This window comes from Falco biarmicus, chromosome 8 (genome assembly GCF_023638135.1).
Source record: "Falco biarmicus isolate bFalBia1 chromosome 8, bFalBia1.pri, whole genome shotgun sequence".
Classification (NCBI taxonomy): domain Eukaryota; kingdom Metazoa; phylum Chordata; class Aves; order Falconiformes; family Falconidae; genus Falco; species Falco biarmicus.
Window position 1 is genome coordinate 60,796,916 of NC_079295.1, and position 268,577 is coordinate 61,065,492.

At 45.1% G+C, this 268,577-nt stretch overlaps 5 protein-coding genes and 1 long non-coding RNA gene across 18 annotated transcripts; 4 read left to right on the top strand and 2 right to left on the bottom strand.

Moving 5' to 3' along the window:
- Positions 1-3,572: 3,572 nt before the first annotated feature.
- On the top strand, positions 3,573-15,203 carry CLK4 (CDC like kinase 4). 4 transcript variants are annotated; one of them, XM_056348729.1, is made up of 14 exons: positions 3,573-3,710; positions 5,763-5,822; positions 6,453-6,610; positions 7,655-7,880; positions 9,088-9,178; positions 9,579-9,645; positions 10,554-10,670; positions 10,773-10,939; positions 11,041-11,135; positions 12,277-12,406; positions 12,737-12,819; positions 13,290-13,369; positions 14,685-14,772; positions 14,851-15,203. In XM_056348729.1, exons 2-14 carry the CDS (start codon positions 5,769-5,771, stop codon positions 14,986-14,988), a joined length of 1,494 nt encoding a protein of 497 aa, XP_056204704.1. In that variant the 5' UTR covers positions 3,573-3,710; positions 5,763-5,768; the 3' UTR covers positions 14,989-15,203. The 4 variants fall into 4 exon arrangements, with proteins under 4 accessions (XP_056204704.1, XP_056204705.1, XP_056204706.1 ...); XM_056348730.1 differs by having other exon boundaries at positions 6,459-6,610; XM_056348731.1 differs by lacking the exons at positions 7,655-7,880; positions 9,088-9,178 and having other exon boundaries at positions 3,610-3,710.
- A 3,086-nt stretch (positions 15,204-18,289) lies between these two features.
- On the top strand, positions 18,290-207,345 carry COL23A1 (collagen type XXIII alpha 1 chain). 2 transcript variants are annotated; one of them, XM_056348738.1, is made up of 27 exons: positions 18,290-18,903; positions 22,957-23,026; positions 153,235-153,299; positions 164,420-164,446; positions 180,630-180,656; positions 182,571-182,597; positions 183,283-183,309; positions 189,294-189,410; positions 189,861-189,896; positions 190,425-190,451; positions 190,908-190,934; positions 192,061-192,105; positions 192,698-192,760; positions 194,179-194,223; positions 194,750-194,827; positions 196,396-196,449; positions 197,225-197,269; positions 197,782-197,871; positions 198,234-198,305; positions 199,084-199,125; positions 199,988-200,014; positions 200,450-200,521; positions 200,613-200,666; positions 200,934-200,960; positions 201,457-201,510; positions 202,163-202,249; positions 206,214-206,346. In XM_056348738.1, exons 1-27 carry the CDS (start codon positions 18,688-18,690, stop codon positions 206,259-206,261), a joined length of 1,569 nt encoding a protein of 522 aa, XP_056204713.1. In that variant the 5' UTR covers positions 18,290-18,687; the 3' UTR covers positions 206,262-206,346. The 2 variants fall into 2 exon arrangements, with proteins under 2 accessions (XP_056204713.1, XP_056204712.1); XM_056348737.1 differs by lacking the exons at positions 18,290-18,903; positions 22,957-23,026; positions 153,235-153,299; ... (2 more) ...; positions 182,571-182,597; positions 183,283-183,309 and adding an exon at positions 207,205-207,345 and having other exon boundaries at positions 187,024-189,410; positions 206,214-206,252.
- HNRNPAB (heterogeneous nuclear ribonucleoprotein A/B) lies at positions 205,192-235,258 on the bottom strand. Of its 8 annotated transcripts, none has more exons than XM_056348741.1 (9): positions 235,058-235,258; positions 234,649-234,937; positions 231,455-231,623; positions 231,211-231,369; positions 230,653-230,784; positions 228,776-228,884; positions 228,530-228,682; positions 228,367-228,451; positions 205,192-205,737 (listed from the first exon to the last, which is right to left on the bottom strand). In XM_056348741.1, exons 2-8 carry the CDS (start codon positions 234,897-234,899, stop codon positions 228,381-228,383), a joined length of 1,044 nt encoding a protein of 347 aa, XP_056204716.1. In that variant the 5' UTR covers positions 234,900-234,937; positions 235,058-235,258; the 3' UTR covers positions 205,192-205,737; positions 228,367-228,380. The 8 variants fall into 8 exon arrangements, with proteins under 8 accessions (XP_056204716.1, XP_056204720.1, XP_056204714.1 ...); XM_056348739.1 differs by lacking the exon at positions 205,192-205,737 and adding an exon at positions 209,279-209,983 and having other exon boundaries at positions 235,058-235,256; XM_056348742.1 differs by lacking the exon at positions 205,192-205,737 and adding an exon at positions 225,232-226,137.
- On the top strand, positions 212,558-225,732 carry PHYKPL (5-phosphohydroxy-L-lysine phospho-lyase). Its single transcript, XM_056348735.1, has 13 exons — positions 212,558-217,113; positions 218,695-218,813; positions 219,664-219,823; positions 220,446-220,520; positions 221,243-221,330; positions 221,425-221,541; positions 221,768-221,850; positions 222,136-222,361; positions 222,619-222,773; positions 223,271-223,360; positions 223,580-223,710; positions 224,140-224,196; positions 225,553-225,732. The coding sequence occupies exons 1-12, from the start codon at positions 217,055-217,057 to the stop codon at positions 224,166-224,168; spliced, it is 1,332 nt and encodes a 443-aa protein (XP_056204710.1). The 5' UTR covers positions 212,558-217,054; the 3' UTR covers positions 224,169-224,196; positions 225,553-225,732.
- Positions 235,259-236,411: 1,153 nt separating the features above from the next.
- LOC130153641 (uncharacterized) lies at positions 236,412-243,120 on the bottom strand. Its single transcript, XR_008823466.1, has 3 exons — positions 243,025-243,120; positions 239,726-240,223; positions 236,412-239,068 (listed from the first exon to the last, which is right to left on the bottom strand). It is a non-coding gene; the product is annotated as an uncharacterized LOC130153641 (long non-coding RNA).
- A 683-nt stretch (positions 243,121-243,803) lies between these two features.
- Positions 243,804-255,800, top strand: NME5 (NME/NM23 family member 5). Of its 2 annotated transcripts, XM_056348734.1 has the most exons (8): positions 244,166-244,460; positions 245,198-245,364; positions 247,639-247,844; positions 248,214-248,314; positions 249,343-249,461; positions 252,476-252,558; positions 253,224-253,345; positions 254,499-255,800. In XM_056348734.1, exons 2-8 carry the CDS (start codon positions 245,236-245,238, stop codon positions 254,546-254,548), a joined length of 810 nt encoding a protein of 269 aa, XP_056204709.1. In that variant the 5' UTR covers positions 244,166-244,460; positions 245,198-245,235; the 3' UTR covers positions 254,549-255,800. The 2 variants fall into 2 exon arrangements, with proteins under 2 accessions (XP_056204708.1, XP_056204709.1); XM_056348733.1 differs by lacking the exon at positions 245,198-245,364 and having other exon boundaries at positions 243,804-244,460.
- The last annotated feature ends 12,777 nt before the right edge of the window (positions 255,801-268,577 follow it).

Here is a 268,577-nt window from a genome sequence, read left to right on the forward strand (position 1 = left end):
ATGGAGTGGAAACGCTACTATCAGTAGGTTCTCGCTTTGCCTTTCTGCTGATCCACCCATCCAAGCTTCTGTTATCTCTTTGAATTTACATATGCCACAACAATCTAGGACACTGGCTCCCTTGATCAGTAGTTATAGTGATTTGTGAAATGAATAATATATTTTCTCTGATACATCTTAGAAATGCTCCTGGTGGGTTTTCCATCCTCATTCAGTTCAGTCCCTTATAAACAGACGCTGCTGTCAGTACTGTCCCTGAGCTCCCAAGCAAAGCTACAGCTGGTACCACCCAATCGAGGGGGTCTACAAAACACTCTCCATCAGTATAAAAACTAAACCGTGGAACTGCAGAAATCCGTAATAACTAAAGGCAAAGCACAACTGCTAATCAACCACCCTCTGACACAAAACAGAGGGAGGACAAACAAAACCAATACATCTTTTAATTAAGAGAAAGCAAGCACAGCACAACACTGGAAGTACTGAAAGCCAGAAATTTTTGGCTCTGCTGTTGAGTCTTTCTGAGACTTTGGGCAAGGCAGGCAACCCCTGCTTTAAATTTTGTATTCCCAACAATGAGAAAAATAAATGAGATTTACGTCTCCTGATTAGCTGCTGTGAGGATGGATCACCTACTGTTGCAAAGCAGTTGAAAGAGGGACCGTCCAAAACTGCATTTTGAAGCAAATGTTTTGAATGCAGCTTTTCGTACATGCACAAATGTGTCCCACCAGGATAATTACACTGAATTGTAACATATTCTGCTGTACAAAGCAATCTTAAAACAGTCACATTGCGTTGCTCTCCACAAGTTGTGCATACATTTGGTGTTGTAAAGTCTAATTAAACAAGGAAATACCTCATATAAACAAAAAAATACCACAGTGCTTGACAGCAGAAGCAGCTGTAACTACACTCAAATGAGTTTCCTTCCCAGTTTTGTAAAACTAGATTTCTGTCATTTGATTCTTCACTGTTAGATCATTTCAATCTTAAGAATGGCCATTTCTAGAAGGGCTGTTGCTTTGTTTGCACTACATAACCTGGTCATGGCCAGTGAATTTCTCCTGACTTTAGCCTTCTCTGAGATAACCACTTAAATTTCATCTGATATTCCTCTACCGCTGGGCCTCCACTGCCACCTCCTGAACAGGAAAGAAAATTAACCGCTTTCAATATGGCTCTCCTTCTGAATGGCTGCAGAGGTATTTTTGAAAGCACTTTGTTCAGCACGAAGACCAACAGCTGAAACTGCTTTGTGATCTGTCTATGGAGGCAACTTCCTATAAAATCTGCTATAAGGCTTTCGCTTCAGAAGGAAATTTCTTTCGTTTACGTATGTTTGACGTGAAGGTGGCACAACCTTTATACACCACTTTTCTTCTTCAAAAAGGTTCAAAATGAAAAGCTAATTATTCTTAACTTCTGATAGATTTGTTCCTCTTTCAATTGTTCAGCTAGAAATCTTTAACTGAAAATGATAAATTTTTACTAGCTCTCATTCGCTGCATTTTCATAATGAACAATAGTTATTTCCACCCTTTCTATTCCAGGCTGAAGATCCTTCTTCCTAACAGGAAAACCAAAACCACAATTTTCCTGCTTCAAGGTTGCCAGTTCTGATAGCCTCTTCAGCATTAGCTTATTTTTTCCCATTAAACGGGACTTCCCCAAATTGTCCCAGAGCTGTTATACCCTGCTGGAGGGGCTGTCATTTGTTTATATTGGAAGACAAAAATAGCAAAGGTAAGACATAGTAAAACCCTAAAAGAGGCAGTGAGGCAAGGAAGGCAGACAATGTGATCCTGTCATACCCCATCTTCCCTGCTCTGCTAGGGATACTAGCCACCGGTTTGTCCTCTGCCTTTCAGCAAGAAACTTTCTATAAAATCCCATTTACCCTTCCTAGACATTCCTCTTGGAATAAGAAATCAGTGAGGAACTGGAATTATCTGGTACAGCTGGCTAGTGTCAGGCCAATGGATATTTTCGGCATGTTCACAATGCTTCTGCAGGCATGTTCACGTGTGCATGCTCACTCTCTGTATATATAATTTTATCCCTCTTTTTTCTGCTGCATGTGATCTGAGAGAATTCCTCAGGCAGGGGATGTTTCAGTGGATATTGGGAAAACTCAACACTTTGCAGATGTTCTCACTAGTTTTATAAATAATAACCAATCATTTACATGCTAAATGAGAAACAGTAAACCACGGTCATCAAAGCCATATTTGGCATTGACAGATTGGGTAAATGACAAGGACTATGAGGAAAAGAGTTTATTTAAAAACCACATGGTAGCAAACAGCCAGCAGTGCTCCCTATTTTAGCTTCCTTTCCTCAATAATAATAATGAAAAAAAGAAAACAGGAAGAGAAACAAGATTTTCACTCTAGTGCAAACCACCTTTAAATGCTTAGCTTAAGCTCACTGCCAAACAAATTTTAGTGAAAGTTTTAAACTTATGTCTTCATTTGAGTACTATTTGCTAATAATTTTGGGGATTGGCATTAAAAAGACACCAGCACCTGTTCAGTAAAAAGTGTACCGCTCCTTAGATACTCTCTTTTTTGCTTCAGTTGCAAAATGTTTCTGCATTAGAGGTAAAACTTGAGAAAATTATTCTGGGAAAGAGTCGCTGAGCTTGTGAATTTTTCAATTTATCCACTAACCTTCAGGGATTTGTAATTTTCCCCTGGATAAACCACTGTGAGTTAATAAATTTGAAGCTTGCATTTCAGTTCCACTTCCCCCTCATTTTGACTTTGCTTTGCTTTAGAACAGTCTCTTTGGGCTTATTAAATTCTCCATCCAAACGGCTGCTAGCGGAGTTGGGAGTGTTTTCCCGCTGTGCAGCACAGCATTAATTCAGGCCTGTGATTCCAGGGTTTTGCTTTTCTGGGAGCGAGGAAGCGGTCGCCTCCGCCGGGAGCTGCGACAGGGCTCGAGTGGCCGCCACACATCCCTACGGGCGTCAGCCAGGAGCTGCCCGTGCTGGGGCTGCCCCACCACTGGAAAACATGGATTTGCTTCCAGCCCACGAGGCACACGCTCCCTTTCCAGCGGCCAGGGGCTTGTGGATGAGGGGCTGTCCCGCGCCGGGGCTGCACAGCGTTACTGGGTTTCTCTGTACAGGCCCTCACGCCACTCGGGAGCGAATCCCTCCGGACACCTACGAGCAGCTCTCAAACACGACGCCTAAGCACGAAGCCAGGCCCAGCAGCGGGATCCACCTGGCCACCCAACTGCTCAGAGCCAGGCTTGATGCACTCATTAGGAGGAATTAATTGGTAGTGTGACTCCTAGAGAGCTCCCGGGGGTGGGGGGGGAGGGCCGCCCTGCAGCAGCTGGCGGCCTCCAAACCCGGGCTGCCTACTGAAGCACTGCGTGAACTGGGGTCCCCAACCCACACGGCCTCAGCCCCCGTGAGACTCCCCCGAGAGCAGCCCTGGCCCAGGCCCAGGCAGCCATAGCCCCGCTCCCTCACCGCGCCGGCGGCCTGGGGGCGGTGGCTCGCCTCTTCCCCTCCCCCCACCCCCGCTAGGGGGCGGCCATTACGCCCGCCGTGCGTGCGTCTGACGTCACCCCGCACCGAACCCGCGAGAGAGAGGGAGGAGTGAAGGAAGCAGTTTCTCCGCGCTTGGTCGTGGCCGCCATTTTGTTTCTGTGCGCAGGGCGGAGACGGGGCTCGCTCGCCTTTTTTTTCAGCTGTAAGTGGTGGAAGCGGCTTTTTTCCGCGGGGTCTTTTCATCTTTCCTTTTTTCTCTCTCTCCCTTTTGTTTCCAGGGGGTGCGAAGCAGCGGGGAAGTGGAGGGTTGGGGGGGGGGGGGGGGCGAGCTGCTTGCGTTGCCTCCGCGGCCCAGGGAGCAGCCCCTCCACCGCCTGCGTGAGGGGTTTATTGAGGCGGTATTAAGGTAGGAGGAGGGAGCCTGAGTACACGACACCCCCACCCCCCCCGGTCAGGGACTCCTGTGGCGGAGGGGGGCTCTGCGGGCGGTGGGGGGGCTGTGGTGGGCAGAGGTGGGTCTTCGTGTGCGGCGGGTGCTTGTGTGGGGGCCGCGCAGCTCGGTTGCTCAGCCCGGCCTGCACGAACATGGCTGCGCCTCCCCAGAGGGCAGCGCAGACGAGCCCTTACTACATACACACACACTCTCGGTTCTAGAATGCTCCCGAGGGAAGACCGGCGTGTAAGTGGACTTTGTGACTGTGGGCTGGGGTAGTGGGTGTCTGCTGTGGGACCTACTCCTGCGTGGCTGTACCCCACACGCTCGGATCGGCCTGGTGCGGCGGACTTTAGTCATTTCAAAGGAATAAGCCTTTGACCTCTTCCAGTCCCTGCAGCCAGCCAAGTTTTGGAGGAGAGACATTTAGAAATTGCAGTGTAGGCAGCTTACGACAGGACTTTTGTGGCCTTCCTGGGGCCCTTCATGAATGGAACTTTTACAAAAGGTCGGTGGCTCCTGTTTGGGAAACCTTATGGCGAAACGTGGGAGTGAAAACGGCCTGTGATATGGATTTGGACCACATACTATAGGAATGCATATGTTCGTGTCAGCTGTCAGTATTACATAAGTGAAGTGCTTCGGTGCATAAATTTAGAGGGAGTGCATAATAGTCAAAAAAATCTTAAGGTGGCTCCTACCGTAAAATGGATCGTGGCCGCTTTGGGTCTTAACACAGACCGACTCTTAACGATTTCCTCCTCATTTGCATTTCATCGGTTACTTTAGGGACAGAATTTGCAGCTTCTTAATTCCAGTAAATCTGTACGAGCTTGAGTGTGGTCATGCAGCAGCTAGTCTTCCGCTAAGCCTTTTCTCCGGTTTTCTGTGTCAAATGGCCGTCCGTACACCCCTAAGCCCCCCTCTGCAGGACACTTTAAAGGTGGTTTTATTTAGATATTTGTCCGCTAGAGAGTCTTTAGTGTAGCCTGCCTTCTGCCAAATGGGGAAGGGAAAAAAAAAAGGCAGTCATAAGTAAAATCCTCAATTCACCTATAACTGAGTATGTGTGGACCTTTTCACCTCAGAAGTAGAATAACCAGAAACCTGAGGGTGCTTTGTGATTTATATAGATTGAAAATAAAGGAAAATCGTTTGGGAGCTGCATAAGAGAAGAAATTGAGGCATTTAAATGGAACGCTAATCAGTTTTAATTTTGTCTTGATCCTTGTGGTGTCTGTCATTCAGCACGTTAGTATTTTTATTTCTTGTTGATGTATCATAAGTGAGTAAGGTTTTTGGGAGACCTAGAATCATGACTGACTCAAAAGGATGTACCCGTCATTTTTGCAGTTTGTCATTCTGTTTACATGGTATTTGTATTTTAAAAAGATACCTGTAAAAAACTGATGCAGATGTCTAGCGTGTGGTGTTTTTCAACTACCAGTCTGTCACAAATATTATAAGTATCAGAAGACCTTTTTCAGAACAGGCCTGTCATTTACATGTTCTCAAAGTTTCCTTCTTAACACCTCCAGTCGGTATAGAGACAGTCATCATTGTTCTGTGTAAATTTATACAATCGTGGGTTATTTTTAGTGCGATCTTTGTTTCTAAACTTTTCTTGCTGACACTGCTTGCAATGGAAACAACTTCTTGTCCTGTGTTAGTTCATTCTTCAGAATATACTGCAATAGATACATAAACTTATTCTTATTTTCAAGCACTTCTGGCAAAGAAGAATAAACAAATAATGGCAGGTTTTGTTCTGCTCTACAACTCTGCAGCTGTGTTTTACTTTACTTTTTTTTTTTCTTTCAGTTGTGCATGTACCTGTTTGAACACAGAATTCCTGCATATAACACCCAGCAACGGAAGCTGGTGGGTTTTGTCTTTGGTGAATCAGCTGAATTGTAAAACACCCTCATACGTTTGCATGCTAATAGGGTTCAAAAATTGTGGGTTGGCGCATAGTACTGCAAAGTTATGTGAGTTCACTGTGATTATTGCTAAAACTTTAAAAGTATCTGTTTAACAGGGATCTGTAAATACATCTGAGAGACGTTTTTGGACTGATGGTCCATGTTTGACTTTCGTGTAGTAACTGATGTAGACTATAGTATGAAGGACTAAATCCAGGTTATATTGGAGAGGATGTTTGAAGATTAAGGTCTCTCTCCAACAAAGACTTTAAGGAAATTATTCTGTTTAGTCACTTGAGAGTTTATTTAAAACAGGCTTTAATGACATGTTTGAAGCTATTAAGTGAAGATGAGTTGGCCTATTTAATCTTGATTTGTGTTTCGTAACAGTGTTAGGAGGAGAAAGCCATGTCTGCTCCCAGACCAAAATAACATGTGGAGGAAGCTGAGGAAAAATAATTATTTGAGGACATGGTTCTTCCTAGTTTTGTTACATTTGATCAGACTACAGTAGTTGACTTGCATCTATAAATACTAGTGTAATGCTTTTGTCTTTTATGTGTTTTTGTTGATTTGGTTTTTTTTTCAGTGGCAGATGCGGCATTCAAAACAATCGCATTGTCCTGAATGGGATGACAGAAAGAGCTGGGATCAAAGAAAGCACAGTAGCAGCCGTAAACGCAGGAAAAGGTCCCACAGCAGTGGACAAGAAAGCAAGCGCTATAAACCAAATCACATTTCAGAAAGGTATAAGATTCTGAATTGAGTAGCAGTAATGTTTTTATCACGTCTAAAATGAAACATTTTGAGGATAAGAGTTTTAAAGGGCCCAGACTTGGCAATTCCTTAAGGTTTGGCTCACTTTAAGATGAGCTTAAGAAGTAGTTGGTTTTGTTAACACAGTACTTGAATTGTTAAATAGAAATTCTTTAATAAAACCAAGTAAATGTTACTAGTATGTTTCACTGTTGTTGGTTAAGTATTGGTATTGAATGCATTGGATATTAAACTTCAAGTAAAAAGTACGCCTTTTCATTTACTTAATGTGAACTAACGGAAGAGAATGTTTGTTTAATCGTTTTATGCAATGGTAAGTATGAGTTTCTTACTGGTTTGGAGATGGTTTGCTTTTTCTCCCACACTGCTTTCACTGGAAGGATGTGTTTTTCTATTCTTTTTCGTTGAGAAGATGATCCCATGGAATTCTTCTAAGAGCTTATACTCATGCTTAAAAAATTTTGGAAGGGGTAGGTGTACAGCAATATGGGGGCTCTTGGCCTCAGCAGCTTGTTAAAAGTTGGGTTTTTTCTGTGCAGAAGATCCGTGATCCAGGTACTCTGAGGTTCTTAATGTTTAATGCAGTGCACTAAGAATGCTGCTTCTCTTAGTCTCCAGGTTTTGTTTTTTAACACCGAGCTTTGAAAGCGTAGAAGGGGATTATTGCTGTATCTGGTGTTTTAATCTGTGATTTAGGAGGCTGTAATGGAGTTGCTCAGTATATTTTAGGAAGTGTTTCTCCTATTGAGTTTGAGTTTCGTGTTTACTGTGCAAACTGGACAGATTATATATTGTTTGTGTGGATGGCCGCTGTGTATTTGAGACTGGCAATGTTGTTAGATTCCTAATAAAGGAACTTTAAAAGCTCCACTATTCTTGGGGAGGGAGTCAATTAGAAACGTTCTTGGTGTAAAGACAAATACTATGTAACTCTGTAACTCAGCTCAAGTCACTTATCTTGTTGGAACCTCAAGTTTTTGAAGTGGAGAACATTCACTTAAAATATATTTTCAGTCATTATTTGGACGATAGAGCCATAAATGAAAGAGACCATCATGACCGGAGATATGTTGAGGAATACAGAAATGACTTCTGTGAAGTATATGACCACAGGCATTATCACAGAGACTATGAAAAGAGTCACCATCATCACTATAGCAAATCCTCTGGTCGGAGCAGGAAAAGTAGTCATAAAAGGAAGCATAAGAGACATCATTGCTCCAGTCACCAATCACATTCGGTATGAGTAATTTTTAACTTTATTATTAATGAATTAGTGGTAATAGACTTCTTAAGTGAGTGCTAGAACTTCAGTTCCTGATCACAGTACTTTTAAGAAATACTGTATTATTAAAAAAGGATTTGTAGTTGAGTCCATTTGTGAGCATATGAATGTGTTCTTAGTTGAAACTTTTGGATCAGAGCGTTGGGTGGGGGGTGGGATTATCGTCAGTACTAGCTATACACGGGACACAGGTGGCTGGTAGTTAAGATCACTGGGATTAATATGAAAAATGTTATCTTGAAATTGAAAACAGGTAACTATCCTATTTCAAAGTACAGTTGTCACTTTTTAGTTTTACGGCATAGCGAACTGTGTTTTTTCAGGTAGAATGTGAGGTGCCATCCATCCTATTGCTAAAAGTAATTGAAGTGACATGCCTTCTTAATGTAAGCTTAATTGGAAGTATGAAACGTGCATGTCTGGTAAATTGATAAGAACAATTCTACACCTGATTCCAGAAAACTTTGATAAGCCATGTGCTTGGCTAATGGCAGCTAATGTCTTACTGAAGCTGGGATAAGCTTGCTGCTTGCCTTCTTTGAAGGCATGCTCTCTGAATTTTTCAGTATTGGCATGATGCCCACTGATATATCTTCAGCTCCAGGTGTTTTATATCATATTTCTGCAGTAGAAACAGCAAGTTGTGTTAGATTATACAATGTGAATTAAGGACTTCGGAGTAATTTTTCTTCTCTCTCTGAACGTGAGGGAAGTAAAATTACTTTTTAGTTTTTTATATTTAGATTACATGAACTGTAAGTTTTAAAAATAGAAACATTTCACCTGACTGTAAGCTTAGATATGTAAATAAATACTGTTTTTTTGCTGTTTGCTAGCAAAGTATTAGAAATAGCTATGTTGCAGTCTTAATCTGTCTTCAATTAAGCCACTGTTTGAGAGACAAAATTGTGTTGTTTTTTCTGTTGCTTTTATCACTTTAAGTATTTATCTGAAAATCTGTTCCTTGCCATGTTTTTCTTCTGTAACATAAACTGTGCCCTGTGAATTTCTGGGGACTGAATTTGAAATTGCTCCTGCCAACTGTTCGTGGCCTGGTGTGTAACTGAATGCCTGAATATCTCCCCGCTGAATGAATTGCGTATTCTGCCCTGAATTCACTCTGATATATTGATTGGCTGGACGATCTTGGTGCCGTTTCCAGAAGAGTCACCGAAGGAAAAGATCCAGGAGTGTAGAGGATGATGAGGAGGGTCACCTGATCTGTGAAAGTGGAGACGTTCTAAGAGCAAGATGTATAGAACATTTTTCAACACTTTTAAAAAACTTTTCAGCAAAAAAAAATCTGTTTAGAATAGTATGTCAGAGGAGGGGGGATAAAGAAATCTTCATTGCTCTTTTTGTTCTGTTTTTTTTGTGCTTTTTTGTTTTTTTGCATATCTTCTTTTCTGTAGAATTTAAATACTGTGTTCAAAAAGTTCCAATTAGTAAATGAACTTGAATCTTGAGATTAGAGCAAGAGATAGTTTTTTTGGCTAACTGTTTTTATGACACCTGTCCAATAAAATAATGCATTCAGATGCTGAGATTTTAAGTAATTATGCTTTTGTAATGGCACATTTTTAAGTCTACATTAATAATATTCATTCTTGTTTAAGTAGTTTTATAATTCTAACTTGTGTTTGTTCTTTTTAGATGAAATTGTTGCGACTTTAGGAGAAGGAGCTTTTGGAAAAGTAGTGGAGTGCATAGATCATGATATGTAAGTGTTGGTTATAAGTGGATCTCATGACAAAAGACACCGCTTCACTCAGAAATCAAATATCAGAGACGTTTTTTAAAAGAAGGTTGCAGTTCAAATAGTGTTGCAGTATATTTAAGTAATTACACTGTTTCTGAGAGCTACCTTGTAAGCTTATGTGTAGTTCAGAATTTTCAAGGATTTTCAGGTGATACCACACCTGTCCCTGATAGTTTTTAAGGTTCTTCAGTTATCTCTTCCGGTACTATTAATGCCTTTTGTTTTTTTCTGTTGCCCTGTCAAAGGGCCTTGAATGGTATTGACTTTATACAAGATGGTAAATAGAGAATTACTTTGTTTCTCCTCTAAGCTTTTGAGAATCTGTCTTTAGCAATAAATTGCCTGAACCATGTTTGTCTTATAACTAAGTTGGTTTTTTTCCTGTACGAGCTGTATAACCACATGGTGCAAACTACTAAGTAGATGTCACCTGCCTTTGTTAAAGAGGGATAGCTAGGATTTGCTTAGTTATATTTCTCTGTTGGTTCTACAAGTGCTTTTGCCATAACTGGAGAATATGAGGGTATATAAAGAGTGCAGAATTGATTTGGGAGACTTGGCTTTTAGAAGATGATGTGCTGAGATGCTGAGAAAACAGTTTAGGTTCTTGTATGTCAGAATGCATGGTGAAAGCATTGCTTGAAAGCAGTTGCTTACAGCTGGTTGAGCTGTAAATTTCTTTTGTCAGACTCCATAATCAAATTACTCTTCAAATTTTTTCTAAATGCACAGTACTCCAGTATCCAGTATTCATAAATCTCCATGACTTTAATCTTCCTGTGTTTCTCTGATTAAAATAGAGCTGCTTTGGGGTTTTAAGTATTTAACAATAATTGATTCAGTTTGCAATGCTTTACTTTCTTTTAAAGGAGGGGAATGCATGTAGCAGTTAAAATTGTGAAAAATGTTGGCAGATACCGGGAAGCAGCCCGTTCAGAAATACAGGTGTTGGAACACTTAAACACCATGGATCCAAGCAGCACTTTGTAAGTATAAAATTAGTCAGCGTACTAAGGATTTGCAGAAGATAATTATTCAGTAAACTGGGTCTTCATTTGCTTAATATTTTTTTTCTTCCTTTTTTTAAGTCGCTGTGTCCAGATGCTGGAATGGTTTGATCATCATGGCCATGTTTGCATTGTTTTTGAGCTGCTGGGTCTTAGTACTTATGACTTTATTAAGGAAAACAGTTTTCTGCCATTTCATATTAACGACATTAGAAATATGGCTTACCAAATTTGCCAGTCTATAAACTGTAAGTAAATCTCAGTGCTCTTACCAAGTATGTTCTTTTATTTCCCCTTTTAAGGATTTTCTGTATTAATTATGGAATACTGGTGGTTTTCTTCCTTGTAGTTTTACACCATAATAAACTAACTCATACTGATTTGAAGCCTGAAAATATCTTGTTTGTGGAGTCTGATTACATAGTGAAGTACAATGCCAAAATGGTAAGTTTGTTCTTTGTTTCTCCCAACTTGAATTGGGCTACTTTTGAATGTTTAGTTGTGTTTAGTGTGTTTTTTCAGGGGTGGGGATGGGGCTGGGGGTGGCAAGCAGGTGGGGAATTGTGTAGAAAGATCAAGTGGTAAGAGTTATATTTCCTAGAAATGTTTTTTGTGCTCTTTGAGATGTACTAACTTTCTGCTAAGCAAGTAACTTTGCTCTTATTCAAACTAAACTGTTTCATCTGATCACTACTTAAGTTCTTTGCTGTTTAATGAAGTTCTGGCATTCCTAGGGAGCATTATGTTAATGGCTTTGAATTTACCCAGGTTTTTGCCTTCACATTTCTTAACCCATTTGAATCCCTTTCTTTAACACATCCCTGTGTTTGAGAGGAATGTTAGATCTGCTTTCTATCCGATTACCTTGGAATCTGAAGTGCTTGTCAGTTTTGCAGTCATTGGCATAATAGCTAAGATGGATTCCGTGTTTGTCATCAGCACGTGATATTGGCCGTTGGGCAGTGTTATAATTGGCATGAGCCCTGAGTAAGACTTTTCTTGACCAGTGTCTTCCTTATAAATCTAAGAAAATGCTAAGACACAACATTAGGATGAACCTGTCTGCACAAATCTCTTCTGACACTGGCAAGAATACAAATTTCTTTTTATGTTGCCGCTCTTTTTTTCAAACTATAAAACCTTGTTGGAGGCAGAGAAGCAGTTTGGACTTCACTGCCCCTAGTTTATGCATAAGGCTTGATCTTTTTTTCGGTTTAGAGCTAAAATTATATAAATGACTGTGCACCAGTGGGCAGAAAAAAACAGGACGGAGTTAACAGCTAACTGAAGTTAACTTGAAGGTTAACAAAAGAGGAAAGGAGCTCTGTTACTGTGGGGAAAGGTCTTTCTTTACTCAGCTGTTTGGAGTATTCAGACTAAGTCACTTTGTTAGCAGCTCCTCTTTCTTGGAGCTTGAGCTGAATAGTAGTTGATGTATTTGGAAGGAGTATTTTGTTGCATAGGTTTAATTTTTAGTGTTTTATGTTAACTGGTATTTTGAAGATGAATCAAGATAATGTGAATATCGTTTGCTTAAGCATGCTTCTGAAAAATACTAACAAATAGCATTTTCATTTTCTTGCAGAAGCGAGATGAACGCACTTTAAAAAACACAGACATCAAAGTTGTTGATTTTGGAAGTGCAACTTTTGATGATGAGCATCACAGCACATTAGTGTCTACAAGGCATTACAGAGCTCCTGAGGTTATTTTAGGTCAGTAAAGACTTGTAAACTTTCTGACAGTTAATTACAGTTCATTCAGATGTCTTTACTTCATAAACTGGGGTAGTTGTTCATGGTTCTAACAACTCTGTCATTTCTCACAGATGGCGATGGTAGAGTTCTTGAGGGTAAACAGCAGAAGAAATACTCTAAAAACAAAACTAACATGTTCCTTTCCTACTTTTTCCCACAAAGGTCTGGGGTGAGGTCTGGAAGGGGAAAATGGGTATCAGTAAATGCATGGAAAGTGGGCATGCGCTCTGTGGATTACAAGTTTTGAGAATATATTAAAAAGTAAAACAAACTTTGTTTATTTGGCAGCCCTGGGATGGTCCCAGCCTTGTGATGTTTGGAGTATTGGTTGTATTCTAATTGAGTATTATCTGGGATTTACAGTGTTTCAGGTATGTACATAAAATTAAATAGAACATTTTTGCTACAGGCTACTGGTTTTGATCTTTTAATGACGTGTACTTAACTGTTACTGTAAAAGGCATAAGCTCACAGGCTTTTTAAGGGTTACACAGATGACACTGTAAAGACAGCATACGTGTATGAAAATGTGGTGCCTTGGATATCTCCTTCACACTGTTTAAGCCTGTCTAGAGTCTGAAGATACTGCTGGAATGAAGAGTAAACAAAACACACTCTTACAAAACTTGGTTTACGAACTCTGTTGTTCAGGGGACTCTTAACTGAAAAGTGCTATATAACAAGCTGCATTGCATAATCTATTTTTAATAATTTAATGTGATAATGTATAAAGATACTGTGACAGTACTCTGGCAAACATCTTGTTAATAGATGAGTGTTGTTACCAAGCGGCTGAGAGTAGAAAAATGTGTTAAGTACATTCATTGCTTTTCCCACGCAGACGCATGATAGTAAAGAACACTTGGCAATGATGGAAAGAATACTAGGGCCTCTGCCAGCTCACATGATAAAGAAATCCAGGTAAGTTCATGACAGAAGAAGTAACGTGCCTAATATTTTCCTGTTACAAGAGAAATTTTAAAGTTTCCATTGTTAGCTGTGAGTTTCTGAAGATCAACAAAGAGAGTTCCAGGCTTCTTGTTACTTGTTAGTTTACTGCAAGAAATTGTGTCAGATTTAGGTGCATTAAATAGTTGACAGTAGTCCTCTTTTCTGGTTTTAGTCTGAGTTGCCAGACACCAAGATGTGCCAACCTCTTGAACAGTAACTGAGTGTGAATGTTCTTTAGTCTTTAAAACGAAGTTTGCTATGATCAGCAGAACAGTAGACACCCATTTTTCTATTAACTATGAGAATAAAGAACTTGCTGCCATCAGAAGATTTATACTGAGAAGAAAGAGGGTCCTGTCTTGCTAACACAGTTGCCAGCCTCTTCCCCCGTCCCTTCGTACCCCTCAGACATTTGTTTCAGTGATCTTTCTCTCTTCCTCAAAGATAACTACATGCAGCAGAAGTTTCCCCCTTCCATTGCAAGGAGAAGCAGCCAGCCCAGGGTTCTCCCCTAGCCCCCATACATGCAGAATCCAGAGTATGTGAGATTTGATGGCCCGTTCTTTCTGCAGTAAGCTGTCCCCCTGCCAGCTAATCCTAGATAATCCTGTAACTCATGTTATAGTAGAACTGCAGTAGTTTTGGGTTGGGTGTTGTATTTAGTTTATTACAGTTGTTCAACTGATTCATAATGCATTTTGAAAAATGAGAAGAAACTTAAAAGCTGCAATTGGAATAGATTCGGGTATTTAAAAAATAAAGTGCTACTGACGTAGCAGTATTAATCTGATGTTGAGGTGTGAATTTCTCAGAACTTAATTTGCACTGGTAGTCTCATGCATCTTACACTTTTTCAAGACATTTGGGATTATGTCATTTTGTTAGATAGTTGCTAACCACTTAAACTCTGCAGATTTTATAAGAAACGTTTTTTAAAGAGCTGATAGATTGACAAGTTGTCTTCTTGCTACTGGCAGATGAGCCCAAGTTGTTCTGTTGGAATACCTGAAAGCATCAATCTCTTTAAATGCCAGTAATGGAAAGGATGCTTTCAGTGGCTTCTTTGTTGACTGGAATATTGAAGGACCTGTTTTCCAAATATTGTGACAATGGTAGTATAAAGGCAACGGGTCTCTGTGAATAAGTATTTGCTTAAACAGATGTTAGCTCCCAAACGCGGAGGGGTGTGCAGGAACACTTTTATGGTGTTTCAAAACTTCTTAGAAAGGCATCTGCCCACTTTCTGTGCTGACACTATCTTAAAATTATTTTCCTCGCCATGCAGAAAGCATTACTTCCACCATGACCAATTGGACTGGGATGAGCACAGTTCTGCAGGACGCTATGTTAGGAGACGCTGTAAGCCTTTAAAGGTAGGAGACAGCCTTTTCATTATTTTGTTAGTCGCAGTTGCAAAAGATCTCTCTAAATTACTTGCTTTTTTCTTTCAGGAATTCATGCATTGCCAAGACACAGATCATCAAAGGCTGTTTGACCTTGTTCGCAGGATGCTGGAATATGATCCAGCCAAAAGAATTACTCTTGATGAAGCCTTGCAGCATCCTTTTTTTGAACCATTAAATAAATAAATACAAAGATCTTTTATGCTTCTTCAAGGAGATTTCCTAGACTGTGTCAGTCAACAGAGGTTGCATGAAACTTTTGTAAACTCTAAATTATTTTGTACAGTTAAGTCTGTAAATATTTACAAATGTTTTGTATAACTGTTAAGTTTACCTTGTTGAACAGTTGTAGTCTTATGGGTATCAAAGTGAGAAATAAAAGTAATTTTCATTTTTGAAAATTGTTTTCTGTTTCAAACTGCACCCCTCAATGGGGTTAATTAGGTGTTTGACTTCAGATGAAGAGATGGTATAACTGAACCTGTTTTGAAAACACTTAATGTTTTCAGCTAGCTTTCTTTTATTAGTCATAAAAGATTTGAAGGGCTGAGGCTACCAAATCATGCAGTGCAATAATTTTTTTATACCATCCTGAAAGAGGGTTGAGAACAGGTTTTTGTGCATCAGCTTTTTCACAGATTTTCAGTTGCATCATGTTCTGGCTGGCTAGTTAGTCTCTGGAAGCTTACCTGATGCTTTCAATGTTGAGTATTTGTAGGTAGGGTTTTGGTTAAGGTCTGAAAAGTGACATTTCATATTTTCAGGGTTGATTTGTTGAGGATCAGCATTATCATGATAAAGGTTTTGGAAGGATTGCGCTGCCCCTAGAGAAAAATGCAGAGGAATGCTGCCTGCCACAGAACCGTGGCATATTTAAGCCTTTCTCTTGCAATAGTAGTAAGATCATTCAGAAGTCTTCAGATAGATATTTCTGTAGAGCTTGATCTCTGATCGCTGATAAATTTAGTAACCTTGGCAACCGAGGAAACACTGTCATCAGACTATAGTATCGGGAGGAGGAGGATGGGTTTCCACTTGTGACTCCTGAACTCACGTGCTGAGTTGAGATGAAAATGGTACTGCTTTCCCAACCCCATTAATGCACTCTGATAGGTTTTGCTTTTCTGTGTTTTTAAGTTGATGGTTTTTTGGTCTTGTTCAGTGCTCTCTTCATCAGTTTAACGCAGGCTTGCAGAGTTGGAGGGAGGGAAGCTTCCATGGTGGGGTTCGTTCGGGCTGTCTGGAGATGCATTAAGTAAATTTTGGCCACTTTGTTTCTGACTTCACCACGCAAGCCTTTCTTAAGGGAGGAAACAGTAAATTGTTTCAGCTCCACGGGAGCCTGACTTGAGGTTTTGTGCTTGCTGGGTGAGTCCTAATGCACAGTAAGATTTCAAACTGATGTCCTTGTTCCACTGATGAGGGGACTTAATTTGCAAGAGGCTCCAGACGCGCCTATCTCTGACTTGGCGGTAGAATATAGCTGGGACAGGCTTTGAAAGCTTATCTTCTGTAACCAGTGCCACCTCCTGTGCCTGATTATATCTCATAATGGACACCCTCCCCTTCCTAGGATGTTCGCGTTTGCATCATTGTTTTGTCTCTGTGTGACAGAGAACGTAACAGTTTGTACTGTCCAGGTCAGCTTGGTAGGACTGAGGACAGGAGCGAACTCCTTCCCTTGCTGCTTCCCACAGCGCTTTCCATCCCGTACCTTCAGAGGCAAAGCAAGGACTTGGCTGAGCAATGCAAATCAAAGGCAGATGGGGGGTAAAAAAAAGTTTATATGCTGCTATAACTATAAAGCTGTAACTATAAACCAGCGCTATCAAAATCAGAAAGGGAAAGACTCTACTTACTGTGGCTTAAGGAGTACTTCTAGCCTTGATGTAGTTACTGAAGTGCATTGCACTTGTTAAAGGAGATACGTGCTAGACAGATACATTATAAAAACCTGTTTAAATTCACTTTTTTTCCGCAGTAAATTTAAAAAACCCACACTATCAAGACTAATATGGCATCTGCAGCCAGGTGCCAAGCAGTTTTGCAGGCGTCCAAGGTCCCTGGGCGCAGGGAGCTGTTGGCAGTCGAGCACCAGCCAGGCGCGGGGGGGTCTGTCAGTAACGGGGCTGACGCTGTTCTCCGGCTGCCCTCGGTGGTTCTGTCATGCGGGGGAAGAGATTTTTATCCTCACACACCCTGTTGCCTTGTTAATATATGAATACAATCAGGGCAGTTTATAATCCTTACGTGTTTGAGTCAAGCTAATATGAACTGCTTATAGCTGTTGGTGTGACGTCGGTTCACATCTTCCTCTGCACTTGAGATTGTTCGCTATTGAACCTTAAAAATACGATGTGTGAAACGGAATGGTTCAGCCAGGCAGCCCAGCAGTATGCATTTCCATAAGGGTCAGGTACAGGTTTTGCTGACCGTAGGTGGTGGGGCAGAATAAAGCTGCCTTCTCCGTGAACAGGCCAGGCTTTGCCTCTGAAGCGCAACCATATGAGGTCCTGAACCTCGGGAGCCGGGCAGGGTAAGGGCTGAGCTGAGGGTTAGACTTCCTTGGAAAGGCGGTAGGAGTTGGGGGGCAGAGGGCTTAGCCGCCGCAGTAGCCATCACTCCTGCCTCTTGCTACCGTCTCCAGCGCTCTCGGTTGTCAGGAGGGCTCAGGTCACAGGGACACGTTCTAGGACCAGATGCTTTGCACCTTGGAAGCGCCCCCGAAGTGATGGTGCCGTGTGTGTGTGTGCGCGCAATCTCATAGAGCTTGTAAGCAAAGTCTTTGCAGGCTCCGGAAGGAGAGGGGGAGCAGGAGGTAACGAAAGAGGTTGCTTACGACAACCTGGAGTTTTCTTTGTGTCTTCGGGCACGTGGAGGAGGGCAGGGAATAGCTGTTAGTGAATGATACAGACTTACCTGGCTAACGGGTTTGGGAACAGTGGCTATGGAAAAGCAGCGTGTCTATTGAACACTGCGGTGCAGCCACGCACATGGTGCGTTGTGTTAATACACTAGACACTGACACTACTCGCAGTAGCGTTTTCTAACTCTGTCCTAGGCTTCACTCATTATTCTAAAAGTAGGAATTACGCCTAGAAGGGCAGGGTCTGTGGCCGGGAGGCCAGGAGTATGTTTGGATGTGTATGCCGGCTCCGGGCGGACGCTCAGCTGTCCGAGGACGCATCACAGGCACGCGAAGAGTCGCCGCGGCGCGGTCGGTAACGGCGAGGCTAGGGCAAGGGCGGCTGGCGCGGCCTGGGGGGCGCGGTGCTTACGCATGAGCGTGGCTGGTTTCTCTCATCCACGGGCTCCCTGGGGCTGGTGGGGCACGCGTGGTGGCACCGGGGACCCCGGCAGCGCCCGGCCGGCCGCTGTCCGGGGGGGCCGCGCTCCGGCCGCCGCGCTCCCGCTGGAGGGCGCCCGCTGCGCTGCGGGCTGCCCTGCGCGGCCGCTGCCCGCCCCGGCGGCTGGAGCGGGGCCGCCCGCCGCTGCCGAGCACCCTGCGCCCCGGAGCGGCTCTGGCCGTGCCCCGCACCGGGGCCGCCCGCAGCGCAGCGCCGCGGGGGGAGCGGTCCCCGCGGGAGGCCGGGCAGCGGGGGTGGGGTCTGCTCCGCGTAATCCCCCATGGGGGGCGGCGGGCCGCGCTCGGAGCATCCCCCCTTCCCCAGCGCGGGGGAGGCGGCGGGGGAGCCGCCACCCCCCGCTTCCTCCGTTTAAGACCCGGGCTGGCGGGGCGAGCGGAGGAGAGCGGCCGCTCCGCAGCTGCCGGCCCCACTTCCGCGGCGGGGCGCGCAGCGCACGGGGCGGGCGCTGGATGCGCCGCCGGGGGCAGGCGCGCGGCAGCCGAGCGGGACCCCGCGCAGCGGCGCGGAGCGCGGCGCGATGAGCGTGGGCAGCGGCGCTGCCACGGCGGCGGGCACCGCCACCTCCGCGCTCTGCCTGCTCCTCTCGCTGACCGCCGTGGCCGTCTGCCTGCTGCTGGGCGCCAAGACGGCGGAGCTGCAGGGCCGGCTGGCCGCGCTGGAGGAGCGGGGGGCCGGCGGCCACGGGCCGCTGCTGGACGCGCTGCAGCCACGCGTGGAGCAGCTTTTCCGCGAGGTGAGTGGCGGCGCGGGCGGGCGGCGCCCACGGGCCGGCGGCACCCGCGGCCCCTCAGCCCCGCAGCCCCCACGGCCCCGCAGCCCCCACCGGCGGGACCGGCAGCTCGGGGAGGGGGGGGCGCTCCGGCACGGCCAGCCCGGGGCTCGCTCCCCGCCGCACCGGCCCCTCTTCTCCCCGGGATACCGTCTCCCTTTCCCCAGCGCGGTCCCCGTGCCGCTGCCGGCGCTAACAGTCGGGCCGCGGGGCAGAGCCCGCGGGGGCTGGAGCGGGGGGTGCCCGGGGGCAAAGGCCAGCAGCTTGATGTCGGGGGACGTGCGGCTTTTCCCCTCATTGCATTCACTGGCAAAGGTAACCCGAGTCCTTAGGTACTGGTTACATTTGATGTAATGGACTATAATTTCTTTGTTAGAAGTTTATGAACGTGATCCCGGTTATCGGGACCGTCTGTTGGGGCGCATCATGTGCCCCAGAAGTTCTGAACTGATTCATGGCAGGTAGAGAAGACCAGCAACTAGTGCCTTCACCTTCAGTCCCAGGGTTCTCTAGAATTACTCAGTAAAGATTTCCGTGCCGAAAGATTTCTCCTACTTGGAGAACAATTATCCACGCGGATGCCCTTCTCCAGAACTAAACCAAATCTCCCATGGGAGTACTCCGCTTGATCCCGGGGTTCTGTTTTCCCTGGACACCGGTGTTGAAGTTCTTTTTTGCAGCCCTTGAGGGGCTTTTTCCAGGTGGGGAGGCGGGGAGGGCTCCCATCCCTTGAAGGTTCCCGCAGTTGAGTTGCTGGGGTTGTGTAAACAGTGGCTCACAAAGTGCAGCAAGATTCCAAGCGGCTTGCAGGGCTGCCGCAGGACAGTGCCGAGTGATTGATCCCAACATCTGGGAAGGTTTTATACTGGGATTTTATTAATGGCCAGACTGGGGTCACAACACGGCGCTGCATTACAATTGTCACAGCCGTGAAGCCTCAATCGTGCAAAAATGTGTTTGCACGCAGCGCCTTCCAGCTGTGAGCAGCTCTGGGGTCACCAGGGGGGATGGAGGCAGCTCCGGGGGGACGGCGAGACGGTCCCTCGGTCCCTCGTGCTGCCTGCTACTGCTGGAATTCTGGTGAGGAACCGCCGCGCACGTCCATTCTCCTGGAAACTCAGCTGCATTGATGTGCCTTGATAAAAGGGAAATGCCAAAAAATATTTTTCTGAAAACCCTGAATACCAGACCAGAGGGGTGCCTGCGAGGCATAATCACAGAATCTAGTTAACGTGTTTTCTCCAGGCAGGAATTAGCCTGCCAGTCGTGGCAGCGGTTCTGTTCCAATTACTCCAATAAATGTGCGTAGCAATGGGAATGGTTTCTGTGGCACTGCCTAAGATCATGTGCAACCTCTTGCTGAGATTTAGTTAAGTGTGGAAAGCTTGTTTTGTACTGGGAACGCTCAGATGGAGATTGTACAGAGGAAAATAAAGCAAAACCACATAATTGGGTTTCTAATGCAAGAGTGAGCTTGTTGAAACGTTTAGTACGACCAAACTTTTGTCGATACTGAAAACAAATTTTGAAACGAGTAACAGATTCAAGGAATGCGTGGTAGCGATTGTGCTATCCATTAATAGTAATTTTAAATGAACTTCTTTGTTGATGTTGAAGTTTCAGAAACTGTTTCTTGACCAGCCTCCTCTCCGTCACATAAGACCGCTCGCTCATCGGGCAGTTCTGTCCTCTCTGTGCTTGAGAGTTTCTGGAGAGCCAGAGAATATTCCCATTGTCATGAACTTCAACAGATGGCTGGGGTCAGTTTTTTTGTTAAATTCTGCGTTGGTCCTCCTTTGAAGTTTACCACAATATTTCAGAAGTGAAACCAAAGCTGCATACGCTCTCTGTGCATGACCCAGCATACTTTGTTCTCTGTTACTACCCAAAAAACATTACTCCATCCACCAGTCTAGGGGTTTGCTGTTGTAATTTATCGCAAAGCTGTGTATAAAGAGCAGCAAATACAACATCAACATGCTGGCTCTGTTCCTTTTAGGGATGTTTAAATGTTTGGCAAGTAAAAGAGGATAGGAAACAATAAAGAAAGGGTGAGCGTGTAGTTAAGGCAAAGAAAGCCAGTTTGGACAACTCGGATTTAGTTTCTGGCCCTGTGACAGGCATCCGTCTAACTTTGGAGAAATCGCTGATTTTAATACGGCAGGACCTTGCCCTTCCCTTGGCTCTTCCTTCAGCGGGACGTGCTGCAGGGTTCTGCTTTGATGCCCTCCGAAACATTTCCAACGGCGCGGTCTGAACGTGACAGCATCTCCACTTGCTCTCCATCAGAAGCCCCAACGAGAAGCGTGTCGTTTTCATACCGGAGGGAAAATGGGAATGGGAGGATTATAGAAGCATCCAGTTGTTGTAAACAAAGTTGGACCGTTTCGTTCACAAAGGATTTATTGTCCGTGGTAGGCAGAGAGTGTCCAGATTAATCAGTTTCATGACAAGAACAATTCAATGGGAGAACAGAGGCCTCGCTCCAGGATTCAGATCTCCTCTGCTGTTCCCAGTGATGCCTGCTGAACTAAAAGGATGGAAGAGCTTATTTTCATTTCCTCGAGCATCTTTATCATCCAAATTACTTTAAAAATAAACAGATAAAAATGGAGCCACTCTCTAACATTCAGACTGCAGGTGGCTGTCAGAAAAGTCTCTTTAGATACTTTTTTTGCTGCTCTTTCTCAAGGAAAGCCTCTGTTTTGCAGAAGGCAGCTGGGATTGTTCTGGTATTTATACTTCCCGTAGAACAACTTCTCTGTCAGGTGCTATGAAACAGTGTTGATACTTTCAGGACCTCTTAGCATCACACCCAAGCAGCTAGGAGAGGAATGCATAAGATTTCAGCAAGAGATAAAAGTACTTAATCCCCGGAATAAAAGGAAGATAACCTAATTCACAGGTAGCCTAATTCCTGAATAGTCCACAGGGTTCAAATATTTGAACATAGACTGGGTCATCAGCTGTATAAAATTCAAGCCTGGACACCCTTAATTCAATAAGTACTTTGAATTTTCTCTCTTTTGAAATTATCAGATTATTGGTTCCTCTCGGTAAATGCTTTAGGTGAGACAGGGCATTCCTGGAGTCCTGAAGGCGATGACTGTGGGTGCGGATGAGGTGTTCCCACCCTTGCTGGGCTGCCCCAGCCACGGAGCTGTGCCTGAGCTAATAAACTTACCTGTCATCAGGGCTTATTAACTTGGGCTTGGCAGTGTCCTAAATGCAGGCAAAACATTTTGGTTGGCTTAGAGAGCAGGCAGAGTGCACTCACATCTGTCTGCAATATGCCACGTTGCTTTAGTGTTGTGAATTTTGACGTGTTCTAGTTGCCCCACTGACGAGTTTTTCACTGTGGAGATGGAAACACGGGGCTTTGGGTGGACCTGGGGGTGGGTGAGCACCTCCATCTCGCTGGCCGTGCCCACCCCACTGGCCGTCATTTCCTCAACCCTCTCCTAAGGAAACCTGTAGGAGCCTGCATAGCATGAATTTTAAGTACAAAATCAGCCAAATCAGGTCATCTCTGTTGTGCAGATACCACCCTGCTATGTCAGCTGCAGGGTGTTTGGGAGCAGCTTTGCTGGCGGTTGCAGTGGGGCTTTGCCAGGGCATTTGCCCTGTGTGGGGTGGGCTGTGGCAGAGCAGTGGGGCTCCCCCCAGCGCTTCTCCTGCCACCAAACCCGCCAAGATGATGCTGACATCTGAACACGGGATGGTAATAGCTGCTCAGGATGAATCCAGCCCACGGGGCTTTTGGGCCGTGTAGGAATCTGCCTGCCCTGTGCGAGGGTTGTAGACTTGCTAAGTAGCACTAAGAAACGTTTAATATTTTGTGTGCTGCTGTGGCACGGGGTATTACCCAAAGAGGCTGAAGGCCACAGGATGAGACCCTTACCTCTCACTGGAAGGAGGCGTGCTGGATGGTTTGGCTGTTGGCATGCACGTGGCACCCACGTTTAGATATATATAACGTGTTTTCTAAGTGGCTGTTTTTATTCCTCCTCCAAACAGAAACTGGGTGAAGGACTAGCAAAGCTGCGGACGGCGAGAGAGGCTCCATCAGACTGCATGTGCCCCCCAGGTAGGTGCAAACGTACCGGCACAGCCCACGCCAGACTGCCCGGGAGCCGCCTGCTCGCTGCACCGACACCACTGAGCTTCTCCTCTCCTATTTTATATATTCCTCCATAACAAGGAAAATGCCTTAAGAAGTGGTTTTTTTTCACGCTGAAGCACTCTGCTGTGCTTGAGAGTGTTAACTTCATCCGTTGCCTTGCTTTGGCCTGTTTACAGATAAAGGAGTTTGAGGTTTGGACAAAAGCGATGTTTGGCTATAAGAATAAAAGAGTGAATGGCTTCACTCTGTTGTGAGCCCTGGGTGTTGGGCCAAAACAATTTAGAAGTAGTAACAAAATCGCTGGGGCTTAATGCAAGTGTGATAATTAAAAGCTGCAGCCTCTCTGCCTTTTAGGAGGGTAGCGAGTTCTCCGGCGCTGCCTTGCTGTACGAAAGCTGTCACTGATTGTTTAAATTTCCTCCCAGAGTTTAATGAACTTCTTAAACTGTCAGAACTTCCTGTTCTGCTGTGGAAGTGCATGCTCCTTGGAAACAATAAACAGCTTAGATTAGTTTGTAAAGGAATCTCATTTATAGAAATGCTCCGTTAAGTGCGCTGCTGTCATACTGAATGGCATGAATGACTTTGGGCTGAGGCACTTCAAGCCTTTTCCTTTCTGTTTTTTTTTTATGATTATTTCTTTCCACAGAAGTAGCAGAAGATGGGTGAAAGATGTGCAGTGCTTTGATGGGGGAGAACGGATAGGCCTGTTACAAAGCTTTGCAAGCAGCAGATAGTTCAGTTCTGGGTTTAAAGAAAAAAAACCCCAACATTAAGTGCTACGTGTAGATGCATAATAGGCAAATGGGCAGTCTGAGTTTTTCCTGCCCCCCTGGATACGAATCCTACCAGAACACACAGCATTAGTCCATACTCACAGCACAAAAAAGATGGACTTTTTGCCCATAAGTTTATGCATAATAACCTCGGAAACATTTCAGTAATGATGCTTTTAAATGTGCGGCTGCAGTTGTACTTGCTGGTTTTCTAGCAGAACGCTGCTATGGATGTCCCGTATGCCTTGCCGCCTTGTCACCAAACCGCGTCAGCTGAGACTCAAAACATGCTTGTTTTCAGCTTATTTTCGGGTGGCCAAATCAGTTTTCTCCCTTCTGATGCACAGACCCAACCAAGCCACCAGCCTCACGGAGCTCTGCAGGCTGCGTCTTGCTCCATTCTGGGCAGCCGGGGCACTACTGATGTGCTTAAGTGGTCAAGAGGCTTTTCCTTTGCTCTGCAGAAAGCAATTGGGATTGAAGAGGCTCCTTTATGGCCAGGAAAGTCCCAATTCTGTTCCGGGTCACTGGGTTTGCCAGTTGCTATGTTTGAGAGATGGGGGAAAGAGAGGAGGGGGAAGGTTTTCCCACGTGCTGCTGAAATACTCATTACCGTCATCAGTAACGAATTTGTGAGCCGAAGGAAGGAGAAGTGATTTCCTGGTGAGGAGGCAATTTTGCATCCGTGGCTGCTCCTGGCTACCACCGCTGGGGGAGCGGAGCACTGTGCTAAGGCGAGGGTGTGCTGCTGACCTGTTGTGAAGCATTTTGGCTATTTTTTGAGCACATCAAAGGAACCTTTACATGTGTGTGGGTTTTTTTCCTCCTTCTCCTAAAGAAGGCTTGAATTGCCTTCTGGTTGGTAGTTAAAGAGCTTGATCTAGAAACATCCTGAGAGCTTGTGACCCCCACTGGCATTTGCTGCAGAGCTACACCAGGTTGCAAATTCACAGCTAAGCTTCAGTTTGCCCATGTGTGTCAAAAAAGCAGCCCCTGGGGAAAAGAAAATTTCTCCCTGCGGAGGGGATGGGGAGATGGAGAGATCCAGCCCTGCTGATGGGCAGGGAGCCGGGAGCATGGCCAGCATCGGCAGGCCTGGCTGCAGCCCCGCTCCTGCTTCCCGAGGGCAGCTGGAAGCTGGTGGGGATGCTGAACGCCTGGGCTGGGGGGCTGGCCTCCTCCAGAAACCCTGCTAAGCAGCAGAAGACATCCTTCTTATTGCTGGATTTAAAGCAAGCCCACCAGAGCACTGCCGATGGCGGTGCTGCCTGCATCGTATGCTGGTGCGGTGCCTCCTTGGGAGGGGGGGGCTTGCTGCCCCAGGACCCACAGGCAGGGCCAGGGGCAAACTGCCTGCCCAGAGCTCGCCCGGCCAGCTGGGCTGGCTTTAAACAAGACCCATTTTTCCTTGAAGCGAGTTCATTTGGGGGTTTTCTGGGGTTTGAGAGGGTGGGGTCAGTTGTTTTTAGGGGATTGCTTTGATGAAATTGACTTGCTATACAGTTTGGGACTGGATGACTATGATCTACTGAAAAGTTAAGAGGCTCGAGTTATTTCAACTATAGCAAAGCCCTGAATCAGTGCTTGTGAAACACTCAAACAAAACAAAATACACACACACCCCCCAAAGGAAAAACAACAAAACTGACCCATTTTGTGCTCTGCAGTAAGTCACCTATCTGGCTCTGGGGCTCGGGGTTATCAAGCAGCTGTTCTGAGGTGGGACGCTGCGCTGGTGGGGCTGGGGGCTGGTGGCCAGCAGAGGGGGCCCGGCCGTTTCGCCAGGGCCTTGGAGCCATCCCATCGTCAAGGAAGATCATCATAATTCTTTAAAAAAGCTTAAAATAATGACTGTTCCGACTGTGACGCTGGGCAGGCTGCGAAAAGGTGTCTCCGCCGTCGCTCTCGGCGGCTGCGCGCGGCTGTGGGTTGGCTGGTTTGGCGTTAGTTCTGCAGCCAAAGCGATGGGGAGACGATGACGACAGCTTCGCGTGGCTTTGGCTCCTTCGTGGGTTGGGTGTTGCTGTGGCCGAGGGTGAGGAGAGCATCGCTGGGGGCTGGGGGCAGCTGGAGCGGGGCTGTGCCGTGCCGGGACCCCGCTGCGGTGAGGAGCGCAGCCCTTCGGCCCCCTGGCTATTTGGGACGGGGGCCACAGCGGTTGCATGCCGCTGGCACCAGGCAAGCCCAGGACAGGCTGTCCCCATATGTTGGCTCGCTGTGAAGCAGCAGCTTAATATTTTTATTATTGTCGTTCCCTGAGCCAGGCCTGCGATGCGTTGCAGAGGGGCCCCGTAGGGCCAGCCTCCCTCTCGGGGGGCTCCCGGCCCCGCACAGCCCTCGCTACCGCACCAAACCCGGCAGGTGCAGCAACACTTGCTTGCGTGGCACGTAGGACAGCCTGGGCCGATGAAGGCTTGAAAGCAAGACTAGAACTCCATGCTTGCAAACACTTTTTCAGGTTTGTTTTTTTTTCAGTTTTCCAGTTGCGTGGCCTCTGGCTGCCTTTTTATTTTTTTATTACTATTTTTTATTCTTTTTCTCCCTTGTATTTTTAAGCACAATCTTTTGAAGCTTGAGGTGCAAAAGGCTCTTGTTAAATACAGTATTTGCCACGCCAAAAGTCTTCAGTGTCTGTGAGAAGGTCCCTCCAGAGCTCGAGGTGCTGGACGTACCATGCTAGAGCCTGGGAGCAAATGTTTCCTTTTAAATCCAGTGAAAAAAGGCTTGAACCAAGCCGCAGTCCGCAGAAAATGCCCTGCCCAGCAGCTGGTCCTTGCTGTATTGTAGACTGAGGGTGTGAAGTCTCCAGCTCTTTCGGCTGCTCTTGCACTGCCTATTGCAATGTACACATTGTGTTCCCATGTGCCTTTTTATTTAACAGCCCCTCCCCAGGCTTTGCACTCTGGAGCCTTAATTCTAAATTTCCTGGCTGCTGGATGATGCATATCCCCGTCTTCATCTCGAGCTTGCGCTAAGACAGTATCATATGCTTTTGTATGTATGTATATATTACAAAACAGTGTTAAATGTTCAGTGTAGTAATGTGTTGTTCCAGTTAATATGTGACAAATATTTCCCAATAATGGCTTGGCAGCGGGACGAGCGGAGTGGTACTCCAGCCTGCAGGACGGCGGATTGCTCCATTTCTCAGCAATTCAAACCATGTGTACTTGGGGAAGCCGATCATTTAAAATCCTCCCTACCTCTGCAGAGTCGGCAGCTCCTGAGGCACTCTTGCTGCGCTTGTTATTATTTATACAAATTTTATTTTTTTACATATTTTTTAATTTTCATTTTTACCCTAACTGAGACGCAGGGATCAACTTTCTCCAGCTTGCTGTGGAAGTTTGGCACGGTACTTTTTGTGGTTTCCAGCAACTTGAAATATCTGCCTAATTTTTACTGGTGTAAATGTTGTCTTCAAGTGTCACTCGCTATCTGCCTTCTCCCTGGCGTTGTCTCCCCAGGTAATTAGCACAACAGAATTTCCCTAATTGCTAGAGATCAAGGAGGAGAGGCTCTGCTTGCTTTGTAGTCCTGACAAACGGCAGATGTTTTCCAGCAGGCCAAATGGGATGCGCTGAGCTCCGTTGAGGCTGGCTCTTTGTTTCGCACTCTTGCGTGATAGCAGCTCTCCATTACTGCTCTCTTTTTACACGTTTCTGAGTCATGAGTCCTTCAGGATAGTTAAATAGATATGGGAAAATATCAAATGAAAGCAAGTATTTCTTCTTTAAGTAAGTGGCGATCTCTGCTTTTGTGAGTTGCTTTGCATCTACTGAGCATACATGTCTGAAGTATTCCCCACTGTCACCTCAAAAGACACTTTTCTGTCTACTAAAACCATTAAAACTCAGTATTTTTCTGTACTTTCTATGATTTAGAATGAGACAAAGAGCTTTAAAACATCTCCAAGTTTTAAAATATTTCCCTCAGTCCTCTTTGCCTCAGTTTCCCATGCCCTGCCAGTCACTTTGCTTCGGCAGGGTTTACTTTCTTGATGTGACTTTGCCCCCAGGAGGCAAGGATGTGGAAATTACAGTGTTAGTATAAACAGGCTTGCACTGAAGTTACACATACAATCAGAATTCTCTTTTGCACGGAAAAGCTGGTGCCAGGAGTTTAAAAAATGAGCCAGGAGCCAAGCGTTAAAACATCAAAATAACGAAGAACAACTGGCTGGGAAGGACTTTTGACAAATGGTGCCATTTAGATGCAGGCACTTACTTTCTCTTCAACGTGTTTTCGAATGTTACCCCTTCAAAAATACAATCTGATCACAAATGTTAGCAGCTTTTGGAAAAATGGTCTTTGAGCATAGAAATTACTGCTGGCTACCTTCCATCAGCTCCTTCCTGGCGACCATTCCTCAGTCCCTTTCGGATATTTGTGGAAGGCCCCGAGGACATCTGGAGCTATGTCTGCACGCCACATGTGCGGGAGCTGCCAGCCGCCTTCTCCCGGGAGCTACCTGGGATGGGCACGGATACCGTCCATCTTCTTTACTAGCAGGTCCCGAAAAGCAGCAGAGTGGTGGGTCCCCGTCCCATCCTTGGGAGCCCTGCAGCTCTGCTTCGTGAGATGTTTTGTGGCTTCAGGACTCTCCGCTGATGGAAGCCTACGGGTTGGGGGTTGTTTTCTTGAGTGGTTGAAGTCGATGGAAATAAATGGAGGAGAAGGGAGTCTTACTTGGTTTGGCATCTCCTCCCAGCCATATGACTCGTGCATGTGTTGTGCGCTGCAGGGTGCCAGCCGCCAAGGGGCAAGGAGCCCAAAGCCCCTCTTGGAAGTAGAGGGATGGTCTTCTCGTGGCCCTGCGGGTTGCTGTGAGTCTGGAGAGGGCTGCTGGCAGGCACGGCGGCAGCAGCCAGCTCTGTCATGGCAGCGTCAGGGGGGCTTCTGGTTGCACTGGTTTGCTTTTCCTGATTGCAGAGGTGCTTCTGGCACTGCTGGGCGCCCCTGCTCGTGGCGGCGGGGGGAGCAGCGGGCACAGGCAGGAAGGCAGCGAGGGGGAGGTTCAAGTCTGGGGGGTTGGGGGCTGCTCTCAAACCAAGCTCCCCGGCACGCTGGCGTCCGAGGGAAGGCACCTCCTCAGCTCAGCACCCTTCCAAACACCCTACTGGATCAGCTGCTGTGTCAGCCAGCAGTGACATTTAATGTCCTGCCGAGGTGACATTAAATGCTGGATGTGGCCGGGACTTTGTGAGGCAGGAAATCGCGTGGCACCAGTGTTATTCCCAGAGCTGGCAGCGCCTCTGACACAGAGGCAGGGGCATGAGCTAAAAGGCAGTCTGGCCTTAAAACCACTGGCGCAGGAAAATGGGCCGGAGCCATCTCCCAGCGAGACTCTGGCAGTATTTATCCTGGTGGCGTTTGGTGCAGCTCCGGCGCTCGAACACGGAGGCTCAGAGCAGTACACCAGGAACCAGCCCTTTCCCAGCAGCATTCGTCTTTAGACCACTTCAGCAAAAATTAATTAAAACTGGTGACATCAGTGGGGGAAGGCTTTGAAAATTTATTTTTTCTAAGTCTGCCAAAGTTATTTTGAGTGTAATGAAAACTACAAAAATAAACCTGATGACCATATCCTCTGTGAGAGGCTCTGTGTAACTTTATCTTTGTCTCGACATATGAAGTCATTTATCTAGGCACAGATATTTTGTGCTGCCAGCCCCTTCAGCGCTGCCTTTCCAGAGAGGAGGCTCCGGAGCAGGTTGGTTCAATGCTCATGGACTGACTCACCTGGGAGTTTCCCATCAGCTTCCAGTTGGTTTCCCCCTCTTTCTTGTTCAAATGATGGATTAATGTCACCCACGTGAGCAGTGACTTGGCTTTGCAGAGCTGATTACTGAAAATAGACCGCGGTTGGCGTGGTACCTGCTGCATCTCCGTGTCGTCTCATTGAGCTGGTGGTGCCGTCATCTCCTGTCCGTCCTGGGTGCAGCACGATGGGAGTGTGTTGCAAACCCAGCATGCTTTAGGTTGATCTTATCGTTAATGCAGTGTTGATAGAAGCAGGTTTTAGCACAGAAGTTGGTTTTGGGCAGTCAGCTACTGCCGATGTGTTCCTGAAGCAAAAGCTGCCTTATTTCTCTGCCACCAAGAAGCTCCAGGCTGATGTCTCATGACTTGCGTTGCAGAAATACATGCTGCGTAGGAAGCACCACCACCTGCGCCTGTGGTGGGGAGGTGCAGATAACAGGCAGCCAAAATCCAGCTGGAGCAGAGGGGCTGTATGGCTGTTAACTTGTCTGTTAACCTCTGTTCTTGCTGCGCTGGGTGGGTGTCGCTTAATTCTTCAACAGATATAGAGGAACCACCCCTCTGGGCTCTTCCAGGGAGTGCCAGCCCAAAGGCTGGACAAACAGCCCCATCTGCCCCACTAGCCTCTGCCCTTGGCTTCCTGCTCGAGAGGTCCCGGACTGTCCATAAACCTGGATATCCGTAAACCTGTTTTGCCATTCATAAGACCAGAAATGTTGCTCTCACACTGGTGCTGCTTGTTTGCTCCTGTTTTGTTGCTCTAAGGCATGGTCATTTGTTTTACTTTGTAGGGTTGCAGGTAGGTGTAGGGCACTTTAAAGAATCCAGATATATCTCCGTCACTCATATCACTCCAATAAAGGCTGGAATTAATCCCCAATGGCAAATCTATCAGTAGTGTTTGGGTTATTTTACAGATTTCTGGGCCGGAGAGTCCCTTTCAGCTCTTGTTAAATAGAATTTCCTTAAAGGAATGTATTCCTCTGAACTCCAGCACCTGAATAGCATGCTTTCGCATTCCCAAATTTGCTCATCCTTTAACCACCGTATTTTCACAGGAGGGAGGGAGGTGACTTGGAGAGTGAGAGCCATAGGTGGCTGTAGCTGAGAGTTCTAACAGGATTTTAACCAAATGATTATGTTGCAACAGATGCTCACTGAGAAGCGTGGCTTGCCTGGCTTGTGCGGACAGGGCTGTGAATCCAAATGCCAGCCACAAGCGCGGATCGGTGCACTTCTCTCTTGCCCCTCCGCTACCAACCCAAAACACAAGCCAAGCACCACCAAGTGTGCCAGCTGGGATCATTCCTAAGGCTCCAGATGTTATTTCAGCCATAAAAGCAGAGAGAGATCAGGAAACTTTTGTCTGTTTCCTTAGAATACATGTCAGTTCACTGGGAAGATGCGAAGAGGTTAAAGAGGGGAACCTGTAAATGTGGTGAATAACTTCTAGGAACAGCTTGGAGGCAGTGAAGGCAGAGAACAAGAGTGGGTCACACCTCCGAGTTGGGGAAAAGTGTCTTTAGATCATTAAACATTGTATAACACAGCTTTTGGGGAAGTTGGCTTGAGTGAGCTGTTCAGTTGAGCCAGCGGTGGGGAGGAAGGAGGTGGGATGCTCTTTTGCTGAAGGGTTTCGTAGCTGAAGCTGCAATAACCTTGGGGAATTTTACATCATGAAAATCCTACTTATGTCAGAGTCCTCAGCAGCTGCTGAGCTTGGTATGGGACCAGGGTTTACCTTTATTGCACCAACGGCGGTGAAACTTACTTGGCACGTCTGATACGCAGAGCACCCAGACTTTGCTCCATGGGAAGGCAGCGTGACACCCGCCGGTTTGTCCCCAGATGTGTTAAGGGGGTGGCAGTTCTGCGACTGTGTGACCGAGTCCTGCACCTTCATTTTTCACGGGGCCTGTCTGGCTGTAGGAAGTCACTGTATGAAGAGCTATTTGCAGAGCAGGCAGCGTGGAGGACTTGGCTAGGGGTTTGTCCATCCGCGCCTGGGAGGAGGCAGCGCTGCTGCAGTGGGGTCCCTGGGGTCCCTTGGCCCTGGGGTGCTGGGTGGGGTGGCAGAGGCTGGGGTTCTTGCTGGATGGTACCGACCATCGAACTGACCTCACCACGCTCGTGCACGAGGTACACCGGTCTGTGAGTGACAGATCCTCGTGGTGACACGCTACAAGAAGCAGCACGAGGAGGCAGAATCAGCTGCCGATCTTTTTTTAATTGCACCTGTCCTGCCGTGGTAAAACAAGACAGTAAAAAGGCTGGATTTCTTTCTGCTTTTCTAAATCGGACCCAAGAGGCAACAAGTCTCGTCATTTCCCAGCTATGATCCCATGGTAATCCCACCACCATCCCACCCCGGGGGGAGGCGATCGGCTCTGCAGGCTGTGGCTCAGCTCTCCGAGCACAAGCACGGTGGGCACAAGCGTTTGCGTTAACACAGCCTTGCAGGTTGCGCTCACACGGGTTAGTGACCTAAGTAAACCTCCACCTGTTCTTCGTTTGTCACCATCAGTCTTTGTTTTATCATGTGGCAGAAGATATGCGGGTGCCAAGGTACCCCTGGACACTGGAATTTGGCCGCCAGAGCAGATACAATGTGCTTCTTGGGTTTCATCCCTGTGGCAGATGGATTGAGCTCATGGCCTTTTGTACGAGCGAGGCCAAAAGCTGCCGGCAATGCCCCCTGCCCAGCTAGTACGTGCTCGTCTGCTTTTTTTAATGTGACCTAGTGGAGCAAGGAGAAAAAACTGCATGTGCGGGATGGATTGAGTGTAGCCAGGGTGCTCACGGAGAGTGCTCCAGAGAGCTCGTCGTGGGGCTAAATGTTCATCTGGTGCCAGAAGCCCACCTTTTTCTATGAGTTGGAGTTGCGGACGTATTCCTGAAAGACGTGACATTCGTCTTGGTTGGGTGGGGATTTGGGGCTGCATTGGTTGCGTTTGAAGCTGTTGGTCATGTTTCAGGCACACTTTTATATTTGGTCTGTTTATGTTTTTATTGAAGACATTGAGAGAACTTGGCTTCTGCTGAATGATGCCTGCCCTTTATGGTTTATTTTTTCAAAATGATTGCAATCATGCCACCACTTGAAGGCCAAGAAAAACCAGTGATTACCTGGGGATGGCTGTGTAACACAAATTACTTTTTAACCCTCTGAGTGACCCCATGGCAAGAGCCACTGACCCCTGATGGCATGGGACTTTGTTCATCAGAAGGTCCCCTTAGCTGCAAGTTGGCTGGGACCATTTATGTCAAGAAAACTCCAGTGGTGAACTTGGCTCCAGCCCACGTGTGATGTTTCCTACACACTTGCAAGAAATCCTACATTCCTCCCTTTCCTTCAGGCTCTTTGGAGCATGACCGTGGTCGTTGGCTGTGCAAGCAGCACGTGGAGGCAGCAGCCCCTCGGTGGACGTCTTAAACTCAAGCTCTGTGCACTACATAGAGATTTTACCCCTCATGCCCCAGGCTCTTGGGCAGCTTCCCAGAAAGTGTGACACAGAGAGGGAAGTATTTAGAAAGAAAAATTAAATAGGTTCGATGGAGTTCCCAACCATCTGTATGCTTGTGGTCAGACTTCTGGAAAAAAAATGCTAGTAGAGATGAGGTCTATCAGTGTAGAGCATCTGGAAATGTTTCTTTCTAGCTTTAGTTTGTCTGGGTTTTCTCCCCGTTTTGTGCTGTCTCTGAGCAGTCCCTGTTCATGCTACTTCAGCGCGCAGCATGCTTGGTGCAGGAGGATCGAGCAGGTTTGTGCTGCTTTACTGCTAAGAGAGATTGAAGAGCTTGGACAAGATGTTGAACAGATTTTTTTTGTGTTTTTTTTTTTTTTCCCCAGCAGATCTGTCTGGAAGATGAGAACAGTTGGTATTGATATGTTCTGCTTCATATTTTGGGAAACTTTGGCAGTAACTACTACCAAATAATGATGCTTCTGGGTCCCTATTGTGCAAACATTTAAATATGTTCAACCATGTTGTGCAGAGACCTTGTCAAGAGACTAACGCGCCGTCCCACAGGACTTCAGAGCATGGCTGATTGCAAAAATGGATCTTGATGAGGAACTCTTAGAAATATATGTTCTATTTCTTAAGAGAAAGCCTGCCTTTTTGGCTACTGGCAACTGCTGTCGGCTTCTCTGAAAACAGCTGGTTCTTTATTGGAGGGGGATTAGATGGGAATCGTGCTGATGGTAGTGGGTTGTGTGCTGTTGGTGTGGGCGATGATGCTCCTTTGTGCCACGGATGCAGGGACTTCTTGTGTTCATTTGCTGCTTTAAATTTTTGTCCTAATCTTTGCATCCTAAACCGCAGCTTTTCCAGCTCAGTCCTGGAGGGCTTGAATCGAGGGTTATCCACGTTATTGGGGTGACCGCCGTGTGGGGGTCTGCCCCTGCCCTCGTCTTGGGCGCACACCAGTCCCATGCTGAAGCATGGTGCGAAGGCAGAGATGCCTTGACCCTGGCCAGACGTTGCACATGCTTTTCTGCTGCATTTTCTATTTTTTATTTTTTGGATTATCTATTTTGTAGATCAGGACTGTATAAATACCTTACTTTAATTCCAAAGATATGATTAAATTCCCCAAGAAGGGGTGTTCAACTCCGACTTAGGAGTCTGTGCAGACCACTGTGACTTTAAGGATAAAAGCACTGTATTTTAGTTCCTTGAGGGTTGTTTTAATGTGAATTAAGCCAAACTGTAAGGAACTCCATTTCATTTTCAGGCTGAAAAGATTCACAGTCTTTAAACAGTTTCTTCACACAGATGTTAAGGTCAGAGTGCATCGGTGCTTCGCAGCATCCCCAGGCACTCAGTCGTGTCCCGGTGCCGGGGGCAGACGGCTGCGCTGGAGGTGATCAGACACACGTATCTGGAGTATCTGGAGGGGCAGCAGTGCCATCACCCCCCTGGTTTGGTTCCCCTTGGTTATAGTGACACAAAGACACATTGAGGCCTTAGATAAAAGCCAGGCTTCTCCGCTTTTACACACACACACAAACAACAAAAAAAACCCCTAAAAACCAAAAGGCGGGGGGGGGGGGGGAGGCTGTGTTTTGTTAAAGTAGGGATTTGGGATTTAACAAGAACAAAACCCCAAACCTCATTTTTTTGAATTAACGAGGGGGTCTGAAGTTGGAAGCACCCCTTCTCCATCCCTCCCACCCCATCAGGTCAGCGGACATTTCCAACCCCCTCCCTCCCTGGGAACAGCCCCTCTTTCCTTCAGCCCCGTGGTGGTATAAGGAGGAAGGGGGGTTATATATTTATACATATATATATCCCCTATGTAATCCCCTATATATGGGTGTATACTCTGTAGCGTTTGTTCAGTGGCAAAGCAAAGTGCAATGAAAACAGAGGAGCAGGGAGTAACAAACACGTTCCCGCTCCTTGGTGGCTGAGTGCCTGTCCTCGTTTCCTGCGTTTTATTCTGGGCTTTGCCTGTTGCAGGTTTAGCTGCTCGCTGCCCCAGGCGGCCCCTGGCTGGCTCCCAGTCTGTGCCCAGAGCTCGTCCCCGGGGGGTTTCATTGCAGGGAGTGGGTGACATTGGGTGGCTCTGTCCTGATTTTAAGCTGGTGGTTACGTGTTGCTTGAACCCAACAGACTGTTTAGCTATTTTGCTTTAAAATGGATTTGATACTTAATTTTGGAAGTGTTGCCCATGGCTGTACCACTATTGTGTGTCTACGTGCCATCGCAACCCTGAATTTCAGCTGCTCCACAGGGCGAGCTCAGTGCGGCTGGCAGCAGCCCCGTGCGGAGCCACCATAAATGAACCAGCGATGTCAAACCTGGTGCCGATGCCCTGAGGAGTTGGGCCTTTGCCACCAGACACTGAAAATGCTTGCCTTTTCCCAGGTGTAAAATCGTGTGCATTCAAGGGAGAGCAAATGCACGCATTGAAACGGTGTCATTTAAGATCTAAAATGCCATTTTGTAGCGTCATCACACTTAGGAGTGCTTTATTCTTTAGCTGACGGCTGATGTGTTGGCAGCCCGGCAGGGAGCCCTGAACCTCTAAATGACTCACAGCATCCTTCTTGGGGCAAAATAATAAAAAAATACTTGGTAGGCTTTAAAACTTAATTTTTGTTGAAGCCTTTAATGCAATTTAAAAAAAGACAAATGTATGTTTAAAAAGTGATGAAATAAGCAACCCTTCTTTTAATGGTATAGCTCATCGTTGCTCTTCACAGTGGAAGGAAGAGCAGCGCCGGTGGCCAGCCTGGGAGGCGGTGGAGCTGTACTGCTCCAGGGCTGTGACCTTGGAGGGGCTGGGGTAAGGACCTCCCCACCTCACCTGCAGCTCCAGAGGCACTGCCTGCAGGCTGCAAGCTGGAACACTGAGCCCCTACTCCCAGATTCTCCCCTCTCCCACATCCCCACTGCACCAGGGAATGACCCCCAAACTGGCTGCTGCTTCCTTTGCAGAGGAGCCAGAAGGGACATCAGGAGCATCTCTCCCCTCTGAACAGCTCAGGGAGAGGAACAGAAGAGGCAGGAGGGTTGTTGCCCCTCTTCTTGCAAAGGGGAGCTTTGCTTGGTGCATGCTTTTTCTCCGTGCCCACTCAGCCCGTTAAGGAGCAGTGCTGTCACCTGCAGTTGCTGGTAACTGCACACAGCTGTGGCTCCTGGTGCACCACCCTTGTCCCAGGTGCATCTTGTGAGGCTCCTCCTGCCCCCCGGCAAAGCAGGGGCTGGGAGGGCTCCTGGGAGGTCTCATGGTGATCCACTTGGACCCTGCACTCGTGGCGTGCTGCTGCATCATGGAAGGGGCTCCAGGCTGGTGGGACGTGGCTCTGTGCTCTCCGTGGCTGTGGTGAGTCTTACGGCACTTGCTGTTTCTTGGTTCTTGGAAGGTGTGGCACAGGGGTGGGTTGTCAGTGCGTGCCCACGCTGGTGGTGGGGGGGGCTGCCTTTCAGCCTGCGAGTGGGAGTTCTGTACAGGTGTCTTTAAAATACCTGAGTCCCCTCGCCTTTTAAAATACAGGGGAGGGATTAAGATGCTACAGGAGCGAAGCTCGTTGCAAGTAGGCAGGAAGGCAGAGGTGTGTGTAGAAGAGCTTGTGTAAGGTCTGCTCTGTGGGGAGCTGCTGAAGAAGCCTGGGTGCTGCTTGTCTGGAGAAGGCCTTTATGCTTTGGTGTTGGAGGCAGGAGGCTGTAGCGAGGCTCTCCGTGCCCTCTCTGTTGCAGGAGGTGCTATGCTGCCCCAGGGGTGCTTTTGGTCTGGCTGGGGACACAGGTGTGCTATTTTGAATTCTGGTTTAACTCCTTCCCTCTGGAGCTGACAGCAGCTTGTTGCAGAACATGATGTAATTGCTGAATGGGAGAAATGTCTAACAAACGTGCACCTTGAGGAGAATTCCTTAGCGGGAGGCTGAAGTGACCCAACTTCAGGTTGTTAAACCCCAGGATGCTTCTGAGGGTTCCTCACCTTCCTAGCTGTTTTTTGTATTGCTTTGCTTGTGTAAATATTGCTTTTTTTAACGTTGGAATGGCTGAAGAGCTGTTGCTTATTCCCTCACCCTCCTGAGCAAATGGTTCCACTGGAGTCCCCTGTGAGCCACCACTTGTAACCCAGGTGGCTTGTCTGCAAAACAAGAGTCCGAGTAGTTGGGAAACTTTGAGATGGTCGTTCCTCGAATGCTCCATCCCGGGTTTCCATTTCATCTAGGGGAGCGGTGGCTGAGCCTGGCGGTTGGTGCTGGTGGAACCGGCGATGTGGGGCTTGTGTAGGAACCGCAGATGAAGTACGGGACTGTGATTCCAAGCAGGTGACTTCTAGAGATGGAGAGCTTTTCCAGGCAGTCGGGGGGAAAGCTGGCAATTACACTAATTGGCTTCTGTTTCTGGCAGCCTTTCCAAGTCGGTTATGTGACTGTGCTGTTGTCTTTGAGATTCCTCCTCCCCTTTTTCTTTCTTTTTTTTTTTTTTTTTTTGTGTGCGGAATGTCTGTATTGGGGCAGGGTGGAGTCAGACTAAGCCTCTGTGGGTGAAGGAAGCATTGTCTGGGGTGGGTGTTGCAGAATGCAAAGGAGGAGGGAGGGAAACCCCCCAAAAAAACCCAAACCAAGCCCCAGTGTGCAAAGGCATCCTGCCCCACGATGGGCAGCGACTGCTAATTGCCGTTCTGCTGCTCATCTGCGCTGATGAAGCAGGAGCTGGTGGATGCAGAGGGCACAGCTGGTGGGTGCTGGCTTTGGCGTAGTCAGTGCCAAGCTCTCTCAGTTTTTAACCCTCAGTGCTTGGTAGAAGTTAGCAATAGCCTGACTTAACAGGGAATGGGGCCCTGGATTTCAGCTGTTAATGTCTTCTGCTGGAGGCTTTACCCTTGCCAAGGAGAAAGAGCCTAATGAACAGGGCCAGCTGAAATGCAGCTCTCAGCTGGGAGACTGATGGGGACCCCTCTGATCAAGGCCACTTACCAAAGCTGTTTCCAATCAAATTGGGACACACTGGCAGGGGGTGCGGATGATACAGCCGTTGGCACCTGGGACACTGAATAGTAATGCCTGTTAAGGGCAATTTGTACTTATCTGATAGCTTGAAGTGGCAAAGCTGGAAGAAGGAAGATGAAGGGATGGAAGCTCAGCCCGGGACTAGAGGGTTTGATTTCCCTCTCCCGGCTGCCAGCGTTTTGAGAGGGAGCCAGGAATGCTGTGGGCTGTGAAATGTTTTAGTTTCACTTCATCGGGTTTGTGTAGCCAAGTCCTAATCGGGGCTGTCATTTCACGGGAGGGAAAATGGGAGGTCTGTGTTCTGAACACCTCCGTGGGGCTGTGGCAGGGAAAGGGTCCTTCCCGGTAGTTTTGAGAGAGCTAAGCATTGCTGGATGCTCTCCCCCTCAACCCCCTTTAAAAGTTTTTTTTGTTTGGTGGGTTTTTTTTGGGTTTTTTTGTTGCTGGTTAGAGCTGTAAGTGGTACAAAATGAGGCTGAGCTGAAGCTTTCCAGTGCCAAGCATTGCATTCAGCTCTGATCAGCTGGAGAGCTGCAGCCAAAATCTGCTTCTTCCAGCTCATCTAGGTAAAAATACATCAGAGATGAGCATGTCCCGCTGTCTGGGATCAGCCTGGATGTACGAACATTGTTAATGTGTTATCATTTAAGTCTCTAATTTCTGTTCATATGCGACTCTTCAGCTCTTATCTATAAATAATCCATCTTAAATTGTGAATAGCGAACTGAAGTTATTTGTTTGCAGATATTTTTGGTTGGAGGAGCCCTCTTTGGTTCACTTGTCTTCCTTACCAGTTTATGTATCTTGACATGTCATTTCCTTCGTGGTCGTCTTGCCCTCCCTAAATGGGTTTGCATATGAATAATTAAAAACAAAAGGAGACAAATCTCCATTGTAAATGTCTTTCACATTGGGTAAGACATGACTTTGTAGGGAAAGACAACTGACGTTGCCTGTAACTCAAACATTGCAGACAAACCACCTGGGCATGAAAGGGAACTATCTGCAGCTCCAGCCTTTCTCCCCTTCTCCTGCTGAAGGCTCTGCTGCCCTTTCTTGAATGCCCTCTCAAAAGAGCAGGAGGAAACCTTAGTGATTAAACAGGTAGGAACATGTATTTTTGCAGCAAGTTGATTAAGGACATCCTTTAAGGACATCCTTTAAGGACATTAAGCCCATCCTGCTCCAACAGCCTTCAGCGCAGCCCGCGCTTGCTGCGCCCTTGCCTTGCGCTGCTGAGTTAATCCCAGCTCTCTCTGCCGTGTCTGACAAGTCAGTTGTGACTTTCAGGTAGCTCCCAATGGGAATGTAACTTGAAATCCTTGGATTGCCGTCAGTCCTGGTTCTCTTTTGTTGGTCAGTATTGGTTCTGGTTATTAACAGATTTATTTATTCTTTATTAGGATTGAAAGGTTTTTATTAGGACATAGAGATTTTTATTAGGCTTGTGTATGCATTGATTTGTCCAATTGTTGCAATGTCTCTTGTTGAAAAAATCACCCAGAAGATCGTATGTCCTGCAGGCAGTTTAACTGTATGTTCTGTAATGTTGTGGTACCACTCCTTAAATAGATTGACCTTTCAGTTTCAGTTCGGCTCTCTTCTGCCAAAATAATTTCCTCCTTACTCTGGTTCACATTATCAAATCACGAAGCCATTAGTTCTCAGTAAGGGCGCTGCTATCCAAATCTGGGCTTTACTCGGGCTTAATGGAACTCACAGTTATTTGCACAGCCTGAGGCGAAGCACTGGGGAAAATGAGATACAGGTCCAAATAGTCCCATCAATGAGAAATGAGTATGTCTTTTAAACTTATTTTGCTTGTGCTGGGGGGCTCAGGGTGTGGTGCCTGTGTGATGGGGACACAGCAGGCTGGAAATCCTCTTCAGGAAAAGGCAGTGGAGATGCCTGGTGCTGGTTGCTCTCATGGGGGCTGGAGGATCCACTAAATATCTGCTGCGTCCCCATCAGCTGTATGGGCAGCACTGGTCTGTGACACCTCCTGCTTTGTGGGAGGGACTTTGAGGAGGAAATAAATTGATTGCATTTCAGCAAAAACTGGGGGTATGTGTAATATCTATCTATATAGATATATCTATGCCACATCCCCCCCCCCCCGAATTATTGGGTAAAAAACCTACTTGGAAATGTTGGGGTGTTATTTCAAACATGGACATAAAGAAACTTATACTAAGCTTGAATTCATCGCTCCCCTACCCCCACTACATATGAGCAGACAGCCCAAAGGAGCAAATGGTGCTGCAGGAACCCAGCTTGCTCTTGTGTTCTGGGGTGTTCTGGGTTCTTCTGGGCTCGCAGGTCAATGAGTCGTGTCAGAGAAGCGGGAGCAGCGCTGCAGCCGGTGTCCCGGCACTGTGCGCTGCTGCAGCTCACACCAGCATGGAAGAGCTTGTGGCAACACTGAACCTGCTGGGATCCAAGGTGTCCCTGTAATTTATTATAAAACAAACCCTAAAACTAAACAAAAAACCACACGCATGTACCCTGCCCTTTCAAATCCTACAGTTTTGGAGTATTTGCTTTCTTTGGCTCTGAGTGTGTTATTCCAAGGCTGTTAGACTGTTAGAAGCATCTGACCGCACGTCTGCAGACTCCAGCACAAACCTGCAAAAGGTGAATGGGAACCTGTTGCACTGGACGGCTTTAGCTTGTTTCTTTTGCACGTCTATAACTCGGATCTAAACTTGGTACTGTGAGTTCAAGAAACGCAGTCTTAACGATCGAAGGGTGTCCGAATAACGCAGATGTATTTTGCCATCTGATATCAGGTTTTTTTGCAGATACCTACTGAACCTGAATTGCTGACCCAGCAGAGCAAACGGCGTCTGCTTGTGGCAGATTTGGTGCTGCTGCATGTCATGCTGAGGGATGCTCAAGGCATTGTTGCTGGTGGGGCAGGGGGAGAAATCAGGGGTGGGAAGGGGGCAAAGTGGCAAAAAGAATGTAAAAACTGGCTAGTTCCTTGTAGTAGTTGTAATAGTATATGAAATATTGGCTCACACTGAATGAGGAGATAGTCTTGGCATAATTCAGTGAAGAATATGACTCTTAGAAATGTGTGGCTTTTATTTAGATTTCCTCTTAATACACTAAATAATCTCTGGCTTTGACACTTTAATTGTACAGCCCAGATGTGAAAACTTTCCACTAGATCCTGGCAGAAATCCCAGCAAACTATTTCAAATAGAGAAGTTTAAAAGGTGGTGGTGGGGGGGAAGTGTTTCTTGCACTTGTAAACCCTATTGTTTCAGAATTTATCAGCTAATATTGAACTCTCCAGGCTTTATAAAAAGCAGGATAGAAGTGTTGCAGGCGGTAGCGTGGAGATGTGATGGAGGTACTTTTTCTTGAATATAAAGTGTATTTGGCACTGAGGAAATGGGAAGCTTTTGACATTTGTTTGATTTTTTTGTAAGGTCAGAGAGAGGCAGAGATCCAGTCATTGGCGCTCAAAACTGGCTTAGATATTACAGTTTTAGCACTGCTGCTTTGAATTTTATTCAGTGGTACTTTCTTGCAGGGGACAAAGACATTTTCCATCTGTTTAGCAGGTAATACGGGACTTGGATTCCCTTTGTATCCATTCTGCTGCCAGGAAAGATAAGGAATATGCATAAAATCTACAGGATATGCATAAAATCAATTATGTAGGGTTTGGGGATTCTTCTGAGTCCTTCTGCTCTAACGGACGAGCTCCTTGAGAGGAGCCAGCCCAGCCCCGGAGCTATCCTCTCTGGCCTGGGGCAGTGCAGGGGGCTCATGGGGCTGTTTGTTGCCCAAAAGCAGCGTCCTGGCCCTGTGTGTGCGTGACAGGGCTCTCGCTGGACGGAAGCCTCTGCCCTGGGAGATAAAAATGGAGTTGTGGTATAATTCCTGGATTGGTTTTACCAGTTTTTGTGTTGGGTGTTTTTGGCATGGAAGACTTTATGGGCAGTGGCTCCTCACCCTGGTGGGACAGCGGGCAGAGGAGCCACCCTCCGTGCACATGGTGCAGCTGCTTATTTGTAGCAGCTTTTGGGGTCAGTGGTCACAACTTGATGTGCAGAGCAGGTGAGAGCTGTGGTCGTGGAGGGAGGCAGCTTGGCCAGCCTGGCATCTGTGACCAGTACGTCCCATCCTTCCCCTGCTCAGGCAGGGTCAGGCACAGCCGTGCTGCTGCACCTCCTGCACCCAGGCGCAGTGCTGGTGGTGGGATGCAGAGCATCCCCTGCTCCAGAGCCCACCTCGCTTCCCAAAGTGCCCGTTCATATTGGCTTGGTTATGGTTTTAAGGAGCGTGGTGATGGCCTTCCCCATCCCTTGGTGGGATGCTCATATCGGGCTAAGCACTTCGGCACTCTGCTGGGTTCCCGGTAGCCTCATGCCTTTGAAGCGCGGCATCAGATCTCTTCAATAGCTCGTGGGGTAATTGTAGGCATCCGCAGAGCCTTTGTTGTCCAAGTATCTTCCCCTGTCCCAGTGGAGGCTGGAAAACCGCTAAGGAAAGATAGAGAACATGGAGCCCTTGTAACTGGGCTGGCAAATGCAGACAATTCAAACGGGATTCAAACCCCACCCAGCCATCTTTCCTTTATCGCACAGAGTTTGAACTGATGAATGAATTAAACCCACAGAAGAGGGATGGGCGAGTACAGCGGGACTGTAAATGAAATTCCCATGTGGGAATATGAATGCTGGAATAAACTGGGGGGCAGGATTGATGCACGGCATAGCCACCACTGTAGGTGAGAGGGTCTGGAGCTCATGAGGGCTCAACTACTGAAGCAAAGAAACATTGCTGGGAGTTTGATGCCGCTGTAGCAGGGGAGAGAGAATGGGGAGAAAAATGAGTTTGCAGACCTCTAGTGGCATGGCTAGCCTGCTCGTGAAGGCTCCCTGCTGTCATTCTGGGATTCATCATATCCCCTTTGAGGGCAGTGGGTCCAGCGTCGCTATTTAGGGAGGCAGAAGCACTGGCAATGCTATTTGGCTTGTATGCCTCTGCTCTCTACAATTTATCTTCCTTTGGTGCCAGTTTAAAATTTTTCAAAAATGAGGAGGGGTTTTTCTTCTGTGTTGCTGGGATCTTCCACAGAGTTCCAACATTTGAAATTGCAGTGAGGCATCTCTGGCGCCTTGCTGATGCCTCAGGTTAGGTTTCCATTAGGCTTCCATTGCTGTTAGTGCACCAATTGTATTTCCCCCCTGCCCCCCCCTTTTTTTTTTTTTGCCTGCAGGAAAATGTATGGTTTTTTTACAAACTGTTTGCTATTTAGCTCTGGCTTCACAGAATGCCTGTGAAGATTGGTCTCCATGAGAATCAACTGCAGATAATTTTCGTTGCAAACAGAATCCTGTCATACATACATGTGCAGCTGGGTTGGCTTCTCCTTGGAGCATATGTCATGGTTTCTAGATGGAAAGGAAAGTCTGAGATGAAATAGATCATGACATGACATTTTGAAAGTTTATGAAACAATAAAACACAATAATCATGGTTAAAATTTGATAAATGTGTGGTGGTGTTTTTCTAGCACAGAATACAGTTCTGCAATAAACCCTAATTAATACAGTCTGTGGCAAACAGATTAATTCCTTTTAAAATCAGAAACTTTCCATGCCCTGAACTGAGACAAACATGTATTTTAGCAGCCAGTGTCTAACCCAGGGAGTAAAAATCTTTTTGCTCTTTTATTTTTTAATTGTTATTATGTATTTAGTGTATGCCTTCAGTGAGGATAAAAAAAAAAAAGCTCGGAAGCTGCCCTGGGTGCGTGGAGCTCGGGCTGTGCGTACACAAAACCCTTTCTCTCTTGCTGTGAAACACGTGTAGCTTAATGTCAGCCTACGTGGGATTGTGTGAGTTTATTTTCTCGTGGAAGCAGTGATTTCTTTGCCAGCTCTGATGTGTTTTCCTCAGCAGGCACAATTTCACACCCTCCCTTTTCCCCCCGGCTGAAGCATGTGGCTGTGGGAAAGGGCACAAACGTCCTCGGTCAGCAACGCCTCAACTGGGACAAGGTGCTGGGAATAGTTTGGATGGAACTTTGTGTGGATTTCAGCTGGAAAGAGATATGCTTTTTTTTTTCCCCTGTGCAGAAATGTAGTTGGAATCAATTAACTTGGCTACTCATCCTCTATTAAATTGGTATTCCAGAATCAAAGATGCATGGGTCGGTGTGTGGTGCTGACTGTATCAGGGGACCCGTGTTTTGGCAGCAGGAGAATGTTTGCTTCCCCAGGTCTGAATTTCCAAGGCCAGTTGTGCATCAACACAACGTTTTCTGGGTGACTAGGTTTAAAATGGCTGTTGCATCAAGCCTTTAATTTCTTGGAAGTTGGAAGATTGCCTAGGTTTTCCATGTTGATGAAATGAACTTTGTCTTTGCTATATATACCAAATAGGATCTGCTCTGAAAATGCACCTTTTCACCTCTAGCCAGCTGTGGTTTTCCTAATATGTGTTTCTGAAACAGACCTGATTGCCAAGGAAAGCATCAACTCTTCTACTTGCTGGGAAGAGAGGATTAAATTCTGATTCCTGATAGGATGGTGGTTGGATTTCACACAGGTAGTTCAGACCTAATACAATTCTGTTCTGGGGCTTGCAAAAAAAAATTATTATAATTTTTTTATATTGGCACTGACTTGAAGAATGTGTGCTTTGGCTTTGGTTAGGCAGATTTTGTTTCACTGGAGCAGGGATGCCCAACCTCCTATACCACCAGCATAAGCAACTGATCGTGTGGCTCCTTCTGTGGCCTTCGGAGAAGATGCTTTGCTGTAAAGTGCCTCAGCAGTGTTGTTTTTAAAAAAAAAAAAAAAAAAAATTCACTGAAGTGAATGAAGACTTGATAGAATTAGGTGGGGGACACTTAACAATGTTTTGTGTGTGTGCAATTTTTATTTTGGTTACTGAAAAATGCAGCAAGCAATAGTGTTGCATCTTCCATTTGGCAGCAGTGCTTGGGGTGTGACTCTTGGAAAAAGCCGGAGTAAATAGTACAGTTGAGTATGACGGGGTCTCTTCCCCACTGCACTTGAGTTTGATGGGGTTTAATAATGTCCCGGCGACCTGAGAGCTGTGGCACAGCAGCAGTGATCGATTGCCTACAGCCAGCAGCCCTGGCAGCCTGACGGGCAGCTGACGCTTGCTATGGAAAGCCAAAGGCAAGATCCCTACTGGGAGCAGGGATTGGAAATAACGATTTAAGCAAATGTCCCATGAAGTTCAGCTTACTGGTGCATGCGGCTGTGGTCATAGCTGGCTTTGGGCTGTCTCTGCTCCATAGGTGTAAATAAGAAATTGTCCCATGAGCGTGGGATTTGCTGTGGAGGAATTCCAGGTAGCTGTGGGTTTAAAGAGGAGAGTATGCATCTTTACATGCAAAAACGCCTTTGTTTGTTGATGTAGGATGTCTGACTCAAAACCTGACAGTGTGCTGCTGAACGTTTCCTCAAGTGAATATATCACTGCCTTGTTTGTTTACTGAACTAATTGAGTTTATCATGTCCACAATGTTTATGGCTGTCCCTGGAATCCTTCAGACAGACACATTAATATGTTTTCACATACCTGAAATTTTAAAAACCAGTTGTTTATGGTGCACTTAACCATAAAGAATTGTGCCAGACTGAGTTTTCACACTGATGCTTATAGATACTGTAAGCATTTCTCCTGCAAATACCTTCTCTGTTACAGCACTCCTTAGCCTGGGCTGGTGTCACTGCCTTTAAAATGCAGTGATTCCTTCTCGTGACCCCTTACATAGGATTGCATTTGAGTAGGGTGTGAATAATGCATGTGTGTGTGTGTATATATGTGCATAGCCATATTAAAAAATAAAGAATACGTGCCTTTCCATCTAGAGAGTGATGCTTGATGCTTGAGGCAGGCTGTTTTCAATAATGGGAGAGGATTGACTGCTGAGTAGGTGCATAATAAATGTATTTCAAACTCTGCAAGAAGGTCTTGCTTCCTTGCTGCCGCCTTTTTTTTTTTTAATCTTTCTTTTTTTTTTCCTCCCCAAAGCATGCACAATATCAAAGAAGAGATGTAATAACCTGTAAATGTGACAGGCAGGCATCCAGGTCTACTATGTGTTGTTATGAAACAGTCCTGAAGGTTTTATGAACTTATGTGTATTGGTATTTGTAAGTGGGGGGATGAGATCAAATGTTCTGAAATATCTGCATAGTAAAGTGGCCACGGGTGGGCTGTCCCTGTGCGGGGCTTTGGGAGGGCACAGCAAGGTCTACAACCAGGAGGAGTTTGCTGAGTTATGATCTCTGTGGTTGTGATGAACTCCTGAACCACCAAGGCTGAAGGAAAAAGCACTTCTCTGGCTCATAACAAGGCAATGAGACGTGTAAGTCTCCAGTTCAGACGGTTTCTAAGCAGTTATCCTCAGAAAGCAACAGGTAGTGAGAAACCCAGCGAGGGAGTAATCCTCTCAGCTTGGAATGGTTTCCAGTTTTCTTTTTTCTCCGAGTGCCAAAAGGCCTTCAACTGTTTGTGACCCGAATTAAATCAATGCTTTAATTAATGTGTGCGTCTATTGCTTAACCATGAGGAAAACAACTTGGAAAAAGGTTTGGGGTTGTTTGGAAAACTCTAAATGGCCTGAATAGTTTCAGCCTGGAAACATCCCCGTTTACATCAACACAGCTTGTACTTCCCAGCCCCCTGTTCCTTTTCTTTAGAAAGCGGCAGTGCTGGAGAGGGAATTTCGTAACTTGGAAGTGAAGTGGGTGACGGCACAGGTCCTTTGTCCATTGGGACAAAGCACAGCCCTGAATTTCTTGATGGCAGGGGTGACGATGTGGGGGCTGCAGCAGGGGGTCAGGTGAGCACCGTCCCGTCCCACTCCTGTGGCCAGCGACAGCATGCGGTGGGCTGTGCGTTAGGGCCTGGAGTCTGAGCGCTGATGTAACACGGCAGAACGATTGTCAAGAAGTTAAGGCCTTGCTCCTGTAATCATTTCGGGAGGTTTCATGCGTTTAGCTGCAAAGCAGGTGGAGCTTCAGGTCACCGGGAGGGTTTCACTGTGGTACCTGTGCCTCCCTTCCCTCAGTGGGCAGTTGTTGCAGATTTGCAAAGTGACTGATCTAGCCTTAAAATCCCTTTTCCTCCTTGGAGCTGCTTTCCGAACACAGAGTCATGGAATGGGAGGGGTGGGAAGGGACCTCCGGAACTCACCCCGTCCCCCCTGCTGCAGCAGCTCTCCTAGAGCAGGACCCACCACGTCCAGGCGGGTTTGAATGTCTCCAGAGAAGGAGACCCCCCCGCCTCGCTGGGCAGCCTGTATCTGGTGCTGCTGTCCTTGTTAATGTTGTGGCAGTTGGGGTCACTTACTTACGCAGCGGGCTCTCTGCTGTCACCCCGAGCTCTGCCCACCCCTGGGGACAGCGGGCTGGGGCCGCTTTCAGTGTGGGGGGTTGGGACCTCGCAGCCCTTGCAGCTCCGAGTCGGTGCTGTACGGGCACGGGCTGCTCCGGAGGAAGGGTGCAAGAGAAGTCCGTCTCCTGGCAGGTCTGCAACTGTCCTGCAAATGAGCATGCCTGGCCTGGGCAAACATGGCTGCGGTCCTGGAGGAAGTCTTGGGAGAAAGGCGAACGGCTGCGTTGTTCTCTGGAGGGTGGGCTGGAGAAGGGGGTGGGGGAAGGCTCGCCATTGCACTCCTGTACGCCTTGAGCTTTCCCACCCAAAATGAAATTTCACAAGTGCTACGTGATTGTTCTACTTGAGGGACATTGTCGTGATCGTATTGAAGGGACCAGTATAATTCTGCAACCTGAATCCTTTTTTTACCTCCTATATTTCTGTAATCAAGAGATGAAAAAAAGTTATTTTTTGCATGAGAAGGGACTACTCCTTTTGAGCGATTTTTACTAAAGAGAAGATTGTTTAAGTAACTGTTTATAGCGATTAGTTATGAGTTTTTGGATTGAATCAATAGCAGATGTTACTTTTGAATGACCTTTATGAAATGTGTATGTGTTCATGCTAGGCTGACTCTTCAGGGTACCCTTGAAGTAAATCAGATGTCTTTAAAAACCCTAACCTCTGGTGTGCCAGAATGCCGTGTGCTTAGGAAATAAATGACAGCTCTGCTGGCCAGAGCAGCTTGGGATTTACGTAAGTGATTTTATTCTTTTGCAGCCAACAAACGTCAGGGTATGTTTTTCATACAGGTTTTCATGATAATTGAGGTGTATCACATAGATTTTTCTATGTATAAAATCAACTTCACTTTCATAGGGTGACTGCAGGAAAAAAACTGACCAGAGGTTATCTCTGTGGTCCATTTCAGGAATGTTTTTTTTAAAATAATAAAAAAATAATAAAAAAGTTAATTTAGAAAATGGGAAGACTTCATTTCTAACATACTACTTTATGTGGTTGGCTGTCTGCTCATTAACAGGTTTATAGTTTGGGTTTTTTTGGCAGCACAACTAGCAGGCATCCATGTGAATGGAAAGATCACATGTGTATTTAGATTAAACCCCAAAAGTCTGTCCCTTGTCCAAAGTATTTGTATTCCTCAGGGGGGGTTTGATGCCCCGACAAGTGATGCCAATTTGGCTGCTCGGGAGTCAGGTATCATCTACAGCAAAAATACACAATTGTGATGCTAGAGTTGGGTAACCTGCCTTGTAAAAACATGTTTGGACATGGATAATCGGTGAATAGGCATTTCAAAATTCTCCCACTTGGTCTGTGAATACCTTATGTTTTGGGGACCGGGGTAAGACAAAGCACTTCGGGAGTCTTTGCTTTGCTTGCAAGCCGCAGATACCACACTGGGGTCCTCATTTATGAGTGAGATCTCTTGATACGTTGCATTCAAACAGCAGGTAACTGAGTTGCTGGCAGGCTGCAGTGACTTTTATCTCTCCCCATGGAGTTCTGTCTCAAACCAGAGAAGAAATGGAAGTTTCAAATTTCATCATGATTTTTCTGAATCGGTTGCTAAGACTCTGTTCTGACGTGCAAAATGTACTTGCAATTTCAGGTAATTCTTAATATGTTCTTTTGAATAACATGAAGACTTGAATTAAATCTTTGTTTGTAGCTTAACTCTTTTTTTTCCTCCCACCTCTCTAATATTGTTGAACAAAAAGCATTCAGAGTCTAAGCAGGGGGAGATGTTCCCTGATCACTATTTTTTTTCTTGTTGGGAAAATAACCAGGTCAACTATAAAGTATGGATGAAATCACAGGTCCATTTCCTCTGGAATGACCGATTTTTATGATGAACACTGAGCACACTTAAAATATGATACCAACTGGATCCCATTTGCAGGGAGCATCCATGCCTATGCATGATTCGCTTTCAGTGAGGAACTTTCCAGATGCAGGTTTTTTTCTTTGCTGTTTGGTACGTTAACATGCGAGTGCTCAGTAGCACCTGGCCGTGGTCTTTGTGAGGTTAGAAAGCACAGGTGATATCCTGGCATCACACACAAGGCATTAAATCTTACCTGGGGTGGAGGGAAGGAGGGAAGGGAAAATCCAAGTCAGTCCCATGAGATGACTTCTCTGCAAAATTTTTGGTTTCGGCTTGGTGGCCTGGGCTGCTGTGTCTGAATGCAGAAATGCGGGTACGCTCAGAGCTCACCAGGGTATTTCTGAACCTGGAGAAAAAGGCAATAGAGTTCTTTTAATTGTTGCTAAAGCCTGCAGTGTGTGCGGTAATTAAAGTGAATCATCTTCAAGCTATGGAATTTGTATGCAGAGTGTGGGTGTGTTTGGGGAGAGGCAAGGTATGCATTGTTATTTTTTCCTTTTGTAGCAGTCTTGCACATGTATCTTACACACAATGTAATATAATTACACTTATGTGTAGCACCCAGAAACCTCAGTTAAGGACCACCGTTATATGCGCCCTGGAAACAGTGAGCTGAGGGCTTGTAAGTCACCTGTTACTGAGGTAGGTTAAAAAAAAGTGTGAGAAATTGTTTCTGGCTTTTTTGGTATTTGCTTGTGTGAGATAGAAAGTACTTGACAAATTCGTTTCAACATAAGCTGCAGGAGAGGGTAACAAAATCTGTCGGATGGACGTGTGGATGCCTCGCTTCTGTTTGTCCTGAGTGCGTATGGTTTAGTTCACAGTGTAATTATTTTCAAGAGCAATACGCTTAAGTGTACTTGTTCTTTGACAATCTGGCTTGTCCTTTTGGGCTGGGTGAATGGTACGGGGGGGAAATCCATCTGGATCCCATTTGGAAGTGTGTGCTGCAGCGCTCTGCTGCCTCTCCCTAGTGCAGGCTGCGTGGCATCTCCTGCTGCCCTGTGCCGCCTTCCTGCCGGCTGGCTTTTGCTTTGCCCCTCACTAGGCACGTCAAGCTTGTAATATCGAAATCCACTTTTAAAAGCTTGCTTTCAGCAGAAACAAGTCATGGTGCCACAAGCATGGAAGTGGACTTTCAAAACACAGTGAATTCTGGTGTTATTTTGGTCTTGGTCCCTCTCTGTCCTAGTTGTGCGTTGTGAACCACAGAGCGAGTTGTGCTGTTGTGATTGCAAGATTTCAAAGTCAGTGGGAGATGTGCAAAATACTTTTGGCTCTTGCTTACAAATTTTTATATTCTATATATAGCTTGGAAAAAGTTATTTCTTGCCACTGACTTCGAGTAAGCATAGCAGTGTGACTGTCACATCTCCTTTGGGTGACGTAATGAACCTCTGCCTTGTGATGCAAGACCTGCTTTGCATGGTTTAAAGTGGACACGGGTGTGTTGCAGCAGTTTGAATTTCTTGAAAAAGAATTTTTGTAAGACGTAACTACATCTTGTGCCTATAAAGTCCTTGTTCATGACTGTTTGATGCAGGCAAAGAGGCTGTGTGTGTCTGTGTCTCCATTGGCAAATAATCTCCTAAGTCAACTTCTAAAACGATGTTTGGAAAAGGTCCCAAGGTTGTCATCGCCCTCGTGTCTTGCAGGAATGAGGCAGGTGATGCAATTGCATGGGGATTGCTCTCTGCCAGCTTTCTTTGCTCATGGGATCATAACCACTTCTCTTTGCTGTTAAGGTGGATGTCCTCATGTCAGTTGGTGACCTGGGTCCCACCAATCTGTAGTTTAGTTACATATAAACAGTAATTTAACGAAGGTCCAGCATATTGGTGTCTCTTATCCTTGCCTATGGTTCAGTTTGGGTCTCGGTCTCTTGGCTCAAGAGGATGCTGTCACACGTTTGTCATGTGCAGTGTAGGAGCCAGCTGGCCAGAGGGGGTGGCAGCCCTGGGGCTGAGCCCCATCCTCCCTCCTTCCCTATAGAACTTGCATCTAGTTTGGCCTATTACTTGCCACTTTCAGTACTACTTAAAATACAGTGTTTCCCTTCTGAGTATTGCTGCCTAGATGTATGGCATTACCCTAGCTTTTGCTTAACAAGTCTTAAAGGCTGTAAAAAAAAACAAAAACAAAAAAACCCAAAAGAACCCCCCAAAAAACCAAAAAAAAAACCCCCACTAAAACTGTGGGCTGTGTTGAAGCTGCAGTGTGTGAATAGCACCTTCCTTTTTAGCAGATGCATGTTTCAAATCCTCTCAGCAGGGTTTTATTTCTCGTAATGCTGTGATATCAGTTTGGAGGAGGAAGCTAGATATTTTTGTTCTTTTTGGGCTTGTAACATTAGCAGGGTTTTGCCATCCTTTAGGAAGGACCTAACTTGGCTTCCAGACCTTGGTGTGATCTTGGGGACTGTTTTGGTTTTTTTTTTTACCTCCCTCAGTATCTGTAACTGTGAAACTGAGTCAGGACCCCGAGGTAAGCCTTTACACAGCTGCTCTTCATACACTTTGCTAAAACTGAGGGATGATAGAGAGGCTCTTAAAGCTTTGGTGACACAAAGAACTCATGTGGTCCAGCCCTAAGAAAGAGATACAGGCATAGAAATCCTCGCATTCTGGCTTGGTAAATTCGACATATAGCATAAGGTCTCCAAAATGAGCAACATGAAACAACCCTGAATGGGATTGCGGCAGTGAGAGCTGATGTGGTAACAGCTGTAGATTCTCTCAGTTGGGCAGAGTGATGAACATCCCGAAAGTGCTGTTAAATGTCCTCTTATTGATTTGGTTAAAACTCTTGTAGCTGTAATAGAGTAGCAAAAACACTTAAAATGAACAATCACTTTATGGCAATAACATCTTTAAGCAGACACATCCCTTTGCAAGGGCATAGGCTGCATGCCTGCGAAAGGGCAGCCGCCTTTGGGGCACATTAAATTAGTCTGTTAAGAAAAGACTGCAAAACAGTTTGTTACTCCAGGAAAAAATACTTGTCTAAACTTTCTAGCTTGCTATTGTTTCTTCCTATGACAGCCTTGAATCGCAGAAACATCGGTAGGAAGGGGTTGCTGGAGGTGTCTTGCCCAGGCTCCTGTGCAGGAGGGTTTGACCCACATCCCCGTTGACTTGGGGGGCTTGAAGCTGGGTTCAGCCCCCCATCTGCAACCATGCCAGCCCTGGTAGAGGGGGTGGTGCTGCGCTCAATCCACTATCCACATGGTGCTATTGAGTAATGCAAACCAATAAATTCACAATGGATGTGGTGTCGTCCCCCATAGCCAGCACCACCCCATGCCACCCTGGGTCACGATATTAGTTTGTAAGGCTAAAGCCTTGCTGTCGAAGGATGTGACATTTAACAGTCTGCGTTGTAAAATCCATCATCTGTGTTTGGACATCTTCAAATGCCAGCGGGAGAATACAAGGTCACCCATTAGGCTCACACTTGTGCTGGCATGTGGCTGGCTGTGCAGCCCTCCATGCTGGAGAGGCTTTTGCTTTTTCACTTTTGCATATTACAAACTGTTGCAGCTCCGTGGACCCCCCCAGAGCTACCATTTTTTTATATTGTGATAAGCCACAGCAGTACAATTCTCTTGTGAAAAGCCTTGTTTAAGCGTGTTTAGGCTGAAGGAACATTTATAACTGCTTGATGTGGTCTGATTATGAATATCATGTGTTGAAAACATAGACTACTTTTTTAAACACACAACACATGGTGTGGAAGGTGGAAAGCTTTTTTTTTCCCCTCTTTGGTCCCACCCCAGCACATAGGGGAAAAACTTAGTCTGATGTTTTTCATGACTCTTGAGGTTTACTTGAGGTAGCTGCTCAGAGGTTTCCTTCTCATTGACTCATTTTTAAGAGCCTTCAGGGAAAAACTGGATGCCGCTTCATCAAACTGCGTGCATCAAAACAAGACAAATGGGAAATGGAGCACCAGTCATTCAACGGAATTGGGCTTTGAAGTGGATACTGCTTGCTGTATGCAAGTCTCTGTGCTTGTCAAACCAAATTTCTGTGTAGCTACCCATTTTCCTCGTAGCATTTGTCTTGGTTTGCTGGTCTCTTGCGCAGAGTAGGTAGCACCTTGTGTAACTTGCATAGGGCAATGCATGATGGTAACCAGTTTCTATATTATATAAAATTCATTATCTGAAAGCATGCCTTTTTGCAAGAGATCAGGATGAGGGAATAAGCAGAGGGATATATGTCTCGAGGTATTCAGCTTGTGAAGAGATGGTAGCTGGCGTGGATGGACTGGAGCATGCTGGCAGAGGTGGGACAGGACATCAGCCTCAGAGGCTGCCGTGCTCTGGCTTTAACGCAATATTGCTGTGATTTACAGAAGAGTAGATCTGACACAACTCCTTCAAGGCCGGTGAATTTGTGCAAGTGTAACTGCTAGCAGAGTGGGATCTGCTTTGCTGAATCTGTCACACCTGCCTGAGGAACAGGGGAATAGTCCTGTGAAGCTCTGGTTCTGCTAAGCTAGTTCCATCTTTTGGTGTGCACTTTGAAAAATGAGTTGTTTTGGTGTGGGGTGTGTGTGGGGTTTTTTTACATAAGAAGTTAAATTTCTGCAAAAGCGAAAGATTCGGTCAATTCCACGGGAAAGCTGGTAGGTAATTCAAAATGCTGGCAATGCTTTTGGTTGCTGAAGCTATTTTAATTGTATAGAAAAATTTTGATTAATGCAATCTCTGACCTTGAGAGTTTTGGAAGGGAGCGGGCTTCTGTGGGCAGTGAGCTCTCCTGTGTCGCCTGGGCTCACCAAAGAACAGGAGAAATGGTGAGTCACCAGAAAAAGACTCTTGTGATTCACTCCCATTCTGTAAACTGATGTGTGCAGGGTTTATTCTTGCTACAACCAGAGTGGTAACACCTGGTTTTAGTTTTTAAAGGAGCTTGTTGCCTACACTACTCTATCAGTAGAGCATGACATTTTCCATTACTTTAGGCAAGAGTTTTAAGATGTTTGTTTAACAGATGTACTACTGTGGAGTTTTTCCAATTTCTAAAAATACAAACATGCCATTTTCTAGTAAGAGAGGATGTGTTTCCAGGTGCAAACTGATTACACTCTACGTTTTGCCTTATAGTTCAATAGTGTGTATATGTTCTCCCAAGGAAAACCCAGAGCTTAAAACTAGTAGGGAAAGAGTCACATGTACAAATTGCTGCTGCTCTGTGGAATATTCCCACCCTGCATATGTGGATGAGTTTATGCCCGGTTTTGTAGTTATGATCTGGTCCCAAAAATCTGTCTTAACCTATGTATTACACTTAATTGTACCTCTTTTTGCCTATAAGCATCTGAAATAACTCACCATTAGGCTTTGCATACGATTTTAGAGAACTCGCCAAAAACAGACTTGATGCTGACAGCAGGAATCAATTACGAAACCCAATACGAGATTAAAAGGTTCCTGAGTATATTTGTAATTGAATTGTACAAAATGCCTGATTTGTGCACTGGACAGTTCACAGGAGACCACAAGCCTAAATGAAGCAAATTATAATTCAATTATATAAATGCTTCCAGAGCAGCTCAAATCCCATCTTTAAGACCGCTTAAAGTGGAGAAAATGCTTTTGCTTTTTTCTTATAAGATATAAAAATAAGCCCTTATCTGAAGGGTGTTCTCTGTACCAATTCTGGCAGCAAAGTGGAGTATGTAACCACGCCAGCTATGGTGATGCTGTTAGTCTCTAAAAGAGAAAGAAAATAGATGGTTTGTAGAGAAAAGAGAGAAAATTATGATCATTTGTTGTGGTGTAGAACAATTCACTGTGGAGCTATCTTGCAAGCTGGGCTCAAATTTTACCATTTTCATAAGGCATTGGTGAATTCAGTCCCCTTGCAGAGGTTGTCACCAACTAAGCCCAGGCTGACTTAAATTTAATTCAATCCAACTTGTGCTTAGCTTGGGATTTCTGTTTGGTTCCTCCCTTATAATCTTTCATAATTATTTTACAAGTTAAAAAAAAATAATGAAAATAAATGAGTGCATGGTTGGGAGTTTGACAAGTGTTGTAATGTTTAATTAACCCTCTCATCTGCTTTGTTTAGCTGCATGAGAAATTCGGTTCTCACTAGATATATATCTACACCTTGCAATAACAAAAAACGCTAATTTTGAACATAAATAAAAATGTAAGCAGATTTGTGAAATGTGAAGGTTTAAAGTCACATTAAAGTGATATTGGAGACAAATATTACCACCACCCCAGTAAACAAGCAAGGGTGTAGCTGTATTTGAAGAGTTAAAGAGAAGCGATGGATAAGATGTGAAATAAATTAGGCTGGTGGCTTGCAGGAGTCCTGAAAGCTTGGTTGGGATTGGGATGCTTGGCAGGTCACAGGAGAAAGAGGAGTCTGGTGGTTTGCTTGATGTTAGTCTTGACACTCATTCTTATTGTTTTCTAGAAGATTAATTTAAGAGTGGAAAAAAAAAAAGTCTCTATTAAATATTATTTTTTTTTTGCTGGTGGGGCAGATGAGCATAACATGGCATTGGGCTCCCACAGAGCCAGCAGCAGAAATAACTGGTGACAGTCAGGTTGTGCTTCCTTGGCTGGACTTCTCAGCTGTTTGGGCATCACTGTTAGTCCCTAAAAGACCTGTTAAAAATAATAATTAAAAAAAAAAAAAAACAAAACCTTGAAAAGCTTGGGGGCTGAGAGAGGCATGGCTGCTGGGCGTGCTGGCAGGCTGTAGCCACTCAGTAAATACCACAGGAAATTGCTTAATGAGAGCAGATAGAAGAATATCTCTGCCTCTCAAAACTTTTTGGCTTGGCTGCTCCCGGATAATGTGAATTAGGCTGTGTGCTTTGTGAGGCCCAGAGGGCAAAATTGGCATGACTTCGCTGCCTGTATTAAGAAATAATAGCTGCTTAGATAAGGAAGGGCAAGGTTGCCTATTAATTTTAACTGTAAGCAGTGAACAGGCTTGCTGGTTACTTCAACATATCCTATGGAAAAACCACTGGTCCTCTGTCAGTGGTAATGAAAAAAACAAATCCGTGCCACGGTTTGTCATGCCTTGTCCTGCCCAGAGGAGCTCTGGCTTAGGATGCCCTGGTGGCCTCCTGGTCCAGGGGACACCTTGTCCAGGATGACCAGGATTGACCCGGCTAAAGAACACAGATGGGAAAAACTATTTCTGTACATCAAACTGCTGTGTAAACAAATCTGGTTCAGAAAGAATTCGTATGTTTAGATATTTAGCACAAATCTTCAGTCTTATTCAGCAGAGTAGTGATGAACACGAGCACTCACAGTAACTCTTGGGCAAGTCATGCATAGCTGTTATCTACCCAACAAGTTTAAATGGCTGTCACCTGCAGTCTATAAATATTTTAATTAAAAAGCCTCTTCTGTGTAATTATGTTGCATTTTTTAGATGTGACAATATAAATAGTATTTCATGGATGTGTTCAGAACAGCATGCCAGACTTGCTTGTCTCAAAGTCAGGAGAGCTGCACCAGAGACGAGTTGAACTTGGTGCATTTAAAGCAAGTGTCCTTATGTCTGATAGTTCTGGTGTTTGTGGTAGGCATTTCTCAACGTTAAACATCTTGCTCATTTTAGTGTCTTCTTTGAAAATTCTGAAGTCTGAAAGACCGTGTGATGAACTGCCAAAGTTCGCATTTTAAATTACATTCCTTCTGGGCTATATAAGAAATAAATGAGCATCATGCTGCTTGTGTATTTCTTGTTCACTTTATTATGTTCTGGTTTCAAAAGAAGTGATTTCTTTTTTTTCAACTTGTGAAATGAAATAGCCTCTTTTGCCAAAATAATGCACGTTCGGATGTAGTGGAGAGCAAATGTTCACGCATGAACACTGTATATTGCTCAGCCCTGGGTTTCCAGCACAGCCGTTTGGGCAGGCTGGTGGAGGTGCTAAAACCCAGTGACTCATCATTCCCAGACTTGAGTTCAAGATACTGTCCGTGGAAGCTATGTCAAAGAGCGAGCTAAGACCCACCTATATATTTCTATAATTATCTTTTCTCTTAAATGCTTTCTGACTTGATTCTGTTCCTTCCACACAAGCAGTTTCTTCTTTGGCTGTGCCTGCAGCTCCGTGCTCCCCCTCTCCCTGGGAACCACCGTGCAGATTGCAGTGACTTTTTCGCTCTCCTCTGACTTGTTCCCCAAGGTGAAATGCCAGCAGGGCAGGTGTCCCCGGTCTCTGACCATGAGGATTTGCTTTCCTTTCTCCCCTTCCAGTGCATTTTGCTGGTGAGAAGCAGGGCTTGGGCTCTGTGGCTGCGATGTCCCCATGGAGCTCTGCTTCGTGCCCCTGGCTGTGCCGCCACGCTCCGCAGGCGTCCCCTTAATCCCAACTGCACAGGCGTGTTGCAGCAGGGCACTTGGACATCTAGCAGAGCTTTTTGGGGCATGAAGCCCTTGGTTGCCCCCCAGCTCCCCAGTGCAGAGCCCAGCCTCTTCTCTTTCTCGTGTGCCAGCCCGCACGTGAGGTAGGGCGCGTTCTGGAGGGAGTGAGAGAAGGGAGAAGTTTTAGGAGACTGGCTTTGTAAGCCTTGGCCAAGCTGACAGTGGTCAATGCGCGGTGAGCTGCGCAGACCTCAGGTTGTCCTGACCACGACTCTTCTTGGTTCACATTCTTACCCTGGGCCAGAGGAAGAACATTGCTCCTCTGGCCTCAGTCTACAGCTGCTGCTTTCCTACCCCTGTTGTAAGTGTCCTCCTCATCTCAAAACCCCTTGATCTGAAATGGGTCTGTTGTCTCTTTTCTCCAGATACGTATGAACCATATGACCGAGTTCTTGTAGCTCTATTGGTGGTGTCAACAGCTTGGCCGTTGGCAGCAATGGGATTTTCTGCCAATGTATTGGAGGCCAACTTCCGCCGAGCCATTAATGGTTGTGTGACTTGACAGCATCTTGCCTGCCTTCCTTGCAGCCTTGGTGCCGATGTGATGTGTTAAGCATGGCTTTTAATGCACTTCCAAGTCATTTGAGCCAAAGATGGATGTTGAGAGGTTATCTATCACAGTAACAGTCCCAAGCAAGACAGGGAAGCGTTGCTGTACCAGAAGTCATGAGGATTTGTTTCGGTGTGGGGAAGAGGACAAACCTTACTGGCTGTAGAAGGACAAGCGAGGACCCTGTCCCATGGCATGGCCAGCAGCGAGAGCCTGTGAGCTGCTGGTCCCCAGCCTCATGCTTCATCCTAATGTACGCTCGTGGGTGGATGGTGGGAAGAGCAGTGGGATATGACTTTATTTATTGCACCCCACACCAAAACTGAAAGCACAGATGTGTTTAAAGTGACCTAAGGATACATTTACTAGACACATTAATTGTTGTGGTCAGGCTGAATAAGTTGCTGCTTTGTTCTTGAGTTGATTTTAACACCAAATCCCCTCAACTTGTTGTATCCACCAGCAGCACATCTGCAGACCACAGGAGCTGCTCTGTGCCATGGGGGCTCTTAAAATGCCAGCAGGCAGTTTGCTGCAAAACTTTCCTTTTGGAGTGTGTTAAGATCTGCCACAAGCTAAGAGCTCAACCCAGCTCGACCCCTCCACATAAACATTCATGGTACGGAAGGGAAAACTATAAGCTCCTGGTCTCAAAATGACTTGCTGCCAGACTGCTCCTCTGTTACCCTTGGCCCAGTCTTCCACACAAATAGCCCAGTAAGAAAAAGATGATATTTTATTTCTTAGACCTTGGTTTCTTTCTGCTTTCCTAAAGTCTTCATCTTCTGCCTGTGATGTGTTCCAACCAGGCAAGAGGCTCTGAATAAATCCACTAGGAATCAAAAAGTTTTCTTATTTCTTATCCTTATAAAAAAATCTTCTCCCTTCCCTTCCCTTCCCATAGTTATTCCTACCTCAGTTAAACTATTTATGAGGATAAGTGCAAATCCTTAGGCCTTGTTTGCTCAGCTTGAACCTGTTCTTTTATGAACAATATTGTATGTTTCCTCAGCTCTGCTGAATGGAACATCATCTTTATCTGTCAATAGAGTTTGCAGCACACTACACCATGGATGCTTCTTCAACTCCTTGCTACAGGAATTTCATTTATTGTGTACTTTTTTAGCCTACAATTAAGCTTTTTGCTAGCTCCCTTTCTTGAATGGTTGATTAAAAACAAAACAAACAAAAAAAAACCCCAAAGTAGTAATAAAACTATGAATGAGTTAATTTAGGAAATGGCCTTAAAATGCCTTCTGGCAAACTTTTCCAGGAATAGGCAGCTTGCCATGCTGGTCTTCAGAGATGCAGGAAGTTTAATCCTCTAGAGCTGATCAAATTTGCAAAGCTTTGAGCCTTTAGTGGCTTGGTTTTGTGGTAAATAACTGGATTGAAACAATCTGTGTGTCACCTTGGCCCATTTTGGGGTAAAAGGAAGAAAACTTATCCAATGTAGAACAAGTGCTCCTGTTCTTGGCTGCCTCAGCTCTGTGTTGCAGGGTTGATGTTTTTTTGTTTGGGTTTTTTTGTTTACACTGACTTTTTGAAATGTAACTTGTAACCTGTAAGGATGTCTGGTGTAGTATAACATAGGAGGAGGTGGAGGTTAAGCCGGGTGACCATGGGTGCGATGGAGAGGTGGAGGCACAGGGCATAGATGCACACTGTGTCGGGGTCAGCCCTTGTGCGAGAGGCTTAAGACCTCAGAAGGGGGGGGGGTGGTGGGGTGGTGATGGTGGGTGGGCTTGATTTATTTTTTGATATTTTCTAAAAAAACCCTGTGCTGTGCAGGCTGAGCTTGTGCAGAGCTGGGTGTTTTGGGGAGGTAAGGGCTTGAGTAAGGAGTCAAGGTTGAACCCAGGGCAGCATGGTGGGGCTTGTTCCGGATTTGCCTCTGCATGCAGGAGTGGTGACTTTCATTTAAATAAAAAGTTTTTTTGAATGATTTAACTTTTTTTTTTTTTTTTTATTTGTGGGCATGTGTGTATATTTACTTGGAATTATAGTAGACCTCCTATTCCCATTGCTGGCTTTTTCTGTCACTTTGGGGCAGGGAAGACAGCAAGTATGCTGTTGTGCCTTTTCTCTGGGGCAAGCGAGGAAGGCAGAGGGTGGCAGAAAAATCACCGCTTGTGATGTGAATTTATTGGTGGAAAAACCTCCTTTTGGTTGGTTGTTTTTTTTACCCCAGCAGAAATTCAGCTATAAAATATGATGCTGTTGAATGCCGACTTCAGCTGTGACTTTTTCCCCCCAAATTACACAAAACTACCTTTTTTCTTTTTTGAAAAAAATAGTAAGTGGGCAATAGTTTCTCTGAGCCCTGTGTGTAGCAGTGTGAGGATGTGTAAGAAAGTGAAGTAAACCAGACCCTGACCTGCTGCTTTTTATCTGGTTGCCGTCAACTCAACTGATCTTGATTGCCGCCTCCTGCGTTCCTGCAGTTTACTTGTTTATCTGAGCGCAGGCCAAATCAAACAGCCGCAGAATGTGCCTTTAATCTCCAGCGATAAAGAATATACCTTGGAGAGGAAATTACACTGTAATGTTGGGAGAAGGGGAATAACTGGAGAGAAATGCATGTGAAAGCATTGCTCTGCTTTCCTTAGAAACTTTTTTTTTTGTCCCACCACGTTTTTCTCACGGTTCTCCTGAAAGGGGCTGGCTGGAGGAGAAAGGGACCTGTGGGGAATGACAGGTTCCTGCTTGCTATTTCGGAAGGAAATTGCAAAATATTAATTAGGAAGATAAAATTGGGCGGGGGGGGGGGGGGGGGGCGGGGGAGAGGAATTAAGAGTTATCTTGAAACATTATTTCTTTCCGAAATGCTTTGGCTGCTGTGATGCTGCATTTTTTTAAAAAGAAAGATTTTTTTGCTTTGTTCTTACTTGATGCATTATGCAGTAATTATCTTAAAGTTTTCTTTTCTCTTTCTCCATATTTCAAAATATGGGCTGGTGGTGAATTATTTTGGGTTTTTCTGGACTTAGCCCTCAGATTGTCAGGCCTTTGAGGAAGGGATTGCATTTCATTATGTGTGGACTATCTAGCCCAGAGGTTTCCCCTCTCCTGGTTGGAAATGCTGACGCCCATATGTTCAGGAATATTCTGCTTTTTAAGCAACAATAATTGCGAATAAATTTTCCCATGAGTTGGGTTTTTTTCTCCAACCAATGGGTTGTCTAAAACCTGGATTGTGTTTTCTTATTTTCTAGTGCTTATAACTCAGACTTAAAGTTTTACAAGAAAAACCGCCTTCGGGCTCAGGCAATGCATGGAAAACTTTAGTCCTTTGCAAAATTTGTTTAATAAAGCTGTTTGCAACTGAAAAAGGGGATTAAATGGGAAATGCCATCCAGTCCTAATGCTCTCTGCCGTAACCTATGCCCGCACACATGCAATAGCTTATATCTTTACCATAACCTCTTGCCTTACGGAGTGGCTTATCTCTGTGTGAAATTCCTGCTTAAATATTTTCAGTGAACAAGTTTAAATAAACTGATGGATAATTGCTTTCTCTAGCTCCTTATAGCATTTGGCATTTCTAGACTTCACAGAATCTTTAGTGTGGTGTTTTAGTCTCATGCTTTAAATTGGTAACCTGAGAAGAAAGCTGGTATATGCTTTATTTAAGTGAAATCAGAGCATTTTAATTAAGATGATTCTCTGGCTGTGATGGGGCCTGGCAGGTATGCAGAACACAGCGGAGGACAGATGCTGCACTGAGCAGCACGGATCTCCCTCCGAGGAGGCATCTCTGAGACATTGCTGAGCCTGCGGCCGCTGGTTTGCATTTCTGGTGAGGACCGAGAAACGGGAGGCACCTTGCTTGGCATCGAGAGCCATTGGCATCCTGTAGGAAGGGGTTTCTCTGGGCTGGGTAATGCCAGTTACAAAGCTCTGTCATTTGCCAGTCTCTCCTCCCGCTGTACATCGGCCCGGTGCCATGCTGGCAGCGTGTGTCCCAATTCCCACTTGCTGCCGGCCTTAGTTCCTATTTTATTTCAGTGTTTTCGGTTTCAATCTTGTACAAACCAATTGACGTGTTAACCCGGTCTTTCAGGTTCATAAACAGCTTGGAAATCTGAGGAAAGTAGCTGTTCCCAAAGGAAAACCCTCATATTATATTACCAAAAGTGCTGTGAACCAAAACTGGCCTTGGAAAGGTGCCGTGGAGCACAGTGACTCCAACGCCTGGCGTGGGATGGGGTGGAAGCTGGTTTCCTGTGCTGTGCTGGGCAGTGCTTTCGCTGGGGAGCTTCTTTGATGGCTAGGAACAGAATCCAGTATTTTGAACCTGTCCATCTGATCTTGGTTGTGATATTTCACTTTCCCTGGGAGTTTGGGACATGGAGCTGTGTATCACAGCCCCAAATTTTTGTGGTGCGGGTTGAGAGGAAAATATTATCCTTCTCTTCTTGCTTTCAAGTAATAAATTCCCATAGTGACTTATGCATTGCATCTCCTCTGGCTCCCCAGACAGAATGAGTTACATGTTCAGTGGTATTTTGTAGCCAAGGAAGGGAAGGAAACACACAGGTTCCCTAATTTGTTGCCATTGGTGTGCTTTTGTCGAGCTTTTGGGGGACTGAAAAAGAATACACGATTGTCCTGTTTAATCTAGATCTTGTGACACATTGCAGATTAAATGCCATGACTCAATGCTTCATGTTGCCCGAACATGACGGTTTCGGCCATAAGAAATCAATCATCTTGCAATATAGCCTTGCCGCACATAAAATGCCCCAGCAATTACATTCACATGCATTGCTTGGACTCATATACTTTAAAATGTTACTATTTCTGTGCTCCGTTGGAAACGGAGACATCAGAAAGGAGGTGGTTGCAATGAATACGTTGCTGTTAACACAGAAAATGTACTAATACTTGATTAAGCACAAAGTCCCTTGCATCTGGCTTCGAGATGTGCTTTTGGCTGTTGAGTGTACGATCATTTTTTGAGCCCAACACCAGAAGAGAGACAAGTAACCAAAGCCAGGAAGATGTACAACTGAGGAATTTTTGTGGACATAGTGGAAAAACTTCCAAAATTACTCTGATCGGTGAAGGCACAAAGTTATGCTATTTAAGGTGCTTGCACTTCTGAAAGTACTGCCCCTATTGGACTCTTTTTTTTATTTTTTTTTTCGTCTATGGTTGTGAGAGTGACTGTAAACATGCAGGCAAATAAAAATAGAAAATTTTCTCCATACACAAGAGTAGTTGCAGATTATAAGGACAAAGCCATGTGCAAATCCTGTTCCCTCAGTCTTTTAGCCTTTTTTTTTTTTTGGTGGTAAAAAGACCACAGCTGCGCTATCGATAGCTCAGAGCAAACACGGAAGAAGCAGATGCTGAGCGAGTAACTCCAGTCACCCTTCATCTCTGACCTGGCACTGTCAGTGACGTTTCCGTGATGCTTTCTGAGGCAGGTGGAGGACTGCAGTAAAAACCTGGGGCTGAGCTCTTATTGTACATACTAAGAAAGAGAGCGATTGCATGCATAACTTGAAAAACACCAAATATAGAAAAGCTTTTTGTGTTCTAGTTAGTGAATTAGTACTGGATTGAGTTGAGTACCTTAAGATCTGTTTGGATCTGTCTCTCTTGCCCTGTTGGTTTAAAAGGCAATTTAAAAGTCTGTGGGTTCAGATGGTGTTATTCCTTCATTGCTGCTTTGTTGTCATAAAGAAGTTTCTCATGTTGAGGAATTTTATTAAATTTTATTTAAATTTATTTATTTAAATTTTAACAGCTGAAGGAAGCAAAAAGTTTTCCACTGGACAATTGTGGTTTTGTCTAAATCTGAAATGACGACTTGCGGCTTGATAAGTGCGAGTGCTGTTGAGCTGAAATCACTGTGTCCCTCAACAGCTTTTTGATCTGCCAATGTCACTTCGACCCAGCCTTTTTTTCTGTTTTGGAGATTAGTCATTTCTTCTTTCTGGTTTTAATCAACCTAACTTATAAAAAAGAAAATTAAAGCAGACCTGAGGCTTGTACCATTCAATTTGTTGATCACAACTGTGGTGCACGGCTTGACGTAGACACTAGCTGTTGTTGCTGGTTGTCTCTGCGGTAGTGCTTTTGATGTTCACATATGCCAGAGCGTTACGGAGAGGTCTCATTTTGTGTCTCGTTTTTTAGATCCAAGAGCGGGACTTCCCCAAGAGTAGCCCTCTCGCCCTGGTTTCTGTTTGGTTGCAAGCACTTTGCAAGCCAAGCAAAAAAAAGTTGTTGCACCCCAGCTCCTCTGCCTGGTGGCAGTCAGGGCTGAAACCCTGTGATCTGGCAGAATTTAAAAGGGGGGTGAATGTCCAGCTCATCACTGGTGGTGGTGGTGACGTGTGGTATAATCGGGACCATAAGATGGTTTTCTTACTGACTTAGCTGGCTGCTTGCCGTTAAAAGTATTTTGGTGCAATACATGCTGAGTTCTGAGATGTGGGTAATGATGTTAGTGCCGTCAGCCGTGGAGCCTCTGGGTTGCTTGGGAGCCACCGGCAGCAGGGTCTGGCTGTGTTCACATCTCTTTATTCGGGTTTGGAGTTGTAAAATAGCTTTGGGTGACCAGAGGAGCTCGTTCCCAAGAGGGTCCCTGGGGGGGTTCTACCTGGCCAGCTTCGTTAGCTTAAACACGCAGCACTTCGTGTGTGTCATTACCAAGGCAGCCTAATTACGGCATTAGTGATAGCCAAAGTCTGCTGAAGAAAACAGCAGATGCCAAATGCATCCTGAGCTGCTGGGTTGAGCATGGCTTGCTCGTCCTTGCCAAGGTGACTCTGCCAGAACAGGGAAAACCACGTGGCTAAAAAGCTGTAGGTCTGTGTTTAGAGACCACAATGCTGAAAGACCAGCTAGTGCCCTGACAGCGCTGATCAGAACTATTTAATAACACATTATTTCTATGGCATTAACTAGTGCTCTGCTTGAACAGGCTTTGTTGAGCCGAGAATTTCTGGCTCTGTGTGGTTTGTGAGACACAGGCTTGTTCGTTGTGTGCCAGGTTCACGTTCTGTGGGGGAGAGGCAGTATCTCCTCCTTACTCTAGGAGATAGCATTTGAAAGACAGACGTGCTTTTGAACGTGACTGCTTCAGTCCTGCAGAGACCTCTCCTCACAGACGTACTCGGCCACCGCTGTGGCTGTGCTGCTGGTTGTACTACCAGCTCCTCACTTGTGTGGCTGAATATCCCCCAGTCACAAGTGATTTTTCTTTGCAACCTTAGCATTTTTGTTGAATGATCAGTGCTCTGGGTGGCCATAAAGTGCCGTTTCTGTTCTGTCGGAGCAGGGTAGTAACATGTCCCGTAAAGCACAGTGAAAGGTGCGAGGCTTGTTGGAACTACAGCTCTGCCAGCTGTAACGCTGGAGGAAGGAGCTGGAGTGGTTTTGAGTTTAGTTTATCAAGTAACTGTCAAGCCAGTAGATGGGAATGTGTCTCGAATGAACTGATGGGAATGATGGAAATTCCCCCGACACATCACTGAATAACCAAAAACCAAATTGGGGACCAGCAGATTTTCTCAGGTGATGTGGGGGTGTAGCAGGGAAATCCTTGAAGAGAAGGAAGGTATTGGGGAGGGGTGATTGTGCAGGATTTTTTGCTGCTTTTTGTAAAAAATAAGGTAAAAAAAATTAGGTTTCGAAGATGTTACTAAGTGTCTGTGCAGTATGAGGTTTTGAGCAAAGGTAGAACTCTGTGCTGCAGTAGTAGACATAGTTTCAAGCAAAGGGATTCCTGTACTACCAGTAACAACAGTGAGTGTTAGTGGGCATCGACTGGGAGGGCAGCTGAACCCCACAGGGCGGCATGTGATGGAGTGAGGAGAACAAATGGCTACGGGGGGAAGAATAAATTACAGTTGTTTACAGCTCTCATCTGAGTCAGCCACAAGCTGAAAGATCAGCTTTCCTTGGATGAAGATGATGCTTATTGCTGGCATCCCACTTCAGGCCTGAGGACAAGTCAGATGGCTTAAGAGACATTTAGACTTTTTTTTTTACTACTATTATTTTTAACTCAGAGTAGGTGGGTAACAGGAGGCGGTTGGTGGTCCTGCTATCGCTGCCCTCATGGCACTTGGCTTCCCCAGAGACTGGCTGCATGGTTCAGGACAGCTGCGGGCAGACTGTGTGATGTAAACTATCCAAGAAATTAAAGGATAAATCCGATGGTGCACAGTGTTCCCAAAGGGCATAATTGAAGACATCTCTGAAAAGAGTAGCTCTCACTCTAAACCTTGGACTACAAGAGCGCTCTCAAGAGCACAGAGGGTTCGTAAATGTCAAGAAAACATCTGTATTTCCAGGACCTTGGAAACATGTTCCTGATAAAAAAACCTTGGCTTTGCACTGCCTGGTCTCTGTGTGGAAGCTTCTTTTGTATTTGATAGATTCCTAACGATAACATCATGAACAGTGGCTTTGCTGTTGTTTAAAATATGATAATTGGAACCATTGAAGATGGTGAATTTGGAAATCAGACACTGCTCCATCAGTGGTCTGGGACAAGCATGGGGCTACCAGTCTTGCAGGGGAAGCTGTCCCAGTGTCTTGTTTCCACTACAGAAGAAATGAAAAGTATTATTTAAATAACTGAAGAACCTCTAAGTATTTTAATAAAAAGAGTATATACCACTGGTTGTAATGGAGTCTGCATTTTAAACACCCTCTGGCCTCCTGTGAGCACCTACCACCAATGACAGGGACGTGGTTTTGTGTTTACGCAGGCTGATGTGATGGCTGAGTGCAGCTCAGAAAGGGGGGGCTTGGACTCACCTTTTTCCTTTTGCTTGACCATGATGAGTAGCTGGGTCAGCCCAAGATGTTGTCTGCCCCTTGTGCAGATGCTCTCGGGCTTTGGTGCAGCTTGGTGCCCTGAGCAGCAGGGAGACGTGGGGGAGAAGTGTTCTGTTCCCATGCCATGGGATAGCAAAGCCTGGCTGGGAAAATCTTCCTTTGTATGCTCAAGGGGTTGGAAAAATACTTCCAAGTGACAGGAGTCCTAAAATGATCCATTCTTGCCCTTGAATATCTTTCCTAAATAGACTGGAGAAAAGATAAGCAGATACTAAGCAGCCGAGCAGGGATTAAGGTGTGCGTGTGGGTGTTCGCTATTTATTGTCTTTTCCTTGGCAGCTGCCGGTTCTTTGGGCTTTTTTTATAGCCATGCGTGAGACTTGGTTTGCCTAGTGCTTTTAATTATGAGATGCTTCTAAGCTGAGTTGCCTCATTTAGGTTTACAGGGGGATTTCAGAAGTCCATCCAGTCATTTGTCAGCTTTATTTATGTAAACTGAAAATGTCCCTGCTCTGAAATACCACATGAAACACTCGGGCTTTCCTGGAAATTTGCAGCTTTCATTGATAAATTTTGCAGGCCTTTTCACCATGGGACTTTGAGGCAGGAAGAGCATCTACCGTTAGTCTTTATTTAATGCCTGTTCAAGCTGAGGACGTACCAGATGCCTCGGCAAATGCTGGCTCTGCAGCCGCGGCACAGGCAGGGCTGCGCTGCTTGCTCCTAGGCATGCACCGGTGGTGGTGGCTGTATGATGAGGTCTCTGTCCTAGTCCTGGCTGCAGTTTAAAAATGCCATAATTTAAAGTATGCCTGGAGGCTTCTCTTAAACCTCTGTGTGCTCTAGGTCTTTATGGGGAAGGAAAGGCAAGGTGGAACATCCCGCTCAGATGTTGGAAGGCTTCTTTCACACCAAGGAGACCAATTCTGAGGTGTCTGCCAGATTTGAGTTCTGTGTATTTATTTTTCTGCAGATGTGTTTACACATGCGAATGCGTGCTTACAGATGTACAGTGTCGTGCATGAAGGCTCCTCAGCTGTGAGTGCAAGAGAGCCTCCAGTGTAGCTTCACACTGCAACAAACAGATGCTTGATGAGCGACCACCAGAAGGTGCCTTGGTGTCGGGGCGATCCTTGCATTGATCTCTGCCCAGGTTCCATGACAGGGCGAGAGGGCTACTCTTGGATCTAAAAAATGAGACCTCTCCATAACACGCATTTTCCCAGGCAACGTGAACCAGATCTACTTGCGTTACCACCAAAGGAGCTTCTTCCATCTCATGCTGGCTCTTGTCCCCCTACCATCTTCTCCCCTTTGCTGGCATAAACTTTTAGGGATCAAACCCAACGCTGTGCTCTGTCTCCAGTAATCTCTGTTCTGGTCCACCCTGCAGCTGTGCCGGCAGTGGGTGGGTGCAGGGTTGGATGGGGCTGGAACTGGGAGCGAGTGGCAGAGCACCTTCCAGGGGCAGTGCTGGATTAAACCCCTCCTGCCATGGCAGTGGTAGGTTAAACAATGTGTTGAAACATCCACGGGGGGAAAAACTGAAACTACTGCAAGTCCAAGCTCTTGTGCCTGGCACTCAGCGCTGTTCCTGATGAGTTGTATGCAGGTTTTTTGTTCACATTTTGTTACTGCGGAAATTGTAAATATTTATAACCTACGACTTGGGAAAACATGCTTGCCAACACAACATGCAATTTATAACTGGATTAATCTGATTGGGGTGGGTTTAATCCAAGGCACTGTTACTGGGTGTTTTTCTCCTCGAGTTTGTGTACATTAGCCTAAAATTCTGGGAAACTGGCCTCTGTGCAGGGCGAGGGTGACAGGATGCTGGAAGAATACTGGCAAGTCAACATCTGCTTGTGACCTGGTCCCCTGCCTGTCGAATTGGTAGAAGATCTCTCAATTACTTGTAAAGTTTATCTCCTTAAGTTGCTTTTCCTCTGCTCTTTAAATTTTTGGGTCTCTGCCAAACCCAGCTAGGGCAAGCATGGGACAGCATCCCCCTTCCCCCATCTCCATTACCACTGAAGGATGTCGTGTGGGTCGAGGCTACAGGAGCTGCCACATGGAGTCAAAAACCTCAGCCCTTTCGGGGGCAGCCTGGTTCTGGGCTCCCCTTGCCCCCCTCTCTGTTCTGCTGGAAAAGTGCCATCTCTTGTCCTTATTCGTTTGCCTGCAAAACGAGAGGGTCGTTTTCTTTTCCAGTGCTGGGGGAGTCAGGGTGTAACGAGGGCTTTTGGAGGGGGGAGCAGCAGGGATGAGGTGGGTGGTACCCCCCTAGTTCTGGCCAATTGAAGCACTTGGCTACTGGACCATCCTCTGGCTTGGTGGACCTCGAGCCTTCCTGCTGGTGATTGTGTAGGGAGGGTGGCTCTGCTGCAGCCCCCGGAGAGCAGCAGTGTCGCAGGACGCTGGTCTCCGCAGGTGTGTATTGGCGTTTCCCTATCCAGCCCTTCATCTACAACAGTTTTTCCAATGAAAAATGCGGAGAAGTGACCATGCTGGTGGGTAGGTGGGATTTTGGCATGGATATGAGCAGAGCCAAACACAAGTTGGGTTGTATCCCATGCTGCTGCTGCACTGTCACCCTGTGTTTCTGGCTGGAGTTGGGGGCTGCTGCTTCCCTGCAGCTCTGTTCTGGGTCACTGGAGCTTTGGAGCTCTTCTGCTTAGTTGTCTTTCTCTGACAGTTGTATAAGGATCCGTCTTTCTCAGTCGTATTCTGATGAAAACAAACCGGAGAATTCCCATATGCTAAATACACTTTCAGCCACCTCTGGCTTATCTAAGGAAGCCTGTGTTTGGGCAGAGTTTTGCAGAGGAAAGCAACTGCTTTGTTTTATGAAATCTGCATTTAAGGAGTACACGTGCCATTTGGTCACCAGCTGACTTAGCTTGAAAACCAAAGGCCGCCTTTGACTTCACAAGCTTTCAACTCATGTGTGGTACCTACAGAGACTGACTTAGCAAAGAGAAGTTTTCCAGTAATATAATTTCATTATAAGGATAAAAATAAGTGTATGACTCACATAGTAGGATTAAACACATGGGGAGAATGTCGGCTTTTCAACTACATGGATTATTTAGAAGCTGATGGATGGTTTTTCATAACACGTTCATATTCTCTTGTAGATTAAAGAAGTGGAAAGCTATTGCCCTGTTGATTAAAATACCAGGCATCTACTGTGTTGAACTTGAAATTAATTTATTTTGTTTTAATTGCCCTTCCTTTAAAATGTCAGTGAGCAACTTAGGCAAAACGTATATTCAGAAAAGATGGTGGGTCCCCTCCAGAGATGCAAAGTCAGAACTGAGGTATGAGGAATGAAAATTAAAACTGCAGGTTATATCAGCAAGGAGTGAATCATCCGGGTTCATATTTTGGTTTGCCATTCCTCTCTTAAATCAAACTTGGAATTGTCACAAGGTTCTAAAAAAACCAAATTTTGATAATGCTGTCCCAGGGATAACGGGGAATCCTCTTTTCCTAATTCCAGGCTGGAAGAGGCCGTGCCCTGCGAGTGAGCTGCAGTTACTCAAACACGATGGTTATGAAGAAGCGAGGCAGCATCTGCCAGCCCCACACAGTAGTTGTGTCTGGGGGAGGCGTGAGCGCTCGGGGCTCTGCTTCCTCTGCTCAACACCCATACCTGTTGTTCATGTGAATGAATTCCTACCTTCCGGTTGCTATTTTTTAACGCCTATTTCTTATATATTTTTGTCAACTGGGAGACATCAAAGCTGCTCGACCCAGGAAGAACAGGAGAGATAGTGAATAGCAATTGTTTCAAATTAGATCTTAATGGGGTGCAGATGTTGAGCTGTGCTTGCTAGAATTTCTTTGAAACTGCAGATGGTCTGGTAGTTCAGGGGTAAGAGAGGGGCTGGGAGGTTTCTTTGGTTTCATTTTCCCTCCTGTGTCATTTGTATGACATGTTAAATTAGGGCTGAACGTAAATGAAGAGGTAATACCCTGCTCCGGGCTCCGGTCTTGCGAAAGCCCTGCATGAGTAAGTGTGTTATTGGAGCAGATTTTGCTAAGCAGCTTGGACTTATGTATAATACATCTCCATGCTTTCCCTTAGCATTTAACTCTGCTTTGGGTTGAAGGGGAACGGAGGAGAGCAGAGGGGCTGGGAAGTATGTACACATTTCCAACCGGTTAGAAATCCTTTGGGCTTTTTCTGCTCAAAAATATATGATTATATTTTAACAGACCTGATACAAACTGTCTTATTTAAAATGCATGTGGCTTTCCCTGCTCTGTTAAACTTGGTAAAACATAAAAACTGCCTTCTCCCACTAGTTCATACATTTTACTGCTCTCTGGGGTGAATCTCAGTAAATAACTGGGAACAAGATCAAAGGTCCATCTTTAAAAGACTGTTCGTAAATGCTCGTGTTCTCTAGCAGAGATGATTCTGCGCATCGAAGGGTGGGATTTAGTTTGAGTGCAATATGTGTGATACATGTAAGGCCTGCTTTAAAATACATAATTTTTTGGTGGCTTCTTTCCACCCATCCCAAAGGTGCTGAACCTCAGAGCTTGGCTGAGCTCGACAGGGTTTCAGGCCCTTAGCACATTTGCAAGCCATGCTGCCCACGCTTATCAGGATAAGCGGGAAGCCGAGGAGTGCTTTCAAGCTACTTCAACACCTTGGTGAATAGAGGGATGTGGTCAGTGGTGGCTGTATCCTGCCGGCTCCTCTGGTCACACTGCTGAGCCCCAAAGCTCCCATCGCCTGCTGTGAAAGAGGGATTCCCCCCCAGAAAGAGGGGAATTGGCGGCAGCGTTTGTGCCGCAACACCTTGTGCAGCCCCTTATCTCCACGGTGAATTCTTTGGTGCTGTTTGCATGCTTGGTATTAGTCCTCCTGGTAATGAATGTGAAACAAAGCCCTCACGGCCCCTTTGATGTGGTCTTCTGCCTTTCTTCCTCCTCCATGTAGTGTTAAGCCTTTTAAATCTAGGTAGATAAATACACTATCGAAGATTGTAAAAGCCCCAACGTAATTAAACCTGCAGTAATAAGGTTACACTTTGTTAGCTTAAAATCAGCATTATGCTGAAATAACAGGGCAAGCGAGTTTCGCCTTCTTGCTGTTCAGTAGGTGCTGGGGAAGGCATGATGGGGTTCATCTGCTGCCCGGTGCCTCCCGGCGATGCGAGGAGGAATGGGTGACAGGTCAGAGTTGTTCGACTTGGGCTGGCAGCGGGGGCGATTGCATGGGTGAAATAGTTGGGGAAAATATGGGGATTTGTACTGGGGTAGAGGTGGAGACATCAAAAGTGTCCCATGTCATGCCCCTCTGGGAACCAGTTACCAGAATATAGATGGTATGTGAGTTACATCGTAAATGTTATATTCTGTTGTATAAAAGACCTACAAAGAATGGTAAATTGTAAAGGGGGGTGGGTGGGGGTGTTTGAAAATACACATAATGAAAAGCATGGGCTCTTTTAATTAAGACTGAGCACTTAAGATATTTTAATGAAACAGTAACTCAAAGTGAAGCTTTTATTTTGTGATGACATCCAGTTTACAACACTGTTATGACAGCCATTTACATCAAAGTGTCAATCTGCAGTTAAATATTTCATTTCAAATGAGTATTTAGATGAGCAGATTTCACCCACAAATTGAAATATTTTAACCAGTTAAGGGGAGAGGCTGTGCAACATCATGCAGGCTTTGCCGAGCTTGGTTGGCTCAGAGAGGAACTTTGTGATCCAGTTGCACCATTTGTGTTGGTGCAGTGGTGATTTCAGGGAAAGACTAGTCCGAACAGTAATGTGGATACTTGGTTTCTAATCTGCCTTTATCTGGCATTAGTTGTTCTTCACTAAATAAAGCTGGTGTGAGCTGCAATCTTGCATAGCTCCTCTTTCGAGGAAGGGTAATAGGGAATCTGATCTCTGAAAACATGGTTTTGTCTTCAAGTGAAGGTCACAGTGTCCTTGGGATGTTGCATAGGGCTGTGCGTTGCCCCAAGTTGTGCAAAGGAAGAGATGGGTCTAAGGGTTCCCTGACCCCCACAGTGGGGGCTGGGGGCTGGAGCTGTCAGTCCCTTTGAAGCCACCCGAGGCACCTGGGCGCATGATGCAGATGTGTGGTGACAGCTTAGCCATGGTTTGTCTGGATGTTGGAAGAAAAGAGCTCTAGGTGCACTGCAGTTTGCAGTGGCCATCTGTTGATCGGCAAGTCAGTAGTTATTAAACATTTCATGTTTATCTTCTCTTTCTTTGAGATGAGTCTTGTGAGATTTTATGTAGTTTTATGTGATTGTATAAGAGCAACAGAGTTGTAATCTCGGCTCTGGGTAACAGATGCCTCACATCTCCAGATTACAGACTAGAATATTATTTTTTTTTAAGGCCAGAAAGGATTACTAGGGTTGTTAAGTCTGTGTTTGATACTTGCCACTGTAGGATTTCTTCCAGAAACCAGATTAAAACTCTCATTTTAGAGAGGTATCTAATCTCCTCTGTAAGACTCCAAGCAGTGGCAAGCCATCCATCATGGACCGTGCTAGTCAAGCAGCAATGGGCCAGCCGCAGAGACTTCAGAGTTGGGTTTGGAGCAGCATCCAGACTTCACATTCTTGCTCAGAGCTTATCTGGCAAACTCAGACTGCTGGAGCCTGGTGGATTGAGCGTGAGAGCTAATGTGAACAGGCTTCTGCCTTGCACAGCTGCACAGAAGCTGCTTTGCCATTTTTCATGTGTATTTGGGCACTGAGTCGAGCAAATATACCTGGGCTTTTGGGAAAGATGGAGTGCAGGTGCTGGTGTTACACACCAAATGTTGAAGCTTTGCTTGGTTCATCCCTTTTCCATGCATGTGCTCTGTATGGACCCAAATAACTGTAAAAGTTTGGCCAGGAACAAAATGTGCTGAAAGCATCTCTTCATCCATTCCTCTTGGTTTCATCTGTTGCAGAGGCACGTGGATTTAAATTTCCTCACTTTCTTCATTAATCTATTTGGCCCTCTATTCTAAACAACATTTTCCTGAGGGAATGTGTTGGAGAAGCAGCTCGTACACCCCTTCCCTTTGGTACAGTCTGCCAGCTCGTGTCACTGGCTGCTTTTGAGTTTCAGGAGTGGAAGGTGAGAAGCTGCAGTGACATGACAACCTGTCGCTGCTGGTGAATGTCGTGGTGCCTATGGGAGAGGAGTGTGGCAAGGGCAGAAGACTTAAAATGAAAAAGGTTAAAATAAAGAAACGTGCCTTTTCCTGTTGTTTAGTGAAAATTCTCCAAAGGTAAACTGAAAGCAGAGCAGTTCCAAGGGGAAAGGCAGTATTACTTGTTTATTGGCAGATTAGCTGGTAGCACAGATGCAGTTTTTTTTAAAATGAGACTTGTGGGGATTTGAAGGGTTCCTGATCATAAATGATAAATTTTAGCCTTAAGTGGGACATAAGTGACTGTTAATTGAGGGCGGGGAAGGCTTGAATGGTCTTAAGCTGTGTTTGAAAGGTGGGGATACTGGCAGACAGGTTGTGCAGTCAGTGCTGTGGTGGAAGTTGCAATGTCTACTGACAAGGCTGGGTAAGCTTAAAAAAAATCAGGTGGTGGTAAAATACAACCATTACGTAGACATTAACTGCTAATGAGGTGTTATCTGACTGGTGAAAAGCTGGAGAGAAGTTTAGTGACACAGGAATCTTTCTTTGCTCTTTGCATAAAGAACTCTTCAGAGGAATCTCTGTCATTAGGAGCTGACTTCGGGTTGAGTTTTTCTTTTGTGTAAAGTTCTCTAAACCTTTTAATAAGTGACTACTAATGGATTATTTTTTTTTTGCTTTGCTCTTTTTCAAATAAATCTTTGCTGCGGTAGTCTTTAGAGGCTTTTCTTGGTTTCACTGGCTCACAGCGCTGCTGTCACACAGTCTCTTGCTTAGGTTTCTGCTGACTGTTTCAGGCATTGGCATGCTGGCATGGAAATTTTGTTGGATTTTCAAAAAATGCTAAAATCTTGACTATCTCGTATTGTGGCGAGAGAAAGAGATTAAAGACACAAGTGGCTTCTTCATACCCTTACCATCGTGGGAAAGAGTCTTGCTCCAGAAAGGATGACCTGAGAAGCAAGTTGCCATTTGGGATTCGGGGACATCAGCACTCGCATGGGAGCGTTGGTGGCGTGAGCCTGGGCAGCGCGTTGCAAAACAGCATCATGCTCGTCGCGTCTTGTTGCTGGTGGGGCTGTGTCTGAGCGAGGCGCCTCCCGGCACGGATTGCACCCCCGGGCTGGGGACTGCCGCATTGTTGTGTTTGCTTTTAACTGCAATGCAGTTAGGAAGGATTGTGTTTGCTGCCCACAGACATTCCCGGAGCAGGAGTGCCACCCGGACCCACGGCGTTGTTTTATCTCTGTAACTCTCAGTTTTAGTCTGAGAAGAAGCCGTGGTTTGTGCTTTAGAAGAGACAAGTTGTTTGGTTTGGTACTGATGATCTGCCCTTGTGTGTAGCCTAGGCTTGAAGTTACACAGAGAGGTAAGCTGTGGTGTTCTCAAAACGCAGCAAGTGATGATCCCGCAAGGCGCTGTGTTTACAGTAGGGTTACTTAAAAAGTCCCTGTGCAGCAGCGGGACAGCGTGAATTTCTCTGGCTGTGTCAGTGGTGCAGACAGGCAAGTGGCAGCAAACTCAGCAAAACTCGGACAAGCCACATGCAGGGGAAAGATCCCACTCAGTGTTATCAGCTCTGCTGGATTCCCAAACTCTTCCTTGTTTACCCTTGTTTTCTTAAAGGGCTAATCACAAAATCAATTACAGAGTAAAAACAAGCAGTTAATTTGGGAAAGGATTAGAAAAGCTGAAGTCCCACAGTGTCAGAACTGGAAGTGTCTCTCCATGGCATCAGCATCAGGGAGGCTATGTTCCTTGGCTGGTCACTGCTTATTAAGTTGACAGTAATTTACATAGGTTAGCAGTGATTAACAATGATAACTTACATAGGTTAGCAGCCTGGGACTCACGTGACACCTCAGAACTGTTTCTAACTCTTCAAATAATTAACACTTTACAATAAAACAACCAACCAACCATCCCCTAAAACCTTAATGCCAAGAGTTGTAAGGATATTTTTTTTTTTTCCCCATTTCAAGACTTAGCTGCTTAGAAACTTAAGCAGGTTGGAGCTTTACCTTTGCTTTGCTCGCTGAACATAACCCATTTACTTTTTCTTCCCAAATTCTGCAATTCCAAGCTGTGGCGAGGGGAGGTTAGAAGCTTTAAATGAAAAATGTATTGTCTAGGATAAAACAATGGTAAAGACGCTTATGGGGCTTAACATACCCGTGTGTCTGGTGCCATGCCTCTGGAGCGGGTTGGGAGGCTGCAGTTGTGCTGGGGTCAGTCTCTGCGGCTGGGAGAGGCTCAGTGTCCCCAAGGGTGGCATTGTCCATGTGTGTAGCACAATGCAGTTGTCCCCCCAGGATGGCGCTCTGCTGTACTCCGTGGTGGTCCCTTTCCATATCGCAGCTCTCCTTCCTCCCCATGGTGCCAGAGGAAGCCCCCCCCCATGCTCCCCAGCCCTCCCCGTGGTGGGGGGCGCAGGGCTGCAGTCAGGCTCTTGGGCCAGCCAGCCCTCCACACGGGTGCCTGGGGCAGAGGATGCAGGAGTGGGTCTCATCCTGCTTCAATCTCCATCCCAGCGGTGGCAAAAATGTTTTTCCTTTGGCCTTTTGAGTCAAGGTTCCCGTCTCTAACAGAGGGCGAGTTTGGAGGTTGTGTGGCATTTCCTGTCCTCGCCTTTGTTTTGGGTTAAAAGCTGGAAAACTCTGTGTTATGATTTTGATGTGGCCTACATAAAAAATGGTTTGATCTGTGCGCAGCCTACACGGAGTGCTCAGCTCGTTATAGCCCTTACAGTGACTGTCTGCCTTGATCCGGAGGGGGCTGGTGGTTTAGGGCATGTACATGGAATCAGACATTCCTAGGCTCCAGCTCCCAAAGCAGATCATTAACCTTAATTTCATTGCCCTGGTGGTTTTGCTTGGTTGTTTGGCAGCAGCGGTGGATGGAGTGATGCGCTGATGGTATCCTGCATCTTGTGGTGCTGCCGCACTAAGGAAGCGTGCTCAGCGTGCCTCCTCCCGAAGAAAAGCCTTAAAGGAAAAGGAAAACCCAATTTTTCAGCTGAAAACAAGGCAGGGAAATGGCAAAATGGGTGGTATGTTCTTCATGCCTACTACTTAACTGGGGGAAACTTGATCAGGGAGGTCCTGGTCAAGTGGAGGACCCCCCGCCAGGCAGGGCAGGGGGTGCGGAGCCCTCCCTTGCGGAGGATGGAGCGCAGGGATGGTGTGCCGTGGGCTGACCCCAGCCCCGCTGTGGGGAGCGAAATCAGGAGTCAAGTTGAGCCGGTGAAGGAGGGAAGGGTGGTGGGAAGGTGTTTGAAGATTTGATTTTATTTCTCATTATCCTACTCTGATTTCTGTTGCTAATAAATGAAACTGATTTCCCTGAGTCAGGTCTGTTTGACTGTGACAGTAATTGGTGAATGATCTCTCCCTGCCCTTATCTGGACCCATGAGCTTTTTGTTATATTTTCCTCTACCCTGTCCAGCTGAGGAGGGCAGTGATAGTGTGGCTTTGGTGGGTGCCTGACATCCAGCTGGGATCAGCCCACCACACTGGGACATGATGCGTAAGGGTTGCAGGGCAAAATTCGTGTTTGTTATGTATTAAATTAGTGCTTGTATACCCGTAATTGAATTTTAGCTTGTCAAAGAAGGACTTGGTTTTTAACAATGGACTTGATAATCGCAAAATCTTAGAATTTTGGCCTTTTACCACAGTTCAAGTGTATCTTTGAAATGTTTTCAAGTTGTTCGGTCCCCTGTTGTGTTCAGGTCCTCCTTTTCCCAGCTTTGTTTGGCCATGGGGACAGGAAACTTCTCTGGTGGAAAGTGGGGGTTTTTGCAATGTGTGGCTTCCAGGAACTGCTGTTTGGGGGGCAAATGCCCGTTCTGCTGTAAGATTTTGAAAAACAATAGCGATTGCTGATGCTGATAAAACTAAAACACTGTTAGCATTTGACTGGGACCGCACAGCTGCTCACTCGCGGTAACGCCTTTGAGTTGGTCCCCTGGCGCTGACAAGGCATCAGTGGTGGCATGGCATCAGATGGGACAGGCACATGGGATGACTCTCACCATGCTTTGGGCTCATGGAAAAAATGTAGAGGAACTTTATAGCACACTTCTACAGTGTTTAAAGAACTGGGGCCAAGCTAGCCGGGATGCCTTGTAGTACCGCAAATACCGGAGATAATAGGGACGTGTGTTTCCATTTCTTAACCGTAGCGTGCTTGTGCCATTGCCTGTCTGCAGGAGTCCTGCTCTGTAAAACTGGCTCCGTGTTTATGGGGTTTTCACTTGCGGTAGTATGTTAGCTGGAGCGGAAGGTATTTGAGTGGTCTCCTAATGAATAGGAGGGGGGAAAAAATTTGAACAGCCAGCTCATACCCTTTTTTTTGATTGGGAGAAGGAGTGGGATGAGGGCCTTACGTAGTGCTACGCTTCCTTCATTAGCGTGTAGCCTTCCTTGGAGGGAAGTGAGCTGCTCGTGCTCTGCCAGCTCCTGGCTAGTGCTGCCTCTGGGGGTTTTGTTGCTTCCCCGTTCAGTTTTGTGCAAGAACTAACAGACACCAGCTCTAAGACCCACAGCACTTCTTTCTTCCCCCCTCCTGCTCCATGAAGCTGCTTTCCAGGGAGCCTGAGCCATGTGCCGAGGGTTCCCAGGGAGCATGGAGAAGGCAGCACAGCTTTGGGAATCTCTTATTATTGTTTCCTCCCCCCTCCCAGCCCCTGTCCTGCTGCTTTCTCAAGCCAGCTATCTGTGAAGTCAGGGCAGGAAATGAAGGGGCTGCGGGGTCAGGGGTGCCTGGGGAGTGCTAAGGACCAGCCCGCTGAGAGCCTGCCGTGACTCTCCAGGCTGCTGCACAAAAAGCAAAAGAAAGGTTTCTAGTTTGGTGGTGTTCATAGCCAAGCCAGGAAATAAACGTGGCCTTTCCAAGAGGGGAGAGTATAACTTGGTGTTGAAGTGGAAGCAGTAGTTGGACTGCAGGGTTGTATTTTGGGTAGGAGCAGTGCAGATGGTGCAGGAAATAAATGCATTGCTCATTAAAAGTCCGTTGGGATTATCTTTGGAGCCATGTCCTTGTTGTTGTCTTAATTAGTTTGCCCATCAGCTGTCATCAGAAACAGCAAGATGCTGTCTGGAACTTGAGTCCCAAACTACAGGTGTCCTACTGTAGTTTTCTAATGGCATTCGGTGTATGAGAGGGTATTTTTAAATGCTTTCCCAAAACTTCACATATAAATTTTTGGGAGTTGAGCAACACAGCTCACAGCATCACTGGAAAGGGCTTCTGGGCAGCTTTTCAAAGGATTCCCAGTTTATCAGGTCATGACAGGGAAATGAAGAGGCTTTCCTCAGTCTGAGCCTTAGTTTAAGCTAAGCCTTATTTAGGCACTTGGCTGTGCCAGCGTGTTATCTCCTGCCCAAGTTAAAACTGCTTAAATGAGGCTACGGGCAAGGGAAATTGGGAACGTGAGGGATGCCTGGGACCAGGATGGATGATTGGGAACAGGGAATTGAAGAACAGGAATGGCTCTTTTTTGCAGCCACCTGCTCCTGGCTTGCCCCATCCAACAGCCCATCTGTCTCGTCCTCTGCTGCACGCAGTAGTTGCAGCCATGTCTTCCAGGTGTTTGTCCTCTCCGTGCATCCCCAACCCCTTGTGGGCTGGGAAAAGAGCCTTCCCAGGTTAAATGCCTGTACCTTTTTAGATGACTGGCTGGTTTTTGGCTATTTGGTATCTGTGCATGTTCAGTTTAAGGGTGACTGAGGAAAGTGATGAGCTTTTGGCATGGCCAGAGATGACCTTGCTGATGTGCTGGAGGTGCGTTGCTCCCAGGAGGTAGCAGGGGCTCAGCCATCCTTACCTTGCATGGATGCAAGTTTAAAAAACTGCTCTTGAGGAATGGTGTTCAGGGCTTTTGCTTTTTTAGTATCAGTAATTGCTCATTTTGCAGCCCTGCTCCCAAGTCATGGTGTGTGGTGGGTGCCACTCACCCTGCAGGTGCTGACAGATTGAAGCCAGAGTGTTTTACCTTATTGAGTATGCTTTGCCCCTAAGTGATAATGAAGCTTTGTTCCCATATGTTTGATGATCTTGTGAGAACTCCAGTGAACTATAAAAAAAAAACCAAAACAAAACAAAAACCAAAACACATTTAGAAAGATTTTGTTTTTCCTTTTTTGCATTGTCTCCCCATGAGTTTCAATAACAGGGAAGTAATTTCTTCGGCTCTTTAATCAGATTTTTTTAGTACTCCTTTATGGGTAATAGATTGGCTATCTGCCATGCAGGTCTGGCTCCTGGCTTGAATTGCTTGACTCGGTTCTGTGTACTTTTCACCTGAAATCTCTCATGCTTATTTACTTTAGAAGTAGTTTGTTCCTTTCTTTTTGCTTCTGTTATGACTTTTGTATTGTGTGACTTAAAAAAGCAAACAACCAAAAAAAAGCAAACAAAACCTGCATATGTGTGCTTTTTTGGGTATTTCTAGCAAGCAGACATTTGTAAAGCATTAGCTTAAGAATTAATAAGAACAGTTTTGGGGGTTCTGTCAAATTGAACATTCCTTTAACTTGGAGGAAGACTTTCCAAGTCATAAGTGGACCAGCTCCCATTGGCTTTTTGGAAGAATAAGATACATTCCTTCCTTATACAGCATTCTCTTAATGGGATGCAACTTTTTGACCTTCAAAGTTTATGTAGTTACAGCTATAACCGTGTGTGGGTTTTATTATTTAATTATGACGTTCCAAAGGGGTCATTAAAAATTGCTGATATCCCTCCAATATTCCTGAAGATAAGCTTTTCTGTGGCCTTGTACTGAATGCTTTTTAAAATAAATTATGTGTGTAGACTGCTCCAAGGCATTAAAAGGAGTAGGAAAGGTGTCCTTTTCCGTCTGTATGATCTGTATAGCAATATCTATAGTTCATGGGGAGGGAACCCCAAAACCAAAAAACAAACAAACCAAAACAACAACAAACAGATGGGATGCTTGTTTTGGCTTCACTTCTTGCTATGTTTTCTCTAATTACTTCATGCTTCTTTTACTGCCTTTTTCCCCATTAGTAGTTGGTGTTTGGATCTGGACCTTCCCTGAGGTGGTATTTTCTCTCCCTGTCCTGCTGCAGTTGGAAATGTCCCCTTGCGGGAGCTGCTGCGTGATGGCTGGTCCCATGGCATGCCGAGAAGCTTGTGCCTTTGGGGCAAGAGGCGGCAGAGATGCTGTAGCCATCCCTGCCAGAAGCCTGGTGTCTCTTTGGGGTCACTGTCCTGGCATGGCCTTGTCCCACGCCAGGCACCCGGCACCAATTGCCCTCTCATTGTGCTGGTGCCTCTCTGCCGTTGACTGCTGAAGAGCATGCTCATGCCTTAAGTAGCAGGGCGGAATTAGCGTGGCTTTATAGCTTTTTTTTTCTCTTTAATCATGTGGCTTGTTACACATCGAAAGCTTCGCTGACACCCCATGTACTGCATGTGCAGCCTATGAGCTGTGTCAGACATCAGCAACTTGCACCAGTTATTGTCATTTCTGGGAGATGAGGCACCCTGGTCTTTTGCTGTTTGGTTTTTTGGGTTTTTTTTTTTAATGCTAGGGAGTAATTTTCTTTGCCAGACTGAGTTAATTCTAGCTATTGCTCGTTTACTTGCCAAAGCTGTAATGTGGAGCCTTTTAATGCTGATACTGCTTTTTTTTTTGGTCCTGTAGGTCTGTTGAACACAGATTCACACATTGGGTTATAATTGATTGTCAGCATTTGCAAAAGTTTACTTCTGTTTGTATTTAAAAAGAAATATATGCTCGGTTTTCAGATGCAGAGTTGTAAAGTCATCTCATAGGACAAACGCATGCATTCTGCATTACCTCATTCAGTGATGCAGCTTTGTAGAAAAACAAGTGATCCTCATCAAAAATAACATGGAGCTGGTGCCTGTTCTTCTATTGCTCAATTTGCGTGATTTTTTCAAACAAGCACCTTCATGCTTGGGAGGATATATGTAGGCATCTGCAAGGCCATCTCATCATTCCTGTTCTAAGTCCCGCTCATAAATTGCTCTGTAACTATTAAAATTAAAAAATAATTAAAAAAAAAAAGGCTTGGCTACTAGGATGTTGATACCACATTGATCATCGGGGGATTTGTGCTCCTGTCTTCGTTTGCTCGGGCTGTTACCTTATGAACTGAAGGCTTTGGGGGTAAGGGGTTGTCTTTGCACTGTGTTTACGCAGCACTTGCTGTGGTTCTTGCGCATGACTGGGGTGGGATAACACAGTAATGCTGAAGAATAGAAGTGCCAATAATAAGGGTAAATCTTGCCTGGCAGGGTAGGCTCCTTGGTGTTCAGAGAGAAGAATGAATTTCCTCTATGGATGCCACTTGCGTGCTCAATTCCTGAAGTGGTTGAATTGCTTTTCTTTGAAAACATCTTTTTATACTGGAAGAACCGCCAAAGGATGTCTGTGCTGTTCTCCTCCCTCTTTGTTGCGGGGATTTGAGGACAGCTAACAGGGAGTCAGGTGTTTAGCTGGAGAAAAGCCACTGGCACAACCGCGTGATGGCTGTCCCTGCCATCTGCGATGCTGGGGCAGAGCTTGCCGACCTCCCTGCGGCTGGAGCCGCTGTCTCCTGAGGACATCCATAGCTGAGGAGCGAGCAGGCATTCCTGAAGGGTCAGAGAGGAAACAGTTTGTCTTCTCCAAGTCCAGTGATACTTCCTTGCCATTAATTGATCTCCTAGCGCTGAACATCGAATGACTTCTTAAGAATGAAACGAGCAGTCAGGACTGTTCTTTACTTCAGAAGATATTTTAAGTGTTTGTAATATAATCTGTGTGGTACATGGTCTTAGTAGTAGTTTTCCAGTGTAGCTAAGAGTCCAATGGAGGGGTGAATTATATATGTGTGGAGAGGAGTAGTTGGGAGAATAAACAGAGGAGAAAAATATTGTATGATGCCATAAAAATAAGGAAAGTTCTTCTCATGGGCTCTTGGATTCTGAGCTGCGTTTGATGGGCACCATGAGGTTTGTGGCTGTCATTCTCCAGCCTCTTGATATGACAGCTTCTTCATCTGGGAGGTCTTTAAATACAAGCAGCAGATCAAAAGCAGGAGGAGGAATTCAAGCTCTGGGCTTGGCACTTGCCCATTGGGTTATGTTACTTGTTATGTTACTTGTTATATTCTTTTCTTTTTTTCTTTTGGAAGCGTGCAAGGGAATGGTGTGCTGTGAGCCCTGTGACATTTTTTTGCAGTTTGCAGATGTAAATGTGACGCTCGGTGCTAACAACACTAACTAAAAGGTTCTCGCTTTGATTTATGGCGGGTACGCATGGCAATGAAATAGTATCCCCAGCATGAGCGCACTGGTATGAGTGCCATGTGGGATGCGTCTGCCCAAGAAACAGGTGGTCCCGTATTATTTGAGGGTTCCAAATCTCCTGCATTGTATGTTTTGTATAGGGTGAAACTTAATGTTCAGCTGTTGGCTGCCTTTGATGGCTGTGTGTGTGTTTGCATAGGAAGAGTGGCTGGCACTGCCAAGGCAGGATAATTCTGCTCCTGCAGCTGTATTGGCAGATCTCCTTTCTGAAGTCCAGACAAATTTTATTTTGGTGCAGGTTGTCAGTAGTAGCTGTTTTCCCCTGCAGACAAGATAGAGGGATGGATGACTGCTCTAATAGTTATCCTTAGGTTTATGTACAGTCCCCTTTTAGAAAAGGGTTAATGAATCTTGTTACCAATGTGCAGCAGAAATGTTACTTGACTAGAACCATCAGACACCAAAATGTTTCTATTCTGCAGCAGACTTCAAAGGGGGAGAAGCAGGAGGACAAGGCTAGAAAGAAGATAAAAACAAACATGCTGACTATCCAGGATGCTGTAAAGCCTTTATTGCCTGTGCTTGGGAAGACCTTCATAATTCTACCAGACCTGAACTGAAAGCAATAAAATCTTTAAAGGAATCTGTGCCATCATATGTTCTCTCTATACTTGAATTTCATAAGGAGTGTAAACATGGAATTTTACCAGGCTATAATCCCAGAGGGAGCCTCTTACATACACAAATAAGAGCAAGGATATTAGTACTTTTCCCAATTTTTTTTTTCCCCTTGCATGTTGTTTACCATTTGGATTTCATGGACTCTTATATTTCCCTGATTATTATCCAAAGGGAAACCGCAGTAATTAAGGAGGTTTTGGTATATACTAACATCCTAGCATGTCTCCATAAAAGAGAAAATGATGATGATGTGACTTGGGGACTTGGGGTCAGAGAGTGTTGTAAACCTCTGTCTGGCAGTCCCTGCCTTTGATACTGCCATGAAGAGCACAGTTCCCAGTAGCACATTGACAGCTTCCCCATAGCATCCCAGACTTGTGTCTCTGTGGTAAATAGCACCAGGGCAGCAGGGTACTGTTAATTATCTGAAGGTTAGGGAGCCTGTGGAAACTGGTTTTTAAAAAGGAAAAAAAAAAAAAAAAGTAGAAACACTTTGAGGTGTGTTTATTTTCTTAGGACTCTGTTTCCAATTGGGAATATGATTCAACTATATGGTTTAGTTTCTTCTGCAGATGTTCACATGTCAGGTTTTGCAGCCGGAATGCTGTTGCTCTCAAGTGTGCTTCCAGGTCTGCGTTACGAGGCGAGGGCTGTGGACTCGCATGGGAAGTGAGCTGCTTTCCGTTCCTGTGGTAACAAACCCTGAAAAGTGGAGGTTGGAGATCCCTCTTTGGTGTAAACCGCTGTAACCCTGTGGCGTAAAGTGGAAACATTGTGGGGTATAGATGAAAGATGAATGTGCTTTTCTTGGAAATGAGGAGGAAAAAGACTCAAACTTCTTGGAGAATGTATTGGTGGGCGTCATCTGGTTGTGGACTCTTGGAGATGTGCGATGAACTTGGTTTGTTGTCTTGTAAAATCACTGCTTGCTATCTAATTTAATTTGTTGTGTTCTTCAGCTGGAATTTTCTCATTCTTTTAACGTATACAAAATGCACATTTTGTGATAGCTGCAGAAGTGATCTTTCCAGAACCAGATGCACGTTCTTATGAAGTTTGTGCATCCAGGAAGCAACTTTTGAAGAGACAAGTTTTAACAGCACTCCCAAATGATAATCTCTTTTATTTGTGCTTTTTTTTAAAGTATTGCTCCGAAATGCATGGTTCTGATCAGTCTTTGTCCCTCCTTTGTCTCTTTCTAACCAGCCTGCCTCAAGCTTCTTAAGATATAGCTGTCATAGTAGGTTGAAAAGGAGTGCTGAGATGTTTGACTAAGCAGTTTCTGTACAAGCAGGACGAGCCTGTGAGACACATCTGTTATGAGCTCTCCCGAGAGCTTTCCTTGAGGTCAAAGCTGAACATGTGTTGTGAAGAACTTGGGTGTGGTTGGTTTGGGGTTTTGCTCCACTATGTGGGGTTTCGGGGGTTGTTTGCTAATGACAAGATACATGTGGTGCCTCTGTGTTGTAATTTCCCAACAGCTGCTTGAATGCCAGGCGATAAAATGACAGACAAAATGTGATACAGATAAATAGGCATGCATGTGGGAGAGGAGTGAGTAATTACTGGGAAAGACGAGAGACACTTAGGCTTCACCTACATCTTGAAATAGTATGTGTCTTCTCCCTCCTCCAAAAGTAGATAGAGGACCTCCAAAGTGTGCAGAGGAGGGTGAAAGGGATGATGAAAGTTATAGAACAGCAAGGAATGGTTAAATAGACAATTCTTGTGTGTTTTCAAGTACCTGCTCAAGAGCAAGAAGGGGCTCCTGGCTGGTTTGGTTGGAATGGTTTGGGTTTTTAGCCAGGAAAGAGTGCAGTTCCCCCAGCAAAGATCCTGTTGTTTCATGCCTCCAGGGAAATCGCAGGTGTTGGTGCAAATGCATGGCATAAGAGATGGTCCTCGGCTGGGGAAAGCCTTCCTCCTGATCCCCACCACTGGATGTGGGTTAATAATGAGAAGAGTCATCCCACACATGTTTCAGCTTCTTACTAATGTTGTCATGTTCATCAGCAAAGCTGACAACAGCAGAACCATGTAGTGCTTCTTCCCCCAGCATGGCTGTACTCCCTTGTGTGGGACGGTTGGGAGTCTCATTCCCAGTGCATGTGGAGTTTTTTGGTTTTGTTTGTTGTGTTGTTGGTTTTTGGTGGTTGGGTGTGTTTTTGGCAGTCAAAATCCTGTTCATACTCATGGCATGCAATCTTAACCCACCATAGAGAGAACTGGATTTGTGGGTTTGGCAGAGCAGTTGTTACGATGGGATGTGAGCACCAAAACCCAGGCACATCATTGTGCGGTTGTGGAAGAGCTTAAAGCAAGCACCTTGCTCCTGCTAGGCAGCCCGTGCAGGTAGGCAGTGTTGGAACAGTGGCTGTCCTTCAGTAAAACGCTTTGGTCAGCAAACTTTTGAGGTTGTTGTTTTGGGTATTCTGCTGAGTCTTCTTTTTCCATTAAAAATTATCCAATAGTGGTTTTCGGATTAGAATAAAGCCTTCATTTTTTTTCCTGGAATGTCCATAGGCTGAGTTCCGTTGAAGCTATTTTGTGGGGGCGGTTGTGCAACCCAAACCAACCAAATGTTAAGGCTCTCCTGTTGATTTTACGAGAGCTCCAATGGGGTCTGAAGTTACATGGGAGCTTTTTTGGTAGGCTGGTATTTTTTCTTCTGTAAAGTAAAAAAGCATCATCTCTCAAATTCAGGTAGCTGCAGGTGAGATTTCCTGGCCTTAAAAAGCGTCATGTAGCTGGACAAATGGTTGTCTCTTACGTTGACCCAAGAACTGGTCTTACCTGTTTGAAGCGGAGTCTCATCATATCAAAATAAAGGAAGAACTTCCAACTAGTGTAAGATACCTGGAGACATTTAAGAGTCTTCAGACCCATGAACGCGTGCACACATATTGGGAGGAAAATAAACCCCACCCTGTTTATAGGCAGCCATATGTCAATGGTAGGTTCAGAATAATTTGTCATGTATATTTACTAGCAGTGTTCATTAACAAGAAAATGCCTCTGGCCCTTTTACGTGCTACAATAATCTTTCTAGTTAACGTTACCCAGTGAAACAGGCCGGTTCCCTTGGCCTGTTCCATAAGGCCAACTTGCAGCAGGCACTAAGCTGAGTTCATCTGCCCATTGCCTGGGTTTCAGTCCATCAGAGAGACCCGGTGAGAAGCCAGCCCTTCTGGGGACAGCGGACCTCTCTGAAGTGTGGCATCGAGAGGAATGGAGTTGTGACCAATCCTTCCCTTTGACTGTAACGGGGTCGGGATGGCTAGCTCTAGTGGAGAGCTCCACCTCGAAGGCAAGTCGAGGCAGGTGAGAGAAACCCCACTCTCAAATCCTTATCAAACATGCTGGAATGATTTTGCTTTGGTTGGAGTCTTTCTCTCGTAACGTAGTGCCAAGAATAGTGAACTATCTTCAATTTACTCAAGAATTTAGTTTTTATAACTTCTTTCAGATAGAAACATGCGAACACGTTTCATAATTTCCTTTACAATTGTGTGCATCCATCTATGCAAATATACAGGCTGTTTGAATTATTTGATGTTGGAGTGCTTTGAAAATGTAATGTGCTGTGTAAATGCAAAGTATCAACGATATAGTCCTACGATTAATAAGGCCTTTTATTAAATAAATGCTGGTCCTTGCCAAAATTCCAGAGAGACTTGTGGTAGAGCATGTGTACTTAACAGGTCAGAATGTGAAAGTAATAACACACATTCTCAAATAGAAAACACATGTATTTGTTTTTAAACTTAGATATATTATTTTAAATTCTTAATACCCTCACCCTTCTTTGATTAAAGGGCCATAGACTAAGTGGGGTTTTGTAAGAGATTTTCTAACAGATGTTCACTGCTGAGAACATTTCAAACTGAAAACAGAACAGATGAAAATCTGTAAAGGAAAATATAATATAATATTGATCTTTAAACTTGGAAGACTGTGGGAAATAACGAGCTTAGCTTTCCTTCTCTTAGTGGTTGGTGCTGCGTACTGACTGGGAGGTTGCAGAGCTCCACATACAGCAGTAGCAGGGGGAAGAAATGAAATGGTAAAAATGGCAAAACTGGTTTGGATGTAAAATAATACTCTGATAATACAGAGAAATTCGGCTGGCTGTGTTAATACTGATAAATGCCACTGAAGTGAGCAGGTATATAAAGTTAGACCAAAGCTTCGGTCTCTGACCTGTCTGCACTGCATTGTCTTAAGTGGAAGCGTTTCCACAGATGGGTGGAGGTCTTACTATCAAGTGCTCCTTTATTAGTGTCAGGCTCAATACTTTTTTCTGTTCAATTTATCAGCTCTTACTACAGACAGAAGCAATAGGAGCTTTATCTCAGTAAAAAAACTCAGCTAAAAGTCTCAAGATTTGGCCGTGAATAATACTGTTCTGTTACAAAGACCACTGGGGAAAAAATTAACTAATCAATGAAATGCACTGTATGAATACTTACAAGCTTGGGCTTTTGAAAAGAGTTTCCCTCTGCTATGAAATCACACGTGTGGCAGTGAGTTATTTTGCGGGAGATGGGGGGATGACATGACTTCAGATCTGGGGCTTCAGTATCCTAAAGTATTTAAGTTTCCAAGCATGAGGTGAAATTGCCAGACTCCCTAGCTGCTTGCATCAAAGTGGGTGTTTTGACAATTACAAAGGAATCCAAGATCAGAATCTATTGTAGCACAACTGCAGATAACATCAGTAAACAAACAGAATAGCCACACTAAAAAAAAAAAACCACAAACAAAAAGAAAAAAACAAAAAAAAACCCCAGAACCCCTCCAAAACTAGAGAACATGTGAGCTGCAATGCTCCATGCTGTCATCTTTCTCTTCCCCCCTCAAAAACAGGGGGCAGAGGAAAAAAACCTCTGAGTTAGAACTTGCTGTGTGTTTACTGGTTTGGGGCTGTGGGATCCCAGCCTGCTCCTTACTGGGAGGCAGGATAAGCAGCGGGGCCAGGGCTGGCACAGCTGGCTGCTGTGTCCCAGCTGCTGTTAAAATGCAGGCTGGCTCAGCCCTTGGTTTGGGAACCCGGCACAGGTGAGCGTGCGGGGGGCAAATGGGCACCACCGCCGGCGTGGTATGTCCTCTCTGTCTCGGTGGATGTGCACTAACACATTTTCCCCCTCTTGCTTCGTGGCAGCTTCTCTCACAAGCCAGTTCATTTTGCTGTTGAACAGCTGAGTGGCCGCTGAAAGCGGTTAGCAGGGTGTATGGTCATCCTCACTGTTACGGTGTCTGTTAATTAGCTTCTACCTCTGTTTCAGCCGCCTTTAGTCTTCCTGCTGTTCCTCTATGGATTTAAATGGTAAACCCAGCAGGTCAGAACAGTTCGATCTCTATTGTCAACCTCCTGTAACTTTACAGTTGTCTTCAGACTTAAATTTCATTTCATAGCACACTGCAAGTATAAAATTGGTTTCAAATTCTGCAAAACTTCGGAGTATCTTTAAAAAAATCTTCCTCTACTTATTATCTAGATGCCATGATGTGGCTATATGTAATATCTCTTCTGTTCTTTTTTCCTTTTTTTTTTTTTTTTTTGCTATTAAATATTAATAGACATTATGTTTGGGGGAAGCTTTTTTCTGTGCTGAATTTAACTTTGCATTAGTCGTGCTGGAACTCTGTGGTGTGTGTGTCAGGAACCAGTGTGTCTGCCCATTTTGATACAGGGAGAGTCTAGCTTGGGTTTCTATGCAAGAATTTGTTAAAAGCAGGAAGATTCCCTTCGTTTAATTTACGAAGGGAAACATGTTTCACTACAAACCAAGTCTGGAAACAGGGGAATGTAACGTGGGGAGAAGGGAAGCGATCGGGGTTGGAATAGCAAGGGCTTTCTGCTTGGGAGGCAGTGGCCCTGCTGCTCACCCGCTGCTGAAAAATGGTGACATCTATCAATCCATCACGGGGCAGAGCAGTAAGGTAAACAAGGGCTGTAAACAGGGACATCTGGCTCCCATAAATTAATTGGCCATTTACACAGTGAGGGCTGTTTGCATGTAAAAGAAGGCTTTCCTGCTAACAGTGTCATACGCTTTTGATTCTCCTGGTTCATCCATGAATTAGGTCGGCTTGTTTTAGTCAGCTGGCTTTCATTTATTTTACTTTGTCACTCTTGAAATGAAGAGGAACTGGGCGGTCATGAATCATCTGACACTGACACTTTGTCTTTTGATCCTCTGGGGTCTTGCTTATATTTTCTCTTATAATAAGAAAGCCCAGAAAGGGGGATGATGAGCCTGTCTGCACGAACGTGAGCTCAGACTCCTTTTCCCCTGAGAACGCTTTTTTCTGCCCACCACCACCAGTGCTGTTTGAGTGTCATTGGTGGTGCTACGGGCTGAAGAGGTTTCCTTCTTGCTACAAACATTCTGAAAGGTCCCTATATGTGAGAGCAGCCCAGGTTCCCTGCACCAACCCAATGGTGGCAACACCTCAGGAGTTGCTAACTGGGCATGGTGAGCTCCGAGCACTGGGCTTTGCTCCGGGGGAGTCGAGAAGCTGTCGCTGACCAGACCTTTGAAAAATGTGAGGGTGGATGGAGGGGCACAGGGATGCTGCCGTGGGGATGGACAGGGCTTTGGACTGCATCCAATGGAAAGACCGGAGCAAACTCAATCCAGTGTAAGGAATAGATTTATGTTCCTGGGCCTGAGGCCAGGACATGCTGAATGCATCCCAGAAGTGTTGTACTACTTAGTTCACATGCCTTTTGCAGGGTTAAGAGAAGTTTGCCCTTCAGGGTTGCTCTCCTTGATTCATCCATTAAGTAGTGTTGCAGGGAGGGGAAGGAGGAAAAAAAAAAAAGCTACTAACATGTTGTTTTAGCTTGAATGAAGTAACCCCTGCTGCCATATGTGGCACTGAGGATTGTCATCCAAATTTTTGAGTCTCTTAAATAGTTGAGGCTTCCTCTCTTCTTCACCCCGAGGTGAACAACACATGGTCTTGGTTTTCCAGGAGTGTAGTTGAACAGAGAAGGCGGGGGGGGGGGGCTTTTGGTTTGGGTGTTCTTTGTTTATTTTTTTTTCCTGGCATCTGTCAGTGGTGCTGTGGGGTGGGCAGCTGGTAGGGGACAGCCCCTGCCCTGCGATGCTCCTCTGCTTCCCCATTGCTGAGCACCAGCTGGACCCACTGGGGAACAGGAGCAGAGCTTTGCTGGAAGAGAGTGCATTGAGCATTTCTCCAGACTTTTCTAAAACCTGTACAAAGTCCCCCAAATATTTTTCCATTGATAGGAGATGCTGAAGATCAGCCCAGTGGGTACTAGTGAGCAGTTGCTGGGGTATTGTTGGGTTATCTTGTCCTACTGGCAATGCAATGTAACACGGATGATGTTATGCAATGGACAAACTGGAGATGGTTTTATGAATGGTGCCCAAATATTTCTGAAGTTCTCAAGGAGAAGATTATTGATTTTAATAATTTCAAGCATAATTGTTGGAGTGTGTCGCTAAGAGGAAAAATATCTAAAGCTATTTTAAGGGGAGGGGGGAAGAAATGCTATTTAAAAATGTTTGTATTTTTACTTCTGTATTATTAACTGTTTGTATTTTAATGGTAACTGTCCTTGGCTCCTGACAGTATCCCTCTATGTGCATCTCCCGCCCCACCACTGCGGTGCACTGTTAGATGTCTTCCATCACCCATTGCCCTCATCTCGCTGCCCCATGGGGGGTCAGCCTTGCTGGAGCTGGGGCCTCCTGGGGGGGATCCTGCACCAACAGGCTTTCCGTCAGCCCGGGGAGCTCAAAACACCTTCACAAACTGCAGCCACATAAGGGCAAAAGTTATTTCTCGCACATGAGGTACTAGGTTAGCTGGGGCTTTGCTGGTTAAAATGATGTCCCTGTAAGCCAGCTGCCTCTGTCAGATTTATGTGCTCAGGTTTGAGGTTCTTCAATTTGCTGCTCAGCAGATGTGTTTGAGGGGGTAACAGAGCAAGTCCTGCTATGTGAAGCTAGTAACTAAATACGTACTGGAGGGGAAGGAGCACCGCTGGCTTATGAGACAAGATGCTTGCTCTAGAACTGATGGGTCTGAGAACATGTGTGTTGCTGCTGCTTTTTTTCTTTTGAGACTCTGCAAAGATTATATTTTTTTCCTCTTCTGTTTGGCAATCTCTAGATTGAAGCATCAGGACTTTACCCTGCCAAACAGCCCCTCTACTGCATCGGTTTGGCTGGGTGAACGGACCCTCCGCAAACCTGTGAGTCTGTCTGGTACATGTGGGTTTCAGGATCAGGACTGTTTGGAGTGCAATGAAAAGAAATTTGCCGTTGCATCCAACCAGGGAATCCAGCTTTTCTTGAAAAAGCACTATGGGATTGGGGGGTTTTTTGAGCTAGTCTGTAAGTGACTTGAGAGAATATTAAGTAAATATGTACAGTTGGATCAGGCAGGCTTTGTAGTAAAGAGGGAATTTATTAGAAAGTATTCAGAGAATAATAAACATCACTGAGAATTCCTGGGTTCCTGCCCGTGTATTTATGAGTTCATGCTTTAGCTGGATAAATCTCTCTGCCTTAGTTTCCCCTTTGGGATGGAGTGTCATCTCTTCCCCTGCTCTTATCTTGAAACTGGAAAATGCTATAACCAAAAATACATGTTAATTGCTCCTGTAAGCCTTCCATCATGCCTCGCTCCATGGGCTTGTCTGACTCATGTTGAAAGTTTTGTTGATTGCTCGGTGGCTGTTACTGTCAGAGCAGAGATCTGGGAGGATCCCTGCAGGGTCGAGGGTCTGGGTGAGGAGTTGTTCCCCACACATTAACTTTTTTGCCTTCTACTTGGGTGTGTTTCCCTGAGCTGTAAGTCTCTGTGGTTGCTTCTGAACCCCTCAGGCTCTGAGGGCAGAGGCAGCATGTTGAAAACATGAGTAGGTCAAAATGACAGAGTCTGAAAGCAGGTACGCTGTCTGGGTGTCATTGAAAGCCTGTTCTGCAGCTGCCATGGTTGTAAATGCTGGTGCTGGCACCTTGCTTGTAAAAAACACTGATTTTTATTCTAATTGAGGTCTGCCCTGGGGAGAGGTGATGCAGCACTGACCCTGGCTACCTCCCTGGGGCATCTCAACCAAGGCTTCCCTGCAGGAATGAAAAACCACCACCCCTTTTGTACCAAATACAAGCCTCTTTTGGGGGATGTTTTCTAAGGAGAATTGTTTACTCTTCATAGTGCCCAATATGAGACCAAACGTGGCTGAAGAGGAGGCTGGTTGTAGTTTCCTGAGCAGTGACAGCTTGAGGTATGGGCAGTTGCAGTCCCGGGAAATAAGAGCTGTTTGGAGCACCTCACTAGGTGAGGCTTGCAGGGAGATAAAAACGCACGATGGGAGCATTGGTTTGGGTTCTTAATATTTTTTTTTAAGTGAAGGCTAAGTTAAATGGAGGTAGAAACTCTTCTCTCTACTTCCCGCTTAAGCAGAGATATTTATGGCTGTCCGAGCCCACCAGACTTCACCCTGTGCCTGTGATTTCCCCAGGTAGCGGTGATGTGCTGGCTTTTGCTAGAGGGAAGGGAAATGATAAGAAAAGTCAGTGGTGGGTTATCTGCTCTTTTCACCTCATTCAGGTAAAGTCTTCCATGGTGCTAAGTCTCCAGGGGTCCAACCCAGAAATACATGATGGGAGCCCAGGCACCTTTCAGCAGGGTCCAGCTGCTGCTCCCATTCGTCCCTCTCCAGCCCCAGGAAGAAACTGCCTTACAAACTGCCGTGTTTCTGAGGTTGTTTTGCCAAAAACTTTTGTTGCCAGGCCACCGCGATGGTAAACGGAGCAGCGTGTGATTCGGGGGATGGTGTTGAAAAAGGCTTTCCTCTTGTTCCCTTCTCGAGGGGGTCTAGGTTGAACTTGCTTATCTCCTTTCCTACGGATTATCGGGAACTTGTTTGCATGCTCCCAAGCTCTGTCTCTTGGGCTTCATCTGCTTTCCTGAAAACACAGCAGACTTTTGGACGCTGCAAGGCATCAATGGCAAAGTGCAGGAGCTGTTATTTGGATTTTGATGGTAAAGATTACACGGGGTGGGTTGTATTTAGGTTCCTTCTGAAGCTCTGAGTAGTGAAGAGTGTTCATTTGTGCTTCCAAAAGTTACCTCCAGAAGGAACAATGTAGGTCTCTGTGTGACTACGTATTAATCCCTTAGTGTTGTTTCTGCTCATATTTCATCAATAAAAGAAATATATATTCTGATAACTGTTTTTCTAGTGACATTCAATAATGCTTTCTCTTATGAACAAGTTGAAATATATCCATAAATTTTAAGCAGACTCTTTGTTAGTCAGGGTTGGCTTGAATATTTGAATCTCTGTCCAGTGCTGTAAAATGTAATGAGCATTTTGGATACGTAGTCTGGAGCTATTTCTTACTTCAGTGTGGATGTTTTTTTCTAGTACCCCTGATTTCAATAATCAAATTGATACTGCTTGCACTTTCTAAGCAGAGAAATGGTTTTGATGGATGGCATGCTTTGCTAGGAAGAGATTAAAGTAGCAAATGCTTGCTTTAATGATGTAGTGAGATACAGTTTGTAGATATTCCTTATAATTTAGGGTTTGATAAAAGTCTTTCTAGGTTTATAGTGCATTCTTGTAGTCTCATTTCCCATTATCTTGTTGTGGTGTAGGGACTATAACTTATTAAATGAGGAGCTGCAGTTTTATTTATTATGGGTAACTCTCTTAAAATCTACTTTGATGTACAGATGGGCTGCAGCACTTTTAAGTGACTGGTGGAGAGAATGATCTATTTATTTTTGTTACTGAATAGAGAAGAATTTTTCCCTGGGGATGTAGTACTGCACAACTAACCTATTGCATTAAATAAATTCTCTGCTTTCCTTTGGAGTAAGCAAACCAGTCTATTCCCAGAGCAATTAGGGATGCGTGCCCCTTCCCCTTGCTGATTCATACCACATTGGTACAAAGTCTGTAAATAAACAGAGCTGAATTTTTACCTTACTGTTTTACATGGGAATGATGCATGGTCAGCTGGCTGGGGGTGACACGATTGCAACTGTGCCCAGGAACTGCCTTGACACACTGGCCTCGTGGAAGAGGCTTGGAAATGAGCATTGCGGGCACCAGGGGATGGAGAGACGGTTGCAGCTTTGAGTGGCTCTAAAGAAATAAAGCAGTAACCGTGCCTTTGAGCCTCAAGGAAGAGGCGAGTGTACGATAGGGCACACAGGCTGAGCCATCATCGGCGGGTAGCTGAGGGCAGAAATACGGCACAGCTGCAGTGCGGTGCTGAGCTGCCTGTTTGTACCGTGGCGGCGTGGGAATGGGCAGATATAGAGCAGTATTTGCCCTGTAGCTGAGATGATTAAAGCAGCTCTAATGCTAATTCTCAGCCCTGTTCCAGATCTCTTTTCTAGATTTTTACAAACCGCTGTTTGTGGGAGAGCCCAGTTTGTCTTAATGTCATCAGAGCGCTTGACACGAGCTCGGATGTTGTAGGCAGACACCCCCAGAGAACTGGCACCACATCCGCTGCTTTGCCTCTTGCCGTTGTGCCCCCGTTCCCCTAGCAAGGAGGCAGCTCGGGGCCGAGAGCAGCCGCCTGGCCCCAGCACACCTGACACATCCACGGGCTTGTCTCCTTATGAATGGCTTTCCCCAAACACGACTTTGTTCTCATCACTCGAGTGTGTTGGGTTGGTTTTTTTTGTTTTAATTCCCTTTGACTTCCCACCTTCTGATAAGCATTTAAAGCAAGGGATTATGCAATAGACATATGAACAACTTAAGCCCTGTTCCCAACATGTTTTAATGAACAACAGAAAATGAGAAGGAAGTAACACTACTGCCAAACCCTAATGTAGGACATAAGTTCCAGAAAACATCACAAACTCATACATGTAGTCTGAGTCTTAGCACTCAGGCTTAGGGTTTTATGGGGAATTCTGTCTCTGCAGCAGCATTCTTAACAAATGAGGTCAGACAGCAGTCTGAAATAGTCAAGAAATTGTCCTCATTTTGCTTCAGATAGTGATGAACTTAGTCTTAAAGTGAGAACCTGTTAAACTTGGATGTGAGGTTGGGTATCGTTACCTTTAATGCACACATCCAGCCTGTTAAAGACTTGCCTCTGGTCACGGGGACTATGTAGGAAAAAATCTGGAAAGTAAATTATTTGTTCCTTGGTTTTGTTTTGCAAAACCCTGCTTTGTTTTCTTATAGCTTCAGGTCTTGCTTACACCGCATAGTAGTTACACTTCATAACAGCTTTATAATATACAAAATTGACTTGGCATAAGTGCTTTGCTTATAAAAGGAATACTTTAGCCTGCAAGTATTGGTGTTCCTGAGATTTGCGGGTATTAGTTACTCCAACGCATGCAATGATTTCTGAAGCTTTAAACTGATGTACAGAAAGAAAACTCTCCTAAATGTATTCCTGTGTCTGTCCTGGGAAACGGGAACGCGGCTCCCCATTACCAAACGGGATTCTCTGAAAATATTTTTTTTGTGTACAGATGCCTCCGATAGTTGGGGTTTGAGTGCCAGTGTTGGGGCAATCTTCCACAAAGCATTACAGTTATGAAGGTGATGATCACAAAGCAATGTTGCTTTTTATCTCTCAGATCGCTGCTGTGGGTAAGCCTAAAGCCTTCCATGCAATGCAGCAGCAGATTCCCCACCAGCCTTAGTACTGTAGGACGTCTTACTAGCTCATACGGAGGTGTGGGTTTGATTGTTGAAAGCAGGTTTCGATTCTGAAATAGATACCCCGCTGTCCTGTCCTGTGCAGGCCAGTACGAACCCCATCAAACTCTCACTAAACTGCATCTCAGGCTTCTGGACTTTGAGGCTTTCTTGACTGTGGTGCCTGGTTTTGTGGGCAGGACAGCAGAAGGTCACGTAGGCTTTAAATGTCAGACAGCTGCCAATCCAGCTGTGCACTTTTACTGCATTTATCTATTTTCTGTATTGAAACCTGGTATTGCTTCTGAGTTCTTCAGTGTTCTTTCCCACATCTTTGGAGTATTAGAAGGGCATGAAGTCATTTGTTGTGATTATTTTCACAATTAATTATTTACTGTTTTTATAGTAAAACATGACAGCTTAAAAGAAACTTGTGCCCTGTCCAGGGATGGCTGTGTCTTCCTCAGTTACACACACAGCCTCGAGCTTTTGTGTGATTACTGAAAGCAGCTAATAGGACATCTGAGGAGTAAATTAACTCCATCCCTTATGCCTATATCCTTTCATTATTAGCAGCAGCATTTAATTAAGAACTGCAGAGCCTGAGATACTAACCCAAACTATAGGGAAGGTACGCCTTGTCCTAAACCAGTGAGTATTTAAACAAATGAAAAACACTCTTAAGAGAGGCATAGGCACAGAAAGAAAGAATTTACTGAATGCTACGGCATCATAACCCTGAGTGAGTTGCTACTGAAAGGCAGCAGCGGGTAAATCCAGGCCTCCTGGGGCATGGTCAGGTCTTCTGCCCTATGGACCAGGCTCTTCTGAACTTCCTTCTCTATCCCAAGTCTCCTTGGTGCTCCTGCTAGGAGTTGCTGTAGAGGTTTTCCATTTGCTCGCAGTTTCTGATGGCTTCTTGACATGTGCATTGACAAAATAGCTGTGCGTGTTTCTGTGTTTTGATCAGTATAAAGACTAGTAGTCACTGTTACTTGGGTTTTTTTCCAATAAAGATATTTTTTTAAGAGATATCAAACACCTCTTGGAGCAAGGAGAGGTTTGTTCTGAGTCAACTGAAAAATAAGATCCTAAATACCAGTAGGAGGCTTCAAATCAGATTTGTTGATCATATGTGAATGCAACATGCTAAAATGGAGCTCTTTGAAACATATGCCATTTCTTGGATTATAGTAATTATGGAGCAGAGAAAAACTTAAGCTAGTGGAAAAATAAATTTGTACTTGACAATTTACATACTGACATCCAGAAACAATAAGATGTGCTTGATGTGCAAATAAACAGATTTTCCTCTCTGATGAATTCTGGTGGCGTAGCTCCAAGCACAATAGTTTTCCAAGGAAGATGTTTTCAGGAAAAAAGACTGGGTTTACTTCTTGTTTTCCTTTTCATCCATGGAGAATGTACAAGTTGGGGAATTACAAGGGTCCTGCTAGGATCCGTGCCAATGAACAGACCTTGGTGGTGTTGTCTTTGGCAGCCAACCAGGGAATAACTCCAAATTATTTTTGAAGGTCCTGTTTCTAAGAAGTCCTAGCAGACCAAGGTCAGGGTTGAAATGACTCGGTAAGGCCATTTTGTATCTTAAACTATGCCTGCTGTAGCATGCTAATCTCACTCTGTGTGTCAAGTGCTGTGAACAGTGCCCAGGCACCTGTGCGAGCCAGATGGCACTTGCGTGGGCTGGTGGAAAAGGATGCAGCAGAAGTCCTTGGTGCAACAACCTTTACAGAAGAAAGTGGTAGTGCATGTGATATTGGTGGGAGATTGCTGGGGGACACTAAATGTTGATTTTTTTTATTTTTTTTTTTTTTTTTACTTGAATGTCTTTGATAAAATATTCTGATTTAGAGAAGAAATGGTCTGGTCGAAGAATTAATCAACAGGTAAATCGGCAGGAAAGGTTGGTTGGTTTAAATACAGTGTTTATTTCTGCTTTGGCCATGTAACTCATGGGCACAAGGCCACACCAGGAATGCACCGCTCCTGACTGCCCAGCAAGGGCAGGGGAGCTGGGTTGGCAGCTTTGGCTGCTCACCAGAGCTGGGTAACCTGAAGGATGGGGATGGATCCCTTTTTATCACACCTCCTTTTTATCCCTCTGGGTGCTCAAGGTCTAATTCTGTAAATGCTAATGGGGCGTGAGGAGCAGGAAGCTGTGGAAGAGAAGGAGCCGGGTAGTGGGCTTTGGGGCTCACCAGGAAGGGTTCCTGGTGGGAGATCACCCACGCTTCAAGCTCTCCATCTCTGGGGGCTGGTGGGGGCGATTTTCTTCTCCTTTCCTCCGTGAAAGGGAAGGAAGGAATAATGCAGTCTGTAGGTTGGAATTCATGGCGGGAGAATTGAGTTACCATCCTTGTCAACCAGGAGTTAGTTGAAAAGGTTTTCAGTTCGCTACTACCCCCTGCCCCAGGTAGATCTGCATTAAACAGTATATTGCAAAGCTCATGGGATACCACTGCAAACTGTTTATTTTGTATATACATGTGACTTCTTTCATATATATATATATATATATGATGGATGCAATTTAGCAGTGTATATGCGTGCAACGAGTTGCATCTGTATATTTTAAATAAAAAAAACCCTGGCTGTAATGAACCTTTCCAGAAACTAAAACCATGAATTTCCTGCCTTTTTGCCACTTATTTAGTGTGAAATATTTGAGAAAGGTGGAGTACAGGTGCATGCAGGGGGGTGCTGGCCACAGCCCCAGCTCTGTGCGCTCCATCCTGTGAGGAACCCCCGCTGTCCCCTGAGCCCGGCCGCAGCTGGTGACGCTCTGTGCGCCTACTGGGTCTGCAGAGCCGCTTGCGTGATTGCAGCCCATGTTCGTGTTTGGGATGACTGTAAATTCTGTAATATGACAAATGTTTTAAAAAAAAAAAATAATCCAGCTCTTCCACGGAATATTGTGCTGCTTAAACGCTGAAGTCATTTTGATTTACTACATAATGAAGTTATACATGGCTTTGAAATACTATGTGCGTAGTTTACCAAGAGGTCCTTCCAAACTTTTTTTTTAATCTTACCACAAAGTATCATGACTGCAGAATGGCTTGTATTTGGTCTGTGGTTTTGCAAATAGACTCCAAGACTGGAGTTTGAAAGACAACAACAACGAAAACCTCAGAACTTCGAAACATATCCCTAGCTCTATTTTGGGATCCAGTGCTACAAAGGAGCTGGAAGAAGCAGGAGCCAAGGTCTGCTCTTGGTTACCCTGATGAAGTAGGGAGTTATTTCAAGCTGTCATCCAACCATTGCTTCTTGCAGCAGCAATGCCAGCATAAGTAGCATCTGCCACTCTGAAACAGGCTAGGAACCGACTGTTACAGAAAACATGTGGAAACAGCTCTTCTAAGGCTGGGTCAGGTCCTGACCCAGTACCATTGGTGCTGCCACCCAAAGAAATGCTTCTGGGGCTGCACGCTCAGGTAACTGCAGCAGCCCTCTTGCTGTGTGGAGTAGCAGAGGCAGTATGTAGCCAGTAGCCAAGGCTGTATGTGGCCAGCTGCTTGTTTTCTAGGCAAAAACCAGCTGAAACCCTCAAACCTGCTGCTCTGGAAAAAGGGCAAGGGAATGCATTTGAAAGGCTGAGGGGGCTTGTTGGGGTGGACTCTTTCTCCTGTCCTGCTTGTGGATGTAGGTGCTTGGTGTTGGGGTGGTGCTCAGCTGTGCTGATGTGACTGGGGTTCTTGTACGTGATTTACCTGGGAGAGAGCAGCTGAGAAGTGGCATCTGCTTTTCAGTTTGCTTTTGCCTAGTTTTTCAGCTGGGTTGACCATGGCCTAAGGGAAGCCCACAGCAATCTGCCCTGGGCCATGTGGTGAATCGATGGCTTATTTTAATTACAAAATGATCACAAGCCCTTCTAGGTTGAGGTCCTGGTAGTCATTGCTGGAGCTGTATTAACTTTATTAAAATACACAGATGTCCTTCACCTTAATAAGCCAATAATTCCCATGTTGTTTGGAAATGCAGAGAGATGAATCCAGCTGAATTTCAGTGTTGGAGTATTGCGTTTATAGTTACTGAATCTGATCTCCTTAAAGCACAACGAGTTCAAGTTTCATGCGGTGTGTGAATGTTTCCTGGGCTGTGAAACCCAAAGAGCCAAGGGATGAAGTGTTCTTTACCTGCTGTACCTGAAGCAAGTTGATCTCAGAAATACCAACTGGATGCAGAGCTGACTCTTGCATGGGCACTTTAGGAGCTGCTTGCTTTTTTAAACTGCTAAAAACTTATTAGAAAACTTTTTAGCACTGGGGTGTGCTGTGTTGAGAGACACTCTTTTTGTGGTTTTTCCTTTTGGAAATGCTCCCACGTTTCCTGAAAGCGCAGACACACTGCTGTCTAGTTGAGCCTCTCCAATGCAAGGAGCAGGAGACCGTGCCCCAGTGCTGCCAGCTTTCTTGCTGTAGCTCTGGAAAATGACCCAAAGACCCAAGACATGCGAATGCCTTTGCTCTAGTGTGACACAGCAAGCAGCGGTGGCTGGTCTCTGTCAGATCATATGGGGAAAAGGAGTTTTGCTAAGGAAAGCTGCGTGTCTGCCCCCCAGCTGGATTCGGGCTCTTGGCTCACTGAAGGATGCTGTTGGGGATGGGAAGCACATCTCAAAATCAAAGTCCAGAAATGAAGTGAGCAGTAATGGGGAGAAACCCCAGGCATGACTGTGTTGTACTTTTTTGTAGCACCTGGCAGTTTGGGGTCTTGGGGGTGCAGCTATGTGTCTGTCTCTGGTGTGAGCTGTGGATGCTGCTGCGTGGCAAAGCTGGGGCTGAGCTGTGCTGTGAATCTCCCCCAAGCTTAAATAATTCGGATCAGCTACACGTGGGTGTTTAGGTTGCTCTGCAGTTGGTTTATTGCATTCACATTCTGCTTTCATTATACCTTACAGCCTTAGTCTTTTTTTTTTTTTTTTTTTTTTAGGGGGAGGGAATAAGAAGAGGAACAAATCCAAAACTAAAATTAGTCATTTGAGAGTCCAAGATCGTTTTTCATTTGTTTGCAGTCAGGATGGGTTTGGACTGGGGGAGGTTTACTGAGGGGAGAGGACTGCAAAGATGAACTGTGGGGCTGAGGTGTTGATGTCTCTTCTCCCTTGATGTTCGCATAGTCCTTTTGTGGTCACACCAATGTTAATGTAACACTGAGGTCTTGATGGTTTATTGGGGTTTTCCTCCCCTGGCTCTTCTCACTTGTGGCATTTGTGTGATGGAGATGAGTTATGGCCAAGCCACACTTGTCAGCACTCACAAGCACCTCGATGCTGGGGTGGCTGATCTTGAGGAGCTTCTGCTGTCCTATTGTTGGTTCATGCTGGAGTGACTGGTGGGACAGGCTCTAAATGGGGGGGGGGGGGGGGGGGGAGAGCACAGGTCAGATGTGGTCCAGGTGTCATGCCTCGTTGTCTTCCTGATGCTGGTGTGTTTTGGTGGGTATCCCTGATACTCAGTCCATGTTAGTGCTCAGAAATCACGTGTTCTCCAGCCTCGTGGGGTGGCTTGGGAGTGGTGCTGGACTCGGGTGAGGCAGTGAAGGTTTGGTGTGTGCCAGGGTAATCGGTGTGTGCCCCAGGTTGAGCTGCAGCCTTGACTTTTGACAGGGTGCCCGCTCCCAGGCATCCCTTTCCTGGCATCGTGCTGCCAGCCCTCATCCTGACTCCAAACCAGCACGTTTTATACATCTCCACAGATTTCCCAATGAAAGTCTGAGGGAAGGGGCTTCATTAGCTGGGGTTCTTCATTCTCACCAAATTGCAGCTTTTGGAATGCTCAGTATAGGGTGGTTGTTGGTTGTGGGTTTTTTTTCCCCCTCCCTCATCCTGAAGTTTTTCTCTGCAGTTACAAACTGGCGCTTCCCCAGTGCCTGACTTCTCCTAGGGCTTGCACCACCGCTGGGAGAGTTGGCCGCACTGATCGACAGCTCCTCCCTGGTGGTGGGCTTGGGGCCAGCTGCTCATTAACATGTACTTAGACCCCTCTTGAGTACTTAAAAAAATATATATAGTTGTTTCCAACATGTGCTGGCCCCCTACCAATCACCTGGAGGTAAGATGCATAGTGCTATTGCTGTCCCTTAATTCCACGTGTTCCCTGCTGCTCTTCTCGCCGTCCCTGTGTGGGGACAGGCTCCATCCAGCATCCCTGCATGGTACTGGGCTGCATGGGGAGGGGAGGCGGGGGTGGGGGTGGGGGTGCAGCCGGGCAACCTGCCTGTGGTTCTTGCTGGGGGATATCTCAGCTTGAGAGGCTTCAGAAAGTTGTGTCTCAGTCTTGCCACGGTGTTAGCAAAGCTGCTGGTGGTGGTAAAGCTGAAACAAGATAAATCTTTATCCCCCTAATCCTGCCTCACTTCTGGATTCTCCTGTGCAGGATTGTGCCCTCCCACAAAGCCAAAGCCATTTAGGTGACTTTTAAAAGTAGCAAGAAACTGCTTTTCTACTTCTCCCTGTGGGAGCTGGTGCCGTGAGCCCATACATCTTCCTAACGGGATATTTCTCCTGACTGCCAACCTAAACTTTATCTTTTCCATTTTCCTAGGGGTCAGGCAGCAGCATGCACTAGATCACATAGCTGTCCTTCTTGTGTTTATGCTACCTCTGCTTAGTCAACTCACTACAAGGCCCTTTTCAGGTTCCTTTTAGCCACCTCATAATTTTTTTTTTATTTTACTCCTGTCCTATATGGGGGTAGTGCTGTGGTTGCAGAAGAACTGGAAAGTGATCCGTCGCCACTCTGGTTTCTGGTGGGAGTACAGCAAAAATGAGAAAACTTTTCTCCTGGTTTATAGCCTCGTTGCACCGCAACCTTTTGTCTAATATACAAATCTTTTTGTTCACATTTTCCTTGTGGAGTTACTGCTTCTCTAATTCTTCGTCCCTTTAAAGAAGTGATGGCACTGTTTTACCCAGCAATAACCATAGCGTAGGGCTACGATGCGTTAACTTGCATCCTCTTGGTGATAAAAACTCATCCTGGTGTGCTTTTATGTTCTATCAATTCAAGTGTCAGCTACGTTCGTATTTTCTTTTAAACGTTGATAAATCCCCTTGTATAAAATCTAATTTGAGATATATAAGGAGAGATTTGAAACAGGAAAAACATCTGAGTAGAAACTGAACAAAAATTCTATTAATGATGTGTTATTGAATTTGACGTCAGTCAAACAGTCATAAAATATGCTACAGTGAAAGTATGCTGAGAACAAAATTGCTCATTACTTTCTGGCTCTGGTGATTTAGTTCTTCATTGTGAACATAATTTTATAATATTGGTTTTGTGCATATTTTTATAGAATTCTTTTTTAAATGTGCTGTAGAGCATCTTATGAGAATCCCTACTGATCACATTTAACCCCTTCAATAACGTTTCTAATAGAAATTCCAGGAGAACAGGCTGTTGCATTTGTAAGTTGTTTCTAATGATGTTTTGTTGAGACGTAGAACATATGTCTGAGAGCTGCATGAGTGCCCTTTGGGTGGAAACAGGCTCCACTGTGAGCTTACAAAAATAGATCGTGCCTGGGCAGAGAGAGGAGGGAGAAAACGCACTACATATCCTCCTTCCACCCGCCCCCTTTTCCTCTTTGGCATTAAATAAAACGATGTCTCATATGGTAGAGTACGCAGTTTCTGATGAGCTTACTGTCTCCATACCACCCAGGATGGGTCTGGTTCTTATTGTGCATGCTTGCACACACACAGTGTGGAAAGCCAGACTCATTTGCCGAAAAACAAAGATTTCAAAGCCTGGTTAATTAGCAATTATACACCTACTACCTTAGGGGAGGAGCCTGCAGGGTGGGTGTAATTTTCTTCAAGTGAGATTCATGCAGCTTGTGGTGGAAGAGGAGATGGTGAGCTCTTCCCTCCTTCCGTGAACAGATGGTTCTGGTGGGCTCCCCACCTATCTCCCGCTCTTGCTCTTTCATGCGCAGGAGTAACCTGTGGGATTGCGTTTTGCTGCTCATGTCCCACTGTTAGTAATAAATAAAAGCGAAGATGCTGGTGGAGCAGGCTGTGCTACCTGACGGAGAAGGGGAGGGGCTGCCGGCTGGCGGAGCTGAGAGCACTTGGGTTTGGTTTGCACCTCAAGCGTAGTGTGAGCAAAGAGTGACAAATTGTTGTCACTTTGTCTCCGATCTATAAAGCGCAGAAACTATTTTGCAGCCTCAGGCTAATACTGAAATGTGTGGCAGTCAGTCATGGCTCTGGTCCAGCTCCAACACACGGCCTCTCCAAAAGCAGGGGAAGGACCTTTGGACGAGGTGTCTTTAAAGAGAGAGAAGTTGCATCATCCTCAGCCTTGCCGGTAGGTACATGGCAAAGCCAAAGTAGAGAAATCCAGTGTTTTACTCCAGCAATCTGGAAGTGGCATCGCTTGTTAGTGTTTCAGCAGCTCTGGGATGGCTTGGGTTTAGCCTGACAGCCCGTTGCCTCCCCAAAGGCAAGGAGGGTGGATGTGTGGGGAGAACAACCCGGCTCTGGGCTCACTTGGCGTGATTCGCCTGAAATCACCTGAAGTAAATTCTGTATGAAAAATAATAAATTTCCTTTCCCACCCACTTCTGAATGACAGTTTCATGACTCAAGAGATGTGGAACGGGCCTGTGATGGACAGGAGGGCTTGTTTAGAGTTTTCGCCTGCCTTTGAATCCAAAATGTTCAAACACTAGAGAGTCAGCGTGCTGTAAATATTTGGGATAAGGGAACTAGCAGAATTCGTTTGAGCTTTTTACTTTTACTCCAAAGACACTTTGGATTTTGCAGTTGATGTAGGAGTGTAATTGTGTCCATGCTAAATATTACAAACAGTGTAATATACTTTCAGTGAATTCGGGACCCAGAAACTCTACTCCAGGGAATATTAAAATTGCCTTGGAGGTACAAGTAACCCATATGTATCTGAGATTCACTGTTAGACTTGGTGTGAGAATGTGAATCACAGCAGGTATTTGTGGGTTTGTTTTACAAATCTGGTTCTAGATTTGGGCTTGGCACAGTTCTGGCACCAAAGCATTGGGAGATTCTTACTGTGAGACTTGCAACGCTTGGATAAAACATTAAACCCGTGTTGAGTGGTTTTTCCAGATTAATTAAAGATTGTTGCGGCATACTTGCAAAAGATGGGGGAGAACCTCTCCATCCTCTTTTCACATTGGGAGCCCCCCACCCCCTGACATGCCATGAGCTCCAAGGCTCGGCACGAGCCCTCGCAAAACACATAATAACCGCTCTGTCTGCCCACGCCGCCGCGGAGAGCCAGCGCTGGCACCGCTCGTGTGCTACGGGAAGCACAGCTATGCAGAACAAAACAGCTTAATAGACCACAAAAATCTTGTAGACGCCAATATACTTCACCAGCCAATGTTTTCATGAGGATTAGGTTAGGTTGTTTGATAAAACGCACTGGGTGCATACAAGAACCATTGTGTGTTATCGTCTGCTACGCCGGGGCAGACCCATGTTAGCGCTGATGTGCTAACGGGCAATGAAAGGCAGCCGCAGTGGCTCTTCAGATGTCCAAGGAGGCTGATGACAAGTGTGCTCACTCAGACCCCTTCAATAAAGTCACTCGTGGGTTGCGGTATTCCCTCTGTGGGCAGTGCCGTCGGACAGGGCTGTGGCTGCCAGACGGATCGGCCACAGCCCATGGGAAATCCTATGAGGGCTCCAGGGTTGGAGCGAAGAAGAAATTAGAGACATGGGCAGAAAAACAGTTAGATAAACAGAGATTATGCTGAAGATATTTTTCTTTCATTTTGTTTTACGACAGCTGCACAGCTAAATCTAAATAACTTAATCTTGCCTAATACAAACATGGCGTCATTTGTCCTGCAAGAAGAGGCGGTGCTGGGGGAGGGATGCGACGGCATGGGGGCTCCAGGCTGGGAATTGCCCTTGGTTTCCATGGGAGTGTTCGCCCCACTGTTGGGGATGGTGGGGTAAGAAGTTGGCCGTTGGAAGCACAGGAGCCGTGCCCTAGATATGTGTGTAGTGCTGTCTTGGAAAGGAGAAGGGAGGAAAGGGATTGATACAGGTGGCGTGCACCCTGCTGCAGCTGCTTGTGCTGGGCGCACCCCACGGGGGTTAGTGGCTCTTCACATCAGCCTGGTAAGACCTTTCATATGGGTCTTAACCTTGGTTCCTGGCCAGGTAGAAGTACTTGTAGGCATGTCCCAAAAGGAAAAATAAAAATTTCCTCCTTTTGCAGATTAAACCAAAAAAAGCTTTGGCTTGGGTTTTGGTCAGAGCAAAATCAGAGGTTCAGCAGTATGTTTTTCTTTTTAATGTGAAACGCCGAGCAGAGCGCACCCAGACTGGTATCGGCAAGCAGGTCTCCCAGGGCTGTCCTGTCTCAGCCAGGTGGTTTCGGTGTAGCAGAAATGAGGAGCTGGAGTGTTGGGAAGCAGCTGCAGGAATTAGCTCTCTGAAGCAGTAAATCCGTAGCCCTGCAGCTCGTGAGTGCTGCGAGGGGGATTTTCACTCTGCTTTGAGCCACTGTAGTTTTGCTAGTGAGGGAAATAAAGTTTAGCAGCTCCCCTCAGCTGTAGTCTGAACTCTAAAAAGAAAGCTTGTTTTTAAACCTGCGTTTAAATATGGCTCTTAATATACCCTTTCTAAGAACCAAAGTTTGCCTTCTCTGAAAATGACACTGGGGTATTGCATCTGCTATACAAACACATTAATAAATTCCATATTTAAGCCCCTGCCATAGAACCATGCAGGGTTCTGTTTTCTTCTTTCCCTTGTTTCTAATCTCTGTGCGCTCCATCACGATCTGTCTAGTCCCACTTAAAAGCTTTAATGGTGTCTCTGGGAGAAATGTGGAATGGGGTTTGCTTTGTAATGAGGTTGAAACCCCTACGCCCCAATCATTTAGTGTTAAATACTGAAGAGGAAGATAAAGCTACTTAACAAAGAACCACCAAAACTCATGTTAGAGGGAAGCGGGAAGGTGTTACTGGTTTAAAAAAGAACTGGTTAATCTTTGATCTCTGCAAACAGTTCCTGATGGTGCGAGTCATCAGTACTACTACAATACACACGTATTCCCCAACTCCAAGTTATTGAAAGTGTGGTGGCCGCTCTGTGCAGGCAGCTGAGTGGCACCGCGTGTAAAATGACAGCTGAGTTTTGAAAAGCCTCTAGAGACCTGAAAAATCAGATGGGTGAAAGTGGGCCTGCAGCAGCAGCGCCCTGAGCCTGCCGGGTCTGGGCAGCACGGCTCATGCAGCTTCTGGGCTCCGTGCTAAACAGCAAAGAGCAGCCTCCAAAAGGAGCAATCCCAAGGGATGCTCGTATTGATTTTTAAAGTATTAGTCACTGCGAGAAAGGGAGCGACTTCCCGTCTGCATGGCAGAAGTTAATCACAACGTGGAAGTACTATGCTGACAGCAAATAAAATTATCTCTTCGGATTACTTTCTAGCTGTCTCTTCTGATCACTTCAGTGCTCTTTTTAAAGTAAGCAGAGCTGTTACAAACTCCAAATTATTGTTCTTTTATAGGATTCTTCACTCCAATGTGCCATTTCCTTGGGCTTGGAAAGTTTTTCCTCTTTAAACTCAGCAGTAGGAGGCAATAGGAGTCTGGGAAGAAAGGACTGTTCTGGATCCCCTGATAATGAGGGTTTGCTGCCAGCAGCTTGCTGCTTCTGAACTCTCTTGACTTGGGACAGACTATGGTCTGGCTGGGGAGCCAGGCAGGTCATTCCCACACGTGCTCTCCGACAGGCTGTTCGGGCACATTGACGTGACGAACGGGGAATTTCCTACACTTCCTTTTAGTGGCAATTAGCCAACCTCCCGTTCCTTTGGAAATGGGTTTGAGGAGTGCGTGGCAGTGCAGTGGGCTGGGGGCAACGGCCAGCTCCTGCGACTGGGGTGTGGAGCTGGGAATTTAAGAGCTGGGTTCAGGTCTCGCTGTGATCATGCATATAAGCACGTTATAATCTCTCTCTGCGAATCCATTGCTGTCTGAGGGTTAAAAAAAAATAAAAAAAAAAAAAATCACATAAATGCTGCATTGTAAGGCTTCCAGTTCCACAAAGGTGTGTGAAGTTCCGGGGTTACAAGTAGTAATTAGCACTTAAATTCACCACTTCTCTGTAGTTGCAATTACCTACTAATGTTGCAAGCGAGTTTTCCCTGCTTTTGAGCAACCTGTGCCATAAATCCTAAAACAGAATACACTAAAGTAGACGTAATTCACAATCTGTTCTTAATCCTAACCTAGGGCAAGACAACCTCTGCTGGAAATGAGTCTTCAAGTAATCATGACAGTTTGGCAAAAGAGGGAAAGCGTGTTAAATACCACATTACAAGATCTACTATTCTATTTATTGAATCATCTACTACTATAGTCACTTCTTGGAAGGGAGGCTTTTATTTTTCTTTTGCTAGGTGCTTCGTAGAGGTTCAAATGCTACTAATATTATGGCAACTTTTAGTGTTTTCCCCTGCATGTCTCCTGATATTTCACAAGCAGCACCAGTTTGCTCGTGTGTTTACCCTTGTTGGGGTTGTTACCTTGGATAGCAATGAAAGTTTTGGGTTACTTGGGTAGTAACTGGATGTTGGTGTAGTTACAAGACCAAATTCTTCGTTTGCTTTTATGGAGCAACAATTGAAACTGTTAAACCTTGCTGGTCCCAAAATAAAGAAGCAAGCAAGACTAACTTGGCAAAGTACAATGTCTTGTAAAAGGAGTTTGTCTTTATGGTGTCATTTGAACCTTACAAACTTACTTCTTTTTGGACTAAAAGACTCTTGAAGACTGGGAGTTGAAAACCCAAGGGAAAGTGTAATTCTACAGTCTTACTCCCATCAGGGCACTCGGATATTTAAAGACAACTGGATATCAACCACAGTCAGTATGTAACACTGGAAGAGTGGTAAAAGGTTGATGGATTAGTGCTTCCCTTCCCTGTTTGAAGCCTTAGAAACTGGAATATTGCTGTGAACGCACAGAAAATAGTCTCTTGCAAAACAGTGTTGGGAGTCAGAAAGTCTTCGTAGGGATGAAAGGTCAAAAGCTGGTGTTCAGAGGCAGGACATCAGAGTAAGTGTCATAGAGACATTTTTAAGAAGCCTCCACAACTTCAAAGCCCAGACAACTGGGTGTTCATGCCAGAGGGTTACTTCCTCTATGAATTGCTAAGATGCACTGAGAAACCCTTTAGAGAAATCCATGGCTTAGAAATTCATGGTACAGTGCCAGAGGTTTAATACTCACAGGGTCATCTTTGTTGTTTGGTTGTTTTTCGGGTTGGTTTGGGGTTTTTTTTCCCTCCTTATAAAAATATTTTGGGAAGAAAAATACTGCTTTTCAGGATCTTATTTTTACTTAAGTTTTTGCAGCCCCTGGTAATACCGTGCAAGTCTGTTCTTTCATGCAGAGATAATGTTAGGTATGTTTATTTGTCATGTCTCATAGGAATATTTTATTTCCTATTTGTAATTAAATCTTCCGCATTTGTTTCTTAGCTCATTGCTTACCGTGGTGTCTGTGCACAGGCGTGTGGGGTTGGGAAGGGAGGAGGAAGGCAGAGAATGGGGTGGTTGTTTATCAGTTTCTGCGATGGTCCTGGAGGGCAGCTGGGAAGGGACCTGGGGGGACTCTCCCCTTGGATGTACAGATATCACAGATGCCTGGCTTGCCTCAAAGACCAGAATGGGCTATTTCACCCTGCACCTTCCACCAGCTTTGCCTTGTGCTTTCTGGGCTGGGGACTGTTCAGCCACCGCTGCTACAGAAGATATTCCCTGGCTGCTTATCATTTGAACAGCAGTGACTATTTGAATTCCCAGCCTAGCAGTCCGGGAAACAGAACCAGTTCTTACTGAGAAAACCGTGGGTGTTAGGAGCAATAAACCCAGGCCTGTTGTTGAAGGGCTTGACTTAGCACAACTGTTATTTATGACTCTACAGACAACAGGATCACTTGTTGAGGATGCTTATTTTAGATGAACAATTTTGTGGGGATAAATTGTCTTTGTCCTTTCTGCCCCCACTTAGATGCTTGCTGATGCTGCGGTTTCAATAGCTGGGATGCCATGCCGTGGCTTGTGAGCATCAGCAGCACTACGCAAGTGCGTGAGTTTATTTTGCACCAGCTTGGGCAGCTGTATGGAAGGCACCCACCCCTGCCTTTCCCGGGGTACCTGTACTTAGAAAGTGGGAAAAAGCGACTTGAAATAAACTGTTCCTTGGGGAAAGAATGGGATGGGAGGGACTGGGCTAACCTTGAAAGTTTCCTGTGTTTACCAGCTGCTGGGCTTGTTTTATGAGCAGTATGTAAATCTGATGGAATTCCTTTTAGAAATCTTGCTTTGGACTACTTGTGCAGCTTTCCAAGAACTGTCACGTTGGCAGACTGAGTCATTCAGATTCATGCTAGACCATGCTTGCAGGAGGAGGATCTTTTCCTTCAAGACCTGTGCAAGCAGCTTTGGAGTTAATTTAAAAAGAAAAATGAAAAAAAGAAGCCCTACCTGTTCCCAGAGAGGGGAGGACTATAAACCCCTTTGCGAGCAGCCAGCTTATTTGGTGTTTTGTGCTCCCTTGCAGCCTAATTTGGACTTTCCTTATGGGGCAAATGGATCCTGATGTGGTTCTGGATAGGCGTCTTGCAGCTCACCAGGGCGCAGCCACCAAAACACATCAAAGAGCCCCAGTGAGCTCATGTGAGAGGGAAAACTTGACTGTCTTCTCCTTCCCCCATTGCGGTGGGTCAACGTGACCTGCTGCATCGGCTCCATCAGTGGCGGTCCTGTAGGACCGCTTCTCCGGCTTTTTCCTTCAGAGGGCATGGGATCACTATAACCCCGATTACCTAAACTTTTGCGCTCTGCCTGAGTCTATCCAGATGCCATTGCCGTACTGCTCAGGTCTGTGTAGGATCAGCAAACCCGTTCCCTGTGTGGCCTGAACTTGGTTGGTTGCCTTGCGGACAGTGAGAGGATCTGCTGCACGTTGCTTTCCTTAAACTGGAACTTCGTTTTACTATGCGGTGTTTTGAACTTCTTTCTAAGTTTAACAACTCTAGATGGTGCAATATTTCAGTAACTGCCTGAGAGAGAAATCAAGTTTTTGGCAAATAAGGCAAAACCTTTTGTATGTGGTATAGGTTTTGTTCTATCCTAAACGGGCTGTTTTAAGTCATGTTGGTGTGATAGAAATCACTTCAAGATTGATGGTAAATCTTGCTCCTGCAGTGACTATCAGAAGCAGTTAGCATTTTACATACAGGGTAAACAAAAGGATGATCATTAGCCATAATTAGATTTTTATGGGTTTGTAAGCTGACTCATGCCCCCTGGAACTTTTGCACAGCAAGCTAAAGGCATGCCAAGGTTTAGAAAAGAGTGGTTGCTCTTTGGCTTGTAAAAATATCAAGTTTGGATGTACAGCTGTTGTGTGTTCCCTAATAATAAGACAAAAATGTTGTAACCTTTAGTCATTCCTTCTTCCAGCAAACTTTCCATGGGATTGAGTAAGAGCTTCAGGATGTAGTTTGTGGACACTGGCTGTTAATGTTAGATTGGAAAGCCAGCAGCAAAAATAGCCAAACTCTGATGTTTCTTCAGTTTTGGGGGATGCCAAAGATAGCAGACTTCTGAGTGGGCAGCAGATCTCAGTCCAAGCTTTGAAGTGTTGAAAAATATCAACTGTGACAGCAAGTCTCGGCCTTTTGGAAGACCTGAAACCATGTGGTACATTGTGGGTTGAGGAGCAAGATGTTCTGTAGGGTGCTCCTGAAGGTCTTGAAACAGCTGTAGAGAAGTTCCTTCTTGGAAGTCAGCGGGTGACTAACTCCTGAGCATGTCATGCAAGTCTGTGTCTTGCACCCATAAGGTGCTTTTACAGTTTCTCACATCTGCCTCGTGACACAGAGCATACGGGATTCAGTAATTCTTTTGATCGGCAAATCTGTTGACATGAATTTCTACTTTAGAAATTGTTCACAAAAAATATTTTCTTGAAATGCAGCTTGCCACTGAAGTGGTCCCAGAGGTAACTGGCTATCATCGAGGCTCTTCTGGCTCATTTGAGTTGGGAAGCTGTTTGCTACCCAAGCGTGCTGGGTTGGATTCAGGAATGATAATAGTGTCCCTTCTCCCTGTGCAGCCTGTGATCTTACGCCATCACTCTCCCTCTGTCACCACGGCTGCACTGGGGTAGGGCCACGTGTGTGACCGAGGACTCTGACTGTCCAGGGGCTGCCGTGTGCGGTTGGTGCATTTGGAAGCTGTTTTCCCTTGCCAGTATCTGTAGTTCGTACCTTGCTCAGCTTCTCATGTCTCTGTCCAACAAATGAGATTGCATATGTAAGAGACGGGAAAGTTCTCTTCCTGGTTGGCAAAATAATTGTATAATTTCTCTGAAGAAAACCAGAAAACTTATAAATATGGAAGTACTGTCTGTCAAAATTACTCAACCAGTGGGAACAGTTTTTTTTAGCATGTGGAGGAGGTTTCTTGCATGGTTACGGGATACTGGGATGGTTTAGATGAAGGTACACATGTCCTCAAAGGACTGAGTGTTGTGGGTATGTGTAAACATGGAAATAAGCAGACTCATTTCTCAGTTCTGACTTCCCTATTACAAGGTGCGGAGGCTGCAAAGCACAAAGTCTCTTCTGCAGCTCTGGCAAAAGGCATGAACTGGCTGAAGATGGTGACGATGATGATGGTGTGGCAGGGTCTGTTCAGACTGAAATCGTGTAGACACGTTGGGATAAATGCTGCTTGCTTAAAGGAAGGGGGTTGTCTTCTCATTATGCTATGATAAAGCATAATGAGAATACAGTAGCATAAAGCGTGTAGCGCTTTTATTTAATTCTGGTGCTGCTGCTTATAACTTGAAACTGGGCAGAGTGCCTGATAAGAGAGTGTGGGCAGGGGATGGCCCTGTGTCATTTGGGGAAGGAAAAAAGAAAAAAAAAAAAAGAATTGACTAGCATTTGTATGCTTCTAAATCGTGTCATTCTAGAAACCCCTAATCAGAAACAGGAGCTTTGAGCTGTACAGGGTCTGAACTCTCAGTCGTTTACTCGTTCTTCCTCACCCCCTTGCCCGGTTGCTGCTGGGCAATGCTGGAGGTTGGTAAGCGGATGACTGAGTGGGGCTTGTGGCTGTTGGCAAGTTTGCTTTTGACTCTGAGTGGCTGCTGTGCTACCTTTATGGAGATATTTATTTATTTATTTATTTAGCATCTGTTGTACATTTGTCTATGGCAAGAATTACAATCCCCAAAGGAATTGTTGGCTGATGTATAGATGATGCCAGATGAGGAAAAGCACCGTTTGGCACATTCCAAATTAAGCAGCTCTCAGTGTATGACACTGTCATTTGGAGATGATTTACACAGCCGCTATTGCCATCGGGATGTCATCTGCCCCCTCTGCGCTGTTGAGCTTTAAGGTTTGGATGCAGCCTGACTACTTAAACATACTGCCATGATTGGAAACACACCGAGGAAAACAAATGCATGCGCTTGTCTTTTGTTGCAAACTGTTTTATTTCGATGGAAAGCAGAAGGAGTGGAGTCAGTTTTCCCCCCCTCTTATGGCGATGTCGGGATTTCAAGCCTGACTGCCCGGATGACGAGATACTTGGTATTTCCATAGGACAGAGCCGTTGTCAGGTTTCAATGTGTTCCTGTTGATGTGGAGGGAGAAAACTTCAGTCTCCTTCCCATCTTGGCCAGATGTTTCCGAGCATCAGCATCGGTATCGTGCATGTTCTTCTAGCTGCTTTTTGTCCTTAGGAGATTATTTTGTTTTCCATCCTTTCCTTTCAGTTTTGCACAATATAAAAATAACCCTGGGCAAGCTGGGATGATTAGCACTTCCCTCTGGATGGTAAGGTCTGGATCCTGCGCTGGTGTAAAGCAGCGTGGCTCTGCTGACTTCTACAAGACAACTGAGTCTGACCACCTCGCGCTTTTGCCCACGTGCGTTGTTGTAGAGGTGGTGGTCTCCATCCCCTGTTGGCGAGGGATGGACCAGCAGTTCCTCTTTCCTCCAACCCTTGGCTGAGCTTCTCACGGAGCTGTTACCTGCTTTCAGTGAGGATGGGCTGTATCAGTGCTAGTAGCAGCAAAATCCCTAATGTTAACGTTGCTGAAACAACACAAGAAGATCCAAAAGATCTTACTCCCTGCCTCCCTCTGCCACCTCAATCTGGGGCAAAAGAAAGTCCATATATTGATATACCCATCCCAGCTGCAGGAGTCTGCTCGTACCACTGAAGTCTATCTGTGAGCAGTTCTTCCCTTCCAGCTGTGTATTTATGTATGTGTTAAAACCTGTACGTGTGCAAAAGACAAATACTTCATTCTGTCCTTAACTCTAATGGTCTTTCTGAGACCATAAAGCTACTTAATCAGTAAGTCCACACACACTTTATTTCCCCACCAAAAGCTTCCAACTTGAGACAGATCCAGTTCTGCTAATTTTTCAGTACTCCCAGTTTTCCCAGCATACGTCTGCTCTTGCTTTATAAAGTATTTGCTGGAGTAAAGCCTGTGGCTCTGGAAACACGGGCAAACGTCAAGCTTCAACCCAGAGCTGTCTTACTCTTAGGTATGCTGCAGTACTGATTTTAAGCTGAATTTAGGACTGTTGGTTTACTTCCTGGGTTTGGTCTATGAAAGCCAAATTTGATCTTTTCAAATGAATAAAGCAAAAAGGCTTTCCATTCTGCTCCTGGCACTGTATCAACGTTTATGCAGCAATGTGAAAGTTTTAAACTGTGAAAGAAATAATCACCCACTCTAATCGGCGTTTTAGGGGGAAGCCTTATTAAAGCACTAATACATTATCTTAAAGTTCTGAGTATTGTTATTTCCATTTACAAGAACTTGAACTTCCCATAGCTGCTTTGATAAACTTTTCAACAGGGTTCAAAAAACTAACAAACGATCCCATTACACCATACATTAAAAAATCTATTCATCTTATACTAATGAGTTAGTGGACATGCGTAAAATAAAAATATCTGTTCCTTTCACATTGTTTAAATTGCTACTGTCAGGTACTTCAACTCCAAATGATAACGTGTGTTTAAAAAAACAAATACATTAATGTTTCGTGTTATTTGAAAATGTCTGTGACTCTTTTCATATGATTTATATTGTGTTTGTGATCCAAGCCTGAAAATATGCTAAGAGGCCTGGGGAGAAGAAAGCATGCTTTAAAAGCAGAGTATTTCCTATACTACTACCCTAAGCCAGCGAAGTAATTGAATATGATAAAGAAATTGGAATAGATTGCTGGTTTTGTCTTTAGTAAGTTTATTTAAAATACAATATTTTATAAAATGACAAATCAATTTAGTAATGAGACCTATGGAATGCCTGAGTGATCTTTCTGTATTACACTTCATTTGCTTCCCCTTGTGGTTTGTTTTAGAGACGTGCAACTGTAATAATATCTTGGAAAAATCAGCCATGTGTTACTGTAAGCACCGCTTTCAAATGGTGGCTAGCCTTCTGGTTTCATATGTGTCTCTGATGTTAAATTATAATGCAGAAAGATCGCTGACCTTTAAGAAACTCTTTATGCAAGCACACACTATGTGGAAAGGGCTGTAGGTACAAAAAGCCCTGTTTGGCTTAATCTGCAGGAGAACGAGCAAGAAGCTCCTATAGAGAGATGGCTCAAAGGAGGGAAATATACGTTGGGTAGCGTCTCTCCCATGCAGCTTCTGCTTTACCCATCGCATGCTGTGAGGACAGGCCGTCAGCATCCTCCTCCTGGTGCGGTAGCGATGTGTTGATGTATTCTGGTTGCCTTCAGCAGTCTGATGCGAGTAGGTTTGGAGAGCGCTCGAATAGCTGGTGTCGGCTAACATTTAAGTAAGAGATCCAGCAAAACCCGTCATTGATCAGACAGGCAGTTCCTGTGCTGAAACAGTAACACATGTGAAGTGTAATTACCAAGAGGAGTCAGGGGTTTTATAGCTGCTAATGCGGCTCAGCTCTGGTGACTGCGGACTATCAAGTGTGTCCCAGCAGGCTCCCTACAGGGAACTTCTTCCTTCAGCTCCCTCTGTATCATTCAGAGATGCTCCAGGAAGGTTGAGATAGCACAGGGATGATGGATCTCCTGAAAGCACTTCCCAGCAAGTAACAGTGTTTGGTTAATGCTAGGTTTAAGTTGGGGAAGCTCTGTCTTATGACTGCTTTTTTTGTCCATGTTCATCTGTGCAAAAAAAATCTGTCACAAAACGCCTCATTTTTTAACATCAATATATTATTCTTATGCCAACACTGTCCTATAGTTTAAACAGCTTTTTTTGAAAACAAAACTGGGCATACCTTTTGTTTGTTGTGTTTGTAGATGGAAATCTTGTCCCATCTCTCTTCTTTTTCTGTGCTAGGAATGGCAAGCTCCTGGTCCCTTGGCCCAGGCTGGACCGCCAGTGTCCTGCTCCTCTGTAGCTCCCACTAGCTAAGGAATAAATGGAGGAATAAATGTTTTGACTAAAAGCCATCTTCAGAAGGCAGCACTGAGCCAGGCTTCTCTCTGGACCTTATTTGTTTCAGTTTTATTCTATTTCCTGATGGCAATTTAAAAAATGTGTGTGAGAAGTGCGAGAATGCTGTTGCGGATCCAAGGGGCTCTCCTTTGGAAGGAAGCGGGTGTGCGTTTGCCGTGTCCGGGCGCAGGTGAAAATGCTGTAGTGGTGTTGTATTTCCCTGCCCTGAAGGCAGCGATTGTGCTGACATTTAATTTGTAGGAAACAAAAGTAAAATCAGATGTGAGTTTATTACTTCAGCCTTTGCATTTTCAATGTTATCTTGTATTTGAGTAACTCAGTAATTTTGAATTTTATTTTTAGTACCTTCACACTTAGCAAGTCCTACTGGTATTTCTGAAAGGAATGATTTTTTTGGAACTTGGTTGGTTTCTTGGGCGAGATGTGCAAAAATAATTTGAAGGAACCTGTAAACCTCTTCTTCCCAGAAGGCATCTACAAACATCAGCTTGACAACAGTCTCGCGTCCTTCTGAAGACGCACCTGGGTCTGAAATGGGAGCGGCAAAGGGAAGTCACGTACGGCCTGTGCAGCGGTTTTACCAAGCCGGTTTCTGTCACAGCGGTGGAAAAGCTGCTTATGGATTAAGACTATTTTTTGAACTCTGTAGCTGAAAACCAGCCAATCTTAAAAGCACTGTCCTGAAAAACCAGCTGTGTAAATATTTGAGTACATTTTTCCCTCCTGATTTGTTATTCTTCCCCCAGCCCCCTTTGCAATAGCAGATTATTCACTTTTCCTTCGGAAAAGGATCTTTGCAGTTTGAAGTTTCCCGGCATCAAACTCCAGGGGGGACCTTCTCTCTCCTTTGCAGCAGCATGTCGAGCCCTTGCCATCCCGTCGGTCAGAACTCAAACTAAATGATCCCTGGTATTTCCTCACCAGATGACCAGATGTCACGCACATCACAGGGTCAGAGCGGGCAAGTCCAGCACCTGACTGCCCAGATCTCTGGCTGCATCATTCCCATTTTCAGTAATGAACATGGGAATTTCACTGTAGGTCTTGCAGACGGAGATGTCTGAAGCCAGGGTTTTGTTTTAGCATCCAATCTATTTTTTTTTTTATTAGGGGTATTGTTATCTGTTTTTCAATCTGCTGGAATAATTTGCAGGAAATCTGTGCGACTCTCTAAACCAAGGGAAGCAGGAAGACTTTGCTTTCCTGCTTTCACAAGGACTTCAGTTCTCCAGGTTGAAAATTCCAGTGGGGCTTTGCAATAAATTCTAGGCAGTAAATATTTATTCCACTTCAGTTACCATCTTAATGGGCACAGAGAGAAGTGTCTGTCTAAAAGCGTGCTCCAGAAACGGAGCTGCACTTCCAGAGCAGACCAAATCCTCCTGGCAGGCTTGGCTTACTGCTGCAGCCATAGCCTGGGATCCTTGCTCCTGAGGAATTGCTCCGGAGACAAGTCTGATCTGTACATTAGGTGATGTACTTCTGCGCTTCAGAAGGATGAAGGATGGGTTTTGGGGGGTTTGTTTTGGTTTGGGGTTGATTTTTATTTTATTTTCTTTTAATATGGACTAGTCTGGACTGGCTGACCTTCCTGTGTAATCTTCCGAGTGGGAAGCAGTGCCGGTAAGCACGGTGCGGAGCACGCAATTCCCTCTTTGCCGTGGGATGTGGGCAGAGCAGTGCCAGCCACGGCGCTGTGCTGAAGGGGGCTCCGGGCGCTCGGTGAGACTCGGCAGGACGCGGTGCCTGCAGCTTCTACCACCCTGTGCCTCCACCCTGCTCGTGTCTGCTTGCAAAATACAGGGAGAGCCGGGAGGGGTGATAGGGCTGTTCGGGTGTGAATTGGCAATTGGTCATCAGCTGCTGAGCAGCCCTCAGATTTTTCTTTAATTGACACCTGATACATACCAATGAGCTTTTTTTCCCTGTGGCTTGTGGTTTGTTGCAATACAGTGTTCTAGTTGTCCAGGGATGCCATCGGAGCCGTGTTAACGATGAACCCTGCAGACGATGTGGTTTGCTCTCGACTCCTGTTAAACTGGGAATTGCAAAGCCTACAACAGCTGACTGATAACCTTACAACAGAATGGTTTCTTATAACTATATCCTAGATGGATAAGACGGATAGAATCCATACCCCAACAACTGCTTCGTATGCAGTACCCTAAAGCATGTATAGTCTCTCCAACACATAGGTTAGTTCTCTGAAATTAAACGGACATTCTTGTAGAAGATGGACAAAAGAATTATATTTTGATCTCCCTGCAGGTACCATCTGCTCGATTTACATGTCAAGCCTTAAAAGCAGAATCTTTGGTGGGAATCACCGATGCCAGGCTGGGCAAGCGCTGGCCGTGTGCACCCGGCTCAGGGTGTTTGTTGAGCAAACTGGGCAGCTGCTGCCCAGAAACCATCCAGGCACAAGGGGAAAGTGTGAGTCTTATGTGAGTTATAGATGTTCTTGTTCAACGTGTGCTTTTTTTTAAACCTCAATCCATGTATGAACTTGAGAAATGGGATCTGTGCAGCCACAAAAGCCTGGAAGTGTTACAGCCGATAACGTGCTCCCTGTGGCACCACTCTCCATCCGAGCGCACTTCGCAGGCTGTGAATGAGCGGTATGAAAGTCATTTGGTTTGCTACTGAAATGCAGCTTGGGACTTTTTACATCTGTGTTGACTTAGAATAGAAAATAAATGCATAAACGGTGTCCAGCTGAGGTTGCAGGGGACTCTTTAAATGAGCTGAAGGAAATTCCTCTGGCCAGTATGTAGCGCAGCTATTCCCAGCCACTCTTGCAGGTTTTCCAGTCTGCTGCTTTCAGGAGATGCATCATCCCATGTACTGCTGGCACATTCATTGTTCTGCTTGAGAGCCACTAAAAAAAAACCTTTTTTAAAAGAAATAAAAATAAAATAATAAAAAAAAAACCAGGTTACCATGCTGGGGAAATATGCCATGCGATGGGGCTTGGTCACTAGTTTGCTAAATGCTGGGAATGAGCACAGCTGAACTGGGGCAAATTGTATCCAGCGGGATTGCTTGGAGGTGTGCTAGTGAAGGGGTTTGGACTCCCCGTATTTTAACTTCTGTTTTTTTCATTCTCATATCCCTCATGAAAACAGGTGGGAAATGAATCTCCAGGCTTGTGTCCAAAGACAGGATTTGTGTGCCCTGCACGCTCTCCAGAGCAGACTCGGGATGTGTTTGTGCTTCTTATGGCAAAGGAGCCAAGTACCCTGGCCAGTGCCGAGTTCCTGGCGCCTGGGGGTTTGCAGGATCCGGGTTACCCTGAGCATGTTCGCCTGCAGGGCACAAATTGCCATAGTGGTACATCTGCCAGCGAAACAAAATGGTGTTATTTGGGACGAGGCTGATGTTCTTTCATTGGTAGTGGTCTGGGACACTACTTTTGCATAGCTACACTTGCATATTTTTTTTTTTTAAATTTATCTTTGCAATCATTAGGTGTCTTAGGCTCTACCTGTTGAGGAAAAGCTCCTAAGGAGGCAGTAGCCAGAAATATTCACATATTGATCAGGTTCTGCCTGCAAGTAAGGACTGGGTGCATCAACGCTTGACAAAACCTAAACCCCCCTCTGGTTCAGAGAGATGTCAAACTTGTATTGAAATTGGCACTCTGTATGCTGTGTTCCCCCATTGAGGGACAGTATTCCCCCTGATTATTTTTTTTAAGGAGTAATTTAATAGAGTAGAGTTTAATTAAGTGGAAACCTTTTCAGAAAGGCACTGACTTGTATAATTGCAAATGAAAAATAGGCTGTAACCGCCATCGTTCCCTAAACATAATTTGCAAAAAATACTTACATTGACTAAGTAAATGTGATCTGAATCAGAAAATGATTCTGAGAGACTGTTTTAGCTTAGCTTCAACCAAATTAATGTCAGTCTGGTTAGTGGCTTGATAATAAACATGCTTCTGCTTTCTGAAGCCACTACTGTATAATCTGATTACAGCTGATGTGGCTGGCACTGGGCCAGCCCCGGCTCTCGCAGCGGCCTGCTTCCCCGCTGGAATGTTCCAATAAAAAACATGAAACTTGCTTTGAAAGTGATCAGCGGTGCAGGATCGCATCCCAGCCGGCAGCTCTGCTCCTCACCTTTGCTCCCTGAGGGGGTTTCTCGGCTTTAATGTCCCTCTTAAGCTGCCAGGGGGAAGCAGGCAGGGCGGCAGCGATACGGGGCACCTCTCCGAAGGCTGGCGGGTGCCGAGTCTCCTCGGGGTGGGCTTCCAGAGGCGTCTCTCTTGGGGCTGGCGTTCTCTAAAACCAGCCAAGGCAGGGGTTCCTTGCAAGGTGTCACTGGGTATCAGTTCAAGCGTTGCTTCTGCTGCTTGCGTTCCCCTTCCAACCGCCACCCTGGGACGAGCATCCCACGCTCCTCTGTCGGTATCCCGGTCCCCAGCCCCTGCTGTCACTGGAGCGGGATGTTTCCCTGCATTAAGCTGTGCTGTGGGCTCCAACTTCTTGGCAGTTTTGCCGACGGCCGCCTCAGCAGCACGCTTTTCCCACCGGTGCAGTAAGGGCTTTTATGCTGCCATCCGCGGCAGAGCTGGTGCTGGGGGGAAACCTGTGGTGCTGAAGGGCTGCAGTTCTGTGCAGCCTTACTGGAATAGCAATTTTTCTTGTGATAAGCCTTTATTGAAGTGTTTTATTTCTATTTTAAAAATAGAAAGCTTTCCAAGTTGCAGGTGTGTTTCAGTTTGGTTTTTAACTCTTTTTCTCTGCGGTACAGGGAGGTTCTACAAAGTGGGTTGTATACAAGAGGGGTTTCCTGGGCAAGGCAAATGCAAAGAATTATCTCTTCCAGATAAGAATTATTTTATTTCTTGGCAGCTGGATTGCTGTTAGTGCCTAAATGTCTTCAAAGGCTATAAAAATGGAGACTTGTTACAGTTATTTCAATGACTTTGTCCAAGATGTTGCTCCCCGCATGCTATATATACACACACAGGGTCTGTTTCTTATATTTTCAAAGCTGCTGGCATGAAAGCTAATGTAGGAAATCAGAAGTAATGTCTTCTGAAGTGGGGAAAGAACAGAAATACCTTCACCTGAAGGTAGCCAGTGATAAGTAAAGGAGTTTAAAAGCAAAATAATAGTAATTCCATGCCGCTAGTAAAATCAGCGAGCTATTTTGGTTCTTTTGTGACTGTCAGCTTTTCTTCTTCTAGTGACTTCTCCAACCTGCTTGTAGAAGCTCATAAGGTGCGGGCCCGGCCAAGCTCACAGGCAGGGAAATGCTCCTGGGGCATGTCCCAGGAGCCAGATCAAGACTTCCGAGATGGCAGCTTGTGTGTTTTTGGGGGACGGGGGGTGGTTGTTGGTGTCTGGATCTGTGTGGGTTTTTTAATAAGGTTTTGGATAATCTGGCCACAGATACTGTTGTTTGGTCCAGGCTACAAATTCTTTGAAGCTGGTTATCAAAGTTGTAACCACAAAGTGAGCAGGCCCTTGAAAGATAGCAGTGATGGTCAAGGCTGGCTCTGCAGAAGCACTTGATGGATTAGAGGTGGGACGTGTTTGGCCAACCTTGAAGCCTGCTTAGATACCAGTGGTGAATAAATGCTTTTTTCCGCTATATGGAGGTGATGCAGTGGGTATCACAGTGGGACACGTACGCTGGGGTGAGCAGCACGCTGTAGTTTGGTGCTGGGTGAGTTGGTGGCATGGGAAAGGTGCGTGGTGGAACAGCGTAGTCATCAAACGCGGTGCGAGGTTGGGGGGGCTGTGCCTGTCTGCACCCACAACCTCAGCCCCAAAAGCAGGAGAGGGTAACCTGCACGGGGTGGAAAAGGGTGTCCCTCGGGTTTCTAAAACTTTTGCATCAAGGTGGAGGCACCTTTTGGGTGCCGAAAGAGCCTGTTGCTCTGCATCATTCATTTGTCCTGCACGCCGCAAAAGCGGCACCTCCTTCAACACATGCAGCCGTTTGTATGTGTGGGTAGCGGGGTGAACTCTATCTCTCTATTATCGTTTATAACGTCACCTAATAGAAAACAGGAGTGTTCTGTTTGCTTACAGTCATTACACTAAAACAGATTAAATTTTTATATTCCAGCTGAAAATAATTCATGGAGATAATTGGCATGCAAAATAGGAGAAGATTGGAATGAAAAAGGAAATTATGTTGTTCTTTTAAAGGACTCACTCGAAATTGCATTTAATGTTGTTTAATAGATGGCTAAGAAAAGCACCTGAAACAATAATTTCACATAAACTGTGCATCGTTAGTGGGCTTTTAATGATGGAGACAGAACAGGAACCTGAAAGAATTTCGAGAAAGAGAAATCAACTTGTAAATGGGATGTAAAATAAGATATGTCATTTCTTAACGAGATTCATCTCTAAATTTTCAAAATGTTTTAAGTGTTCTCTAGAGTGCTGTAGATAATAAAATCCAGGGAGTGAGCTGGTATTCTGATAAGTTGGACCAAAATAGTCTCTGCAGCTTCAGAGAGGCATTTTACGTTATTTTGTATAATATAGAGTACAATCTGTACCAAAGGTGTCTGGATTGTGGTGATATTAACTATTTCTTTGCCAAGATGAAGAAATCTGCAACAAAATTAGTGGAAAGCCTCTGTTTTGCCATTTTTTTTTTCTCTGCTTCCCATGAGACTTGAGAAGTAAAAGCAACTTCTGTCCCAGGTTTTTCCATGCACAAAGCTATTTGTTCAGGTTCTCGATACCGGACTGTTGAATGGAAGAGACGCACAGACCCTTGGAGAATGTGGACTTTTGGGTAGTTTGCGTTTATTTTGCCAGAGGGCATCTAATGTGTCAGTAAATTCTTTCAGTAGGAATGTTTGTTTAACTAAGAGGAGAATGGGACATTAGAAAAGTTTTCCCACTTCATCGTTGTCTTTTTTTATCTGCATGTTTGTGCAAAGGTTTTACAGATTTTAACTGGAACCTTTATTGGGACCTTAAATCACTGAATTTCATTGCGTTTCTTTTTTTTGGTTTTATACGTTGGGTTTCTTTTTTTTGTTTTTATAAATACACATCACAGTCAAAGCAGACAAACAGCTTCAAGGTTAATAAAGGCAGAGGAGATGCAGGTTCTTCCAGAGCCATGAATGTTTCCAGTTTATTTGTTGCTATTGAATTTGAACTTGCTTTTCAATAAAACTGGAAAGGAAATGCTATTATTTTCCCACAAAATTGTGCCAGGAAATGAATTTGCTGTGATTCGGTTTCATCTTGGAAGCAGTGGCTGGAGATCTTATTGAAGGTTTTCAGTTATTGCAGCCGTATCATCCTGCACATGGCTTCAGATGGGGAATCGGAGTCCTGGGAGGATTCTTGGAGCTTGGAGGTAGGACTCAAGTCCAAAAGTGTGCTGTGATCCTGCTCATGATCTGTGCCTTCAGGTCTCACACCAGCTTGTGCCTCCCTGCTCTGCCTGGAGGAGGTTCTGGGGCTCACTGGTTGCCCCTGGGGGTTATGCTATGGGCGACTATAGGAAAAGGCGGAAACTGGCATATCTACATAGGCTAAATTTTTTTTTCCCTAGGTGAGCCGTTGTGCAATTTGTATGTAGGTGAGTGGGCACCACTTCTGCATGCAGTTGTCAGTGTAACAGATCTGTATTACCCAAATCATGAGGATTTTAGCATGTGGTGAGATTCTGCTCCTCATCTAGGCAGTGTTGTGCCTCTGTAGTAATTACCGTGTGCCTAACGGGTTGAAAACCCTATTTAAAATAGTGGTATGGAAGTCTTAGTCCTGTGGACTGAACTGTTGTAGCTTCAGACTCCGACTGGAATAAACTGTGTAATTCCTTGCAACAAAATATGTGTATATGTGGTGTGTTTGTATATGTAACTTCTTGGGTTTGGTTGTTGGTTTGTTGTTTTTTTTTTTTAAATAAAAGCATAGTCTGTTTTCTCTGGTTTTCCTTCATTTCCTTCCCAGCACGCCAGGTCTCTGCGGTGCTCCTGCCTGCTCCTCAGCTGTGCTGGAGCAGTGCAAGGGGTGGCAGAGGATGTATCAGACCTTTTTCTGTGAAACCAGCACTGAAGGACACACTTGCAGTGCAACTGGAGGCGCAGGCTCTTACAGCTTTTCTAACGTACCTGTGGCGACTGCAAAGCTGGATTTCCAGATCAAACTGGGGGTGTGGGTGTCCTTGTTCAGGGGGCACCAGCAATTCCCCAGGCTGCTCCCACACCACCTCCTCCATCGGGGCATCTCCATCCACTTGCAAAAGGCAGAATTTTTGAGTCTAGGCTGGAAGTGACGAAAACAGCTCTGTCAGCTCCTGGTCCTGGCCCATAGCCTCTCTGTCCTCCAGTCTGCTTAGTTTCTCCTTGCTCCCTAATGTTAACGAAGTTACAGGCAGAGTTTCTCTGCCGACGGACTGTGTGTATGGTGCGGGATTTCTCTGCATAGGTACTGTGCAAAAACTAAGCGCTTGGCCCTGGCTGCCCTTCTGCTCTATCCCAGGGTGATTCAGCTCTTATTTTGCAAGTTCTTGGCTGTAATAAGTTGAGAAATCACAGCAACTGAGTTAATGTTATCTACCCTGCTTTCACTCTCCTCTGATGCCAGGAAAGAGGAAACCTCCCTGCTGCAGTTAATCCCCAGGGTGAGACCGCCCTTTCTCTTTTGTTTAAAATCTTCGAGTTGGTAGATGAATGTGGTGGCATCTGCAGCTCCTCGCTTCCCGGGCAGGCTCCCCGGCAGAGGCACAGCAGATGTCAGGACCTGCCGCAGGAACTGCATCAGAGGTTGCGGCCAAGCAAAGCTGCTGGAAAAACTCTTTCCCACAACAGGAGTCCTAAGGCACTGGCAGTTTCTTGCATAAATAATCCACTCAGTTCTAGTAGAGAATTTGGTTTTGCATTTCTTTAAAATAGAGGAGAAAAGGCTGCTTCTCCCCTCTTTGTGTGGGTCACATGTGAAACAAGGACCTTCAAGGCTTTGGGAGCAAAGACTGTGTCTTCGTTCTGGGTTCCTACAGCAGCAGCTGTCTCGATGCTCAGAGCCATGGCTGTTGCTCTTAGGATGCACCTACTAAAAAAAAAAAAAGCCATCCCTCTGCATCTGGAGCTGATAGATTTTGCAATTTTGTGCCTTTTTCCAACATTGAAGGTGGCCATGGCCATCCCTGTTTGCTGGTGCCTGTTGCCATACATCAGTTGCATATCAGTGCAAAGGGGTGTTTGGCTGTGCTGGTGGGATTGACTGGAGGTTTTCCACCCATATGATTTTCCTTTTTTTAAGCCAGCTGTTGCTGGGGGGACTTTGCGTGCATGTCTGCATGTTTTGGATTTGCAGAGGATTTTGGGTTCTGTTTTTTAGCAGACTCATAAAATTCTACCAGGGTCTTTAACGTGGTGTGTACTTCTAGCACTGCTGCTCTGCAGCTGTATGGTTATTGAAATGTTTTATTATTTCAATAACATTTTGAAAGGGATGCTTCCCTCCCAGCTTGAGGGAAGAAAATTTAATCCTCTTTCTGTTGTCTCGTGGCCATGGGACTAAAACTGATGTGCTCAGACCTCATCTGAAAAGGATTTGTTGCCTCTGCCAGACCACTAGGCATGGGCACAGGACAGGATGTGTCCCAGCAGATGTCCTGTGCAAAGACCAGTTTTATGAGTATGTTTTGCTCAATGTGAGATGTTACTTGCGAATATAAAGGCTTTCTTCCAAGAAATGTTGAGAGATTTCTGTTGCCTGGTTCTATACTGATATGTGCTGTAGTAAGGAGCGGCAGGTAATGTAATTATACTACCAAAAAAATCTCTAAGAATAGTTTTTTCCCATAGAACCCCTGGCTTATGAAATTATAAATTAAAAGGTGAATTCATACCAGCTGATGTAAAAAGCACTGAGGTTCTCTGCTCCATATTGACGGGGGGGTGGGGAGATGTATGCACAAAATCCTTGGGTTTATTTTCATCGCCAGCCTTGGTGTGCCTGGCACCACATCCCGGGCAGGGCTTCCCAGCCTCCCTGCTCCCAGCCTGGGCACCCTCAGAGCACTCAGATGGTGTCACTCAGGATTTTCTGAGTCACCACGACATTGGTTGGGCTCTGCCTGTGTTGTGCAAGGAGGGTTTTACTTTGAAGTAATTCCTGGCACATGTTCTGTCGAGCAAACGTGTAGTAGGACCTTGTTTTGTTTGTTGCTGTCCTTCTGTGCTGGATTAGTTCATGCCTGGCTTGGTGTGTCAGAGCGTGGTGGTTGACAGTTGACATTAAGACCAGGTTTTCTTCTGAAAGGATGAATTCCCACATATATGAGGAGAGTTTGCGCCCTGGAGCTTAGGTTGTGAAGTTACCTTAGAGCCCACAATGAAGTTGGATGTTGTGCTTAAATATGTTCCCAAAGGCAACGCATCCTACTGGTTTAATACTTAATTGGTGGTAAAGAGTAACGGGGCTGAGCCAGCAGCCACAGCAAAACAGCTTCAGAGTCACAGAGACCTGCGTTCTTCAGGTCTGTCCTCAGGCTGGCACCACCTTGGTGGTTCTGGAAGGATATGGAAAGAAACCAGAAATTAAATGCGTTTAGTGAATTGTGTATCTTTGTGGTCGGAAATGAATTAATTAGCTCAAAACAGTAATAAAGAGGTGGCTGGTCTCCAGTGAGGAGAGCAGGGTGGGCTGGTGAGTTTTGCTGGAAGGGATAGTTGTGCTGCTGGCCAGGGTGGGAAGGCAAGGACAGGGTGTGCTTCCAAAGGATGGAGGAATCCAGAGTAGTTGATTTTTCAAGTTCTAAGTATAAGTATAAAACCTCAGGAACAGCGCAAGGACACTGTTTACAAAATCCCGCCAAGTGGAAAATCTCTGAATGAGGATGCCAGAGGCAATGTGAGCTGCCTCGGTGCCCAGCCGGGAACCAGTCAGTGCTTCGGGTGCTGGCAGGGGAGAGCTCCCTTTCACCAGGCTTGGATGTATGGTGAGCACATGTAGGCATCAATATCTTACTGTGGTTAATGTGATCAGGTTTATTACTATTTAATATTAAGCAGTTGTCACTTGCGGTACTCTCGTGCCTCCAAGCTTCAGCCAAGAGCTGGGTCCTGTTTTGTACTCGGCTCAACAAGAAGGAGCTGCCCGTGCCACCGAGGAACCCGGCCAGGCTGCGAGTCACAGCTGCCCTCTGCTCGGCGTGGCTGCTGGCTGGCTTTGCACTGAGCCTTTCCCAAACCACACCAAGATAAACCCGTGGCATAGGAGAGCTGCACAACAGCATGCAAACGTCCACCTGTACGATTACAGAGAGCGGCTCCAGGGCTAAATTTTCTGAAATGGTTCCAGAACACTTTACTTATCGTTTAGTAGCAGATTAGAGCTTCATCTTCTAAAATAGATTCCAAGATGGACAATTAAAGGGGTGAATTTAAAAGCGTATGTGTTATCCCAAATACAAAAGCCGGGGGGGGGGGAGGGAAGACTGTGGGGGGAACCCACCCTTATCAGGTCAGCAGCTGGGAAAGCATAGGGGAAGGTGAGGCTGAAGACCTGCTTAGGCTGACTTTTAGATCTTCCCTTGCTTGACTTCTTCCCTCATTCCACCATCCTCAGCAACACATGCAGAAATAAGATGCCCAAGGTGTGGACTTGATGACAGAACGCCGGTCCTTTTGTTAGGTGCTAAGCATGGGGTTCTGTAAGTGAGCCAAAGGATTAACGAAGTAAGTTCCTATAGACACAATGAAAAATGACCTGATTGCCAAGAAGCTGTCATCCTAATGAACTCAGATAGTCCGTTTGTTGGAGACACCAGAAAATGGAAATGGGCTTGCATAGCTTTATTATAATCAAAAATAGACTTTAACTCGAACATGCTGTATTCTTTCCTGTTTGAGTAAAAACAGGGGCTGATAGAAGTTGAAAGCAGCAGATAAGCTGATGTGGAGACACATATGGCTTGAAGCTAGTCTTTAAAAAGCAAAGAAACCATAATCAGTTGAAGGTAAAAAGAAAAATGTTCATAGTAAAGAGTCCTGTTCTCAAGGCATCGCTTCACATTGGTATGAAGACAAGTTTCGATTAACTCCAGATAAATTCTTTTTTTTTTTTTTTTTTTTTAATGTGCACCTCATGCAGAATGGATGTTTGTCACCGTCCGTCTTCGTTACTAGGGAGGAAAAAATGTGGAAGCATGTTGTTGCTCAAGCATTTGGGGGCTTAATGCTGGAAATCAATTCAATGTGGTTATGAAAACGCTCTGAACAGCCCATGTGCTGCTCTGATTTTTAGTTGAAAAGGATAAATTTCCTTCATAATCAGTACTGTAAGACGGGATACAGAAAACGCAGTTTTCTCTCTGAAGGCTGCTTTTTCTAGCGGGGTTCAATGCACCTGGGAAACGGGTTGGTAAAGGAACTTGGATTTGCTGTAGGAGGGGAGACCCGGGGTGATAGGAAAGGGGACCCGTCCCATGTGATGTGATGTGTGTGACCTGGCTGGATCTCTGCTGGCAGGACATTCAACTGTGCTTGTGCCTCGTGTCTCCCTGGGACACCTGGAATATCACTGATATTTGCTGAGGTCTTTCACATCCACACAGCAAAGTCTGTAGAGCAGGATGTCTGCATAAAAATGTTCTCCGCCTTGCACACTTTCTATTGTGAAAGAATAGAGGGAAAACAATTTTTACAAAATTCAGAACACTTTCAACTTTAATGGTGTTTTTGATTGGAAAATGTAAATGGTTGTGTTGAATTCTTGGCTATTTGCTTTCCAGTGAATGTTTTGACTTAAAAAGTACTCACACTTTCTATCTGGTATCTGGGCCTTGATGCTTCGGACAAGATGGTGGTTGACTGGTCCCAGTTCCCTATGGCAGAAGTGCAGCCTAAAACAATGCTGACCTTCTGTAGATGCTCTGAATTTCAGCAGCAGTGTCATGACACTGGTAAATCAGCAGAATGATGTGGAGTTATTTTGCATAAATGGGAATGAAATATAAAAAGACTACATGATGGGGGTTTTTCTCAATAAACTATTGCCCTTATTTTTCAGCAATCAGATTAGAATATAAAAGCAAAGGTAGTTGCATTGAACCAGAGTAACTTGCTTGCTTTCAAGATTTTTTTAATTTTATTTTCTTATCTAGAATTTAATTGGTAGGGAATATGTAAGTGATTCTTAAAACTAGCCAGCAATAGAGCATGTACATGGGTGAACAGAGCAGTGCAAGCACTCCAGCTGGTACCCAGGATGAGTGTTGCCTTTTGAGCCAGAAACCAGAAAACTTGACATTATTGCTGGCCATAACTGCTATTGTTGGGTAAACATCTTGAATGCTGAGTTGCGTTCCCAGTCTGTAAAATATGAATAACAATATTGTATAAACGTCCTTTGATCTCTTCCCATGAGGAGCTCTATGGAAATTCCGAGGATTCAATATTAAATGCTGGATTTAACCTTCGTTGAAAATTGAAACTGTTATTTATAAATATTTCTTTTTTAAGTAAAATATTCATTTGGCACAGTTAATGCTTTTTGTTGTAGTCAAATACAAGTGGCTGACAAAGTTAGTTCTATAGTAGCAGTGGTTAAACAATTTAATGTCTGCATCTACGGTGTGTTTGGAGTCAGATGAAAAATGCCACAGTGCTGTGAGTAATGCAGTGATACGGGCTTTGTGAATTATCTGGGGTAACTCTGGGGCAAGAATCGTGGTTGTGATGTGTAGCACTGGAAGAAATAGTTGTCACAACATGTGAAAGGAGTTGAAATGGTACTTCTCCAAGTCCAGTGGGGAATTGACAGATTGTTGGTGGTTTAATAGGCATAAAATACAAGCCAAGAAGGATACCACAATTCAAGCTTTGACACCTAATCTTGGCTCATTTGAACTTATGTACAATGGCTCCTTGATTCCCTGCCATCAGTCGTCATCTTAAGAACTACAAGCTGGAGTTAATGGCTTTCACCATAAAGGCAATGAAAATACCATTTACCTATTTAAAATGCTCGGCAGGGAAATGCTCAAGAATGATACCTTGTGCTCCAGGCTATTCATCCAGTTTGATGAAATCTCAGTTTTCCCTTATGGCTGCATTACGCAGACATGCCATGAAGCTTTGAGCGCTCTATCCATTTTTTGAGCGTGATTAATTTGCGTCCACACCAGAAGCTGCTTGTGCATTAAGCCCTGCTAGCCAACAGATAGTTTTTCTGGCATTTACACCAATTTACGACCTAGCTGACATGCTCATTGTTTCACTAAACCTGACCAGTCAGCACTGTCTCTGCCACAGAGCAGGAAATTAATCTTTGCAGATATTTGACTCCATCAGCTTTCCTACCTGCTGCACGCAATTGTGGAGGAATTTGGCAAACCTTCTGGAAGAGCTACATCCTCACATTGTGTTTGCAATAGCTCCCAGTAATCCTCCCCCCCCTTTCCTGGACCGTGTGCCCCAGGGTGTCATCCCTTCTCCCACCCAGCTGGGTGGAACCAGAACATGCCAAAGCCGGGGGAGAGAGGCTGGCTGTGTCATTGTACAACCCAGGAGGGAGTAGCTGAGATTGCTGAGGCTCATCGTGTCACTGGACAGTAAATACATGGCTGGGGTGATCTGAAGGCTCATCTTAAATCTTGTTCTGTTGGCTTTAATAGCTTGTGGCTCTTAAAGGTATGAAAGACTTGGAGGGGTACCAGCTTAGCTCCTTGGTTATGTCCCTGTGTTAGGACATGGGCATGGATGCAACTAGGCTGAAACTTCAGCAGGGTCAAGAGAGAAATGGCAAATGAGGCATTAGCCAGAGCGTGTACTTCTACCCGTGCAGTAGACCAAGCCGAAGCCAATGTGTTGATTGCGCTGTGCCATTGCAATTGTTGCACTGAAGAGAGAAAAAAGCAAATAGGAGCTGGAAAGGGAATTCAGTTTGATTTTCCTGTAATAAAGACTGCTGTCAGACTGGCACACAACTGGCCTGTGCCCAAGCCTGGTTTAGGTAAAATCCCCTGTTTGCACGATGAAAGTGAAGCCGAGCCTTGTGTGCAGCCCAGCGGGGTCGGGGGATGCTGCTCCGCCGAAGCCTGGCTGGGGCTCTCGCTTCGGTGTTCCCGATACCCTACCTGTGTACTTGCATCGGTAGCAATTCACCTTGAATCTCTGAGACAGTTAGATCTAGTGTGAATTTTATGACGACTCTTAGCTTAACTTGAATTTACAAGTTTTCATTTTATTTGGCTTATAATTTGCACGACTAGGAAAAGGCAAAAGGCAGTTTGATTTGGTTTTTTGAATTTTCAAGGATTGTGGAGACAGAACTATCATGTGGAGAGATTCACAGCAGATAGTGGGATGCATCAAAAAGATGCGGAGAGATAAATTTCAAGCAATCTGAAATTAATTCGGAGATCCCACTAAGTGACCAGTGTGTTGCTGAAATGCCAGCATCTTTTTTTCTTTCCAATTTTGTTTTCTCTGAGCCATATCTATTGCCTTTGAAGTAGCTGCAGCTGAGGCCAGAATTTGTGAATGCTGGGAAACCAGCAGTTCTGAGCAAGAGAAAACCTTTGTAGTCTGTTCACAGAGAGCGCAACAGAGTAGGCAAAGATTATTTTTTTTTTATTAATTTATTTCCAAGCCTCCGGCTTTTGGCCCTCAGCTTCAGCCTGGTTGCATTAAAATGCGTGGTGCAATCTTGAAGGTCAGGCTGCTGCCAGGCGAAGGGCTCCCTGGTCAAGGAGACCCGATGGGGGAGCGTTCCCCTCCACCTCCTGTACTGCCAAATGGTTTAGGTTAGGGGTAACGAGTCACGGGCTGAAGCCTGACTGACTTCAAGATGCAATACATTGTTGTTTCTGGGCGGTTGCATTGGTTGTTTCGGACTGTGGTTAATGTCAGGAAATCTAGCCGTGGTTAAAACGTGTGCGGTGCTTCCGTTGGCTGACTTGGAGTTCAAAAATGAGGAATTGTGAGCATTAAGTCTAAGCAATAAAACGTGTGCTTTTTGATTGCCGCTTGTGTGTTGTAGCTTATTCGTGCTTGTGTTCTCAACCTCATGTCCGCAATGGCTAAACTGGAAATATCTTTGGATGTGACAGATACAACTCCTGTTAACATATGATTCCCAGTCTGTGGCATTGTAAGGATGAGTGAGTGTTATGAGACATGTTGAAAAATAAAGATAAAGCCAATATTAAATCTCATACTTAAGATGCTCACTCTAGCTGAACAACAGCATGACAGTGCTGCTGTTGCAAGTGAAAGCTGAAACTAATGCCATTTCTTCCAGGGATTTAAAGATCTTTCTGTTTTCCCGTGATACTGTGTTCCTTTCAATTAATTTCAAAAGAAAAGACTACAAAAATTCAAATACAAAACAGTCTGGATGTCATCTGGAATTTATTTGACCTCTTACATTGGCTCTAAAAGAAATCATAAACAAATAAACAAATAGAACTTATTTTCTAAGATTAAAAAAGACACTTTATTTAATAACTAGATTAAAAAAACAATTTGAAAACTTAGTGGGGGAGGTTGCGTGTGGCACAAGAAAGGAAGAAGTGCATTTCATTTTAACGGCGAGTGGAGACGCTGCCAGTTGGTTTGGTATGAACCCCTCATCCCGGGTGTGAAGAAATTCCTTCAAAGTGGAAAAAAAAAAAAATCCAAACCATGACTGCCACGACCTGTGCTCCCCCAAGTTAGTGAAGCTGAAATCTTTATACTGAAAGTTTGGATGAGAGGGAAAAAGTTATTTTCTTTTGGAGGGAGTAGTGAAATTTTAAGGCCAGTGTTCGGAAAGGGCATCTTCCTGCACTGGGCAGCCCCAGCACTTCCCAGTTGCTTTAAATCTGTATGATAATCACCAGCTGCTTTTTTTTTTTTTAATTAATAACTAGCTTTCTCCACCTTTATAAAGCTAAATTTTATTTAGGCCCAAATGCACAATTTGGGGTGCAGAGGGGTCCCTGCTTTTTTCAGTAGGACATGGTCCCAGCGCTCTCCTGTCTCCCCCCACACACACACTCCTCCCTCCCATGAGGCGCCACTGTAGATCTCTTGGATAAAATGCATTACTAGATATAAAACAAGAAAAATATTTGTTTATTCTGTTGCAGACAGCTGTTTAGGATGCTGTGGAAGTCTAAGTCTTGTAGTAGTTTTGCAGATGTTGTCTGTACGTGACTTTTCTCGGAAAGCATCCTTGTTAGGAGGCACGGAGGCTTTCCGTACATCCCTTCAGGACGAGTCAGGCTCTTTTCTTTCAGTGTTTCTGTCCAAGGAGTATGAAGGAGGGACAGAGGAGCGTTGCCAATGTTTGGTCAAAATGAGGACCCGTTTGGCCTTGAGCTACCAAAAAGTGTTTTTCTGGCATGAACTGGGATGCTCAGTGTGTCCAAAGTCCAACCGGACTGAAAAAAAAACTTCCCACCCATCTAGAAGAATGTAGAGCAAGCTGCGAGCGACCTGTGCAGAAGTGGTGGGGCATGTCTAGAACAGGTCCTTGTTGTTATGCAGCAAAATTGTTTTGAATGGTCTGTGCTTCTAGCCTGGCTAAAAATTGCAGGTTTGGTGGGATTACTCTGCCCATCTTTGGTGCAGCGCCGGTGGGAAAAGGGACTCCCTGGGATGACGGCTGTCGGGCAGAGCAGGTTTCTCTCTGGAGGTGGGGGATACACGTGCAATCGCATTCAGATACGTATTTCTATTAAGATAATTCAGCCAACAAAACACATAGCCAAGGGTGATAGAAATTGAGGAATGTGGACTCGTTCTTGGCAGCTCAAATCTGGCTTGGAAGCATTTCAGAGGAGGATTAGATCTCGCCGCTCCGCGGGTCGGGGTTGGGGTAATCTGCAGAGGTTGGCGATGGCTGAACTGGGGATTAGTGCAGCACGGCAGAGAGTCTGGGGCTGCTGTAAATGAGGATGCAAATGAAAATATGTCAAGCATCTTTCATCCTAGGCGTTTCCAAATGGGCTGTGTTATTTTCAGGAGCTTTCAGCCTGTGGAGTGGGGAGAGACGGATGGCAAAGCGGCTGTCTGTGCTCAGTACAAGTTTCAGCCTGGGGTTAGGCGGAAAGGCAAGAGCGCTCTGGGCTTGTTTGATCCTGCTTTGTTTGCTTTAGGGAGACTCGGATACCTGAAGTCCCATGATGGAAAACTGACTTTTGTGCCCTGATGTTTGCTTTGTGAAATTATCCACTTTGTCATTAGTTCATGCCTGGGTTTGTGCAATATGCGCATTGTATGCAAATTAACATGGTTTAAACCAATGTCAAACAGGCTTACATTTGAGAAAAGTTAATATTTCTCTTGGCAGTTCTGATATCCTTTGTTCCTTATGTACTGAATTAATTGCTTCTGCCAGCTCTTGCTCTATGCACATGGCGATAGTGTCAGAGTGACTTGCTGAAAGGCCTCTGCTTTTTCACTAAACAACATGGAAATTCCTCTTGTTTTGCAAAGTATGTATCTGAGATGTAACCGCTTCTGCAAAGCCTCCAGAACAAGAGAGCAAACCAAAACCAAAAAGTAAACAATTTGTGGTATGAAGCTACCACAAGCAAAAGCAAGCTGGCCTTGGCCTCACGTTTGGGTTTCTCCAGATGGACTGTGCCAGGAGGCTCGGTGCTGGGATGCGGGATGCATCCAGAGCAGCAGCTCGGTGCTAGTGTTTGAACCCTGAATGCAAGGTGCGGCCACCCAGGCTCCAAATGCGAGTTACGATGTTAGGATGCATAGCTATGAACGTGCATTTCATCCATGGTCAAAAAGCACTAAAACCAGAGATAGCGTTGGTCTGCACTGTGCTCAGCTTGGGTGTTAATTGCCCTCTTTAATTGCAGGGCAGGAGCTGCTGCCGATGACACAGCAGCACTTCAGGAACAAAGTGTGTCTCGAGCCATTTCTCAGGTTGGCACAGAGGTTCTGCTTATAAATGTCCTTATCTGCTTAATCTGCTTAAGACAGATTCAGTTTTGTTTGTCAGGTGTAAATGACCCCCTTGGGTTTTGCGCAGGTTGGTTCAGTGATGGTACGTGCTGCGAGTCATCATGGCCTTACAAAAGCTGCAATTTCCCCAGTGCCATTGGCGCAGCCCTTTGGAAACAGCAAAGTGGTGCTGCTTTTACAGTTCCTCAAAATTGAGAATTTTATGGTGTTAGAAATGCTGATAATTTCTAGCGTTGTCCGGGGAGCAAACCTCCTACGGTGCCCACACAAGATGCTTCTCTCTCTCCTGGGCTTTGTCACAGCTTCCTCTGATCAGCAGAAGAATGAGCAAATGCTTTAGACTTTGAGGTTTTGAGTGGCTTAGATGAAGGCACTGATATATGTCCCAGGCTACGTCCATGGTGGAGCCTGTTGGTGCGGACCAGGGAGGCGGCGATGCAGGAGTGGTGCTGGAGAAGGGACTGCTCGACATATGTGCGTGAAGGTTTTGGGCTGAACCCATCCATTATTCTTGTGTTTATTTCTCATTCCATCAACTTAAGTTGCGTTTCTGGCAATTGTTTGTTTGCTTTGGGCAGTTATAGTTATATCGGTGTAAATATTTTCTAGTGATTGTCAAGTGTCTGGTTTACTTTAGTTTCTTGCAATTTCCTGCTGTAGCTTAAAAAAAAAAAAAAATAAAATTTAAAAGGCAGAAAAATCACCCTTCCCGTAAGCATCAAACTGCGCCTTTTTCAGGCAAAACTCATACCTTTGAAATTTTAAAGGCACGTTTTTGTGATTTCAGAACTGAAGGGGTGGCATCTCTGCTATCAGAGTGACTTCTCCACTGTGGTTGTAAAATGGTACAGTAAAACCCAAGTGAGTCACTGCTGCCGGAGTTAAGTGGCCATGGGAAATTTATGGTCATACCCTAGTTCTTGTTTATCCTTTTCTTTATCCCATCCGTTTCCTATTCAAACTCATTTTTGTTGTCATGTATGTATATTGAATAGCAGCATCTTTGCGATGGGAGTCTTGTATGCGCACACTTTGCAAAACATATAAGTGTCTCCTGGTTGCTGTAACAGTAATAGCACAATAAATGCTCAGAGTTGAACCATGCTGAATGCCTGTAATCTGGGACTTTTTTCTTTCTTTGGGGTTTTGTTTTTTTTCACTGTAAAGGTACTCCTTTTTTCTTCTTTCCTGTATGCTTTCTCCAGTTTCCCATTCAGATCCTGGGCGAGTGGGCACAGGCACTGTGAGAGCTGGCTTGTGCGCTGGGCTGGCCCTGGGATGCCCTACTTCTGCAAAATTAGTTTTTCTTGCAGCAATACGAGCTGGGGCTGGATCTTATTTATTTTACCAAAGTCGTTTTTTCAATATGAGAACAATTAATAAATGATTATGGAAAAGAAATTCAGCATTTGTTCCCCAACCCCTATAAATAAGGTAATTGCCCTCTCCGGAGGGAACAAAGTTGGCAGAAATTTCAGAGGGAACTGTTGAACTGCGGTATTTGTTTGACATGTTTTAAATGGTTTACCAAGCAAAATCAGACACAAAGGGAAAGGGCCTTGTCAATCGGCTGGCGTGCATCGGGCTGCTAAGGTCTCCCTGTCAATCAGAGCAATAGCAGCTTTCCTGGGTGGCTGAGGAGTTGCTGGAGGGAGGTGGGGAGCAGCTGTGAGAATTTGGGGATATTTTATTAATTTATTTTTTTTTTTTCAAATGTTCCAATTCTATACAAGTGACACATAGTTTCTTGGAGGATCTGATTTATTATTATATGGATTCAGGCAGAGTGTTTGCAAAATTTACTCTGCTTTATGGTATCGCAGCAAATGTAAACACGTATAATTCAAGAGTGCCAGAAGAAAATGAAGGTGGGAAATGGCCTTTGTCAGCAGCAGGAGGGGTTTAGACAGAGCTGTGAAAAGAAGAGAAGAAATGGAGCTGTGACCAATCATAAGATTAATTTTTTTCTATGTCCAAGAGGAAGAGTATGGGTCACTTTTGAAGAAAACGGAGGTGAAGCGATGCCAAGGGTTAGGGGAGGCTCATGCCACACAGGATGGTGCCCGGCACCAGACTGGTGGCGGGGATGGTGCCGTGATGGGTTTCCCTGCCTGCAACCCGGGGTGTGGGGGGCCCGTTGGGGCTGACCCCCGCAGCAGCTGGCTTCTTCGCTCAGCTGGAACTTGTTTTAGCTCCAAACGCAAGCAAAAAGATAAGAAACAGAAACATCAGCAAGAGAGAGGTTTGACAGCCAAGTTGTGCAGAAACCAGATGTCATTCTTCATAGCTTTCTCTTACCCGGGTGATGTGGGTTACTGCACCCCTGCCTCTGGGTAAGGGAACATCACCCTGCCAGCCAAAAGTCTGGTTTAGAACAAATTTTAGCCGTGGTTGCAGCGGGCTGTCTGGTTACAGGTCTGTACGACCGCTTGTGAGTGCAGGGTAGCGATGCACAAACATGCCTGGAGCCTGCGCTGAAGCTGCCCTGCGGGACGAGATGCTTCGCGGGGGCTCCCCGACAGGCAGCGGTGACCCCCTGGGGCCAATGTTTTCTGCTTCCCAGTGCAGTAAATGTCATTGCTCTGTGTCAGATGAGTTTAGGGTCGTTTCTCCAATGGCAGAGGTCTGTGTGGTATGCAGTACCTGCTGCATGGCAGGGCTGCTGCGAGCCCCGGGCCGGCAGCGGTGGGCTCTGCTGGGAGGCACAGCCGCGCGCGGAGCTGCCTGAAGCGCAGCGCCAAGAGAACGTGGAGCTGATGTGGTTGCAAAGCAAAATATAGTTTGGGGATTTACCCTGGCTTTGCAACCATTCAAATTACCTGGAAAATCCAAACCCAGAACTGATCTTTACTGAATTCAGAGGCTGTTGGAATATTTTGGGGAGGGGAATGACCATTTTTTGTTGTGTAAATTCTTAGTTTACTTCTACAGACCTGCATTGAGTTTCTATAAAACCTTTTCAAATCTGTAGACACTGCTGCTCCTAAGGTTGGGATTCCTTAAAAGTTTTCTAAAAACTATGATGAGTGGAAATGTTGGGATTTGGATTTGCTTTCAGACCAGGCTTCATTTCTCAGTGCTCCGTACATCCCCCCGAGTCCCATCCCTTAGCACAACCTGGCAGTTCCTCGGCCGTGGGTGCAGGAACTGCTGAAAGCTGATTATGAGCATTGACTAATCGTCAAACAACACCAACCCCATTCTTGATGGAATAAGTCAGATGTGCTAGAAAATTTTTCATCTGTGGGGAGAAAAATACCAGCTGAAGCAGTGTTTTGAAAATATTATAATCCTGTTTGAGGGTTTTTTCCCTGCTTTCAGTGTTAATTTCCATCCGTTACACTTTCACATGAGGTTAACTGCCCTTCCAAAGTCTTCATTTACCTCCATTTCAGAGTTCAGTGGCAATATATCTATATTTATGCAGGACTTTAAAGGTTTCTACCTGAAGTACTCTTAGGTCCTCAGGTGAAATTACATCCAGTATATGAATAGTTTAAAAGTGTATTCTGGAATCCAGAAAGCAAAATTGAAAGCAGGATTCGGCTTATTGTGTTGTGTCTTAAATCTAGGTCTGATTTTAGTTAAAAACTTGGCAAGGTGCAGCAATAGGCATTGTATATTAATCAATGAAAGATGAAGGGCAGCCCCGCCGGCCGGCTTTGGGGGGAGACCTGCCTTTTCTTACTGTCTCTCAAGAACAAGGTAGACTGGGAGAGTTGGCAAAAGTCTTGGTGCAGTACCTGGAGTATGTGATTGGGGAAAATAGTGCTCTCTGGACAAAATGGCTCATAAAATGACAAAATGGTTCAATCAAGCCTCAAACTGACGTATTTGGGAAGTGAAATCCTACGCGTTGACTTTCTTTTTTGCAAATCTTTTGTCCCTGACTGTGACAAAAGGATGCGCCATCACGCCCATGCCCATGTCTGCAGCTCCAGTCCGTGCAATCCCACCAGTACACTTGTCCTTAACACCAAACCAAATGAGTCGGATGCTTTTTGTGTTTCCCTTTCATAGTTCTCTGGCCTGGTTTCCTCCTTCCACTGTATTTTGCGCCGTTTTCCTCAAACTTGGATACTTTAAAATACAAGTGGAAACTGCTGGTAGTATCCAAACTTAGAAACATATTGGATAGCTTTGCTCAGAATAATTGCCTCTTTCTTTTCATCTCATCTCAATGTTTAAAGAACAACAATACCTCATCTCCACTAAACCTTTGAACCCTTCCTGGATATTGTTTGGTAAAGTTAAAGTGGCAATCCTGCATTTGCTTAGCTGATCTCTAAAAAGCACAAATGATAGGAATTCAAGTATCTGTAGATAAAAAGTTGCACCTTTGGGTTTGTCAGAAATAATTCAGATTTCCTGTTTGATCTTTGAGATGCTTTTTACTGTTAAAAAAGAAAATAAAAACACTGTGCATCTCCTATGCGGATGCCTTTCTATCCTACGGGGAAAAATGTGTTTAGCTGTCACGTCAAAAGACTTATAGACCTATTGCTTTATAGACAACTGAAAACTTGGAGCTGAAAATAGTCTAAGTACCACTGAAAGATACATTTGGCTGTTTGGTAACAAGTTAAGCATCTGGAAGAAGCAGCTGAGCAAAGTCAGTCACTTCATTACGGCTTTTTGAGCTGTTTGCAAGACTAGTGATCCTGGAGCAGCCAAGTAAAACAAGCTATTCATCAAATAACATGAACGGAGTAAGCAAATGAACGTGGTTAAGGAAATCACGGTGGTAGTTTTGGTAATTCGTAAATGTAACGTGTGCTTGCAGAGCCCTACAGCGTACCTTGCATCTTGTAAGCTGTTGGCTGAGCCGCACGCTTGGAAGCAGTTTGGTGCAACGCGTTGGCTCCGGAGAAGACTTTGGTCTAAAATGAAGTTGTTAACAAAACATTCCCCAGGTGTGTGAGCAATATATCATCCCCTCTTTGCACCTGAATAGGAACCGCTGCCACTGAATTCTGGGCCAGAGGAGGCCCAAAACATGGCAGAAAGGGGCTATAGCAGAGTTTGGCTTTGCAACTCCTGTGCATATCGGCTCGTGCTGTTTCATTAATTGCGCCTGTTCCCCACCTTGTGCCAACCACCTCTGAGGCATGGCATGTGCCAAAGAAATGTCAGCGTGCTTTCTTGTATCTCAGCTATATTTTTCTACATGCTGAAATACCTTCCCCTCACCCTCAGTCTTCCTACAGCTGTTTTATACTCAGTCTCATTGCTAATTGTATGCTTACACCCCCTTCCCAGCCGGCAGCGAGCTCTCCTTGGCCCCAGCTCTGGTCTCTCCAGCCTGGTCACCTAGGGCTGGGCATGACCCAAGGGAGATTTTCTGTCTCTGTGGCCACGTTATCTTAGATGTGAGTTGTTTTGCCTTCTGATGGCAGTTGTAATTAACCTCTGGGATGCCCTTTGGTATTTCATCGGGCTGCCCAGAGGCTTGTGCAATTGTTGCCTGCGTCCAGCCTGAAAGTGCTGGTGCTCTTTGATTTTTATTTTATTTTTTCAAGTATTTTTTATCAGTGCCTTGGTGTTGGTGATCGCGCTTCTGCTTGTCAATTGGATTCAGACTTGACACAGATTAGCATTATGGCTAGAAGCCTAATTCTTTAAATGGTCACACAAATGCTGCTCTTAAATAAAAGCAATTAATGACTAACTTATCAGAGCTCTTAAGTGTGGCCATTTAGACCTCAGCCAGCAATTCTAACTGCAGCTGACTCGGCGTATTTCGGCTGGAAGCTGTGCAATGTAGGTCAGATACGCGACAGTAAAAACGATTATATTTGTTTTGATCATTCACACTTCCTACAGGAAACAACATATTCCTTCTACGGAGTGAATCAGACTAGCACATGCTGGTTCCGTCTATATAATGGAAACTATATTTTCCATAAAAGTTTCATATATTCCTTTGTTGGAAGGATTTCAGATGAGTGGGAAAGCAAACTGTTTATGCACAGCAAATCTGGTGTTTGCCCAGGGTCGTCAGGGAGAGATGATGGTTGTACTTTTAATTATATGCCCAGTTAAAATAAAAAGTTTGGTGATTAAATTTTCAGCATGGTGAAAACTCCAGGTCTAAATATTGCATTTCAACACACAACAAACCCAAAGTCTTAAAAAGGTGGTTTTTTTGGTTTTTTTTTTTCCTCTGCATCTCTTCCGTAAAAATTTTTCATCACTGATTTCATTGCATTATCAGGACTAAAATGAGAAACACTGCTTAGGAGCAAATATAGCATTTGAACAGGGGCCAGGAATTCCTTTTACAGTATAAGCTTTTGTGTGAAATAAAAGCCAAACAGCTGCTCGCAACTTAAGTCTGAGTAAGTGATCTAATGCTATTGCTCTGGTCTCAAATTTGAAGCTAAATTGTTTCTTTGCCAAGGACCTTGTGCCAACCTACCTGGTCCCAATTTGTGAGAACAAAGTACATTGTTTCTGCTGCTCTGGGAGTGAAATAATTTTATTTGACATTTTTTTTCCATTATAATTTCAACCCTGATGTGGGAAGCCTCCAAGAGGTTGACATTCTACTTCTCACCTCCAGTCCTCCAGGATATATCTCAAGGAGGCAAATACCTCCTTGTAAGGCTAGTTGGGCATGATGTATGGGGGTATTTTAATATACCTGAAGACTCTTTATTTGGCTATTAGTATAATTGGCTTTTGATTTATTTGGTTCTTTTTTTTTTCCTTTCGTTCATGTTGCTGTGCTTATCAGCTGCTCTCCAGGCTTTCCCTGGGTCACCCTGCCACCATGTGAAATCTCTTCCCAGGGGCTGCCAGAGACACCACCAGAGCCTGAACTGGAGACCCACACCCAGAGCTGGGCCTTGGTGGAGCGTTAGCTGTAACTAAGTCTTTTGGCATCAAAGCTTCCCCCAGTCCCCAGGAAAAAGCTTAATCTGGGACAAGGCGGATGTCCCCAGATGACTTTGGTGAAGGTTTTTAATTACTTGAGATGCTTCTAAATGTGGGAGGTGACCAGAAGCTACTATATGTGGGGCAGTTGATTTTTCAGTTGTCCACTTCCTCCCCTGTACAACCACACTTGTACATTATTGGGAGGATGGAGGGAACGTTTAAATAACTACAAAACATTGTGGCCAGTACTGTTTAAACTTAGACCAATAATTTTCATGCTTTAGGGGGAAAAAAAAAAAGTCAAATTGCCAAGAAAGGAACTTCCCTAGCTGTATGGGAAAGGTAGAATACTTCTACAACCCTGTTAGGCATAGGCTGTATCTCTCAGATACACTGTTGTGCACTTGCCCTTTCACAAAAGGTTTTAATTTCCAAAGAATTTGAATTGTGCTCTAAGCGTACAGTGAGTGGTTAAGTTCCTGTAGGATTTATTTCAACTGTATTAGCAGAAGGGAGGAGAAGAACCCTGTGGCCAAGAAATGCCATGTCCTTTCCTGTGGTGGTGACTGCCTTGGCTGGGACCCAGGGAGATCTCAGAGCCACCCCAGCCTCACAGGGCAAAACAGGATTTACATGCTTGTTCTAAAGAAATGGTTTTTTTAATAGAAACTTAAAGTGAGCATATATGTATTGTATTTAGAAGTTTGTTATTGAGATTTTTTTCTACCTCAAAAAATAACTACAGGTTTAAAGAGTTTCGGTGCATTGATGTGATAAGCATGGCATAAAAATTTGTGTGCGAAGAAAATGGGGAAAAAATTCCTGAAGTCATCTGGTCCGTCTCCTGAACGTGTTAGATCACCCACACAATTTACATGGTGCTGCTACCTGTGTTTCTTCTGGTTGCTCTTCCATCCCACCAAAGGCCAGTGAGAAGACATTTTCCTGGCAGTGAACAGCATCAATGTGCATCTGTTGCCACCAGCCTCTGCAAGGTCACAGTAATGTAATAGCCCTTTCCTGTGTGCTGCGACATTTTAACGGCGTTGCTCAGAGTACCTCTCCCAGCGTTGTTCTACTGATACGTTTACTGGGACAGTAGAGTTCCTGATGGCTGAATCATGTTTCCTTTAAATTACATTGTCAAAAAGATCATTTCTCTTGTGTGTGTTATGACTGGCACAAACACTAAATTGACTAACACAGTGTCAGTAATCATCTCATGTCCTAGTCTGTGGTGCAGCATAGCTCATCTGCAAAATCCTCTTCCAAAACCATCAGTCGTTGTCACCTGGCTTCAGAGATAACTGTACGTGTTCATGCTTCTGGATCCCACGTGGTGCGGAGCGGTGGGTGGGATGCAGTGTCCTGAAGCCATATGCCCCATCCTGCCTCAAGGTGCCCCTTAAACAGCTATGCCAAGGGAAGGGTCACGTCGTATGCGAGAGAGGACTTTATTTTCTCTCTTCTTGTTGTGTCGGCAACTGGCTGCTAGCAAATGGTCTGCTTTCTTAGACGGACTTCTTGTTGGATAACCCAGGGCGGTATGAATTCGCACATCGATCCTCCTCCCAAACCCTCACAATCGCATCATCACCTGTATCCATCTTCTGTCACTTAACTCTGTTGAAGATAGCGGTAGCTTTGCTGGATATTTTATATTGGGTAACCAACCATGTTAATATCTGTAGTTTAGAGATATTTGTGTGACTCGGCTGTCATTGTGGTAAAGTAGTATGATGATTATTTGTTGTTGTTGTTGTTTTGGTACAGCCTTTACTTGCATCTTACAAGGCTTCATCAATGCTAGCTTGTTGCTCATCACCTGGTTGGATTACTGTAGACTGCAGGCTTTTCAGAAGCTAAGCCAACATAATAGCATTAGGTTTTCAAAATCGATTATTGTTTATACTGAACTTGGCCAGGAGCACACAAACACCAAATGGCTGCTGGAGTGGGTTTGGAGCAAAACTTAAATCCCCAGTGTGGTATTCCCTGGGTTTCCCTTGGTCTGCGGTATCTACTGGGACGTGTGTGCGCTGGTGGTAGCTTGCTGGTACTGTTGTGTAGCAGAAGATATCTGTAGCTGTGGCATTTTCTCCTCATATATATCCCACGTGGAAGGAATTTTGCTGTGTGCATTTTGCTTCACTGAGATATGCTTTTGCTCTGTCTTTTGAAGCATATGGCACTGTGGAGCCCTAGTCAAGAGTTAATGCAGATGAAGGTTACGGAAACAAGTCCAGAAGCAGACGTGGTATTTGTTTAACAGGCTGTTCCTGATCATCTTCATTTATAAAGATGATGTTGCTTGTGGGGCAATGTGCAGAAAACAAGGTAGTCCTTAGAGGTAGAGGAAATGCCTTCTGCATGCAGAAAACTTGAGGGGAAGAGAGGATTAAACAGAAGAAAAAATTTTCTTTTGAAGACCACAGGAGAAAGAATTTAACAGCTTTTTTAAAGATGCTGAAACTGTGACATGTAGTCATGCAGTGTTGGATGAGTTCTGAAACAGGAAAACTTTGATTTTTATGTTAAACTTGATTTGTAACATGGAAGCAAAATCTGTTGGTGATATTAGCGTGATGGTTGTGGGCTTGCTTTTGGGATGGGCTTGGCCCTGTCCCTCAGATGCTTTATGGTTTGCACATGGCAGCTTGCACTCTCCTTTTTTGGAAACTGAGAAACAATAACGGTGGAAAATGCTGCCCAAATGGGCATTAACCATAGACTACATCCACAACTGTGTGTGTGTAAGAATAACATCTAAATACAAAGTATGTGATTCTCTGCTTACAGGGAAGCGTACGCATTAGTGTTTAGTTACTGGCATCTTTTCTGAATGCACGAGGAACAGCATTATTCAGCTGCCTCTCGGCCTCGACTCGCTCGTTTCTCTTCTCTGCAGTTTTTGCATATAGAATTTTGAAAATGACGAAGAATTTACTTATTTTTTTTTCTGCTGTGGGATCCTGAGTCTGGAATGGCTAATTCTGATTGTAGATAATGTGCATTAGCTTTGAGTATTTCCATGCTCCAAAAATGCAATTCTTCAAAACACAAGTACTTTGTGTCAGATCTGAATGTTTCACGAGAGATTTTGTAATCCAACATGTCAAACTTGTTTAAATGTGAGATTGTAACTGAAAACCAAAGGAAGCAATAAGTGCTTCATTATCATGCCTACCTTACAGAAGTGTCTTGCAGTTCTTGGAAAAATGAAAAACATTATGTTTCTGCAAGAAATACACAACAGTCTCATGCTGTGGGGGCACTCCCAATATGTGCATGTGCTCCTCGTGTTTGTAAACAGGCTGGTGTTTCACAGGGGCAAATTTAGGGACTCAAGCAGAGCAACACTCATCTCGGTCTGCTCAACAGCTCCAGGCAACCTGGTTGCTGGTTACTTCTTGCTTCTTTCCTGAGGTGACTTTGTGTTAGCAACTGTTTGAGTAGGAAAAAGCCTAATTTACACATGTGTTCTGAGAAAGCAGACCTTGAGGGTACCTGTTTTCTCATCTGTTCCAGGCAGGGATGCTTTAAGTTACCTAGTGCTGAAGATGCTATAAGGGTGATGAATTCCAGCCAAATGCTGCTGGAGGACTCCAGTGTGAGTTTGGCATCACCTCTGTTGCCCAGCTCTATCACTACACGGTTTTCTAGCCATAGCAGAAAAAGGAGTCTGTGTTCATCTTCCAGATTTGATAAAACTGCGCCTGACTTGCCTAACAGGTAAGGCTCTGAAAAGATGACTGTGACTTGCTTTATGAGGTTTTTTCCAACCTTTCTAGGTGTTTTAAGTGTGTAGTATCTTCTTGTACTCACATAGTGGTATCTGTAGTATCTCATCTTGTACTTCAGTATGAGTCCTGGACAGAGATAGTCACTTTCTCATTAAAAAAGTGAAACCAAATCCATGTGCATGTTTGTGCACAGACACTTTCTGAAAGATTTTCAACATTACCGCCTCTGTCCAGGACTCATACTGAAGCAGCTGCCTGGTGTAGATGTGGGAAACTGAAATCTACCGTGAAAACCTTTCTACCTTGCATGTAGCAGCCCCCACAGCTGCCAAAATATGCATCCTCTTGTTTTAAAAATAAAAGGGGGTGTGGGGTGGGGTATATTGCATACATCTGCTCCTGCTCTGCACTGTGCTGCAGCTGTGCCAGTGTATTATCTGGAAATGGCCTGAGTAAGACCAGCCATAACACGAGGGAAAAAATCCCATGTTTGATGTAAGTGCAATTGTGGCTTTATTCCAGTCACTTCTTAATTTATATCTCAAATTCAGTTTATCTTCATGCCCTGGTGACTAAACAAAAGAGCTGTATGCACTTGACTGTTTGAAGAAACTGTCTCTGGGTGTGTGTGTGGGGGGGAAAAATGATTTAAGAGGGAGAGGGAATCTAGAGTACTGGGCAAGCCGCACCATCTCAGTTGTTTTAAATGGAGCAGAATCAGCGCTTTGGTTTCAGCATGTGTGTATATATCACCTCACTATTTGAATGAGCTTGAATATTTATTTTTTTTTCTTTTGCAACAAGCATCCATCCAGGGTAAGAGGGGCCTCGGTTGGCTACAATTAAGAAAAACACTTAAACACCCTATATTTGTTTTTGGTCCTGAAACATATCACCTCCAGCTAATATACTTTGTGTGCCAGTTTCACTGGTGCTGGAGGATGTTAGATCTGGGACTCAGATTTCCTCTGCTGCATCTTGTTGGGATGCTTTAGGACTGTGTTCCCCGAGCTGTGCATTCATCCCATCCGCTCACTGGATCTCTTTCATTTTAGCTCAACTGCAGGTAAAGAAGAGTTTGAGGCTGTAAACCTTTAGTGCTGAGGTCCTGAGGGTGCTTTAGCTAAAACATACGTTAAATGCTGCCCCTTTATTATTCCAGTAAATACAGCAATATTTCAGCGTGGTTCCTGGAGCAGGAATTCTCTTCCCCGAGGTAGAGCACAGCTGCCTGACATATTGTGAGGAGGATGCTTGTGTGCATCTCTGCTCAGAAAGGCTGTGCGGAGGTATAAGGAGGAAAACAGTTTGTTGCTTGTTCTGTGTCTTGAAAGCAACTGGATCACATATTGAACTGCAGGAAGCTTTCCTCAGCTAACAACCAGAGGTTGCCTTCTGGGTGGCTCTTTTACTGACATAAAACAGCCCAGGATTTCAGAGAGCTTTGGGGCACTTGGGCCAAATTTAAAATGAATCTAGATATTATTTTTCTTGTTTTATTTGGAAAACTTCTGTAGGCTGTAGGTGCTGCATGTTTCCAATCTGAGTCTGGTATTTGCTTTGAATCTTTGGGTCCGTTGGAATCCAAAGCCAAAAAGGTTCACGCAAAGTGTTGTGACCCAAAACTGTTTAATCTTAGATCTGCGGTCTTGGAGCCCGCAGCCTGACTTGAATACCTGATGAGCATCAGCTGAGCAAGCATCGCAGAACCTGACTTCTGCCCATGAACCATAAACCTTTTCCCCAGGGAACAAGAAATTAAATTGGCCTTTGTGCAGGAACAGCCAGCTAGACCGGGGCCGCGGTTTCCTCATGCTCAATACCAGATCCCACAGTGCGCTGCTGCGAACTTCTCCTTCCTTCTAAGTGAAGCCATATGAAGAAAAAAAAAAATCATCTCCACTTTTCTGAGAGTGGCTGAACCAACCAATTTGTTCAAGCTATTCTTCTGGTTGATTCATTTTTAACTGAAAAAACACTGATATATTGAAGGCAACTTGAAAAATGCCAAGAGGGAAGATGAGGAAACAGAATCTGAACAGTTTCAAGCTCACAAGAAAAAAAAAAAGTGCAAGCATGTGAGTGGGTAGACCATCCAATATGGTGTACAACTTAATCCCATGTCAGAGCACAACGAGTTAGATATTAATTCATCTAGAAAGTAAGGCACTAAATGTAAGCTCAACGTTTACGATTCAGAGGACTCAACATGATCAGCTCATTGTGGGCAAGGGGAAAAAAAATCCTCTGATGTAAAGATATCCAGTGATATAAGTCTTGATTTCACTTGGCTAAGGTTTTTGCTTGAATTTTGTTCCCAGCTACTTCTTTGTATCAATGTACCCCAAAAAGAGTCCCTGAGAGCTTCAGCAGCATGTGGCTTGAAGAAAGAGATGGGCAGAGGTTTAGGGTTCATATGTCTGTATAGATGTGCTCAGTGGGAAAGGGTGATGTGTAGGAGAAGTTTAAGTGAAAAGATAGCGCAAGCCTGGTGCCACAAGTTCTTGGGTAAAAATGTGCCTCAGTGGCTTAACGTTTAAAAAGCAGCAGCTATCTTCAGTGAGGTTTTGTGAGCTGTGGTCTCACGCTCTTTTTCTTGCTGGCATTTTACACTTGCTTTACTCTTGACGAACATTGATTTACCTTATTATACCCAAGAGTAAGGCAGCAATTTGCCTATCAAGCTGAAGGGACAGGAGACAGTGATACAGCCTCCCAAGGCCGGGAATGTGGCTCAAGGGCCAGATCTGATTTAATTACGAGGGGCAAAAAGACATTGAACACACGTAGGGCCATAGACCTGTTTTCCTGGTGTTGATGGATTACAGCATTCATCAAGCAGCCCGATTTGCAGCTACCCAATTTGCCGTAGGTAAATTAGTTCAAACAAGGTTAATTTACTACAGTGTAGACGAGTACGTGGTTTTGGCTTTTGACAGTATTTTACATGAACTATAAAGCGATGTTGGTTTTTAGTATTTCATTTACTCGCCCACGGTAGATGACATAAGTGGCTGCTACCCAGCAGAACAGTCAATTGAGTCTATTTACTGTGAACTCTTTACCTTGTTTCTGAGTAGCTATTCTTTAGATATACCCATCAGCTCTTCCTCATAATGCTTCCAACTAGCAAGATACTTCATTCTTATACTTTGTCTTTGGGTTACTAAATCTATCATCTTACTGTAAAGTTTATGGTCGTGTCAGAAATTGCATATTATGCCCTGGATTAAGGCTGTTTAGCTTGAATGTGACAAGTTGTTTAAAAAGATTGCTTTATGCTTTGTGTTCATTCTCCTCTCCAAATTGTCTTTCATAACAATGTAAATAAAGAACTCCCAGAACTGATACGGCGGAACTGGCATGGTTAGAGGAAAAGGCTCGGCTATTACACAATTGACATTAATGCAACATAAATCTTAATTATATTGAACAAGTATCAAACTGCAAGGTCTTAAGAGATGGAGTCATTAGGTAACAGTTTACAGTGAACATTTATCTTCAAACAAATTCCCAGGCCTCCTTAATTTCCTTTGTAGTCTCTTAAAGGGGTTGGAAACAAGACGTGTAGTATGGACTTACTTTATGCCCAGCTCTCTTAGCAGTATCCAAAGTTGGCCACCCAGCACAGGCTAGAAATTGCTAAAGTATTAATTTCTAATCGTGCAGACCATAAGCCTAATTTCATCTGCACAGGATGAGGTTGCATTAATGACTCCCGTGTTACTCCTGCGTGCTGTCCTCTTGCTGCGGGGAGCCAGGAGGTCTTTGTCCTTCCGCTCACCCGCATCTGCATCACAGGATTGCAACTTCCAAGTCTTGCCCAAAGTGGATACTGGATGTGGTGCATTTCCTTTTAATCCCTGCTAAAATTTTTTCTCCTCAAGAGATGTTGCCATATTCAGCTATGCGGTAGCAGCAGGGTTCTGGATGTTGCTTCCAAGATACTACCTTTTTTTTGCCCAAATTGCTTTCAGATAAAACCTGCAAGTAAAATGGATAAGAATGGGGGTTTAGGGTTGGTTTTCTTCGCTCTCTCAACTTGGGTTTATCTCGTGGTTGCCACAAGCATGCTATACTTCTAATTCCACATGCTGCACCCGTCTTACAGATTTCCTTGAAAACTATAGGGAAAGAATTACAAGATCATAGAATGGTTAGGGTTGGAAGGGACATTTAAAGGCCATCTAGACCAGCCCCCCTGCAGTGAGCAGCGGCATCTTCAACTAGATCAGGTTGCTCAGAGCCCCGTCCAACCTGACAATGAGTGTTTCCAAGAATGTGGCACCTACCACCTCCCTGGGCAACCTGTGCCAGTGTAGGCACCAGTCAGTTTTTCACTGTTGGCATGCAAGGTATTACGAAATCTCTTAAATTAAAAAAAAAAATATTAAAAAGCCAGTATTAAATTCCTTTTTATACAGAATCTTTGGTTTCTCGCAGTTTTCTCATGTTCTCTGCTGAAAGGCTCCATCCTAGGCTTTATGTGGAAGCTCCGTGTATTTGCCCTTCAATATCGGTCCTCCTTTAAATGCCTGAAAGCATCGCTACCAACTCATTAGTCACTTGTTTAAAAACTTGGCCTCCCTCTCCTGCACCTTCGTTAGGACATCTCCTCCTCCCTAAGAAACCCTGTGCTTTCTCACTGCCACTAGCAGAAGAGGTAAAGCAAAGCTGTTACCGAGCGAATTACTCTAGATTAAACGCACCCAGGAGGAGTCTATCAAAGGACACGGAAGGATTAAACAAGGCTGGTGCTCACAGCAGCACGGGGGAGCGGTGGGAGCCTGCTGGGGCTCAGGCTCTGCCTGGCAGTCAGGCCACCACAACCAGCCAAGAGGGTGCTACAGGCAGATTAGTTTTAATTACTCCGTTAAGACTTGTCTCCAAGGTTGGAAAAGGTGGTTCCTCTCCAGAGCAGTTTGACTTCAGGCTGGAGGGAGTAAACATTCCTCCTGGGTGTTATGTGGTATAATCATCCACCTGATCTTGAGAATTAAGGCAATTGAGGAGGCAGCTGAAAATACATTTCCAGGCAATTTTTTTTTTTTTTTTTTCTATCCCATAGGAAATGGTGAGCAAGTTGTTTAGGGAGCTACGACAGACATTTTCCACCAGCCCCTTGCAAGGGCACCCCAGGCTCTGGCTGCCAGCTGCACCCCCAGGGCGGGGGGAGCCCCTGTGCAGGCAGGGCTGTGCGGGGGGCTGCGGGTGGGCTGGGGAGGGTGGGCACTGTGCAGCTCATCCTGACTTTGGAGAGGAACTCCAGGCCATGGCTGGGGACACAATTACATGTTTGAGCACAGAAATGTTATACAGCAGGGGAAATTTTGAGAGGAGTGCAGAAATATTTAATGATTTTTGTTTATCGTGCTTTTCTCTTAAAGAAAAGAAAAAGGGCACAGAAAGGGGAGAGAGCAGCATAGTTTCACAGACAAAAAATGATCTTTTTGCTTTTCATTAACGTTGCTGTCACCCAGCAAATGCTCCTCTTGAGCTGGCTGACCTGCAAAAGGCTACAAAAAGTGGCTTTTTGTTCCCATCTGGCAACATGCATGTCACGGGTGTGTGGATGCTGCCAGCTCCTGGGCAGGGAAGCCTTGCTGCAGCAGGGAGTCTGCAACACGGCAGCTACCAGCATGAAGGACACAGTGTTATGCCTTTTTTGGGGACCGGGATGCTCTACATTTGCTACAGCAGTGGTCTGCATCTGTGCTTAAGAAGAAAAAAAAAAAAGATTTAATACAATGCTACACAGAAGGGTTAGAATACAAGCAAGTTTTATATTTGAAATATAGGTCAGGAATTATAAATGTGTGATCAGATCTAGGCACAAAAAGTTTTCTTGACTGAGACAATGATTAGTAGCAAAAGGTTTCCGTTCCTTGTTCTAATGTGATTTGCAAGATTGTAACAGCCATTTGCAGCATGCATGGACTGCACAGGGCTGCCAGCTGCTCTGCAAAGGGGTTTTTTCCAGAATTTTAGAGCATTTAAGACCTGGTTCCTTCTGCTACATGGGCAGCACCAATAACTTTCAAACCTGCTTCCCAGCTTGCCTAGGAGCCTGGCCTCGGCTTTTTCATTAAAACGATGTATTTTTTGCAGGGGGAATGGTATTCAAGATGTGCAACCTACTGGTTTTTTGGTAGCTGCGAAAGGGGGGAAGACATGGGGAGGTTTAGATCCGAAGGGAAGGACATGTGGCAGGTCCCCTTCCAAACTCACTGCCCGTGGGGCATCGCTAACCTTCTGCTCTCTCCGCAGGCCCTCCAGGGAGGCGGGGGAAGCCCGGCCGGCGCGGAGAACCCGGTAAGCACCGTCTTTTCCCAGTGACATTGCTGGGCGCCTTGTGGGTGTTATTGAGCTGTGTGGGAGCCTTTCAATAATGGTGCTGGTCACCTTAATCTAATGGGCTGCGGAATGGGGGCTTCCCATACCCCTGCATGCTGGGTACAAAGGTTTTTATGAAAAACAAAGCTAAACCTTAAAAAAAAACCAACAAACAAACAAACACCAAAAAAAAAATCAACCACCCAATAACAATAAAACAAAAAAATTCCCACTCAAAACACCGACTGATATTGCATATTTTATCAGTCTTTCCATTTCTCCCTTGTAGCATTCAGACCTGTTGTTATGCCATCCAACAGTGAAGTGGGACATTGAATTAGCACAAAAATACGGCAACCCCGCAGCTGTGCTAGATGGGAGGCATGCACCGGCTTGTTTCTTCTTGTCCGTACGTTGCCTGCCAGGCCCACGTGTGTGATGGATAGTCTGTGTCTGCGTTCCAGAGTCAGGGGTACCCACACCTCAGCCACCAGCCTTGGGTGCATCCCCTGGGTGCCGAGTGTGCCCTCAGACTTTGTGAAACTGCAGACCAACCTTGCTGAGGATTTTTGTTTGAGCTGTTCAATTATACGCCTCTGTCACTTTGGTATCTGGTGGGTTTTGTTTTTTCTTTCCTGTCTTGTGAAGTGGGAAAGCACCGATCCTGTTTCAGCTGGGGAGAAGTGCTGTTTACATTTTGCTGTTAGGGCTGAAGTGCTGTTGGAGAGGGGAGAGATGCGGGTTGGTATTGCTCTTTCTAAGGAAAACAGTCAGACAAGAACGTACCTAGAAAGTCACACAGGGTTTGCAACTGCCTCTGCGTGATGGAAAGCAGCGGATGAAATTTCACAGTCCTCAGCTCTTAGGTTCTTGAACATTGAGAGAATGAATGGGGACCAGGTAGGTTTTCATTTAGCAAGGAGGCTGTTTCTCTCCTGCCTGTTGCTATAGCAAATACGTGGCTGGGCTTTCAAAAAGGGCAACATAACTTCCTGGTCACCAATATTGTAAACAATTCTTTTAACTCTAGGGAAAGGAAATTTGGGGGGGTTGTGCTGTGGACCATGGAGTGATCTCCATGGCAGGCAGGCATTTCCCTTCTGTTGATGGTATTTCACAGTGCGCTATGTGTGTTCTGAGATATTTCTGCTCCTAAAGCATGAGGGATTGCTCATGGCCAAGGGATGGGTATTGCACTGAGGGGGTGGATGGTATGGTGAGGGATCCCAGCCAGCTTCATTAAATCCCGTTTTCCTGGCAGTTGGGCTGTAGAAATAGCCACCAGATAGCTTTGATTATTTTTCTGTTTGTCATTTTAAAAATATCGCTAAGGGCTTTTGAAGGAGCACAGTGGAGTACAGCCTTCAACCAAGGGCAGTAAGTGAGGTCAGCCAATGAATTTAGCTTTTGTATGCAGGCAGGGATGTAAACATTGTCCAGGGCGTTTCTCTAGCCCGTACAAAACTTTGGGAGGTTTCACTGAGCTTGAGCATGCCCTTGGCCTTTGCTCCCTTCTCTGTGTTTCACACAGGAGCTTCTAAAAAGCGATGTTTGCCCTCATGCTGCGGCACCTTCACAAGTGCCACTTGAGCATCCCCCTGATGAAACTGAAAGATGCCAGCAAGTTAATGCAGGACCAGCAGGAAAACAAGCTTTATAGAATAAAAACAAACAAACAAAAAATATCCGTCATTAATAACTTGTGATCTTGTTTTGAACTTTTCTGCAGTTGTGGAGGAAAATCGAGGAGAGTGAGGGAGCCACCCATGGGCAAGCAAACATGCGCTGGGGCACACCAGTTAATCGATCCAATGCAATGCAGCCCCTGCGGATTGCTCTGCTGCACTGCAGTTAGAAACAGCGAGAGCAGACGTCCCTCTGTATATTGGTTTTGGCCGAGCTGCCAGATGTTTGTTTTCATAGATAGCTTGAATATATATTTCTATATTTGTTTGAGAACCTGACCACACATAAACCAGGTCCTTGTTCCTTTGCTACAGCTGATAAATGTGAATAAACCTTTGTTTGTGTAGCAGGATAGTGTCCATCCCCAGGGAACCTGTGTGGTTACAGCTTTACAGCCTCCAGACAAATGCTGTTGGAGAGCCAAGAAGGCTCAGCTCTGGTCTCTTCTCTGCCAAGGGGAGCATTTTTTCTGGCAATTGTTGAAATGATCATGTTGGAAAAACTTTTTCTGATGCATATTGAAACTTTCAATATATATCTCTTAGAAACAAGCAGAGAAACTTTTAAGAGATCATTCTGTCCCTTCTAACTCGCACCCTCCTGTTGATTTAAACCAGGACTGAATTTTACTTTTTTCTTTTGCCGTGATGGATTCAGGAAAAAAAAAAATTAATCCAACAGCTCTGTTTCTTGAAACTAAGAATTCGTTATCCCAAAAGCACACAGAGACAACCATACTCTACCATAGAAAGACACCGTACCATAAAAAAATTCTTTTTAAACCATTTCTAGGAAAAAAAATAGATGCATAGGTCCCATCGTCCTTATTCCTGCTCATGGGCATCAGCAGTTCCTAGCGCAGCTGGGAAGCAAGCACAGCCTTGAAGACCCACGTGCACCCACCCATGGAAGCAGTTGGTGTATAAAAAGAAAAACACACTTTAATACAACCTTATGTGGGACTTTCAGCCTTTTCTGAGCGTGAGGTGGAAGGAAGGTTTTGCAGCACTAGTTGCTGTGGTTGGTCCTGACAGCCAGCCTGCACATCTCAGATACAGTTCTTTTTCCACGCCAAAGGCAAAATCATGTTTAATGTCATGTTAGCTTATTTTTTCAGTGTGATATGTCCCAGTGAGGATGCAGTTCAACTGTTGTAGTGAGCGTTTGTGAAATAACACTGATTTTAGCAGGGGACCTGGGAGATTTTGCTTCCCCTCTTGCTGCCAGCTGGTGCTGTGTGAGCGGGATGGGGTATGGCTGCACAGCCTTCCCAGGGCTTTACGTTTATGTTTTTTAAAAGATCGATCTAAACCAGGGTGTTCCTGAAGGATGGACGAATCTGATCCAGGATTTGGGAATTTAGTGTAAGTCTTGGTTCAAAGTCTCTGCACAACTAGACGATGGGAGATGATACTCGTGTTTCTCAATGGCATGTTGCTTTCTTCCCCTGGCTTGAAGATTAATTCAAAACCTGACCTGACCTTCAAAATCCCTCCAGGAAAAAAAAAACAGGAGAAAATACACCTGAAATGTTAAGTCTGGGAATTTTCTGAGTATGTCTCTGCAGAGGTGATGTCTTGGTTTCACATGAAGCAAGAGCTGGTTTGGGGCATGAACACCCAAAGCTGATTGCTGCAGCATCGGGCAGCACCTCTTTGCTTCACCTTCAGCAGAAAGGGACAAATATTGGCACTTTTAACCTCAAAATCGCCCCTACAGGTAGGCCGGGAAAGGCATTTTTTTGGTGAAGTGTTATTTCATTGGAAAATGTTGACTTGGCAAAATCGCTGTTTCAGGCAGTAAAAGTTTTGTTTACAAAATTTTTCCATTTCAAAAACACTTGTAGGGGAAATGTTTTGAAATTGTTGAAATGGGATAAAAGTCTTCCGCCCCACCCCCCACAACTTTTGGTTTCCAAATTTACATTATGCTACTACTGTTTCTTTAATTTTAACTTCTAACAAAGTTTTGATTCAAAAGGGGTTTTGCCTTCCCCCCCCCCCCCCCCTCCTTACAGCTATTCTGTTTAACAGAAATGTCCTGATTTGGAACAGGGAAGAATCTAAAGCTTTTTTCAAGGAGCAAAAGCAAAGCAATTTCTATGCAGGGAAACTATTTCTCTCCCAGCCCTACACGTACTTAAACCCCATATTTTACACATTAAGACCCTTTCAAACCACTTGGCCATGTGATTGTGTGGACAAGTGTAAATATACAGTTGTTACTCAGTAAGCACATGTGTGCATGCGTGCGTGTGGGTAAATCATGCAGAACTTTGTATTTATTTGGGGATTTTCATTGATCCCTGTATTTCTCATGATGAGTTGCATACATGTACCCAGGGACTGCTTTGGCTTCTTCTGAACTTTAGGAAGAACCTAATCTGTCCCGCATTTGTTCTCAATAACGAGCCTCTCTGCTAGGAGGATGTATTCCCTGTGCGCACCAGCGCCGAGGCACAGAAAGGAATTACTGAGGTCAACAGGCAGTGACAAATACTCTTGTTCAGATTGATGCAGAGCTGATCTCTGAGACTTCTTATGACTGTAGCAATTGTCCTCCTTCCCATGACTTAGTTACTCCCCTTAGAGCATCCTGGATTAATAACTCTGTGTGTATGTATACATGTACTGTGTGTATAAATACACACACATGTGTTTATATAGGTACTTATGTGTATGTATGTGGGGTTTATTTTTTTTTTTAATGGCTTCAGATGGCCACAGGTGTATGTGTGCTACCTTGGGGATGGATCCTTTACCCATTAATGGCAGCAGCAAAGTCCCCTCTGACTCTTTCTGAGCTGTTGGAAATGGCTGGCTGGTTGTTTTTCTCCTGCCTGGTGTTCTGTTCTGTCATGGCAGGGAAGCTTGCATGATAAGTGATTTGCAGATTAAACCAAAAAGCTAGCTTAACCCAAAATTCCCAAGCTGGAAAAATACTTGGATATAAATGACTGTGACCTGTCATTTCCCATATGTTTGCGTACTTCTGGGGCTGATGCCACTGTGACCTGCTGGGTCTTTGGATACGCAAAACAACATTGATGTTAGTCAATCAGGAAATCTGGGTCACTTATTTTTAATTAGTTTCTGTTTTCACCCCCTGCTAGCGCAACTCCTCATGTTCTTATGGAATCTCTTGGTGTTTCCAAATATTTCCAGGCCCCTGCAGGCTCAGGTACTAGGTGTTCACCCCCAGCAGTACAGCAGTAACATGCTGCAGATCATGCAAAAGCTTGGCACGTTTCCCTTGGTCAGTAATAGTAGACCAAAACCTGTGCGTTTGCAGGTTGTCTTTCTTTTCTTCCTTCTGAAATAAGTCCCCATGTTATTTTGTTAGTTTTAAATACGCAAAGGCTGTCTCCAACTTTTATTCATTCTAGTAAGAATTTCTATGTGGTTTCATTCTTTCTTTGGAGCTATCAAACTGATTCTCACTAGTCAAAATTATTAGCAGTCGATTCTGGCAAATTTCTCTGGAAAGTGTCTCTCTTGTGCAATGTGCCCGCATCAAGGAGATGACCGGGTGGGAGGCAGCCCCTGGGTACGTGATTAACTTTATTGTTGGCTTGCAAAATATTTGACTTTCTTCCATAGGAAACAAGTGTCTTGTAGTTAGGCTTTTGAAAAACACGTTCTGCAAGCCGGAAAGTTATGTCTCGAGAGGTGAAAAGATCGGTTCAGTAAGTTTAACTTTATGCCTTAATAAAGGTTTATCTAGCCCCATTTGGCTAACAGCACAGCTACAGATTAGCCTAACTCCACTGATGCAGATGAAGACCATCCCATGTTGCAGATAGAGAGCCCACCGTCCAACTTTGATTCCTGTATTTGAGAGGAAAGCATTTTAAAGAAGTGCTTGCGTGCACGTATTGGGAGAAAACAGTAGCTGAGGAAAGGAAAAAGGCAACAAATTCCACGGAGATTATAATTGGTACATGTTTGAAATCCCATATTAAAATAATTTCCTGACCACTTCTTGTTCGGGATTTAGTTTTGACTCTTCTACAAAAGGGCTTTTGTGGGTTAGTTTGGCATAAGTGAGTTAATAAATCAGGTTCATGATTTTCAGTTAATAAATTGGCAGAGGCATTGACTTCTGTATTCATGAGAAATTAAACCAAGGAAAGTCAGCTAAGAGCCTGTGTGAGTTCTAGCGGTAAGGAAAATAGGCTTCTGGGCATGGGGGGAGATTTGGAGACTGTCTCCTCCTCTCCGTGCTGGCCAGGTGCTTGGCCACAGTTGTGTGTGGAGCTGACTCTGTTAAGCTGACGAACGCAGGGTAACAGGCTAATTCTTGGCAGATGGTGCTGCCTGCTGTTACCTGCCTTCAGCCCTTCTGCTTAGGCTTTTCTTGGATTTGGTTATTCAACTTTTCAATGTTTTGATTCTTAAACAAATTTTAAAAACCTTGGAATGCCATTAGCATGAAATATCCTTCTTGTGTATTTTGACTAATGTAAGATGAACCAAGCTGATTTTTCACCCCCTAACCCCCCAGTGTAATTTTTCCCACATTTTTTTTTTTTTGATTGTGATTAGTTTCTGGGTTTGATTAAGCAGGAAATGGAGTATGAAGAAGCCCCAAACAGAGCTATAGGCTGCCTTGTGAACAGGAGTGAAATGTGGATTGCGTTAGACCAGGAGCTCAGTGTTCACCTCTGTGTAGCACCAGCCTGGGTGAGCAGCAGGAAAGCTGCAGAAATCGGTGTGGCAGGCAACAAAGACCCCTGCCGCGCAGGGGAGTATTAGATTTTTATTTTTTTTTCTGCTGCTATTATCACAGCTTCAGACTGTGGCACTGGTACCCAAATCTTATTGTAGATATGAGGGATTTTCCCCCTAGATCTCAGGTACCGGCATCAGCCTGCCAGCTGCCTCTGAGCACAACAAAGCCCTCGAGCAGGGGCCACGTGGAGGTGACACAGGACTGCAGGGTTGTGTGACATGTTTTGAGGTCCAGAAGGGATGGAGGACCAAATGACAGCAACATTTGGCATCTCTGTGGCAGCTGTAGCAATGTAGCCCCTGGCACTGCGCTGTTCCTTTGGCTTTTGCAAGCGTACTTCCAGCTCCTCCTGCATAATCTGAAGAAAAACAATGGTGAAAACACGTTTTTGCTCATAAAATTCCAGCTGTGCTGCCTGCTTTTTGCTGGTGCTCCCCTGCAGTTGCATGTGATGCCCCAGGCCCTGAAGGCAGGCAATAGCTTGTGACATGCCTGAGGTCTTGTTGGGGGGAGAGGGAACCGGGTCATACTGGGGAAAACATGGGAAAAGACTGGTTTTACACTGCCTGTAAGTACTGCTCTGCCAGCAGCATGGCTGAGATGGCCCCGTAACAGGAGATGTGGATGGTGTTAAGTGTATCTGAAAAGCCATCACATTGGAATTGAACTGAAAAGTACTGAATTGCTCTAGTTTTGGTTCCTGCTATGTGCTGTTTTGTCAGATTACACTTCTTTGTAATTAAGTGACTTTTTTCTTTGTTTTTCTTTTGTTTTCCAGGACCTGCTGTAAGTATCGTGGATTTTACTGTTGGATCAACAAAGTTAAGGCTTCCCCTTCCCCCCCCCCCTTCCCCCCCCTTCCTCCTCTTCCCCCCCTTCCCCTGCCTTTCGGTGTTGTTGCAAGAGTGCAGCATTTTTTAGTAGAGGTGTGTCTGGAAGCAAAATGAGTACCAGATGCTGCTGTGTTTTTTGGTTTTTTCATGACTGTAGACAAATAGAGGGGGGAAAAAAAACTTTAAAATGTTTAACTTGCTGCCCAGAGGGACTTCCAGTAATGTTAAACCCAGACGATATTTAGTAAAAATACTCCCTTTAAAGAGTTCTTTAGTACACTTCCATTTAGCAGTAAGAGTGCTGTACTAATATTTTAATGTGTTAGTGGGTTTATTGGTTCTAAAGCTCTGTCTTGCTTTTCTTATCTGTTGTGTTTCCATCATTTAATACAGATTTGGTAGCCTCACAAGGGGGGCTAGAGGGAAAGCCATAGCCTGCTTGCTTCTCTCTTTGAAGTCTTGGGGAAAATAATGAGCATTCCTACCAATGCAACCAGAAAATTTATGGGGAATTTGTTGTTTGAAGGGGTAATAGTTGAAAATGTGTCAACTCCTCCTTCCAAATGTTCAGACGTGCCTTTGGCTGTGCCACCACCACGTCCAAATCTGATGTTCTCCTGCTGGGTTTGGAGTGAGAATAAGTTTCATTTGTGCCCTCCAAGTTGCTAAGGGATTGTTAAAAAAGAAATTACAGATATTAGGTGCTTCTGGTTTTCTACCTTTCTTCCCCCAGAGGAGGAGGAGGAGAGGTGCAGGCTGTTTGCAGCCATTTCCTTCTCCATTGTTGTGCTAACAGAGACGTTTCTTCACGTAGTCCTCTTCCTATAGAGCCTCAATGGGCTGAAAAGCAATTGTTTCAGGAAAAATGAATTTGCTAAATATTCCTGGACTAATTAATTTCCAGTTCTGTAAATCAGTTCAAAAGCCAAAAGGTGACAAGCAAATGCACGTGAAGCATGGGGGCTGTCACAGCACCATGGCTTTGGTTCTCCTGGGGTTGGCAGTGCTGCATGTGGGTTCAGTTAATGGCTTTCAGCCCGTTGAATTTTTGCTTCTATTTCAAGTCCGTTTTTTAATGTGAAGACTTAAGGGGGGGTTGAGCAAAATTATTATTTGGCCAAGTTTTGAAAGAGTTAATAGGGAAAATTTAAGACTTAACAGCTTTGGCTTGACCATCCTTCCAGGAGATCTGAATGAATTTGCTCTATAAGTTGTACCCAGTATTAGCAATAAATCCAGGACTGGCTTGAGAAATGCAAACAAATGATTTATTTTTTTCATAGTCTGTGTTCAGAAACATAGATTGTCAATAAATTCACTTTTCTATAAATATTCTGTAATTAAAAACTACAACGCAGCCTCTCCAACCCACACAATAGAAGTGACTCCGTGGGTTTTGGAAATATTAGTGACTTGGGCATTGACTGCAGGAGCACCGTTGGGGGGTGAATTCCTGCCTGTTTGGCCCAGAGCTCAGTGCCACTGCCTAGGTCACCTGCTCCACCACAACCCGCATCGTGGTCACGTCATCGGGCAAGATCCTGGGCTCATGGAGAGCATCCACTGAGGCTGAGCACAGGCATGTGCAGCTGGGGAGCCCTTTTGTGTGCTAGGGCTGGTCCCCGCAGGGCTTCTGCCTGGTGATTGCAGGGGGGGTTTTCCCCTCTTTGCAATTAGTGTAGTTTAGCTTAATTATAAAAAAAAAAAAAAAAATTCTCACTCAGTGGCAGGTTAGAAATGAAGAGGATACTGCCTATTTAAAACTCCATTTATACATCTTTTAAGGGACATTTTCCTCTTGGTTAAAGTACTTTGGCTTACTTAAAATGGAATTTATTTAACTGTTTCAGTTCTGCTCCTGCTCAGAGGCTGTTATCAGCCCACACACAGCTGGCTGGGTTACGCTTCCTCACGTGTGCTGTCTGTTCACTTTTATTGTATGCGATTCGACGTAGGCAACATATGGTACACTATTAATTTTTCTTTGTCTCTAGTTGGTTTCATTTCCTGGTTCCCACGGCATATTGAATTGCAAACGGAGCACAGGGGAGATTTAACACAAACAAGACTCTTTTTTTTTTTTTTTTTTTCTTCTTTTTTAATTCTCCCCTTGCCCTTCTTCAAATGACAACTCCTGGGTTAGTTCATTTAAAAAAAAAAATAAAATCCTGCATTTGTAGAGTAAGCAGCATTTGCCGGAGACTTCCTTAAACATAATATATAATAAATGTCCTAGAACCCACAGAACCACAATATTATTTTATTTCAACAGTACTGTATTTAAGTCTATTAGTTTCTTCTGTTTCTTGATTTTGGCCATAAGGAATCGATTACATTTTACATGTACAGCATCGCACTCTGCTGAAACTGTATCCTCAATTCTGTTGTTCCCTAGTAGCAGTTGTTCTGGTATTTTATTTTTTGGCTGTCATAAGCTAGTTGTGTGTATGAAATTATTAGAATTTGTGGTACAGGATTTGTGGCTGTTGGATGATTGATTGTCCTGTCTGTGAGTAAGGGGTATTCTGCTCAGATGTGCTATAAAACCTCTGTTTTGGAGGGTATTAAAATCACATGCTGGGTAGGAAATTTCTACAATTGAAGGATAGACTTACCACAGACTGTAATTAAACATTTACAGTCCCAGATATTAACAAACACTTTATGTATTAGCATGCTGGCTGGGGAGCTCACCAGTGAGTGAGGGTTGGGAGTTACAAGTGTTTCCTATTTATCTGTGTGTGCTCTAGTGCCATAAGCCTCCATAAAAATCTCACTGTACACTTTATCCCAAGACTGTAATTTGTTAAATAGGTGGTTGTTGAATTCACTGTTGCTTCTGGATGGATCGGTAGTGCTGCAGGAGGCCTTAAAAGCTGCAGGGGCACTTAGCAAAAGGGAGAACCCCTGTATGTGGTATGAAGGGGGCTGCCAGGGCCGTTTCGTGCCATAAGAAATGTATGAGTCTGACTGCATATCCGCAGCACGCTGACATAACCTGTGTTTATGGTAGCAGATGACATTGCTGTACCAGATACACGCTTTACTGCCTACTTGTGTACCAGCTAATACTTAACAGCTCCTTCCCGGGAATCTGCCTTACGTCTGGCTTGCAGCAGGGTCCTCTGCTGTAGCTCACAGCATGTTTAACGGCAGCTCGAGCTGTAAACACCTTTGGAAACCCCCCGAGGAGAGCAGAAAAGGTGAAATATCCTGAATGGGTTGTGTTTTATTCCACTGATGTTGCAGGTGTTACTAGCAACTTAAGTAAGGTCTTTCCCGTAGCATCAGCTTTTCTTTCTGCTTCGTTGCCAACTAAAGCAAAGCTTAGGGGTGAGCTGGGAGAGCTGTATCCTGCAAGGAGATCAGCGGATCTAAGAGGGGGAAACCTTCATTGAATCCTGTGCTGGAATAGAAGCCCAGTGATTGCTCCTGGGCAGACGGGCTGTCCCGGCTGCTGGCTCAGCGGTACCACAGCATCCCTGGCCTCTCCCCAGCACCCAGGTGTTGCCGTACCTCTTGGTTCCTGTGTCCCAGGGTAGGGTTACGGCCAGGATCTAATGTATGCCATGCACATCCCTGGCTTCAGGGGCGGCTGAGACTGAGCACAGACAGCAGGGATGGGCATGAGTTGGCAAAAGCCTTGGTAAGTAGCTCAAGGGAAGCACAAGATCAAAATCTGGGGAAAATATGCCATAGGTGGTGACCTTTCTAATAAGAAAATTGTCCCAAGAGGTTTCTCTAGAGAGAGTTTAGTCCAGGGACTGGCTGGGGAGCCGATGGCCCAGTCTCCTGCCTGCTTCTATGTGTTGTCATGCTGCTATGGGTGCATTGACTGACTTGTTATCTCACTTGTTCCCCCACCACAGGGGCAGTCAGGACGTGATGGTTACCCGGTAACTCTGCTATTCCTTTTATTTTTATTCTCTTCTAATCTGCACTCCGTGGTTGTCTCGGTCTTTCCCATGACACTTTATTTTCTCTGCCTGTCTTGGCCTCTTCTCCCCAACCCTTTCTTCCCTCCTTCTTCATCAGTGATAGTCCTTTTGAGGGATTTAGCCCTAGAACTCTGCAGCCTGTGCAATATTGTCCATTAATGTTTGTAGGGGTGAAATACTTGAGCTTTTTCATGGCATTATTCATACTCTTGCCTAAGAGTTCACTGGGCTGCAAAGTTAGTGAAGGCTTTGGGCTTTGTCCCACTCACAGCTACAGGTGGCCAGATTTGGGGACACTGGTGAAAAAGCTTCAGGTGTTGAGATAAGTCCTTATTTGCCCATCTCCAAACATTCTGCCCTTGCTCCCTTTGCCTGGGAGCAGAGGGTCCTGCTGTGCCTGTTGGCAAGAAGAAATTTTTGCAGAGGCTTAGAGGAGGAGGAAGGGTAACCTGGGACTCCATGCCCTTCCTATGGCCATGAGCACCACTGAAATGTCTCTGTGTTAAGAGGACGTATCTTCTGGAGGAGAAATAAGGCTGGCAACCTGTGGCTGTTAAAGGCTCCGAGCTGCTTTCTGCAGGAGGGAGACCTGGTTCTGGCCAGATCCCCTTGTCCCCATTAATGCCCTTGGATGACCGTGGCGCTCTGGCTCTGAGGGGCTCGATGGCTCATCAGGGAGCAACTCCTGCGTGTGCACTCACTATAATTAATAGGTTGGTAAAAATCACTGTGTGGATCCTCCGTGTTCACAGCACACTTCCAGCTCTGCTCCTGCTTTTTGAACGGGTGCAGTGGGTCCTGCACGGCCTGATGCTGTGGAAGGGGCTGCTTGACTGTTTGCCCTCCTGTTCCATTTATAAGGTAATGAAGAGTAGTTCACTTTCTCCTTCCTGTGGTTGATACCCTCTTTTTCTTTTTTCCCCAAAGGAGTGTGTTAGGAAACCTCGCTCCCTGCCTGTGCCGCCTCGTGCCCTGGGGCTGTGCCCCCTGAATGCCCACGCACCACCGAACCCCCTCGTGTTTTGTGGCTGTGGCAGAGCTGGAGGGAGCACTGAGCTGCCTGAGTTTTCTTCCTCCCCAGACCCCTGCGAGCCCCCCGGGGAGGACAGAAATGTTTCCTCGGCGGCACCGGCCCCAGAAGGGGAGAAAGGGTGGCAAATGGGGTGGATTTTTCACAACAAGCCAGTGCTGCCGTTACATCCTTAAGACGAAAGCACTTGGGGCTCCACCAGCTGATTTTAAATAGTTTGGTACGAGGGAGCAGCGGGGAAGCCCGCAGGCAAACAGGGCCGCTGGTTTCCAGAGGAGAGGCGACCGCGGCGCGCGCAGCGCGGGCTTTTGTCTCCCTCAGGCGGTACCAGCCCGCAGCGGGAGCGGCCCGGCCCCCTGCCCTGCCGCCTGGCTCCGGCCTCGGCCCCGGCCCCCTGCCCTGCCGCCTGGCTCCGGCCTCGGCCCCGGCCCCCTGCCCTGCCGCCTGGCTCCGGCCTCGGCCCCGGCCCCCTGCCCTGCCGCCTGGCTCCGGCCTCGGCCCCGGCCCCCTGCCCTGCCGCCTGGCCTAGAAGGGGCAGCGGTGCCGCGGGGTGCCCCGGCAGGGTGCTGGAGCCAGGAGGCTGTGCAAAGGAGCGAGTGGCTTGTGGGGAACGCAGAGTTTAATTTATTAGAAGCGCAGCTGGGAGACTGCCTTGAGGGGCTGCGGAAGGGCAATTCTGCGGCGGCCTCGGACCGCCAGCCCCGCAGCAGCCGCTGCTCTGGCACGGCGCGCCCGGGGCTCTGCCAGGCAGAAGCGCGGGGAGGCAGTGGTGCCGCCGGGGGCGGAGCGTCACCTCAGCGCCGGCCCCGCCCCTGCGGAGGGATCTCGGTGGTGCTGCGGCAGCTGTGGCCCTGCCACCCCGGCTGCACTGGGGGGACGGCGTTCATGTCACTAAAAGTTTTTTCCCTTCGCTCACCTTTTCCCAGGAGCCGCCGTCCGGCTGGCCTTATCCTGACTTCCAAAACTGGCTGAGCCAAACCCAGCAAACACAGTTGCTGCATCCATGTGGCCGTGGCTACGCTCATTAGCTTTATCTAACGAGGAGGTGACGATAGCCGCATTTCTAAAACAATGCGTGTACCTGAAGAAGGAAGAAACTAAAAGCAGGCTTGAGCGCCTTAGCAGCAGCACATGGACAGGCTTTATTCCATCCCGTTGCATAGTGAAATCGATTAAATTATTTAGCTCCCTCCAGGGTGATCATACAGACTCTGAGCTGTTTCAGGAGGCGACTGTGGTGCGAATGCAGAGGTAGCGAGTGGATATTAAATGGTGTTCGGTGTCCCAAATAGGTGCAGTACCACATGTCCCTTGCTGGCGGTGTGTGGTGGCTATTTGTGAGCTGCTGGCGTTTAACACCCTGCGAGCGATGGAAGCCCTAAAGGGATGAAATCACCCAGAGACGGGGCCCAAAGAGAATAAGATGGTTTCAATAGGTTGATGCTTAAAGAGTGGTTTGTGCTCTACAATAAAACTTTGTACTAGAAACAGTTTCTTCTTTATGAAATTCTGGGTTCATTGTTATTTTGTAAACCACAGGGAGTCTTTAGTTTATATTTTTAGGCTTACAGTGTATCCTGCTAATGTTACTATGAAGAATGTTGGGGTTTGTTGCTTTTCTGGGGTTTTTTTGTTTTTTTTTTTTACTTGGTTTTGACACCCTGTTGAACGTGGATCGCAGCATATGCCTCAGCCTGAATTTCAGTGAAGGTTCGTATGAGTTAGGGGCTGCTTGAGTCTGAATTCTCTCTTCTTTTGCCAGTAACTTTTGAACTTGGCCCGTTTCAGCCAAATTTGACAGAAGGACAAAGACTGTGCAGTTGAATAGCTTAATGTAAACTTTTGATATCGGGGCAGATTAAGGAAAAAGATATCCCTAGTGAGGCACAAGCTCAAGCTGCCATACACGGGCCTTTGCCATATTGGCTGCTTCAGAGATTACCTGAAGATTGCCCTTTCTGAGATTTTCTTTTTTAATTGCAGTGCTAGGGAGGCTTTTAAAATGTTTTTGACCCCCAGACCAAGAATCTAATTCAGTTTGGGGGTTTTCTAACAGATGAGGAAAGCTGATGTTGGAAGGACAAAACTTGCCTTGCTAGACTTGTAACAGCATTTAACAAATAATAAAATTGCAGCATAAAAATCATCCTCTGCAGGTAACCCCATTACACACAGTGGAAACTGCATTCAGCCTGGGTGGGGCTGAGGCAGGTCCCATAGGACCCCAGTGACTGGTGAACAAGGCGGAAGCCGTGACTCGCTGTGCTTCTCGATTTAGCTGCGAGGAGAACCAGGTCTTGGGGGCAGAAGGGTCTCTGGAGAGTCAATTTAAGAGCTGTTAAACTGAATATCATTCAGGTTCTGCAGGGGCTTGAATGTGGGTTATGTGTGTGTGCTCTCTGGAGAGCTGAGGACAGAGAAAGGCAGATCTATTTAGCATCCAAAATACCTACAATATTTTTTTTTCTTACCTTGACTGTGTAATTTGCAGGTAGTAACAGTGGCAGTGATCATCATAAGCTCCTGGCTTTTGGGGTGCAAATCTGCTTACTCTGAGAGCCTGCCTTGTACCCTCTGAGCTTGCAAGAATGCAAATGAAGGCACCAGGGAATCAGGCGGTTTTTATTCTTTTTGATGCCAAAAGACTGATCTTAATCTTGGAAGTCCTTTTTAGAGAAAAATACCTAAAACATCTGAGGGGGAACAAAGCACTTTACCCCAAAGGTCGAGAGCAACCAACAGGTTGCTTTTCTCATCTGAGAACTACATGGTCCTTCTTGCAGGACACAGTGATGTTCCTCTGGTTTCTTGTGCTGGTGGTGGTGGGCTAGAGTAACACATAGGTCTGTAGTGGTTGGTGTCCTGGGATGAACAGGCAGCATCAATGACTGAAAACTACAGGATAAAGGATTCCTTTATACAGAAATACCAGAATAATTGGTAATTGCAGATGGATTATGGGGCTACGTTGATTCATTGGTGATGTAGTGGTCTCTAAAGAAAAAAAAAAAGTTATAAAAATGATGCAAAATGAGCAGTTCAGGAGAGAAAATGACAGTTTTCTAGACAAGGTCCTAACCAACTTGATCTACCTTTGGTTAGCCCTGCCTGGTGGTAATGCTATGTCTGCATCCCCCTGCTCAGGGACGTGCCCAGTGGCTATGGCCATGGTGGTGGAGCCCCGGTTGTCCTTACTTTGGGCTTTGCACGGGTCCAAGTATGTGCTGAGGGAGGGCGTTGCTGCAGGAGGGCCACCAGCCAGTGCTGGTTTAACTGTATTGTTTTGCTCTGGTGCTTCCCATCACCAACATTTCTGAAGAGATGACAACAGCCTTTAGATCAGATTAGATGGACAGAGAAAATCTGTATGATGCTTTTAGCCTTTGCCAAAAGACCACCCAGCCCATCCCCAAACTGAAGCACAGCCCTGAAGTTTGAGCTTGGGTTTGTGCGAGGGCACTGGAGGAGAGGAAAAGCAGCTGGGTGGCTGCTGCAATGATGGAAAAGTGTTTCTTGTTGGGCAGAACCAGGCGCTGGGACCAGGATCCCCTGGGACTTGCCCTGGGCCATGCTTTCTGAGGCAAGGAGCATCCGCGCTGTGGAGTGGTTCCCCTCGATGTGCTGTCAGTGCGTCAGCGTGTCGGGGGGCTTTTGCCCTCGTAAAGCTAGGAGAGGAGCAGAGGGATTGGCTGTGCAGAGGGCTGATGCAGCAGGGCTTTCGGCTGCTTACGTTAGCAGGGCGGGCAGCTGCATCTGGGCAGGAGGAAGAAAGAGAAAATGAGGAGCAGATGGAAGAGCCAAACTGTGAGTAGGCTTTGCAGCTGACCTTTCCGTGCAGGCAGATCTTCCCATTATGCAGCTGTTCAGCGGAGTCAAATTATGTATGGAGGGGAGAAGCAATGGTGGTGCTTTTAGCAGCCTTGCCCTGTCCCATCCCCAGCCCCATGCAGGGATGATTTTATACTTGCCTTCAAACTGCTCAGCTGTCCTTCTACATGGTGTTTCTCCTCTTCCCCAGTGAGCCGCTGTATCTGTGGTTCACCAGAACCCACTACGTTCCCTCTTCCTGTCTACCGGAGAGGCCTTTTGAAGCCAAACCCTCTGTTTCTTGAGAGTGTCATCTGCTTCTGCTACTCATCCCTCCCTAAAATTGGTCTGTGCTACACCGCTACGTGACATCCCGAATGGAGGGTTGTCACTTCAAGTGGGAAGAAACCAAAAGAATGAAGTTGATTAACGAGGGGAATTACTTCATGTGCATGTCTTCATTAATAAAAAACAGAGCAGGGCAACAGCTTTACAGAAGTACAATATGAAACAGAGTTGTCTTCCACTTTATACATTTTTCTTAAAATATTAGCATCTATTTTTAGTTGAGCAGAATGTTATTAATTTTGTGCCTCCGGTGTATGATGTTTGCCTCCTGAATTTTGTAAATCATTAGTGTGTTGCCTGGAAGAGCCCAGGCACTGTTCTGCCCGTCTCTTGCAATAGTGGGAATCTTTTGGGAAGGTGGAGTGAAAAGGCTTCAGGTTCTACTTGCTTTGAAGCAATGCAGCTTGTTACTCAAAGTAATTCAATATTGAGTAATGGCAGCCTTTTCTAAGGACAGGTAACAACTCAAATATAATCAATTAATGGACTTACAGTAAAGGAGAGATACAACACAGGCTCAATGTTTAGCGCACCTGTTGGGGAATAATTGTTCAGTCAAAATCGTAATACTCTTGTACAGGCTGCTCTTAGGTATGTTACAGGTCACCTCACGCAAAGGAGCTGTTGGAGCTAAGCAGCTCAGCATCTTCAGAAACTTTATTTTGGGAGCCCTGAACAGTGAGCTAACATCTTCCTTTGGCTACAGTGTTGTAAATCCAGAGTTATCCACTGTAGTCAGCTGTAACACGTATAGCTGGAAATCGATTTGTAAGGATGATAAGCTCTGTTTTTAATTCATTCTGAAGACATAGCGAAGCCAAATGTGGTTTTCTGAGCTGATGTCTGGGAGAGGAGTTGGAGGAGCACATGCAGAAGGGAGGCTGGTTCCTTGACTTGCACGACCCCAGTGCGGTAGAGCACTGTGACAGTGACTTTGGTCGCAGCTCTAGACCTTGGCCATAACCAATGTAGTCTGGGGGTTTCTCCCCTCAGCAACTAAGAACTTCAGTTAGCATAGATAACTTAGCAAGGGAAAGTCTGTGCAAGCTTTTTGTGTGTGATGCATAAATGTATTATGAATGCAGACAGGCTGATGTGTGGGAAATGCAGAATGTGCCCAAGCCCGTTCCTGGTGGCAGTTCCTCCATCCCGTTGTGGTCCCTCAGAGTTTAGAAGAAAGCTCCAAGACCTGTAGTTAGCCAGGTGTTTTGGAAACAACACCACCAGAAAGCCAGTTGTGATAATAATAATAAAGTACTTTCACAGGAGAACTGTAGAAGTAACTGGGAATTGATAACTTGATGAGTTGTCTCTATCTATGCAATTATGTCCAAGTCCTGCTTGGGGACACTCAAGGTGTAGCCTGGGAGAGTTGCAGAGGGAGTCATGGGTAGCTCAAGATTGCTCTGAGCCCAAACCAGAGCAACAGGCAGTGGTTTAACTCTTCAGGAGGGCTGCCAGAAATCCCATGTGAGATGTAGGAGACCATACTATGTGGTCAGATCTTATGGGCTGTAGGGAAAAGCGTGTGGATCTCAAACTTTTCCTGCTTTTTCACAGTAGACAGATGCTTTCCAGACCCTGGGTGATCGCTCACGTACGGACATAGAATGCCTGTACATTGCATGGATGTTTTAGTTGGTTATGCATGCACAGAATTAAAAATTTTCGCGTTTAACATCTGTCATTGCTAGACTTAGATATTGTCAAATACTGTGTCATGTGATTGGTATCCATCCCCAAAATGAAGGCTTCTGTTGGTAAGCTGGCTATTTTGTTTTCTTAGCTAGGTTCATCAAGGTCATAACTGTAATTTAGGGTTTGGACCTGTGTGTGTTCTCATGAATATCTTTACTCATGAACATTCAGATTTCAAGGAGTGTCTCCTGTGTATGAAGTCATTTGCACACATACTTCTCCCAGTAAGAGCCCAAAAGACAGAAGTAACAAATATTTATTTTATAAGGCAAACTTTGTAGTTCTAGTCTTTTTCATTTTAATATCACTTTTGTGGCCAGTTCACGTAATTATTTGCCTAGAGGGAAAACTTCTTTAAGCAGGGAAAGCAGATCCAGTGTATTTTCCTGCTACATCCGTGTACTGGCTCTCTGATGTGGAGACAACAATGATTTTGTAAAGACCAGCTCTTCGTGGCAGCAGTTTATTTTTCTTTTGATTTAGAGGTAATTCTTCCACAGGGAAAATAAAAAGTTTGTCTTATATCCCACCCAGTAGAGGAATTGCAGATGCATTTGTTTATCTTCTGCCTTCCAGTGTTTCTGGCCAGGGAGAAGAGAGGGTCTGGTGAAGGTGCTGACAGCAACAGCAAGGAGAACTTTTCTGCCCAAATTGCACAGGCAAATTTCTGATACGGGACACACGCGGCTTTTCAGGTGATGTCTTGGACCCAGCTGTCCTCCTTATCCCAAGCTGGCTCATGTAGGGGGAGGCCTGGCAATGAGGATGGCTGCAAGGATGGATGGTGGAAAAAGTCCTTCCCCACCCAATGCCTGGTTGAAGCAGGGGATTTGGTTTCTGGCTTCTCATTCTGCTTTTTCTCTGGTTCCCTGCATCGAGTGTGAGTGCAGCTGGTCGATCTGCATCTCTGTTTCCAGTGCATTTGGGCACAGTCACATGGTATCAAGACTTGGCTTGTAGGCAGAGGAAAACTGAGAAAAACCAAGAAGTTTGCTCATTCACCAAGTAAGAGAGGTAATCCAAACAGCAACTGTCAAACAGGGATGGCACTGGTGGGGAAAAAATATAAAGGCAGTAAAAGGCCAAAGTGTTTGCTTGAAATGTCAATATTCTTCCAAAACAATTGCTTACAGACTTCAAAATTGCATTCCTGCCACAGAGGCCATCTCCTCTCTCATAGTTGGACATAAAAAAAAAAAATCTAAAAGCCAATTGGGCACCAAAAGCTTGAAACAAGCAGTTGTGCAGAACACATGGAACTCATTTCAGCCTCAGAAATTTCGGGGAAGTTGGGGGACTCTTTCTTCCATAAAAACACTTTGTTGTTTTGGAAGAAAACTGGTGCAATGTGATACACAGATGAGTGAACTTTTGCTTCTGAAATGATGCTCAGCACCAGATAAGCTGATCTGGCATGCCTGCCCAGGAATCACGGCAGTTTTATGTCCGGAGGAGCGAACAGACCAGCTCTGTTGTGGCATATCCAAGTAACCTTGCTCACAAACCTGAGCAGTGACCCGTGCAGCTCCAGCACAGCATTTGCTTTCCACCCGTTTGAACCAGTCAGTGTTAGATTTGTTTCCAGGCATTTTTTCTTGAGCATCTTGGAAAAAACATCCAGCAAAATAAGGAGGGAGCTCTGCGAACAGATGGAAGAAGGTGCATCTTGTGGTTAAGGAAGAGGCAGCTACTGCATGGGAAAAGGTCCTGTATATCCACAGCGAAACCCCAATATATATATGATTGGCATGACTGCGAAGACAGCTGGGAACCAAAGCGCTTTGGTGAGCCCATGCTGGCAATGCAAAGGAGGGGCTGAACGGTGGGCAGGGCCCGGCGCTGCCCCAAAAATATCCTGAGGGTAGGGTTTAGGAGGGGGGGGTACTGGTTTTTTGTTTTTGTTTCCCAAGGATTTCAGAAGTGCTTGGAAGTGTTTGTGCCCTGTGGAAGGGAGCTGGGCTGGCGTTGCAGAGGCTGGCTCTGCATGGCCGCCAGATGCCCGGCATGGACCAGCCCAGCCTCCGAGGTGGCTGCTCCCTTGCAGAGCCCCGCAGTCTGGTTTGCATTATGGGTGAAGTTTTTAGCAAATTACTGCTCCTTTCTGCTCCGCTTCCATCAAAGAATGGGCAGAGGCCGCCTAGCAGTCTAAGGACAGATTTTTTTTATTTTTTGGGGTTGGGGGTTTTTTGGTTTTTTTTTGAATAGAGCACAGATCTGTGTTTCTTTGGTTGGTTTAACACACACTTGGCTCTTATCAGGCTGCTGCTCTGCATCATTTGCCTGACACCTCTGTTGGGGGATTTGTTGCTGTCAGCTTAGGCTGTGGGGTACAGTTCCCCCAAAGAAAAGTTTCAGAGGAGTCTTTGAGGGTTTGGTGATGCTGAGCCCCAGCAGATGCTGTGGGCAATCCCTGGGGTGCACTCAGGTGGCCTTTTTGGAAGGAAATTTGGAAGAAAGAGGGGTGAGAGCTGCCACGGGTGAGGAGCGCTCAGCTCACCCCACTGCCTGGAGCAGCCCCATCGGGATCCCCCTGAAGACTGGGGTTGGATGTTACTTGCAGGGCTGTGTTTTGCAGGGAGGTGGATTTTGGGGAACCCCTAATTGCCCTCCCCTATAATATGAAATAGGGGGTTCTAGCCAAACAAGGAGAACCTGGCTCTGAGCCTATACAGGGTGATGGCAGCAAGTGGAATGGAGGGGGGCAGAGAACAAAACCAGAAGATGGTTTCCATTAAACCCTCAAAAATTCATAGGCAGTGAATCATGCCCCCCCAAATTTTGTACACCTAGCTGTCTCCAGACGTGGGGTAATGCACATGAATAGGCAGAAGTAGCTGTGCCTGGGTTTCAGAGTCCTCTTGCATCTTCTGCTATGCCACGTGTAGGGTCTGGTCTATCAAGGGAAGTCAAATGAAGATGCTGTGTGACATCTTCTGTTACACAAGTGCCTCCTGCTGTGCTTGATATCTAGAGCTGTCCCAGGTGGAAGTTGCCACTGGTAATAGTAATTTCTCTTGCCTGCTGTTCTCATGGTAAATGTGCCAGTGAAGTCTGACATTTAAAGTAGGTTTTGATCCTGGAATACAACTTAGTGGCTAAACAAGTATCTGTGCCTGGCTTATCTTTTACTTCTATGACATCTTAGTGCCTTCTTGGAGAAGACTATAAATCAGCTGATACTTGAGTGCAGAAAGCCGTGGCCTCAGTGGCACGCTGTCAGCGTCTGCTAGGATGCAGGTGCCAGCAAGGCTGATTTGGGGGGTGGCAGCAGCCCTGGAGAAGTTAAGGCAGCCCCTGGGCTACCTGCCACCATGGCCTGGGGGGGGTGGGGGGGAATGGGGACCTGCCCGGCTAGAGGTGCTTGCGTTTGCTGAAAGGTATTAGCTAAACCACAAAGGTTGGATGTATTTCAAGCTTAATTCACGCAAAACTGGGACCTCAGCACATGTCATATGTGAATAGTTTCCATGTTAAATCTGGCAACAGGGTATTTATCAGGACTTGCTTTGGAGCTCTGCTCTTTGTAGTGGTTTTGAAAATAAGACACACAAAAAAAGGCATTTTATTGATTTACCCAGAAAATAGGCTTAGAAGACATTGTATCCTTTGTTGGGGTAGCCAAGCTAGTTAAGCTTCCCTCTTTTCAAATGTTCTTTGCTTTCATTTTTAAAGAAAGAACACTGATGCGTGGCAATGAGAAGTGTAAAAATTTTTCCAAATTAAAACAAATCTTAACAAGCATTAAATAAAAAATATATTCTGTGCTTATAGGAAAACTGTAGAAGCTATTTGATTTTTTAGAAAATGAAGAAATCATTATCACCTGGTAATGAAAAGATGGTTTTCAGGTTTGCATGCAGTCATGGACCAAAGGGGAATTTGTGTTGGACAATACTGAAATAGCTTTTTTTCAAGCAAAGAGGAACTTTCCTTAAACAGAGAAAATGATTAGCAAAGGATTGTTAATAATCATGTTCATGCTGAAAAATCTTTATTTATTTACTTGTAAGTGCAGGGCTGTTGCCCTGTGCAGCAGTCCCATGCCATTTCAGTGAGACCATCCATACTATATAAAGTTAAACATAAAGCTATCGTGATTTTAATGATCTTATACTTAAATATGACAGCTCCTCGTAGAAACATTTCCAACAGTGTGTTGTGCTACAGGCTGGCGTGATTTCAGGGTCTCACACCGGAGACTCCAGAGGTCAGGGCAGATGCAGGTGGAACCTGCCACCAAGGACTTGTCCGGGCTCACAGCCGTTGCAGTTGGTGTGTGTGCAGGATAATTTCTAGTATGACCGATTTCATACATGGAGTCTATCTCTTGACAGATATTTAAATGCTGTTATTTGGAAGGGCAAATGATTATGGTAGCAGAGGTGATACTGGATGGAGTGGAAACTGCTTTTTTTTATAAGGGCTTCTGGTCCCTCTGCACTGAGGACTTTAGGGAGGGAGGAGGTGGTAGCAGTACTGGGGACAAGGATGAGGTGACATCCCAGAGCATGTCTCTTGTACTAGATTCATTCGCAGTAAGCACCAGCAGTTCTCAGCTGCTGTTTGGAGGACTCCCGTTTCATTTATCAGTCCCTCTTCTCTCCTTTTCCTTCAGCTGGGAAGCTCAGAGGAGCCACAGCAACCTGGCTGCCTTTCTCCACTTTCCTTGTGACGGGTCTGGCAGGGTGTGCTTGGCCACAGCTTTTGCCCAGAGCTTGCTTCTCATACAAAAATGTGCTGAGGAACCGCATCACCAGCAGACACTGTTCTGCTTGTGAAGATTTACAGTGTAGCCTATAGGAATGGCTGGTCCCTGCTCCCTGGCTGCGCTACAGACCATGCTGCCTAATGACCCAGGGCCCTTTGCAGGGATACTAAAATATTGTTTTGCCCTTTTGTTCTGACACTTTCCTCCTCAAATGTAAGATTTTACCATTTTTTGAAACCACAGAGACAGAGATTGAAGGCAGCCCTTTGAATTTGTTAAAATTTGACTGCAGGGTTCCTTCCGACCCCTGTGCTAATTTTTAGCAGAGCAGGAAACCTTAAAAATAACCATGAGAGAAGATTTCCCAACTCAGAAAGATTGTCCTTTTAATAATCTCTGGCTTCGTTTTCACTAGATATTTTACCCCCTTAAAATTCCTGTAACGCTGCTAGAGCAAGTACATCCCTGCCAGCAGCAATAATGGCACCAGAGGAGGAAGGCAGAGGGCCAGTTAGCCAGGCTGGCACCTGGGCTTGCTCTGAGCAGGGCTGAGGGATGCATGGGGGAAACGCTTATTATTTATTGGAAGAGTTTTTTCATGTGAATCAGAGCTTGCAAGCTCCACGTCTTCCCTTTCTGGCAAACTTAAAACTGTGTTCCCAAGCCTTCAGCTGATCTCAGCATTGAGTTAACCTAGATTTTGCCATCATTTTAACACTTTGGTGCTATATCTCAAGACTTCTGAGCTGCTACTGTGAAACAGACAAACAGAAATACTATAATTTGTTTTAATACCTATCTCAGTGTCGCTCCTTCTTCTGAAGTTGAAATGTTGCATGGCCAAACCAAGGCATGCAGCAAGAGTGCATGATGTAGTAACAAGGTTTGCTCAAGGTCGTACCCGACCTGTGTCTGCATTCTCTGCCTCGTTGTATAGATATATATCATAAAATAATGTATACCATAAAGTATTTATCATTATATAAATACTGTCCTCACCCAGGCGATGGCAGTGGGGATGCACTGTGGTTTGGGTCACTGTGCCGGCAGGAACACCATGTGCCGACATTACTGTTTGGGAGGGGTCAAAAAACCCCAAGGTGAGTAATTGCAATTACCACTCACCCCTGCTCCATGTAAGCAGCTCTCCCCGCTAACCCAGCTCCTCCTGCCCTGGCAGCCAGAGGCCTCCAGCCAGATGTTGCGGATATATTTTCTTTATCAAACTGACAGCAACGTTTCCTCTTTTCTCTTCAAACGTGGAGGATGCCCCACAGAGCTGTGTTGGCCCCGTGCCAAACGCAGGCGGTCCTTGCTGGTGCGTGGTCAGAAAGAGATCTGAGTTGGTTATCAGCTAGGGGTGGGCTCTGACAGCCACCAAACGGCGTCGTCTGGGACCACATCGGTGTCGTCTTCCTCAAAGCACCCAGGGTCAATGGATTTTTGTTGCACTTGGCCAGTGCAGCGGTGGTTTTGGTCAGAATCATGTTTCAAGGGAAGTTGGTTGAATTTTCTCTCTACCTTGTCTTAAAGCATCAGCTTTGTCCTAGACAGAAAGTTCATCCCCTCTCACTGTAGTGAGTATTTAATTATGTAAAGTGTGATCACTGTGTGTGTGATTTGGAGCAGAAGGCTTGTAACTGAGAGAGGGCAAAGGAATGAGTGAAATTTATTTCTGGCCAAAAAGCACAGCGTGAAGTCACTGCGATGCTTTCTCTTACTTGGGCCCTGTAATGGGGTGTCTGGAAAACTCACCTTTTTCCTATGCTGTGCTGGTTAAGTGGAAATTATTTTTGTTCTTCCAAAATGAAAACTTCTATAAGTGTGACTTTTTTGACTGGGGGAATAAGGGGTTACTTCTTGTTTTCCTGTTCCTTAGTTATCAAATGAACTAAGGATTGCTTCATCTTTAATTAAAATGACATGGAGCATAATTCAAATGAAAGACAATAATGATCTCAACACATGGGTGCTCCTGACAGTTGCAGGCCATCAAGTAAGCCAGCCCAGATTTCAGATGCTCCCTCCTACTTCACACATGCAATGCTCTGGCTGCTCTCACAAACCTGCCTTTGCTCGCGCAGACGTTTGGCTGGGCAGGTAGAGCAGAGTCAATTAAATCTCCAGCCCAGACTAACAAAACATTTAAAAGTCCGAGTTAGTCATGTCCATCCAGCAGCACAGCTGGCCGAGAGCCCTGTTGAAAGCCCAATGGATATTGTTTCTCTCAAGCATTAAATGCTTTCCCTCAAACAAACATCCCCTGAATAGGCTATTGTTTCTCCTTCTGGATGTCCCTTTATGGACTGATACAAGAATAGCTAAAAGCTGATGAATTGGTATTGTAAATTTAAAAAAAAAAAAAAAAAAAAAAAAGATAAAAAATCTGGGACTCCTACTCCTTTGAGAAGTTGCATTTGCTGCAAGTTCTCTGCACAGGTCCCATGTCCTGTCCTCTGGAGGTCAGAGAGCTGCAGCGGGACCTTCAGGTGGGTCACCTCAAACAATCATAGTTTCAGGAAAAGAAACTTCGTGGACCCGATGCATTTCCCAGGTGTTATAATGTAAGGCATTGAGGTGAGATAAAGTATGGGAGGGGGTGTTGGGGGAAGAAGTAGTCATTTGGTGTGATCTGCAAGCCTTTGCATTAACAGATGTGACTGCATTTGTTTATATTTTTCATTACCGCTATGTAGCAGCTGTGTACTGCTAGGTCCTTATAAGAAACTATACATCATGTGAACAGTATAACTTACATTTAGTCACTTCAGAAATCTCGTGTGTGTGAAGAAATCACCATTTATTTTCCGGTGAAAGTCTCTTGTACAGGTCCCCCAGTCCTTATAACACAGGTACTGATGCCCTACCCAGGATTCAGCACCTGGATTTACCTCTTTTTCCTAACAGAGCTGTGTGTGTCCCAGGGTTTCGTATTCCAGCAGACTGATTTATTCCTTGTCGACGGCCAAAGCTGTGAGCTGGAAGAGTGCTATTTTTAATGCAGCCATTGGGCTTATCTTACGCATCTTTCTCTCTTTTGCTCAATTTCACCATCACAGGTTGAAGCTAAATTTTAAAAAGTTCACTCTAATCAGTTCCCTAAGAAATACAGAAAACTTTGATGCTTTCTTGTTGCGTTATACCCTAGTCCAAGCTACGTTTGCTTTGGTAGGTCCTCCCAGTTTGCAGGGCTGTAATGCAAGGAGACGTTTCAGCCCAGCACGGCTGCAGAAGGACCCAGGAGGATGCACGTGTGCCCCGCAGGGCAGATGTAGGAGGGGAGCGGGTGCTGATCCCAAGGTACCATTTTGGAAGCGTAGCCCTTGGGTCTGCAGCAGGCAGTGACGAGAGGTTGGGTTTGAGGGCGCGGGAGCAGCCAGCCACGCTGCAGTGCTGGGTCAGGCTTTGCTGCAGGCATGCAGTGCCCGCCGTTTAGCACAGCCCATGGCTCCCTCTGGAGCAGATCCTCGCCCAGCGAAGCTCGTGGGCACGTGTTGGAAATCTGGGGGTGGAAGCAGGTGTCTGAGAGCTTTGCTGACTCACAACTGTTGGAACGGTTTGCAGGGCTGAGCTTTCTTTGGATTTAAATGAGGAAAGGTTTTAGGTTCTCGGGCAGCAGTTCATGGATTGGTGGAAAGGCAGTTCTGGGATTTACCTCAACTGTTGCGTGCTTCTCTTCATCCCCGAGTGCCTGTGTGCCAGCTCTGGCTGAGAGCAGGGGCAGCTTTGCCTTCGTCCGGGGGCCTTAGAACACCTGTGCTTCCTCTCCCTGCATGCACCTCTTCTCCAAAGCAAGGTTTCCTATGGCCCAACGTATTCGGTGGGTTTATGTTACTTAAGGGCTTACGTGCCAGAAACGGTGGGGGGAAAGCCATTTTTCCTGTTGGTTTAACATGCGCTCCTGCAGGGGAGACCTGGGGTAGAACTGGGGTAACCAAGTGCTTGGTCCTGCAGATACAAGTGCGCTTCCAGCTTTATATCACCGCAGATGAGCAGTGCTTGGGTATCGGCCCACGGGGCAGGTGCACCCTTGCTTCCTCCACAGCAAGACACACCTCCCCATCAATGAGATTTACCGTTACAGACTGAGAGTGATGGGTGATCCCCACATCTTGGGTAAAATGGTAGAGTTTCAGCAAGTCCTTTTGCAGAAACAAATGGTTCAGATCTGAGGTTGATCACTGGGATCTGCTCAGTTTAATCAAACCAGACCTGTATTACTGCTGCTCTTTTAGTCTTTAAAAACCTCAGGGAGTCCCGAGTGCTGTGCCAGGGCAGTGTCACCATATCCCTGTCACTAATCCTGTCGCTTCCTTTCATGCTCCTTCTTACTCTGCACATTGTTCAACACCTCTTACTGTACTTCTGTGAAACCTTCCTGCTGGATTGCATGGATGAAGGATTAGGTATATAAGTAACATAGCCAAAGATTGTACTATATGTAAGTAGAGCCTCTTTTCAGAGCATGACTGATACTGCTGTTTGCATTGATAATTTTTTTAAATTGTTATTTCTTTTTTAATAATACTGAGTTTTCCTTCCTTTTTCAGGGGCCTCTTGGTTTGGATGGCAAACCAGTAAGTAGCACGGTGTGCCAAATGTGACATGTCTTTATTCAGACAGCTCTGCAATAGATAGGCAGAGTCTCAACTATTACTTGTTTATTACTACCTACAGAACTGTTTAGGAGACAAAACTGTATTTAGGAAAATAATTCTGTGGTCCATAACACATTCAGGTTTAAATTCTGAGCCAGGGCTGGCTGGCACAGCTAGAGGTGAGCTTTTCTTTTCCTCTCAGCTCAGCTCAGCTGCTTCTCCCTCTCCTGCACCAGCTCAGCTAGCGGAGACTGCTGGTGGGCAGCAGGCCAAATTTGGGAAATACACTCTAGCAGCACCATGGAAGAACCGAAGTCAGTAATCTTGGTTTTGTGCTCCTGGCACTACAAAGTGGTGTCATAAAAATAATTGTTCCCAAACTGGGCTTGTTTGCCTCTGAAGGAGCCCATGTGTGGGAAGTGCTTGAGAGTGCCCGGTGTCCACGCAACACTTTGTGGAAAGCCTGGACTTCATTTTATGAGCTGTTTTCTTGACAGTATTTTTTTCTTAGAAACTCCTTGGATACTCAGATGCTCCACTCTTATTTATTTTACAGAAAGACGCACTTTTTTTAATGCTAGCTGCTCACGAGCCAGCTCTGATTCCTTCGGCTGGATGGTTGCTGCAGGAGGTCGCAGCTCTGTATTTTGTGTCCAAATCCCACCCTGTTCCACCGTGTTCACTAGAGGGCACCATGTGAAATCTTTTCAAGCTCTGGTCCTAAACCAGCTGTGATTTTCAAAGTGGGCAGAAGTCAGTCAGTCTTTGCAACCAAAAAGTTACTCCCAGATACTTATTTCTAGCCAGTTAGGGAGTGTGTTGTTGTAGCTGTACATTGCTGTGGTTGGTTTTTATCCTACCCCTAAAAACAGCAAATGTGAATGAAAAGAAATGTAGAAATAAAGCATTAGAAAAGAAAAAAGGAAGGCCAGTTCACAGCGCTGCGCTCAGGGCTTGGCTTTGAATTAGCAAAACCCCACGATGGAAGCGCAGTGCAAACCCCAGCGGCACGCTCCTGCGCCTGCTGCCCTTGGCAGGCACGGGGATGCAAATAGCTGCGAGTTGTGCGCGTGCACCAGGCAGGAGCAAGACCTCCGAGTGAGATGCAGGGAGAACCTCAACAAAAAAGCAAACTTATCAAACAGCTAAACTCAAACCAGACTGTTCATGATGTCTTCCATGACAGTAAGGGGCTGGCGGCCTTGCTTAGAACCAAATCAACAGCAGGAGGGATGCTGTGCAGGGATGCAGATGCTGCCACTGCTGGCCTCTCTGTTGACCTTCCCCCACTGCATCCCGCTGGGTCCTGCTTTGGCAAACACTGTGAACTGGGCTGAACCCCAAGATGCAGTATTTTTCTGTGCTGGAAGGAGGATGCAGAGCAGGCTCATCGAAGTGTTGCTCAGCAGCTTGTCTTTGGGGCTGCAGCCTGACTCTGCCTGCCTGTCTCTGCCTATCTTACAGAAAGCTGCTTAGGAGGAGGATGACTTATGTCTTCAGCAAATAGGCCAAAGAAAGCAGCTCATCCTCCTTGTTTATTTCAAACAGATGTATAATTGTTGTAATGATATGCTGAGCATGTGTTTTTCTAGAAGTTGATTTAATACTTCAAGAAATCTCTTGCATCTATTTAGAGTCATGTGTTTGCAAGCGGCTGTCGTGCTGCCTGCCCTGCCCCAGTCCTCCTCTGGTCCTCTGTCCCGGCAAAAGCAGGCAGGACCTCGCTGGTGCTTTTTGGTGGTATGCTGCCCATGTGAAGCAGTTTATAACTTAAAATAATAGCAAATGTGGTTCAGATTCGTGAATTGAAGAATGCAATCTTCTTGGTTTTGATGTTGTGTGCATTGATGATTCTGCTGTTTCTTAACTCGGATCCTTCCTATGTATTTCCAGGGACCTCCGGGACCAAAAGGGGAAAAGGTAAAGACTGACATTAACGTGTGGCTTTCGGGGAAGCAGCTGTATATCCTCCTTCTGCTGTAGTTCTTTCAGCTCAGGTTACCCCAGTACACCAGCATGACATTAACCACTGGTTTTGTTGGGAGGTGAAGCTGTGACGGCAGGTTCTCAGGTTGCTCTTGGAAAAGCCCCAGGAAGTGGGGGAGGGCAGGAAGAATTTGCAAACACATAGGAGGAGTAAGTATGGCCTTAAAGCTCATCTGTGCCGTAGGATTCCTGGTAACCCCTTAGGGTTAGGAGAGTGGCATACAACTCTTCTTGCTTTCCTCAGAGAGCAAGGCGGTGGGCTCCATTACTCTGGGTTTGCACAAATCCTTCCATGAAATTAGAGCAGCCAAAGGTCATTACTGAAAGTGGAGTTGATCTGTGCATGTGTAGGACATAAGCAGTTGCTAGGGAGCCTTAGAGTTGGAAACATTCCGTTATTTCTGATTTATTATCTGTTTCATCGCCTGCCAGGGCAGAATCATTCCCTATTGTGTTGTCTCAAGCCCTTCTCCTCCCTGGTTTTGAATACGTTAAGCAATAGGACCCTTGCCACTTCCCTTATGTGCTCTTCCCGTGTCCAACTGACCCTGTGCTCAGTCCTTCGTGGTTGAAATTTGAACGCTAATAGCTGACCCTTGCTGTTTTGCCTGATGTGCAGGGTGAAGCAGGGGACATCGGCCCGAGGGTAAGTACTGATGCGGCATGTTGATTGATTCTAAAATGTGGTTGGGTTTGGTCACTGCACAAAACAGGCTTCACGCAGCTTTGTCACTGCAAACTTGAGGTATGGGAACCATTCTGGAAACGTTTAATTTTGCCATCGGAGCTCTTAGTGGTGGTGGTTTTCCTAACTTTGACCGTGGGGAAAGCATGAGTTGAAGACCTTCAGGTACCTCAGGAAGTATTTCACTTCTACTATCTTATCCTAATCAGCTTCCCTTTTCCAGTGTCAGAGACAGACTCGTGTTTCTCTTGAAGCTGTGCACCTCATTTATTGGCATCGGAGCACCAGTACAGAGTGGTGAGACCTGGTGTCCCAAGGAAGGGCCCTGCACGGCGTTGTGCAGGATAGAAAGTTCCTCCTCTCTTGCTGAGCTGCCTGCCTGGGAGCGTGTCGGCACGCAGACAGTATCTGACTGCCTTTAAAACAAAGGGTTTAAGGTAACTGTAGGATGAGGGAAAATTGTTCTGGCTATAACGTACAGAAATCAATGTAACTAATGAGTTATGTGGAAATACCTTTTGTGGGGCTGCATGAAGCTGAGATTTACTGCAGTGCATCAGAACAGGTCCCCACGGGGCACGAGGGGGACATGGCTGTCCCGTGGTCCCCACTGCGGTGCTGGTGATGGCAGCAGTAGCACCAAGTCTCCCATGTTGGGGATGAGACCGGAGGGCTTGCCACAAGGTGCGTGGTCCTTCCAAGGTAGGCTCCGTGTAAGGGAGTAAGGGAGGTGCAGCTGGCTGTGGGTCACGGGCACCTGCTGGAAGCCCCACGGCGGGGAGGTGCTGGGCTGCTGGCGTACGGGCCCCATGCAGAGGCTGGATTCAGAGCTGGCATCCAGGAGTCAGCTGGTAGGTTTAGATGCAGTTGCTGGAAACATAGCCAGGACCTTGGTGGTTAACATGGGGCAGAGATGCCTCAGAGTCATTTTTCTTTTTTCCCTTAGAGGCTGTTAAGTCACTTTTTGAAGTTGGCATCATTTTCTGAAGCAGCTCCCAACTGCCTTGGGTGTATTTGGAAATGTCACCCTTGGCCTCTGAGAGCCCCTAAGCCTGATAGATTTATGCCCCACGTGGCGAAGGAGGGGCTCAGCGTAAGGTCTCAACCTTGTCGAAGTGCCCACCCATGTACTCGGAGAAGGCTTTAAGAGGTGATTCAGCGGCACATGGGAGTGAGTTTTCGCTCCTTGGCTGGGGCTGTGGGTGGCTCTGGGGCTGGTGACTCAGGCAGTGCCAGGGGAGACGCTGCTCAGGCTCTGGAGCCCCTGTGGTCCGTGCAGCTGGATAATGCAGGAACCCACCTCCTGCTGCGGCTCCCGTTTGTGCTGCAGGAGATGCTCTGGGGACGGGCGGGTGCCAGCTCCCAAGGTAACACTGTCCTATGTTTTAATCTACTGATAAAAATATGTGCTCTTTTCTTTTTTCTCCTGATCTGCATTTGTCCACCTTTCGCTTTACTTTTAGATTTATTTATATCTTTTTGCCCGAGAGTAAGAAAAAGGCTCAGGGGCGATTTGGGAGGAAAGGGGGAGAAACAAGCCTGGCAGAGCCACGCACAAGTAGGTCTAAAACTGGTGCTTGTCTTTGAAAATAGCTTCCTTCATATCTCCAGACACTCGGGTTGTGGATCGGATACAAAACTTAATACCATCTGGCCCAGATTATTTTTTATTTCTTAATTTAATCTATCTTCTTCCTCAAGTTTCAGTAGTGGCTTTGTTTAGCTGATTTTGAAAGTTGCGTCACAGCAAGTCATTGCATAAAAGGGAAGATAAATAGCTAGGGATATATCCAGTGCCCCCTCCCTCACCAATGTGCACGTCTATGGGCAGTGAGGTGGGGATAGCGTGTGTCGGTGAACACACACCTATTGTCATTAGGAATGATGGATTAAAAGACGATAATGCTTGGGGCGGCTTTGGAGGGGGTGTCTTCAGTGGCAGTGAGATGAAGGCAATTAAGGATTAGCTACTGAATATGTTAGAGTCTCTGCTGCTTCTCTTTCTGTCTCAACACCTGCCACCGGCATGTGACAATAACCAAAGGAGGTTATTGCACGTGTGAGTGTGCCTAACGGCAGATGTTGGAGGGCAATTTTGGAGAGCTGAGGATGGAGCACGCCGGGTTGTCATGGGCACTGAACACTGGTTCTTGCAAACGGCATCAGGGAGGTATCAGGCTCTGCAGAGGGAAGAGGGAGTCGTAGCAGGGTGCTGCCAAGGCTGGGACTGCTGTGGCCTGATATTTATGCTTGTACTCCTTCAACATCAAATATATTCCTGTGCCTCTGAAAAGGACTGTGTTTATAAGCCAGCCTGGCGCCCTGAGCTGGCACTGGGATGACCGCTCTGCGCTTATTACCTTAGCTTGCGTGATCTTGTTTCTTACTGACAGTCCAGATGTTTAGACAAATGGTGGGATTGATGAATCTTTGCACACCTGGGCTAGCAGATGCGCAGCACCTGTGGCAGCAGCGCCAGGTTTGCTCTTGAGAGGGAGAAAAGGGTCTTCACCTTGCAAGAGGAATGGTCATATCCAGTGGCCCATGCAGCAGGCACCTGCTCGATGGCCAGCACCGATGGAGATGGTACTGGTAATGTCGGCACCTGTACCCTGAGACGCTGCAGGACTAAACACTGACGTGGCTGAACTGGCTGCATAGGGACAGGCTGGAGTTCAGGCTGCAAATGGAAAAGTAGCTTTTTCTCTCTTACTTTCTGCAAAAATATAAGTGCTTGCCAAGCTCACGTTGCAGATTAAAAGGTCAGTGCAGGAAGCGTCCTGCAGAGCTCACAGTGACAGTCAACAGAGATGCCTATGGATACTTTTTTTTAATTTATTTATTTGCTTATTTTGGAACTATATGTTGAAATGGCTAAATTGAGTGCTCTAAAGCTGGAAATTGCCAGTATTAAAGGTTTCTGTGCTCTAAGATTCCACTGCTACATGGGGTCAGACCCAATGGCCCGTTACCCCAGTGCCCCACAACAAGATGGTTGGAAGGGTGTAAACATGGAGTAGGAACATGTAACTCCATCACACTTAACTGCTTTCCTGGAGCCTGGTGATCTATGGCCCAGATGTTTCTTGGGCCAGAGATGGTGTCCCTATATTTAATAGCCCCCAGGGCTGTTCACGTTCCATGGGCATCATGTAACAAGGATTGTTTAAAATTAAATGCGTGATGGCTGGACTTGGTGCGTTACGGTGTGTTTGGCCTCAGAGCAAATGTGAATTGTTATTTCACATTAACACAGATAGGACTGGGCTTGGAAGGTGTTTATTTGGATGATGCTCAGCAGCCTGAGGGGTAAGCAAAAACTTTCAGTTCCTGTCTTGCTCCTTGGGCTTTTCTGAAAATCTCACTTAATGCTCTTGTGTAGCTTCATGCACACAAAAAGACATAAAACTGGGTCCTTTGCATCTACCACAAAACGCTTTGCTCTTAGTAGAGCTGCCTTGCTGGTTTCTGTAGTATCTGGAGGGCCCGGACAAGCACAAGGGCTCTGTGTCCCCATTCATTTCTGTGTGGCATCACCTTGGATTTTCTAAACTTCAGGATTTCAATGTTGTTCCTTCCTGAAATGGCTGTATTTAAGTGAGGGCTGAGGTAAATTCTGTCTGTACAGCTTGAAAAAAATCGGGGGGGGGAGTGTGGTGTGTGTGTATTTTCCAGGCTTGATTAGTTTTTTCTATCTCACTTTGCTTTTCCCCACCTTTTCTGAGAGGGCTGTGTTAAGACATCTGTGCTCGGTGTACCTGTGCACACCTGCTGCTAAGCCTGTCCTGGGAGGCTGGGCAGGAGGTGGGCTGCCTGTGCAATATTTACCCCCAGATCAGGTTATCTGTTATTTGTGTGGAAGGCTTAAAGCTCCCTGGGCAATTTGGACAAGAGGTTTGTTCCTTAGAAACCTTCCAAAAATCCTCATGGAAGATGTGCTGTGCATTCCTGCAGGGCTCCTCATGGCTTTGCTCCACCCCTTTGGTCCTCCTATGGATGCGTGCAGGGATGGGCAGGGGAAAAGGAGACGCAAGCAGTGTCCTGAGAAAGGAAATGTCTTACTGCTTCACCCTAGATGGAGAAGTGGGAAGGCTAAAAGACAATAGCAATGACTACTGACATGGTCTGAATACATTGTTTTTGCATCATATAAATCGGAGAGATTTATCTGCATTTTGCAGGCTGGGGAATACATCAGTATTCATTTTAGGCTCTGAAAAAAATTATAATATTTGGTCTCGGGAGAAATGCTGGGATATATCCCCTGTGGGGTTTACTGGAATAATGCTCTTTATTCTGCAGAAAGCCCTGCAGTAGGGGAATCCTCTGTACCCTGGCTGCTTTGAATGTCCTATTGTGCAGTAAACTAATGAAAAGATACTTGGTTCCCTCTGGTTACTGCTTAACAAGCTCCAGTGTATCCAGAACGTTCAAACAACCACTGTTGGCTACCTAGATTATTTCTTTCTCATGCATCAGTTAATTATCAAAGAAAAATTGTTGTATGTTGTTACAGCCTTTAAAACTCCTCTTCTGCTGTGCTTTAATCTTAAATTCTTGCTCTTCACTCTTCTGCCTCCCCCTTTACCTGATTAGATGGTTTTCCCCCGCCTCAATCATGGATTTCTGGCTAACGATCAGCTTGTCTTTAGCCGGCGAGTGCTCAAGGTAGACTTAGCAAATCTGCAGCCTCTGGTTTGCTGTGATTCTTTGAGTTGCTTTTGTTTCTTCTTTCTGGCTGATAGTGCACCATTGCTATTTTAAATTGCTGCTACTGTGGCTACGTTCCAGGTTGCTTGTTGGAAACGCGCTTGAGTGAAACCCCGTTGGAATTTAAGGGGAGTTTTGTCATAGTAAAGAGACCTAAAAGTGACGGGGTTTAGCACTTGGTCCTTTGTGGGAGTTGGGAATCAAGCAGCAAAGTCTTATAAAACCTGATATGAACAGTACTGGTATTGTAAAATAAAATGCATTAAAACTAGGGTTGTCTCTACTCTAAATTCGTACTCTAAACGTGATGTTTTAATTAGGCAAAATTCAGTGGGAGACTCTTGACATAATTGGTTGCAGTGTTCAGCATTTGCATAATTTTAAAAAGAATCCTACTGCAAGTGATTTAGGAGCACAGATCTTGTTGAAAGGCCATGGGATTTGTGCTGCTAAGTCACTTAAGGACTTCTGAAAAATCCCACTTGTCCCTGATTTGAGGGTGGACCACATATTAAATACAACGCTCTTACTGCCTCAGTGGTGACCCTTCCAGATGTTGCTAAAAGATTTATGAGGCGGCCTTTCCACGAGCCTTTCCATTGTGCAGCCGCATGGATGTGCCCGGCCATAGCCCTGGGGCTGGGCTGCGGCGGTGGGTCAGGAGCCGATAATGGGGTGGTGGCGCCCCGTGGGGTGCTCCCCTCCGGGGCCACCTACCAAACCCTCGCAGCCACATGGAGGTACAGCTGCTGCTTTTTTCTTTCGCATCCAAGCAATGCAGGGTGCGAGCTATGCTGGATGTTAATCTATGACACTGGCTGTATAGAAAGGATATAACTAAGCGCTACTTTTTGTTTGTGTGGGGGTTTGTTGGTGTGATGCACTAAGCTATGGAAGTGTGTGCATGCTCCATGCCAGCATGTTGTTGGGTCTGGGTTATTTCTGGGCACCGTAGAATTGGTAGTTTCTGTGTAAGCAGTCGCTGGGCAAGGGTTTAATGAGATACAACCTCGTTGGAAGGCAATGAGCAGAATTCTGGTGAAGGAACCAGACCTAAAGGGTGTGAATCAGCCATGAGCTCACTTCCAACAATCCCCATTGAATTACATCTCTGTGGGCCAGCAGAGGCCAAGGTGCTGGTGGCCCAGGGATCCAGTGCATGTGTTGCAGGCACCTCGCGGCCACCGCTTGCCAGCGCCGCTTCCTCTCACCATGTCTGTGTGAACTTCTTCCAGGGTGATCAAGGTCGAGATGGAGCCACTGGCCCCCCTGGTCCGCCAGGACCCCCAGGTGCTCGGGGGCCTCCTGGTGACACGGGAAAAGATGGCCCAAGAGGACCTCCAGGCCCCCCTGTAAGGACGGGAGATGCACAGCAAGCGCGTGCCAGGCAGTTCCCACCCCAGTGAGGGAGAGGAGGGTGAAGGGTGGTCCCTTCCCGGTGCTGCCACCCCAGCTGCTGGGTCCCCAGCCTGAGCCAGCAGCTGGGCTCGGTAGCTGCTTGTACAGCACAGCTGTGAGGCATGAGGCCAGGGGAGCAGGAGGGGACCTTCCACCTTCAGCTTTGGAGCAAAGGGCTGGACCTGGACCACATATCTGCAGGTGCTGGTTGTAACTCAGAGAGCCTGGAGGAGATCTCTTCCCCCATCTGTAGCCTTTAGATGACCTGTTGCAAATCTCTAGATCACTGGCAATTTCATAAAAAAACAGGCTAAAACATAATGCTGCTGAACATTCTAATTATTGCTGAGCATTTTGGAGAATGAAGGGTAGTAGTTTCAATGTTGGGCTTCTTATTTTTGCAGGGTTTCAAAGGCGAGCCGGGAGAGGACGGCCTCGTGGTCAGTATTGCCCAGAAGCATCTGTGTGTGTGCATGCCCCTCTCCCCCCTCGCTTTTACATCACCCTTCAGCTCGCTGCAGCAAGCAGGCTTGTGTTGGTTGCTTATGGAGGCCAAAAAAAAAAAAAAAAACCCAGGGGAAATTATAGATGCCCTAAAATGGATGTTTGTCTAAGGGTACCTGTGCCCTGGGGACAAAGGAAGCCAGACTTTGTCCCCTTGGCTCCTCTGGAGGGATGTACTGCTCCTGCATCCCCACTTCTGCCCCTCTGAATCCTCCTGGCATTGTAACTCAAATTCACTAAGGTCTAGCTTGGATTAAAAGGTACTTCCTATACATAAAATACACAAACTGTAAAAGAATATTTATTATTTACTGGGAGCACAGAGAACCTATGGCTGTGAGAAGATGAGAAGCTGGCATCTGTGTCCTTTTTTTTAATGGGATTTAAAGTACTTTTGGAAATGTTTTAGCCTGTTAAACTCTATTGTCAATAAGAAGTATCCCAACTACTCTTACATTCAACAGGGTGCCAGGGGACCTCCAGGACCAAAGGTGGGTAATAAGTAATTTCTTATTTGTCCAATTTTAACGTGAACTCTTGAAATATTGCTGCATAAGAGGCATGGGGATGAACATACGTATTTTGCACTGGACTTGCACTCATCTGTATATATCAGATAAAAATTTTCTAAGGTGTTGCGTTATCCTTTAACTTGGAGCTGCAAACATCCGAGTATGTCACCTACTCAATATCACAACCACTGCCCATGTCAAAACTTTGAAATGGGGGTGGAGGGAGCCGTGGGGGGCTGGAAGCTGGTGTGCTGTGGGAATGTGCTTTATTGCTTTTTGCGGGAAGGGGGGGGGGGGGGGCGCGGGGGATGTAAAGGTGATCAACGAAAGCCAAATATCTTAATTATACAATTAATTTTGACTATCCATACAGTTGGTAGTATTTTCTGTTATGTCCCTAAACTTCTTTCTCCTCTCTGTTTGTTGCTGTCAAAGGGTGAACCTGGTTTCCAAGGGAAAAAGGTAAAATGTTGATTTTTTTTTTTTATTTTACTTTATTTTTCCTTCTTTGCTTTTCTCTGTGCTCAGCTAGGGAAACCGTTGCCAGAGACCAATGGAGAAGCTGTGGTCATGGTAGTCCATACTGAGCCCGCCCTTGTGTTCCCTGGGTCTCTTGTCCACGCGACCCCGAAGCATGGGCATGGCTCTGCCTGCAGCCTGGTTTTCATTACTGCAAGCAAGCCAGAAGCTGCAATCACATCTGCCCAATAGACAAAGAATAAAAAAGCAAATGCCAAACAAAGCAGTAGGTCTTGAGCTCTTTTGCTCCGATAATTAAAGCTGAACTGAGAAGTGGCTGGAGGCTGTTATCTGCCCAGGGGCCCCCGGGATGGGTTTGAGGTTCCTGGGACAGGCATCGCCACACAGCACCTTGGTCTCGTGCATATTGCTCACTCTCTTAAGGACAGGCACGCTGCTGGGGTCGGGTGTTGACGACTGCGGGAGATTCACACGTCCAAGCTCTCCACATTTTCTTCTGGTGGTGCCATCAAGTAGCAGATAAATCACTGCCTTTAACTGAAGCCAAAGCACTGACTGGCCCAGCCTTTCTCTCTTACTGCTTTGCCCCAAGGCAGATGTGGCCATGTGTGTTTTTCAGGCCAGAATTTAGCTTAAAAAAAAAAAAAAAATCTCATAACTGGCCAGTAAAATTAACCTCTTCAGCACGTACAAAGTGTGTTTACTGCAGGAGAACAGCAAAGCATGACACAGGAAACAAACATCTCCTCCTGGCAGATGAGTGTGTTGGTGACTTGAAGTCCATGAGGATGGGTGGCAGCTTGCAGGGAGTCTTTGGGACCCCAAAAGCCTAAATGGATTAAATATCTAATTTCTAGTAAAGGTGGGAGAGCACCTTCCCCAGGGCCTGCCGTAAGCAAATTCTGGGAGATGCCCGTCCGCCTCCCCAGGCACAGGGGACCTGCTGGAGCCTGCTGGGCTCCTTGCTGCAGCTTTCCCCTGGCCTCCTGCAAACCTGGGTGGGTCTCAGGTCTGTGCAACACTCGGTGGGGTCAGATGGTGTGTTGGAGCCTAGTGATAAGTGTGTACGAGCTATTTGTGTGTCACTTTGTGTGTTTTGTTTCATCAGGGTGATGACGGGATGCCTGGGGAACCAGGACTTATGGGCCCTAAGGTAAGTTCTGCTCGGTGTCCATCTAATGTATGTGCTCGGCAGCATCTTTTGCTGTCTGGTGTCTTGGCACAGTGTCACAGTTGGGGCAGGCTGAGAAGCACGTGTCTCCCCTGACATGGAAAAAGAACTAAAAAAATGAGAGAGAGGAGCACAGCACACCGCTCTGCCATGGTAGCTCTTCTAGTTAGCAAACGCAGACTTCTGAGAATCGCTATTTAGAGGCTTCTCTTGCAGAAGTAAATTGGGGGGGTCTTGCTGGGGGTGGCCCGGAGCTGGGGTTCAGGCTGTGCGTTAGCACTGCCCAGGTCAGGGAGCAGTGGGCTCTCTGCAGGAGCCTCTTCCAGCTGCTGCAGTTTTGGGGCTAACTTGGGGCTGGACGTACCACCCGCAGCCAAACGGTTAAGCCTGAAAGCTTTGGGTTTATCTCCAAAACCCTCCTTTTGCACCTAGGCAATGTGAACTATTTCAGATAAAGCAGAGCTTTGCTCGCTCATGTATGTAAAAGTAAAGATAAATCAAGAAAATTGTAACCTGAAGAAATCTGTTCTCCAGCCTACCCGTATAGCGTTTGTCGAAATGGTCCTCTTTTCAGGGAGAAAAAGGCAGCGCGGGACCCAAGGGAGAGAACGGCACAGATGGCTTGCCAGGACCCAAGGTAAATAAAAGTGCATTAGCCGGGGAGCTGCGCACGGCTCTGCTGAGGCACAGCGTTTCAGCTGAGTAGGTGTTTTAGGTCTTCGCCTTCTAAAAGGCTTGCAAAACGCCCAAACTGGAACAAAACAGGGGGGTGTTAAGTAGCATTTTACCTCTTCCTGGTGATGTAGCCAAAGCTGGATTCAAGCAGAGATCAGTATAAGCGTTTTTAAAATAGTCTCTTTGCATGTTTTTCATTGAGTTGCCTCTCTTTCCCCCAAAAGAGCTAAACCTCTGATCCCACGTTGATCCAATGTATTGATGGCTGCAGTATCGCTTCAAAGCCCAGAGCACTTCATGTGTCTCCCTGTTCTACCGACCTTCACCGCTGCCAAGAAACGCAGTGAGAGAGTCTCGATCCGTGCAGTGGTGATGGGGAGACCCGGACAGCGTTTGTCGGCTGTTATTTCCCCCTTCAGCTGCTTCTTATTTAGTAGGTTTTGGGTCCAGTCGTGTTTTCTGTATCAGTCGTGGCTCCTTGTTGGGCCAGACACTGCGTGTCGTGAAGAAACATGGGCTAAGGCGACCCTGAGCCATTTTTCTTCTAAAACCATAGCAGCAGTGCTGGTTTCTTCCCCCTGGGATCTGCTGAATTGACTTTTCCTATGGAGAGTCTTAGCAATTATACCACTCCCTTTATTTTCTGGAGGGATTTAATTTGGCCAGCAAATGGATTTCCATGGGTATGGCAAAAGGTACTCTTTTTTTTTTTTTTTTTTTTTTTTATTATTATTATTTTATTTATTTTTTTTAAATCCTGAACTGAACCTCAGGTCACTGCTTTGAGAGCGCTACAGCTCTACAAAACATCCCAACTTAAAAAAAAAAAAACACACCCAAAACAGAGGAAAAAAAAAAAATGGGAAAAATGAAGGGGTGAAAAAGGGGAAAGGAAGAAGGGAGGGGGAAAGGAAAAATTTGGCACAGCCCTTTTCCTTAAATTTGCCCTTGAAAATGGTTTAAACGTGTCGGCTGAAGCTTTCCACACGCAAAATTCAGCCTAAAGCAAAGAGCCATGTGAAACTTCAGCACAAAGAGCCAGAGCTTGGCACGCGTGGAGCAGCCAGCGGAGCCGGAGCACGGCACGGCACATCGCCGCTACGGGTGGCTCAGCCCCGCGTGGGCCACGCTGCTCACTCTGCAACGAGACGTTTTCTTCCTGTGTCAACTATCTCACACCAATGTTATTTTTTGCAAAATACATTTGCTCTGAAGTCAAATAATTTTTTTTTTCTAGGAGAAGCAGTTCCTTTTTAGTGCCATACTTTTTCTTAATCTAAAACATACCTTGGCATCTCATACAGTTACAGTATTTTTTAAGATAAATAGCCTATATTTCCCTTGGTCTCTTTGAACCAAAAATATGATTTTGATTTTCAGGGTGAACCTGGTGAGAAGGGAGGAGTTGGCTCCATTGGACCCCGGGTATGGATGTTCAGGGTTTTGCTTTTTCAGTTTGGAGTCGCGTATTTGCCTCGACCTGAGCTGTTCCCCACAACTTATTCCTGCTTTATACCTGGCTGAACCGCTTTGGGACCAGTTCAGTGCTAGAAAATCGAGATGGTGCATATTTAAACAAATGATTATGTAGGTACTGAGTGCTGCCGCAGGAGAGAGCTCTGGGAAATGCAGTCAAGTTCAATTTTCTTATCAAGATGACCATCCTGTGACCCTTTGGGCTTTTGTGGGTTTTTTTTTTTTGGCAAGAGGTAAGCCGTGAATAGGGGGAATCAAGTGAGGATTTCTGTGCACTTCTCCGTCCTCCAACTTTAAGCCCTTGTGAGGTTTGGTTGGATGATAATTACAGCTCTCAGACTAGGAATTGATTACATTGGGGATTATCACCTTACAAATACTATCAGACCCTGAGTGTCTGGTCTTTGCTTTCATACCACCTGCTTCTGTCTCACATGCTGCAAAAAGCCTAAATAGGATTCATTCCTGGTTGCAGGGTCCCCCCGGCCTGAAAGGGGAACAGGGTGACACCGTAGTGATCGACTACGACGGCCGAATCCTGGATGCGCTGAAGGTCAGTCCCGCACCAAGGCCACGCCGATTCCTGTGGGTGAACGGGAGGGGACTGAAAAACTGCCGAGCTCTGCCACAGTGACATTGTGGCACCGTGTCTGTGCCTGTCCTGCTTCTCCTTCCTGAGACCTCAGCCTCAGCACGGAGCTGGCCAGGAGGGAAGAGCTTATTGCATTTGGGAGCTGAGGATATTTCGGAAGTACCAGCAAAAACGGTGGCAAAACTCGAGGCTGTGAACCCAGGCTGGGTACCAGGCTCGTGGGACCGAGCTGTGGGGTGCGAGATAATATTCTACAGGTGAAAGCAACCTGACGTAGCCTGTGATATACAAAAAACACCTGATGCAATGTGTGAGCAGCCCAATTACTTTAAAAAAAAGAATAAAAAAAACACAAAAAAAAACACAAAAAAAAAAAAAAAAACAAAAACCTACCTGCCAGCTGTGGGGTGTTATTTCCAGGGCATGGTGCGGAGCTGTGGGTGTATCCACAAGCAGCGGTCAGGATGCAGGAGGAAGGGAAATGGTGCCCGAGCCCTATCCTGACTAAGCAGCACCCTGCCATTTTCATTAAGATGAAAGAAGCTGACTAGAATAAATACTTAATCACAGACATATTTGAGAACTATTCTAATTGTTTTATAACAGGCTGCAGGGATACACAAAGTGATGGTAATTACCGCTTGCCAGATATCTGCATGGCGTGCAGCTTCGTGAGTGGAGTGTGTGGAGTGCAGTGGGTGGAGAGGCTCCATCAGATGTCTGGAGACTTGTCTGCTGGGCCTGGACCCTCTCCCGTGTCCTGCATGTGGAGATGGCTGAGGGGCACGTTGCTGAGCCTCGCTAGTTTTGCCCTTTTCCTGCTTTCCGTGTTTGCCCACTCACCTGTCTCGTGGACAGAGCTTTGGAAAGGCTTCCGGCGTGGTTAAATGTAACAGTGTTTGAGTATGCAGTCATAGAAAAAGGTGCTTGAGGATTTGATGCTGTTTTGTTTTTCCGCTGAGCAAGACCGTGAGTTTTGCTGTTAGAGATAATTGGCAAGTTGCAAAATATTTCTTCATCCCAGGGCAGTTCCTGGGCTCTGCACCCAGCAGTGCCCAAGAAAAACAGCTTATTTAAGTGTGCAAGGTTTTCCTGCTCTTAGTGCTCACCTTCGTTTCCCCTCTTTAATTGCATTTCCCCGGCTGGTTGTCACTGCTTTCAGTAGGATGCTTCTCCCCATTCTGCCCAGGTCAGCTGGCTGGAGGGGGGAGAATGCCAAGAGAGACCACCGGATCTGGGGCCACACCTCCAGCTGAAGGCACCTTGCCTCTTAGCACACATACCGCTGCACCTGTACACCCAGCTAGCTCCACTCCTGTTTTCTGCATGAACATCACCTGTGCCGCAGGGGCCCTCGGGCCACTTTGTGCCAGCTGAGCTCATCATGGTGTTTGGGCAGCCCCGGTGACACAAGTGCCTGTTGTAGGACGTGGTTGGGAGCTGCTCCCAGCGCATCCCCAGCAGCACAAGGACAGTGTGCCGTGTTCCCGTTGGACATGCTCATACCCGTTTTGTTTGCTGTGTTTCAGGGCTCGCCGGGTCCCCCAGGGCCACCGGGCCCCCAAGGTGCTCCAGGTCCCAAGGTGAGTCCAACCTCTGCGGTGCCAGATGGTGTTCTTAGTGGTCCTTAGTGGCTCCACATGTAGCAAGTGTCTCCCAAGCCAGAGCAAGGCAGGCAGCGCTGCCTGCAGAACTTGAGGCTATGCATGGTAAAGGAAATCTTCCTCTGGCTGAAAAAGGAAGTTTTCATCCAAAAGCCAAAGTTTTGTTGACCTGTGTCTGGTCTCAAGCTTCTTCCAGAGGATGCAGTCTCAGAAATGAATCCACTCCCAATCCTACACCTGCCAGGTGAAATCCTGGCCCCTCTGAGACTTCCTCGTTGCACAGGGTGGGAAGCAGAAGTAAATGGGAGCAGCAGTTGTGAGGAGGGGCCGGCAGTGCCACAGGCTGTGCCCAGCCACCCTCCGTGCGCTGCTTCCTGCGCCAGCGCTGTGTCCGAGCGGGACCGCGCTGTCCCCCTGCTTCACAAGTAACCCACTAACCTACAGGCAGCTCTAGTTTCTTTAAAAGAAGAACTTAATTTACAGAAAAGCATTTCTTGGAAGAACAGGATGGGACAGGATTTCAGTGCCTCTTGAGCTCTTCATGTCGTCCAAATTCAGATGACAAATTTGGATGAGCTGGTGATGCCAGCACGTCACTGAAACCTCCTTGCTGCTGCTCCTGAACCTGGCAATGGCAAATCCATAACCACAGTTGTTGATACATGTGAATAACGTATTTCCTTGCACAATGCTTTCCCGAGGTGATTTCCTGATTTAATTTACCACAGGCTTCCCTTTCTTTGTGTCGCTTCAGGGAGAGCTGGGCTTGCCGGGTCCCCCTGGACTGGATGGTGAGAAGGTGCGTGGGGCATGGCTGGATCAAGCAAGAACTTGCAGGAGACGAGTTAAAAAGGAGTTTACTGTTTGTCTGTGAGAGCTGTCGCTGTGAAAATCAAATCTCAGCCTGCCAGGCACAAGGCTGAGACTTGATGTGATGTGTAATGTTCAGCTGCATCTCCTTGAATTAATCACCCTTTGCCTATGGCCCCGTGCTCAGCTATGAGCGTGCAGATGCTGCTCACTGCTACATCTGCCAAGCTAAAGGGGCTCCTTTTACGAGTGGTTCATCAGACACTGTCTCATATTCTATTGTAAACCTTCCCAACCCTAAATGGCTGCAATCCCTCCTACAGCCCAGCCAAATTCTGCTGTGCCCACAAAATTGGTGTGTGTAAATTTTAATGTTAAAACATGTTTTCATGAGCTCATGCTGCAATATGAAGAGCAGCAGCAGAAAAACAGAAATGACTGTTGTGGGGTAGGGAGAGACACAGTTTTCTCTTAAGCAAATTGTTTTCTGTAAACTTCCAGGGTCCAAAAGGAGCGAAGGGTGACCAGGGCAGCGCAGGGATCACAGGACAGAAAGGAGAGACAGGAGAAATGGGCTTAGCGGGTCCGCCGGTACGTCCCTCTTTGTGTCCCTGCACGTCAGCTGCTTGGTTCTTCAACGTAATAATTTCTGCAAATGCTCAGAATATGGCCAGGTCTGCTGATGTAAGCAATGGCCTGTCCCCACGGCATTACTGGGGAGCCGAAGGATGTGGGAGCTTTGAATTTTCTTCACTAATGATGATGATGATAATGGCTTATGCAGGTGATCTATCCTGGTAGCAAGGAGGAGAAAAATCTTTTCTCAAAGTTCCCTGGGGATGAACATGAGCTTTGCTTGTGCCAAGGCTGGAGTTTAGAGGAACACCAACATATTGTTCTCTTTTGCTTTCCTGGAAGATGCACCACATCAGTGTTACGTCTCTGTCTTTTAGGGAGCAGAAGGGCCAAAAGGAGATAAAGGAGAAAAAGGAGACACCGGGTCACCGTGTTTGCAGAATAATCATGTAAGATCTTGGCAACATAAAGCCTCTTCCACAGTGTGGGGTCAGGTGAAGTCAGGGCGTGCAGGCTCGGAGCCTCCAGTCCCGTACCCATCGGCGTAGCAGAGGGGAGCAAAACCCAACTGTTTGCTACAAGAACTTTCAGATGCATCTAAATGGGGTTTGTTCGTTAGGGAAGAACACGCTGCATGCTCAGCACTACCGAGTTGTTTTAGATTTTGCATTGATGGTGGAGATACTGGATGCTGCTTTTATAATTGTGTTTTGTTCTAAAAACATATTGGGCTCCTTGCAGTTTTATAGGATTTCTACATCCTTTTTTCCTTATTCATGCCTTTTGCTTGGAAAGGAAAAAAAAGTTACGGGTTTTAATAGTTCTTGATGGAGAGCTCTAACTTTATTCTGGAGGGGGTTGTTGTTGTTTCTTTGGGGGGGGTGTATTTGGGTTTTAGTTGGGTTTTTTTTTTTATCAGAAAGGCTGGTTTCCTCTGGTCTGTGCAGAAGACTGTGTCATCTTCCATAACATCCATTTTGCAGCTGGCAAATACACAGAGCAGCATGGGCCATGCCGCTCATTTCGGAGGCTAGCCTGCTTCATGTGCTGAAGATTAATTTATTTATAAATGCTACAAGCAACTCATTGATTAGCAGATATTTTGATTAAAGCTACTGAATCAGAGGGCATTAAATCATGATTCTGGGCCATGTGAGCTTTTCATTCTCAAACTGTCTTCTCCCTGTGCCCAGCCCTGTTAACGTGCCGTTTAATTCCCTTGTGCAGATCATACCTGAGCCTGGACCCCCTGGATTACCTGGCCCTATGGTAGGACTGTGGAAAGCAGCTCGTGCAACTGAGCATTGCTGTGGATTTGTTATTGCATGTGATTAGTTAAGGCTGAGGGTGGTTTGCTCTGTTTAATTGTTGTGTGAATCTGGGGAAAAAAATCAGGGAAGAGCTACAGGGTTGTGTGCTGTCTTTGGAGAGGTGGAAGCAACTTATTTAGGAGAGTACATCAGCATTTGTGGCACATTTTGCAAATAACCAAGTTGTTCCTTGGGACAGGGAAAAGATAAAACCTTGTGGGATGGGAAAACCTGCTCCCCATCACGATGGTCCCTGTATTCCCATAAATTTGCCCAAGTCAGTAAGTTTTTTGCCATCAGCTGCAGTGGGAGAGGATGCAGGTGGTGATGAACACAGAGAGAATTTTTTTATGCAGACATCTACCATGCTCCAAAAGGCTTGAGGAGCTGTCAAAGGCATCGGGAAGGTCAGGATGCCTCCCCTGTGTCCAAGATGTACCTTGGAGAGACCATGCTTCAAATCCAGGCAGCTTTTGTACTTGGGAAGTGTCCCCAGCCCTGTCCAGGCTTGGAGGGCCACTGTGGCAGGGTGCTGCCCTCCGGACTTGCTGTCACTTGCTTCAGCAAAGCTTTTGCATGGCTCCCGCTCCCCAAAGCTCATGTTACAGAGCTTTATTGTTGGATGTTACGCAAAGTGGTCCTTTTCCGTTCCTCCTCCCCCTGATTTGACGTCGAAGAACCAAATAAACTGCCACCTGTCTTGAAAAGAAATATTTGGCCATTGTCACCCATAATTTGAGGAAGAAATAGTTTAGGAAGCAAACTTTGGGGTTTGTTTTTAAATTCTGGTTTTTTCAAATGCACCATTGTGTTTCCTGCAGGGTCCTCCAGGAATCCAGGGGCCTAAAGTAAGTCAATAAATTAAATGTCACCCACTGTTTCCTGCCTGCCAGTGCATTATTTACAGGCTCACAAAGGCCTGTCAGCTCCAGGGACTGATTTTGTTGTCACTGTTTGTGACAACACATCCCTTGGTTGCGCTGTTCAGCAGTTGGCGTTTTGGAAAACAAGCCGGTTTTCCTTCCAAACATATTGAAGATCTTAAACCCTCCTCCAGCAGAGTCCTGACGGCCGGCAGCACATGCCAGCCAGGGTTTCCAAACCTGCAGGCTTAAACCTGTATTTTCAACTGTTTTCTTATATGATTCGGTCAAGAGAAAAACGTTACCAGCAGTGTGGGTATAAGCATCCCAGAAACGTGGTAGGAGGTGGTAGATGCGTGGGGTGGCTCTCCTGGGCAGAGCTGCCAGGTCTTCATGGTTGATACTGTTTCGTTTATGCAGGGCTTGGATGGTGCAAAGGGAGAAAAAGGTGACAGCGGTGAGAAAGGGGACCACGGTGACACAGGACCTGCTGTGAGTTGTCTTCCCATCTCTCGTTTCTGGCTGTTGACACAAACCTGCCTTACAGCAACCATGCCAATGCCTTATTTCTTTTTTCTTTAAGGGTCTCCCGGGAGCTCCAGGGCTCATCGGTTTACCCGGTACCAAAGGAGAGAAGGTAAATCATTGGTGTGGGAAAGGAGTGGTGACTTTGTGGTGTTATCCTAAAATAGGGGCTGTAAAATCCTGCTATGGTGGGTCCAGCCAGAACTGCCGAGCTGGGCTCGTACTGGCACTATCCCGATGCGTGGTCAGGAGCTCCCCTTGAACCCCAGGGGCTGCTGGGCAAGCCCATGCTGTCCCTACCGTATTTCACCAACTGGTAGTAAGTTTGCAACGCCAAACTCAACACGGCACATCTTAATTTTTATTTTTACAACTGCAGGGAAAGCCAGGGGAGCCAGGATTGGATGTGAGTATGGAAAACATTAACTGTGATATGTAGAAGCACGAACAACACGCATGTAAAGGCCATCAAATTGCTTGAGATTGTTGGAAAAATATGTATCTAACACTGCATAGACTACCTTCCCTTAAACACGATGCCTACGGAATGATGTCTGCAGGAAAGGGCTTAATTCGGGCCAGTTGCCAAACTGCTTCCACTGCACAGCAGTAACTGCTCAGCTAAAGATGCTGCGGGGGGTCCTTTTCCCATTGAGAATAGTTGGATTCGGTGAAAGGAAAATCTCCAATAGCTGTAATGATACTGGGGTATGGTAAAGCACTAGCCTTCCCAAGAAATTGCTGACATACCAAGTCAACAGGAAGAAAATGTCATAATCTTCACCATGGGAGGATGGGTTGATCCCTGGAGATTGCTCGTGTTGAACCGAGATGTCAGGATGTTTGCACACTAAACTTACCATCTTTTTTTCCCTCCGCCACCTTAAAAACTGTTATGATAGGGTTTCCCAGGTCTCAGAGGAGAGAAAGGAGAGAGAAGTGAAAGAGGCGAGAAGGTAAGTGGCTTACGGCTCCGGAGAAGCCCACGGGGGCAGGACAGGCCCCTCTTTCCAGCAGGCAGGATGCTGGCCCTGGGTGCCGGTTCCCTCCCCAGCCTGGCAGTGTTCCTCAGGTCGCTGCTGTGTAAGGCCTGTTCTGTAGCACAAGTATTTGCACGGTCCCGGTGTAGGGCAGGACGTGCAGTTAATTCCTACCCACTTGAATTAACTCAAGCGTGCAGTTAACTCCACCAGCGCAACCACTGTGGGGGAACGGAGCAGGCTGACAGGTCCAGGTTGCCAAGAATTGCTCGTTTTGGTTTATAGACCTTGGAAATGGATCCAAGCCAAAGGGTTTGTTACAGGGATCCTTAAATAAAGGGGTGCCCGGCTGAGCGCAGCGGCTGGAAGCTGGTGATCCCAGTCAGACACCGACCTGGTTTCTAGCAGAAAGCAGTCATTTAGTCATTGTGCTATAAAATTGCCTATTTAAAAAAGTCTCCACCCAGCTTTAACTGAAGATTTTCACAGTGATTTAATTACTCAGCTGAGGTTACACTAGTGCAAGTGTCCCTACGCTGGGTGAGGTGTGCGACTCTGCAAGTGCTGTGTGACTTGAAGCCGAGGTGTTTCCCCTCTTGTTCCTGATATTTTCCTGTTGTGCCAACAGGGTGAGCGAGGATTACCGGGGAGAAAAGGAGCCAAAGGGCAGAAGGGGGAACCAGGCCCTCCGGGACTGGATCAGCCTTGTCCTGTGGTACGTCTTTTATTTCACTCACCCTAAGCGTGCGTTGCCAGGACTGACGGGGAGTCGCAGCTTTGCAGCCAGGGAAGAGGAGGGAGGACTTGGTAGTTCTTTATTTTGCAGTAAATCAGAGCAGATGGTTATTGTTTTCTCACGTTTCTTAATGGTTTGTTTTATCTGCACTGCTGGAAGTTCACTACTCGCTGCAAGGGCTCCACACTGGCCAGATGGGAGCAAGCCATAGCAGTAAAAATAAAGAATCTTTGTGCAGAGACCTTCTTATTGTAGTCGGGAACAATGGGCTTCAGTAAGGCTCTTAGGAGACAGCGTGCCCTGGTCAACCTGCCGGCCTGGCTTCTGGGTACATTTGCAATGGGGGAGTAACTCCACGCCGTGGATGGGAGGCGGTTTGAGAACAGGGTCGGCTCCATCCCCTCACCCAGCGAGGGCCGAGCCTGGCTCCGGCTCTCCCGTGTGGGGAAGCGGGTTGGAGCTGATGGCATCTTAGTCCAGCCAAAGATCCGTGAGGGATGAGCTGGAGCTCCCCAGGCTGTCAACAAGTGCCGCTGGGAGAAGAGACCTCCCCGTGTTTCTCGGCCTGAGAGCAGCTCACAGCTCAGGTCGGTCCCTTCCCAGACAAGGTCGCGGGCCCCTGCCGTGCCACAGGTCCACAGAGAGGCTTTCCAGGAAAGCTCCTGGGTGTTTTGAGCCTGAGAAAGGTGGATCTCCCAAGTCCAGTTCCAGAACCTCTCACTCCTTTGAAAGGGCCCAGGAAATTAAAAAACAAAACAAAAAAACCCTACACTGGTTTACATGAAGTGATGTGGCCTGGTAAGATTTACCTCCCTTTCGTTACTATTTTTCATGTAACGACTAACACCAGAGAGATCCTCTCCCTAAAATGCTTTGAGGCTGCAGGAAGAAAAGAGAGAGTTGTATCAACTATTGAACTGAACTACTGAAATGTGGTTGTTAGACCTTAGTTCCGAGGCACCTAGCCAGTAGTGCCAGGTACCTGCCCCAAAAACCCATTTCTTGGCTGAATTGTCTTTTTCTCACCCCGCCAGCACAGCTGTGGCAACCGAAGCTGTTGCGTAGCTCTGCCACACCAGCAAAAAGCTCCCTCAGTCAATACGCTTTATTTTGCTTGGAGACTGAATGTGACCTACAGTTAATTTTTTCGTTTCTGACGGATCACCTTTCCTCCCTCAACATATTGGATGATTTAGCCTTCGTCTTTTTCGCTGCGCCGTTACAAACATGAAGCTCTGGTTTGTGTGTAGAAGATCTTCCCCAGATGACAGACTCTGTGTCTGTGAATTCCCCACCATGAAACCGCTCTGCTGACTTGCCATGTCATCAGAAACGGAGGTGTAAAGTTCTGGAGCCATCCTCCTCTTCTGCTAAAATGAGTAACTCCCGTGCCCTTTATCATTCTCACCAAGCAGTTATTTTTTCGAACAGGGAGATGGTAGCGTTGCAGGCAGCCAAAGGGACCCAGGTGTACCAGGCCTGGATGGGGTGAGCGTGCCCTGCCCTTTGGTACGGTATCTGCTCGCTTCCTTTCTCGCATGGCTTGTGTGTGCTTCTGCTGTGGCCAAGCCCCGTCTTGAGCAGCAAATCCCTCCAGGATTCCCTGAAGGACGCAAAGCAGCAGAGTTGAAACAAGATGTTTCACTCTGGCGTTCAGGGAAGGATGCCAATGTGTTGTGCCGCCTTCTTCCCAGTAAAATGACTTTAGATAAGGCGTGTAAGCAATGGGAGATCACGTGGGGGATGCTTCCCGCTGTGTGGTATCAGATGCTAAAATTAGTTCTGGTTTCTCTCAGCACCTATGGCCCAGTTTGGCTCCCCTCGTGCCTGTGCTGCAGCCCTGTGTCTCCAGGGTTTTGAAAAGCTTTTCTGAAAAACACTCTGCAGAGCAGAGGTCAGCGGCACTCGGCAGCCGAAGGGCATCTGCTGCATCAGCACGCAGCGCTGCCCCGCCGCGCAGGTTGAAGTCCAGCAGTTACACAGGAAGGTTCGTGCTCTGCTCCCCGAAAGGGCTCTGCACAACTAGTTATGGGTTCGTTGTTTTATTTTCTTTTTTTTTAGCCATAGAAAATGCTGCATGGTAGATGATTTGCAGTTGTCTTCATAGAAACAAAAGGGCAGTAAGCTGTCTCTCTTTCAAAAAGTTAAATTACTTTCGTATGTGTCAAAGAAACCAATTACTAGCAGCAGGCCCACTACAGCTCTTCCTACTTACTCATCAGAGATGCTACATTTACCAAGTATCTCTCATCTTAACTATATAGAAGACACAAGTCCTATCTGTATTGAAGGCGTTGTAAACTGCAGTAGGTGATTTCTCCAATATGTAACTGCTGCCCGACTAGTTAGTAAAGCACTTGCACATCTTCCTGCTTACAGATGTGAGGGTGAGTTGCATGTTGGTTGGGAGTGTTGCTTTTGTTCTCCACCCCACCGCGCAGTGGAGGCTTGCTGGGTTCTTGGCAATGGCTTTCAGTCCAGAAGCATGAGCATGAGCCTTACACACAGGTTGCAAAGCTCTTTGTACGTTTGTAAGTAATTTTGGAATCGCTCGAGTGAAACACAGTAGAAAGGCACGGAATTTTATGGTGGCCAAAATAATTATTTTTAAGTGCACAGGAAGAAAAAAATAAAAGCCCAGGGCAGACATCAACCCTGTGCCCATCGGGGTTAGGATGTGCTTCGACAGCAGGTCAGGATCTTTCCAGGTCAAACATCTGCTCTGCACCTTGTCCCCTTTACCCTTCAGCCCCAGACAACTCATGCAAATGTGCAAGCTGCACTTCTTTTTAATGAACACTTATGGACCAAAATATTGACTGGTATCAGCAGAAAAATATGTATGTTTTCTAACTAATAGGGAAGCACGTGGAAATAACTTGACCTGTTACACTATGAGTAGCTGGACAGGGTAACCTTACTTCACTGCATCTGTTTTATTGGGCATAGGCTATTTTACATATAAAATCAATACAGAATACAAAAAACGTGATGACTGACATATACAGTAAAAAGTGTAAAAATTCATTTTTGACCTGTTTTTGCACTAGCAGCCATCTCCGCTGCGTAGGCATCCTCCTGGCTTCCCACCCCTAGTTACTTTGGAGGTGGCTCTGCAGGGTCAGTGCATGTGTGCTCTCTGTAGCTCCACATGCAGAAATTCATGCAATCAGAGATCCAAGAGCCTTAAAAAAAATCCAGCATGGGAAAAGGCAGCTGAAGTCAGCTATTTCTTCTAAAGTATCTTGAAAGAGTTGGTCATACATAGTCCATTCCTCTTCTAAGGGGCTCCTTCCTTTTCAGTGTGTTCCTCCTGGTAAGTAAGCTCTTCTGGCTTTCTGATTTCTGTATGTGTTTCTTGTATCTCCATCAGAAAAAGACAAATATTTTCACTCCCTTTGCATAGCCCATAACTCATCCTATTTCATTCAGTTCAGCAACTCCAGGTTTCTTAAAGAAACTAAGTACTGCAGGACCGAATTTAACACAATTAGGTTAGCATCCGGGAAGAAAAAAAAAAAAATTACATCACCGTCCACCAAACTGAAAAGCACACATTAACAAAAAATACACTTCTGCCTCATGCTTTCCATATATATATATATATCTGATTGCAAAAACCACTACCTTATAAAGCAGATTATGAAGCTAACTAAACTGTGGTTCCATATTTTTATATTTATTCACATCTTTTTTGTTTAAAAGAAAAAGGAAGTGTAGGTTTGGATTTATTTTTTTTTTTACCCTGGGTTGTATTCAGTTTTGTGCTGTGAGACGCACAGAATACATTGCCTGCATATTTTTTTTTTTTTTTGTGCACATACAGTAAATGGGTTTTGCATGGTAATTAACGGTGCTACTAAACATTTCATCGTTGTGAAGACTGAGCTTCAGGTTTTTTGGTCTGTCAACAGAAATTAAATCTGCAAATTCAATTTTGCAGGGCCCAGACGGACTGCCAGTAGCAGGATGTTGGCATAAGGTACAGTAGTAATAGTAACTGTATATCCTTGAACAGGTCCCGAGTAATTTTGTTTGCTGCATGGTGATCGTTTGCACTCCTTTACACAGCAGATTATATGCCTGGCAGACGTAACGTCATGCCTTGGGAGAGCAGGATTCCACTAGCTTCGTGTCTTGTTCCCCAGAGCTGTAGACTGGTGCTAGGAACACCGCTCCAGAACCTCGCTGAGCATGAAAAATTGTTCTTGTTCACACCGTCGGTAGCAGTGCCTTGTGCCTGGCTTGTATTACAGCCCAGGCAGTTTAGGAACTACTCGTGCACACACTGCACCACCCTGCAAAGCATGCTCGTGTTGACTTACTCAGCCCACACCTTCTAGCTGAGACTTTTACGCTGGGTTACCTCTTTGTCCCCAAGTTGGAAAACATTTCTCTCCAAACAAAGGCTTTTCTGCCATTGTAATTATCAACAACCACTACGCTGCTGCAGGGCTCGCATCAGTAACCTGGGTGCAGGTGGCCAGGTAATTCATACAGTCTCATGCACCCAGAACAGCCAGGGGTTGTAAGTGCTAAAGGCAGCCCAGGAGAATGAGGAGGAACCTGTGTCCCGTCCCCCCCCGTAAGATCAGGATTTGATCCAGACTTGCAGAAGGATGCTGTAACCTCATTCTCTGACAAGGGTATATGACACTGAAGCTGAGTGGAATTACTAACCCAGTTTCAAACATGTGGTGCACGGAAACAGTTCAAGTTAATAGCAAGCATGTTACTAACTGGTTGCAAACTCTCAGTTAGAATGTAAGCATGCCCTTAGCATATAAAATGTTTTAATTCTGTGGTAAGTCGTTTGGATGTACTGTTAATATTAAATCTGAATGCCAATCCTTATAATATTAACAATAAGATTAGTAAGTGTAATGAATGGAGCGTTTCTCTTTGATTAAAATGTTTGTGTGTTCTTTTTTCAGTGATCTCTAACCACGAAGCACAATATGTAAATAATGTGATATATTTTGATCTTTTTAATTTTTGTATAAAAAAAGGAAAAAAAAAAAACTTTCAACAGTAATATATTGACCTTTTTTTATACTGGATTCTGTCATTTATGGACTTTGAAAATATTGTAAAGCTCCCAAACCCGTAAGAAACGCATGATAACGTCAGGATTTGGTAAAGGTACCAATGACAGCAGCTGGGAATGAACAGTCTTTGCTGCTAATGTTGCTGCGTGAACTAACAGTACTGAGACAGCCTGTTGCCTCGTGTGCCTTATCGCATGAAGGAGGGAGAAATCCCTGTCCTAATTTGGCTCTCCACTCTGTATTTGCATTGCACATGCACACTCAAAGGGAGAAAAAACCTGGCTGAAAACAAAGAAGAAAAAAAGGATGCAGCCCTAGAAACGAAAAAAAAGCTGCTGTATATCATCTGGTCAAACAAGAGAAGAACTTGCAACTTGCAGAGAAAACACAGCCAAGCTCCATTCGTTGCTACCTGCTGTTGATCTGATGGAAATAGCAATTCTTTGGCTATAAGAACAACCTCGACTACCTGTGGTTACTTCCACTACTACCAAGAAACCCTTTTTGTCTCAAGAGGAGGCACCTCTGGGTCCTGTTCTGGGGTCTGTGGCTGAAGATGTGCAAGCACTTTGTTAGTGTGGAACCCAAATTCCCCAAGAAACTTCCACTGCAGGATTTCGACACACAAAAACCTAGCAATACTTTTAGCGGAGAGTTGCAGGACAGAGGTGGCTCTGCTAAATCTTTTCTTAAACAACGGAGCACGTAACATTGCTGTTGGGGTTCCCAAAACTTGGGAGTTTGGCGTATTTAATTGTCTTGGTTTGTAGGGTTCATTTGCATTTGATTTTTTTTGTGGTTTACATGGTTTTAATTGTAAACTCTGTAACTCTGCACGCTCCTCTTGCCCTCTTCCTTTTCTCCCCCTCTTTTTCAGTCTCTTTTTTGAAATTATCTCATCTCAGGCACATCCCATGCAGAACAGGGTAATGAATAAAAGGAGGATTACGATTCTGGTATCTGCATATGGCATTAAGTGAGATCAACTAAAAATTTGCAAACTATTCCACTGTTCACATTTTTAAAGATGTTGAAGTGAAGGGCCATAAAAAATTATTTCAGGGAGGAAGAAAATGGCTTACAGCCCAGTCTGTTCAGCTTACAATGAGGATCAAGGGGCAATCGGATTCCTTTGCAGGGAGGAGATACTTTGTATTAACAAGTTCTTAAACTGAACAGACCAAATGTGCAACTATCCCTCTTCTAATGGGTGGAAGTTGAAGCTACATAAAATCCAGTAAAGCCAGCCACGGATTTTTAATGGTGAGACTGGTTAATCCTAACCAGATCAGTGATGCAATCCCCTTTTGATTTAACAGATAATTTCTGGAGGCAATACTTTAGCCCAATACAAGATGCTAGGCTCTGTGTTAGGAGTCTTAGGTGAAATTAAGAGTCTGACCATGATATCAAACCAGTATCTGGGCTTTGTGGCCTTGACTTTATGAGAACACAACAGGGAGTCATTTTCTGATGCACTGAGCAGATCCGAACCCTCTGTTATGTCCTTGTCCCACTGCATCCCTTACTGCAGCTACTGCCAGAGAGGACCTGAGAGGCACGCGACCGTCCAGGAGCAATCTTGCCCTGTACAGCTGAACTACAGCTGAGGTAGTTCTTGCTCCGATATTCCGAAAAACACGAGGAACATGCTCCGTGCAGGTAGGGTGACATTTGACTGATGTCTGTGACTGGGTCCTAGGTGTCCTTGAGCCCTTTTGTCAGCTGGGAGCGTTTATTAGCTGCTGAAATGGCCATCTAACTTGGTCGGTGTGGACAAGAGACTTACGGCTGTGGGTGGTGAACCTTTGTTACCTGCCTCTGCTAGCAGCTTAGGGCCTACACAGGCACACTGCTTGCTTTGTGGCTATAATTTGCATCTTTACTGATGATTTTCTTGGTAACCATACAGATTAAATCCATGTAAATTCAGATCAACTAACAAATCAAGAAACAAGAATTATGTAACTCAAAACAGCAATGAAAATGCATTTTATTTACTTCCATTTCATGTTGTTAGCTATCACTTTTGGTGTGGGGGTTTTTAAAGGCATAGGGAGCAGCTGAACAAGCTCCCGTTGGCTTTTAGTGCTTTTGAAAAACCCCTTTCCTGTCCCAAATTAAAGCTAGAAATCTTCTTCTGTGGAAGGTTGAAGGCAAATCTCTCACTGGTGTCACCGGGAAGAAGATCTGTAATTGTTCCCTTAATGTACAGTTGCTCTTCCCATCTCCCCCAGTCATCTCCAAACTAAAAGCAATTCACTACTCCACACTGTGGGCTTCTACACTCGAAATCCCTGCATGTGTCCTGTTCATGGAACCTCTATCAATATCAATGAGAATTCAGTCCCCAGAATGACTGCAGAAAGCACAAGAATCTGGAAGTGTCCACAAACAATCTACAATGCAGATAGAAAAGTCTTGTTTTACATACGCTGGCAAAAACTAAACAGCTTTCTATCTAGCTCCTACTTGAAGAAGTCTGATATCACTGAAGCTACAAGACAAGCTAACCTCCAAAGCTTATGAAATTATATTAAAATTTATATTTTCTCTGAGGAAATACCCCGAAGTCCTATTATCTTCAGGTAAACAAGTCAGTATTCCGTCTTCAACTTGTGGAATATCCAGTGCTTGTAGGCATCAACTGTGACCACTGCCAGGCCTGCAAAACATTGATACAGAATACCAGAACAGTGCTTTACCTATTGCTCTAATCGCTCCGCGTGGCAGCCGTCCCCCTCCCAACACAGAGCCTCTGCTGCCACACAACCCAAGACATTTTTCCGTAACGAAGGGAGAGAGAGCTCGTTTTGAATCAACTAAACCTCTTAACCAGGGTGGCTCTTCCCCATCCCCGAGGCACAGCCTGGCCGCTCGCGGCGTTTCCGTGCCAGGCAAGGAGGAAGGCTAGATGGGCTAGAACGGATCGGCAGCCTGCGTGCAGCAGCTTCTCTGGACTTCTGCTGCTCTCATTCCCGTTAGAAATCCCGGTGGGAACGGATCCTGCTGTATACAGCACCTATTGCCACTTCAGCCACAAGGAACTAACCAGGAGATCTCGGAGGATCTGCTGGCGCTACGGCTACTCTACCAACCCCTTCCAGCACCAGCAGCCGAGACCTGTGGGAAGCGGAGCTCCCGGGAACGGAGCGAGGTGTGGATGCCTGGGGAAGGCTGCGGCTGTGATGGGCACTCCAAGTCCTTCCCGGTCCCCAGCTGAGATGGGTGTGTTTGGCCTCTAGATCCTGACTTGGTGTTCCTCATCGATCGCATCGTGCAGAGTGACAGACTGCATTAGAGGAACTGTTGATTTCTGTATCGATCGCGCGGCGCCTAAGAGGAAATCTGTTCAGACTTCCATGTGCTTTCCACACACACAGATTTAGACGAGTAGGTTGTTAAATGACAAATTGTTTCAAAGCAGTCGTGATCTTATTGGGAAGAGTTAAAAAAAGATGTGCTTTGCTCAGCAAATTCATGCCAGATCAGTTGATTATTTTTTCCTTCCATATGAAAATGTTTATGTGGGTCTTTTGGAATACTTTTGAGTTTGCGAACAGCTCATGAAGATAAATTTTACTTTTAGGTAGTACTGGCAGTCTTGCTCAAACTCAGTAATTATCTCAGCCTCTCACAAAGCATACAGCATTTTTTCCCCAGGAAACTTCTCTCTTCCTCCCCCCGCCCTGGTTGGAAGGAATGTGGGATTGTTTTACAGGAATTCAGAAATGCAGCTGAATGGTCCCCCTAGATGTCAGGAGCAATAAAGATGACTGACAGGGAGGCTGATAATGCTTATGAAGTCTAAGTCAGTCTAAGACTGAGCAACTGATTTTTCGCGGTCACTGAAGTATTTAGTATGTTAGCTTCGTGGAAGCATCAATCAACGTTTTGGGTAACAGAGGTTATTAATATTGGCGGAATCTGAAACCCAGCCAAATTTATATTTTATCTGTTTTCTAGTTTACAAAACAGAATTCCTTAGTCTAATGTAACGGACCGTGAAAGCAGGGTGGTTTCCATTATATATAACCTATATATATAGACATTAATATAACCACGTCTACCTGCTGCCCAGGAGCAGAGGACAGCAGCTCTGAGGCTTGCTCCCTTTTAAACTGTAGCCAGTGACTGCAACTCCCAGTTACTACCGCCATCCTCCCCATAACGTAATGCAGCCTAATGAAATTTGGAAGCCAGGTTCCCAAACAAGAGTCCCCCAAGGGCACAACAATTCACTTGAAACCCTTAAAGCAGTTTTTCAGCCACACAGCTCTGCAGGCAGGGCTACCCTCACGTGCTAGGTGGCTAATGCTGGAGCTGCTGGTCTCTGTGGCGGCAGCTGTGCCAGTCCTGGCCCTGGGCGCTCCAGGCGCGGTGATGCGCTCCCCAAGCTTACTGTTGGGTGCAGCTCCCTAAAGCTTCGGGGGGGAATGGGTTTTGGGGGAAGGGGAAGGTGGCCAAATACCCCCCATGTCTGTAACTCCAGTGCTCGCAAGCACGCTGGCAGCTTAGGAGGCCCGTTGCCGGAGTGCGAACCCGATGATTTGGCCTGCGCTGACGGGAGGAGGTGAGATTAATTAAGAGTTTTGCAGCTGAATTGTGGGTTTGGCTACTGAGTTCAGGAATATTTCTCTGTGTTGTGAAACAGGTGGCAGAGAAAACCCAGTCTGACTCCAAACTGAAACTGTTTCCTAGCCTCAATGTGCTAGGATTTTATTTTCTTTAAAAAAAAAAAAAAAAAAAAAAAAATCAAGACATTGCTACTTGCTTTGTTTTAATGTGGGGAGCTGCCTTTCTTGTATACACTGCTTCTAACACTTGCTGTATATATAATGGTGATGAATTTATTTCCATATGGATTTCCTCCTGTGTATTTAAAAATAAGAATGTTTCTTCTAACAATAAGAGACCTTCTGATGTTTTGTTTTTAGGAAACCAATAGCTGAAATATTTAGGTGAGCTTATGTCTTCTGTAATTTCATAAATCCAGCATTTGAAAGCCTTAAGCAAACCAGCAAAACTCGTGTGAGGTTTCAGCAGTTCAAGACATCCTATGCAATGATGAAAAGTAATCCATGGAGAATGACAGAGGTCATTACCCGTGGTTTTATGATTGTCAGTGACCCACTACCCAGGAAGAGCATCTGTGATGACCCAGTTTCATGCCAGAAAGCTCGTGTTCTAGGTTGGCTGCTGCCTTCTCTTCCCGCCCCCCCCCCCCCCCGCCCCCCCCCCCCCCCACGCATGCTCCGTGTCCTGTTTCAGCTGCTGGAACTGGACACAACTGGGCTGGCTGTAGGAGCGCTGAACTAGATTACACCAGCAAAAGTTTCGGTCTGCGGCCAGCCCGCAGCTCAGAACGAAATGTATGAATCTTTAGACGTAGCACGTGGTTTTGCAATCAGCCAAGTACAGTGGGCTCTTGGGCCAGAATGAAAGACCTCCCCCACTTGTAATGAAAATATTAAGATGCCAGAAATTTCCAGCTTTATCATAATGGAAAATAGCCATCCTTGGTCGATGTATCTGTGCCTTGTTAGCCTGTAAATTTAGTACGCGTGATACAGGAGTACTGGAGCGCAGGTTCCTGGCCACTGACTACTGATTTAGGGCTGCCATCTAGAGGAGACGTTTGTTTAATCGAGAGAAACATTTTACACCAGGACAAATTTTATCAAATGTTATGCCCCGACGCTGTCCCTTAATGGATGGCACACACAGGGATGGGCACCCCTTTTGTGTAACTACATGGGTTGAACAGGTATTTGCAAAGCAAGCGTGCACAGATAGAAACCTCAATCTTTTTTTCCAAGTCTGGTATTTCTTTCTTGGGAAAGGAAATACCATTAGATTCTCAATTCTGGGGGTTTGGGTCCCATTGTTGCTCAGACAATTTAAAGCATTATACAAGTAAAATCTATCTGCGGCAGGTTACTTGTCAAGTTTTCATTTTTAGATTTTAAAGCACGGAAGCTTTGAATTACTTTCTTTATGGAAATGTATTTATATTTAAGATATGCAAAAACATTACTAATAAGAAATGATAAAAATGTTAAAGATTCATGTCCCCAAACCACTTATCCTGGACCACCACTGCAGTCAGATGAGGGAGTTTGGTTCCAACTCGCACCAGCATAGCTAGGTGCCCAAAGGGGGAGTGAAACCTCGGTACTCTTTTATTTCATGTGAAGCTCCTAAGTTTTACCTGCTCACTGTATGATGACGTGCTTAGTGGCACAGCCAGCCTTCCAGGTTTTAACCAGAAAGACTTTCAAAGTGAGAGGTGAAGTGTTTGGATAGATTTCAAAAGGCCTAAGACACTTCAGCTTGCCGAGGCGATCACTGTGGCCTATACTGACCCTGGCAACCTTACAAGACGGAATTTATGTAAAAATATTTCTTGGACCTTTTTGCAATAATGTCGTTAAAAAAGGGAGGCAGGGGGTGGGGGAGAAAAGAAATCATCCGGTCACTTGAGTTAGTCCAGTCTCACTGTCATTTACTGGAGTCACCTGCCTTTTAATTGTGTCCCTGGCACTGCAGGGAACCCGACTGTAATTAGTACAGTTTGAAATACTTCACGGCTCCGCTGCGGGGAATCTACTGCAGACTGAAGCAAACCAGTGAGTACAAAAATCTAGTTCTTAAACTGTCTGGTCCTTGATTATCACTTACATTTCTAAGCTAAAAATTATTTCTGGTATTTTTATGTCCCCTTGTGAACTCTTTTCCATATGCTTGCGTACCGTTAGATGGCACAACAAAAGGGATGTCTTAACTGTTGCGTGATCGGCAGCTAAAGTAGTGCTGAAAGCCTGTCACTTAGAAATGAGTGCAAGGAGGACTTAATAGATTGTGTGACTCTCTACTACTGTAGAGAGCCTGAGGGAAAACCATAAGAAAGCTGGGAAACATGAGTTTTCAATGCATGAGAAGTGGCATTACTGACAACAGAGTAATAAATATATTATTAACATTTGTGGTTTTCCTGCATTTTCGGAATACAATCAATGCCTGTTCACTAAGTACTGGTAGAAGTTGCCTCTCAGTTGCCCGCTTTCTGGAACAGGCAGCTCCCTTGTGAGTCTGTCTCTGTGTGGTTTCTTATATAATGTAGATACTAACAAACAGGAACATAAAATGAAGGTGTCCCAAGTATCTGTCAAGGACGCTAAGGCCGCTTGCTGCTTTTTTATGTGCTGTTAAACACTGTGGTGTATGCTTCACTTTAGAAGGTCCATTTTATGTGAATTTAGGTGAGTGCATATCGAACTTGCATTTCTGCAGTTACATAAAAAAACCTTAGGACCTGGTTTTCCAAAGCTAAAAGCACCCACGTTACCCAATGAATTTCCAAATTCAGCAGAAGAGGTAGTAAACTGCCATCAGCTAGAATGAGAGTTGGAGTCCTGTTGTGTTTGCCGTTTACTTTTATAGATGGAATACAGTTTTATAGACAATTTCATAATGTAGCAACTTTTGGGGCTACTATTTGGGGTTCTTTTTTCTGGCATCTTAAAGAATGATATAAAATATTCAATATGATGAAGGTTCAGCACAAAATACCAGTCAAAACCAAAACCTGCTCTGTTGCATTAAATTACTTTGAACATAGGTATGTTTTAAAACTGGTATGTATGCTAGCATTTCTGAAACAACTTAATTTGAGAAGCTACACCTGCTGGTATTTAAAATCCAAAAGAAAATATCACTTGTATACCGTTTAGAAAAATACATGCAATGTGTGCTTTTATCTGTCCATATTTGTTTTGAAATCTAATATGCTGATAGGGCTTAATCCTCTACCATGTTATGCAAGTGTCCCTTATTTATGTGAGTGGTTGCACCACTCCAGTAAGGCTGTTCAGAGGAGAAAGGGCTATTCGCATGTATGTGCAGTTTGGACACCTTACAAAAATTAGTTTTGTTTTGAATGTATTTACATGGTATTTTATACAAAGCTGACTAAAACTCTATAAAATGTATCACCTTTGAAAAGAAATATATATGGCTATTAAAAATACAGAAAATGTACTTAACATCTCTATATTTGCAAACTCTTTGTGATTTTTAATCATGTATGTGCCACAAAAAGTACTCTATTTACTCGTTTCTTTGGGGAACAACTACTTTAAAAATGAAGGCATTAATAACAGTATTTCTTAACCATTGTTTTAACATGTTAAAATGGTATTAATTAGTACTGCATCATGTATTTCTAGTTTTAAGCTGTAATGGACAGTACATTAGCTTGAGACCTCCGAAAATAGTTTTTTCTTGTGCTTTCTGTAACAAAAGCAAAGACTAGATTTTTAAAAATGGTCTCTCTGTACAGATTGCTTTTACAATTGTGTGAATATGTATAATGAACTCTGCATTTTTAACCAAGAATAAACTTCCCAAATTGTAAATGTTCAGGTTGTTATTATAAATAGCCGCTAAATAGCTTAATCAGACAAGAGTTCAAATAAAGATTAACAGCCATTCATAACTTTTTCTCTACTGTCTTTTGTGACTTAAAACCTGACTTTTATGCAACAACCAAGTCTGACCTCCTAAGTTCATGGTAATTGCCTAGCAGTTTGGTTTTAGATTCTCCATATTATGCAAAATTTAAATTGCTGTTGTGTTTATCAAATAACTGCAACTAGAGATAATTATTGGTGGCTATAGCTAGTCAGCAACAAAGTCTGCCAAGTGTGTAGTTTTAAAAGGGTCTGCTCTATTTTCTAGAGTCGTCTTAACAGATGCTGTCAGTTTAAAACAAATGAATGTGAACACTGGTTCTTATACTTGGAAGGAAAAAAATCTGGCATCTTTTAGAATGAAACGTGGTAAGTTTATGAACTCAATTACGGGATCCAACACTGGCAGTGGGCTCAACCCCTCCCCGGACACCCTTTCTTTGTTTTTCTTTGACTAATTCCAATCCAACAGGACCGGAGGAATGGCCATTGTAATAACGATGATAGCATTTCCTCTTTTCATCCTAACTACTGCCTATCCTAGAGTTGGCTCTTAAGTAGCCAGCCAGGTCTACCTATCTGTCACCAACCAAAGACAAGGAGCACAATGACATAAATAAATGCTTTGGGTTTACTTTTGCTTAAATAGTGAAATATGCATTGAACAACTGATACAGTTGGGACACCGAGGCTACCCCCTCAACTGTAAAAGAAACCTCCTAGATGCGTAAGTATTTCAAAAGAGAGGGAGTTAGGATATAGCTATAATAATAATCCTAAGGAGCTCTCACAAGCATGTTATTACCTGTGAGGCACCTGCTAACAAAGCGGGATGGGGGGTAACACAGAGTAGTTCCCCTGGGAGCTGCCAGCAGCCTCCCAGGAGCCCAGCGGTTGCAGCATCCCCCCCCTGTGCTATGGGACCTTGGAGGTGAAGTCACCGCTCCCAACGCTGCAAGTGTCCCCACAGCCGGAGGGCTTGCTTACTGGGAGCAGCTGGGAGGTCGGGGGCTGGGCTCTATGCTAAGGGAGGCGCGCAGCCACAGCGCTGCTGGAGCTGAGACGCGCTGCCGGTGTCCCCGCAGTCACGGCACAGCGCCCTCCCCCCGCGGGGCTCCCAGCACCGGTAGCGCGGCCACCCGCCACAGGGCGGCGCTGGGGCCGCCGGGCAGCGCAGCGGCAGGGCGCGGCCCGCAGGGGGCGCCGCGGTGCCGGGGGCGGGCCCGGCCCCCCCCAGGCGGCCCCTGCGCGGCGGCGGAGCGGCCATGAGGCCGGCGCGGCGGCCCCGCCAGGAGACCCTGGCCCTGCGCCGGCAGCTCATCGGGTAAGCGCGGCGGGGCGGGACGGGACGGGCGCCGCCGGCCGACGTGGCTGCCAGGCGCAGACCGCCGGCCCCACCGGGGGGTGGCCCGGCCCGGGCGGGGTCCCGCCGCCGGCCCTGCCTTACGCGGCCCGCGGCACGTCGGCAGCGGCCGCATCCCGGCAGCGGGCAGCGGCACGGCGGGGGGCGCGGGGCTGGGCCGCGCTCAGCCATCGGCGTTTCTTAGGGAGCGGGGTGCGGAACACGGCCCAACCCCGCACGGCCGTTCAACTCTGAACAGCCGGAACGGGCTCCACCGGCAGGGCCGGGCTGTCGGAGCGCTCCTGTGTCGCCAAACGTGCGACGGAACCGGCCACGGGCTGCCTGGTTAAGTACGGGACTCGGTTCCAAACTGCCCGCTACTTGGGTTGCTCCCGCTGAGCTAAAACACTCTTGGCTCTGCAGACAGCTAACAGCAGCAGAACTGTATAGATATATAGATATATATAAGAATATATACCTTATATACACACACACGTATCTATAGAAGTGTGTGTATATATATACATACTTTTTTATATATAAATATACACTCAACAACAAGGCTACTCTCTCATCTTTGTACATTTTATGAATCCAGCAGCCGGGCCACAGGTAAATGCTTGAATTGGACTTTTGCCACTGACACAAACCAAGAGCCGGCTCTGTGCCTCCCCTCTCTGTAGGCGCCTGCCCTGCCGCAGCAAACTCGCAGAGGCTGACAAAACACCTGCCTGTCCTACCGTTCTGCTGCCAGCTCACTCAGAAAATACAGGATTCCTGTAGGGGAGGGATAGCAAAGCAGTTTCTTATTTTATCATTGTCTTTTGTTGTTTACTTGACAATGATTTTGTATTTGTAGTCAAATTACTTTATTTTTGTATAAGCAATCTTTTACTAAATGAAGCATGAAAGTTTGGCTTTAGCCTTGGTCAAATCTCCACAACTCCTACTTAGGCAGACGCGTTTCAATTATGTTCAGCAATTTACATTAAAAGTGAACCAAAACAAACTCAGTTAACTAGACCCAGCCTTACAAAATCACTCAGTGTTTCAGCTAAGATTCATAAAACTTTATACAGACATAAGAATCACCCACAACATACTATCTGGGACATCAGGACCTGAGCACATTATTGTTGCTCAATATACAAGAACACAATAAAAATGATCACAAGGTACAAGATGCCAAAGAGGGTTCAAGAACGTGAAGGGCAGAGAGCACAGACAGTAAGGAACCACACTTAAGATTAGATGAAACTACGGAGGGAAGTCCTGTCTGTGTGCTGTGGCTAGGTTCCCAGTGAAGGATTTTCAGTTCTGGAGTATGTTTTTTTCCCCCCCGCAAATCTAACAAAATTTGACTTGCTGCAGAAGGGCTGTTCTCTTCCCAATCCCAAGCTTTGTTTTAGGGGCCAGGACAAGGATGACACCACGTGCCGGCAAACTGGGGAAATGTCCTTCTCTTGATTAATCAATCTGAACTGAAAATATTACCAGCAGAAAAAAACTACACGACTTTAAGAATTTACTAAGACTTATTTTCCTTTCTGATGTTTGCCATAGCTCTTCTTGCAAGCTGTTTTTTTCTAATGATCCAGTGAAGATCGTAAAGGCGAAAGGCCAGTACATGTACGATGAGAATGGAAGACGATACCTTGACTGCATAAACAATGTCGCTCATGGTAAGTTAAAAGTCATGTTGTTTGACAATACGTTCTTCTAAGCAGAACAAGGCACAATCAGTACATTTTACCACTGTTGTGTTGCGGGAGGGGTTGTTTAGTTGGAAAAGTGAAGAAACCTTTCTTGAGCCTGCAGTTTGGGAAATTACAGTTCACATTTGAATTTCTGTACATGTGAACTTGCCTTCCAGGCTTGCTCCTTGATCTGTCTTCCTAGAAACACACCCCTCTAAAATTTACAGATTATTTTTTTTTTCCCTTCCCCTGAAAGCTCAAGTAAAGCATCTTAACTGTGAAACTAACAAATGACTTGACACGTGTTGGGTTTATAAGTTACTGCTAAGCCTACAGTTGCAGGACTGTTGTTCACTGTGGTGCCTTAGCTGGGTATTATGAAGTAGCTGCTGATCTGAAATCTCTCTAGTGGGTCAGTGCTGTCACTAACACCCTAGACAGCCCTATTAATTCTTTGATGGTAAAGCTTACCAGGTCATTCCCAAACCCCTAAATAATATAAATGTCTAAATCCAAACATCACATTACACGCTACTTGGTTTAGCATATCACTTTCCAGTATTAACTACGAACTTTAAAAGTACAGTAGGTAGGCAACTTCAAGGTTTGGTTTTGTGGTTTTTTGGGGTGTAGGGAAGGCAGAACCCAATGTTTTTAGAGAAAGTGTACTTAGTTGTGTTCTGCTGACAATGTCATTAATGCCCCACTGATGAATACAATCATCAGTGATAATATCTAATAATATTCAAGAAATGTTAAGTGGGAAGTTAGTATGCGAATTAACATCATGGGTATATGGAAGAACTCTCAAACTACTCTCCATGCTCTCTTGCAGTTGGACATTGTCACCCTGATATAGTAAAAGCAGCCCATGAACAAAATCAATTGTTAAATACAAATTCTCGTTATCTTCATGACAACTTGGTCGATTATGCAGAGAGACTTTCAAAAACACTACCTGAGAAGTTATGCATCTTTTACTTTTTGAATTCTGGGTAAGTCAGGGGGTATATTAGAATTGATACTGTGTGTTCACTAGGTATATCTATCAACAGCCAACTGCATGATCTGGCGTGGACGACTAGATATTAACAAAAAACATGGTGTAGGGGGGTTGTTTTTGAAGGAACTGTGGTCTTTTTTAGAACTTCACTGACTCCAAAGTTCACATTTAGCAAGCTCTCTACAAGGACACTAACCTAGTGTCTCATTTAAGAAGGGGTTTTATTCTATTTATAAGGCCTTGGACTACAAAACATTAATGTAAATATTTACTGTGTTAAGTTTCTGGCCTGACTTGTCTTCTAAACTATGAATTAGTGCTGTTATCAAAACCAAATGTAACAATGTGCATTTGGGGAGGGGGCGCATACTGCCAAGCAAACTGCAGCTAAAAAAAGAAAAAACTGTTTCCAAAGCAGTTTCTGTACTCAAGTTTAAAATGGATTCCGCTCTGGTGAACGGTCCTACCTAATGAGTCCTGATTACTAAGGGATCTGTAAGTAACATGCATCAAGTTGTCTGTTCTTTGCAGACGCAAACAGCATTGCAAGGGAAGGTAGAATTTCAAAACTCAGACATCCACCATGAAACGCTTACTGAATTTTTCAATTGTAGATCTGAAGCTAATGATCTTGCCCTAAGACTGGCACGACAGTACACAAAACATGAGGATGTTATAGTTTTAGACCAGTAAGTATATCAGCAATTTTATCTACTGTGGGGTACAAGGCTAGGTTTTGGTCCCTGGTCAGAGCATTTTTTAAAACCTGTTGTAGTAGAAAGACTAACCGGGAAACCGAGGGAGGTCATTTTTCCCATTTCTGTATTTGTGAGACCAGCCCAGAGAACTGTGTCCCGCTGGGCTCTCAGTACGTAACAGACACTGCCATACTACAAAGAGGCCAGCAGTGGCCTACCATGATGGGTACAGAGCCACAGGCTTGAGAGTTAAGAAAATTAGATTTGTTCAGCTGTAAGAGATGGCAAGAGGCAGATCTGATGGCAGCTGTTTAATGGAAAGGAGCAGAAAAGACTGAGTCAGGCCTGAGTATGTATGGTGACAGGAAAAGAGACAACAGACATAAGTTGAAACCAGAGGAATTCCAATGAGACACAGGGGAAAAACTTTTACCATGAAGGTGGTCAAAATGAGAACAGGACGCCCAAAGACAGAAAACTCCATTGCTGGAGGATGCTCGGAAGCAGGGCAGACACGTCCCCTCCAGTTGTTCTGAGATCTTGTAATACGGCTCATGACTTACACTGCTGAGTTCTAGACACTGGTCCAGGCAAACCAGTGACAAGTACTGTCCCTCTGCATCCCTTATATTCAGATACAAAAAAAAAAATCCAAATAGTACTAAGCTTATTGATAGAAATTGCAGAGCTTTTCTCACTGATTGTTTTTTAAGTGCTTACCATGGACATCTGACATCCTTGATTGACATAAGCCCATATAAATTCAGAAATCTAGAAGGACAAAAGGAATGGGTCCACGTGGTATGTACTTCAGCATATAACTATCAACTACTTGTCAATTTAATGAAGTCTTATTTATGATATACTGAATACAGAATACTGTTCCTTTGCACAGGCTCCTATTCCAGACACATACAGAGGACTTTATAGAGAAGACCACGAAGATTCAGTAACAGCCTATGCTAATGAAGTGAAAAATATTATCCAGCAAGCACATGAGAGAGGCAGAAAGGTAAAAAGTGACTTCCTTGACCATTTTTCTTGCCTTAGAAATGACTATGGCTGATTATCAATGCCATTCAGGATTACTGAGCTAAGTAGTATGGACTTGTCAAAAAGAAAACGTGGCATAATAATACAAGAACCATCCACTGACAAAGAGCTTCTTGTCAATTGTTAACACAATTTCCACAGCTTTCTGTACCGCATTCAAACATTACATGCTACCTTTATTTCAGATTGCTGCATTTTTTGTTGAATCTCTGCCAAGTGTGGGTGGTCAAATCATTCCACCAGCAGGCTATTTTCAGAAGGTTGCAGAGTAAGTGGTCATTCATTTTTAACTTCTTAAATTTAACATACTTGCCAATTATACATGATAGAGAATTCCTCTGCCTGCTGTGGCATGTAGCAGCCTATGCCTTCAAGTTAGAATGTAAAGTTTGTATGGCAAAGACCTGCATTTTAAACACATCTCTAGAATACAGGCCTGTGCAAGTTTGTCTCCTGGAAGTTTGCGAAGTAATGCTTTCTGCATGTTTTTAAGCAGTAAGTATTTCTGTTCTGTTTCCTCTTAAAAAGACAGTAACGATCTTTTATGTTACAGGCACGTGCACAAGGCAGGAGGTGTATTTATTGCTGATGAAATTCAAGTTGGCTTTGGCAGGGTTGGCAAGCACTTTTGGGCATTCCAGCTTCAGGGAGACGATTTTATACCTGATATTGTCACTATGGGGAAACCGATAGGAAATGGGCACCCTATTGCCTGTGTAGCAACAACAAAAGAAATTGCAGAAGCATTTGGAGCCACAGGAGTAGAGTATTTTAATACAGTAAGTACAAAGTTGCCCAACTCTCCTCTACAGGAGTCCAAGTCTTAAATTTGATAATCATGCAGTGTTTCTATTGATCTTTATCGCTCAGTTACTGTTTATATATTATTTGTAGTTTTCCAATATGTAACTTTCTATTTACTGGCTCCATCTGAAAGATGGCAGTATGCTCATTCTATCACTGAGGCTACACCGAGTGACATCATTTCATCCTTCTTCCCCTTCCATGGCTACGCATGTTCCTTCCCTGAGCTCAGTTTGGAGGAAATCCTGTTTCATGTGCAATTGGATTAGCTGTGTTAGATGTGATTCAGAAGGAACACCTTCAAGCACATGCCACAGAAGTAGGCAACTTCTTGATGAATCTACTCAAGGAACAGAAAACCAAGCATCCCATCATTGGTGATGTCAGGTATCAGTGCCTTATGTATATTTTAGCTGCTTTTTTTTTGGTCCAGTCAGTCAAACTACTCAATCCAACCAATGTGGTTTTAAGAAATTAATTAAATCTGTGGTTTTAGCAAAAATCAACAGGCTGCTGTACTTTAGATGAAAACAACTTGAGCTTACCACTGATATACTTGGGCCACTCCAGGCCAGTACTGCTGCTTTACTGATTTATTAGTTGCTAAAGGAATTCACTTTCCTGTCTGAACTCTTACTTCAAGTGCACAAAAAACAGAATTAATGAGCTGGATGGAAAATATGCTTAACATCATGTCCTGCACCGCCCTTCTGAGCAGCAAAAAGTCTCTACTGTATTACAAGACAGCAATACCTCTTCTATCACTAGCCATACATCAGGTAGTTCTCATGTGGTAAAGGTGTGATGTCACAAAAAGCTTCCTCAGATTTTTTTAGTTCACCTGCAGTCCCTCTGACACTGACTACTTTTTATTTCTTTTAAAGGGGTTCTGGCTTATTCATTGGAGTGGACTTAATCAAGGATGAAGCAGAAAGGACCCCAGCCACAGCAGAAGCAGAGTATCTAGTAACAAGGTACTAGAGACAATCATGTAGGTCAGTCCTCTATGTAGGAGGCAAGCGCACAATTACAGACCTTGCCACTCGATAGTTTTTGAAATATAGCCAGACTGGCAGAAAAAGAAACCAGTTAGTGCAGAAGGGCATTGTCGGGACAGCCTGCATGCTGATGTTTTAAGTTTTTCTGAGCTACATGCAAAGGTAAACATAATTCTTTGTTATTGCTCTTTCCAGGCTTAAGGAAGAATATATTCTACTGAGTACAGATGGGCCAGGAAGAAATGTGCTTAAATTCAAGCCCCCAATGTGCTTCAATATGGAGAATGCAAAATTTGTTGTGGACACACTTGACAAGCTACTAACAGGTAGTAGAGATCAAAACTGCCTTATAGAGGGTTGCTCTTAAGACCGCTTAAAGTCAATGCTGAGCCTGCTTTTCAGAAGTGCTAAACCAGAGCCAAGACAGGCACTGAGCACATAGGAAAATCAGTCTTAGTCAATGCAAGTTTAAAACAGAATAATTTAGAAGTGAAGGCTTAAATCTTCTAAAAAAAAATATTTACTCCATAGATGCATACGCCTTTTAAAGTAGCTTTGCTCTGGCAGAGGTTGAAGTGTCTACCTATCTGAACAAGGGCAACTCGTAAAAGCTGTCCAAATTTCATTCTTGAAAGACATATCCACATGCATTTGCCATTTAGCTTTTTATACTTCTGCACTCAGTATTAATGAAGTTTGAGACAAGTTTTTGCACTGTCGTAAGTGTGTGAAATTGTTGCTTGTTCTCTCTCCAGATATGGAAAAGGAATGTCTGAAGCAATAGAAAACATCTACTTATTCTACCTGAGCAGGTATTTATCTATATTCACCCTTTAATACTTAAAAGCCAAGGTTCCTAAACGTAATTTCACAAGCATTGTCACTAGCAATAGAGCAGGACCAAGCTTCTTCAGAGATACTTTAAGTTAGTTTGCAGGAATTTATGGCAATCTAGAAGGCGTGGACCAGACTGTATACATCTGGCATTCACAGCTACCTTCTATCAGAGTCTGACACTTCCAGTAACACTGTATGTATTCATTCATTTGTAAGCTAAGTTCAACATATCCCAGAAATGCCTACCACTAAGAGCATGCTATGGATGCTTGTCTGGGAAGCTTTAAGAATGACTGGCAGGCAAAATGACACACACATCAAGACAAACAGCTTTTATGCTAGCTGCTCAGTGCCTTAAGTCTCTAGACAGAAGCAGGTCTAGCTGCATAACTACTTCTCAGCAAGTCTCTCCTTAACTGACCCCAAGGGCAGGAGCACTGCACACTCTGCACGCCACTTACACCGACAGCTTTATGAAGAGCTATAGACAGTACCTTTACTGCTATAGCTCCTGTTTTATTTAACATCTGACTTTGAAATAGTACTGCCTTCTGTTCTGAGCATTTCAGGTTCATGGCTGTTGACCCATGCTTAAGCATCACCTTACCCCTATACTCAGGGGACTACAGGCATCACTAAGACTGAGTCCTGTTAAGTCTTCCAAGCCTTGAAAATCTTACTGTCTGCTGAGGTCCCTCTATAGGTTGCTTAGACAATGTCAAGCTGCAACTCATTTTGCCACACTCATGATGAGCACAGTGTATGCTTACAGTTAATGCCTCAATAGCAACACCCTATGGTACACTTAGTATTTCTTCAACCTATTCTGACCGAGACAACCGAGTGTTTTTAACCAAATTCCCAGTAAAACTCTAGGTACCCAGATGGAAACATACCTAATTAATCACTGGTGGCCTCAACCACCATACTAGATCCACAGTGCTATGGCCCTGAGCTAAGGAGAAACATGCTTTTTAGTTCAGTGTAATATTAGTATAGCAGGCACAAGAAAAATGTGTTAATATTTTATTTAGCAAGTTAATGGAAAGACATACAGCTGTTTGTACTACTTATTCTTGAGAACAAAAGGATTACTCAACAGTGCCAGTTTAACTTAGAGGCCTAATGACTTAATGTACTTTTCTGCAATCTAAACTAAGCAAGAAAAATGCCTTTATTTTCTACAGGAAACCAAGAATGCAAAAAGCCTCTTACTAAGTACAGTACTAGTAGGACACTTACATATAATGTAAGCGAAAATGAGGCAATGAAATAGATTCCTTTTAATGATGCTTTTACAAAAAAACCATAACATTATTTTCTTTCCATAGGTTTCAAACAATGTTCAAGATCTACTACTAAGAAACATTATTCAACTATAATAACGCACATTTAATCTTCATCCTAGCGTGTCACAGACCAGAAAAATTACTTTTGATTGTTATTTTCAGTTATCTTGTTATTAGTAAAAGCTTTAGGAGAAATAAATTTAAGAGCTTGTTCCAACTCTGGTAGAAGTGTGGAATTGGCTTTTACTTAAAACAGCATATCTAAAACTGATTATAACAGAATATATTTCTAGCAGCTACTATAAACTACATTTTCTAAATTCATGCTCTTTCAGGTTATGACTTTTGCAAATTAAGATGAGCCCATGGGTTATCTTGTATTTTTAAATCTGCTGCTACCTATGCAAATGCCATTCTAGGTGCCAGTATACCCAGTCCTTCCCAGGCTCCTCTGACCAGTTTCAGTAGCCAGTTTTGTAACAAGGTCCCCAGTAGCACTGTATTCAACAGTCTCAGTGACCAGACCAGATTAAGTCAGAAACTTCAGTCCCAGTAGCATCAAATGCATGAGGAACAGACAGCCAAGGGGCATGGATCCCAAAATAGTCACGGTTCTTACAAAATATTCTGTCCTCAAGAAATATCCAAGCAGGATTAGTAAATTAAGAGTACATTACAGCCATAAGCAACAACCTTGTGTATAAGCCCTCACTTTTACCAGGTAATTACATGTTCTTTGTATCACAGACTTTTCATGCAAAGAAAAAAGGGAAAACCAGCTCTGCATTTAAGTACCAGTATCCTCAATTTCTGCTTAAGGCCACATCGCCTGTCAAGGAAGCACTACCCGAGAACCTACTTCCAAAAAACACCAATGTAACAGCCAGCTAACAAACTATTGCTAATAAACTAGCTAGTGGTACCGCAGCAGTATGGTTCCAGTACTATGCAAACTGCCTGTTGGAGGGCAAACTGCTAAAAAAAAAAAGTTTCTGCTATCCCTTATTTCATTAAAAAACCAGTATGCGACAGAGTAAAGCATTCCAATTTTAAGGTATGAGACAGTAATGCTTTTAAATACTGTACTCATTTGTTTGTGGTCTGTAATTTCTCTTATTTGCAAGTAAGATGGGCATTAGATTACATATTCCAGCTGTAAAGCTGTCATGTCCACTATCAGATTTAAAATTCAATTCATCTTTTCTTATACTGAAGATTTCCACTGAACTCCAGAAGTCTTACAGACTTTAACTTCACAGCAAGTTTCTGTTTTCAAGGACAGCCAGCAGGGAGCAGCATATTATAGTCCCTGCAAGAATAGCTGCATCCCATGTTAAAAAAACCTGAAAAGGTCTCTAGTAACAACTGTTTATGTCTTGCCTTAAGTTACTTAGTTTAATTCACTTCTGGTTCCCCTTTGTTCAAACAATTTATTACAAAAAAAAAAATTGTCAGATTTTAATTTTAAGAGGAAAGTAAAAATCAAGTTGATTACAGCAAAGCTTAGAAGTTTACTTTGTGCAACAGCTCTTGCTACTTATGTATCTTAGATTAGGGCTGTTCTGCAGCAAGACAGGCAAATTAAGTTGCATGATAGTTACAGCCTTGAAACAGTGAACCAGTCAAAAAAGGAGAGCGTATTTCTAGCTGGTCACTCATCTCTAGAGAAATGATGTTTTGTTTTTCTACCCACAACTTCAGTGGAAGTTTTTAGCCTATTTTGATACACAAAAAGGCTGCAAAAATTCAGACTTTGCATTGTTAATTTAACGTCTGTCTAACCTGTCTCTCAAGGCAGGTATATGTACTATTCAGAACTTGTAGAAAAGTCTCAGACTCAAGCCAGTGAAACATAAAGGAAGTGCAGCTAGCTTCTGGCACACCTCTTAGCTTCCTCCTGCAGTGCTGTCTAGACTCCCAAGCCCTACCTGAAACTTAGACCTCCAGCTCTGCCTAGCAGAGCCCTACAATACAGACACTAACACAGTTATGCTGAGCCTCTGTGCTTGTCTAGAACATGACCCACCAGCACAGCCTCCACAACAGCTGGGGCTTTCCACCTGAGTTCTCTTCCATAACCTCAAGGCAAAAGCGACTGCAGTTTTTAGCTGCCACTTAACTGCAAGTCAGCACAACTACCAATACAGCCTTCTAGTTGTAAGATTAAAAACATTTAAGCACAACTCTTCCCCTATCAAGGTACTGCCATGAACTAAGTTCTGGGAACAGTATACTGGCGTTCTACTAATACATAAGCTGAAGAATGGCACAAGACACTAGATTACGCCTTTTTTATTTCAAAAGCTAGGATAGCTTCAATATCCATGTCATGGTGAATCAGAACACATGTAAAATACCTTACAATACATTAGATTCCAAAAAGGTACCAAAAAGTACAGTAAAATTAACACTTCCATTACAGGAAATGTATGACACAAAAACAATACAAAATAAAAAGGTGGAAAGTGACACTGGTTCCCTAAGATGCATCTCATTCTGTACAACTGGAGTAATGCAGAGTCCATAGTTAACTCCAAGAGGCAGTCCCTAGATGCAGAGCTGCAGCTTTAAGCAGACCCTCAAAATCAGTTTCAGTTTAACCTATTAATAAAATCATTAATTAATATCTTCAGCAAGGCTGAAATTTACACACCACACTGTCTAGACAACTAGTTATCTGTAAGTATTAAACATGTAAAACATTTCCAGGGAGCTCTTCCAAGTAAGATGCACATTTAACAGGCCATAGAAATTTATTGTAAAGTTAAATTTGGTACAGAACTGAAGTATCCATCTACAGCATTGTATACAAAACCTATGCAGTCATTTTCCAAAAGAGACCATGCCACTGCATACCTGAATAAGTTTGATCAATATGGCTTGTAGTTATTCTGATGACCACCACGTCTTGGTGTCTTCCCATAATTTGCACTGCCTTGACCTATGAACAAGAAAACAAATGCATTAAACTGCTAATTAGTTACGCTTGCTTATACCCAATACAGTTCTCTTTACTTACTGTAATCATAGCCTGGTCCATATCCATAATACCCATATCCTGAATAATCATAGCCTCCATAGCCACCATAACCTTGCTGATAGCCGTATCCTTGATTCCCATAACCCTGGTTCCAGTAATTGCCATAACCTTGATTCCAATTTTGACTTTGAGCTATAGAAGGGAAAACCATCCACAAAATCCCATTTTAGTACACACAACTTATTTAGAATGTGTCCATACTAAAGTAGTGCGTGTAGTACTTACCGCCGCCTCTTCCACCTCTGCCTCTTCCTCCATAGCTACCTCTTCCTCCACCACTACTGAACTGTTGCTGCTGGTATACTTCTTTTGGCTGTGCTACCTTAATCTCGCACTGCAAATGAAAAATAAGGAAGGGTATGTATACTGTCTTGTAGCAGCAGCGCCCACCCTAACCACGTAGGAAAGCCAGAGGTTACTCTGGAGGCAAAGGATGTATACATGCTGTGCTCCCTGTCCCATGAGCAGGACTACGCATACCCAGAAGCATCTGATTTATCGTGCGACCTGGGCAAAGGCTAGTCAGTGTTGGTCATCCAAAGCAGGCCACTGCTTTCAGAGTATTTTATACCACTTACTCCCTACCATCAACTTCCCCATGGAAGAGAAAGGTTAGTCATTACTGGCCATACAAAGCAGGCCACTGCTTTCACAGTGTTTCAATACTGCCTATTCTCTGCTATGAGCTCCCCCATGAAAGAGGTGCTGAGGCCAGCTCAGCACAGCCACCGCTCCTGTAGGAACCAGGAGGCTGCCCTTTCTCCTGGCACTACCTCCAGCACAAGGCTGTTGCTACTGGACCGCTTCACCCAAGCTGTGCCAAGTGCACAAGGCTGAGAAACACACCAGAACAAGATTTCCTGGCAACCTTCATACATCCTACACAGACCATCTGTGTTGGACCGTACAGTACACCTACCAACACCTGAGTTCATCGCTTATCAAATACTAAGAACAGCTAAAAATCAACCGGAATGGTCATTTCAAAGACAGGCTCCCAAGCTGCAGTTCAAGCAGTCAGCCAGCTGCCTAGTCCCTGAATCTGCACACAGTCCAAGACAAAAGCTACCGCTGCTGTGAAATGAAAAACTCCCTGTGACAGCACCACCTGAGCAAGCCTGGCTTGGAATCCCTCGCCACAGGAGCTTTAAGGTAAGCTGCTCTCTTTATTATCACTGTGATACAAAACCAAGCCATAGTTATGAGATACAGATTTCTCAGCTCCCTTGGCACATGAGCATTCATCTCTCCTGAAAGCAAACTTTATTGCCAACTACCAGTGCACTAGGTTTGCAAAAGTTTCTGTGCTGTGTCAAGACCAGTCTTAAACTAAGTGCAATCTAAGTCACTGTGTCAGACAGTACAACCAGATCTAAAAGGGCTTTGAAGTTAGCGTATGGTCAGCACTGGCCATAGAGCCAGGCAAGCGGGATAGCTCCAGCCAGCACACATCATTTGCCTTCAGTCCTCTTATTAGCTTGACACATGAGCCTCTATTAGCTGTTCCCACAGATGAACAGTCAGCTGTTCGGAGCATCTTACATCACTTTTACAGTGCTTCACATAACCAGCTGACCAGGTACCCATTGCCATAAGCATAATTTACTCTCTAGATCCTTGTATTGGGTTTACATGACATGGTTTTGATAGCGGGGGGGGCTTCTGAGAGAACACACCAGAATCTGCCCATGTCAGACAGCCAGTTTCAGCCAGCTGCCTACAAAGTCTGTGTCTGTAAGCTTTGCAATTATGCAAGTACTCTATACTGAAAATAGGTATGTATTTGTTGAAATGGCTTGTATTGTTAGACTGATACATAAATAAGCCAGTTTTTCTGCATGTAGTTAATGAATGCAATTAGATACTTTACATAAGAAAGCCCCCAGGACATAGCAAGTATTAAAGCCACAAGTACTGGCAAAGAACCTTGGTAGCCTCTGTGACTGAAGTTACAGCAAAACACCCCTGTGGTAAACTGCAAGCTCTCTGTATTGTAATTTTGGTACCTTGGTTTTGGAGACGTCTGATCTCCTGTTCAGATTATAGATGTAGTAGTATTATGCTTAATAACTTGGATGAAAAAATACAAGTCAAAGTTTTACCTTGCTTCCACTGACGTTATGGAATTTCTTCTCCAAAACCTTCTTCACTGGATCCTCTTCCTTGAAAGTGATGAACACAAACCCCCTCCTTTTGTTGGTCTTTGGATCCATTGGAAGTTCAATTGCTTCAATCTGAAGACATGAAATAACTATTTTCAGACTTGGACTTTAGCAGGACAATTAAGTGCATGGCATTTAGGATGGTAAAACTAAGTTTCCCATCTATGCCTATTATGCAACACTGAAGTTGCAATATTCTTTTTATACTAACATTGGCTTTCAGACATGAGGTTTCCATTTTACAACTCTTAAATTAAAACAATTTTAACATCAGATAAAATTGCTTGAGTTAAAAGACAAGGATGTCTAACTAGCAAGGGAAGCATCTAGTGCAGTATATGCCTCGTCCTTGCTCTCAGGATAGGAAACCTTTGCATCAGTTATGGAAGACTTGATACATACAAATTTGATTTTATTTGCAACTTGCAAATAATTAATAAACTAAACAGCAACTGGAGACTGTATGTTTCAGTGTTACTAGAAGATAGCATTACACACCTCTCCAAACTCTCCGAAGTATTCCCTGATTTTCTCTTCTGTGGCTTCTGGGTTTAGTCCACCAACAAATATTTTCTTCACTGGATCCTTTTTCATTGCCATGGCCTTCTTGGGGTCAATTAGTCTTCCATCTAGCCTGTGTTCTTTCTGTTCCAGAACCTGAAAGATAGTTTGATATGATTAACTCTAGCTGAAAAGTTTTCCCTAAACGTTAAGAATCTGAAATATGAAGCTTAAAATTCACCTTTTCAACACTCCCAGGTTCTTTGAAGAGAATAAATCCAAAGCCTCTGGATCTTCCTGTGTTAGGGTCCATCTTTATCGTACAGTCAGTTACCTCACCAAATTTGGTGAAGTAATCTTTCAAGTCTTTTTTGCTTGTATCCCAACTGAGGCCACCAACGAACATCTTCCTGAAATTACAAAGAGACAGGAGCTATTTAGGTCCAGGAAGTACTACAGAAAAGTACATGCAGCAAGATGTTCACAGTGGTACACACCTCAGCAGCATTGTCAGAAACAGGACCAACTGTTGAGAAAGTTTTTTGAAACACTTCTGTGTCTTGTCAAAAGCTAGTGATAGCAGCAACAGTAAAACTTAAGATATTCCTTGCCAGGAACTTAAGCTCTTTCAACAGTATTCTGCTATTTGCAAAGCAGTATTGATTATCAAGTACTGCCAACTCAGTTTTTGGAAAGAACCTAGCATCACTCCTACTGCTTTGAAAATATTCAAGATAAAGTAAGGCATCAAAAGCAAAATACTCGAGCTCTTTTTACGATCTGGACAAATGGCTGTAAAATTTGTAGTCCTAAAAACAATCTGCAAAATTTAAACCAGGTACCTATGACCTCCAAGAACGGTCACATACAACAGACGGGACTTTGGACCTCCCTTAACTACTATGTTGTGCACTTCTTCCTGCTTAGTTACTGAATCTAGTTCTACCTTCATCAGTACCACAGCAGTATCTTCACTATTAGTCTTTACGTTCATGAAAAGCCCATGCTGTACTTCTCTGCCCACTTTGACACACAAAATATCCTCTGAAACATCTCAAAGAACTAAATACTAGTGAAGTGCAATACAGAAGTGAAATTAACAAAACTTAGGTCAGTCAATAAGGCACTTTTCAAATGCTTCACTTCAAATGAAAACATTAATAACATGGCTGTATTTTCTATTTTCAGAGTTTCCAAGGTAACAAACTAAGCTTTTAAAAGCGTTCAAGCTTTTTTATCTAACGATAGACTAAAGCAGTTTAAGTTGTCATTACTCTGTTTAGAGGCAACCTAGATTTGGCACTAGAAGGTAGCAGCACTTCAGAAACTAGACCACACTGAAATAAAAGTGGCTTTTGATGCTTATGTGTAACTTTGATTTGCTAGAACTAGCATCCACTTATGTTCAAAAGGCAATGTAAAGAAAAAAAACAATGTACTATGTGTTTTTTTGCTTTTTCCCCTTAAACTGGATGAAACCATATCCTTTGTAGTCTAAGCCCTTATTTTTTCAGAAGATCAAGCTGTGCACTCTTAACTGACAAATGCAGCATGATACATAGGGTCCAAGCAAAGTCTGTGTGCTTCTTGCAGCCACTACAATAGAGCCTTACAGAAAAGGCCTTATAAAGTTTACTAAGCCTTTCAATACTTGAAGTATTTCTTCTCATCACAACAGCTTACTGACCAAGCACAACTGCTGTAATCTGTACAGACTAACAGTGGCTTTCCATAGCATCGCCTGTCACCATTGACTACATTTACAGAATGATCAAGAGAAATTTAATGGTTGGGGGATGACAGGAATTTGTCTGGAGGCAGCTTTATGCCATCAGATTGGGGCTGTGGTACACAGATATTGCCACATGCTAAATTCACCTCTCACCACAGCAGCAGACATTACACTTTGTAGATTACAGTCCTTTGTTTTGTAATTGGAATGATTGATACCTACATATATTTAAAACAACAGTGTAGACCCTTTGAAATTAAGTCCAAATTCCCAGTATTTGGCATTGCCTTCAGAGGCCACACAAACTGGACAATTGCACTCTTCACATGTAGCCTTTTTGTCCTCCCGAGTATACTACTTCAGCTAAATCAAAGCATGTTTCAGCTGTTAACAGAACACTCTAATGTCAGCACCCCAAACTCTGCCTTGGACAGCTCTTCTTTTAGCACAGTGCTAGATTTTCCACATAGGTCAATCTCTTTAAATAACTGCTTTTCTTAGAAGTTTCATTTCACACGGATTTGGGGTTCAAACTTGTCACCTCCTATGCGAGAAAGGGAAAAAGTATCACCCACTTTTCAGAGCAGAATACTATAGAAGTAAAAAGAAAATTCTTAAACAGCTAAAAGGCCTGGTTCTCAATCCTTCTAAAGTCTGCAAAATATACGTCCTGCCCGAGCTTTTTGGAAAACTTGTGAAGTCTTACTGCTTCTCTTACAGCAAGTCTATAACGCTACCATGGCTTAAGCTCTGTTCAACCTGAGGGATCTGACCTCCTGGTTCAGAGCCCTGGGATAACAAAGGGAGTTCCAATTAAATACACGGCGTAGCTTGAATAACAAAGACCCGCTTAAGAAACAGGCAGGTAATTTCCAAGTTGAACACGTATATTCATAAACAGACCAAGTACTATAGGAAAGAAAATGCCTCTCTTGTATTCAAGAATGTCGCTAACAAAACACAGAACTACAGTGCCTCCTCCAGAAATCACTTGTAAGAGACGAGCCGTTTTCTGACAATGCTGCACAGTAGCACACCGAAATCGCTCTTACTGCTTTAAACACGCCGCACACCATCTCAAACACGCTGCTTTCCCCTTTACTGCCTCCAAAAATACTCGGCTTAGCCCGAACAGCTTCCAAAGCCAGGATTTTTTTTCTATATGCGTTACAGAAAACGTGTTTGCATTTACACCAACGCCGGTGGCGATCGGCTGGCCGATCCCCGGAAAGTTTGAACCAGCCCTCCCCCCGACAGAAAGCAACTCCTTCCATCCGCTCCTTTGGTTAAAAAGGGAAAGGATGAAGAAAACGCGGGATGCGAAGCGAGCCGAGATAAATCCCCTTCCATTTTACAGCGTGAGACGGCAACAAACGCGCTCCCCGCCCCTCCCCCAGCCACCACATGGCGCCAACAAAAGGCAGCTCCAGAACAAAGGAAGCGCTGGTGCTGCAGGCCTCCGGCTCACCGCCCGCCCGATCCCTCCGCAGCGGGGCCGCCCGCCGCCCTCCCCCGCCGGGCGGAGCGGAGCCCTGGGCGGCGGAGCGCGCCAGCCGCCCGCCTCGCTTCCGCTCCCGCCGAAGGGCCGCGCCGGGGCCTAGCGGCCGCGCTCCGCCGCCGCACATGGCGTCCGGGGGCTGGGGCGGGGGGGGGGGGCGCGGCCTACTCCCGCCTCAGCGCGCCGAGGGAGGCGCAGCGCTTACCCCGCGTCCTCCTCGTTCTTGCTGGCGTTGATCTGGTCGCCTTCGGCTCCGTTCTGGCTGGCGGCCGTCCCCGCTGTTCCCGCCGCCGGTCCAGCTCCCGCCGCCGCCGCCGTTCCCGCCGTCGCCGCCACAGCCGCGCCTGCCGCCGCCGGAGCTCCGCCGGTTTCGGCCTGCTGCTCTCCGGCGCTCTCGGCCGCTTCGTGGCCGTTCTGGGTGGCGCCGGCCGCCAACTGCTGCTCCGCTTCGGACATGCTGCCCCGTCCGCAGAGGCGAGAGGGACGACAGGCGCCTGCAAGAGACAAGCGCGGCCCGCGGGTCAGCGAGGCGGCTCCCCCCGCCGGGCCGGTCTGATCCGGTCCTGTCCCGCCCCTCCCCCCTTTTCCGCCGTCGCCATCCCGCTCATACTCACTTTAAAACCCGCTCCAAATAAAATCCGGGCCGGCCGGAATCGGATTAAAATCCCCCACGCACTGGAGCTGACACCCCTCCCCGCGGCGCTCGCCTGCTCCGCACCGGCCCTGCCGCCACCTTCTCCTCCCCCTGAGACACGTACTCTCCGGCCCGGAGCCTTAACGCGTGGCCGCCTTTATACCGCCGGAGCCTCAGCCACACAGCAATAAGGATCTTCCTCGTTGGCCATCACCGCCTGTCAGTCACGCCGTTCGGCGCTTCCTGTTGGCTCTGCCGTGGAGGGCGGGTGGGGTGAGGCGAATGGCGGCCCGCGGGAGTGGGCTGGGAGGGAAGGCAAGGCAAGGCGCGCGGAGGCCTCTCGCCTCGGTGCTGAGGGCGGCTCTCGCGGGCCCGGCCCGCCTGCCGGCGGGAGGAGGGCAGCCGCTGGGCCGCGATCGCCCGGGCTTCCCAGCCGGCGCGGGGGGCGCCGCCCTGCCCGCCTCCCTCCCGCCCTCGGGGCCCGAGGGACTGGCGCGTTGTCCCGGTGTGGTGGGCGGGGGGAGGGCCCGCTCTGGCGGCCGCCTCATCGCACCCCGACCAACATTACGGTCCTCGGCAGGCGCCTCCCGACAGTCAGAAGCCTGACGGGGAAGGAGCCCGGCCGCCGGGGCAGCGGGGCGCCCTGCGCAGCGCCCTCCTAACGCTCCCCCGCTGTGCGCCCCGCCGCAGCGGGCAGGCCGGCCCCGCCGGAGCCCTGCCGGGGCAGCCCGCGCCCTCGGGGCCCGCACGGCCGCGCTGTGTAAACGCGCCCGTGAGTGGAGCGCGGTCTTTGCGTAGAGTGGTACTGGCTTAACTTTAGGTGTGGTATGTACACTGAGTCAGTTACTCCAGCGCGAGAGAGAGGCTTACTTAATGTTTCCAGCTCTGCTGGTTTTGCAACCGAGAGGGCCAGAATTTGTTGTTTTTAATGGAAACTTAGATTTGGGTATTACATAACTCCAGGATCTGGAGCCTTGAGCATGTGCCTGGGCCTTAATTCCTTTTGCCCAAGGATATATCAACCTTGTTGACAAAGCTGTGTGTGAAAAGTGCAAAGACAACTGCTCCTGGTAATCATACTTCAAATTCTTGTACAGTATACCATTCCTAATATCCCATTTGTCCACGTCAAAGGGACAGAATTTGGCTTTTGGATAGACAGTCAAAGCCACACCTTTTTTTAAAAAAAAAAAGTTAAGCTCTTTGCTTGTAGGCAAAAAGTAACAATTATTACCTAACTTTCTATAGTAATGAATGCATACATAATTACTTGCTTGCTCCACCCTCTGTCAAGCATCTCCTCTGGCTCAACTTGCATATTTTCATCTGTTATTCCAAACCAGAAAGAGTAGCGTAGCTACTTGTGAGTAAAAATAAATAGCGGTGATGCGTTTTGTTGTTAAGTAATCTGGTCTAGGATCCAGGCTGTCCTTCAGTGAACTGCCTTTAGAGCACTTCTTATCCTCTACAGGATTCATTTTCTGAAGTAGGAACTTGGTAGCAGAGGACATTAGGTCTGGTTTTGTAAGCTTTGTAGCAGCACAACAGAGCATTAGAGATGAACACAAAATAAAATCAACATGGTATGTTCAGGTATGTTCAGATCTGCTTTTTTCTTTATTTATGTCAATAAACACATTCCATCCCTTCAGGCTATAAGCCAGACCTATTAAGGGGAAGAGGGGGGGAAAAAAAGGAAATTGTGCTTAGTGTTGGGAGATTGTATGAAAAATAGCCGCTCACTACAGCCAACTGTTTCAAGCCACTCTTTTTGCTTTGGTGCTTGTGGTACTTGCCACAAGCATCACTTTAACTGGTCCAAACTGAGCTTTCTGCTTTGATACCCATGCATATGTGCAGCAAGACTGCATTGCATTTGTTACTGGAATTGCAGCTGACTTTCTTAAAATGTCTTGATTTAAAATCCTAAGCTATAGTGGTTATTTGCTTTTGTAAATCTTTCCCCTACCCCCATTTTTGCTGCTCACAAATGGAAAAGTATTTCAACAACCTAAAAATAAGCGTCCAACACCAGAAATTTCAAGAATACACAAGCATAGTGTAATATGTGTGATGTGTAAGCCAGGTGCTCTGTCTGTGAAGCGTATTAATTTATAAGTAGTCTGCCACACTTTCAGCCCAAGCTTCAATAACTGAAGCTGAACTTCCTCATATTTTGAGATGTTTATCTCAGCTGAGCCTGCTGACAGGGTAAGGCACACTGTGGACAAGCTCTACAACCAGCTCTTTAGGCTATAGTTTGTGAAACAATGTTACATGAAGTCAGATCTAGTAAAGACAATAGAAAGAGTAGCTAACCAGTACACTTGAAAATTGAACTGTGCGCCAGACAGGTTGTATATGTTATCTGATGAAGATACTAATCTTTATAAGAATATATTTTCAAAATTATTTTTCTCTTGTGTTGAACTTTAAATAAAATGTTAGAAGCAAAGAAATTTTCCTTAAGATATTCTTCACCCTAATTTATACTGTCTCACAGGATCTGACCCCACGTCCAGTAACCAAACTTCTTTTGGTTTTTTTTTAGGCGGCTTTGGCTTAGATTGTAAACCTATCAGGCCTGCACCAAAAAGGTATGGTTTGTGATTAAAACCAACCAAGCTGCTGTCTGTCAGCTGACAGCATTCATTTATACAGCACCGTTAGCCTGCTTCAATTGGAAAATACTATGCATTTGCTTAAGTCACTACAGGGGGCTAAGGCCAAACTGATGTTTACAGGTTGCTGTAACTGAGGTGGCTGAAGTGGTAAATACCACCAGTCTTGTGCCCTCTCTGTCATCTTTCTGCCAGTTTTTGTGTCTGCAGCTATGGCAAACTGACTGCAGAAGTACCTCTGTGCCGAAGCTACAACTTTATAGACCAACACCTGAGAGTAAACTGAAATTGGCAGCAGTTTACATGAGTCTGTTATGTGAGTTTATGCTCAGCTGATGGATATAACCTGAGTGCTTTTGAAATTTATGACTCAATTTCCTCGCAAGACTCACTGCCCCAAACAGCTCTTTTGTATTTCATCAAGCCTTACTAAGGACTTGAATGATTTTAATTTTATTTGGACTTCTCCATACACTTCCCTTCTATTTCTTTTTTCTCTTTGCCCCCCCCCCCAAGTTCTCTTTCTTGCTTTGTAGAACCTGTCTCATCTTGCCCTTTCATAGCCCTTGCACTCATACTTTGGCCCATGTTATCCTTTTCCTGTTTAACAGTGCTTTCTTTAGAGCTGTACTCTTTCCCAACTGCCCATTTCTCCTGGTCCAGTCTATCTTAATCTCTCATCTTGGCAATTCCAAACAGCAGTTCCCAAGTGACAAGGCTCTCCATGATGCCCAGTTGGGCCATTTTAATAGCTGTTTGATGCCTTATATGACCTGTATCCAACAGCAGGATAACAACGTGGCTGTAGGCAGGCTAAGCAGCCTGGTTTGAAAACTGTGACCGGCATGACTAACAAAGTCACTCTCTGTCATATCTAGACATCGAAGACCTAGAAACCTGAGAATACGGGTTGTTATGATTATTATTTGTCTTACCAGGCCCTATCATGCCGCAGGTAATTTTAAAGAATTCCTTTGGGTTTTGGTCTTGCATTTCACTCCCCACTCCAAAGCTTGTGGTTAATCAAAGAAAAATACACACCTACCTCCTTGGGTGGTAATTCTCCTTACATGACACATTTACTATTGAGAAAAAAGCTATCATTGTTTGCCATTTTTTTAGTCCTGTAATTACTATGATTATTCATGGTGTTGACTGAAATTCAATTGACTTTTACTTGCATATGGACTTTCTGATCTTGGGCCTAATTCTGCTGTTCTGTCAAACTTGCTGTTTACTCCAAGCTCTACCCTGCTCTTTGTTCATACCAGTCGGTGCCATACCTGTCCTCGTTGCCACCTTCCCTTTCTTCTTTATCCTCTCTATTTCCTTGTTATTTCCATTGTGTTGATTTTTCTAGTTCCCCTCTTCTGAAAAAAAGAACCAACATATCATTCACTGCCTTGAAATTGTTGATGCAATTTATCACTTTCCCGCACCTTATGCCTGTCTTGTTTAAATAGATTGTAAGCATCTCAGGCCACCGGCTGGCTGCTATATACAAAATACCATGCTATAGAAAGCTTCTGAGTTACTTTTTATGCACAGTATAAATAAATTTATTTTGTTAATAACAATAACCATGCAGGTAATATCATTGATTTTAATGGTATGGCTGAATGTAAGTGCTCAAAATAAGAATGGCAAAAAGGATGCCTTATGTTACATAGAACTGAGAAGACACATTTAAGGAAGCGTTAACAATTTAACTTCAAAAAAAGCCTTATTTAACTGATTCCCTCTTGTAATTTGCCAAATAAAAGATTTTTATTGGTTTATTCATACATTCATTTATTCACTGTGGATAGTATCACACTGAATACTTATCTCTGAGCTTAGTGGCTTCAGGGATAATCCAAGCCAGTATTATGTTAAACATTATGTAGAACAATGAAAGAGCAAACGCATGCAAGTGTTTCTGCTCCAAAAGGTTAGGTGAAAGCCTAATATCTATATGCAGTATCTATACAGAATGTCTATGTACAGATGAGGAGGAACTTTAAAGAAAACATGTTGTCACTGCCAACCTCTACAGGTGTTTAACAGGAGCTCATCCTCAGCAGCAACTGGGGTAAAGCAGGAAGGCTTTTATTTGAGAGGGAGGTAGCGGGATTCGGTTTTATCTGCTGGCAGGAAATAGGAGATAACCTTTCAGAGTGAAACCAAAGGTACGCAGGGCCAGATCAGCAAGTGAATGGGCCTGCAATTGGAGAGTAACAGTTTTGTGTGTGATAAAGATGACTCTTTTTGGAAGGGTGTGGAGAACTAACACGTTTTAAACTGAAGAACTAAGAAAATGGCATTGCAGAGCTTTCTGAATGGCAGTGAATGCTTTATTTGTTGAGGCCAGAGAAAAGGAGGTCATCGATAACTGACATGAGGAGAGCTTGAGGGAGATTCGCAGCCATGTCAATAAATAACAAAGATCGTGCCTTGGCTGACATCTCCACAGCACTTCAGACCAATCTGAGCCCAAACCACCGGTTCCTGGCTGTCAGGTTCCACACGCTCCTTTGCACAGCTGGCTGTAAATAGCGGTAGAAAAGGGGTCAGTGTTTGGGCAGATGGTTTGTCTAACACACACTCATTATCAAGACTCTTAAATTGCAATGGAGACACTTGAAGCTTGGAAAGACACAGTGATGAGAGGCAGTTACACCTGTATTTGCCTGTTATCACATTGAGCTGTGAACTGGAAGGGAAGGGAGGAGAGTCAGGAACGGTGCTTGCTGCTGCTCTTGCAGAAAAGGGAAAGAAACACAAGGGAAAGTACTGACAAGCCCAGCTGAAACAGTGACTGGAGAAGCAATAGGTAAGAATAATTGCAAAAGCTAAGATAGGATGCTAGCTAGCTAGCTATGCGAAATGTGACTGAAGGCCAAGAGACTGGCTTAAGATGGGATGAGAAGATTTCGGGTGACGAGAGGAAGCAAAACTAAGTTTGAAGGGTATTTAGGGTAGAACCAGACATGAGAAGTGAAGACTTGCAACAAGAGGGACTCCTACCAAAGCCTTTTCGTTTTGGTTTGTGGTTTGTTTTTGGGGTTTTTTTTTTTCTTCCAGTGTAAAATATACAAGCATATCAGTGGAGGTGCTTGGGGCCAGAGAGGACTGGATGACTAAAGCTGCAAATAAATGAAAGAGCAGCTGTGAGGAAGATCAGGAAATGAAATAGGGTGAGCTTAACAGGGTGAGTGATAGAGTTACAGAAGACACTGTTGCCACTTAAGAGATTTGTAGAAAGGGGAATCTTCAAGGTAATATTTTGCTAATTTTATCTTTAAAGAAAACTGAGATAGCAAGTAGAGGAAAGCAGCAAGGAAGGCTTGACAAAGGTTAGTCAGCAGTAATGAAAAGCTAGCTAGGATTACAGGCGTGCAGATAAGCTGCAGAAGGAGAATTGTTTAGCTCAAGAAGGCAGAAATGGAGGAGAGAACAGGCTTGTAGGAGAGGAAGTTAGCTTGGTCACAGGATTTCCGTCAGAGGCGATTCGCACTGCAAAAGCAAGCATGGATGAAGCAAGTGCTGAAGGTAAGCTGGTACTGTTGGTAGGTATGAGAGTTTACCATGAAAGACAGAAGCGAAAAAAAGTCAGTGGTGGATAAAAATGTTGTAAATGTATAGCTGGTAAATTACTACTAAAGCAAATACATTTTTTCTCTGCTTAACAACAAATAAAGCTAAAAGATGTGCAACCTTCACTTTTAATCAATGAAATTACCAGATATTTGTTCCTTAGCTTTTCTTCACTCTGTTATTTTCATCATTCTATTTTCCCTTTTTTTAAACAATCTACAAGACATGAGTTTCTCCACCTTCTTGCAGTATTGGAGTGCAAAGCTCTGAGAAAATATTTTTTCTTAAAAAGTTACTTATCTGTTGTTACTCGAATGCAAATACACCTGCAGCCACCGTGTTTCAGTGTTGTTATATTCCATGCCAGCTAAAAATAAGTGAGACAACTAAGGCTTGTTAAACCGCTTAACAGATAAGATACAGCAGCAAAGCTACACCCAGAGAAGTATTCAGAACGGTAATGCTTTGTTACATTGTAATTATGATGTTACTTTTTCTTTGCTTGTTTCTTTTCTTAAAATAACATCCCTGGCCTACAGAAGTCAGGGAAGATGCTTCATCCTTTTGGTTATCAGAAATATTTTTTTCAAGCACTGTAAAGAAAATAAATGTAAGGTATTATTGATATTAACACTGGGTTGTAAGGTTATGGAATCCATGGTTTAGAAAAAACCTTTGAGATTCTACTGCTGTGAAAAGCTATGTCTTTGTTAGGGAACACACAATGTTATTTTCTCTTCACATGTGGGGCCACTTTAAATTTGTAAGTCTGCATTATTAAACCATCGTGGGAAGCGTAGCAGGAGGAAACCCAGAATAATTGGCTGCAGCTCCAGATGCAGCGGCCTGCTCATTGGAGAGTGGCGGATTCTCCGAGGTACTAAAATTAGACATTCTCCGCCCTCCAGAAATGCTTCTGGAAACAGCGAGGAGGAGAAATTCTGACATAGACCAAGGGCCAGTGGTGGGGAGCGAAGTGCACAGGATGCACAGAGATATACTTTATTTTTTTTTAACTGTTAGCTGCAAAAACAATGCATGCATGTAGAGAAATTGCAAGACGTTAATAAAATCGGTGTTTTACAGTGATATTAAATTCAATATTTATTATGTAATAATAATTCTGAAGTATTCATCCAGCCTGAGGAAGTCTTTGAATTGCTAAATCTAAGCTAGGGCTCTCAGACTTGTGCTCATCGACTTCAAAAAGAAATTACTCTTGCCAAATTAACTCTGATTTAAACTAAAAACCCAGTGAACTCTCTCAGCTTTTTTTTAAAGATAACATATTTATCCATTATGTCTTTGTAGCTGCAATGTTTACAATGTCTTCAAGCTAAATATTGGATATCTCTTGTTAACACCAAGTGCCTGTATTAGTGGAGGGAAGTGTATCTGAATTACGCAGTCTTGTGCACTTGGAACCATATTTTTTTTTTGGAAAGTATGTAAATAAAAACTTTGATCTTTGATTTTTAAATGTATTTCAAACTGGCTGCAAGGAAATAATTGCAGAGGTTTTTTTCTCATTTCTATTTGTATGTTATTTACATTACTCATTGAAAAGATTAAGGCAAAGTGGATTTTTCTTACACTAAAAACAGCTTTTGCAGTAGATTTGCTGTTTCCTTCTACTAACCATGGTACACACAGTGTCAGCATTCCCGGCTCTTGAAGCGAGTGAGGGTTCTTTTTTCTCCTTTACATCTACCTTCAGCCTGATTTCATTAAAAACCTGCAGCTTATATACCTGTGCTTTCGCTCTCCCTTTGCCAGCATCACCACAAGGACTCAGATGCAACATCCAGTTTCAGCCGTGTTTGCCAGTGGGCCACGGGTCTCCACACCACCTCAGACCCCACGATTTTTGAGAAGTTGGTAATTAGAGGGGATGAGGCCCAGAGGAGGAGGGCGAGCGAGGCCGGCAGTTATCGGCGCCGTCGGCCGGTGCACACCCCGATAGCACCCCGCCAGCTGGCAGGCGCTCAGCCCGCGGAGCTGCCACCGGGCACCCAGCGCGGCATGGGGGGGGCGGCGGGGGGGCAGCGCCGGAGCAGCCCTGGGGAGCTGGAAAAACAAGGAGTGTGCAGGAAGCAGAACTGGCATGATGGTGGTCAAATGTGGTAAAAATCCCCAGAGGACATGGCTTCCCCAACGCTATGTATGGCTCACCGCCTTATGGTTTCCGGAAATGGCTTCTTACTCTTTACATGTTTGGTTTTGTGACAGAAGTAGCACGGGATGGATGCTGTAGTTCAACAGAATAAGGCTGGAAAACAGTATTAGAGAGCTGTAGGTGCAGGGTAGTACGTCTGGTGTGGTGACAGGCTGTGTAGCGTGTGTGCCCGATCTTGCTGATGTTGGTCGGGCACATAACCAGGAGCGTCACGCATGCTCCCGCAATAAACACGGAAATGTAAACAACCTGGAGAGGGGCCTGTGCGCATATTCTTCTTTCCAATAAATAGCGTTACCTCAGTTTATGAATGTTTCCAGTGAGCTCACGCCTCCCTGAGTAGTGGTACTACCATGCGGTACCGAGTGCGTGGTAAAACCCAAATAAAGCTTTTATTGTTACGGAGAAATGAGACTGTTGATAGTTTTTCTCTCAGATCACGCTGCGCTCTTACTCTCGTACCACACGGGGTGCCCCTAAGCAGGGGGCTGTGGCCTCCAGCTCTCCGCCCGGGACCCGCGGCTGGCCCGGCCGCCAGGCGCACTCCGAGGGCGGCGGCCTCGCTGCCAGCACAGCGCCGCTCCGCAGCCGCCATCTTGGCTCCCCCCGCCCCGGCTCCGCGCGCAGCCGAGGGGCGCGGAGGCCATCTTGTGGCCGCTCCGCCCGCGCAGCCGGGCCCGCCGTCGCCTAGCAACCGCAGCCAGCCGCGGCGGGGGCGGCCAGCCGAGCCCTTCTCCCGGTGGGCTGCGGGGAGAGGGAGCCGGTTCCTCGGGTCTCTGCCCGGCCCCGGGCCTCTCGGGCCGCCGGTGCCCGCGGCAGGGCGCTCTGCCCCGGACCGGCGGGTGTGGGCACTCCCAGGCTGGTTCCTCGGCACAGGCAGCCCCGGCGGCCTTGTGCTCCGCTCTCCACCTTCCCTCCCCGACGGAGGCCGCAGCCTGGTCAAGTCTGAAAGCAAACGAGGAATCCCAAAGGTACAGGTGCAGAAAAGATCGTCCCGACCACGAAGGCAGGTATAACTGAGCGATCACGAATGTTTTTTGCAGCAGTGAGCCAGCCAGTCGGCTGCGTACCTGTGTCTTGTCCAGCGCAGGTGGGAGAGAGGCCTGGGGCTGGGCACAGGGAGCCAGAGGGAGCAAGGTCACAAGTCTGTCTTAAGGTCCATCTGCACTACTTCCACTACTCACAAAACGATTTTGTATGCTAATAGTAGGCTAACGGCCCAATCTGCTCAGTTAGAAAACTGGCACTTTGTCTTGAGTCCGTAAATGTAGGAATTAAATAACAATTGGGAAATACTCTGAGGCTTACAGATGGACTAGCTCCAGGTAGTAAGTCCCAAACCATAATCTTTATGCATGAGAATACAGATTTTGGGGTTGGTGGAACGCAGCTGGTGGATGGCGGGTGTGGGACTGCAGTGAGCCCCGCCTGCTCTTGCACATAGCAAAGTGTGCGATAGCGCTTCTCTTTCTCTGACACGTCTGAATGCGTTAGCAAAGTATTAGAACTAGAATACTTTACATTTTAGGATCGGCTAAAACCATTAAGTTTTTGGTTTGCCACAAAATGCTACTTCACTGAAAATGGGAGTGTGAACTAGAGTGCTAACTAGTCCAGAGAAAAATCTCATGTGGATTTTCTGAAATGGGGGTGACCCCCTCCGTTCCTAGAGTACAGAGTAAATGTCACCGCAGGTGACTGTGCAGTAGGCAGGCTCTACAAGTATCACGAACTGGTGTCATTGCAGTACAAAAGGGGCACGCGAATTCTAATTTGGAAGCCGAGATGCAGATGTTAATGCCTGAACCTCAGATTTTTGTGGAAAGAACTCTGGCTCTCATCAAACCAGATGTTGTTGATAAAGAAGAAGAAATAGAGGATCTCATTCTCCGAGCAGGATTCCTGATCGTTCAGGTAACAGACTGTGTTCCAGAGAAAATAACTGCAGTTTGTAAGTCAGAACAATATTTATCTTAACTTTCAGCAGTCAAGCCAGTAACTAAAAGCTAGCGTGTCCAAAAATCAATTTACACTTTTCATATGTCATCGACCACCACTGCCAGATTCTGTAAGGATACATTTCATTGGTGCGTGGGATGGAACAGAACAGACTGACTGTTTTGCTGACCACGGGAAAACACAGACTTTGTTAATAAACTCGGATTTAGCAAACATGTAGCGGATATGTGTACCCTCTGAAGTAACTCTTTGGAAAGCGTGTTGCTCTGGTATCACAAGGTTTCATACAGCATGTATTTGCCAAGTGGAAACTCGGGTAATTAATTGATTCAGTTGGCCAGTTGTTGTCTGACTATTTTTTGTTTCCACTGTTTTTAATGTAAGTGGACTTTATGGGTATTTACATGTATTACAAATGCTTGACTTAAATAGGCCTTACTGAGCTTGTCCTTTTACCTTTTGGACCTGACATGCAGGCCATGGGAGTGTTGCCTTGAGCACCGCTGTCAGACCCCGCGCTGCTGGGAAAGGGTCCAGAGTGTGATTTTCAGCAGAGTTTGCGCTAAGAGAAGATTTGCCGTTAGCTAAAAAGAAATGTGTCCTCTCAGTCCTCTTGTGTGGGGCTTTTTACACACTCGCTCTGGAAGGGCATTTGAAAGAAAATGTGTTACGCTAGGCCAGAGGCGGGGAAATAGACCAGGAGGAGCGCTGGAAGCGAGGGCTACACGGGGATCACAGAGCAGGAGGAGCGCTGGAAGCGAGGGCTACACGGGGATCACAGAGCAGGAGGAGCGCTGGAAGCGAGGGCTACACGGGGATCACAGAGCAGGAGGAGCGCTGGAAGCGAGGGCTACGCCGGGATCACGGCGAGGCGCCAGCCGTGCAGCTCCGTGCCTGCCGGGGCAGCCCTCGCCTGTCCCAGCCGTTCGCACCGGCCCGTGGCAGGCGGGGCCCCTCCTCGGGGCGGCCGCTGGGGGGCGCTGGGCACTCGCGCTGCCAGCGGCGGCGGGGCGAGGCCGGGCCCCCGCAGCGCCATCGCGCCGCCTCCGCCGCCTCCGCAGCGCCCTGGGCCTGGTATCTGGCTCTGTGACACTGCGCGGCCGACGGCTGGGCTTCTAGATATAATTTTTTTTTTTTTTCCTGGAAATGTAATATTTTTTCTTATTCCTGTAAATGCCCCTTTTCCACATTTGTTCTTTTTAAATTTCCTACCTTTTTTGGTTGATTTATTTAAATGAAATGTATCAGAAGAGAAGAGAAATTAGAATAGTAGAATATGTCAAGTTGGAAGGGACCCGTAAGGGTCCAGCTCCTTGCTCCTCGCAGGAATAGCTTACCTCTTAGAGAGAAAAACCTGCTTTATCCAGCACTGCTCTAATACTTAGGGGTCACACTGAACACAAGGCACTTCAGAAACAAGACAGACAACCCATTCCAGCAGTAGATAACTGTGGACTTTCTGTATGTCCAAACATCGCCTTTATTCAATATGTAATACTTAAATTTCTAGAGACCCTTGGTAGCATTGTACTCAGAACATCACAACACTCTTACCGGATCTTTTTTATTTATTTTTTTAATGACAAGTTGTTTATAGTGTCTTCTGATGTCTCCAGTGACTTTTGGCATCAAAGTTATTAGGAATCTGAATTTGTGGTACTCTTGCATTACTTCTCTTTTCTTGTTTGCCCTATGCCTTCTGATAACCTCCCAAACTGTCCTAACCCTGGCCACCTGCAGGCTAGGCAGCTACTGTGAGAATCATAAAGCATGAGTACTGAATGAAAAAAGAATAATTGCATAATTAACAGTGTGGGCTAAAGAGAAAATTGTTTAAAAGTAGAACATTATGCTGGAGCAGCTGAGTAATTAAATCCTGCCCTTGTAATGCTCCTCACTTTTTCTGTACAGTGCCCTGACTGTACTTTAAGTCATCCAGCAGTTATAAAATGCTGTAGTTTGCGTAAGGTAAAATCACATCTTACTCAAAGGGCCTGTTTGTCTGTTTAAATAACTTGGAAAATTCTTGCTTTTTGTCACTGTCTATCTCAAAGAGGATCAGACCTGGGAAAATCAGATTGGGCTATGAAGTTACTCTGTCTGTTCTCCTGCACTTGAAGATATGACTGCAGCAGGGGACTGTATCCTACCTGAGGTAGCAAGCTATTGTAATACAGCAAGCCCTTTTTCATTCCTTTTTTTTTTTTTTTTTTCTTTTACACTTTATAGAAACGGAAGCTCCAGTTAAGCCCAGAGCAATGTAGCAACTTCTATGCAGACCAATATGGAAAAGGTTTTTTTCCTAATTTAACAGCCTATATGAGTTCTGGACCTTTAGTTGCTATGATTCTGGCCAGACACTGTGCAGTCTCATACTGGAAGGAATTGCTTGGACCATCAAACAGTGTAACAGCTAGGAGAACTCACCCTCACAGGTAACTCACTGATTGCTCTTGGGGAAGTCAGTAGGATTTTGTCATTATTTTAACTGTGACCAGAATTCCTCTCTTTTTTTTTTCTTTTTCCTAGTAGAGATACAGATTTGGAGTGGCTTCCTATCTCTTAAATTCTGTGTAACACAGCTTTTCAGCTTTGTTTTTTAGTATGTAAAGTTCAGCCATTTTATGGGGAATGCTGAGTGCATGAACATAAATTTTAGGTAGCTACTTACTTTGTTTAAAACCAAAATCAAGCCAATACCTTGTTAATTAGTCTATATATATTGATTTCATATGCTGTCAGACTGTAGAAACTTGGAAGGGATTTGCAGTTGCCTGCCAAGGTGTTGTTTCTCTTGTTTTTAGCTTAAGAGCAATCTATGGGACAGATGATTTGAGGAACGCGCTTCACGGCAGTCTCAGCATTTCCTCAGCAGAAAGAGAAATTCGATTCATGTTTCCAGAAGGTAAAATGGTACAAATAATACATTGTCAATCTTTGGGAGGTTAGTGTCCTTCCCTGTTAGTACTTGTCTCTGTCCAGACCCTAGATACAATTGCATTTAGAAGAGGTTGAGTATGTTTGCTTTGTGAGAACATGAGACTTTTTATGTATAAGCTGCTACTTTCTGCTCTGAAAGGCATACCAAAATGTATCTGAAGAGCCATTATAGTTACAGCATTTGCTTCTGCTTTTCAAACTCTGTGGTCTAGGAATTGGAGCAGACAAAGCTGGTAAATGAGAGGAAATGGGAAGCTATTACACTCCAGCATGTTTTTCTGGCGCTGTCAGCTCCAGGAACTCCTGTTGGCTTGAGAAGACTGGCTTTCTTCTTGGGCTCAGGCTGAGTAATTAGTGTTCAACAGCAGCTGGATGCTTACATGGTAGTGTAATTCCAAAGTTAAGTGCCAGAGAAATGGGCCATAGAACCTGGAGAGGCTGGGAGAGGATCTCTTGTTTGTAATGTAACAGTTGAAAGATGGCTTTGCTCTTTGACAGAAAGATGCAAGGGAAACTGCTAGAAAAACTTGCCTGTTTTTGTCAACTGTATCAGTTTAATAGAAGATGCTGCACTTCAAACCTTACCCATTGTAAACCATGTCTCTTCTCCACACCCTAATGACAAAGCAGGACTTAAGGTGAGATTTTTAGGGTCTTCAGAAACCAGCTTCACACTGCAAGAAGGAAGTACTAAACATGGAATATATTGTTTCTCTCCTGCCCCTAATGCATTTTCAAGGATATAGGTTTTCCTCAGATTATCTGATTTCCTCTCCTTTTGTGATTGGCTATAATTAGTAAGATTACCTCAGGGACATTATAAAGGAGTTTAGGCAGTTTCTTTGCAGTTTGTTGTGGGAGAAACTATAAAACCCATTACGTATTATTATCTTATTAAAGAAAACAACAGCTCATATATAAACAACCTTTGAAAGAATGCCTTTTTAAATCACTCTAACAAGCTGCTTTCCAACACCTGTGGTTACTCTACAGTGATCTTGGAGCCAATTCCAACTGGACAAAGAGCTAGGGATTACCTGAACCTTTATGTGAAGCCTACGTTGCTAGCTGGGCTCACTGCACTGTGTAAAGAGAAGCCGGCAGACCCAATGGTATGTACAGTGTATCAGAATTTGGTTGTATGCTGTGTGATACCTTTACTTTGTGTTAGTAAAGTCCCTGTATATAGGAAGTCTGCTCTTTTGTTAAAGAGCTGTGCTGTTTTGGCTACCTGCTGCTGAGCTAATCAAGTAACACTGGCCTTTCAAGAAGATGATTGGTTTATTAACAGATGAAATGAAGGCCAGGACTAAATGAAATAGGCCTTGATGAAATGACAGGGGGTTTTAGGTGACTTCTGTAAAATTCTCTCTAACACGCAGTTGTTTCAGATGGTTGGAAAGGTAAATGTGTACTCCTATATGTTGTCAAATTCAAGTTTTTACTTTATTTACTGTTTCTGAGGTGAGTTTGAGATGAAATAGCTCTCATGCAGTAGATATTAAGTGAGATTAGATGCTAATCACACTGGTAGTAGTTACACAAGTAAAATACTGTAGATTTCTTAGTAAGGCAATTTATATTTTGTCACTGTTAAGTCAATGTTATCAAAAAGAATGTTATCAAGCCTTCTTTAGGATAAGCTATTATTTCAGCTATACAGCATTTACGTGGGTTGTTCCATAGTTCACCAGGAAATTGTATTATGATTCTTTTGAGCGAAATCTGTCTTGAATAGACAAACTGACCTACAAAAAATTCTCTTGTCTTCTTGTGACCCCTTTGTAGTTATCAAGCTGATGCATCTTGCCTTCCTCTCATATGTTATTCCTTTTAACCATGGATGTCATTCAAATTATGGTTCTTAGTGGAAAAAGCAGAGTTAATTTCCTGTTGGGTTTTGTTGGTGGTGGTGGTGTGGTGTTTTTTTCAGTCTCTAAACACAACTAGCTTGCTTTCATCTGGAAAAATATGGTAAATGGTTTTTTGTATTCTTAAAGTTCAAATTGTTCACGCTAGTACTTCTCTAAGAATGCAGATAATTAATCAGTGTGACAACATACTGGCAGTTGTAGTGGGTTCTATGTCATTATCAGGTTTTTAATCAACATTGCAATTTTCTAAAAAATACATTTAAGAAAAAAAGCCTGAAAAATAATTCAGGGGTGTTTCTATGATCTATACATGAGGTCAGATTAAATGTACTTTCATTATTCCAGCTTCATAATCTGTTCACTTTATCTGTATGTCTGGCACTGTTACCATAGAAATCTAGAAAACAGAGATGAAGAAGTCTTTTCATCCATCCCTTTGCCTGAAGGCCAGGCCAATTGTATCTAACCATTCCTAACAAATGTTTGTCTGGCCTGTTCTTTAGCACTCCAAGTGATGGACAACCTACAGTCTCCCCAGGCAATCTGTTTCAGTCTTTAATTATACTTAGTTAAAAAGCTTTCACTGAAAGTTAACCTAAATCTCCTGTGCTCCAATTTTAAGCCCATTACTTCTTCCTCCTTGCTTTTACTATCCCCAGAGGATGTTGGAGACTATGTACTGTCTCCTTTTATTTGTAGCAACCTATTGCATATTTTAAGAGCATTACCATCTTTTTCCCCTTCAGTTGTCTCTTCACTGTATTACAAACTTTTCCCCCCCCTCTTACCTTGTAAGTCATATTTCTCTATCTTACTGTTTGTTTTGGCTTCCAATTAATCTCTGCATTCAAAGCACAATTTTCTAGCCAGTTATGTGGTAACTACTAGTAACTTGGAGATTGTATTTTCCTTCCTTTTTTGTAAGAAAACTATATCAAGCGGTGTCAATAGCTTTACTAAAATAAAACCGTGATATTTGCTCATTCTTCTCTGTCCATAATATCTGTGACCTTGTAACAGAATGAAAATAATACTGATTTCATAATACTTTTTTTTCAGAAATATATGTTGCCTATTGCTTTTCAGTTTGTTATCTCCTAGGTGGCTTACAGGGAGATTGATGGAATGTTTGTTTTTTTCCTAGTATCCTTCCAGGAACTGAAGTTAGGGTAATTTGGTTCTCCCTGCCTCCCCACCTTTTTTTTTTTTTTTAAGATGGCATCAGAAACTGTCTACTCAGAAATACTTGGTAGCAGTACAGAGGTTGTCTCAGCCAATTTCCTAAGTAACACAGGATAAATATAATGAGGCTCAAATGATATAAAAATTTTCTTTTTCCCCAAGTAGCCTTTCTAAGGGCTTTTGGGGTTTGGTTTTTTGTTTGTTTTCCATTTTTGTCTTGAGTTCTTACTGTTCTTCTGCTATTGCTGACTAACCTGTGAGGACTGTCATACTGCTCTGCTTGTTGCCTCTTCCTTTGCAAAACAATCTTTTTGTACCTGGTAATAAAAGGAGAGTGTTGCTTACTTTACTGGTCTACTATTCTATCAGTTCTTTCACTTCACAGTGTGGTATGAAGTTTGTTGTACTTGCATTCCAGAAACTAATTGTCAACAGCCTTGTGAAGTAAATAAGGATGTGTTAAAACCTTCTTTTTACAAGTGGAAAAATTGAGGCAAAGGATTAATTTGCCTAAGGCCAGGCTGAGACATTGGCAGATGAAATTAGGACTCAAGGCGTTCCCACCTCCCACATTCTTACTTAAGTACAATATGCTGGGAAACTTACAAGATGAATTTCAGAAAGTAACCATGTTCTTAAGTTTTAGGTACTATAAGGTGATTTCAGTGCAGAAGACTGGCACTTTTAATGAAAGATTGCTAGATAAAGTATCTGTAAGTGTTGTCAGTAGTAATATTTCATTAAGCAGTTTCATGTGTATTGTAGAACCTCGGTCCAAAACAGAGCTGACCAGATTATTTGAAGTATGGCTCAAATGTTCTTACACATACTTAAAGATAGATGTTGCCAGGAAAAGTTGTCTTCTAAGGGTCAGTGTGAGTTGTTCAAAAGAATAACAACTTAAAAGATTTAAAAACATGTTATTTGTATGACCATTTCTTCTGAAAGGTTTTGAAGCATGGTAGGAGAGTGTCAGTATTGGAGGTTTCAAATAATGCTTTTAATATTCTCCCATACACTGAACAGAAGACAACAGAAAACTGAAAACTTTTGGGTGTTTTGTTCCACAGATTTGGCTTGCTGACTGGTTGATTGAACACAATCCTAATAAACCTAGGCTGCAACATCAGGTGGCTGAGGAAGAGCATCAGGGGTGAGAGCTCCCTGGAAACCATCTCAAGCATTCCAAGTTACAGATATATATTATCATTTGCAATGTATCCCTTGGCTATGTAATCAATATTACCTGAAGTGAATGTTATTGTCATAACTGCCTGCATCTTCATGGGATAAATAACCTTATACTTAACAAGAATGTAATAATTCTAGTATCTTTTCTATTGACAAAGTGAATATAGAATTCCATGACACATTTGTGGTGTCAGATGATTAGAAAAAGACAAAATTCTCCACAGGTGTGACTTAACTGCTCTTTTCCTCATTTATCTTGGCTTGGCTGTCTGAGGAGAGCACAATTACACCCGTGCAGATTCCCAAATGACATACAGCTGGCCTGTGCTTTGTGAAACTGAGTTGTGTTTCAGCATTTTTTTAGCAGACACTAATTCCATTATGAGGGGAAGTACTTGGAAGTAACTTAGAAAACAATTACTGGAGGCATATTAGCAACTTTAGAATTTTAATTGCTGAGTACTGCACTGAGCCAAAGTTGCTCTTAAAGGTGATTCACTTGAGCCTGAGGTATTATGTCAGAATGTAATTTGAAGGACTTACTTGAAAGTACATTGAATGTACCATTCCTGTCTCGGTGGCGAAAGGCACAGTGATTATAAATCAGTCTTTGATTTCCATTTGCAGTCGCAGGAAGGTGTGTATTAGTCAAGGGCTAATGCTGTCTTCCAGCATTTGTCTGAAAGAAAGCTGCTCAACTGGAACAGCTCACCTTAAGGGTGTTTTCTGTGTCCTCCTGCTCTTAAAAGGTATGCTGATTTCTGTTGTTCTCAAATAGAACATATTAAAGTTCAAAGGTAAACAACAGTACAAGGAGAATTTCAAGAGAAAGAGTTAGGGGCTGTGCTATTCAACTGACAATGGGTTAATTCTGCACTATTACCTTTTCTAAAGTAACTGGACTGGTTTTGGGGTGCGTGTGGCTTTTTAATTCTCTTCAAAGAGCTGTACTTGAGCTGTTAACTTCGAGCTTTGTATTTTATGGTTTGAGTGGCTAGGATAGAGAAAACAATGTAATTTTCACAACTGAAGTATTAGTATGCTTGACTAATACTAAACAAACCAGCAGTTTTGTAATTTCTTTCATGAAAAAACTTGTTCCCCCAACTTGAGTAATTACCAGAAACATAAGTCATTTGTCTCTAACATTAAACTTTATTTAAGCTAATTGTTTATCTTCTCAGTGGATTAAACCACTATTGCCAGCCCATGAAATAAATATTTAGAAAACTGGTTCCTACAGTACTGAGACCTAAAAGTCTTGATACTTTTAGGATAAGAAAAAAAAAAAAAGGGGGGTGGGGTGGGTGGGGGGAAGAAGGCCAAACCCTCAAATATGAAGAAAAAAAATAATGAGGTGGTTAGAAATATGGTGAACAGATCTGGTTTAAAGATAATTTACTTTGCCTATAATTACTGTCCCCGTATGTGTCTGAATACTCCAATTACAGGACAGTTGTGCTTTGTGGCTTCCTGTAAGCCAAACCAAAACTTTTTTTGGTTTTTTTTTTTTTTGAGATGCCATAAACTAAACCTGGTGAATTCTCAAGACACTCTTCTGTATTTTTGTTAGTTACTATGGTATTTGATTACTTATTTTGATGTGATACTGCTTGACAACAAATACCTCCTTTATTGTTGCTGCTGGAGTTTTCAGTTTTGCTTTTGTGGCAGACCTGTGTTATATTGTATCTATAGAAGGTCATAAATTCCATAGAGAGTATGTGGGCCCTTACCAGGAGGGGTAGGAGAAAGGGCAAAAGCAACTGATGTTGTAAATGTTACCTTTATAACCCATGCAATATCAAGTTTGTCATTTGAGTCTGTCTGTCATGGATTTATTCTCTAATATTAGAGCTGACACCCTCAGCTGTGACTTGTGTTCACTTCCATTTTTCCAAGGGGAAGGTAGAAAGAGAGAAGATGCCTTCATCCCTCGGGTGCCATCCTGACTCACTGTATCTGTACACTGAGGACAAGTATTGATCCAGCAAATATCACAGTTGAGATCCTGAGGAACTTGCATTTATAAGTGAGGTGTGGGCAGAAGATCAGTCCTGGGAATGTAAAATGGACAGCCAGCCTGGTCCCCTGGGGGAGCTGTGACACCACAGGAGAGGCCGTTGGAGGACTTGCTGCTCACGCCTCTTTTGGTCTTTAGGCTTTTATTTGGCCAAGAGTGATACAGGCTTGGCCAGTGTTATAAATCCATATCACGAAACGTGTAGTTTTGGAAAAAACAGATGAACTGAAAGATGTCTTAGTATTTGGTGTCAGCAAGGTAAGCTGTTCTCTGTGGGAGCAAGTGACGTGTCTTTTCACTCTGTCGAGTCAAAATAATTACCTTGCCTATTGAGTTTTATTGGGTATTTTTAACTTTGAGGGAGTTCATTTTAGTTTTACTGCCCAAGTACTGGAATAGAGCTATGTCCATAAAACCAGCAGTTCAGTCTGTTTCCCATAATTCCATTTTTTTAACAGACTTTCTCCTGGAACTTTGCTTATCATATGCTTGCTATCACCTGCACTGGAAGTTATTCTTGGAATTATACAGATCGAAGTCTGAAGTATATGATTGTTCAGCCTTCCTGTCTCATAAGGAATTTATTATCTTTAAGAGCAGTTAAAATGCCAGGAACTTTGAACATACTTTAAAGATGGCAGAAACCTCAGTCACAGCCAGTTTCCCAATGTCTACATAAGTCAGAGCATTCCAGCATGCTGAGCTTCAGAAATGAGTCACTACTGAGAGCTTAGGACTTATATTCAGCAACTTTTAAGAAAAAACCCAAAACCTGTTACATGGAAATTTGCAGACCCTCATCTTTGTCATGTGGGAAGAGGGGATTTGTCTTCATTCAAGCTGTTAATTATGACTGCCCTTTAAACAACAGTTGTCTAAGCAAAACTGATACGTTGTTGATAAACTGATGGACGTTTCTCTCATGGTGATATATGAAGCGAAGGAGAGACTCAAACTCTTACCTTTTTCAGTGCCATGTTAGAATGATGAAAGATATCATCCCAAGATGATGAAGGAAGGGTCATCATTAATTTTAATTTGTCAGAGCAATCAAATCAAGATAATCTGTGTTATGCTGGACAGAAAATATTGGGGGGTTTTGACACTACCCAACAACAGTGTATCATCTGAAAATAGTGTTGCTTTTGAATTTCCTTTAAAAATAAAAATCTGAAGAGGAATTTTTGAATGTTGTTGAGGAGAGAGACTCTTTGCACATGATAAAAAGGTGACTTGCAATTGCTTTTGCTTTGCAGCACTATTGCCTTTCGCATGCCAACCAGTAGATTTTGGTTTTTTTCCCTAGGTCTAGAAATAGGGTTTCAGTCCTCTTTACTGATTACCTGCTGCTTTGCTTTACTTAAGCAGACTTGGCTCAAACCACCATGGCAATGTTGCAAGGACTGTCACAGGAAATAGGTACTTTCTTGGTCTGCTGTTAGTGGAATGGGAAAACCTGCTATCTTTTGGACAGTCAATCAAGAGCAGCTGCCTGCACCTAGAAGTCTTCCGTAGTCTGGGTGAGCTTCTCTGGGTGTGGAGTGTGTCAGCAGCATGACTGATGTGTTCAGCCTCCTTGGGAGGATGCCTGTCAAATTATTGTTATGCTGCCTCCTGCCAAGCGATCATGGAGATGCTGCCATAAGCTCTGGGGAGAGCCTATTGTTGGTCTTCTGAGCCAGAAATGAGGCATTGTTGTAAGGCGAAGCAGCTGGTGGGAGAAGAAGGCAGCTTGCAGACAAGTAGGTGAATGATACTCTAATAATGATAACACTGAAGGATTAAGAATTCTTTTCAGTTTACTGCTTGTGAGTGTTTTACAGCTGAGGGAGGTGATGCTTTCATACGAAGTACTTCATGTACTGCCTTGCTGGGTATGCTTATGTTTGTCTTTCATGTCATCATATTTTATCTCCTGAGAACACCTGACTGACTCATTCTTGCTTAGCTGTGGTACTATTCTGAAGCATGACTACATAAAAAAACCCCCACAAAACAAAAAAACCCAAGACACTGGTACCATATGTTTACCATCATGTATATAGTATTCTTACCTGGATCTCCAAGTCAGCCTGGATGGATCCTCTGTATTAGCAGAGAGAATTGTGAAAGGCAGTTGGGTGCTGTCTGTCAGGTCCAGACTGCTTGGGTGAGGAATCCTATATGAACTCGCCCTAAATCCCAGGGAATTTTTATGTGCAAGGACCTAACTTGGCTCTAAATACTCTCGGGTTTAGTAAACTACCCTGCAAACCACCCATGCTTCTTTATAATATATTTATAGCCAACGCCTAAGCTCTCGTTTCCTTGCCAGGGGGCAGTTGTTTTTTCTTATGTTTCCAGAATCTGCACGGATTGTCAGGTTGGGAAATTCTGCACTTCCCAAAACAACATCTTATTGCTATGCTGGCTATCCGTTCTTATCTCTTTAAGGTGTTGTAAAGCTTTCCCTTACTGGGTGGCATTCCTGCTGCAGTGTGAATGATGGCAATGTTTTGTACATCTTTAGTTTTGTGTTCAGACCTTGTCTCTCTATGTGAGAAAATTCCCAGGAGTATTTAACGTACGCGTGCGGATAAATCTCCTGCATGCCCCATAAAGTACTTTACTACGGGCCAATATAAAGCAGTCATTACAGGGCAATGTTTAAACTTCTGAGATTAACACAGTCTCTCAATTGCACTTATTTTTATAATGTGTAATTTAGCAACTGAACCATGAAAAGTTACGGCATAGCAAGGTCTTCTTAAAAAACAGTGGTTCCAACTGTGCTTTCAGTTTGCTTTATTGTAAATCCGGAGCAATTCTGTTCTCTTAGTTAAAAGAAGGAAGGAAAATCAGATCATTTCTGGGAGCTACTCAGCTGGTATGTTATATGGAAGTCTGAAATGTATTGTCAGATGTTGGCATGGCACATTCTCCGCTCCTATTGAAAGTGAAGAGTCTGTGCCAGTTTTCTCTGGAGCCAGACTTGGACAATGCTGTTTTCTGCATGCCGGCCACTGGCCATTGTGCTAAGGGAGTTGTGCAATGGTATTTTTGCCAGGATGAGGACAGCTTGATCGAGCCTCTGTTTGAAAACCAGATGCTTTTTTCTGTGGCCACCACACATCTAGATAACCATGAGATCACTCCCTGCTACTTACCACTTCCAACTAAAATATTCCGTGAGGCTATTCCAGAATACTTTTTTTTTCTTCTTCAGAGGTCTTCCATGTAAATATACTGCATTGACCCGCAAAGTTTTGACCATGACTGTCTTTGTTTTGCAAAGTTCTCTTGTAAACAGGCACCATGCTGGCTTCCCTGAATAGCACCATCAGTGCAACTGAATGGGAGCAACAAAGGCATAGGAAATGAAATGTCCATTCAATTCCCTATTCATGTAAGTGATAGTTTATCATACTGATTATTAGCTTCATGTAGTTAGGATCTGTGATGGTTCTTAAGCCTTTTATTGCTTTTTTTGTTTTGTTTTAATGAACTATAACAAGACATTGCTTCACCTGAGCACTGACTCGGTGTCCAGGCATTCTCCAAACTTGGTGTTGCAATTGCTAGTAATTCGTCATTACATCATGGCTGCTTTGTAGTGTGGTGACATTCTTTGCTACAGGTATCTTTATTAGTTGCTCATTCTTTCTGGAAAATGTTCCTTTTTAAGACTCCATGGGATTCCTGGAATGAAAAATTTTAACTAATCCATAAACATAGCTTCCTTATATACCTAGTTTCTTTGTAACATCTCTCCTCGGTAGATGAGGCAATGCTGTAGAAACGAACTAGCAGTACACACACGGTCCAAATGTGAAGGTCAGAGACGGAGAAGTGAAATGAGTCTCCTTGGGTCATCCTTTGGGGCAGCTGCAGGATCAAGAATAAACCCCATCTCTCTTTAGTTTGAAAGTTTTCACAAATCTGACAGATTTGTGTCACATCAGTTAAGTAGTATATCTCTTCAATGAAAAAAAAAAAAGCCTGCTTGTAGTTAAAGAGACTTGGCACTATGTAATCTGTATCCCAATCTAATGTCCTCTGAGATAACGTGGAAGAAGTCTCTTCATTGTCTTTTTTGGAGCATAATGCAAGTTGAGGCTCCTGGACTCTTAATTCAGGCTTGTCCATCAGTCTTCCGTGTGCCTAACATCTCAGTTTTCCCCTCTGAATGTGGGCTAATATTTATGTGATCATCCAATACCTACCAGTCCTCGAGGTTGAACGGCCCATTTCTTGGAGCATTACAGCTTATGCACCTATTGCCTGCACTAGACTTGGGAGTGGAAAGGTGGGTAATCACAAGCAGATGGTTACTGCATATGCACTGCTGGGATCCGTACGTTTAAGTACCTACTTTTACGCTGGAATGGGGAGTTTAACACCTGTGTTCTCAAGGTTTGCCAGTCATTTGGTACTTGGATCATTTGGCATATCATGTTTCGACACGTTTCTGGGGAGGCAGTGACTGTTACCTGAGTATGTATGGAGAATTTCTCTGTGTGTGGTATGATGTTTTAATGAAGAAAGCTGCTATTGCTGTAGTAATGCCTGTTACAAGCCTGTTAATGATTTTTGGACCTCCTAAATCAGTGATCACAAATTAGTGGCCAGTTTTCTTTCAGTCCAGCCAAGGCTTATTTTTAAAAATAACATATACTGCAGAATAACCTTAAAGAATCAGTTGTTCTAACATCTTGTAAGAATGTCTTGCAGCAAATGTAACGGTGGTATTTTAGCCTGTCTCTTGCTAAGGCATTGCAGTAACAATTACATGTAACTTTGGTTTAGTGGGAATAAATTGAAGCCAAAACAACATTTTTAACTGGAAATAGTAATAAGAAAACATTTATGTAACACAGCTTTGGGAGAAGGAAACTGGAGAGCTGTAATAGAGAGTGAGAAGTCATGTTTCAGCTGTGGAAGTGAAAATGAGCAGAGACAATGTAGTTCTGATGTCATGTCTGCACGCGTTGAACCAGTAGGTTTGGAACGTAGCTCTGGAGCAGAATTACTCCAGCCTCAGCGATAGAGGAGCCTGTGACTGGGAGGACCCACGGTTCTCTGCTCTAGCAGCATCTCCAACTGTTTAGTTTTCTGTTCTGTGTTGCTGTACAGCCACTAAAGGCAATGATCCAAGTGGAAACCACAGCGTGTTCACTTACACTGCCTTTTGTAGGCATGAAACAAAACGAACAGGTAGAGACATGGCCAAGTGAGGACAGGCGTGTTCCCCCCTCTGCAAACTCGGCTTCGGCTGCCTGTGTCCTCCTCTGTTCCTACAACACTGAAATAAAATGTTTCCCTATGCCCCCACCTTGCATGTGTTCTTGCTGAACTCCGCTCAGCTCAGGACACTACACAGGTGTGTGTAGGCAGGATCTGACCTCTGCAGAGAGAGCAAGGACTGACGGACAATTAAACTTTCTAGCTTTGTTTTCCCCCCTGTAATTGCTGCCTTTTTGTTTTTTTTTTGTGGGGGGTACAAAGAGTTGGTGTGACTGATGTAAGGGAAAAGGTGTAAGGTAATGTATATTTTGAACTGAAATGAACAGTTTTATGTGTACTTTTATGGATTCCCTGCAGAAGACACTGTTGGGCCATGTCCTTGGGTCCTATAATCTGGTGTAATTCTACTGAGGTGAACACTATTATGTCAGTTTGGGTATGCCCTGGGCACATAATGCCCTGACAGTATAAAATGGCAGCTTTTGACTTTCATTGCCTTGTACTGATGAGAAATTGGATCTTTATTTATCCCATTCCAATGAAAATCAATTGTTTCGTTGTCACCTAGTATTAACTTGCAGTTCTGTTACAGGTTGTATTCCCTATGGCTGAGAAAGTTTAAGCACAGAAAAATTCTCAGAATTCGCGATTCATATGTGCCAATCCACCTGGACACGTGAAAAGCGGTACCTGGTGCCGGCTGGGTTTTACAGAAATATCATGTCTTTCATGCGCACACGTGTGTAACGTTGTTTCTGCTCACAGTAGTTGTAGGATTTGCACACTGGTCCAGAAGTGACAGGCTGCTGATGGGACTCTGTTTAATCTTTAGAGGAAAAAAATGTCTTCTAAAAGTTTCATCTTACCTCTGTATATAACGCAAGGGAAACGTGTTGAGGCATGCCCTTTTCAGTTTGCTTTCAACAAAAACGGGAATTCTTTAGTTAAGTACAAAAAATGAAAATTTCCTTCTTTTCCTTCCTTTCAAGTATGTTTAGGTAACTGAAGCACATTCACACTTGGAGAGATGGGCCTGTTTTGCAAGGGAAAATCAAAACATTCCAGTGCAGCTAATATTGCAGCTCCTCTGGTGTCTTAAGTTCAGGCCACAGCAGGGGGTGCAGACACCTAAGGGGAATGCAGTAACTTTCTGGATCTTTTCTTTGGAAGAAATAATCAGATGAGTCACAATTAACCCATTCAGCTAAATTAGTAAGGCTCTAAGATGAGAGAAGAGATGAGGAGTCTTTTAAGTGAAGTTGCAGTGCAGAGAGGCTGCCTTGGGGTAGTCTAAGTCTCGACACAGACTGGGCAGTCCTGTCCTTGCCATCAGTGCTGTTCTACTTGACTTTCCTTTGTGGAAATCGATTTGTTGGCATCGCGCTCTAGTTTCAAAGAGTTATTGCTTTCTTGAGCGACTGAAAGTACAGAGACAATGTCCTGAGAAGGTACCTAGACCCTCATTTTGGAGGACACATGCTGCCCCCCACATCAAGGGGTCTATGCCCATGAGAATGGCTGATGGCACGTTTTATTCTGGACTTGGCTTTTCCTGATTTCTGTACCAGCTAGCTGACTTGCCCGCCTCACCGTAAGTTTACTTGACTGCCCACTGCAGTGGATTGGGCATTTTTCCTTGGCTGAAACCCTTTGAAAACAGATTCCAAGCCTGGGTGGTTTCTTTTTTGTTGTTTGGAGTTGTCTGGGGTTTTTTTCTGTTGAAGTAGTTACACTTGGTTTCTGAATTAAATTGAGCCATCTCTTACCTGTAGGCTGTGCTTCTGGCTTATGCCTTCTAGTTCTAATGGTTTGTCCTGCGGAAGAGAAGGGTTTTTTTTTTTTTCTTACATCCCTTCAGGCCCAATCAATACATAATCTCTGTCATTGCAGGAAGCATAGATTTTCTCCCTTTCTTACAGCCTTCTTTTGTATGTATTTCCCTGAGATACCCAAGCCTGATGTAACGATCTTGCTCTGCCACAGCAACAGTCCAGCGCCCCGTGTCGTGTACTGCACTGCTCCCTAGGAACAAAGGGCTCTCCAGGGCAAGTGTCAGTATGTAGGCACAAAATGTTTTGTTCCTTTTACATGATTAATGTGGAAGAAGGGTTTTTAAGTATACTGGTATGTGTAGGATCCTGAACAAGTACTTAAAAAAAATTAGTGGAAATAAATATAGCAGATAGCAGCAAAGTAATATGAAGACGCATACCACTGCCGAAATGGTTTGCATCTGGTTTTCTCCACCATCCTGTGTGACAGAGCCTGGAAAGCACATTGTCTGCTCCTCCAGACCATCAGCCAGGGAGTCAAATGTGTTGCTTGTGATGTTTTGAGATGATAGGAGATCAAGGCCAGATCCGAGGGTGTTAGAGTCCTCTGACAGCCTAAAAGGGACAAAATTGTATTTGTGAGGAGGCTGTCCAACCTCTCCACAGTCCAGAGATGTTTCCAGGTGACCTCGCGGTGTTCCCAGAACCTTATTACTGGTGGGGCAGACGAGTGAGAAGCCAGGGTTGGGTAGCTTCAAGCCTTTGGCCCGCTGTGATCTTTTCTTGCCTCGCAGCAAGCATGTTCTGAAATCTCGAAGTGAGAATTCAGGCTGCTGCGATTCTTTGTCAGAAGCTGCATTACTCGCCTTTCCTCCAGCTGTTTGCATATTTGCAGTGGTATTATTTGCATGTCAGGCACTGCAGGCCTAGGGTGAAGTTAGTCAGAAATTGCTTTCTGCTAGAAACAGTTACCTCTTACAAAATTTTTTTTTTTTAAAAAAATATTAATGGGTGTCAAGAAATGCTGGATGTTTAGGACAAGATACATGAAAAACCCCCTTGAAATGTAAAAACTGCACAGCTACCTGATCTGTGCAACCTGGAGTTTTTCTTAAATATAAATACTACTGATGGCACTTCAGTGGAAGAACACTTTGTACTTGGTCACAGTGTGGCTTGCAGTGGAAAGCACGCCATAGCAGCAGCCGTCGGGACCAGAAAGTGCTGTCTTATCAGCTGGGCTGTCATTAGGAAGTGAGGGCTATTTATAACCCAGATGAAATCCCCAGAGCGTTTGTTCCTCAAGGACTGGTGGGTGGATTAGCAGTCAGACCTCTGAGGAACAGGCTGAAAGCTGATGCGTCCGCGGTGGTAGGGACACAGTTGGCATTAGGAAGGAAGACTAGCACTTGTAAACGTTTTTTAAGGATTTTTGTTGTTTGTTACCATTAGACCTTTGGTTTCACTTATTTAGCTGTCTTGGGAATCCATGTCTTTCAGCAAGCAGGGAAGCGTGTGTGTCTTCCCTGGTATCTCAGAAAATGAGGATGTCTTTGGTCCCTTGCAGAAGCAGCTGCGCACTGGTGGGATGGGTGAGCTGGAGGTCTCATGTCCCGTTGCTTGCTGCCTGTCTCTAGCAGCTGAGTGCTTGTGGAGGAGCCCCTCGATCATCAGATAGCCACCGAGTGATGATTGATGGACCTTCACTTGACGGAGCAGAGGACAATGCTGGGCCAAACCTGGGGAGCAGACCTGCCACCATGGCTCTTCTCCCTTTGCTTTCCTGACCTTTGCAATGGTGACAAACTGCTGCTGAATGTAGCTCCCGCAGGGCCCGTCTCTCTGGCAAGTCTCCTTGTGCCCTGTAAGCACTGATCTGCTTGTCTTGGCAGTGCTCTGCTGCTTTTTGTTTTCATTTTTCCAGCCTCTGGGCCTAAACTTTTATTTTTTAAATTTTTTATTTTTATCCATCACCATGTGGCTGTGAAAAAAGAAGTGTCCTGGGGTGAAGAGGTCTGTGTGAAAAGCTGCCTGTCGTTCAAAACACAGGCCAGGGTGGCGTGGATTCCAGGGAGTAGCACCTGAAGGACAACTCCGTTATTCCATGACCGTTGATATGTTTTTCCCAAAAGCCGGTAATCTCCAAGGAAGAAATGGTCTGTCTGGGAAAATAAAGCAAGATATGTAAATTGCTTTAATGGGATGCTCTAATGCGTTTATATCTCCTTGAAAGGAAGTTAAGCCACATGCACAAGGTGATAGATGAGTTTATTTTCACATGTGGATTTAATAGCCTACCAAGATGTAACTGCGTTTTTGGTGCTAGAAAAAGTCTCCAGGAAAACAGTTCCCTGGGGTGCGGTCAGTGTCCGCTGCCAGCCGAATTTCAGGGGAATGAGTTGGAGGGTTTTTGTCAGTGCTGAGCTCGGTTGTGAGGCAGGGTGCTTAATATCATACTGAACAAATCATGGTGTGTGGAAATTAATTACATCTTCGCAGAACAGAGAGTAGAGGCGCCTCTAAGACCATCTGGGGTTTAAAACTCAGGGTTGGAAGGAGCTGACTGCCGCTCGGTTCTCTTCATAGCAGTATTTTTTTACTTTTCACAAATATTTATTTGATCATAGTTGTAATTAAACTTGTGCTCAAAACGTACAAAACGAAGCACGCTGTACTTGGTTTTACATGAAATCTGAGATCCTTTTCACTGAAGCAGAACAGTGGCAAATCCTTGGCCACACCAGCCCCCTTTGGAAAGGGAGATAACCTAAAATAATCTAAATAAGACTCCCCCGCCAATACAGTGCTTGCTAGGTTAAAGCACAGGAAATTGTGAATTTTGGGCTCCATCCTGTTTGACCATTTACACTATCTCCTTATCAATGTACCTGGCCTGGCCCTGGGAGATTGGATGGTGTCTGGATACAAGAGGTACAATTTAGTGCTCCCAGCTGCTTGAAAGGGACCGGACAGTGATTTGTGACTTCTCTGGCGATCGGTGAGATAAAGCTCTGCAGCGGGGATGTCTTCTGCCCTGCCGCTAAGCCTGGCCAGAGCCAGCCCCGGCTCCTTGTGCACACCTTGGAGCTGAGTGACGGCTGTGACTGATGGCTCCCAAATTCTGGGCTGTCTCAAATCCAGATTCAAGTCTCCCAGCCTGTAGTAGATCGGGGTGGGTGTGTGTGTGCAGATGAAGTTTGGGGGTTTTTTTGCTATGGTCAAAATTATATAGATGTTTGGCAGGGGATTTAAATAGTAGGCTGTTTGGTAAAACAGAGGCCGAGGCTGCTACCTGAGATGTTAACCCTGGCAGCCCGCAGGGGGAAAGCCCGTGGGACAAGAAAGAACCAGGAGGATAAAACAGTCCAAGCTGGGAGGTACAACTGTGTTTGCCCTGGGATGAGTCTTAATAACTTAAGCACATCAAAACGTAAATGTAGCTGTTTTACTCCTGGCCCCAAGCTGGTTCAAGCAAAGCCACCCAAGAGTCTCTTCCCAGTGCTCCGGGGCCAGGAGAGATGTCCCCCAGAGCCACGTCTGCAGCCTGCCGTGGGCTGGGATTGCCTGCTCTCCACACACCTGCAGTGCTGCTGCAGTGCTGGGAATGCTCGGCACCTGGGGAGGTATTTGGGACTGAGTTAATTTAATTATTCCCTTGCTTATGGCCTTTGAAATCCACTTAAGTGATAGGGAGGAGGTGCCTTGTCCCTATCATAGCTGATGGCAGCTGTCCAGCAGAAGTCTCTGCCTGGCAGGAGTGGGAGTGGAGAGCTGCGTCAGAGTAGTTTAGCTTCAAGGCACTGGCCAAAAGGGAGAGAAATAGAAATTACAGTGTTCAAAGCTGCCAGCTATAATCTTGACGGATGAGCCCCTAGAAGTGTCAGGCCAGGAGCCAGAGTGTTGTGACTGAGAACAGTCTGTGGAATTGGGAACAAACGTGAAAACAGTTTCCTCACCCTTGCCTGTGTCAAACTGAACTGTCAGGCTTTACCTAAATAAATGACAAGAGTCCCACCAACTTCACAACCCAACGTTCCAGACCACCTAACTCGTCACAGCACAGTTTTGGGTGCTGGCAGTGGGCTCGACGGTGGGCCGTGGAGTGCAGCCGCTGTCCTATGCAGAAGAGCTTCCAACCAGCAAACTCAGTCCATGCATGGCCCGGGCTTGAGCCCAAGTGGGGGTAACGCTTGTGCCTCTCCCTACTGTTTTACAGTCTTTCCACTGACCTCGTCATTATCATCTTTTATGGCATCCCATGAGCTATTGAAAGCATCAGAGGAGGAAATTAAGGGCCGTATACTGTCCAGGCTCTGTGGTTGCATGTCCCCTGACGAGCTATTCTCTCCTGGCTGTACCCACAAGTGGCTTCCATTTAATGTTGCATGGGATACTCATGGAAGAGTAGAGAGAGGAAAGAAAAGTGAAGTTGAAATACTATGTGAGATCTCCCTCCCTATTTCCAGTCACGTTCTTCTGCTTGTAACCCTCCACACTCCCCTTCCACAGCAGATTTATACTCAATGCCTTTCATTTTCCGGCCATCCCACACAACGGCTCTTCTTCTTTACCTCCCAGCTGCATTTGGTGAACATTTTGTAGCTGTGGTCATCAGTCTCTGCTCCCTGCTGCACTTGGAGTTACCACTGACTCACTCTCCTTTCTTCTCTCTGTTTCAGACCCTCTGGAATGGATGAGTTTGAGCCCAAGACCTGATACAGGCTTTAAACAGGGTGTTTTCTAAACTCCAGAAGTGTTTGGACTGAGGGTGCTTTGGCTGTCACCTCTGTGCCTTCATCATAGTTTAGTTAGGTTACGTGTCATCTTTCTTGCTCATAGATTATGGGCCAGTGTGTGTTGGAGGAAGGGAGAGTGGGATGGGAGAGGGGAAGAGGAGGAAAGAATTTATTTTGAAAGTACATTGCAAGTTAGGTCTATTTGATTTTCTCTAATCCATCAATCTTCTGTTATATTGCTCATCTCCTTGGGGCTTGTTTGAAAAGGGGGAATTTACTGCACTGTAAGCCAGGGCAGTGATTTGCAAAGTGGGGGGCATGGAATGTATCCTAGGAGAGAGCAAGGAACCAGAAAAAGAGGTAGGGGAGCTTGTGAATTCCTCTGCAGAGGTGTAGATCTGCCGTACGGTACCCACTCCCCACCCAGCCACCTGTGGGGGGCATCTTTGGAGGGACCAACCTGCTTCATCCACATCTCTCGTACACCATCACATGGGGCCATACCAGCAGCGAGTAAGGACCAGCGGGTGGGCAATCAATTCACACCCTGGCTCTTTGTACACCTCTTTTTCTTTGGAGTAACCCTTGGATAAGGAACTTTCCCAGTGGACCTGTGCATGTTGATCAGGCCTCCTGGATGGATTTGTACTGTGCATGCAGCATTCCACGGGGAATGTGGGCTTGTCTGCTCCAGTCAGGGGGAGCAGATGCAACACATCCCAGTAGACAGTTATTGTAAGTGTTCTCACCAGCTGAGAAATGTTTGGGAAACACTTGTAACTCTTTTTCTCAGGTGTTGCAAAAAGGATTTGTTTTGTAAATAGTGAAGCTGTTAATTGCCTTGACTTTATTAACAGAGCTGAAAAGGTGTTAACAAGTTTCTGTTGCTCTGTGCTGGCAAGGAGCCACCACCAGGAGCTTTGTGGGGGAAGGTGGCAAAGTTGCTATGAAAGTACTTTGCTCTGTAGGGAAGGAAAAAAAAAAATTAGGCACCAGTTTAGCCAAAGACTTGGGGTAATGTGAATTTTGTAGGAGGGATTTAACTTGAATGGTCACGCAGTTCAGTCCTAGGGGATTTCCTTTCTGTTGAGCATTGCGGACTGGAGTGTCACTGGGAAGGTCTGAGCTGGAAGGGCTTCTAACGGTTCTTTTCTTCCTCTGCTTCTTTCAAGGCACAGGTAAAGGGAAGCTCCTGTATGCGCTGTGGGAAGCCCAGGTGCTTAGCAGCTTTGAAAATCAGGCTGGTGAGCTTTAGGGATCTAACTCAAGGTCCATGACTTCAAAACAATGTTGCTTAAGATTAGAGTCGAGGTTTCAAAGTCACTAACTGGTCACGGAGATCTTTCCTGTACACTCCAGCAAGCCACGGACACCCATATCCCCCATCTTTCCCTGAAAATCCTTGTCAATAAATCCTGCAGAAGGCATCACACAGATGCTTTTTCATCCTCCTCCATGGGCCTGGCACTAGCAGGGGCTAACCGGGAGCTGATTAAGGCACTTTAACTTTGTCATGCTAAGGCTTGGGTTTGCAAGTCGAAAAGGACCCGTGACTTGTTTTTTAAGACTTTAGGGAATTGCTGGCACTCGCTGGTTTCACTGCACCAGATGCAGCGTGACTGGGAATCTACGCTGCATATGAAAAGGTCACTTAACCCTGTTCAAGAGAGGAGATTCTAACACTTGTCAGCTTGAGTGATGGAGACTCTGCATGGAGAGCCATAATATTCATGTCAGAGAATTGCCAAGCCCATGCGGAAGTGTTGAAGATGGATGGCCTGGAGATACAGTCCTGACACTTTAATACGGGGGGAGGATACAGCACAAACATCTCATCCAGAATTATAATCCATGAAAGGGCACTGGTGGCATAAATTAAAGGTAATCCACCAGGCAAGGCGTTTTTAACAGCTGAATGAAGCAGGCTGGGGTAAGGGAGGGCTGGTGGTGGGATGCAGCTGCGCTCGTGCAGCCAGAGCTGCTGGGGGGCATCGGGGGAGAGAGCAGCCCCCAGCTGGGGGGAGCAGGACAGCCACCTCCATACTGCTTTGCAAAGACCATGCGCAGATCCTGCACTTTGTGAATTAATTAAACTCGATTCTGGGCCCGCTGGTGGTCACTGTACAGTGCCGTGACCTGTTGAGGGGAAGGGGACTGGGGCAGGTATTGCTTGCCGCCGTACCTCACCTCCGAGCACAAACATCCCTGCCAGCCTGGGGGAGAGGCT

What these genes read in the sequence shown, in the direction of transcription:
- COL23A1 (XM_056348738.1), top strand. Translation starts at nt 18,688, where the DNA reads ATGAGCGTGGGCAGCGGCGCTGCCACGGCGGCGGGCACCGCCACCTCC. An exon ending in CAGGACTTATGGGCCCTAAG is followed by an intron (nt 192,106 to 192,697) that starts GTAAGTTCTGCT and finishes TCCTCTTTTCAG; the next exon opens with GGAGAAAAAGGCAGCGCGGG. An exon ending in CGTGTTTGCAGAATAATCAT is followed by an intron (nt 198,306 to 199,083) that starts GTAAGATCTTGG and finishes TCCCTTGTGCAG; the next exon opens with ATCATACCTGAGCCTGGACC.
- CLK4 (XM_056348729.1), top strand. Translation starts at nt 5,769, where the DNA reads ATGTACCTGTTTGAACACAGAATTCCTGCATATAACACCCAGCAACGG. An exon ending in TGGGATTTACAGTGTTTCAG is followed by an intron (nt 12,820 to 13,289) that starts GTATGTACATAA and finishes TTTCCCACGCAG; the next exon opens with ACGCATGATAGTAAAGAACA. An exon ending in GACGCTGTAAGCCTTTAAAG is followed by an intron (nt 14,773 to 14,850) that starts GTAGGAGACAGC and finishes TTTTTCTTTCAG; the next exon opens with GAATTCATGCATTGCCAAGA.
- PHYKPL (XM_056348735.1), top strand. Translation starts at nt 217,055, where the DNA reads ATGAGGCCGGCGCGGCGGCCCCGCCAGGAGACCCTGGCCCTGCGCCGG. An exon ending in CATAAACAATGTCGCTCATG is followed by an intron (nt 218,814 to 219,663) that starts GTAAGTTAAAAG and finishes GCTCTCTTGCAG; the next exon opens with TTGGACATTGTCACCCTGAT. An exon ending in CCCATCATTGGTGATGTCAG is followed by an intron (nt 222,774 to 223,270) that starts GTATCAGTGCCT and finishes TTTCTTTTAAAG; the next exon opens with GGGTTCTGGCTTATTCATTG.
- HNRNPAB (XM_056348741.1), bottom strand. Translation starts at nt 234,899, where the DNA reads ATGTCCGAAGCGGAGCAGCAGTTGGCGGCCGGCGCCACCCAGAACGGC. An exon ending in ACTTCGGAGAGTTTGGAGAG is followed by an intron (nt 230,785 to 231,210) that starts GTGTGTAATGCT and finishes TCATGTCTTCAG; the next exon opens with ATTGAAGCAATTGAACTTCC. An exon ending in CAGAGGTGGAAGAGGCGGCG is followed by an intron (nt 228,683 to 228,775) that starts GTAAGTACTACA and finishes TCCCTTCTATAG; the next exon opens with CTCAAAGTCAAAATTGGAAT.
- NME5 (XM_056348733.1), top strand. Translation starts at nt 243,804, where the DNA reads ATGCGGTACCGAGTGCGTGGTAAAACCCAAATAAAGCTTTTATTGTTA. An exon ending in AGAAGCCGGCAGACCCAATG is followed by an intron (nt 249,462 to 252,475) that starts GTATGTACAGTG and finishes TTTGTTCCACAG; the next exon opens with ATTTGGCTTGCTGACTGGTT. An exon ending in TGTCCTCCTGCTCTTAAAAG is followed by an intron (nt 253,346 to 254,498) that starts GTATGCTGATTT and finishes CATTTTTCCAAG; the next exon opens with GGGAAGGTAGAAAGAGAGAA.